Here is a 211,405-nt window from a genome sequence, read left to right as displayed (position 1 = left end):
ACTTAACCACTAGGGCACAGGGCTGGCCCCAGGAGTTTTACTACTGAAGAAGAAGGGGAAATGATTATTAGGGCATAATCAGCAGCACCCCCTGCAGATTCCTTGACTTCAGATCTACTGAAGGGCTGATTTATGAGGAGTTACCCTGCTCAAGACCCAGCACACAGGAACAAATGCAATTCTGTCATTTAAGCAAGAGTGATCCACCATCTTGAAGTATAGCACTGATGGCTCCTGACAGGATCAGCACCCAGCCATTACACACGAGTCATTTGAGTAAGAGTAGACTGATAACACGAACTTAACCTCTTTTCTAGAAACCCCAGATCCCCACCCATTCCCCACCCCCAAACTATACAGGTCAGTCTTCATCTATGGCCACTCTTGTGTCCTTTCCTGGTTAGTCCCTAAACCTTTGGATTCCTCTCAGGGTTGAGGAAGGCTCCAGGATTTCTCCTGAGGCTGCCCCAGGGCTTCCAATATCGTTGTCCAAACCAGAGGAAGAGCTAGGGAAGAAGACCTGTTGGACGCAGTGGCAGAGGTCCAGGGAGAGATGGTCGCAGTGAGGACAAGGTAAGTGGTCATAGCCCAAACATATTTAAAAGGAAGAAGTAATGACAACTGATGGGTGTGCAGAGGGAGGAGCTAAGGATGGGGCCAGTTTCTAGGCTGGGCAGTTGGGTGAGTGTGGGTGCCACGAACAAGGAGAACTAGGTGTGGGGAAGACGATGAGACTGTTCTTTTGATCTGAAGTCTAATGTTAGGGACATGTGTAACCAGGCTGAGGAGTCTCACACCGCTGTCTGAATGTGAAAGTTTATTCTTAAAAATGGTGTAGGGCCGGCCCAGTGGCATAGTGGTTGGGTTCACATGCTCCGCTTCGGCGTCCTGGGGTTTGCGGGTTCGGATCCCGAGTGCGGACCTACACACCACTCATCAAGCCATGCTGTGGCAGCATCTCACATACAAAATAGGGTAGGATTGGCATAGATGTTAGCTCAGGGCCAATCTTCCTCACACACCAAAAAAATGGTGTAGACATTTCTGGGTCCTGAGCACCCCAAACAACCACAGTAAATGTCTTTTGTGCTATTCTTGTTTAAATTTTATTCCATTCAGCTGATTTCTATAATCAAATCTAGTTATTAAAATAGCTTGTCTGGGGTGGGTATGCATTTGTCTTAGTCTCCTCAGGCTGCAATAATGAAATATCATAGACTAGGTGGCTTAAACAATAGACATTTATTTCTCACGGTTCTGGAGCCTGGGAAGTCCAAGATCAAGGTGCCAGCAGATTCAGTTTTTGGTGAGAGCCCTCTTCCTGGCTTACAGACAGCTGCCTTCTCGCTGTGTCCTCACGTGATGGAGAGAGCAAGCCCTGATGTCACTTCCTGCTCTTATAAGAGCACTAATCCCATCATGGGGGCCACTCATGACCTCATCTAAACCTAATTACCTCCCAGAGGCCCCATCTCCACATATCACATTGGGGGTCAGAGCTTCAACATAGGAACTTTGGGGTGGACACAATTCAGTCCATAGCAGCACATTCATATTTTATCCTAATTGTAATCAGAAGTCCAAGTTCTCTCCAAACTTCCTTCCACCTCCCTACTCTGTCTCCCCAAACTCTTAGAGGCTTCACTCTCCCCTAGAGCCCCACAGGCAAGACAGACTAGGAGGGGAGTTTTGCTCACAAGGGGACAGCGTCCTGGGGCTGAGGAGAGGTCCCCCACCTTGGTCCCGACGTTGGCCTGTGTTGGTTGGTGGTCTCAGCACAGGCATTATGCGTGTTTTTCTTTAATAGTGTTCACCGTTACCCTGGTCCCCTCCAGCATGAAGGAACAACCTTCCTTTTCTTCCTGGGGACGTGGGGTAGTGGTGATAGGGGAAAAGAATACTCTCCTTCAGCCCCCTCAGGGGTACCCACCCCAACCTGGTCCTTGAGTTATGCATCCCATCCCTCAGCCAGGTGGCTCATGGGCAAATCACATTTTTAGCATCCCTCCTCCTCCGTAGATAACAATATGAATAGTGTCCCCTGGAGTTGCACACAGTGGCAGTGCCGACCATGCTTCCTCACATTGACCCGGGGAACCTTTGGGTCATCTTCTGTGCCGCCCTGGAGCCCCACAGGAAATTCATCAGTACTTGATGGGTTTCTGGGCTAGGCTGAAACCCTATACCCCACCTGGAACTTCATCCACTTCTCACTTGTGCTTTGAGAAATGTGTCCATGGTTTCTGTTGTCTTTCAGAACTGCTCATTTACCATCCAGTGGCAAGCCCAAGATTCTGAGGGAACCAACATTTTCTGAAAATAAGCCTCATGCGTCAGAGGCTTTCACTTGCATCCCATCATTTGATGCCAAGCAGACAATTGTGAATAAAGGAAGGAAATGTCTCCCTCTCCCTGCTCCACAAACACACAAACAAGAGTACCCCAGGTGGGAAGGGTGGTGCTCTAAAGTGGTGTGATCAGTAACCACGTCAAGATCACATCTCAGAGTTGGTCCCTGTGGACTCTGTTGCCACTGTCCCTAAGCACAGGGCATGGCATGAACTACTGGCACCACTGAAGCCCATCTGCCCTGAACACTGGAGAGAGCTGGCCCTGCGACTGCCACTCTCGCCAAATGAATTTACACAGTCCCTGCTGCCTGGCTTCTCTGAGTTCTGGAGCAGATGCTTCTCACTGGCAGAGCCTAGCTCATGCACCCACACCTAGCTGCAAGGGAGGCTTGGAAAGCAAACATTTGGCATTTTTGCCATCTGTAATGGAAGACATGGGAGGTGATCTCTGCCTCATGTGGTAGAAGTGTTTCCAAATGGAGATGCTGGATGACCAAAAACAAATGTCCACTCTAGTCCACTCCTTTTGCTCTCCAATATTCTTCCCATACTGCTAAAACATAACAGTGCTCCTGCCTGACATAGAACGACCATCCACTATATGACTGAAAATCTGTTCCCCTTCCCCAAAATAGGTCGACCAGAACTCTCATCAGTTACAGCTAGCAGTAAATCCCAGATATTAATTCTTCTTCTATTAGGTCATGATCCCGTGTCATTTCCTGTGCACTATGGACTAAATTGTATATGACAGCTATCAGTACACCTATAAAACAGAAAAGGAAAAAGAAAGGGGAGAAGAAAAATTAGATAAAATATTTTAAAATACATATAATGCAGCAAAGAGAAAATACAGCAGACCTACCTGGTGTGAAGAGGCCTTGCCCACAAGAGAAGCACTGTCTGGACTCCATCCAGAGTGTGAGGTCAATCTGACGTAGGCCCTTGGGGCTCCAGTGAGGAACTTATCTCGGCTCTTAGATTTCACTGAGACCAGGTTCAGGGGTTTGGTTGCGGCAAGACACCTACCTGGCAAAGGTGGGAGGTGCGTAAATGAGAACAGGTTTGATAGTAATCAAGGCCAGTAAGTCAAGTTTCTAAACAAAAGATATGCTATTTATAAACCAACCATAAAAACTCAGAAACTTGAAACAAAAACAACTGAGAAATGCCTGGAAAAATACATTCTAAAAGAAAAAAGTTATAGTTCTTCAGCAGTCCCTTGTTTCTTGCAGCAAATCTAGATTGTCCTTGGTATCAAAGAGCTTGTAGGAACTCTGTGTTTGTCATATGTGGCATTGTCTAGAAGCGCGGGAACACGAGGAGCCGAAGAGCTGATCCCTTCCCCACAGACACCCCACCTCCAAACTCCTTTATTTCTATCTTTCACTACTTAAATGAATTGGCCTCAGGAGAGCCCTTTCCCACAAATTCTCTTATCATCTTCTTTCTGCCTCATCAACTTAGGAAAACCTCCCCTCTCTCTTTTCTTCGTACTATCAAGAACTAAAAAAGATGTTCATAGCAGGATTCTTCAGAATGGACAAAAAGTGGAAACCACCCAAATGTCCCTCAGCTGGTGAATGGATAAACAAAATGTGGTCTAGCCATACAATGGAACATTATTTGGCCATAAAAAGGAATGAAGTACGGATACATGCTACAGCATGGATGGACCTTGAAAACATGCTAAGTGAATGAAGCCAGACACAAAAGTTCACATATTGTATGATTCCACTAATATGTGTCATCCAGAAAAGGCAAATCCATAGAGACAGAAAGATCAGAAGTTGCCAGGGGCTGGGAGGAAGGGGAATGGGAGTGATTGCTAATGAGTGTGGGGTTTCTTTTGGGAGTGATGAAAATGTTCTGAAATTAGAGAGGAGTGATGTGAATATACTAAAAACCATTGAATTGCACACTTTGATATGTTGAATTTTATGTTACGTGAATTTAATCCCAATTTTTTTGTGTGTGTGTGAGGAAGATCGGCCCTGAGCTAACATCTGCCAATCCTCCTCTTTTTTTGTTGAGGAAGACTGGCCCTGGGCTAACATCCATGCCCATCTTCCTCCACTTTATATGGGACGCCGCCACAGCATGGCTTGACAGGTGGTGCGTCGGTGCGCGCCTGGGATCCCAACCAGCGAACCTGGGCCGCCGCAGCAGAGCGCGCACACTTAACCGCTTGCGCCACCCAGCCGGCCCCTCATCCCAATTTTTTTTAATTGCAAAAAAAAAAAAAAACCCTAAAAGAGTGTTGTCAGTCTCCAGGAGGGAGAGTTTAAATTGTTCTGAGGGGTAGTTGGTTATAGACACCAAAGCTATAATATTCACAAACCCACCTACCCAATAACTCCACTTCTGGGAATCTGACCTAAGGGAATAACTTAAGGATTTTGTTTTATGATATTAAGACAGTTTTTAAATATGTTTTTACAGCTAGGTAGTTTTATAGCAGTGAAAATTTGGAAACAATCTCAATGCTCATCAGTTTGAATCTGGTTCCATAAAGTTTGGTGCATTTTTGTTATGGGACACTGTGCAGCTCTGAAAGTGATGTGGGAGCTGTAGATGTCCATACACAGAAAGAATCCATGATGTTTCAATAAGTAAGAAACTCAGGTTACAGAATAGTATAGCTATGTGACTCTAAATTTAGATAAAGTCAGTATAGTATGGTGGCTAAGAAAATAGATTCTAGAGCCAAAGAGCCTCGATTCAAATCCCAGGTCTTTGTTGCCCAGATGAAGTCCTTGGGTAACATACGTAACTTCTCTAAGCCTTTGTTCTCCAACCTTTCTGTGCTTTTCTGAGCTTCAGTTTTTTCATCTACAAACTTGGGATAATAATAACAACCTCCTAGGGTTGTTATGAAGATTGAATTATTACGTGGAAAATTAGACCATTCATGGTGCATAATAAGTGCTATGTTAGCTATTACTGTTGATAGATAGATGATAGATAGATGATAGATAGATAGATAGATAGATAGATAGATAGGGGATAGATAAAAAATATATCAAAGATGGATAGATACATTGATGATAGCAAAAAGTCAGGGAGGGGGTGGGCAATGCCAATATGTCAAGAATGGTGGGTGGATTTCCTTGTCTTTTTGCTTATTGGTATTGTCTAAATTTCTGTAATAAACGTGTTACTCGTATAATTTTTTTAAGGGCTGGAGTATTGTTACTAATGCATGTATATTGAAGTGAAAAACATTAAACTTGGCAGTGAAAGTAGATGTGAGAATCAGAGCCTGTTACTCCTCCTTGTGTCAGACAGGATTCTTTTGATTGCAAGTGGCAAGAACCCAACTCAGATTAGCTTAAAGCAAAAAGGAGGACTCCTGGGCAGGACACTCGAGCAGTGCCAGAATGAAAGGAAGACTTCAAGAAATAGGGCAGCTCAGTGGAGAGGTTGGATTCTTGGCTCCTTTGGTTTCTGCTTCTCTCGGCCTCGATTATCTTGGACGTCTTCGAATGGCCTGGTAGATGGCTCTTCCTCACAGTTCCAAAGCCAGAGAGGAACGGGTGATCCCTCCATTCCCATTCCGGGCTGCTCAGGGGAGCATTCTGATTGGCCCAGCTCAAGTTAAGTGCTCACCCCTTGGACTAATTACTGTGGCCCGGGGCTTAGTCAGCAAGTCACAGACCCACTCCCACAGAACTTGACGACTGGATTCAAGAGTGGGCGATAGGAGCCGCTCCGCAGAGAAGGGAAGAGTTATTCTGGGCAAGCTCCGAAGGGCCCTGACATTTTGGCGCGCCTTATAATGAACCCATCACTGGCCAAAGCGCTTGACGTGCTAGCCTCATTGCATAAACGCCTAGAGAGTGTCCAGAGGACTCCTCCAGAGTCATAAAAGTTAGCGAATTCCTGCCTCATCTTAATCTAATGAAAACTGTGTTACCTCAAGGACCAGTCTTCAAGAAAGATAGAAAACCTCTCAGTCTGTTTCCACTTTGATTTACATCACCATCAAAAGGTATTCTAGGGGCCAGCCCAGTGGCATAGCTATTAAGTTCACGAGCTCTGCTTCAGTGGCCCGCAGTTCGTGGGTTTGGATCCCGGGCACGGACTGACCTACTGCTTGCCAAGCCACGCTGTGGCGGCGTCCCATATAAAGTAGAGAAAGGGGTCCTGGCCCCGTGGCTTAGCAGTTAAGTGCGCGCACTCTGCTACTGGCAGCCCCGGGTCTGGATCCCAGGCGCGCACCCACGCACCACTTGTCCGGCCATGCTGAGGCCACGTCCCACATACAGCAACTAGAAGGATGTGCAACTATGACATGCAACTGTCTACTGGGGCTTTGGGGAGAAAAAATGGAAAAAAAAAGGAGGAGGATTGGCAATAGATGTTAGCTCAGGGCCAGTCTTCCTCAGCAAAAAGAGGAGGATCGGCATGGATGTTAGCTCAGGGCTGATCTTCCCCACACACACACACATTTTTTAAAAAGTAGAGGAAGACAGGCACGGACCTTAGCCCAGGGCCAATCTTCCTCAGCAAAAAGAGGAGGATTGGCAACGGATGTTAGCTCAGGGCTGGTCGTCCTCCCACACACACAAAAAGGTATTCTACTAGTCAGTGCTGCAAATATGGTGTGGATTAAATGGATAAGTCAATTTGGAAGTCCAAACCTTAATGTGAAGATGACCTGTTTTACCATAACTCTTTCTTCATGTGCTGGGGACAGCCTGTATTTGCCCATCACACTAAGGTGAAGGTTTTTGTGTGGTTTTTTTTTTTTTTTTTGGTCCAGTGCTCCCCACAGTGTCTTCTTAGTCCCCTCCTGGCAGGAGTGTGACAACTTCTATCCTCAGTGATTCCTGCAGCTCTGTCTTCTCCTTTTCTCATATCCACATGCCCTATGCCATCCCAGCCATGCAGGTCCAGCTCATATGCCCTCTCCTCCAGGAAGCCTTCCTTGCCTGCCCCTTCCTGAACTGGAGCCGTGTCTCCTCCTCTGGGCCTCTCTGATGGCTTGGAATACGTTGCCTCTTGTGTTAGAGTCACTGGTTATGCTCACCTTATCTCCCTACAGGAGAGAGAATCCTGCATGGATCGTCTCTGTGCCCCTACGGATGCACACATACGTGGTGAGAAGTTGGTGTCAGTAAATGCCTGTTGAATGAATACAGGCCAGTACTCTTTACATTGCCAGTCTCAGATAGGATCCCATTCTCCCTAACACTCTTCCTTTTTTATGTTACTTAACATCCCTGTCATCCTTATCCCCATGGCAAGAAGCTTTTAAGGGGGCTGGTGGAAATGAAAGGAAATGATTTCTAGATCTGATCACATAAAAATTCAGAACACCATAAACACAATAAAAAGGCAACAAGAAACTGAGAAAAATATTTGCAACTAATTTGACAAATTCAAATAAGAGATGCCATTTTCAGCTTAAACTTGGCGAAAATAAAAGTCATGTTTTTTAAGCGTATTTAATGACGATTTTATGGAAAATATTTGAATAGAGAAAAGCCTGGAAAGGAAATCAAGAACATTTTGATAAGGATTAGACTGAAATTTTGGGATTATGGGTTGTTGTTTTTCAAGTTTTGCTCTTTTCCAGTTGTTGATAATAAATAACATTACGTATATAATCATAAGAACAAAGCAACAGATGTCACCTTTTCCTGAATTTCCTATATTATTAGACTCCATGTTGATAAGGGAGTGATGAGATGAGCATGTTGGAGCACGAATGGGTACAACCTTCCAGGAGGGATGTATATATTAGGTTTGTATTAACAGTCTATACAAAGAACTTTAAAAATGTTGATATTCTGGGGCCGGCCCCGTGGCTTAGAGGTTGAGTGCGCGCGCTCCGCTGCTGGCGGCCCGGGTTCGGATCCCAGGCATGCACCGACGCACCGCTTCTCCGGCCATGCTGAGGCCGCGTCCCACATACGGCAGCTGGAAGGATGTGCAGCTGTGACATACAACTATCTACTGGGGCTTTGGGGGAAAAAATAAATTAAAAAAAAAAATGTTGATATTCTTTAACCTCACTTCTATTTCTAGTCCTTGATTTCAATGACTGGAATAAAACATGACTAGGAAAAACTTCTACTTTTAGTCATTGATTCTAATGATTAGAACAAAAAGTGTCTAGGAAATAATTAAACAGAAATGGGAACAATTTACATACAGCAATATTCATTGCAGAGGTTTCTAAAATATGAAAAAATTGGAAACAACTTAAGGGTCCAATATTGAGGATATGGGCTAAGTAAATTATGGTATGGTCATATAATGGAATAGTGTGCCATCATGAAAATGCCATTTGTAAAGAATATTTTTAAAAAATTTAAAATGGTTATGATGTAATGCTAAGTGTAAAAAGCTCAATAAAAAAACTAGGTAAATAGTGTGATCTTCCAGTCGTGTGCATGTGTACGTGCATACACAAAAAGGGGCCCAGAAGATTATAAAAATATGTTAACGTGAATATCTCTAGTTTTATGAATTACAGGTGATTTTAGTTTTTTTCACAATTACCATGTGCTTTTTATAATCAGAAAAAAAAATCATTTTTAAAAAGGTCCCCATGATTTTTAACTCATCACAGATTGCTTTATAGTACAGCCTAACATCACAAATGCACATTACTTTGACCCAGAAATTAACCTTCAGGAGCAGATTCCACGTGTATATCCGGTTATTCACTACAGCATTGTAACGGCAGAAGATTGGACACAATTCAAATGCCCAGCATAGAGGTCTAGTTAAATAGTTATAGTTAACAGTTATAGGTCTAATTAAATAGTCTAGATAACTAAATCATAATACAGACCTACAATGGAATATTCTGTAGTCATAAACAAGAATGAGGAAGCCCTTTATTTTATTATTCTATACTTCTACATTATTCTATATTACTAGTAATAGTAAATATTCTATATTATTATTGTTATTCTATACTAATATAGAATGCTCTCCAAGATAGAGTGTTAAATGAAAACAGCAAGATAAGAACAGGTATAGAGAAAACTTCTGACTGTGTAAAAAGGGAGAAAGAATATCTATCTATGTAGATAGAGAGACTTGTATATAACTGTATCTATAGACACTTGCTTCTGTAGGCACAAAATAACTCTGGAAGGTTACGCAAGAAACTGGGAACACTGGTTGCCCCTGGGAGAGGGATAGAGGCAAAGGAGAGATGTTTTACTCTAGAGACTTGGGTACCTTTGAATCAGTGACTGAATTGCCTATTAAGTAATAAGTAATGCACCAAATTGTAGTCAGAATGAACAACCACTGGATACTTAGCATCGTTGTTAAGAGCCTGGACCGTGGATTCAACTTGCCTCGATTTAAATCCCAACCACAGTGCTTGGTGAGTGTGTAAACATTAGGGAAATTTCTTAACGGCCATAAGCTCAGTCTCCCCAGACACAAAATGGAGGTGACAGTAACACCTGCCTTGAGGGATTGTTCTGAGAATTAATGAGATTATTAAATGAGGGTTAAATGAGGTAATCCATGTAAAGTGCTTCATTTTATCTGCAACATTTTATTATTATTCTTTGACTATCCTGGGGATAGCCAGTCCACAGGTCTGTCGGAATATTCCCTGCCTCCCCAGTATGAACCAGTATCACATACTTCATAAGGTTGTGCAGATCTAATGAGTTAATATATTTGAAATCTCTGAAACAGTGCCTGGTTCATAGGGAAGGTTAACAACTGTTATTAACAGAAACATCCTTTAAAAGGCCATTCCCATTCTTTCCTCACGTCTCTGAATTCCTGGGCTCCCTTTATTTCAATAATTATATCTTCCTTAGAATTTCTATGTAGACACTCTTGAAATCTACCTGTTCTTTTCTCATACTGTTCTGCTCTGGCTTTAAAGCTTCAAGTATCTGTTCCTTCCTTTATCTCTTTAAAAAATTGTAAATCTGCTTGTTTTAAGGTTTCTTTCAAGTTGTTTTATTATCCCTAGTTCTTGGGGTACAAAGTCTCCCCTTTGTTGCAGCTGCTGACTGTGTGCGGCCAATTTCCTTATGTGGGTTTGTAAATGAATTGCAAGCCCATCTTCATCCAGTTTCTGTGAGCACCAGGACCCCGACTATCCCAGGGTTTCATGGACCCTCAGGTCCCCTGAGTTTTACTACTTCTGGAAAAGTTTTTACATTAATTTATTCACTTGTAATCTTCATACCATACAAGTGATAGGAACTCAGACCTCTCATCTGCACACAGTCCAGAGCAGGAGGTGGAGTTTCTCTGGTCCTGCTTCCATGATGAGGCAGCCTTTTTGACTCCTAGCTTTTTTCAGGCAGGCAACTCATTTTCTTCTCCCTGCACACACAGAGCCTGTGGCTGGACTCCCCTCTCCAGCCCCAAACACCCAATTTTAATATCCTCTTAGTCCCTGCCTTCAGCTCTAGCATATCATGGTTGTGGCACACTTTATGGATGGGGGAAATATCTGTGATTTCAGGACAATACTGATATCCAAAGAGAAAAATAGGCCCAGAAACTTCAAGATGAGGCTTGGAGAAGGAAACAGAAAGCTTCTGGCCTACGTAACTTCTTGGAAAATCCGTTTTCAAAAACAAATGACAAGCCCTGTGGAAAACCTCAAACACTTCTGTACTGAAAAGAGATTGGGAGGAAACGTACCAAAATGTTGACTGAGCTGGTTTTAGTGTTGAGGGAATGAAGAACTTTTCTACTTTTCTGTATTTTCTACATTTTCTATTCCCTTTGACTTGGAAAAAATAGATCTTAAGCCATTTTTTAAAGTGGTTTTCCAATCAGCCAACAGAGCGTGACTAAGGTCACAGCAAAAGGCCACTTTGTCCTGTCAAGGGTTGGGGGCAAATCAAGGCAGCTGCAGGGAGGGGCTAAGCAAGGCTTGTGCTTGGAGGTGAAAGGACTAGGATGGAATCCCAGCCCTGTCGCCTATTTGCTGGACACTCATGGCAGTAACTCACCTCACCAAATCTCCGTTTCCTCCTCTGTCAGTGGAGATTTGCTCATCAATTCATTGATTCCACCACTGTTTACTGAGCACGTGCCATGTGCTCAGCACTCTTGCAGGGCCTGGGGCTACCACAAAGAATAAGACAGACCACACTTGAAGCTCATGTTCTGAAGCAGCACTGTCCAATAGAACTTTCTAGGATGATGGAAACGTCCTATATCTCCGATATCCAATATGGTAGTCACACGGGGCTACTGAGCCCTTGAAATGTGGCTGGTGCGACTGAGGGACAATTTTTTATTTTCTTCAAGTATAATTTAAGGAACCACATGAGGCTAGTGGCTATCGAATTGGACAGCATCACAGAGAGCAAATAACGCCTCTGGGTCTACCTCATGGTTTGTGAGAGGGTCAAAGCAATGTAAAAACGGAGCTGTGGGCATCCTCAGATGTGAGGATGTATTGTGCCTCCCTTGGACAGAACAAGCTGCAGGAGGAAATTCGGCTGTGGGGACTTTTAAGACCCAATGGCTGTTGTTATGAGCATGGGAGGTGGAAGAAAATACTGTAAGTGGCAGGCACGTGGTCTGGGAGCACTTGCCCCACAGGCAAGCTGAGGTCTCCCTGTGGAGCACAACATGTCCTATAGAGAACAATGGGTAACTAAATCCGTCCCACTGATGCCTGACTGCTTGCTGGCTCCCTTCTCTCTCCCGCAGCCAGCCCCGGGTCCCTCCGCTACTTTCTTCCCATGGTCTGACATCTGGAGTTCAACCTCCCTTGAAACCTGGCAGGGCCAACCCAGGTGGCTTCATTCCACACATACCCACTCTTCCCTCTGCCTCCCTGAACCCTACATTCCAAATCGAGCTGGTTTTCTCCTTAGCCAAGAACACAGGGGCCTCCTTGCTTCACCGACATAACATTCTGGTTCTTTCCCTTTCCCTTCACCTGGATTTTCAGGGGCTTCATTCCCTCCGAGACCATTCTTTATAATATACTGGACTCCTTACTCACAACGTCTAACCCACACGCACACTAACCCCGCTGAAGAGGAGGCTCTAGGACCACGAGCCCTTCCCCATCACCTACTCCCCACAACCACAGCTGATTGGACCAGAGGTAGGTCCCTGACCCAAAGTCAGCCAATCTATGGTTTGCAGGCAGCCTGTGAGGTGGCTTGACTTGAAAAGATGAGCTGAGCCTATCAGATGCTCTCTTACGGGAACTTGTACAGAAATATCCAGAGAAGGAGGGAGTTAGCAGTGGGAGGTAAAGTTGAAAATAGGTTGTGAGATGGCATCGGGGCTATCAGAGGTCATGGAAAGCCTGGCTTGTCAGGAAGCAGTCGCGCAGAGGAGATGCAGAGGAGTGATGAAGAGACGAGAACAGCTGTCCTGAGGACTCTCCAGCTCCAGTCCCCAGCCCTTGTAACTGAAGACACCTGCGAAATCTCTTGTGCGGTAACTTGTCATGTGTCATAGATTGGGTTTCCCGGAAATGAGCTCTGAGAAGGAGGGTTGCATGAGGAAGAGTTACCGGGAATGCTTTCGAGAGCTACACCAGTAAGAAGGTGAGGAAGGAAGGACTGGATTGGGGAAGAAAGATGAACTGCAGCTGCAACTGAGCCTCAGTCGATCCTTCAGGGAGTTCTGGAGCCATGACGGCCCTTCAGAGTTGTCCCAAAATTGAGGCAAAGGGGCTGGGCTTTTTACCCAGCATTAGCCAATCATTGGCCATGGGCCACCCCTGGGAGGGAGCATAACCTGGAGGCACGCAGTTCCCTGCAGCTGAGGCAATTCCCATTGAGGTGCGTGGCTGGGAGCCATCAGCCGCCACTCTTCCCAGCATCTGGGGTACAGGTGTGAGGGCACCGAAGAGGAGATCTGGGGGAGAAGCACAGTTTCCATGTGACATATCTCACCACACCACACACACACACACATACACACACACTCTCACACACTCACACTTAGAGTTCCGTGAAGGCAGAGATTATGTCCTGTTGTGTTTCTCACCTCTAGCCTTGCAGCTGGCACAGGGAACTGTTGGATTTAGATTCACCAGAAATGCATTGAGCATCTATACTGTGCCAGGCATTGTGCTGGGCACAGTATATGAATTATCTCACAGTATCCTCAAAATTGTCTGTAAAGTGCAAATCTTTATAAAGTACAAATTTTTAGCACCATTTTACAGAAGCAGAAATTGACTCCCAGAAAGTAACTTGCCCAATCAGCCAATAAGTAAGGGCAAAAGTAGAATCTGAATCCAGAGCTCCTTCTAAGATACCACATAGGGCCAAGACAGCTAATTGCCTACCCAATACTCATTCTCTTCTTTTTCCTTATTGATGGAACTCTGATTTTATTTGGGGATGACTTGTGCCCAGCTAAAAGACCACATTTCCTAGCTCTCCTTGTGCTTAAAGGGTGGCCAGTGAGACACAAATAGAATTCATTAGATGAGACTTCCAGAAAGTTCTTGGAGGGGAGGCATTGACTCAACTTGAAGACTCACTCTTTTCCCTTCTCACTACTTTCCTCCTCCCTGAAAGTGGACTTGATGTCTGAAGTTGCAGCAACCATCTTGGGACTTTGAAGATGGATGCCACACCCTCGAGTTGGCAGAGCAGAAAGATAGAAGAAGCCTGAGATATCAGAGTTTCCACATCAGTCTTAGAAGGCCCATCTCTGTTTAAGACTCTTGTTAGTTTAGGATCTATAATTCCTTACGGATATTTTAGAGTAGTCTATTGTTCCATTATCTTGTACATATAACCCAAAATTGCATTTGGATTCCATGGTCCATGAAATTGAATGCTGAAAATGTACTTTTGCCACAATTGGAAATCCTAATAAGCAAATAAGAAGGTTTTTAACAAGTATTAGAACACTTAGTTCCCACACTAACAAATAACATACTTCAAATTGAAGTAATAGTAGTAACACTCTACTTTTATTTAGCTCCTGTAGAATGTGCATTATCTAATTTGGTCTTTGTAACAACCGTGTGAAAGAGAAGTGCTACTTTCTCAATTTATTAGTTAAGGAAACTGAAATTCAGAGATATCAAGTCAGAGATTCTTCAAATCTTGAGACAATAAAGGATCTTAAACAGTCTGACCATATCAATCTCCTATTTGGTATCTTTCAGTTCTTTCTTCTTCCCTACAGAATAGAATCCAGACTTCTTCCATGGCGTTTAAGGCCTTTAAAAACGGGATCCCAACCCAGCTCTTCTACTTTGTATTCTCCCAGCATGTATCTGTCTCAGATAGTATTTCTGCCAGATAATGGCGGAGAAAATGTGATTACAATTGAAACTTAGCCTGGGTTCCCCCCAAAAATGGAAACTAAGACAAGAACTTGAGTGCAGGTAGTTTAATTGGGAGTTGACTCCAGAAGAGTGAGGTACAAGAGAAAGTGAAACAGTGAAAGAGAAAAAGCCAGTTAAAGAGTATGTTACTACATGAGTCACCATTGGGGCCATTGGGGCCATTGGGCCTAGATCCTGCCAGGGCCCTCTCAGGAGTACACAGAACTCTTCTTGGAATTGTCGCCTCTAAAGTCAACAAGGAGAAGTGTTTATCCATTGACTTCCATCCACCACTATTGGGTGGTTGCCCCAGAACCCTTAACTCCCCACCCTTCTGGGCTGCACATGTGTGAATGCCAACCATCCCACATGGCAGCCCTGGAGAAGCTTGAGGCATAAAAATGAAAAGTATGTGGCTTGTCCCCGAGGTGAGAGGCTGTCAAGCCAAAGTGAATTAACAACCCACACAGAAATCTGTTTCCAGTTCTGACCAAATAAGATCCTACTAGACAAATTATTCCATGACAAGGGCTATAAAATCTGGGCATGATACAAATAGTATTTCCTCGTAGGCACTAGATGGGGAATAGAAACAGGCAGATTGAGGCACAGAGGACACGTGCAAAGTAGGGAAGTTGTACAAAGTGACTCCCCACTGTCATAATGTCCAGTTTACTAAATGTAAAATAACCCAGTGTGCTATGAACCGGGAAAATGGAACATGTTCTCAAGAGAAAAGAAAATCCAGATGTTAGAGCAAGAAGACAAGGATTTTTAAATGGCTATTATAACTTTTCCCAATAAAATAAAACAAAATATGCTTTCAATGAATGAAAAGATAAAAAATCTCAACAGAGAAAGAAAAGTTGAAATGATTTTTAAAATGAAATGGAAATTCTAGAAATGGAAATACACCATGTTTACATTATTAAAATGTAATGAAAATAACAGAGGAAACAGCAAGTGAACTTCAGCATAGAGCAATAAAAATTAGATAATCTGAAGAACAGAGAGAAAAATGTGGGGTTTTGTGGGTTTTTTGCTGAGGAAGATTCTCCCTGGGCTAACATCTGTGCTTCCTCTACTTTATATGTGGGATGCCGCCACAGCGTGGCTTGGTGAGTGGTGTAGGTCTGCACCCGGGATCCGAACCTGCGAATCCAGGCCACAGAAGTGGAGCACGTGAACTTAACTGCTAAGCCACGGGGCCAGCCCCAGGAGAAAAAATGTTTTTAAAAAAAGAACAGAGGGCCGGCCCCGTGGCTTAGCGGTTAAGTGTACGCGCTCCACTGCTGGCAGCCTGGGGTTCGGATCCCGGGTGCGCACCAACGCACGGCTCCTCCGGCCATGCTGAGGCCGCGTCCCACATACAGCAACTAGAAGGATGTGCGACTATGACATACAACTATCTACTGGGGCTTTGGGGGGAAAAAATAAATAAATAAAAATCTTTAAAAAAAAATAAATAAATAAAATAAAATAAAAAATAAAAAAAGAACAGAGACTCAGGGACGTGTTAGATAATATCAAATGGTCTGACATATATGAAGTGGAGTTTCAGAAGGAGAGGAGAGAAAGAGAATGGAGCAGAAAAAACATTCGAAGAAATAATGGCTGAAATTTTCCCAAATTTGATAAAAAACATAAAATTACAGATTCAAGATGATCAAAGAACATCAAGCAGGCCAAACGCAAAGAAGGCCATGCCGAGCCACATATGGTCAACAGTTTAAAGCCAAAGATAAGGAATAAATCCTGACAGAGACAAAAGGCTAACAGATTGCATACGGGAAAAACTAATTTTATTTGTAGACATCATGATGGTGTACCCAGAAAACCCTAAGGAATACACACAAAAAAGAAGAAAGATATAGAAAAATAAGTGATTCCAGCAAGATTGAAGGATTCAAGGTCAATATACAAAAATCAATTGCATCTCTATATACTGATATGAAGAAGTAGAAAATGAAATTTAAAAATCAACTCCATTTACAATATACTATAATGCTACTATAATCAAGTCAGCAAGATACTAGCATAAAGGTAGACATAAAAATCAATGGAACAAAAAAAAAAACAATGGAACAAAATAGAGATTTCAGAAATAGACCCATTCTAACATGGTCAGTTGATTTTGACAAAGATGCCACTGTATTTAAAATGGGGGAAGAATAGACTTTGCAACAAATGGTACTGGAACAACTGGATATCTATATGGAAAATGAACTTTGACCCATATATCAAACCATATAAAATATTAACTCAAATTATTCATAGACCTAACTATAAGAGCTAAAACTATAAATCTTCTAAACAAAACAAAACAGGAGAAAAGATTTTGTGACCTTGGGTTAGGCAAAGAACACAGAAAACACAAACCTTAAAAGAAAAAAATGGCTAAAATAGACTCCATCAAAATTTAAACTTTTGCTCTTTGGAAGACATTGTTAAGAAAACCAAAAGACAAGCCACAGACTGAGAGAAAATGTTTGTAAAACATTTATGTGACTGGAATCAGAGGTTTAGAGATGTGATCTGGTGCAAAAGTATTTGATACACATAGCTTAAACAAATGTGGGTTTATTTTTCTTGCATGACATGAATTCTGGAAGTAAGAAAATCTTTGGCAATGATTTGACTGCTCAGTGATGCCATCAGAGACATTAACTCCTTCTATCTTTTCTCTGTGCTATCCTTGGCATGTTATCTTCATCCTCATGTTTCTTGCCTCATTGCTTAAGATGGCTGCTGCAGTTCCAGTCATCACGTCGTCACATAAGGCAGGAAGAAGGGAGAAAGGACAAGGAGCCGTCCCTGCTGCTTCTCTTTTTCTTTTATCACAACAGCAAGAGATTTTCCAGAAGCACCCTTCAGCTGACTTCTGCTTAGTTTTCATTGGCCGGAAAAAAAGTCACATGGCCATCACTAGATTCAAGGGAATCTAAAAAGTAAGGAACAGAATTGTTGTATTTGGCCTAGATCACCTTGTCATGATCACCTTGGAAACGGTACTACAAATGCCTCAGATAAAATCAAGGATCTATTAGCAAGAAAGAAGAAGAGAGACCGTATATTGGACAGTCAACTTACAGTGTCTGTCACTTCACCCTAAACTCTAGCCATAAAGAGCACTTTTATTTCCCAACATATTCCAAGCTCTTCCGTGCATTCAGTTCTTTGCATCTGCTGCCTGGAATGACCTTGCTCTTTGTCTTCACCTAACAAACTCCTTCTTAGCCTTCAAAACTCAGGGCAATTGCACCACAATGAAAATACATATTAGAAAAAACAAACTCGAGGCAGACATCATCTCCTTCGGAATGCCTTTCCTCCCTCCCTCTCTCCCTCTCTCCTTAATGTGGATGAAATGTCCCCCATCAGGAATACCTGAACTCCTCACAAAGCACGCCTGACACATGCCTATGAAGCTAAAACCCAGCTACTTCCTTTTCTCCTCACAAAGTGGTACCAAGTCAACAGACATGTTTCAGTGCCTCTGCGTTTCCTGAGTCTAATCCCTGCCTGATGCTCAGTTGCAGTTCTGCCATTTGACTCTCAAAGACACCCCCAAATCCTTAAAATTCTTATAGTAAACTTCCTTTTTTATTTATGCTAACTCAAGCTGGTTTCTGGTACTTGAATCCAAGAGTCACAATTAATACGTGATCCCTTGCTCACTGGCATCATGGCATTACCTCTGGGGACAGAGACAGAGCTCACCAAGTATCTACGAGCTCCCCTAGAGCTCCGGGATTCCATGAAGTTAGGTTTGGGGTGACCACGTGACCAGTTCCAGCCAATGGACTATGAGGGGAAGTGATGTGTGTTACTTCTGGACCAAGGGAGCTAAGAGCCAATGTGCCTCCTCCATCTCTCTTTACCCCGTTGTGACAACGTGTCCCATATGGTGTGGCTATAAGAAGGCAGAGGGCTTCCTAACCTACAGTGGACTTTGCATGAGCAAAGAAACAAAATTTTTTTTTTTGTGAGGAAGATCAGCCCTGAGCTAACATCCATGCCAATCCTCCTCTTTTTGCTGAAGAAGACTGGCTCTGAGCTAACATCTATTGCCAATCCTCCTCCTTTTTTTTTCCCCAAAGCCCCAGTAGATAGTTGTATGTCATAGTTGCTGTCATGTCATGACATGACAGTCATGTCACATCTTTCTAGTTGCTGTATGTGGGACGCGGCCTCAGCATGGCCGGAGAAGCGGTGCGTCAGTGTGCGCCCTGGATCCGAACCCGGGCCGCCAGTAGCGGAGTGCGTGCACTCAACCGTTAAGCCACGAGGCCGGCCCCAAAATTTTTTTCATGATAAGCCACCGAGACGTGGGGGTTTATTTGTTGTAGCAGCTACCATTAATTGCACTGACTATTATCTGTATTAAATTACAGCCGTGTGTTACTGATCTCTTTCATTAGAATGTGATCTTTTTGAGGTCAGCTGCAGCGTTCATCTTGTAACTCCTGTGCCAGCCCCTACAGGACCTGGGACATGAAGTGTGCTCGTTAAATGTGTGTTGAGTGAATTACAAGTGAATGAATCATTCCATCTAATGTTTCAACACCTCAAGTGAACACTTACTAGTAAACTGAGAAGTCTAGAAACTTCTAGAGCTGGAAATTGAGCCTAGAATCTTCTGTCTCCAAGCCAAGGGCATTTTGCATGTCATCATTGTGGATAGATGATGGGAATTGTGAATTAACTCCAATGTGTGGCAGTTCAGCCGACAGGCAGTCTGTGTGTAGCTTTCTAGGACAATTATTCTGGAAAGTCATTTCTGGGAAAGGGCCCAAGAGTTTACACACAGCAGAGGAGAAAGACTTCTTTAAACATTGACTGTTCCTGTTGCTCTGGTCATGAAACTCTGAAAACAACACAAGCCAGAGGCTTCCTAGGGGACAGAGGAGCATCTGTCCTTTCAAAAATTTCAACATTCCTGTTAAACAGTTTCTCTGGAATTAACTAAGGAGAAAGTGAGCAGAAAAATTCTTAAAATCCCACAACGAGGCTCAAAAAGTCAGTTCAGGGTGGAGAAACAAATTTTGTGACAGCTTGGGTAAATGTCTGAATTAACCGTAAACTCAGTAGTAATAAAGATAAAATTTGCTTTGCTGTTGCCAATGGGAAGGGTCTACTGCGTGTCAGGTACAAAACTGGATCTTATATACACGATCTTTTCTCATTCCTTACAGTAAAGCGGTAAGGTACGAAATGCTATTCCCGTTGTGCGGGTGAAGAAAACAAGGTCATAGTAGTTACGAAATTTCCTAAAGGTCACAAAGCTAATAATTGGTAAATATGGGATTCAAACCCAGGCTTTTTGAACTCCAAAGCCCATGCTCTAGGCTTTCAGATGTGGCCAATGTGATTCTTTTATTTGAAAGTCTCAGAAACCCATTGTAAACTGGTTTAGACAAAGGGACTTTGTCCAGACGCCTGGACGCTGCCAGCGGTCCCTCACCCTCCATCTCTTTGCTCCTCTTGGGGTCACCTTCATTTTCTCTCTTGCGCAGTGTCTTTCCACCACACGCAGAAAACATGGCTGCCAACATGTCCCATACCTCACATCCCTCAGTTCCTCCCAAAAGAGAGGATCTGACTTACTTCAGTTCCGATTTGAAAAATCCCAGGGCAGAAATCTAACTGGACAGCTTGGGTCAAGTACCTCCTCAGTACCAATCCACTCTGGCCATGGAGATGGGTCATCTAAGAACAAGGCAGCCTCTTGTTTGGAGGAGAATAAAGTGTCTGAAAAAAGCAAAATGGTCAAAGGAAATACAAAATCTTAGCTTGAAGCGGAGAAAATACTCAGGGGGATATTCCTGTTGTCTTTAAACATCTGAAGGATGGTCATGGGCAAGATGGAGTAAGTGCTCTGGGTCACTATGGGACCAATGGATACAAAGTTTCCAGGGGACAGATTTCAGGTTCAGAGTCAGCATCCACTAAATTTGTTACAACTGATGAACCTACATTGACACATCATAATCACCCCAAATCCTTACCTTACACTAGGGTTCATTCTTGGTGGTGTACATTCTATGGGTACACTCTATGGGTTTGGACAAATAAATAATGACATGTATTCATTATTATAATATCATACAGAGTATTTTCACTGCCCTAAAAATCCTCCGTGCTCTGCCCATTCATCCCTCTCCCCTCACATATGTTTTTTGCACTCTTTATATCTCACTGTGTATGCAATTTCACTAACACGATTGTATCATGAGCATTTCCTCGTGTCATTAAAAAGTCTCTCATAAACACCATATTTCGAAGTTGTAGACCACAATGTAACAGGATTAGTTTTCCACTTCTCTATTTAGGTTATTTATATTTTTTGCTACCATAAATATCACTGCTATAATTGATTATGATAATTCATGTCTTAGTCCAAATTTCTAATTATTTCCTTAGGTCCTTCAAAATGTTGACACTCAGGTAATGCCCAATATATCGTATACACTAGAGGGAGCTTGAGAGTTCTCGGAAACAATGGTTTTCTGTGCCCTGGTGAAGAATGAAAATAACCTGCCAAGACTGGCAGAAATATTAAAGGCATTTGAGGGCTTCCCTTCACCACTGGGAAAGCTATGCCTGATCGCATAATAAAACAATGTGGGCATTTTCCTCCCAGGCCTCGTCCCATCGTGGGTCGGGGAGCGGAGCTCAGTTGGCTGTTTTGGCTGACAACAAGTGTGGTCATGAATCTTTAGATCTGTGGAGGACTGAAGGGTCACCACAAAGGCTGTGCTCAGTCTCTGAAGAAAGGCCATGTAAGAGGGCTTTGGAAGAAAGCCCCACCCTAGCCCCAGGGAACCGCAGTCCCCAAGTGAGTTCCCAGAGCCGCTGGCCAGACCTTGTTGTGGAACTTGTTATACAAGTTCTCTGCAGTTGTAGTGGTTGCACTTGAGAGACTGTGGTGGGCAACTGTCCTTAACCAGGGCTCAGGGTCACCAGCGAGTGAGTGGGTGGCAAGCCATGTGACCAGGGCTCCTGGACTGACTCAGAGGAGGTGGGAGGGGGGGCCTGAGCTCTCAAGCCTTTAGATCTTCCTCTGTGGCCCTTCCCATCTTTCTTAGATGGTTCTTATAGCAGAAGATTCTGACACAGGGAGAGCCTGCCAGAGCCCATGCAGCCAACAGTGGTTGGGCAAATACAGCTACGAAGAGAGGGAAAAGTGACCTAAGAATGTGGAGTACTGCTGTGACAATCCTACATCCCCCAAGGATTAAGATGGCACCGCTGCTCCCCTGGGACCAAGGTCTTTGCCTTTTGCTCCCCCTGGTTCCATCTTCCCATCTGCCTCTCCTATCCCACCATACTTGACTTGCTCATTGGTGCAGGAGATAAATTAAGACCCTCTTTCCTTAAAACTATAAACATAGGCAAAGTTTTGACTATATGCCAGAGTACCCATGTCACCTAGGCAAACTGAGCTTTCGTGGTTGGCAAAAATGGGAAGTTCTGGGAAAGGTGGAACTACATAGGCTCAAGGATCCTTACTTTCAAATGCTAAAAGCAACACAGGTAGGGTTAAAATAAGACTTTTCCTTAAAAACTGTGGTTCTCAATCTTAAGCGTGCATAAAATCCCCTGGAAAGTTTTTTAGAATCCCTACTCTCAGAACAATCACCTCACAGTCTCTGGAGATGGGACCCACGCATCAGTGGTTGTTAAAGCTCCCCAAGTGACTCCAGTGTGTAGTCAAGGTTGAGAACCCCTGGCTTTACAAGGATAATGGAAGAATACCAAGGCTTTAATGGATTGATGGCCATATAAATTTAATAGCCATATTTCCAGTCTGTACTTAGGTGTTTTATTTCTTTAAACCTTGCTTTATAATGCATTCTGGCCTTCCTTGGCAAAGCCAATTAGAGACCTATAAACAGGTTATAATTTTCAAAGTTAAATTTAACAAAGAAAAAATACCTTGTGTTGCTGTGCTCTGCGAGTTACCCCTGTCTAAGGAAAGTTTCATTAGCTGGCACACCCAAGGCCACCTTTTTTCACAGAGCAGGCAGATGGCTTGGAAGAATGAGGGGGAAAGGTCAGTGTTCATCAAAGCAAAAACTTAAAGATAACAAGTTGAGAAGCTGGGGGACCATCACGTATGCATCCAAGGGGAGGATTCTGCATCTTTGGTGCAGTAGTCTAGCGTATTGGGGCCAGGGGGTAGCACAAGATCAGATGCTTACCTGGGTGGCACAGCAACATTCAGGAATCCCTTGGACTGGACTTTAGTTTGCATTGCAGGCAGGAAAGCCAAGATTCATCAAATCCCAGAGCCTCAAAATTCAGCCCTCTATTTTCTGCATCCTCTTCTCTCTTCAACCTCAGCCACCCTCCTCTTTGGTCTTTCGAGAATTAGAGTGGGGTACAGAAAGAGCAGGGATCTCAGGGTCAGACCAGTGTGAGTTCCCAGCCTAGCTCCGTCACTTACTGGCTGTGCAACAGTTGTCAAATTTTTAACCTCTCAGGGTTCCGTTTCTCATATATGAACCCAGCAAGGGATCTGAGAAAGGGGAGTGCTGCTGTGTCAACCACCCATCACCCTGGATTAAGATGGGGTCTTCTGTTCCCCTCGGATTAAGGACTCTGCCTCTTCCACCTAGGTTCCTCTTCCCGGGGACTGGCCCCTCCTGGACAGCCATATTTGGCTTGCTCATTTGTGCAGGAGATAAATAAATAAATAAATAAATAAATAAATAAAGGTAAATCTTTAGGCTCAGGCAAAAGGGACCCCTGCTCTGGTGCCCCCAATCTATAGGGTCCTGTTCTGGTGCTCCCTGCTGGGTAAAGGGCTCATGAGACCAAAAGGACCTGCCCCTTAGAACCCGTGCTCCCCATCTAGGCTACGTCACAGGGGCCAGGACTCTGAAATTCTCTCTCCAAACAGGCCTGAACCCACCTCTGGGGTCTGTGGGGACTGCTCCCTAGATCCATCATCTTGAGGATGTACTACACTGCCTGTCTGAGGCCTAATGGAGACCAAGGGCAGCCTTCGGGGAGGGGGTGATAGGGACGGAGGTGGACAGACAGAGACATCTGGTTCCCACACAGGCGTGTCCTCCTGGTAGCTTGTGACCGAGTCAAAGTTGAGAAGAGAAGGGGCAGTTCATCGTGCTGAGCCACGTTTCAGCTCAGAACTCGGATGAGCCTGAGAATTCTAAACTCAAACTTGGCCTCCCAGGTCATTATGAAGATATTTGTCAATTTAGAAGGTTAGCACATACTTTATTTAACAGCTTCTTAGCTTGATTTTTAACTTTAAAACATTGAAGCCTATGGTATGTGGTATGTGGACCTCCATTTGCATTCCTGCCCTGGCCCTGAGAATGTTACATGCGGGCCGGGGGAAACAGTACTGTCATTTAGGTTACTGTGAGGGTTAAACATAAAAAATTATATGAGTGCATAGTAGGTGCTCAGCAGGGATTATTCTCTTTTCCTTGTGGTTCATCAATGTCACTCAGAAAACGCAGTTGCAAAAGAGAATCTTCGTCTAGGTCGGGCCGCCACCTTCCTCCTTTTCCGTTCTAGGGTGCAGCTTCATGCTGTGTTGGCTTACTGGGACTAGCATGCCCTCAGGCCTTTCCACTGAGAGGCTGATCCAAGCTTGAGAGCTGAGCCTGGATCCCTCGGTTAACCGTGGCCAAAGAAATGGCTCTTGTGCATGCCAACCAGGAAGGCTGCGGCCCCTTCTGAAGCGGCTTTGGGGCGGTCGAGGCAGCCCTAGGGCGGGTGGGGCTTCACGAGCCCAGGCCTTCTGGATGTGTCTGTGATCTGGCAAGACCTGTGGAGAGAGATTCCTGGGTGCGGGAAGCAGGGAGGGTAAAGCAGCCACTCTGGGGACTCTGAGTGCTTCCTCAAGGGCTGGGGAGGGTGGGGAAGGAGGAGGGGAGCTGGCTGATCCGGGACTCAGCAGTTCAGGACTCAGAGAAGCCAGACTTCTGGGATAAGTTGGAACCAGCAGAACTGGTTCACTCTGCTACGTACGTTAAATTTGCTGCGATGTTTCTACTTTGTACTTTGAAAGTACCCGTTTATTGTCTGCATTTTCAACAGCTAGTAGGAGTATGCTACACCGTCAGAAAGAGCTGCTGGATGAAGGAGGACACAGCAGGCAGAGGGAACAGTATGTGCAAAGAGCTGGAGGCACGGAAGGGGTGATGTGTCGAAGGACAGTAAAAGATGGAACAGAGAGTGGGGGGGATGGAAACGGGAGGAGGAGAAGGTAATCAGGCCATGTTGAAATGGCCTTGAAGCTTTCTGATGTCAATTCATGGATCACAGAGGAAAATGTACTTAAGACTCTATAATATAATTTCCTTCTCATTAGAAAACTCTCATTTCCTATAAACTTTAGGACATTTTTTCATACTGGTTACTACATGTCAAATAATGTTTAACCCATATATCAGTTGGGCCTCTTGCTGATTGAATTTTGAGTATATCTCTCATCTATCCATCCATCTATATATTTTTTTATTTTATTTTATTTTTTGTGAGGAAGATCAGCCCTGAGCTAGCATCCATGCCAATCCTTCTCTTTTTTTGCTGAGGAAGACTGGCCCTGGGCTAACATCCATGCCCACCTTCCTCCACTTTATATAGGACGCCGCCACAGCATGGCCTGACAAGCAGTGCGTTGCTGCACGCCCGGGATCCGAACCCCGGCCACCAGCAGCAGAGCACGCGCACTTAACCACTACGCCACGGGGCCGGGCCCTATATTTTTTTTTAATCACCGGAAATAGAAATTTATTTAGAAACAAAGAAAATTTCTTTTTCAATCACAGGGCCGTTCATCTGATAAGTTTGGTGTCCCACTTAGTTCTGGGAAACAGATCTCTGAAAATCTCTATTGCAAAAACATTCTTGGAGCCTCAAGATGTCAAAAACAAATAAATTTTACAAATATTTTCAACGTATTCAAATGCTAAGGAGAGCTGCAACTCTCAGAAACAAGATCTATTTGGTCATCCAGGGTAGCAATATGCTTGTTAAAGATCAAGAAATATGGGCTCACATTGAGGCAAAGTATAAAAGCCTTTAGATTTGTCTTCTGCCAAATTTTGTCTGAAGGGCCTGGGCGTTGGGGATGCAGTACATTCGCCTACTCCTCCGCTCCATGCATACTTTGCTTTAACTCGCTATTGCCCCTCGTGTTAAACCTAGGTTGGCTAATTTTGATGGTAAAACACTAGTTCTTTATGTCTGTTGTTGGTATAAATGCAACATTGTTTATTTGCCAAATCCGTGAGATGCAAAGATCTAATTAATCTATTAAGTCTTTCTCTTGGAAAAAAATCAAACCTTTCGGATGGGAAACTTGGGTCGATATCATCAGAGTATTTTGCAATGGGGCTGGCCAGATTGTTCCAGACAATCAGATGGTCTCTGCTCAGCACATTCTGAGGTTCGTGCAAGCTGGGAGTAGCAGGCTGGGAAGGCAGAAGAGGGAGCAGTTCTGTTCAGGGATGTCAAGCAGGAAGGGGCTGTGCATCCACCAGGCCAATGCCCAATGCCCTCTGCAGTGGAACAGCTGTGCCTGTGTCTCCAGGACTGGGACTAGAATAAGGGAAGGCGCAGCTGGAAGTGGGGCCTCAGGCACCCCCATAGCATGTTCCTGTCATCTTCCTAACAGTGTACTTGAGGGTGGGGGTCAGCTCTGCTGAGTGAAACTCTCGCCTGAGGCTTTTCCTGATAGGCATGGCCAGTTGTGGTAAGGGGGTTAATGTGACCCCCATAAGGCCTCCCGGGGCAGCCTGGTGCTGGTAGTTGGCCTGGTGGGAGTGTAGAGTTTGGTTTAGTTTATTTTTAAGCTACAACCTTTCATGTTTTCCCCAAACCTTGATGGCATTTGAACCCGGGACTGATCTCCCCTGTGAAGGCTCCTCTTCCTTATAGGGACACAGAAACAATGCCAGCTCATTAAAATGACAACTATGGCTGCGTTGCTAGAAAAGAAGGAAAAGGAGGAACCGATTAACCCTCCTCTCTGGATAGTGAGAGAAAACCTTGGGAGTTCTCCATCCGAGAGACCTGTGAGTGGTAAGACGAGTGGTGAGGTGTGCGGGCCTCCTTGGAGGAACTGTAGTCCGTGGTTTTGGCTCTGTAGCTCTTTAGCACAAATGCTAAAGCATCAAGGGATTTCCAAACTGGCTTTGAGACGTCTGGACCCAGAGGGTGGGCATAGTGTGACCAACATTTGGCAGGTGACTGGTGGGATAGGAACACAGCCTACTGTGCAGTTCTATCCAGCAGAACTTGCTGCCATAGTGGAAATGATCTACATCTGCACTAATACCGCAGCCCATGGATACGTGTGGCTATTGAGAACTTGCATGTGGCTAGTGCCACTGAGAAACTGAATTTTTCATTTTGTTTCATTGAAATAAACAAATTTAAATAGCCACATGTGGTTGGTAGCTCTCGTATTAGCACAGCATGGAGTTCGCTGATCTTGAGATGCTAAGGAAGCGAGGATGGCTTCAGTTCCCTCCCTCTGGTCTCCTCTTTTTTCTTGCTTCCCTGGGTATTTAGCTTCTTGTTCATCAATCTCTGGCAGCTCCGTCGCCAAGGCCTCTCCTCAGCTAACCCTACCGCCCAGCCAAACTGCGGCAAGAAACATTACACTATCTGCTTAGAAAAGACTGAGTGTGGCTTTCTCCGAGCAGGATGAGGTTGGCAAGGATCACTGAAGCTGAGCGTGATATTCCAAACTGCTCATTTGCGCAAATCATTTGGGAAAGTGCTACTTTAAAACCCTGACGTGAATGAAAGCGACATTTCTGAAATTTGTGGGAGGCCAAAGTCCATGCTACTGGCAGTTATGTTTGCTAATTGTCTCAGCGGTTGTTTATTAAATGGCTATGGAATATTTATTTCTCTCTGTCAGAGCGCTTGGCCCCAAAAGGCAGGCTCATTTGCTGAGATTTCTACCATGGCTCAATCCAAAGATTCAGCCTGATTTCTTCATTTTTTAAATAATTATTTTATTGAGGTCATATTGGCTTATAACATTGTGTAAATTTCAGGTGCACATTATTATATTTCAGTTTCCACATAGACTGCATCGTCGTATGGTGACAATAAAAACTAGACTATCAGCCTGATTTCTTGTCAACTGGAAATTTGGAATCACATAATCTGCTTTTTCCCAAAAATATCCCCAAGATGTTTTCATGATTGCCTTTGCAGCCCAGGCCAACCGTCCCACGCATAGGCCCCGCCCAGAAGAGAGAGGCAGGAAGGCATAGGGAACTGTGTTTTGTACTCTTCTGCTCAACAACCTACAGCTGGTTGGATCAGGGCTGGGTATTAACCCCAGAGCAGACAATGTCATAGGCTGGCCAGTGACCTATGACCTGGTACAAAAGAATGTCCTCCAACCAGATTCTCTCTCTCTGGACTCCACACTCGAAGCAGAGAGAATCTGACACTGGAAATGGCAGGTGGGGATGAGAGGGGAGGAGCCACATATAGGGGCTTAGGTGGGGTGCTCTTGGCCAGACACTGATTTTGTACAAATGGGGTAGAGCCTTGGAATCTGTGTTTTTAAAATTCCTTAGGCAATTCAAATGCACTGATAACCACTTTGTTTTCATTCCATTTGAACTTAGTCACCTCCAGTAGGATACTTCCACCTCACCTCACACCTCCATTTGAAACTTTAACACAGGATATGTCAGTATTTTGCCAGTAAGTAGGTAGTAGTTCAGTGTAAGCTTTCTATTTAATATTTCCTTAGGCTGGATTGCTAGTAGTAGGATTATTAGTCAAAGAGATATTTATCTTCGTGGTTCTTGCTACATATTGTTTTCCAATGGGTTGTGTAAATTTACAGTGTCATTGGTTAACTGACTATGTGAGTTTCACCACAACCTTGCCAGCACTGGGAATACCGTTTTGCATTGCCCTCTTAATTCCCCATATTTTTTTAGTAAATGTCAGAAAGTGCCTCAAGTCTGCTTTAATTTGCATTATTTTTGATTATAGTTAAGATAATCTTTAAGGTAATGTTTCCCATTGGTGTGTTTACTCTCTGTGTTTTCTCTTCTCCCTGAGTTTCCAAAAGTAATGTCTTCTGGACACCCCCTTTCTCCTACTATTAAACCTTTTTCCCCTTTATTTTCAAAAAACACAACATAGCTTTCAACATTTCCAGTGGCAGCATCCTAAAACCCCGCCCGTTGGAAAAGCAGCCTTTTTCCGTTTTAGTTAAACCTCTATTGTCGTGTTTTGCACACAATGACTGACACACATGCTTGTCGAGTAACCATGACGCTTTGGTTACGTGGCCACAGTGTTCAGTGGTCATATAAAGATAAGACAACTGGCTTACACAAAATTAAACCAATTTCTTAACTGCAGGACTACTCAGAGCCTTCAACACTCCTTTAACAAATGTTCCATGAACCTCTAAGAGGAGAATGTATGAGGCATCTTTCCCAAATCTTTTGCCTGCCATCAAATCCTTGCACAATGAAGCACACTGAAGGAGTGGTGTCCTGAAGAAAGTACTTTGAGAAATCCTGCTCTGGCATAGAGGTCACGCCCACACTAAACTCAGTATGCTGACTGAAGCAGGAAAAAGCCATGGGATCCCATAGTTACTCCACTTCAGACACTAACACACAGTGACAAAACACAGGTATATCTTCTTCTTTTTTTTTTTTTTTTGTGAGGAAGATCAGCCCTGAGCTAACATCCATGCTAATCCTCCTCTTTTTGCTGAGGAAGACTGGCTCTGAGCTAACATCTATTGCCAACCCTCCTCCTTTTTTTTTTCCCTGAAGCCCCAGTAGATAGCTGTATGCCATAGTTGCATATCCTTCTAGTTGCTGTATGTGGGACGGGGCCTCAGCATGCCCGGACAAGCAATGCGTCGGTGTGCGACCGGGATCCGAACCTGGGCCACCAGCAGCAGAGCGCGCACACCCAACCGCTAAGCCACGGGGCGGCCCCAGGTATATCTTTTTATTTATTTACTTTTGGTAAGGAAGATTGTCCCTGAGCTAACACCTGTGCCAATCTTCCTCTTTTTTGTGTGTGTGAGACACCACCACAGCGTGACTTGATGAGCAGTGTGTACATTTGTGCTGGGGATCCAAACCCACAAACATCGGGCTGCTGAAGTGGAGCACGCAAACTCAACCCCTACGCCACCGGGCCAGCTGAACACAGGCATATCTTAAGAAATGCTTTAGGGGCTGGCCCGGTGACGCAAGCGGTTAAGTGCCCACGCTCCACTTCGGCGGCCCGGGGTTCGCCAGTTCGGATCCCAGGCACGCACAGACACACTGCTTGTCAAGCCATGCTGTGGCGGCATCCCATATAAAGTAGAGGAAGATGGGTGCGGATGCTAGCTCAGGGCCAATCTTCCTCAGCAAAAAGAGGAGGATCAGCATCAGATGTTAGCTCAGGGCTGATCTTCCTCACAAAATAAAATTAAAAAATGCTTTAAATAATATATTGAAAAGTCAATAAGAATGTTGGAAAGATATTTTGTGGGGTGAAAAGGAAAGCTACAACATGGCATATGGAAAAGGATCCCATTTTTGTTTAGAGAAAGAATGTACATCTTGCTGATTACTTGTTTGTGGCCTCCAATGCACCGACACCACTAGAATATGTTTCCAATGGCAAGAATGTCAAATCAAACAGACCGTTCTAAGTTTGCTTATAATTTTAAGATATGTTTATATTGATAGACTGTTGTGTTTGTTGATTGCACTGTCATGTTATGCTTTATTTTATTTTAAAATTTGTTTATATTATACTTTGTTGGTTCATCTACAGAATGCTGTTTATTTGGTAATAAAGTTATTATTAGATAAACTTTATCAAATGTTTTAAAAGTTATTATTAAATTAACTTTATTATTAAACTTCTCTCTCTCTTTCAGATATCGTCCAAGAAGAATGTTTTCACAATGAATGTGTGTTAGTGTTATAATCAAGGGGAGAAACAAAGCTATTTTTATTTGGGGGAGAAAAGAGGCAACAAGGGAAAATAACATTTGAGCATCTACTGTGCCCCAGGCACTTCAACTATCTGATACACTTAATCCTCCAAATTATTATTCCCATTTACAGATAAGGAAACTGAGGCACAGAGCCCTTAACTGACTTAACAAGATCATAGTGTATGTGGTAGAGCAGAGGAGTTTTTTTTTTTAATTGTGGTAAAATATACATAACATAAAATTTGCCATTTTAGCCATATTTAAGTGTACAATTCAGTGGCATTAAGTGCACTCACTATGTTGTGCAACCATTACCAGTATCTATTTCCAAAAATGTTTATCATCTCAAACCGAAACTCTGTACCTATTAAACACTAATCCCACATTCCTTTCTTCCCCCACCCCATGGTAACCTCCATTCTACTTTCTGTCTCTATGAATTTGCCTATTCCAGGTAAATTCATCTCATATAAGTGGAATGATAACATTATTTGTCCTTTTGTGTCTGGCTTATTTCACTTAGCATAATGTCTTCAATATGTATTCATGGTATAGCATGTATCAGTACTTCATTCCTTTTTATAGCTGCATAATATTCCATTGGATGGGCATACCACATTTAGTTTACCCATTTATGAATTGATGGACGTTTGGCTTGTTTCCACCTTTTGGCTAATGTGAATAATGTTGCTATGAACGTTAGTATACGAGTATCTGTTTGAATCCCTGTTTTCAATTATTATGGGTATATAGACCTAGGAGTGGAATTGCTGGATCATAAAGTAATTCTATATTTAACTTTTTGATGAATCGCCAAGCTGTCTTCCACAGCTTCTGCACCATTTTCCATTCACTACCAGCAATACACAAACGTTCCAATTTTCCACATTTTGATGAAGATTTTCCACATCCTCATGAACATTCATTTTCTGTTTTTTTTTTTTTTAATAGCCATTCTAATGGGTATGAAATGGTATCTCATTGTGGTTTTGATTTGCATTTCCCTAATGGCTAGTGATGTTGAACCTCTTTTCTGTGTTTATTGGGAATTTATTTATCTTTTTGGGAGAAATGTCTTTTCAAATCCTTTGCCTATTTTTTAATTAGGTTATTTGTTGTTGTTTTTGAATTTTGTATATTCTGGATATTAATTCCTTATCAGATATATGACTTGCAAAAATTTTCTCCCATTCTGTGGGTTGTCTTTTCATTCTCTTGATAGTGTCTTTTGATGCACAGAAGTTTTTCATTTTGATGAAGTCCAACTTGTCTAATTTTTGTCTTTTTTTTGCCTGTGCTTTTGGTGTCATAGCCAAGAAATCACTCCAAATCCAATGTCATGAAGATTTTTCCCTTAGTTTTCTTCTAGGAGCTGGTAAATGACAAAATAATGCAATTTAGTAATGAGTTTGATGTCCTTCATTCAAGGGAAAACAACTCATGGATTGGGGGAGTACAGTGCCTCAGAAGCAGTGGAACACTCTTCCAGGGGGATTTTGGGCAAAAGCAAGTTTTATAGAGCATTAGAAGAGGCAACGCAGAAACAGGGCGTGATTGGCTAGGAGGTGGGGGATTTCCTTATAAGGGAAGTAAGTGGGTCCGACTTTCCAGGGTGAGGTAAACCAGTGAAGGCTGGGTTGGAGGATTGTTGTTGGTGTTAGGTTTCCTTGACAGTGAGATGTTTCCAGTAAGTGCAGGCTGACTTAGGTTTAGATTTGTGATGGGTCTTTAGATTTGTGGGTCATTGGGACCCACAAGATGAGAGCTGCCATTTTGCGGGTCTCAATATACAAATTACCTTTATCAAAGTTTTATAGTTTTAGTTTTTACCTTAGGTCTTTGGTCTATTTTGTGTTAATTTTCATTTATGGTATAACATAAGGATCCAACTTTATTTTTTCACATGTGGATATTCCAGTTTGCCCAGCACCATTTATTGAAAACAGTGTCCTTTCCCAATTGAATGGTCTTGGCACCTTTGTTGGAGCAGAGTTTGGAATCCAGCTCTGCCGAACTTTAGGTGGTATGGCTTTTTGTAGTAGAGTGTGTGCCCCAGTTTTCCTAGAGTAGTCTTTCTCTCTCTCCCAGACCCAGAAGGGCTGTCATAGGCCAGGCCTGGAGGGCCCCTGACATCCTCCCAGGTGGGGCAAGGAGGCCTCGGGCATCGCCCCGCTATGGTCAGGCTGCTGCCTCTGGAGGCTGGCCACAACAGCTGACCCGGCCTGGCTCGGGAACTGCCCAGACCGGTTTGCAGGGTTTCACTGGGAGCTGAGTTCTTGGCCACAGTGGCAGCTTTCTTGCTCTCTCTTTTTCTGACTGTATTTCTTCTCGAATTCCCTCTCTTTCTCTCCCTCTTTCTCTTTCTTCTCTCCTCTCTCCCAGTCCCAGTATGGTCCCTGCCAATGCCCAGGCCCAAGGCCTGGGGCCCCTTTCCTCCTCTGGGCCCTCTGCCAGGCCAGCCAGGCTCTGACCCAGAAAGTCTCTATTTTTTTAATGGATATAAAATTATTGATAATTACAGGAACAGAGAGGCTAATAATAACAATTCACATTTATTGCGTACTTACCAGACATAGTTGACATACTTCCTGTAATTTATTCCTCACAACAGACCTGTGAGGTCGATACTATTATTATGCCCTGTTAACAGATGTGAAACAAAGGCGTGAGGGCTCAAATTCCAGGCCCAAGGTCACAGCAAGTGAGCGGCACAGCCGGGATTCAAATGCCACCTCCTCACACTGCTGCTGGACTACAGTGTCGATGCCCACTCTCGCTTGGTGACCCTGGCCGTTTAGTGAACATCTATGTGTGCCACCCAGTGCGCGTGTGCGTGTGTGTGTGTGTAAGAAGAGAACGAGAGCGTGAATGAGCACACCACCAGGACACAAAGGCCCTGGGAGAAGAAGTGACTTAACTAAGGTCAGGGGGTCGTAGGCAGGGGTAGAATTATATGTCAAAGTTAGTTTTTCAAACCCTGGACTTTCTAGAATCGTGGGCATTGGCCCATCTGCAGAGGTCGGGGAGCAGGTTAGGGGCAGATAGCCAACAACTGAGGTAACTCGTAATGAAGGTGTTGTTTTTTTAATGGATGTATAGTTGACATACAATATTATATTAGTTTCAGGTGTGCAACATAGTGATTCAACATTCATGTACATTATGAAATGATCACTGTGTCAAGTCTAGTAATGAAAGTTCTTGAACACACACCCAGGACCACTCACCAGGTGCCCTCCCCCTTCCTCAGGCTGGCTCTGCTCTCTACCTCTGGCCTCCCAGCCCCTCTTGGCTGGACTCACTGATACTGCAGCTCTGAAGCAATTCCTCCAACTAGGCCTGCATGGGGCAGGGCAAGAAGAGGTAAGCAAGACATGCTCCGTCTTCAAGGAGCGATCAATCTGGGAAGGAAAGGGACTCACCAGCCAGAAACCTAGGACCTCAGACACCTGCCTCCCTTGTCCCCCACAGCCCATCCATCACCACATCACATTGGGTTTACCTCCTTACGACCTCTCAATTCTATCCATTTTTTTTCCACTCTAGACCAAGCTGCCATCATCTGTAACTGCTAAGGACTGATAGCTCTTAGCACAGAGACGCTGCCCAGTTTATGTGACAGAGAAAGATGCATGTGCATATAGTACTGTAGGAGGACAAAGAAGGGAAACAACCAGGTCTATCTAGAGAGGGTCAGAAAGGGCTTTAGAGAGGGGCCAATCTGGGGTTCTGAAGGATGAACAAGAGTTTGCAGGTGGGAAGGTGGGAAAACATATTTGAGGGGGATCAGAATCGCATATAAAAGCTTGAAGTGTGCCTTAGGGTGTCTGAAGAATGGCAATAATTTAGAATTCAGGATGGGGGGTGAAGTGACAGTGGGGCTTCAGCAGCAGGCAGGGCCAGATCGAAAAGGCCTTTTCCCTGCAGATAATGGGGAGCCACTGAAAGACAAGGCCTCGGAGAGTGAGGGTGAGCTCTGGTTTAACATTTGTTCAGTCTTCCCAGCAAATAAATACAGGCTGGCTAAAAATCTTTATGTGGAATTTATCCAGATATGAAACATGGACGGTCCACACCCCCTTTCAGACTCTTGGAACTCTGTCATTTTTACCAGTGTCCCTTGCCATCAGCCCTGCTGAAAGATTATAAACAGGGGAAGACTTGGCCCATTTCCTTTTCAGAATGGTCGCTCTAGGGGCTAGGTGAGGAATGGACTGGAGAGGGAGAGACTGCAAGAGAGGCTGATGCAGTGGTCCAGGGGTCAGGCAGCGGATGCGGAAAAATTGAGGTTAGGGGGATATAGATGTCGAGGGATGAGGGAGAAGGAGGACCAGAAGTTTCTAGCTGAGACTGCTATAATTGGCAGAGAAAGGTCCAACCCACCTCCTCACACCAGGAAAGTCTCCTTGCCACTTCTCCGCTTTCCGCCTTAAGAAGACGGAATACTAATCTGATTGGTCAGATTCCAGGGCGACGGTTAGGTCACGCTTATTTGTGTGTGGGGTCACTAAGCATAAGAAAAAATGACACACAAGAATGTGACTCTCTCTTCCTTTCACCCACGACTAAGTACACACTGCCTTTGCGTCTCTAGTCAGCTACTGACCAGAAGGAGGAAACATCCCCAAAACAAAGGGGGCCTTAGGGAGAGGGGAGGCCCTCCTAGGCCTTCAGGCTGGGCCCTGGGCTCCAGCCCAGATTTATCAGAGAGCCCTGGGCGCTGGGCAGGTCCAGCAAGAACAAAGCCACGCTTGTGTCCCCTGCTACTGCCCTGGGTGCCTGTTTCCCTTGGGAATCTCTTGGCAGTGTGGGGAGCGGCAGGGCAGGGCAGGCCTGCCGTGGCTCCCATCTTAACATCGTCAAAACCCCTGCCTTTCTTTCTAACAGCTTAATCGAAAGGGAGAAAAGGGCTAGGGAAGAGGGAGATGACCAGATGAAGGAGAGGGCAGTCTTGAAGGTCAGAAACTGGCTCTGGGAGTAGAGAAGACCAGGGGCCCCCTCCCAGGGAGTCAGTGCGGTTGGGAGCTGGCGGGGCCCCAGGGAAGGGCCGGATTTCAGTTTGGAGAGGTCAGCGGGGGTGGGGGGGAGGAGGCAGCCACATAGCTATGGGATCCGGGGGTTCCAATCCCAGCGCTCTGCTGACCAGCTATGTAACCTGTCCCACAACTCCTCTGAGCCCCAGGTGCCTCAGCTATCAAGTGAGCATAAGAGCACCTCACAGCCAGGGTTGTCACGCAGAGTAATTAAATGCGGTCGTGTCTGTGACAGCACTCAATAAACCATAAGCCTCTACACAGCGTAAAGAAGTGGTATCCTTTTTATTATTCCCTTGGGAAGAAAAAGCAGGCTGCCTCTGATGAGCACTTGTCAATTCTCAGCCCCACGCAGCTTCTCTCTGTCCAGCCTTCCCTCCAGCTTCAGAAAATGCCATCTACTCCTTCTCCCTAAACACCTTCTATGTGTTTGTTCTCTGATGCTCCCTCATCCCTTAGGTCTCTCCCTCTCCACAGGCTTCTTCCTTTTTTTCTCCTAATATATGTATTGGCCTCCCCAGTATTAAAATAAGAACCATAGCCCCCCAAAATTTGGTTTGGTCCCCTTGCCCCTTCTAGCTACTGTCCTATTCCCTCCGTCTTCCAGCCTTACATTTTTACAGGATTTTGGAGTTTATAAAGCTTTTTTACTTTCTTCTTTTTGGTGAGGAAGATTAGCCCTGAGCTAACACGTGTGCCCATCTTCCTCTATTTTATATGTGGGATGCCTCCACAGCATGGCTTGATGAGCAGTGCATAGGTCAGCGCCTGGGATCCAAACCTGCAACCCCTGGGCCGCTGAAGCAGAGCATGCAAACTTAACCACTATGCCACCGGGCTGGCCCCAAGCTTTTTTTTCTTTTTTTGCATCAGTTCTCTCTTTTGTTGTATCATTAATATTATACCAAAACTTTGAGGTTAGTAGTACTCGCCCATTTTACAGATGAGAAAAGTGAGTCACAGGCTAGAATTCAGCAGGAATCCCATGTTCTTTCTCAGATACCTCACTGCCTCCCTTGGATGCTAAGCTTTGAAAATGAGTAGTCTGCATCTAACATCTCTACTTCCCTGCCTCCATATTCTCTTAAACCCATATAACCCATTCATGGCTTCCACCATTGTACTCTCCTCAAGGTCACCAGGGCCACTAGCTCCTTCCCAACTGCCCACTTCAGAGGCCCCTTATAGACTTCATTTCTATTAAACCTTCACTGGCACGCATCTGACTCTACCCACTACTTTCTCTTTCTTCAAATTCACTCTTTTCTTTGCTTGAACTAGGACTTGAAGTCTACAACAGAGAGGGAGGTGATAGGGAGGGTGCCTTTTGTGTCTGCGGTTGCTGCACATACCTTGGTTGTGCAACGTTAACCCAGAGTCACAGGACCCTTGCTTTGGAATGCTGCTTCCACAGCGTGTTCTGCGTTGTGTCAGGATTTCAAAAGCGCATTCCACCACCACCACCAGCCCAGCTGCCAAGGGCTTTCCCTGACAGAACAATTTACCTTGCTTTTGACCAACTTGGCAGAAGACGGGTTTTTGATTTGGTGGCAAATAGGATCAGAGCTGTCACATCTTGTGACTTGGCCAGGCATGTGAAGGTTAATGTCAGCAGTCTGGAACAGAGCAAAAGGGGTCACTACTTGGAATTAGACTCTTCTAATAGGAGTGGAGCAGAGGCTAGGGAGATGAACCCAGCTGCAGGTGACGGGGTGAGGCTGATGTCTAGTCTTGCATTGTCCAGTATGGTGGCCATTAGTCATATGTGGCTATTTAAATTTAAATTACAATGAAATAAAATTAAATATTTAGTTGCACTAGCTACCTTGCAAGTGCTCAATAGTTATATGTGGCTAGTGGCTGCCATATTGGATAGTGCAGGTATAGAATGTTTCCATCATTGCAGAAAGTTCCATTGGACAGCACTGATTTTAGTCCATTGACTAGAAAAGAACAAAAAGTAAGCAGTTGGCTAAGAGAGAGTAAGAGACAGGCCAGCTCACCAGAGACGTCCAGTGAGAGGGGGCTCAGCATGGGCAACCCAAGGATGAACAACACTGGAGATGTGGGCAGGGAGGCAGTAGCGTAGGCAGGCACCATAAAAACGCCCCCCTTCCTCTCTCTGTGTGCATCTCCAGCATGAATATAAGGGTCATGTCATCAGAGCCAATTGTGTTTCCCCAAAGTGGGATCCTCAGATAGGAAACCTGTGCTAGGGCTGGCATTAGGGAGGTGGGGGACACGCCTGTTTCCCTCTAGATATTGATCTCTTGAGTTTAGACAGAGGGCTGGCTGGTGGATGTTTGGAATGAAGATCCAGGGATCAGATGTTGAGGAGGAAGTCAGAAATATGATCTGGAGCAGAGGGAAAGGATTAGCTAAAAATATAAATTTGGAACTCAGTTGTAGTCACTAAAAAGTCCTTTCTTCATTGCCACTTCTGGATCTAAAGGCTTAGATGACGTATTAAGCCTCCATTTATTTCTGTACAATTCAGTAATGAGCATTGCCTTGCTAATTATTTGCTTGGAGATGAATTCTTTAAAGAATGACAAAGCGAGTGCCTATTCAAAATAATGCTTATGCTCTGTGCTTCAGGAAAGAGGACAAATGAAACAAAGGAAAGATCTGAGACCTGGAAAATCTTTATGCTAATCTGAATCACTCCTTAAATTGTAAATTCCAGACGGTAGGTCTAGCTTCAGGCATGGCTGGATCCAGGTAGTCAAAATCAAATTGTCATCAGAACTCTATGTCTCTCCATCTCTTGGCTCTGCTTCTCTTGGTGTGGGTGTCATCCTCAGGCTTTCTCCATTTGGTGTCAAGGTGGGCCCACAGCAAGTAGTTCCAGGCTTAGGCACTGCTGGTTCATCAATCCCAGTGGCAATAAATTTCCTCTCCCAATAATTTCAGCAAGAGTTCCCATTCTTGAGCCAGCGACAGGTCTCTAGGAAATGCAATGCTCTGATTGGCCAGGGCTGATCATGTGCCAACACCTGAGGCAGGGGGTGGGGTCAGCTTTACCTAGACCACTAGGCCTCTGAGTGCGGGTGAAGAAGTTCTGCAAAGTAACCCAAAGAGGAAAATGGATGCTAGGCTGGCAGAGACCACAGCTGCCCTCCACAGGTTTTAATTAATGATAGCTATTATTATTGTGAAACGATAGCAGAAAGATTGAGCCAACATTTATTAAACACTTGGAAGGGCAAGGAAGGCTTTGTGGTACATAGTAAGGTCTCAATAAATGTTTATGGAAAGAAAAATTTACAAGGGAGCAAATAGGAACATACATTAAAGTGTAATCTTGTTCTATGGTGGTGGCGGGGGGGGGGAAGCAGCCTGATGGAATGAGGGCACAATTTTATTGAGTCTAGGAAATGAGCCAGGAAACAAAGGATGGGGACAAATGGCACATTTCTGAAAGGAGTTCCTTAGAGACAGGGCTAAGGACTGTTTAATTAACGTGTAAAACTACTCTGGAGGAAGGGTGGGCACAAGGAACTCTCCCCGGTTTGTGATGACACAAAACTCCCGAGTGGTGATGGGAAGGAGGATGGGAAGTTCTCAGAAGCTGAGGAGGTGGGCAAAGAAGTGGCAGCTGAGCCTTAAAGAGGAGAAGGCAAGAAGGTGACTCTCGGGATCAAATTCCAAATGATGCTCGTGCAATTGAGCAAGTCAAGCTGCTGCTTATGACCAAGGAAAGGACCTGGAATTCGGTGTAGATTGTTTCTTGAGAACTTCAGCCCAAGAGAGTTCTAGACAGAAATGTAGGTGAAATACTGGGGGCTCCTAAAAGAGTGATGTATTGATAAACAGGATACGCGTGCAGTTCTGGTTCATTCGCGCGTGGCACAGAGGAGGTTCGAGAGAGGGCAATTAGAATTTTTTGAAGGGCTGGTTACAGAGCTCAGATGACAAGGATAAGGACTTTTAGGTCTGAAAGGAAAAGATTAAGAAAGAGCAGTCACTGAAATACCTAACACTGTGACAGTTGACAATGCCAACTGGCTCATCAAATGTTGAAATTCTGAGGTTGAAACTTGAGTGACATGAAATTTAATCAAAAGAAGGCCTGAGCCTCTGTTTCTCCCCTGTGTGGTAGAGAAAATAGTGCTGAAATCACTATTATGAGGAGGACTGAATGAGCTCCATTAGGGGACAGTACACAGTACTGTCAGTACTCTGTCCTGACACAGAGGAGGTAACAGGTAGAACTAAAGCCATCTGGAGTCCCCGTAGGATTCTCGATGACATGGTATTGTCAGTAGCACGTGGGATCTGGAGTCAGGAGACATGAACATGACTCCAGCCTCCCCTCCAAACTTCATTTTCCCCATCTCTAAAAGACAATACCCCACAGGGCCCTTATGAAGATGAACTGAGATCCCGCATTCATTCAACAAGCATTTATTGAAGGCCTTTGCAGACAGCAGGCTGGGTGCTGGGTGGGGACAGAATGATGAACAAGAAAAAGTCCTGTCTTCATGGAGCCTAGAGTCTAGTGGGAGAGAATGACAGTGGATAATCACAAACCTGAATGATGCTTACTATGAGAGGGCTGCCACTACGAGAGTACCAAGAGGCTGTGAAAACTGCAATGCACCAAGCTAATATTACTTAAGACTGCACTTGAAGTAGCTTCCTATTGCTGTCGGAATAAACTACCACAAACTTAGTAGTTTAAAACAACACAAATGTATTACCATATAATTCTAGAGGTCAGAAGTCTGAGATGGATTTTAAAGGCTCAAATCAAAAGGTGCATTCCTTCTGGAATATCTAGGGGGATAATCTGTTCCTTACCTTTTCCAGCTTCTAGCGGCTGCCTGAATTCCTTGGCTCCTGGACACATCACTCTAACTTCTGCTGCCATTGTCACATCACCTTCTCTGACTCTGAACCTCCTGTCTCCCTCTCATAAGGAGCCTTGTGATTATATTGGACCCACCCAGATATTCCTGGATAAGCTCCCCACCTCAAATTCTGTAACGTAATCACATCGGCAAAGTCCCTTTTGCCATGTAAGGTAACATATTCACAGGTTCTGGGGACTGGCATGTGAACATCTTGGGGGGAGGGCCGTTATTCAGTCTACCACAGCATTCCTGGGCTACATAGTAGGAAATGGGCTATCCTTAGAAACCAGTAAGTAGGTTGGGCTACCTTTGAACACCAACTTGCTGATGGTATTCTATGACGTCTAGCCTTGGGGGAGGGGAGCAGAGTGGGTGTCTGAAGGCTGATGGGAGATGCCCCCTCAGAGTGCACCATCACACGGTAGACCCCTGTAGAGTTATAAAGGGAACACTAGGCAACAAGTGTTGGCTGCTGCCATTCAGGAGCTGTGAGACTTCGGGCAAGGATATGACTTCTCTAAGCCTCCAACTCCATCTCAGTCAATGCAGATAAACGGAACTACCTGGAAGGGCTGCAGTGAGAATTAACTAAAATATCATCCATGAAATCACCTAAGACAGTGCCTGATCCTCAGTAAATGTCTATGTCGGAATGCCTCCTGAATTCAACCCTCCCTCTTTCTCTGTCTCTTCTGCTGTGGCCACTGCCTTTGTCCAGGCCTCTCAGAAACCTTCATTGCTTGCAATCGTGCCACATGCCTCAGCCTGGCAGTAGAGGTAGCCGTTAGGAGCAACAGCTTTGAAGCCCAGCAAATGAGTGTATTAACCGCGGAATCTGGGGCAAGTCTCTTAAAACTCCCTAAGCTTCAATTTCCTCCTCTGTGCAATGGGGATAAGAATGTCTGTAGAACCAGGCTGTTGCGAGGATTAAGTGAGATGAGGAAATGAGAGGGTTTAGCACAGTGTCAGGCACAAAAAATAGTGTTATTTTTCCCAAGAGGCCTGATCTCCTTTCAGCCTGGTCTTCTTCCACATTCCACACTCAGCAATACTGGAAAACCCACTTCTCCCCGAGGGGCATTGTTTATAAACACTTCCCTCTGCCTCCGATATTCTCAGTGTGTCCTGTACTAGTCATTTTCGGGCCTCAGTTCTACTCTGCTTTCCAGTAACTTCTTCAACCTTTACTAGCATTCTCAGCTATGGCTATTTATGCCTCTGTCTCAATGCTGGACACGAGTTCCTTAAGGAAAGGTGTTTTTCCGCGTAGTATGACGGAAAAGGACACCCACTCCGCCCCGGGCCTCCATTTCCTTATCTGGAATGAGTCCATCGGACTGGAATGGATGAAAGGGCCCTTCCAGCTCTGAGATCTTAAACTGACAAATTAATCAAGTAGCAGAGACCTTGTAGACTACCTAGTCCTCCCCTCTCCTCTTCCAGAAGGGGAAAATGAGTGCCCGGTAGAACTTGCACTTAATACTACTCTCTCTCTGGCCTCCAGGTCAAGGCTTCCCGGAGGGCATGCAGCCCTGTTTTTCTAACAAGGGAAGGGGAGACTCTCGGGCGTCTCCAGGGCTCGGGGCGCCGGAAACACGTGTGTGCTCACCTACGTGTACACACGTGAGCACACCTACAGCAATAGGGGGCGCTCGGGCCGGCAGGGGGCAGCACAGACCCGGTTTGCAATTACCCGGCGCAGCCCCGAGGGAGGAGGGCGTGCTGCAGTCCCCGCGGCGGTGGTGGCGGCTGGAGGTGCAGCCTCCCAGGTGGGAGGCGGGGGCTGCCGGCGCAGGACCGCGCGTCTTGGGAGCGGGCGCTCGGCGGGGCCTCCTCGGCCCGGGCGCGGCGCGGCGAGGCGAGTGGGAGCGAGCGCGCCGGGAGCACGCAGGCGCCCTGCTCCGGCTGGCCCTCGGCCGGCGCGCGGCGCGGGAGCCATCCGCAGCCCGGCCCCCGCGCTCCCCGCAGCCCCCCGGCGGCCGGCCGTCGGGAGCGGCCCCCAGCAGGGAGCGCAGGCCGCCGGCCCGGGAGAGCGCGCGGCGGCGGCGGCGGGACGGCCCCGGGGCCGCCCCGAGTGCGCCCTCCCGCCTGCGGCCACTCGCAGCCGGCGCGCCCCGCAGGCAGCCGGAGCGCGGCCTCGGCCTCAGCGGGAGCGAGCCCCGGGCCGCAGCCCGCGGGAGGCGGCGCGGGCGGCCGAGGGCACTGACGGCGTCGCGGGGCGCTCCCCGGCGGCGGCGCAGCGGCGGCGGCGCAGGAGGCGGAGGCAGGGGGCGCCCCCCGCCAGGATGCTGCGGTTCCTGCGCCGGACCTTTGGCCGCCGCTCCATGCAGCGCTACGCGCGGGGCGCGGCAGGGCGCGGGGCCGCCGGGCTGGGGGACGAGCGCGACGGGGGGCCACGGGGGGGCCCGGCCGCCGCCGCCGCCTCTTCGACGCTGCCCGTCGCGCCCGGGGGCAGCGTGTTCCCGGCCGGCGGCGGGCCCCTGCTCACGGGCGGCGCGGCCGTGCACATCTCTGCCGCCGGCGCCGCCAAGGCCACCCTCTACTGCCGCGTCTTCCTGCTGGACGGGACCGAAGTGAGCGTGGACCTGCCGGTGAGTGACGGGGTCGGTCCGGGGCACTGGCATCCCGCGCCCCTTGGGGCAGCTCCCCCTCCCCCCAGTGATTCCTTCTGGGGCGCTCCCTTTGCACCTCTCTGGGGATCCCCTCCCCCTTCTCCTCCTGCGAGCACTCCTTAACCCTGCTTCCCTCTCGGGCCACCTGTCCCGCTCTTTTCCGGGGCGCCATCCCTGGCCCGCTCCCCCTCTTGGGCACAGTGCGCTGCCGGGTTGCGCCTTCTCTGGCTCCCGCCTTGTCCTTTGGGCCTCACTCCCTCCCCAGCACCCAGTCCCCTTGTCTTGAGCCCCTGCCCCCGGGATTCCCCTTCCCCCTCCCAGGTTCCAGCCGGGGACTTCACGGTGCTGGTTTATTAGAAAATCTCAAAGCGATGCGGGGCCGCCCCGGGGTAGCCCGCTTGCCCCCACAAACCCGCCACCAGGCCTCGTGAGGTGGCAGGGAGGGGAAGCCCCCTCGCCTGCTGCCGGGCAGGTGCCCCCGGCTTGGGAGGGAGTCAGGGGACCGTTTCTGCTCTCTCCTGATCCCCTCTCGGTGCCTTCCCCCATCCCCATCCGCGAGATCCCCTCTGGCCCGCAGCCTCGCAGGGGGTTGGGCAGCTTGGGAGCTGACTCGAGAATCGGTTCTCTTGGACCCGGCCAACTTTGCTTCGGCAGAGCCCTCGCTGGGGCGCTGGGAGTCGGCCCCGGGGCGCCCACGGGGCCTGGCGCGCCGGACTTGCCCCCGGGCGACGTGCGTGGGGCTGCCAAGGTACCCCAGGCTGGCGGCGCCAGGGCCGAGTCCCGGGCCGCCCGCCCACAGGTGGTTGCACCCCGCCCCTCCGGCAGAGAGCTAGGCCGGCGCAGCTGTCCCCGCCAGGGCGTCCACCTACCAATGAGTTTTTCTAGCCGAGGGGCCCAGATCTCATCAAATCAAATCCGCACCTTAATGGGGCGCCTACCGTGCACCCGGCGCTGCGGCAGACGGTGCCTTTGGGAATCTTTGGGTGTGACTGAGGACACAACAATGGTTGAGCTTTAGATGAATGTTACAGATCATCCCGAGGGTTTCAAGGGAAAAAAATAACACACCTGGAGTTGCAAAGAAAGCATTTAGGCCTTCCCGGGTGGGGGAAATTCTTTGGGCTTCTTGAGAGCTCTAGGAACATGTAAGGGTTTTAGATGGAAAAATCAGAGCCTGCCTGGCCTGGGGTTTAAACGCTTCCCTGTATAGGTTTAATTTTGAGATAGTTTCAGTTTATGGCAGTTTGATTTCTGTGGCTCCTGATGCTCTCCATATCGTTTCGTTGTGAGAATACCCTTTGGGGGCCTTTTTATTCATGGAAAAAGAGCCAACGTTCCGGTGCTTAGAGCTCTTGTCTTTAAAATAGCATTAAAATGTGACTGCTCCCCGAGATTGAGGCTCTCCAGCTTGTATTCAGCTGGGAGAGGAGGCCTGAAGAGCCTGGAGGAGTGGAGAGGTGAGCAGGCAGCTTCTGGAGTGGGCAGCTGGTGTGTGCAGAGGATGTGGCGTATTTTGCATCTCGGATCTGGGAGAGGAATGCTCTCCTTGGGAACTTTGACAGTGCTCCTTGCTGCTGGTTTTCTTGTCTGTTCCCCGGGGATGATTCGTTTATAAAACATATTGCTTCTGTCAGGTTTGTGCGACAGGTTTAAGTGGCATTTCTGGGATGAAAAATGCAAACTGAGTATAAGTGCATGCGTGGTGAATAGACCCACGCAGGTACACAGATGAACAGGTTGTGATGGGAATGGTGACTTATTACAGCTGGTGGAGGCTTTACTGAGTCAGGGGGAGGGGAATATTTGCATCCTAAAAGGTTTCTTCACTTGATAAAAGGCTACTTGACAAAAGAATTCACCAGGTTGTCTTATGATGGCAGATTTCATGGTGCTTTAAGATATGATTTAGTGAACCCTAAATTTTATTCATACAGACACACACACACACACACGTATATACACGTTGTCCAAATGCAAATAAAAAGCAAATGCTCGCTTTTGTCATGTGAGCTCTCCAGGAGGAAAGATGAAGAATCACCAGTGAGCACGGCTCATGGATTTAAAGATTTATTAGATACTAGAACTGCATCACGCAGTCTCCTACGCTAGTCTTCCCAGATCGGAGTTTTGGTTCCTGTAATTAATTCTCGGAGTTACTAGGTGAGCGCCAGGAGGCCAGCTCCTAATGGATTTGTAGCCCGCGTGCTCCTCCCTCAGCCCCATTCCACCAGGCGCACGTTTTATGTGCTCGTTTTTGGTGTTTGGCCCCACTTGTCATTATCCTTCTGCGTTTCTGGATTTTTACCGCTTCCTGGGATCTGGTGTGGCATTGCTGCATGGCGCACAGATAGGATTTACCTTTGACCACCATACCTCTAAGCTGGATTTTCTGTCTGCAGCCACTTCCGCAGGCACTCCGTGCACTGGCCAGGCTAACTATGGCTCCTTTGTCGTTAAAACCCTCTGGTGGTGTTAGCTGCAAGAATTCCTTTGCTCAGCGTACTAAAAGTGGTTACGCATTGTCGTAAACCATTTTATTAGCCCGGGTTAGGATACTTGTGTTCTGAAATTGCCTCACACACACCACCACCCTCAGTGTGACCTTGCTGGGCACCTCAGTCTTCAGTCAACACTATTGGGCGTCTCCAGTGTGCCAGGCGCTGTGCTGTGGACACAAAGGTGAATGAGAGGTGGCCTTGGGGCTCTTGGGAAACACAGGTAGAAGCATGTCTTTTTATTCTGAGTGATGCTAAGTGATGACAGGCTCACCCAGACATTGCTGGGGGATGGACGGGCTGGGGGAATTGGGAGGACTCCCTGGAGATTTTGACACTTGAGATTATAGGATCTCAAATCCAGGGTCCCTTGTGCATTTTTCAAATACCTATTGTGTTAGGTCCACGTCTTGGCCAACCCACGGCCCAATTGTTATATATAATAAAGGAAGAAACAACTGTAATTGTCTTCTCCAGCAATCCTCCTCTGACAGGGCCTGGAGCCCCCTTGCCTGGTGGTGGGCTGTGCTCCTCGCACGCCTGTGTCTTCTTAACCTTTGCTGTGGATAGTCAGTGATTTCTCAATCTTTGATAAAATGTGGATGAAAGGATCTTTTAAAAATTCCGTCTATAACAGGGGGCGTACAGTGGGCTTGCTGTACACACCCAGCTTCCAGGGGAGTCCTCATCCACCCTCCCAACCAGAGTGCCACTCAGAGCCACTCCTTTTCAGACAACCTGGCCCTGCCTTGGGAGGGGCCTCCCTCTCAGTAGCCCAGCCCTGCCCGGCCCAGCCCTCAGGTGTGGTCTGATCAGAGCAGGGCAGGACTCCCTGGGCCTGCCCTAGACACTTGCCTTCTATTAATGCAGCTGAAGATGCCATTAGTGTGCTTGGCAGCGGCACCCTCTGTTGACTCATATTAGCTCTCTGTTGACTAAATCCCTGGCATCGCTTTTGCTCGTGCGGCTGTTGCTCAGCCCCGTCTCCCCCCTCCCCTGCGTGCACAGTCTTCCAGCAGCTCTCTGTGGAAAGCTGTTAGGATGTGGGGCTGGCTGGTTAGCGCTCCCGCCATGCCTTGGAGGGCACAGCTTGCTGGCCAGAATTGCATTTGGCGTAGCTGCTCTCCCTGTCTCTGGAACTCAGCATTGACTCATTGTGGTGCAAACATGGAGAGTTTCAGGGTTCAGCGATCCACGTCATTGAGTCTTGCAGGCCGGCTGTGCTGCCTTGGGCAACTTAAGGTCTCTGAGCCTCGATTTTCTGGTCTTTAAAATGGAGATGTTGGGAGGATTACATCTCAAGAAGGATATAAAAAGCCTCAGTAAACAGCAGGGGGCTGAGGGGCTGCTGGTAGGTTGTAATCTTACACACAGCTCATGCCTCCTCTTTGGCCTATGGAAAGAGTTTGGAAAAATTTCTAGAAGTGAACGTTAAAAAAAAAAAACAAAGCTGTGCCAGGAAGGTAAACATTGCTCGGCTCTCCTTTAGTGGAAATTGGAAGTTGGATGGAGTATGAGAGATGCTTTTTAAAAGTTTCACTTTGAAAGAGAAAGGAATCCCCACCCTCACCCCCAAGTAAACAGAAAAATGCACCTTCTTAGAACTTTAGGACTGGAACCTCTGATCCAACAGAACATACGTGATACAACATATACCTTATTTTGGAGTTGAAAGGGACCTTAGCACGTATGCCACCCATTGTATATATGGGAAACTGAGGCCTGTGGATGTGCGGTGACTTCCCTTTAGTCACTCAGTGGAGAGCTGGAATGGGCTACTTTGGGAACCCTGATTGTCTAGTCTTTGGCGGTGAGTGTAGGATCAGCTGTAGGAAGGAAGACTGACCCCTAGTCCTGACGCGGGACCATGGAAGGGGGTGGGATGTGTTCCTGGCAGTTGGAAGTAGGACACATTTCTCCAAACAATGGGAAACTCCAGCAAAAGGGTTCTCTAACTTCAGTGTACACAAAGTTCATCTGGGATTTTTTTTTTCTTCTGGTGAAAATCCCAGAGCCCACCCCCAGAATTTCTGATTCTCGGGAAGTTCAGGAAACTGGACTTTTAACAAGTACCCCGGGTGATTCTGATGAAGGTGGTCCCTTCACACCCTTTGGAAAACACTGGCTCTAGACCTGTGAGAACAGAGGGCAGCCACACTTTGCATTAAAAACTGCTATAGGCAGTGGGGGGGCCACTGGCTGTCTTTGAGCTGGGGGTTGACTGTATCACCCCTGAGCTTTAGGGAGCCCATTTTTGCCACAGTGGAGTAGAGGCTGGGCCAGAGGAGGGACTTGAGACCAGTTATGCTGATGCAGTAGTCCAGGTGAGGACCTGGCTAGGAAGGCCTGCTGGGAGAAGGGGACAGAGTGCCGCACGGGTCCCAGGTGGAGTCAGTGGAGTGTGGGGGAGGGGAAGGTGGAGGCGTAGTGGTGTCCACCTTGGAGGGCAGGGGTCTCTTCACCCTGAGTTGTGGGAAGAAATGGGAGGTAGGAGAAGGCAGCTGGTCGTTTCCACCCTTTCGCAAGGTTCTGGCTGCCATGGGCACCTTGCCTTACCGGGGGCCTCTGGGTGGGTTGCTTTTTCCCCGCCCCTGAGGGAAAGTATTGGCTAAAGGTGGCCCCCCAGTGCTTACGCTCCCCTCCCAGACTGTGAATGAGACCATGCGAGGCTCGAGGCTCGGATACCCGTGTGGGTCGTGAATTTGTGTATTTTTTGAAATACTTTGTTTTAAAAGGAGGTTGGTGGGGGCGAGAGAGGTGGATGGTGAATACCCTTCCGAAGTGGGATATAGGCGTGATCTCTTACTCCAGTTTCACACTTGCTGGATTGTCAGTGTTAATATTGGGGTGGGGTGGGGGGGTCTGCCAGCCTCTCCAGTGCCAGTAGCATGACCCTACACTGGTCCAGGGCTGAACAAATATTAACTTGCTAAGCACTTTCACGTGCATAATCTCATTGAATTCTGTCCCCGCGCACCGCTGTGGATGCAGGCACAGGTCTGTTTAATTTTGAAATAGCAAAAGGTCAGTTGCAGGGGGGAGGGTAGAACTTGCCCTTAAATTCTTGCATAGGGACTTAGAAAAAATCCACTCGGTAACCACAGAAATCCTCCGCCCACGATTTGTCCCCAAAACACGTGTTCCATCCTTCTCCACTGCCTGACTGCCTCTGCCCAGCCTTCTCTACTCTGCCTGGAGTGTTCTCTTCTGCAGGAAGAGTGCTGTCTGCACTCCGGGGTACCTGCTCCGGCCCAGGGCACCTGCCTGCGGGCAGGGCCAGCTGCTCATTCATCTTGGTGTTTCTTTCGGATTGGCATGTGCTTTCATTTCACATTAGGACATGTTTAAAGCAGAACGATTACAGGGGCTGGCCTGGTGGCGTAGCAGTTAAGTTTGCGTGCTCGGCTTCTGCGGCCCGGGGTTCGCGGGTTCGGATCCCAGGTGCAGACCGATGCAGTGCTTATCAAGCCATGCTGTGGTGGCGTCCCATATAGAGTAGAGAAAGATGGGCACGGATGTTAGCCCAGGGCTAATCTTCCTCAGCAGAAAAGAGGAGGTTTGGCAACAGATGTTAGCTCAGGGCTAATCTTCCTCAAAAAAAAAAAAGAAAGGAACAATTACAAAATACAGAGCAGCGAGAGAAAACATCATCTAAAATCTCAGTGGAGATAACCACTGTTAAAATTGTAGTGTATCCATCCGTAGTTTTTGTGGGTTTTTTAGATATAAATATGTATTTAAAATGGGGAATTCATATGGGTTGATGCAAGTCTCTCTTCCCACACCTTCAGCACAATTGAATAGGGACCCTTTAGGGTGGGGCCCTTGCCCCCCATGACATTTTCTGGGCCCCTTAGCTGAGGTGGGGAGCCTCCTGTGGCCTGCTGAGCTGTGTGCTGCCTACTGTCCCTGCTGGGTGAGAGGCGAACTCCTTCCTCATCCTCCCAGCCCCTCCCCCCATCACCTCTGCTTTCTGGCAGGTTAGAGGTCCTGCTGATGTGGCCACAGATGTGGCCACAGCCCTTGCATCTGAGGGCTTGTGTTCTGAACACCTACTTTGGGGCAGTCACCACCCTCTCACCTGCCCAGGGATGCCGATGCTCTGCTACCAGCCACAGCTGATCTGGCAGAGGTGGGCTGGGGGGGGCTGGGGAGGGGCTTGTGGCCTCCCAGGTATGCCCCGTCTGCCCTGGTCCTCCTAACCTCACTCCTTCTGCAGGCTCTTTGGCTTGTCTCCAGAGCTGAATGTGTCTCACTAGTCCCACTTGATTTTAATTTCAGGTTTATTTTTTTCCAAAATGTTTTTGTTGGCCCACTTTTTTTTCCTCAGTCAGCACAGGATTATTGGGCACTTACACTGCATTAAGCATTGGGGAGGGAGGTGGGGGGGTGAGATAGTTCCAGTCTAGAAGGGGAGGCAGTGTAAATAGATAACGCGTCACCCCACATGAGGTAGTGCAGGGAGTGAGCAACAGAACTGGGGGTTGGAGGTGGAGAAGGTTTGATGCCCACAGTGACATGGAGCTGTCCCACAGGATGCATAGGAGTTCAGCTGTAGATTTGGTTGGAAGGGGTTGGGCAGAGGAAGCAACAGGTGCAAATGCACGGAGGATGGGAGCCAGAAGACCCCACTTCCTGGGCTTGGGCTCCTTGGAGTAGGGGAGGATTCTGCATCTTAAAGGGGTGAGGAACCTGTGAGGCACAGATGAGTGTCTCAAGCTAATGAGAGCTGAGATTTACTGTGCATTTGCTGTGCAATTGTCTTGTTGAATCCTCAGAAAACTGTGGTGGTGGTTACTGTTGTAATCCCTGGTTTGTAGAGGGGAGAAAGGGACGTAGCAGACAGGTTAAGAAACTTGCTCATGTCACATGGCTAGTAAGGGTAGACTCGAGCTTCAAGCCCAGTCTGGCTGGAGATTTGTGGTCTGGCCAGGTCGTCCGACAGCAGGACTGGACATAGGAGGGCAGGGTGGTGGGTTCTGAGCCTGCCCCAGAAGTCCCGAAGTGGATGGGGACCCCTGAGCCTCAGAAGAGTGTCCTCCTTTGCAGGCCATGTGGGATTTCCAGAGATTGGATTTACATCTTCAGTCACACTCATTGAATGTAGTTTCGCCCGGAGTGCATTCTGGTTTGATGGCCATAATTCTTCAACACTGAGCTCAGAAGTAGGCTACGTTTTTTAAAAGTGCTTAATAGAACAATCTTCAAATTATCACAGAGAAAAGCGTTTTTCATATTCCCATCCTGCTGCATAGCAACTGGTTGGTTTTATTTCAGTCTTTGTGCTTTTGTATATGTGTTTATGAGCTTGGCGTGTATCCTTTTTTTAAAATTTTTTCCTCCCATCCAAGGCTTCCTGACACACTTCTCACAGTTTGGTGCCCTCTTTTGTGCTTATTCTGGATTACTTAAATTCACCCATCGGGGTGTGTGTGTGTGTGTGTGTGTGTGTGTGTGTGTGTGTGTGTGTAAGTGAATAATGCCTGTCTCTTGGAGTTGGAGGTTGATGTGCCAAGCACCTGGTATCTTGCCTGGTAGGCAGCCCTACCCCCTAGGCCAGCAGAATCTGTGTTACTTTCCTTAATTGCCACCGTCTGGTGTCTTGCCTGGTAGGCAACCCTACCCCCTAGGCCAGCAGAATCTGTGTTACTTTCCTTAATTGCCACCGTCTGGGAAGGGATTATTATCCTCTTTACGCATGGTCTCAGGGAGTGGGTGGTCTTGGGCCCCTCAGCTAGTAAGTGTGGTAGAGCCAGAAGGGAATGTACGTTTCCTGACTCGTCTTCCAGTGCTCTTCCCCCAGCCCATGCCGGACACTCCCAGCCTGCCTGTTTCAAATGGGTGCTCTCAGGAGCTCCCTGGGAAAATCAGAATCCTTTGTGATTCGACAGGTCAGGATTTCATGCGATAAAACCCCCTCTCTCTCTTGAACCACTTTGCCTTTCAGCATCTCTGGCATTTGGGTTCTGTCTACTATTTCTCAGCATTTTGTGCAGGTTCTTTCTCCTCAAAGTCATGGCTGGCCGAGGGCTCAGCATTTCCTTCTTAGAGTTAGGACTGGAAGATGATCTCCCTAGGGTCCTGTGCCACCCATGGGATCATGCGGGGCTTCCTCATTCCCTAGCACTGAGCCCGTCCCAGAGGTGGATTGTCCACACTGCTGGTCCCCCCCAACCCCCTGGAAGACGCAGACTGCCTGGTTCCACAGGTGCCTGTAGAGCTGGCATCCCTCAGCTCCATGGTGCCCCCTCCGTGCCTGTTTTGTGATCTGAATGTTGTCCGTATTCTCCCTTATGTCTGCTCGGGGGGTTGAGGTGGGCCTGCTCACTTTCTCAGCTGCACCTACATTGCATTAGGGTTTTGTTATTGTAAAATGTAAGTAACATAAAATTTACCATTTTTAGGTGTACAGTTCAGAGGCATTAAGTACATTTGCATTGTTGTGCTGCCGTCACCACTGTCCATCTCCAGAACGTTTTCATCTTCCCAAACTGAAACCGTACCCATGAAACACTCCCCGTTCCGCCCTGCCTCCCCGCAGCCCCTGGTAACCACCATTTCACTTTCTGTCTTGATGAGTTTGGCAACTCCGGGTGCCTCAGATAAATGGAATCGTGCAGGATTTGTCCTTTTGTGTCTGGCTCCTTGCACTTAGCATAATGTCCTGCAGGTCCGTCTATGTTGTAGCCAGTGTCAGAACTTCATTCCTTTTCATGACTGAATAGTATTCCAGTGTGTGTATATACTACACCTTGTTTATCGGTTCATCTGAGTTAAGGATTTTTGTGCAGGTCCGGGCCCTCCTACCTCAGTCCTGCCCAATCATCAGTGGCACTGCCACTGGGGACTTGGATGTCCCCCACCCTCTCCTTGGGGTTTTATTCTTGGCATTCTGGCACTTCTCCCCTGGGACTCTTCCACTTTGTGCTGAGCATCCTCCCAGGTTATCTGGTCTTAGTTTTCCCCCTTACATTTTTGTGTGATTTATGCAGTGTTGGCAAATTCTCTGTCCGGCACATTCTTTAAATTTTTTAATGATGAAGTATAAATACAAAAGACTGTCTATAACATGAGTAGTTTCAAGAAAAATAATACAATGAACATCCGTGTACCCACCACCCAGCTTAAGAACAGAGACCATCACTGGCGTTGGTAAAGCCCAGCCTTGCTCCTCACATTCGCCTCCCTCCCGCTCTCCTGAAGTTTGTCTCTCATCCCTTTTCTTTACAGGTTTGCCGTGTATGTATGTTTCCCTAAGTGATATGTTGTTAGATTTGCATGTTTGTGAATGTTATGCAAATGGGTTTTTCACTCAATACTGTGTCTGTGAGATTCGTCCGTATTGACAAGGTTAACTAGTTCTTACTGCTTTGTAGTTATTCCATCGCATGAATCTACTGAAATTTATCCTTTGTCATGGGCATTTGGGATGTTTCCAGTTTGCGACTATTAGAAAGAGATGCTGCTTTGAACATTCTGGAATTGGTCTCCTGGTGCACATATTGCAAGCAGGCGTCTCTGCTGGGTGTGTACCCGGGAGTGGAAGGGCTGGGAGGGCGGTGGGCAGGGCCTTTTAAGATCCTGCGAAATAGTTTTCCAGAGTCCCAACGGCATATAAAAGCGTCTGTGCGTCTATTCTTCAGCACTTTGCAGCTTTTTTGTTTTATTTTACTAGTTTAGTGGGAGGTAGTCGGAACTCACGGTGGTCTTCATTTTCCCAGTTGTTGATGGGGTTGAGTATCTTTGCATATGTCTAGGAGCCATAAACATATCTCCTCCTGGAATGCTTTGTTCTATGATTTTTGCCTGTTTTTTAGTTGAGTTGTATCTTTCTCATTGTGTTCAGCTCATCCCCACCCGTCTTGATGAGATTGTCTCCCATACCCCCTTCCTCTTCTGAGGTAGCCTCAATGGCCCGAGAGAGAACACTTCTCTTCAAGCCCCCCTTGCAGGCCTTTCCTCACTCAGTAGGAATTAATGTTTTGACTTTGGTTTTATTGTGAATGAACTGAAGTCAGTTGCTGCTGATACCGAACCTCTTAATCTGAAATTCGTGTGCCCGATGCCCAGCAAGCCAAACACTGAGACATCGGTGCTTGGAGACGAGAAAGGTTTATTCGAATTGGCCAAAATGAGTAGGTGGATGCCTGCGTGCACTCAAATCCACCTCCCCTAGAACAGAAAGCAGGGGGGTTTTATAGAGCTAAGAGACTCGGCAGGAGGGGCTTCAGGGAAACAAAGGGGTCACTCCTGATAAGCCTCTGGGCAACCAGCACCTGCTGAGGGCCGGCCATCTGGTGATCGGTGATCAGTGATCGACCATCCAGTGGTCACAACCTCCCCGAAGCCATTCTCTTTCTCCTGCAAAACAGGCTCCCAAATTCTTGAGACCCCTGAGTCACCCCTCAAGTGAAACAGGGAAAATAGCAAATTGCTTTAATATCTGCAGCGCCCCTCAGACACCCGGCTTCACTGCTGCTGGCTGTTGGTGAGCAGCTACAGGGTCTGCAGTATTCACTTTAGTTCTGCCCACCTTTCCTTTCTTCCAGTTTTTATTATTGAAATTTCTAAACATACTCAAGTAGAGAGAACCCCAGTACCCATCATATAATGGATATAAGTCTCCAAGTTGCCACCTTCAGGCCTCATCACTTATCAATATGGCCACTCTCATTTCATCTGTATTCTCACCTCTGTACCTTCCCAATTATTTTAAATAAACAAATTACAAACGTGATTTCAAACATGTACTTCAGTACACATCTCTAAAAGATAAGGGCTATGTTTTTAAAAATATATCCACAATACTATTAAAATGCCTAAAAATAATTAACCATTATTTTTTTAGTATCAGATGTTTAGTCAGTGTTCAATTTTTCCTGTTTGGTGGTCGGCAAGGTCCTTTCATGCATTTGGTTGCTACTCTACCTAAAGCTCTTTTAAAAATTAAAAAAAATTTTTTTCCTAGCTTGATTGGGGTATAATTGGCAAAAATTATATATATTTGAGGTGTAAGGCATGATGATTTGATATGCATCTACGTTGTGAAATGGTTACTGTGTGTCAAGCTAATTAACATATCCATCACCTCACCAGTCACCCTTTTGTGTGTGTGTGTGTGGTAAGTACACTTAAGACCTACTGCCTTAGCAAATTTCAAATATACTTTACATTATTATTAACTGTAGTCACCGTGCTGTACAGTAGATCCCCAGAACTTATTCATTTTATGGCTGAACGTTTGTGTCCTTTGACCAACATTTCCCCATTGCCCCCACCCCACAATTTATCTATAGCTCTTAATCTAAAGTTTTCCCCTCCTCATTCTTTTTTTTTTTTTTGCCATTCGTTTGTTGAAGAAGCTGGGTCATTTGTCCTATATAGTTTCCCACTTTCTGGATTTCCTGATGGCACCCTCAATGTTGGGTTACTCTGAGGTATGGTTGGTTCAGGGAACACAGAGAACAATAAGACAAGTCCCTGCCCTTAAGAAGCTTGAGTGGAGACAAGTTATTACACCTGGTGTAAAAAGTGCCATAGAGAGTTGTGTATAAGCTCAAAGGAAGGTCTAAGGTAAGGGGACTGGTAGGGAAAAATGGGCAACCAGAAAATTTCAGAGAGAGGGCCAGCCCGGTGGCTTAGCGGTTAAGTGCGTGCGCTCCGCTACTGGCAGCCCAGGTTCGGATCCCGGGCACGCACCGACGCACTGCTTCTCCGGCCATGTTGAGGCTGCGTCCCACACACAGCAGCTAGAAGGATGTGCAACTATGACGTACAACTATCTACTGGGGCTTTGAGGAAAAAAAAAAAAAAAGGAGGAGGATTGGCAATAGATGTTAGCTCAGAGCCGGTCTTTCTCAGCAAAAAAGAGGAGGATTCAGCATGGATGTATGGATGTTAGCTCAGGGCTGATCTTCCTCATAAAAAAAAAAAAAATGAAAATTTCAGAGAGAAAGCTTTGGGCTCTGAGGACAAGTGGGAAAACAGCCTTCCTGGTGGCCAGATCAGCATATGCAAAGGCACTGGGGCATGAACTAATACATCCAAGATTCCTGCTCCTTCCTCTGCCCCTGCCGGTGAGCCCAAGTATCCTCTTATTTTTCATTGGATGTTGCTTCTTTGAAAAGGTCCAAATTCCTCGTCTTTGGAAAATTTTCAGGAGATTTGATGAGAGACTGTCTTTTCTTTTTCTTCTCTGTCCACCTTCTGTTTCTTCATCAGCACCTTGACATTGGTTTTGAAGGTCTCCCTTGACCTTGGATTCTTTCTTTCTCTAGCTCACTCCTGTTTGGGTCTCGTTACATTCTTTGGGAGGCCCCAGTGAGCCCTTTCCATCTCCTGGCTGGAGGTGCCAGCAGACAATTTAGGGACTAGAATCAATGAACACTTCAGAGAGAAGGGAGCCAGGGCAGACAGTAGGGCAGTGGGAACCACTGGGTTTTGCCCCTAAAGGAGCACTTGGAGACCACATGGTCCAAAGCCTCATTCTGGGATGGCAGATCCTTCCTGTCTGCCTTGGGACTCTCCTTGCTGCTTCCATGCAGCCAGCTGCTGCTCACCTGTGGCAAATGAGCGGTCATTAGTGTGTATTAAGAGCGGTTGCCTGCACACGCCCCTCCTGGCTCCTACTCTCAGTGGACGCTTGACATTCAGCAAGCCTCTTTGCCTCTCCGAGGCTCTGCCACCTCTTCTGAAAGCCAGCCGTGGTTCTCCCCCTGGCCCAGAAGAAACATTGCCTGCCGTGTCGCCTGCCCGTGAAATGGATGTGGGCTTCACAGGGAAAGCCCTGGTAAACTGCGAAGGCTTATGAGGTTAGTTATCAACCCACAGTGCACTCTGGCAGCCCATTACGCGGCATTTCACCGACCGCAGCCCTTTTATTGCTTCTGTTTCCTGGGGCCTGAAACCCGAGACCCGAGCCACCTGCTCAGTCAGTTGCAATCTGTGTTGGGTGGCATCAGTGCCGCGTGGATGGCAGCGAGAGTGGCCGGTCGAAGTCCAGGGAGGAGCCCAGCCTGGCTTGGAACTGGCCCCAGTTTCTGCACACAAGCCGGCCGTGGCGGATCCCGCGGGTCCTCGAGGCTGAGAGCTGAGAAAAGGAGAGCTAGATGTGGGATATTTTAGTGGGAGAGCGGGAGAGTCCAAGGTCGGAAGTATTTGTTCAGGATACCTCAGTATAGAGGATTTACTCTGCTTTGAAGTCTAGAAGTATTTAGCTCTGTTCTAAAGGCTGTGGAGGATAGTTCCTCTTCATTAAAGAGACTCCTGAAGAAAAATGCAAAAATGACGTGCTGTCTTATAAAAGAAAAAGAATTCCGTGTACTTGAGTTACTGTGACGTGTCATTTATCTTATTAACTCATTTCAGGGAGTGACCTCTTCCACATATGTGAGTTTTCCAGAGAGTGACAGTTTATTCTGTTTACTGACAGGAACTGTTTTATTTCAGCTATTTCATTTATTCGTTAAAAACAACAAAATACAAGATCAAAATACAAGAAATAGAGATCAGCTAGTATGTGTAAGGCCCTGTGCGAGGATTATGAAATGGTCAAAAAGGTGGGTCTTGCTTATGAGGAGCTCATTTGCAGTGAGGTGTGGAATTGTTCTTGAATTGCATTGCACATCTCCTGGCCCTCTTAAAAAGGAGAGTGAGAGCCAGACCCAGTGGCCTAGTGGGTAAGTTCAGTGCGCTCGCTTCGGTGGCCTTGGTTCGGTTCCTGGTTGCGGACCTACACCACTGTCTGTCAGTGGCTGTGCTGTGGCGGCGGCTCATGTAAAAAAGAGGAAGATTGGCAGTGAGCTAACATCTGCTGTAAATGACAAGACTAGACTTAAGGTCCTTTTCAGGCACTAAGTCCACTTCTCCATAGTTTTTCTCCATGGCTGTCACCCGAGTGGTTCTCCGGTGGCCCCCACCCTCCACATCTCACTTGTTACCTGCATGCCTTTGCTGTGCTGTGCTGTGATTGGCTGGTTCTTATCTCATAAGGGTCTAGCCATCCTTCAGGGCCCATCTCAGATGCTACCGTGTTTGTGAAGCTTGTCTTGAACCACCTCCCAGCCTTGCTCCTCCTGTATAGCGTTCCCCCTCCTGCCTGGAACCTGCAGGCCACTTTTGCCTTGCGTGGGACCTGGTACATTTCATGTTATAGTAGTTACTTGTGTAGTAATTCGAGTGATAGAAAACATTATTGACTTTTTTTTTGGCCAATGATTTTCTTTTCATTTTGGTGAAATACACAAAACAATTTACCATAAGTGACGTTTAGTAATTTCACAGTGTTATGCAACCATCATCACTATCTAGCTCCAGAACATTTTCATCACCCCAAAAGGAAACGCTGTACCCATTAAGCAGTCATTCTCTGTTCTCCCCTCCTCCCAGCCCCTGGCAACCGCTAATCTGTTTTCTGTCTCTATGGATTTGCCAACTCTGGATATTTTATATAAATGGAATCGTACAGAATGTGTGGCCTTTTGTGTCTGGCTTCTTTCACTTAGCTAGTGTTTTCAAAGTATATTGATCTTTTACATTGATTTAAGCAGTTTACATGGCTTACTTAACTCATTGACTCTTCACAACCCTATGGGTTAGATAGTTCCTATTTGCATCCTTATTATACAGATGAGGACATAGAGGCACAGAGAGGTTAAGCAACATGCCAGAACACACACAGCACGTCAGTGCTTTTGGCCCCTGCACTGCCCTACTGGTGTTGGCTCTGCCTGCTGTTGACCTTGACCTTTAGAGATTAGAGGTATAAGCTCAACCTGTGAGGTTGAATTTGAAGAGTAAAATGGAACTTCAAGAAAGAATTAATCTACAGCGCAAGAACACCATAGGATGCAGCTCCAGGAGCAGGAACCTTCAGAGGGACCCCTCAGGGGATGGCAGAACAGTCACGGGGGTGGATTCTACAGTTCAAGATCTTGGCTTAACTGGAATGGGTCAGTTTCATTATAGATTCCCTGCAAATGTCAGAGGTCAAGTATGGGATTGTATACTCAGTGTTGGAAGCCAACTGGTGTTCCAAGATGGCTGAGATGTTGTAGAATGAGTCTTAAGACCTCCTGAAGGTTAGAAGGGATCCCAACTAAAGGGTTTCTTACAAAAGTAGTGCTTATTATGTGCCAGACGTAGTTCTGAGTGCTTCCTGTATGCTCACTCAGTTAATTCTCACGAAAACGTTACAGGGTAGCTACTGCCCTGTTGTCCGTAAGAGGAAACTGCTGTAAAACGGTGCCTCTGCACGGTCCTGCCCCTGGGTTGTGGTGGCCCAGGAAGGCTGGCTCCAGCCCTCATGCTCCTCATCTTTTTTTTTTTTTTAATCTTAATTTTCTGTTTTTGGTTATAATATACCGTTCCTGAGGTAATGTGAACAGAACAGCCTAGTTGCTTGAATAGGAAGAAAAAAAGGGAAAAAATAATGAGGAAAATATTGGTTTTATTAAAAGGAAATGTTATCCTGTCATACCATTTCTATACTTTTTTTTAAAATAAAAAGAATACTTGTTTATTTTCAAATATTTAGGAATTATTGATGAAAGAAAGTACAAAATAAAGATCATAGATAATACCTCCACTAGGAGATCCCCACTTCAATAATTTTGGTGTATATCCCCACCACCGTTTTTCTAAAGATGGATTAAAAAATTGTTTTCTACAAAAGTGTGATCATACTATATATACTCTTTTTTGTATTGCGGTAAGACATGCTCTTAATCTTTACGCTGTACTCCCTCTTATATTTGAAGAAAAGCTTGGGGAGATCTGGTCCTTGTCAGGCGAAGGAGAAATCTTGTCTTTGCAGCCGAGGGAGCAGCTGTACCCTGGTGTAGAAGAGTCTGCAGTAGCTGTGGTGTGAGAAGGCTCATTACTGGGAATTTATGGCTCATAAGAGGGCTGAGGTTGGCCATAGGTTCACAGAGCCTGCTGAGAACATTGGATCTTCGAGTGCTTTCCCAGTCTTCATCTCATTTAATCCTCACCGTAATCCTCGTAAATCAGCAGAGCAGTGCCGTCATTCCCATTTGGCTGAGGAGGTAGCTAAGCCCAGAAAGGTGTATTTATTCTTTGGAGTTCTCTGCCACCTCGTTTTGCTTCTCAGATAACCATAGTACCAGGTAGGATGACTTGGGCACCATCATAGCCAGACAACTGTAGCTGGTGGGGGTTTGTTGGAAGTGGAGGTGGATTTCCACAGGTGATGGCTTCAGGGGAGGTGACGGCTGGGTTGACTTGGACGTTGAGTGGCCAAGGATTGGCAGTCCAGGAGGAAGAACAGCGTGACCAGCCTCACTGAGGAGGGCACAAGGAGGATGTGTTTGGAAAGCAGAATGCAGCTCAGGCAGGTGCTGAAGGAGGAAAGGGAGGCTAAGACCGCTGGATGCTTGGAGTTTGGCTCTGCAGGGTGGTTGAAGGCCGACGGTCAGGCTAAGGGGCTGTTAGCTGTGTTGCGGGTCTGAACTCAGATATCCTGGGCATGGAAAGGAAGGGCAGTTGCAGTGGAGTTTAAGGACTTGGAATCCAGTAGATTTGGTGGCTGGGTTAAGGAGTGGGATTGATGGAGAAGCCGAGATGTGAAACCCCATGCGTAAACCCCACAGACATTTATTGAGAGCCTTCTGTATACACAGAACCAAGCCAGGGTCCAGGTGGATACAAGACTGAGTCAAAAATGCATCTCTGTCCTCAAGCAGCTGCCACTTTAGCGAGAAGATGTGTCTTGTACGTTTACAGAGAGCCCTACAATTTTTACACACTTTTACCCAGTTTTCTCGCTGAAGGAGGAAGAGCCAGGGCAGGAGACAGGGAAAAAAATAATGGTCTGCCTTGCTTCTCAGAAGCTCGGGGATGGTGGTTGCTGCATTTGTAGGTGCAGAAACCAGCATCTGGAACGTGGGACCCAGGGAAGAAAGCAGGACTTGAGTAACTCATTGAAAATCATGACTCTGAATCTCCGTGTGGGTTATTTTTATCTCAAATGTTTATCTCAAAGCTTTAGAGCTTATCCACATAAGATGGCATGAGAAGGGTGATAAAGATGTGTCGATAGAGTTTAGCCCAAACTGAATTTTAAAACTCATCATTTTGTATTCACACATTTTATGCTTCGTGCAATAAGCCCTATGCAAGAGTACCCTCGGTATGATCCCATTTACGTGCGATTCCAGAACTGGCAAAACTAATTTGCGGAGAAAACAAATCAGAATAGCTGTTGCTTCTGGGGGAGTGGGGATGGCCAGGGATTGACTGGGAATGGGCACCCGGGAGCTTTCTGGGGAGACAGGAATATGCTGAACGGTATAGGGGTGTGGGTTACGCAGGTGTTCCCATCTGTTAAAATGGAACAGCTCAGATTTGTGCATTTCGATGTAAGTAAATTTACCACCAAACTGGAAAAAGAAGTGTAAAAAAATTAATGGGTCACTCGATCATGCTGGCTGGCATCCTGATCTCAGATTTGCAGCCACCAGAACTGTGAGCAGTAAATTTCTACTGTTTATGAGCCAAAAAGAAATTAATGGAGGGTGGGGGAGGCAGGAGTAGAGGAAAAGATGGTACAGAATGTTGATCATTGCTGAAGCAGAGTGACAGGTGTGTACTATACTATTCTGTTTACTTTGTCTTTATTTAAAATTGTCCTTGATAAAGAGTTTTATAAAGAAACAGGGCACCAGGTCCTCCTTGTTGATTCCTCCTTCCAGGAATCCGGCCTGTTGGTTGCCCTCTGGGGAAAACGCAGGAGCTCTAGGCTCTGGGGTTGGTCCCAGCCGCCCTGGCTGTGGTCTCTCGTGGCTTGCTTACTTTCTGCCTTGTTGGTGGCCGTGAACTTTGAGCTTTGGCTTCCGCCCACTGGCACCTGCCACCACCTCTGTCCTTTTGTCCCCTGTCGTTTTGCTGTCCCTTTGATCTGGGAACAGACCTTCCCCTTCTGTGGAACTTCAGCTGTCCCACTCCACTCAGACCTAGTCCCTTCTTATCTCTGACTCCTGCCCCTGTGAGTCCAAGTCTTTCTCTGCTGTGAGTGACTCCACAAAAGGTGAATTGACATGGATCTCATTTCCCTTCCGCTTAGTAAAGTGCCGTCCGTGTGCCTTCGTTCAGCGATACAAGGTCTGTGCATTGGAGGGGCAGCGTCCCCAGGCAGCTGTAGAAGAGGACGTGCTGTGTGACCGCGTTTATGTGAACTTCGAAACAGGCAGAGCAAACCTGTGGTGCCTGTGGGAAGGAAGGAAGAGTGGAAAATAAGAAGAGGCCCACAGGGAGGCTGCTCGTGTTCTATTTTGGGACCTGGGTGGTGGTTGCGCAGGTGTGTTCACTTCTGATAATTCCTTGAGTTTGTACACACCTGACGTGTGCAGTTTTGTCTTTGTATGTCACACTTCAATTAAAAAGTAAACCAGAGGTCTGTACAAGGCTTTGAAACATTGCTGCGTTTCACTTTTAAAAATTCAGATTTGTGGCCTTTCTTGAAACATTGGAAGGTCTGAGTTCCCACAGAGTGGCACTCGTTGGCTGGATCTGGGTGGTGCCTGCCCTCCATTCCTCAGACCCTCTTCACTCGGGTGAAGGTTCCTGGTCCGTGCACCATCCCAGCCCGGCATATGGGGGCACCTGTGTGATCCCATACGGATTTTCCTCTTTTACGTTCTGTAGGTCTCTTAGAAGGTATGGGGTGGGGGGGTTCAATGCCTGGGTTAGTGGCAGTCTTGTAGGAATACCTTTTGACATGGATTTGAAGTCCTGGGGCACCAGGGTCTTGTGTGTTAAGCCATTCCAGGCGAATTAGTTCTGCTTGAACTTGGGAAAACTGGGGTTAGCTTATGACCAATCCACAGCAGCTAAAATGACAAGAAGTTACTATGTTTGTACTTAGGTGTTTCGTTCTGTAAATAATTTCCTAATTGTGTTTTCTGTTTTAGAGTAACATTCCATAATACTACTAGTTAATGCTTGTACCTTGCTTGGTATTCAGTTGTTGCTTGTAAAAATGCGTATATGATTAGAAAAATTTTTTCTTAGTTAATGGATAAGGAAAGGCTAACTTTTTGTGTGGTGAACTTGTAGTCAAGATTCTTCTCACAACAGCTCACACTAACCACAAAATCATGTACCTCATGGAAGTAATCTTGATAATGCCATCCTTACAAATTCAGCCCTACAGAGAGGCTGTCAGAAGCATCACACCCTCCTGTTCTCCATCTGAATGTGTCATTCTCTGCCTTCTTGCAGGAGACTTTAAAAAAGACTACTGACTCACCAAAAACAAAAAAAAAAGAGAGAGAGAGAAGAAAAATAAAAAATCAAAGGCCACCTATAAAAAGACAACTTTATTTGTGTATCCCTCCATGAGATGAATGGCTGGTGGTGCCTCCGTTATAGTTTATGACCGTACCAGCAAGCTCACCATAGACAAGGTTAAAGGAGAAAAGTTGATGTGCTTTTCCACTCATTAACCTGTTTGAAAACCTTACATGCATACAGAGCCAAGTAAATAGCCCTAAAATTCTGTGTGCCTTTGCAGTTGGTGTGATCACAAACAGTAGTAAAATGCAGACTCATTTGTTAGCTGAGTTCATTGTCCATACTTACAGAATACTGACCACGAGTGTGACCCAAGGAATTTGGGGTCCAAGACTATGCTGTGGCTCAAGAAGTCCCTAGGCTGTTGGGGACGGGTCTCACCATCAGTTTCAGTCCCGGGGAGCACCATGAAAGTGTCCATGGGCTGCCATCCAGCGAAGGCTCTGGATCCCCAGAGGGAGGTGGTGGGAAGTTCCTGAGACTTAGAGGTCTTTGGCACAGCCCTGGCTCTGCCAGTGGCCAGCTGTGACCATGCTGGATGGGGCCCTCTGTGGGGTGGGTGCTCTGTTCTCTCCATTTTATAGGCAAGAAACAGGCTCCCAAAGGCTAAGGGGCATAGTTGGGGTCATGCTAGTTGTGAGTGGTGGAGCCCGGATTCAACCTTGGTCCTAACTTTGAAGCCACGTTCCTCCCTGTCTTAGTCTGTTTGGGCTGCCGTAACGGAGTACCACAGACTGGGTGGCTTAAACAACAGAAACTTATTTTCTCACAGTTCTGGAAACTGAAAGTCCAAGATCAAGGGGCTGGCGGAGTTGGTTTCTTCTGAGGCCTCTCTCCTTGGCTTGTAGATGGCTACCCTTTCACTGCGTCTTCTCCGTCTGTCTTCACGTGGTCTTGTCCCTGTGTTCGGGCATCCCTGATGTCGCTGTGTGTGACCCAGTCTCTCTCTTTATAAGGACAGTCAAATAGGATTAGGGCCCACCCTAATGAACTCATTTTAACTTAATTGCCTCTTCAAAGGCTGTGTTCAAATACAGCCACATTCCGAGGCACTGGAGGATTAGGGCTTCAACTAGGAATTTTGAGGGCACACGATTCAGCCCCTAACACTCCCCTGTCACTTAATCTCCATAAAGCTCATCTCTTTCTTTGAAGAGCGTGCTACCTAGAGTGAGGCCCCTCCATCACTGGGCTGTCCTATGGGCAAACCGGGGGGCCAAGCCCTGTTAAATCTATCATTTCATTTCACGTCATCCTCAGCCATTGTCACCAGGTAAGAAATTTCCTGACACTGGGCTCGACCTGAGCTAAGTAACAGAGCTGGGGCTCAGGCCAGTGCCTCCAGCCACTGCATCACAGAGTGTGTTGTGACATCCAGAACTGTGCTTTCAGAGCCGGAAAGGGCTCCACAGAGAAAAGGGGAGTAGTTGTTACAGGACTGGGTAGTCTAGGGATGCTTCGTGTATGCGAGATGGCACTGACATGCCTTACTCTGCAAATTTAGTCACATTCCTAGGTGGCAGGATGGGTGGGGGCCATCTTCCACCCAAAGTTAGTTCCTTCTCTTCACGTTTCTTGGCCGGGTTTCCTGGGAATTCGTTGCCTATTTATTTATGTGGAGTTATTTGCTTTCAGAATTGCACGGAGCGGGAATCTGCAATCTGGCTGCAAAAAATAATTTGGCAGTTTATTTTCAGGGCTGCCCTTCTTCCAGCAGCTTGTTTCAAATTCAACCTCTGGCACAGAGACATCCATCATTTTAATTGCATGTTACTGTTTAGTCAGGCACAAATTTGTTTCATTTTCTTTTTCCTTTCTCCTGTGGTCTGGGTTTTTTTTTTTTTTTTCCTGGTCCACCATTTAAAAAAGCCAAAAATATTTCCCCAGACCAAGCACTTTTTATAGTCAAGGAGTTTTTAACACTGAGATTTCTGGTTTTGGGTGTTGCCTATTTTGTTCTTAACCTTTCCAGAGCAGAAACTCCAGGCTCGCCCTTTCTTTTCCTGTTCAGGTAACATCTGTCATGCAGTTGACTCCAGATGGTTCTAAGAAAGAAAATTGTTAGTCTCAGGGTCAGAAGGCTCGTGGTCTGTTCCTGGCTTTGCAGTGGCTGCCTGCCTGGCAACATGACCTGCCTCTGGCCTCGTTGTACCCATCTGTAAAATGACGGACTTGAATATGCTGATTTCTAGAACATTCTTGTGTTGTCACTCGGTAACTCCGTTGCTGAGTAGGGCTCCATACTAAGCCCGGCTCACTGTGGCTATCCAGGGATGTCCACAGAGGAGCTTGTCCTGTTCCATGTCAAATGTTTTGACTCTGCTGGGTTATAGATTATGGTGCTTTAGTTGAAGGTTAAAAATCAGTTCTGTATCCGTCAGGAACATTCTAAGGGATGAAATCATTGTTTCCATGAAATTAGATAGGGAAGATTGTTAACTTTGGTGTCCAAAGCTAAAAAAATTTTAGCTTTCATTGCTGCATGTACTTTATTTTTTGCTGTAAATGTGTGCTATTTGTGTCTGTGCAGCTGGGCACAAAGTAGGGTAGCGCAGCCCCTTGATAAGCGGGAATGAATGGGGGGGTGAAATCTGTCTTCAGGTACATAGGTAGGTACTGAGTTGGATCCCCACAGAGATCTGTGTACGATATTATGTTTTAGTGACATGGAAGAAAATTAGTTGTTAGTGGCTGGGAATCATTTCCCCTTGTGCATCCGGAGCACTCTCACCCTCACTGTGGACATGACTCCTCTTCCTACCCAGAGCTTGGATTCTCAAGGCGAGGCTCAGGCCAGACCGGGCTGACACCCTCCAACCCCCAACTTCTTTGCAGTTTGTGAGGTTTTCTTTAAGTTTTTATTATGGAAATTTTCAAATATGCAAAGTAGAGAGAACAGTATGATGAAACTCTCATATGCACAGCACCCATTTATTGTTATTTTTCTGGAGTATTTTAAAACAACTTGCAGACAACTTATCATCTAACCGTATGTGGGTATCTCATTTTATATATATATATATGTATGTATATATATGTATGTATATGAAATGTGTGTGTGTATCTCCATGTTAAAATTATCATACTCAACAAAATGAACAATGATTCCTTAATGTCATCTAACACCAAGTCCTTATTCAGTTTTCCCCAGTCATCTCAAAAACCTTTTTACACTTGGTTTATTTGAATCAGGAGCCAACTACACACCACACATTGTATTTGGTAAATATGTCTCTTAAGTCTCCTTTAATCCGTAACAGTCCCCTCCCCCACTTTCCAATGCAGTTTATTGAGTTCTTAATATGTAGTTGGTGAAGATAGAGTAAGGCAGCCTCAGACATTCCAACCCTTGATCTTAATGTCTGTTTCCTAAACAGAGTTAGTGGCCTTCAAAGAAGTTTTTTAGTTTGTTTATCCTTTTTTTTTAAAGAATTCATGTTTATTATTCTACTCCCTTGTCTCCGAGGAGGTGATACCTAAGTTAGCATCAGAGTGTGCGAATTTCCTGAGAAACGTTTTTTAAAGTTATGAAAAACTTTTACATACTAAATCTTTTATGTGCACACACATATGCCATGCACACATGCTGTATCTATGTATGTGTATGGTTTTCATTCTAGTTATCTGTTGTTGCATAACAAACTCCCCAAAGCTTAGTGGCTTAAAACAACAACCATTTTTCATAGCTCATGGATTCTGTTGGTCGAGAATTTGGGTGGGGCTCAGTTGGGAGATTCTTCTGCTCCTAGGTATTGACCAAGGTCACCCAGGAGTGCTTGCTTGGAAGAAGGGCTGGTGTGGAGGGTCCAGGATGACTGCACTCACATCTGGTACCTTAGCAGGGATGACTGGGCTCAGCTGCGACAGATGACTGGAACATCTGCTCATGGCCTCTTCAGCATGTCAGTCCCAGGGTAGTTGGACTTTTTACATGGTGGCTGGCTCCCCCCTGCCCCCTGGCCGGGCAAGCTTCCCAAGGGACCTGTCACTTCGCCTTGGAGATCATTAAACATCACTAACACCGTATTCTATTTGGTTGAACCAGTGCCAGGCTCTTCCAGATTCAAGGGAAAAGGACAAAGACCTTGCGACCGTGTTTATAAGCACCACAGTTTAAAAGAATAACACTAAATCCGTCACTTTGGATGCTTGCCACTGGGCCCTTTTAAGTCCCCATATACTTGCTTGTCTTTTGATGTAAGATGGAGACCACTGGGGTGGGAAGCATCTGCCTTAGAGGTCATTCAGGGCAGTCTCCTGCCCCCTGTTCCCATTCACTAGGGATCTGAGTGGACTCAGTATGCCAGAGAGCACTGTGACAAGTTGCATGACTCACCTTACCTAACACTAAAGGTGACGTGGAGAGGCTCCCAATCCAGAACTGCAAGAGGAATTTGTCCAGTGGACCTTTGTGTTAGGGCGGTTATCTGATATTTTGTTAATGTCCCTGTCAGTTGGGGGAGATATTGAAATGCCCTGATAGTAGTGTCACCAGAAAATTAAAGAGTGTTCAACGTGTGCTGTTTTGACGTTTCTTGTTGAGAGTGGGAGGCATAGTATTTGAAGTGTTGGGTAAAACCAGTTTTCAGGGCAGCCAGGATCAAGGAGCTTTAGGTGTCCAGACTTCATTCAGCATCTTGGGGAATCAATGGGAAACCCTCCCTTAGAGTAACTATTGAAGCATTTGTGTTAGGCATGCTTGGAAAGAACTACAGGGAGACAGAAATTGAGGTCACTAGGAGATGTTAGGTATTCCACATTAAGAGAAGGTTCATATGATGGTGGCCGGTGGGGTTATTTAATTCTCACAGCAGCCCTATGAGGCAGGTGCTGTAAAAGGAGCAAATGAGAGCTTTGAATCTCTGCTGAGATGTAAATATAGCTTGGCCCGAAGATGATGTATCAGCCTGGAACAGAAGCTGATCAGTAGTTAATAATGCAACACGAAGTCTCAGTGTTTTAAGTTGATCTCTCCATCAGTTGGAGCCAATGTGGCTGTGTTCAGTGGTGGAATGGTTAAACCTAAAATCTGCCTGCCCAGACCTGGTATACACATCGAGAGCCCTCTGCCCGTGGTTGAAGCAGAGCCCTGGGTGTCGGTGGAACTGATCAGCAGTGCTGCCTTTTACTGACTCGCACGCCAAGATGACAGTCACTCTCTTCTAAGATTGTTCTTACTTCCTTGTTGATCAAGATTAAGGAGAGTTGTTTTTGTTGCCTCCTTTGATTTCCAAGAGATTGTTAACCCGGCAAGTCAGGACATCAGTAACATGTGCTCTGTTTTACCAGAATTGAATTTCCAGGAGCCGCTCAATCTGCCATGTCCCCTTCACTACAGTGTTTTGGCTTCTGTGTTAGTTTGTGAGCAAATAATCTACTTTCCATTCTGCAACTTTCCTGCCCTTCAAACAGAACGGGAATCACCTCCCCACCATGAGATCTGTTTGTGTTGGACCGTGTGGCCTTGTTTCTCAGCTGTAGCCAAGACCACGCATGAAGTAGGCTCTCAGCATGCGTGTTGAATTGGACTTAAGAAATATTTCTTGTGTGCAGGGCACGTTGCGCGTGCTCGGAGCCAAAGAGGCACTGAGTTGACTAGAGAAGCAGTGGGATGAGCTAGAAAAACCTCTGTCCTAAGAATCAGGAAGGCTGGGTCCTGATTTTAGTTCTGCCACTTATAAGCAATATGGACCTGGTCATGTAGCTTCTCTGAGGTTTAGTCTTCTTCTCTGCAAAATGGGGACACGGAACCTTTGTCTACATTGAAGCACTCTGCAACTGGGAGGTGGGATTTATGGACAGCCTGGCCTTAAATCCTGCAGATTATACACACTTCTGCATGGTCTTTGCCTCAGTACATTCCGGTTTTGAGTCACCAAATCTTGCTGATGGCTGAGATGGTATTTCTCACTCATGATGAAATTTCCAGATAACTTTATTTGGTAATTTCAGATATTTGTGTTTAGGACATCATCGAGTAAATAGTTTATATTTGTTTATGATGACTTCGTAGTGATGGCAGTGAGGACAGAGACTCCTGGGCCGTGTGTGTGTGTGTGTGTGTGTGTGTGTGTGTGTGTGTGTGTATTAGAGGCTAGTTTCCTACTGAGGCTCATAGAAAACTAGCAAGTTATCCAGTTGTGGATGTGATGGGGGAGGAGCTAGTAACTAACCGTGAAATTAGCGCTTCTTAGAAACCAGTAAAACAGGCCTTCAGGCAGGTGCCTTCTGGGAACTGCTGACCAGGAAGCCAACTGATGAGACCAGGTGGAGTCCTGAGAGCTGTTTAAACTGGGGGTGTTTCAGAACTTGGAAAGGAAGAAATTGATCTCTAGGGACCAACATGGGTTTACAAAAATCCCAAAACCAGAGTAGCCTCAATTTTTCTTTAAATAGGTTTACTTAGCTCATGGACTCCCTATACCTTGATTTTTGTTAAGCGTTTGGAAAAACGCACATTGTGTCATTCCTGTGGACGAGACAGAGAAATAAGGTTTGGGTGAAAGTAATAATAAAATTCCTTTGTGTGTATAGGACACCGCAGTTCACAGTGCATGCTCATTCGCTTTCTTGCTTTTTTATTAATACAATGACTTAAAGGTGGACAGGGCAGTTCAGAGTACCCCATTTTTCAGATGAAGCAGCCGAGACTCAGGAGGGTTGCCTAAGGTCATGGTCACATTGCTAGAAAAGAGGTAGAGCTGGATTCTTATTTTTGCCTCTGAGAGTCCCAGGGCACGGCCCCACGTGGTATAGTTGTGTGCATTTGTAATCAGGTTGAGGCCACCATCAGATGAGTGTACTGTAGAACTAAAGAGGGGCTGGCCCGGTGATGCAAGCGGTTAAGTGCGCGCCCTCCTCTGTGGCAGCCCGGGGTTCGCCGGTTCGGATCCCGGGCGCACACAGACACACTGCTTGTTGAGCTATGCTGTGGCGGCGTCCCATGTAAAGTAGAGGAAGATGGGCACGGATGTTAGCCCAGGGCCAGTCTTCCTCAGCAAAAAAAGAGGAGGATTGGTGTCAGATGTTAGCTCAGGGCTGATCTTCCTCACACAAAAAAAAAAGAACTAAAGAAAGACAACCACCCCTCCTCCACCCCCCACCTGCTTATCAAATTTCCCACATGTTGTAAAACTGAGATCAGTAACTGGTATATGGGATAACAGCCTGGGACTCACAATGTTCTTAACAGGATAAATCAGGGGCCAATATAAATTACATGAAATTTATTTGGAACAAATACAAAAGCCTGCACTTAGGTTTAGAAACCATCACCACAATTATTTTGGTTATTTTTTAACCCATATGTAAACATCCAGAACTTGATAATATTTTGTGTCTATAAGGCATAGCATTTTCATTAGCCATAAAGATAGGCCACGGTGTGGTATGGTTTCCAAAACACCAGTGTTCTAGTCTGCATTAGAACAGGGGGGAGTCCGAAAGGGAAGATGGTAGTGCCAGGGTTCTGCACCCAGGTCCCAACTGCCTATAGAGAATTCTCAGCAGAGAGGGACCAGGAAGATCAGACTTCTGAAAAGTGGGTCATTTGAAGACTGTTGTGGGAACTGAGGATTCTCCTTAATCCATATCAGCATTTATGTTTATTGAGCTTCAGAACGTCAGATGGTAGAGAAGCAAAGATGAACACGACCACCAAGAAGTTTAATAATGACAACTGTTACTTGAAAGTGGCTCTGGGAATTGGCGTACTACAGGTGGGGATAGGGATGGGGACGTAGGAGGAGCGCACCCAGGCAAAGCTATAGGGGTGGGACTTGCTCTGTACTTTGGGGGGTGCGTCATACTTGGAGAACACGTTCCATTGTTTGACTAGAGCCCAGGGTATGTGTGGGGTCTGAAGGAGTATTGGGTTGGGTTGGTATTGATAGTGCAGAGTCCCTGACACCGGGCTGAGGACCCTGCACTTCATCCTCTGGGGAATGTCTTTGTACAGAGAAGTGACTGAGATGAGGGCTGTGTTGTGTGAAGACCATTCTGGCAAACACAGGGAAGATGGGTTTCAGGAGGGAGACGCTAGAGGTAGCAGGACCACTCAAAGGACTGTTCCTGTGGTCCATATAGGGTGATGTGGCCTGAGCCATGATGGAGACAAAAGGGAGAGAGCCTTTGTGCAGGTGGGTGCAGAGGGACATGCCTTCTACTCGGTGTGGAGCAGGTGGACAGAGGAGAGCACCATGTGCCTGCAGGGAGATGGCTCCTGAAATCCTTTCACTGCTCAGAGGCCATGCTTTTCCGTTTTAGTTCACAACTAGGATGTATACACTTGACTGGCACACTCACACACAGCTAATTTCCTCCTTTCAAACTTACCTGGGCTGCCTGGCATCTTAGGCTATTGAAACTAATGAGATTTAGATGGATTGGCTTCTATCTTCTTTGTTCTTCCAGGACCACAGTCAGCTTGTTACATTGAACTCGGGTCAGGTTGCTGTAAGACATTGCCAGTTGCACATTATCTGAGAGGGTCAGATTAGTTAATTTATTTGGAAGGCAGTTAAGACATCGGCTTGCAGCAGTCTTCCTTATCAGGAGCATGGCTGGGAACCAACGAGTAAGCAAAATAGGAACCTCTGACCTGCCGGCCAAGATATCACAATGTCCATCCCTTTCCCTGCTGGCTGCCTGCCTGATCCATTCTTTGGTTGGCAACTCTGTCCTCTTATTTTGCACATGATTTTCATGAGCTTGGTTATTTCTAGCTACTGTCAGATCACAAGGAGCTGCTACAGAGAGACATACTGACTCAAAACCATTGGTTGCTGGTCCTTGTGAAAAGTGGTGTATTGAGATGGGAGGAAGAAAAATTAGGAAATATGGATGCAAGAACTCCAGAGTAGAGTTCTCTACAGCCTGCTGTGTTTGGAAGAGCATCACTGGATTCCAGGATGTCAGTCTGTACTTAGTAAGGTTTTACGTTCAGTACATTCTGCTTAAGAAGGCAGGGAGATGAGTGGTGTTGCTCCCTGTGAGTTCAGGTCTCAAGCTGTTTTGGATGACGTTGCTCCCCAAGAAGGACTTGTTTGGTGAGGGCTTCCTGTAGCTACTCCTTTCCAGACTTTGTGGTCCCAGTGTACCCCAGCACCTAGAATGGTGGCTGGCATTTGATGAGCAATCAGTAAACATTTGTTGAATGAATGAATGGATTCATCACAGAGAGGGAGGCCTAGTTAACCATGAGGCAACAGGGAGCAGCTTCCAGTTTGGTCACATTAACAGATCTCCTATTGTAACCACTAGACAGCACTTCACATAATAGCCACAAAATTGTGTTTAGGTAAATGGCCTTGAAAGTGCGGCACAGTTCCCTAGGCGCTTGTTCATGGAATACTTAATTTGAAAAGATTTTAATGAGTATATTCTCATTTTTAGGCCTGCCGCTTGTGAAATATCAGTCTGTTGTTCATGCTTTAGCGTGGCCCATCCAGAAGATCTGTCTCTTGACCCCGGACCCCACACATCCCTCATCCATCCATTCATCCATCCATCCATCCAGCAGACAGACATTTATGGAGCACCCGCTGTGTACCAGCCAGGCACTGTGCTTTGGGGATGGAGGGAAGGGGAGGTGGTACTCAGATGAACACAGCTGGTTCCTGCCCTCAGGGAGTGCTCAGCCTGAAGTAGGAGTAAGACAGGAGCACAGGCCGCTGCGGTGCAGCGTGATACGTGTGTATGTAGTAAAGGCACATGCCTGCTTGTGGGCACACAGAGGAGGGGGCCCTTAACTGCCGTGGGTGGGGTTGGAGGGAGGTAGAGCTGGGGAGGCTGCCAAAGGAGGGACTGTTGGGGCTAAGCCTGAGATGAGTTTGTGGGCTTCTAGGGGCTGCCCCGGATGGGATGTCCTGGTTGGCAGTGCAGGTGAGTTAAGTTATCTGGAGCGTCTTGGTTTTGAAAGTGGACACTGCAGGCTGGGAGGAGTGAGAAATGGTGGGTTCAAGTGCAGTGGCCTTGACCCTCCCGTCTTCCTTCTACCCTTAACCCACTGGGACTTGTGTTTCGAGGACCCCTCTTTTCCATATATTCCTCATAATGTTACCAGATTCTTTTTAGAGCTGGAAAGGGCCCTTGGGAATTCTCTCTTCCAGCAGAAGAGACCAAAGAGCATACTTGAGGGGGAAGTGCGTGGGGGAGAAGTATTTACAGGTGAATAAAAATGGTATTTCCTGTCCACCAGACCCTGCTGTCTGCCACCTCCAAGTCCAGCTGAATACGAGTCTGCTGATAGAGGAGCCAATCTGGGATGGCGGAAGGGACCTGCCACCCTAGAAAGGTTTTTTCCAACCTTCTCCTTGAGCTCCTTCTAAATTTAAGAGCTATTTTAGAAAGACATCAGCAAAGTAAGAGTTGGAATGACCTAGACAGAAACTTGGGCTAACCGCCCTCATTTTACGTGTGTGGAACTGTGTTTTTTCGGTTCATACTCTGCGAGTGTTAGAATTACATACCTGGATAGTAAGCTCAGAGCCAAAATAGAGAGACCCAGGTGGGGACCAGGTTGGATTTGGGGTCAGTTGTGTTTTGGTGGCCCTGTATGTTCAGGGTGCCATGTCCCATCTGCAGCTGCGGGAGAAGTCCAGGATGGCCCGTATGGATTTGGGGAAATTATGAATTGCTTCAGGTCACACAGTTAGTGGTACATCTGGGACTAGAGCACAGTTTCTTGCTTCCTCCCAGCCCAATTTTTTCTGCCACATCCTGCTGCTAAAGCTTTACTCTAACTAGTTCTGTCCCACTAGGAAACCCGCTAATGAAGCATTGGCACTGTGATAATAGGTGTTGCATAGGGCCGGTAGCACTGGATAGTAATAGGAAAAGATCCATCCAGAGGATGGATTGTTATGGGCAAGGAGGAAGAGTGCCAGAATGGTGATTTTTTCTTTTTTTTAATTTTATTTGCTGTCTAACAACTGCCAAAAGATCAGTGTTGAAGAAAACTTGGGAAGAAAACCATCCGTAGTTTCTCGATCCTAACACAGCTATTTTAGTTTTTGCAAATTTCCTGTTTTTATCAAGCAGTCCACATACAGCGCATACATATTTTTATGTTGTTGGAATCACAGCTTCTTACTCCTTTGTAGTCTGTTTACCTAATGTTGTCATAAGAATTTTCCTTATTTCTATCTCATCTTCATAATTTAAAATGCCCAACAGTATTCTGGAGTGTTGGTGGGCCCCAGTTCTGTGTCCCTGTGGTTGGTGTTTGGTCGTTTCCTCTTTTTGATCCCACACCTTATTTCTCCAGCAGATAATGCTATAGAGAATGTCATTGCACTTCGAGCTTTCTGCTTCTGTTGAACTGTTGCCTTCAGAGGAGTATTTCTGGGAAAGAAAGAGTCTGAAGGAAAGAAGCTGTCTGTAATCCAGTGGTGTAGGTTTTATTTTCTTTTTTTTGTGAGGAAGATTAGCCCTGAGCTAACACCTGATGCCAATTGTCCTCTACTTTATACGGGACGCCTGCCACAGCATGGCTTGACAAGCGGTGTTTAGGTGCGCACCTGGGATCCGAACCTGCGAACCCCGGGCTGCCAAAGCGGAGTGCGCGCACTTAACCGCAGCACCAGGCCGGCCCCCTAGTGATGTAGTTTTGATTTTTCTTTTTACTTTTTGTTATTGTTGTTTTGTGTAACACAGATACGGATGTACAAAAAAGCAGAGGTGCAGTTTAGTGAATTACTAGAAGGTAGATGCACTTGTACCACCACCCAAGTCAAGAGCTGGAACCCTGCCAGCCTGCCGGAAGTCCACCATGTGCCCCCTCCCAGCCGCAGCCTCTCCCAGCCCCAAGAGCAACAACTGCTCTGACTTTATTGTAATCACTTCTTTACTCTGTTTTCAATTTTATCACCCAAGTGTGCATCCCTAGACACTGCAGTTTCGTTTTGCCTTTTTTTTAAAGTGTCTTTTAAATCTCTTTTAATCTGTAGGTGTCCCCTCCATCTCTTCTCTTCCCTATATTCCGTCTGTTGAAGAAACTAGGTCGTTGGTCCTGAGGAGTTTCTAGAATTTCCCACAGGCTGGATCTTGCTGACTGCTGTCCCATGTAGTTTAGAACATTCCTGTGCGTTTCCTGCAGTTGGAGCTAGTGGTTGAATCAGTCCCAGGCTTGGTTTTTTTTCCTGTGGAGAGAGAGGGGCATGGGGAGCAAGATTATATCTTGGGTGGTGGGGTGTTCTTCATCAGGAGGTACACAAGGGCTGGTTGTCTCCTGTTGTGACATTAGTAGCCACTGGTGCCCAATGTTTAGAGCCTACCATTCGTTAGAAGTTGCAAAATTGTGATATTGCAATTCTGTTATTCCTTTTATTTGTTGGAATGCTACCATAAAGAAAAACTCTGGCCATCTGCTATTTTTAATACCCTTATTGGGATTCACATACCGTACAATTCACCTGTCTGAAGTGTACAATTCAGTAGCTTTTAGTATATTCATAGAGTTGTGCGTCTATTGCCATGATCAATTTTAGGACATTTCATTAACTCAGAAAAAGCCATGCTCACCTTAGCTGTCATCCCATAAATCCTGTAGCCCTAAACAACCGCTAATGTAATTTCTGTCTCCAGACTTGCCTATTCTGGACTCTTCATATAATATGTGGTCCTTTGTAACTGGCTTCTTTTACTTAGTACAGTGTTTTCAGAGTCCATCCATGTTGTAGGATGTATGAGAACTTCATTCCTTTTTATGACCAAATAATATTCTGTTGTATGGCTAAGACCACATTTGCTTTATCCATTCATCATTTGATAGGCAGTTGGGTTGCTTCCACTTTCTGGCTGTTATGAATAATGGTGCTATGAACATTTTTGTGCAAATTTCTGTATGAACATAATGTTTTTACTTCTCTTGGATATATACCTAGGAGTGGAATTGCTGGCTCAGATGGTAACTCTATGTTTAACTGTTTGAGAAACTGCCAGGCTGTTTCCCAAAGTGGCTGCACAGTTTTGCATTCCCATCAGCACTATATGAGGGTTCCAATTTTGCCAACATTTTTATTTGTCTTTTTTATTATAGCCATTCTAGTGGGTGTGAAGTGATATCTGATTGTGGTTTTGATTTGCATTTGATAACTAATGATGTTGAGCATCTTTTCATGTTCTTGTCGGGCATGTGTATATCTTTGGAGAACTATCTATGTATATCCTTTGTCCATTTGCAATTGAATATTTGTCTTTTTATTATTGAGTTCTAATAGTGTTTTACATATTCTAGGTAGAAGTCCCTTATCAGTATATGATTTGCAAAAATTTTCTCCCATTCTGGGTAGTCTTTGTATTTTCTTGATGTCTTGGTGTCCTTTGAAGCACAAAAGTTTTACATTTTGATGATGTTCAGTTTTTTTCTTTTGTTGCTTGTGCTTTTGGTGTCGTATCTCAGAAACCATGGCCTAATCCAAGGTCGTGAATATTTGTGCCTATGTTTTATTCTGAGAGTTTTCTAGTTGTAACTCTTACATTTAGATCTTTGGTCCATTTGGAGTTAATTTTTTTATATATGTCATCTACTCTTTGGTCAGCCAGTGCTACAGCTAAAAGCAGGATCAATGCTTGATTTTTTTTCCCTTTATTTACCAGTTTTCATAATAAGGCGTTGGTTCCCTAATCATCCTATGAAGTTGTTGTTTGGTGGTTTTTTTTGTCATTATGAGTGCTTAGATTTAATCATGAGTTTGTATTATAAAAAAAATAATTAAATTTTTAAAAAATTTGTGTACTATGACACGTACGTGTATGCAATATAAAGAGGAAAGTGATTTTATTGAGTTTTTTGAAAATCTTTTTGTTTCGTATCGAGCTGTCACAACCTAAATTTTCGTCTACCCCATTGTCTTCCAGAAACATGCCAAAGGCCAGGATTTGTTTGATCAGATCGTGTACCACTTGGACCTCGTGGAAACAGATTACTTTGGCCTCCAGTTCCTCGACTCTGCCCAGGTTGCGGTATGTATTCCTTGATTCATTTCGGGACAGATTGGCTTTTCATGCTAATCGCAGATCCACAGTTGCTAGAAATTGGTAGAGAAAGATAGGAGTGAAACTGTGAGATTGTTGCAGTCACGAGCATCGGGGTGCTGGTGATGGTGCCCGGGTGAAATGCATCCGTGATGCCCCACCCTGGAGGTGGCCAGTAACTGGGAGAGGAGGACAGCAAGAAGCGTTCCTGTCATGCATGGGGATGTGTTAGGGAAACAGTTCCAAGCACAGGGATGCAATGTGGGCACATTTCTAGAGTAGGTAGAAAGAAGAAGAAATATCATTATAGAAATTCTTTTAATGGTGCTGCTTTTATTTTTAGTCAGCAGAAGAGGCTGCACCACTGTCTCCTCGTGGACTCTTGCTGGGTGTAGAGAGCAGGTGCCTCGAACACGCTGAATCCCAGCCAGGCTCGGGGAGTGCGGGGGGGCAGTCGGAGCGGGTCTTGGCATTGCTCGAGAACCATCTTGCAGGCTCCAGGAGGTTGTGTTAGGTCAGCAAAGACTTCCCTTGCTCTGCCTGAGACAGAACTGTTCACAGTGGAGGTGTTGGAGTGAGCGAACGTGATGCAGCTCAGAACGACTCTTAAAAATCAGGAATGACTTGCGAATCTCCCTCTTCAATAAAATCTAGCTTTGGATTTCAAAGATGATTTAGTCAACAATCTGAAAATATTTATTGAGGGCCTGTTATGCACTGGGCCCCATTCTAAGCACTGTGGATGACAGTGAACACATATATAGTATGACAGGTGGTAATAAGTATTAAGAAAAATAAGGCAGAGTAAGGAGATAGACAGAGTAAGGGACGATGCTGTTTGAGACACTGTGTGAAAGGGCAGGTTTTCTGACAGATGTTTGAGCTGGAGACCTGGAGCTCCTCGTAAGTGGCTAAGACTTTCCACCTGAAAGACACTTTTAGCTACTTCCTGGGGGCCACACGTGACTGTTGTAAGGCAAAGATGCTCCAAATCAATGCCTGGGAATTGGGTCTGTCTGAGAATGTTAGTGTGACGCTCAGTCCATAGATGATACAGTGGAATCGGGAATCGAGACGGGAATGCATCCTGGCTACAGTGGGCAGACGCTCCCTGAGGGTGCCCCTCTACACCACCAACTTCCTCTGCACCTTCAGGACTTCCTGTCTGCCCACAGCACATTCGCTTTCCCCCCCGACTGTTGCCATGAACACTCTAGCTGCCTCCTTGACTTAATGGTCCTGATTCCTTCTCCGTTTCCCTGCTGGAGACTCGCACTCAGGCCCACTGGGACCCTGGGGAGGGGCAGACCACCTTTTCTCCTTCCACCTCCCTGTCCAGTTCTGCTTCCTTTGAGGTTGGGCCACCCATTGCCCTGCCCTCTGACCCCAGCACTGTCCCTGCCATCCCTGAAGGCCTCTGGTGTCTCAGTTTTTCTCTTCCGCTGGGCAACCTCGGAATTCAAGTTGCTGACCCTTTTAAATATTCCAGATACTATTTCCTCTCATCGAAGCTTCATTTGAGCAAATCTCTCACAGATTCACTGTCACCACCCAGTCTCGCCGAGACCCAGAATTCTGTCATTCCCCATTCCATGGTAACTTCCCTTGATTCCGTCTTTCTAGTCCCTCTACCTCTGGCCTTGGCCCTCTCCCAGCCTCCTCCCACCCTGCCGAAGCCTCAGCCATCTCACCTGTGTCCTCACTTGCCCTTTAATTCTCCTGCCCCCGTGACTGTCCCCTGGCCTCCCCTCGACACGCAAGCCCATCTGTTTCCTCTGCTGCTTCTCCCGGGCTGCCAGGCATTGCTGGAGAGGCATGGGCTGTGCCTTTTGGCGCGAGCACAGATCGCAGATCACAGGTTCAGCAAAGTCCAAGCCCCTGAGCTGCTCTTGGGGTCTTATGGACTCCCTAATGGACTCTTAGCCCCAATGGACTCTTAAGTGCCCCACGGTTGCCCTTCCGAATCTGGACCACAGACCTGTAGTCCAGTCCCCACAAAGACTGTTCTCGAAGTCGGCCTCACCTCCTGCTGAGAAGAGTGAGGTCATGCAACTAAACCTCCTTGAGTTTTCTTCCCCTCCACCTCAAAGTTTCTCTTTCTCTCCGTCCATCCATTTTACTGTTTGTCTTAGGGAGTATGCCTGTTTCTCCAGCATTTACTCCCTGCACCTGCATCACGGTTCCATTTCCAGTTGCTTCCTGAGTGCCAAATTTAGATTTCTCCTCTGTCCCCAGCATCTGACACTCATCGGCCCTCCTCTTCCCAGAAACTCCTCTCCGTCCTGCTTTCTCCTGTGAGTCTTACTGCATGTGGTGTTTTTGTCTTCAGAACGTCTGCAACCCTGGACTAGGAGTTACACCTGGATCTTGTTCCTGGCTCTGCCCCTCACTCATTTGGTGGGCTTTAGATGAGCCACCTTTTCTCCCTTGGCCTCAGTTTCCTCATCTGTAAAATGGGGTTCTTGGACCTGTTCTCCCAAGAGCTCTTCTAATTCTAATGTTCAGTGATTCTTAGTCTAAACGGGATGCAGGCGTGTCTGCCCCGCACATCTCCAGTCAGAAGGGAAAAGATAGCCGTCGTTTCTGCCCTTAGAGCCCAGCACCTGTTGCCCTCTGGCATGTCCTCATCCCCAGGTGAGCTCTCTCCAGCCACTCGGATTCCCAGAAAGCCAGAGGTGTGACTTCATTACCAGAGACTTTGCTGTGAACCTCTGCTCCTGGGTAGCCAGCCTTTCCCGCCCGCCGGTGCCCAGGCGCTGTGCAGCAGGAGGGATGTTCACAGCAGGATCCAGGCGTCCTTCCCAGGCCAAACACCTGCAGATGCTGAGACGCTGCAGGCTCTGAAGCCTTCCCAGCATCCAGCTCTGTGAACGGGAGGTTCTTTTCTTCCCTGCAGAAGCAGGTGCGGGGTCCTGTCTGCCTGACTCAGAGGATCCAAGAGGCTTGCCACAGCCGCAGCCGCAGCCCCCGGGACCCTTCTCATCAGTCTGATTTCTCACTGGGCTCATTGCAGGCCGGGTTCTGGTGAGCCTGCTCTTATCTCTGTGCCCCTGTTTGTGCTGGTTCCCCTCCTGGAATGCCCTTTCTCACCTCGTTTAAAGTTCTGGCCATCCTTCAAGACCACCATCCTTCATGACAGTCCTTCATGCATCGTTGCCCGACTCCCAAAGTACTTTTCTCCTCTCTCTAAACCTCTAAGCTTAATTTGCCTTCTATGGCAGCTTGCTCATGTGGTCTCGGGTTCATTATATGTGTATAAACAAACCTTTCTGATTAGATCCTAAGACTTAGGACTTCCTCTTCGTAACTTGGTGACAAGGCAAACAACCGAGAACCTCAGTCCTTAGCCTCAAAAGGGACCTTAGGAGCCATTTGTCAAATGTTTCCATCTTCTGGCTGGTGAAACCACAGCCTTAGACCTTGGCAGGTCACTGAGGTGCACAAGTCGGACTTAGCCAGGTTTACGACTGCAGGTGTAAGTGCTCTTTTCAGTCCTCAGTTTTCCCACCTGTCTGGTGGGGGTGGTAACATCTCTTTCACAGGGAAATTGAGGGCCTCAGTGAGTTAATGGAGGAGAAAGGGTTTTGTGATCTGACATGGATATGGGTCTCCTCTTCCTAGCTGGGCAGGCTGAGGGGCGCCAGAAGTCATCACAGCCCCGACAGGTGACATGCTGAGAGGTTAGCTGGAACCTGCAAGGCCACCTTGCCTGTGGGAGAAACCTTAGCAGTTCAGAGAAGAGCCCTTTGAGAGGATTCGCTGAGATGGCTTCTGGAGTGTCATTGATTTTCAGAGGGCCTGGGATGACATGGTTGGTGGCAGGTGATTGGATGTTGTGGGAGGTGTGTTTTGGGGGAAAGTGGGGTTATAGGTGGGGACCCGGGGCGGAGGATGGTCCACTTGGCCATTGACTTATTGCTCCATAATTGAGGCTCCTGCAAGTATTGACACCCCCACCTAGCCCCTGACGTGCAAATCAGAGGGCTGGCAGCGGCAGGGCTCTTGGCACAGCTCTCTGCATACCCAGCTTATATCTCCAGCTCCCTGCAGAGAGCCAAGCCTGGTTTCCATAGTGCCCTGCCCAGCCCTGAAGCAAGGTCAGAGTCTGTTGGCATCACCTATTTTTAGCAGTTGGGCCTGGGGCCTCCTGTTTTCCTTTTCCACATCAAAGCGGGAAGGCCACCCAGGAACCCTCTCTGTAGATTTCACTTTTGCACAGCTCAGAGCAGGGGCAAGGGTTCTATTTTTACATATCAAAGCTTGCTTCTGAGAACTGGGGGCTCTGGTCTGTACCCACCCAGCTTTCTCACAGCCTGGTCTGATAGCTGCTGTTTGCTGAGCTCCTGCACTGATTAGCTCTGAGCCAGGCATCTAACTGAGGGCTTTACATAACTCTTGTTTAACATTTGTCACTGATCTGTAAAGTTGATCGTAGAGCAGACCCATTTTACGGATGATGAAGCTGAGGCCCAGAGACATTAGGAATTTTGTAAAGGTTAAAGTAAGGACAGAGCCAGGATTCAGGACCTGGTCTCATTCCAAAGTCCAGCACTTTCCACTGGGCTATCCTGGTTCCCTTACACACGATAGTGTCATACACACACACACACACGCACAGAAAGAGAACATTCAATCAGTAGCAATTCAGCAAACTTGGACTTGGAGCTTACTCAGTGTCAAGCTGTGTGGTGCAGAAGTGAGCTGGCTACTGTCCCTGCCTGCCACATTCTGGAGGGGGACACAGACAAGCGGTCCTTGGAATAGAGTGGGTTCAGTCCTCCAGGGCTTTGGGGCAGGGTAATAACAGCCCCACCAAGCAAGAGCCTCCCTCCTCGGCTCTGGGGCAGGTGTTCTAGAGAGTAGGTGTGGCCGTTGTAAGCCCATTCCTAAACCCCTCCCAACATGAAAAGGGAGCATTTTATGGTGATGTGTTTTGCAGCAAGGAATCCGGAAAAGGTGATTCCGGACTTTGTCTCAAGACTTGTGAGATGTTTTTCCTCTGGTCTTTGCAGCATAGAATCAGGTAGATGTACGATAATAAGAGGCGCAGGGCTGTGAGCTGAGGTTGACACATGTGGTGACTGCTGGAAGGGCTCAGTGGATGCTAAAAGGACTCTTGTGGCTTCACTCTGGTGATTGCTTGGAATGTCATCACGTTTGCCGCTCGTGTGGACACTACTGAGCGTTCCTACCATTTCAGATGTACCTGGAGGGGAAGTGGAAGGGTATCAACACTGATAGAAGGAGATGTTACTATAAGAGAAAGGTTTAAAAACCTTCCTTCCGTTTGAAGGTTTGTTACAGTTTCCAGACAGTTGATTCTTCAGATGGTGTGTTAGTGGATAGCTCAGTGCACACGGGAGGACGCTGAGCTCAGAGGGGGCCCTTGCTCATGGCCACACACCAGGTGAGTGGCAGAACTGGGACTTGAACTCAGATCCCTGCCACCTTCCATTGTAGTACAGAAAAGTGTGAAACAGCTCAAGAAAGGCTGCAGGCCTCCTAGCAGCCTGTTTCTGAATGCCGGTGGGGTGAGTGTGTTCCTGTCCGTGTGCAGATATTGGTGCAGAATGGGGAGCTATTGATAAAGGGGTCCCTGCAGTTGATTTAGATGAATTCCTGAGGAAATCTCGAGTAGGTGGTATAAATGGGTGTGCAAGGCTTCATTCTCGATGAGGAGGAGAAGAGCTCCCTCCCATAGACAGGGAAGGCTCTTCAACCAGCGTGTGATCTGGAGACTCGGAGCACTGGAATTGACACCAGCCTGAGTTAGAGTCCCGACTCCTCCTCAGCGCCCTGATCCCGGGTGCCTCATGCACCCTCTGAGGCCTGAGACAGTGATGGATGTGACGTAGTCCAATGTGTGTTTTTTCTAACACCTCCAAACAATTAATTCTGACACTATCTACCTGGAGATAACTTCAGATCCCACAGGTTAAGGGCTCAGTCCTGCAAAACTGTCCCCGCCCACTATACACACACACTTTACATGCCAGTTGCAAGTCCAAGTTGTCACCTGTGCTTCTGACTGACTGGCTATACCCTATTCTCATGACCCCCTCCTTGGGTTTGATTAATTTGCTAGAGTGGCTCACAGAAGTCAGAGAAACATTTTACTTACTAGATTGCCAGTTTATTATAAAAGGATATAACTCAGGACCAGCCAGATGGAAGAGATGCTTAGGGCAAGGTGTGTGAGGGGGTGAGGAGCTTCCGTGCCCTCTCTGGGAGCATCACTCGCCCCACATCTCCACGTGTTCACCAACCGGGAAGCTCTCCGAACCTCATCCTTTTGAGTTTTTATGGAGGCTTCATTACATAGGCATGATTGATTCGATCATTGGCCATTGGTGATTAAGTCAACCTCCAGCCCCCTCCCCTCCCCAGAGGTTATGGGGGTCGGGGTTGGGGGGGGTGAGACTGAAAGTTCCAACCCTCTAATCAAAAGGTGGTTCCCCTGGCAACCAGCCCGCATCCTTAGGTGCTTTCCAAAAGTCACGTCATTAACGTAAACTCAGGTGTGGTTGAAAGGGGTTTGTTATGAAGATCCTTTATTGCTCTTATCAGTTAGAAGTTCCAAGGGTTTTAGGAGCTCTGTGCCAGAAGCGGGGACAAAGACCAAATATACATTTCTTATTATAAATCACAATATCACACACAGTAAGCTCCAAAAGCATTCATTCCTGTCCTCCTCTTTTCATCCTTTGAATACACTTATCTCTCAGATTCCTTTCAGCTCTAATTTAAACGCAAACTAGACACTCCTTACAAGCCAAGAAAATCTTTAGGTAGTAGAAAGCCAGTCGTGAGTTCCATCACTCAGACTTGATGGCCCTGGGGTTGTTCACGCAGAGTTTTTTGACCCCTTTGAATCTCTAAGCTTCTCCTGGCCATTGTGATTCAAGTGTTTCTGTCTAGATTTTAGACAATTAAATTCTACAACCAGCCTTATGTGTGTCATAGTTCCAGAACTGATGTACTATTAAAACAGTTGGGCTTTGCCAGATCATCTCACATCTTGATTTATGGAAAGGGTTTTGCCAGATGGACTCAGATGAGAAATTCAGATCAGAAACCACCTTTCTAACACCCATTAGAGTGTTTGAGTTAAATGTCTTACCCTGTGAACTCAGAAATGCACCTGTTTCCCGTGATTAGGTTAGTGGTCTGTTAAGAGGGCTGGAGCTGTTTGCCTTGGCCTTGGCTGACAGGCAGCCTGGCTATATTTAGCCAGGAGGCAGGTGAACATCCAAGACAGGTCCTGCTGCTGCAGAGTACAGGCCTCTGAGCCGAGTGTAGGAAACGATTTACTAAATGTCACGTTGGGCCTTAGTGCCTGGGTCTTCAAGTTCATGGGGTGGTCTTGTGGGATAAAATACGTGATCAGAGTCTGGTCAGCTCCTGCAACTGGGAAGAAAGTTCATTTTAAACTGGTTGGATACAAGGTCGGTTTTATCCTTGCTGTTTTAGGATTGTGACAGTTTCTTATTGCCCCTGATGCAGGCAAGCAGTCCTGATCTGAACCCCACAGGGTCAAGGCGCCCCACAGGGTCAAGGCGCTTTTAAAATGGAGCCATTTCTGATTCCTCTCCCAGCTGATCGAGCCCCAGACTTTAACAGGCCTCCATCCTGGCACGTCCTGCTCTGAGCAGGCTCCGTGGCTGGTGGCTGGGCAGGAAGGGTGGAGGCCAGCCCACATGGATAAGGGAGCTCCTTTAGCAGTGTGGCCAGAGGGAAAAGCACTGTGCTGTCCCGTAGGAGCATCTAGCCATGATCTGTCTGAGTTAACACCGGCCGTAGACATTTGGCCAATAAACCCCGAAATTGCTTGAGATTTTTACAGAGCTCAAATAGCAATTTTCAGAAGGAGTCGTGGATGTTTCAAGATCCCCAAGATCCTTAAGACACATTCCTGGGTAGGAGAGCAGGAAAACTTCAGCACTAAATATTTAATGGGCATACTGGGGGCCTTTAACAAACACTAATGCTCTGAGATTCTGTTTAATGGATCTTGGGCGGGACTTGGGTGTTCGTGATTGTGATGTGCAGCCAGGGTTGGAAACCACAGCTAAGGAAACAACACAGATTGGACTTTGATCAAGATTAGAGTTTGACAGTAGAGGGAGAGGAATGGTGGGTTCTGTTGAAAATACGATAAGGAGACTTGAGAAAGGAAAGAAATGGGACAAGCTCCTTTAAGCTACAAGCCTCTGGGGCTAATAAGATTAGAAGGCTGGTTGGCGGGAGAACTTTCTTCGCCTGGTAATGGTGAATTCATCTGTAAGTGAGAAGAACAGGTTTAGTCATAGCCATTGGCATGATACTGACTTTGGCAGGAAAGTAAATATTACGCTTTTATCAAGTCTGTATTTGTCCTCCTCCCGGAGGGTAGCTTGTTAGAGGGCAGCAGTGAGACCTAATTCTAATGAGGCATTTTGATCATCAAAAACTGCCTGATTGGCAAACGATGAATGAATAATGGAAGTGACAACCCACTCCTATGAAAATAATATTCTCATTAAAAGTAAAGTTAGGCAGAATAGTAAAAAAGAAAAAAAGTAAACAGCATTCACAGCCCCACATCCAAAAAGAACCTCTCTAAATCCTTCTGGGCATATCTTGGTAGAAAATAATAATTTTATATAAATGGGATCCTACCTGATTTTTTTTCTTCTGACATTGTGCTGCAGATCTCTTGCCACATCAATAAATATAGGCCTACATCAGTTTTAAAGGCTGAATAGTATTTCGTTATATGGATGAGCCATTTTTTAATCCGTCTTTGTTGATGGACATTTAGGTCATTTCCAATTCAAAGCTATTAACAATGAGATAAAAGCACCCTGTACATGTGCCTTTGAGATAGGCATCCGGCCGGTGATCTGCTGCTTTTATTACATGGTTGCTTAGCCGGGGAGTGGAGATGACAAAAGCCCGCCTTCTCCCATTGCACTGCTCACAGTTTATTGTATTATAATTCATCTGTTATTTGCTTTTGCGTTTCCTTATCCCCGTCCTCCCACACCGTCATAATGGGCTCTTGCTGAGGGGTAGAATGCACTGTGCTAATTTAGTCCCGCCCTTTCTCATTATTAGAATGTGCAGAGTTTAGCTTGCTTCTGAAAGTATATTGACAGTCAGCAGAATGGCCTCTGATTCTGAACAGCTCGTGAGATATAATAACAGCCAGGCTGTGTTATTCCAACTGTTATTCTTACAGTGAAATTCATTGTGTATCAAGTTTATGTAAAGTGATGGGAAAAGTCCCTATTTGCCTCATTTAAAAAAATACGTATTTAACATTTATTTATTTCGCACGAATCTTATAAGGGCCTGCTGGCTGCCACGCTCTGTGCTCAGCGCAGAAAGCACAGAAGTGACTAAGTGCGAGGTCCCTGCCCTCCCAGGGCTGGTGTTCTCATGGAGGGGTTCACAGCGTACTGTTCCTGGATGTTGTTTTCCGGGGAAGTTAAGCTGCTGAGGTTCATAAGGACTGTAGAGTCAACAACTTTAACGTTATAGAGAAACTTTTATATGAGGGCAATGGTTTTGTAATTTTCTTGGGTGGATAACACAAGTTCTTCTGGTGAAAACTAGAGCGAGTTGAAATGCCCTCATTGACCAGAGCAAAGGTTTCTTAGACAAATCACTACCTGTCCTTCCATCTTCAATGTGGGCCATTTTCCTGGTGAAAGAATAAAGGGGTCATGAGTTTTGGTTTTGTAATATTAGAGTTTAGGGAAACAGAACTACAAGACCGATATATGATCAGATTCCCAGCAGAGCGGCTTGTAGTCTTGACTAGATTAATGGAGACTTGGAACAATTGGAGAAGACTGATGGTAACTTGAGAAACTCAGAAGGAAAAGACAGTTGGTGGCTCCACTGACTAGAAGGGACTTTAGAGATCAATTAGTAAGAGGGTTTTTTTTTTTTTCGTCTTTTTGGTGAGCAACATTGGCCTTGAGCTAACATCTGTTGCCAGTCCTCCTTTTTGTGCTTGAGGAAGATGGTCCCTGAACTAACATCTGTGCCCATCTTCCTCTATTTTGTATATGGGACGCCACCACAGCATGGCTTGATGAGCGGTGCAGAGGTCTGTGCCCAGGATCCGAACCAGTGAACCCCGGGCCGCCACAGTGGAATGCACGAACTTAACCTCTGCACCACGGGGCTGGCCCCTAATCCCTGGTTTTTATGGCTAGAATTACTACAGTTTGTCAAGGCGGGTAACCATGAAGGCTGTATAATCTTGCTGATGCACTATTCCTAAAGAAGCATTTTCTTTCTTTCAGCACTGGCTGGACCATTCTAAACCCATAAAAAAGCAGATGAAAAGTAAGTAAGCACAGTTTAGCCCACTCACTTATATCTTTTATCAGAGAGTAAACTCTTTGCCAATGTTTTGAGGTGTTATGTTTTCATTAGAACTTGGGAGCATTTTAAAATAGATTCAATCAATTTTAAGTGGATGATTTTTAATTTCTTAAGGCTGGCCAAATGCTCGAGTTTAAAATTTGGATATGAGTTCTTCGTAGATATTAAAAAACAGACTATGGTCTTATTTGAAATCAGACACCCCTGCCAGTGAGAACTGATTAATATGCAATTCAGAAATACAACTTTAGACCCATTACTTCATGTTCTGATGACTCAGGGAATGGGAGGGCGGGAGGGATCTTTGACAGTCTGGTCCAGCTCTGATTTTACAGGTGTGGTAACCACATTTCTTCAATGTTGTTTATGTGTGGGTAATTTTTTGAAATTTAGTACTTTAAGGTATTTTTAGATCACAGAACACTTTGCAGTTTATGCATCGCTTTCCTTTAGCCCACTTAGTATTTTGTAAAAAGTTAGTATCAGTTTGGAGTATCTTGGCAATCAGGAGTGAAGTATAATGTCAGCTCTTAATAGTTCATCTAGATCATTCGAGTTTTCTTCCAGAATGCAGTTACTAGCTAAACCATCTTTATCAACACAGAAGTCCATTTTAGTTTTCCAAACAAGGATTGAAAAGAACTCAGTAGCTTTGTATACACCCTGTTGTGCCCTCCCAGTGTAGTGCTGAAGGTGTTCATAGATTTAACGTGTTTTTCCTTTCATCCATTCTGTGATCTTCAAAATTGGGGCAAAACATCTTCAACCTTCCATCTCCAGGTTTAGTTGGACCTGCTTATGCTTTGCACTTTCGAGTTAAATATTATTCTTCAGAACCGAACAACCTTCGCGAAGAGTTTACAAGGTAGGACAAAACGCAGAACCAGATCCCTCCCCCACGGCACTTGCCTTACTTATGATTTATGGGTCTTCTAAATGGTGGATCTGCCCCTCCTTCCGCCTGCTGTCTATATTTCTGAGCAAGTGTTATTAGCACTTTGCCTGTGCTTATCTTTGTATTCTGTTGAAAATCCACACTTTGCTTAATTTGACGTTTTTCTTAGTGAATCGAAGTTAGAAGATTTATTTTCTTGTCATATTTCTATTTTGTTGGACCTTGGGTAAATTGGATAGTTGTCCTATGGCACTTTATTTTTGTCTGCAAAAGGGGAAGGCAGGTATTGGAAGAGCATTTCTCAGTCCAAAATTGCCATCTTAGTTTTTTAAGGGACTGCGAAATATCCCCTTGATTGCTACAGTATCAAAGTTGTTAGAATGTTTTCATGTTATCTTTCCACCTTACTGCGTTTCTTTTATGGTGAGCCTGCCTATGTCTATTTCTGAGACTTCAGAAATAGTATAGACGGGAAAGAGAGTTAAGCAGCGTTTAAAGAATGAAGTTTCTCTCTAGCCGCCTTTCTATCAGTGAAATTCTCTACCCAGCCTTCTGCTGCTTGTCTTGTGACCCCCAGACCCCCTATGTCACTGTCTGTGTGATGCACAGTAGTGGTGACGTGTGAGCTGCTGGTGGTTCATCCGTGGTGGTGGCCACTAGCTTGGAGATGACTGTTTAAGAAACACTTTCAAGACTGACTGCTTATCACCATTCCCCCACTGGAGAGGCCTAATGGGCTCCTGTAGTTAGATTTTCCTGGAAGAATTGGAGAGTCTGGCCATGTCAGCACTTTGTCCTCCTTTGTGAGTACACAAGATAGTATGCTGAATTTCAGAAGTGAAGTTCAGTGGTAGTTAAGCACCTGTTGGGAAGCAGGAACTTTTTGGAATGTGCTAGAACCTTCAGCTCCCCACCCCCCCCCATGATTTCTGGGTCACCCACAATCTCCTATATCCATTCCACAGAGAGGGACTGTCTGCATTGTTTTCAACGTTCAAACAAATTAAATTATTCTAGTGTTCCTCTTCAGAGTCCTTTATGAAGCATGCTGCTTCTAGTTGTCATCAAAGCCAGTGAGTCTTAACCAAGGTTGTGTGAATCAGAAACACCTGGGAAGCTTTTGAACCAATCAGATTCCTGGGGACCACTCTTGCGTGTAAGATTCTGATTCTGTGGGTAGGGAGTGGAGCGTGGGCAGCTCTGGTTTTTACAAAGCGGGATAAGTGGTTCTGATGCCCACATCCTCCTGGTAAAAAACCACTTACTTAAGCCAAGACACTTAATTTTTTTTACCTAAGTGAACTCCATTTGTGTTATTTGCTGCCTTCCTCCCTATTTTTCATTTCCGCTGTAACAAGCTGCGGTCCAATTTCAGGACTTGTGTTTCATGTGTGTCTATGTGTATATGTGTGTGCACACGTGCGTGAGTTTTGTGTTTTAAAAGACAGTCTGCAGTTAAACTGCATCAGAAAAAAGCCTCATGCAGTTGCTAACCACAATCAGCGGTAAACTTTTTGATACAGTCAGTTGGGACCTTTCTGGAATGCCCTAGTGGGGCTGGCTGAAGGCCAGATCCCGTGGCTCCACCCTGTCAGTGTGATTGGACAGGTTGCATGCCTGCGTGGGAGCTCTGTGTGGTGCCGTGTGTGGCTTTCTTCTCGAGCACAGAGGACATTGTAGAGGCTGTCATTGGACCGTGCAGTGTTTCATGTTCCATCCTCCAAGTATCTTGCGAATTCCGTACATGTGCTCACCTTCCTAGCTAGGTTCTGGGGTGCCTTCCTGGAGACTCAGGAGGAGATGCTTCCACCAAGTTCTCATTTGATTTGGACTCCTTTTTACAATGCAGAATTCCGGACTGCGTGCGGGGCGGGATTTGTGGTGGGAAGTTGGGGATTGGAAGCGGCTGGGAAAGAGTTACCCTCTGCTGACTTTTGTATATGTTTGTCAGGTACCTGTTTGTTTTACAACTCAGGCATGACATTCTTTCAGGAAAGTAAGTATGTTTTTGTTCTAACTCTTAACCCAGGATAGATCATAGTATATTTCTAAATAATTCACTACTGTCGTGTTTTTTTTTTTAACTTTTTTACCCTTGTTCCCTTTTCAAAATTCAAAAAAAGTACACCAGGCATTGTAAAGTGAGTCTAATACTTGAATCACTGTCATCATCATCTTCTTTTAAATGATTACTATATGGCTTGAAGCATTTCCAAGAGCATTTAATATCTTAAGTGATGTGTATTTGGGAATAATTCTCTCCCTGATCACATCCCTGCCCCATTCATAATGGCTTTTGTCGTATTTGCAAGCAAGATACATTATTAGTATGTATACACTTACAAGTATTTGGACAGTCAAAAAGTCTCATCCATCACCACCTGCATTTGAGTAATGTAAAGAGGTTACGTTCTGATTCCGACAGGAAGAGGTTTAGACATCTCATCTCATTTCCTTTTCCCCTCTTAAAAATGGTTTTTAAATTCTAGCCCTCTGGCTACGCAATGATTGTTGAGCACCAGAAGCGTTGGCACTGTGTGGTTGATTTCGCATGCAGTATTAATTTATTTCAAAGATACGAGATTTTAACAGTCATAGCTTTCACGGTTGTGTCATTTTTCTGCATACGTATGGAATATTTTCTATTACATGGAAAACTAAAACTATACTGAATCTGAAAAAGAATACCCGATCTTATTGACACGAATACATTTTGATTTTGAATATAATCTGAAGGAAATTTAAAATATGATTTCCGAATCTGCAATCTCTCAATGGAATATGTGGTATAAAATCTGAGTGGAATATATACTAGAGAACAAGTAGATTGTACAGTGTATACATTTGCCTTTTTCAACCATGCAATACAGATCTTTGACTGGTGTGTGTTTTATAGAGTGTATGTGTATTTCTCTCTCTCTCTCTCTCTCCATACTGTGCTCCTCATACTAAAGGCCTCTTAACTCTAGTAGTTGTCTTCAATTTAGAAAAATATTAATGGCAACATCTTGCATTTGTACAGTACTTTGCAGTTTACATGCACTTCAGCCTGATTTACTGTACTTCAGAGCAGAATGGTGTTCTGGTCCCAGCCCTGCCGTCTACCAGCTGGATGACCTTGAGCCGGACACTTGAACACTCAGTTCCTCATCTTTAAAATAGGGGATGGGGGAGCATTGGCAGCACCCATCCTAGGGGTTTACAAACCCCACGCATTGACCAAATTGGATAATATGTATGAAAAGGCTTTGAAAACTATGAAGTGCTATACCAATGTATGTCATTATTATTTTTCTAACTATATTTATAATATTAAGTGAATGAGATCACTGATTTGTAGTCATACTCCTCTATGGCTGTGCCTCAATTATACTTATTAGAATGCTTGAGAGTATCCAGCCCTCCTGGGAGTATTAGATATGGTGTCTGTCTGTTTATTTTTGACACTGTAACCTCATTTCAAGAAAGATTTAAGGCAGCTTGAAAAGATGCATGTACTCTGAGATAAAATAAGTTTAAAAATGAGGCAAAGGGAAGCCCTTTTATTTTATTTCCCAAACTTCCCCGTTCTTGCGGAATTCAGTAAAATTGCCCACAGGGTTGATAGAAACTATACCTAGATTGGGTTATTTTACTATATGATGAGAAATGACTTGGGAAGTATGTAGTGTAAGTCAGCTTATTTGCATTCTTTAACGTGGACAGCAAAAACAGAAAGCAGCAAGAACAAAAATCGTTATCTAAATATCACTACCTTTTGAAAAACGATTTTAGTGACATTTTAAATGGTTATGAGTATTAAAGTTCATATTTAGAATTAATTTCTTTTCTTTTTTTCAAGATTGAAATGCCCATATGAAACAGCTGTGGAGTTAGCTGCTCTCTGTCTACAAGGTACATTATTCTTTTTCAACAAATGAGTGTCTTCTGTGTCCCAGGCACAGTACTCTACTTTGGAGGGATAAATGAATATCATAACGGTCTTCATCCCCAACTAGCTTGCAATCCTGTAAGGGAGGCAAGCACACAGGGTACAGGGTAGTTCCTTCAGGAATAGAGACCTACGGGAGGCAAGGAAGAGGAAGGCCCGTGGGGGTTGAGTAGATGAAGATGAACAAGGGAACCAAGGCACAAAGTAGAAAAGTGCAGGGAGCTCCCAGCAGTTGAGTGGTGTCAGGGGGTGAAGTTCAGGAAGCTGTATCAGTGCACAACCTTGGACTCCGTTTAAAGAGCATGACCTTCCTGCTGTCAACAATAGTGCCTTTGAAGGCTTTTAAGAGGGAGGCAGGCCTGGTCAGATCTGCATTTTAGAAAGGCCACGCTGGCGGTGTTGGGGAGAAGGGACTGGAGCAAGACAAGACTGGGGCTGGGTGAGGTTGCAGTGAGGGGATGTTGCTATAATGGAAGGAAACCGATGAAGGCAGGAGGTTAAATACATACACACACCCATACCCACTCACGCCCCATCCCCCCCCCCCGCCCCACACACACACCAAAAAACCAGCATTGGCAGTACAAGGAGAAGGACCTGGTCATTAGACTTGTGTGTTGAGAGAGGAGTCAGAGATAACTCATAGGTTGTTACCAAGGATGGGTGGTGGCAGCTGCAAATAGTTAGGATAAGAGTTGAGCTCCAGTGAAGGAGACAGTCCGCAGAGGGCCTCTTGGCTGAGAGGTGCCAGTGGGACCTCCAGTAGCTTCTTGAGTATGCACAGCTGGCTGGATCAGAGGGGTCAGGCTGGAAGGATTGACAGGGGAGTCATCAGCATGTGGGTGGTCAGAGGTTTGCCTGCATGACTGTCAACCTTGACTGTTCCATCCATATGATGCACTGGTGGATTTCAGTTTAAAATACACATGAAGGGCCGGCCCTGTGGCTTGGCGGTTAAGTGCGCGCGCTCCGATGCTGGCGGCCGGGTTTGGATCCCGGGCGTGCACCGACGCACCGCTTCTCCAGCCATGCTGGGGCCGCGTCCCACATACAGCAACTAGAGGGATGTGCAGCTATGACATACAACTATCTACTGGGGCTTTGGGGGGAAAAAAATAAAAATAAATAAAATCTTTAAAAAAAAAAAATAAAATACACATGAAACACTAAAGTCTCCAGCACTAATTAGAAGGATACTAATGTGTAACTGCACATAAGGAATTTCATCAGTACATTAGACATATGTTGTGGACTCATTTACCAGTGTATTCACTGGCTTCTGTGGGATAATGAATTATGATATATTCATTCATAATTACTAATTATTTTTGAACACCATAATAAAATTTGGCTTCCTGCTTTTGTATTTACTGATATTTAAAAGTTGAGCTAAGTCTTTTCAAATTATAAAATCAGTACACGCTTATTATAGAATATCAGGACAACCGCACAACACTCAGACAAGCAGAAGGAAGGAAGGAACCCACTGTCCTGCCAGCCATAGACAACCAGAATTTCTACCTATGAGTTTTGAGTGGAGTTTTTAAAATGTAATTCTGACCAGAGTCATATACAAATTTTTTTGTATGGTTTTCTAGTTAGTTTTTTTTGTACATGTATTTTTTCATGTTTATACTCACAAAGATGGTTTTTAACGACTGTAGCTTGCTCCCATTCTCTGATACTTCTATTCCTTAGTCACCTTTAATTCTTATTATCTAATGGGGGCTTGGCATACAGTAGGTGCTTAGTAAGTGTGGAATGAATTGAACGAAGTTGAAGAGCCTCCCCCCACCACGTGGACTTTGGTTGAAGGGGAGCCTGCCTATATGGTCTGAAGGCACTTGTGGTGGAGGTGACAGTGTTGTCATCTGTAACCATCTGTGCCAAATACCATGCTAAGTGCTTCACATCTATATTTTCCTGATACACCGGTCCTATGGTAAGTGCCATAAGGACGCGTAATGGTTGGGGAACTTGGAAATGGACCATCCACTTTGGCCAGGTACAGATTTCACCAGCTTGCCAAGTAGCATCCACTCTAGAGTTTCTAAGTCTCCAGGAGGTCAGACCATCAGGTTTGATCCAGCAGTGGATGTCAGGATGTAGTTAATGAGACAAAAGCATCCATATCAGACCTGGGGCCACGAGTTCACTGGAGAGGTTTCTTCCTAAGGCCTTGGTGTGATATGCAAGCCTGTACATTGTCCTGAGTGATTAGAAGATGAGACACATGTGTTACCATCCTACCCCGTGTGATGAAGGCATTGCCATGCCCACAAAGTCCCGCTCCAGTAGAACAGTTAGCCTTGCCCCAGAGCTGAGGCAGACAAGGATATCAGCTATGAGCCCTTCTTGGAGAAATTACCCACTTGAGTTGGAACCACATTAGTGTAATTTAAGATGTAGTCATTTTGTCAGGTACAAATAAAAAGGCGAAAGACTTAGACACACAGATGTCTAAGGGAAGTTCTTGTTACACTGTCCCTCCATGCCCCCTTCTCCCCCCGCCCCATCAGTAAATCCTGTAGCCTGCTTTCTAGTTCAACCACAGTGGAGCCAGTTTGCCTTGGACTAGAAATCTCTCTAGAGTGTCTTTGGGTTTGAATAAAATCAAGGTTGTGTTTCCTCCCGTGCTTGAGCCTTGAAGACATGTCCTGCTGTGGCTGTCCTTGAATTAATGGTGCCTCCAGAGTTGTGATGCAGTCTCCCTGCATGGAGGCCACGCTGTTTGGGGAAGTAAATTGATGATACATTTGAAGATTAATCCAGGCAAGAAGAAAAAGAAGGGAAGAGGGAGAATGGGGCAATCATTTGTTATGTGTCCGTGGTCTTGTTTCATCTTTGTAACAGTTTCTAATTAATGGATAAGGCGTCAGAGACCCAGAGCGATTAATGACTTGCCCAGGTCACACAGGCAGTATACGGGAGAGTTGGGATTCAGGCTCTCCCGTGTCTGAGCTATTTCACCACTCTCCACACCCTCCGCAGCTGGAGAGTTCGCAGACTGAGGGAAGTGTCCTTTTGCTGGCAGATTCTTGGAAGGCAGGCGTGCTACCTGAGAAGGGGTGTGCCAGGCGTCACACAGGCCTGTTTTAGTCCAGTAATGATGAGGAGGGACACCGGCCCCCTTGCCTGGTCTTAGGGAAGCGTTGTCATCATCTGGCTTCTCCCTCCTCTGCTTGAGGATGTCAGTGGCACGGTCAGTCCAGTCTTGTCCAGACACACCAGTAAACGCAGGGCTCCATTGGCTCACTTTGACCCATGGGTTCATATCAAAGAGGTCACATCCCAGACTGTCCCTCTGGCCTTGTCAGATCCCTAGATTCAGAGTGGCCTCTTGGTCAGAGGTCATTGGTGGCCTCCAGCCTTGGGATCCCAGCCCTCACCTTGTCTAGGCAAATATTCCAGAACAGAGTCTTCATTTGTGACTTTACCCAAGGCCTCAAGCAGCTGCACACCCTGACCCAGACCCCCTGGGGGTCTTAGGGGTGCTGTCCAATTCAGAGTTGCAGACAAGGGGCTGCGGCCAGGTGAGGAAATATTCACTAGCTCCCCACCTTGAGTCAGACCCTGTCCTGTACAGTCCTCCCACCACCCCTCTGAGTTTGGTATTACTGCTTCCTGTGTATGGATGGGGAAGTTTTATCCTGCAAGCTACCTGGAGTCCCTCTCCTGGAAAGGTGGCCCCTGGGATTGGGATACTCAGAAGCAGATGGAGAGGGCTGCTGGGCACATAGTGAGTTGCTGTCACTGGAGGTGTTCAGGCATATGGTGAATCCCACCATATGTTGTTGTGTGAAGCATTGGTTCTCAAAGTATGTTCCCTGGGTCAGCCACATCAGCAGCACCTGGGAACTTGTTAGAACTGCGAATTCTCAGGCCTTATGCTAGACCCAAGGAATCAGAATCTTGGGGGTGGGGTCCAGCAGTGTGTGTTTTAGCGAGCCCTCCAGGTGATCCTCATGCAGGCTCAAGTTCAAAAACCTCTGTTGTAGATCAGTACTGTTCAAAGTAATGTGTGCACCAGTCACCAGGGCATCTTGTGAGAAGGCAGGTTTTGCTTCAGTAGGTCTGGGCTGGGGCCTGAGATTCTGCATTGTGAGCAAGCTCCCAGCAGATGCCGATGCTGTTGGTCTGCACACCACGCTTTGTGTAGCAAGATATTAGAGGAAACCCTGGAGGGTTCCTTTTCCTTCTGGGGTGTGCTTCCTGAGCTGCAGAGATGGGGCAGCAAGCAGGGAGAGTGGATTTTCTCCTTCGTGTCCTGGAGGAGTGGGGCCCCCATGTCCTAGGCCCTCCGTTCTCTGGGGGACTTGACAAGAGCCAAGGACGGTGCAGCACGCTTGGGGCTTTTTGCTGGGACCGCGCACGTGGCTGCTCCTCTTCTCTGTGCAGCCGGCTCCCTCCCAGGTTCTGCCTGAGTTGCTGCAGTTGCTCCTGCAGCCCTGTCACCCCCTCCTCCCGCACTCCCTCACTGCTTCCCTCTCCCTCCTGACATATTTTTTTTCCAGATGCTACATGTACCGAATTCTTGATTGGTCCGCTCCAGCACTGCAGACTCGGGAGTGCTGCTCGGACCTACCCTTAACGAGAGCCTTGTTAAATGGCCGTTTCTGGGCAGATCCTCATTCCCTGCAATTGCCTTTTATCACAAATTCGGGCTCTGCCGCTTCATGGGGGAAATGTGATCGGGGCCTCCCTGGGTAGGAGAAATAGTCGGGAGAAAGACAGTAATAACTAAGATGATGGTGTATCGCCCAGTGAGGAGGGCATTAGAATGATTCTGGGGGATTCTGAATGTGCATGTGGGTACGAGTGAGAGTTAAATCCTCCTGAAAGGAGAGAGTCGTACACCAGGGGGTACCTGTGCTTTGTAATCGTGCAGAATGCCTGTGGACCTGGTGCGGCAATAACGGAAAGCATTAACTGTCTCCTCTTTTCCTCCCTTTTATGAAACTTGCAGCGGAGCTTGGGGAGTGCGAGCTTCCAGAACACACACCAGAGCTTGTGTCTGAGTTTCGGTTCATTCCAAATCAGACAGAAGCGATGGAATTTGATATCTTCCACAGATGGAAAGAGTGCAGGTACCTTGACGCTACCATCTAGCATTCTGATATATTTATTTTGTAATACGTAGTCGTTTGTCAGACTCTTTTATCTGCCAGCAGAACTGCTCTGTTGATGACTGTAAAATTGCAGCTCCAACTCTTCACTTGTCTCCTGAGCTTCAGTCCTGTTTTTCCAAAGGCCCACACGGCATCTCTTTCCAGAGATGTACAATAAGAACCAAGCCACACTCCTGTTTCTCTCTCTGAATGACAGAGCCTGGTCCTGATTTGCTCGTTGCTGCCAGGGATGCTACCGCTATCCTGGCCTCCTAAGGAAAGCGACCAGGCACTGCCTCGATACATTCTCGCACCCCTGGGTCTCTGTCCGTGGCCTGACCTTCTAGAGTAAATCCTTTAGAAAGGGTTGTCCTGTTGTCCCTAACAGGAACACTCATATTCGAGACCATGTGTTGTACAGCGTGATATTTCAGGACATGAGGTCACCACGGCCAAATCCAGCCCTGTGATTTATCTCTTGGTTTCTCCTCCTTTGCCCCTGCAGTCAAACAGTTTTGTGCCTGGACTGCCAGTGCCACCTTTCCTCCCTCCTGACTCATGTTCCCAAAACACTGCCTGTTCCAGGTCCCTCTTGGACTCAGACACTTAGCATGGTTTCCTGTTGTCCCACAGTCATTCTGAAGGACATATGACTTTTTTGAAAGTGGAAAGTGACGTTACCGCATTCTTGTATCACATTGAAACAACATGGAAATATGTAGATGTCAAATCGTCTTGCCCCACCCCCTACACACACACACAACACACAACACACACACACACACACACACACACACACACACTCTTTCTCTCTCTCTCTCTCTCTTTCCTCCCTGCAGGAAGCCATTGTTAGCAGTCAGTGGTGTATCCTTCCAGCCTTTTTCCTTTGCACGTACATACATGGATACACACACAAAAATTGTTTTGTTTCCTCAAGTGTTCATATGATAAGCACTGCTCTGCCATCTTTCTATTCAATTAGCAGTCTGTTCTTGGAGGTCTTGTCGTGTTAATGTAAACCAGTGTCCCTCGTTCCTTTAACTGCTGCATAGCGTCCCTTAGTGTGGCTGTGCCCTTCAGAATGCTGTGGGTGTACGAGTTGCAGTTTACATGTGTCTCCGTTGGTTTTTCTAAGGGGAAAGAGCCCTGCCCAGGCGGAACTCTCCTATCTGAATAAAGCGAAGTGGCTGGAAATGTATGGGGTAGACATGCACGTTGTCAGGGTAAGCACTGTGTGCGTTTAAGTACCTGGGTTTCACTGTGACTGAAAAATTTGTAAACTGTGTGCAAACAAAGTAACGTGGTGAGGGAACTGTTTTGCATTCTGCTCTGTGACGACCTGTTAGAACCCTCTACCGATTGTCACTTCGTTTTTTTGTAGGGAAGAGACGGCTGTGAATATTCTCTTGGACTGACCCCGACAGGCATATTAATCTTTGAAGGAGCTAACAAAATAGGCTTATTCTTTTGGTAATTTAGTTTTGTCTAATATTAAAAATGTCTTTTCCTATTTTGTGGTGGAATTATATGTGTTGGATGATTATTGAGGGATATTTGCAACACCCAGATGCATTTTAAAAACACACCATCCTCTTGTGTTTGTGGGTGTCTTGCACTGGCATTGAAACTTCTGGATAATCACGCTTAAATGAATGAATGATTTCTTTAGCAAATCTAAGCTTAAAAAGTAGAAAGGAAACTGCTGTTTGATGTGTAGATGGTTCTCCTGCAGATTGTAGTTTTAAAATGTTTTCTCTCTGACCAGGCCTAAAATTACCAAAATGGATTTTAAAAAGAGCAAATTGACACTGGTGGTGGTGGAGGATGATGAGCAGGTGAGCCTTGCTCCCGTTTTTCCTCCTTGCTGTGGGTAATGCATCGATGTTACAAACGCTCATTTAAACGAGGACCCTGTGCTTCCCCCACAAGGGACGGGAGCAAGAGCACACGTTCGTGTTCCGCTTGGACAGCGCCAGAACCTGTAAGCACCTCTGGAAATGCGCCGTTGAGCATCATGCCTTCTTCCGGCTGCGGACACCAGGAAATAGCAAGTCGAACAGATCAGACTTTATCCGGCTGGGGTCTCGCTTCAGGTTCAGGTGGGAGTCGTTTTGACAACGCGATCTCGTGTTTCCGAGGAGGGCGGCTGTGATGTTTTTTGTGAGTGGAGCAAGGGCTCCGCGTCCAGAGGCTTGAGCTGGGCATCCCGTCCCTGCTTCTTTCGTAGGACCTGACCTGCAGTCGACTCTCTGAAGCTCTTTTAAGCCTCCGTATCCTCATTGATAAAATGGGGCTAATAATAAAATTATTAATAGCTGATATTCAGCTGAAACTATGCTAATACAGTAGATACGAGCCACATGTAGCCATATAGATTAATTAATATTAAATAAATTTTAAAATGTAATTCCTCGGCCTCACTAACCATGCTTTAAGTGCTCAGGGCACATGGGGCTGGTGGCTACCATACTGGGCAGTGCAAACAATATAAGCATCATTGTGGAAAGCTCCGTCGACCGCACAGCACTAGAACTTTTTATGTAGTGACTCTTAATCCTTGTAGCAGCCGTAATAAGCTAAGTAGTCCCATTTTACAGATAAGGAAACTTGGGCCGGGGGGTTACATAATCTGCCCAAAGTCACACACAGCCAGTGAGTGATAGAGCTGAGATTCAACCGTAGGCAGCATGGTTCTTATATTTCTAACTACTACTCTATTGCCTTTCACATGCCAATGTCAAGAAATTTGGTGACGATTAAGAATGAAAGCAAATATCTGTGTGTGTGCGGGTGACCCAGAGTAGGCTCTGAAAAGGATTGAATCTGAAAATATCCTGAAGAAATAGAGAATATATTCTGATTTTTTTTGCCTATGATTCTAAGACCATGTCTCTCAAAATGCATGCAAACTCCCTGGGTGTTTGTTAAAAATGAGGATTTATAACCTCTTCTAAAACCTTGGCAATCAGAATCTATGGATGTGCACGTGTGCATGTATGAATAAGGCCTGGGGACATGCGTTTTAAATGCACTCCCAAGGTCGATTTCTGAGGCACATTTACAGATCTGAGAATCGCTGTTATAAGATCTAAAACTTCACATCGTTTCATAACCTCTGCCCACACATCCACACATGGCATGTCCTTGAACTCTGTTTAAAATGCCAGAAGATTTGCTCATTTCAGGTTTCTCTACCGTGCAAGGAAATGGATGTGCACTTGTATTTAAAGAATTATTTTGTTTGATTGTATTTTTAAATGCTGCGGTGGGGGTAGGAGAAACCAAGTCTTTTTTGAGAATGAGTCGACTCACGGGGTTCTGTGGAGGATGGAAATGTCAGAACTGCAAAGGTTAGCGGAGATGTTGCGCAGTGTGCTGATGTCTGCTCGACCTAAAGTGAGGAGGGAAGGACTGTCGGTGGTTGCCAAGGCAGGATTTTCCGTCCTAGGAGGAAACTCCCTTAAGATTTGGCCCAGACCAGGCTCCTTTCTGCTCTTTAAGGAGATGCATAAGAAGGGGAGTTTGGAGATGAGGTTGCCCTTTGGAGGCACTTAGAGCAAGTGGCAAATGGCTCCTTCCATCCGATAAATCCTAAACCGAGGGTGGCTGAAATGAAGCAGTAATAGATCAGATGAAAACAGCATACCCCCTGGAAGCTGCAGCCGGGCAGCACGTTGGTTGAAACCCAGAAAGTGTTGGTGAAAGAAGTTATGTTTCCCTTGGCATAGCAAGGAAAGCCAAGGTTTAGTGAAGTGGTCATTGATAACAACCTTTTAAAGGAGTTAAATGTCTATGTAATGTGTTTCATGAAAGGTTATTTTATGGGCAAATCAATGTTCTCTTAGTCAGACGTTCCTAGTACTCAGCCCTCCTTGGTTTGTGCAGCGAAGTGGCTGGTACCTAAATTGCAGGTTTTGTCCTTCGGTGGAAATATCTGCCCCTATAATACAGCCTGAATTTGGCAATGGTGATTATATTTCCAAATGGAAGGCCTAATTTAGTGTCTTTACCAAATGAGTTCAAGGTAAGTTGAAATTTACATTGGAGCTCTTGAAAATAAAAGTTCACTTCTAAGTATGTATAATGTACTGACACTCTGATATTGGTAGCATGCGTTAAAATATTTGCGTTCCAGTGGGCGAACGGAATATCAAGCTACACACGGCGCCAGGTTACGAAGAACCAGCACCTTCGAGAGGAAGCCCAGTAAACGCTATCCATCCCGGAGACATTCGACGTTCAAAGGTGGTATGTTTTTCGTTCTGCCTCGGAAATTTACGTTATAGTGTAGTTGGGTAAGCCCTCAGCAGCTTGGTAAAGCAGATTTTGAAGGAACTTTCTACTGCTCTGCTCTGTCATTCCAAAGCTTTTGACAAAACCCCAGTGGGATTCTCTTGATGTGATTCAGGCCACTTCTGCCTTCCGGCTGTCTTTCGTCTTTCCCATTGGATGTGTTCATTTTCTTCTCCCCCTTTTCCATATTGCTTTTCTTGAGCTTCTTCAGTTCTTTTGGACTGGGGACCTCAGGAATATCATAGCTCAACACATTCCTTGTATATGGAAGACGATGCTGGGTCTTTGCGGAAAAAAACAGTCCCTTCTCTCGTCCATCTTGCAATTTGAAGTGGTAACCAGAATTCTTGTGCTAACCAGAATTCTGACCACATCAGAGCACATCCAGAACTTTTAAATACTGGACTTGGGTCCCACGGTCAGTCCAAACACACCCTGCCCTTGAATTTAGCCATGCCCTAAGATGCCTGCCCCTCCCCCGCTTTCTAGAACTCTCTGAGCCATGTCTGTCATTTACTGCTGTGGCCTCACACCTGTTTGAGGCCTGGTACCCAGTACAGGTTCTGTCAGTAAATGAGCAAGCCGGGCCCATTTCTGTGTTAACCCAGCCTCCAAATCCCGTCTCATAGCTCTCCTTGGCCGCGCTTGATTGCTCCTCAGTTTAGCACTAAATTGTGTACTTTTTTATAGCAGGGCCTCTGCCTTCTCAACCCTCCTCACCACCTCCTGTGTATCATTTACCTGTAGTGGCCATTCCATGTTTTTCTTGTATGACTCAGGACTTAGTGGGACCTGGCACCTATACTTCCCCTTCTAGGATCTTTAACCTTGTGTTCCTCACTGTTTCCTTTTGGAACCAACGGTGCAATAGCCTGGTAGCCAAAACGTCTCTAAACTCATTCTTGGCTGCTTTAGTAGAGAAAAAATGCCCAGAGCCCAGGAAATGTGGCCTCAACTCCAAGAAAGCCCAGAGGGTGGGAGGATAGGGGCGTGCCCAGAGGAGGGTGACCTGTCGGTGAAGGGTGATTGATTGCAGGAACTGGGAGTGACAGCGATGGGGTGGGGAGGGGGTGAGGAGTGGTGAGAACTCTGTCCCAAGGGCTTTGTTAACCTCCCTGATGAGCATTATGCTTGTGCTTATAGCAGATCGGGTTACAGTTGTCCAGAAACCCCCCCAATATAAGGAAGAACTTTCTAATGGGGCTCTCCAAAGATAGCGCTGTCTCGAGACAGTGGTGAGCTCCCAGTCCCTGGAGATGTGTGCAGGCACAAAGGGAAGGACCGCTTGGTGTGGCTGCCACAGAGGGGAGGGGGCATCCTGTAGCTTGACCCCATGAGATGGCTTTAGAGCCCTGCCAGACTCCAGGTTCTGTGATTCTTTCTCGTCCACTTTCCTTCCTGGTCTCTATCCTCTTTTCCTCCTTTATTTTACTGACATTTTTTTCCAGCCCGAGTTCTGGCATCGTTGAAAAGCTTTTAATGCTTTTCCATGGTGCATCCTTTTAAAAACGAAATGGAGTGTAGATAAATAAGCTCCCCCTCTGCGTGGCTTCCTCCTACAGACACACCTGTGCCCCAGTCAGAATGTCTGCCCTGAGCTCCTCGGACAGGTTCACACTTACATTTCAGCCTGTATCGCCTTATGCTGTTTTCCATTTGTCTGAGTCAGGACTGTCTCTAGTCTCTGTGTCCTAGAGCCTGGCCGTGGGAGTGTGCTCAGTGAGTGAACTGGAGGGCAGGGCATAGAGGAAGGGCGATTTACTCTTCCTCTGGAAAGGAGAAGTAGCCAGGGTGAAGATTCTGCCCCCTGGGGTCGGGACTGCTCTGAGATCACCAAAATCTCTTTCCTGGTCATTGTCATTGCACGGTAAAAGTGACAAAGCTCTCTAAGATGTCTTTCTGTTTTTCCTTTAAAGCAAGCAACCCGGTGATAGCGGCTCAGCTCTGGTAAGTGCCCCCGGACTCGGGGGTATTGCTCTGCTCTCTAATTATTGTATTTATTTGCAGTGTTGACTTTCTCCTTAATACAATTAAATCACAGAATGACTCACCTGATTCTATTTTTTTTTTTTCCCTTTTCCTACTGCCTAGCTATAGCATCCTCCTGGCTTTCCATAAGTACACAATAGAATGTTCCAAGACAGTTTGTTTTTTTTGCAAAACACAGCTGCTTTGTTTGAGTAGCTCTGTGCTTTGTTTATTGTAACAGTGGGTGATAAAGGTGATAGGAATGTGTACCACGCACGATGCTAATGGCGTCGCAGGCGGTGACGGGAAAGAAAGGCTGTGCTCTTGCACAAAAGCGCCGTGAGAGCTGGATTCGCCCAGTGACGTGTGGGTGTTATGGTCATGCAACGTAGAAGACCTCTATTAAATACTTTTGTTGAAGTTCCTGCAGGAAAAAGAACTCGTCACGAGACCGAAACTCTAGCACAGGTGTCAGCAAACTTTCTGTCAAGAGCCAGAGTAAATATTTTAGACTTTGCAGGCTCTGCTGTCTCTTTCACGCCGACTCAGCTCTGTGTTTGGCGCATGAGAGCAGCCACAGACGATATGTAAATGAGTGAACACGGCTGTGTTCCAATGAAACTTGACGTGCGAATGCAGGTGGGCCAGGTTTGGTTCCGGGGGTGTGATTTGCCGGCCCCTTCCCTAGCACAGGTGTTCTTGCTCTTTCCTGTACATTGGAATCATCTGGTAAGCTTTGACCTGTCCCCCTCAGCCAGGCTGTGCTCCAGGCAAGTTGAATGAATGTCTGGGGTGGGACCCAGGCGTCTGTGGTTTTTAAAGCTCCCAGGTGATTCTAGTGTGTGGCTCAGGTGAGAAACGCTGTCCTGCCTTGCAGGTACCTCACTTTCTCCCTCTGAGACCGCTGTTTGCTTACGTGAGTTTTGACTTCTTAGATGGACAGCCGTCATGCTAGAGAATCACAGATTGGAGTTGTTTCAGCCCTTGCATCCAGGCTGCAGCCTCTGACCAGTACCCACTTTCCTTAGCCTGTCGGTCATCCCAGGCACAGGTCTCGGGCTGCTAGGGAGGGAGGCCTTTGAGATCAGCACAGCCTGGCCGTGCCGTGCACTCTCGACAGTTGGCAGAGCCTGGCACGTGGTGGAGAGGGTAGCCGATGCCCTGGTCAGTGGTGACAGAGCTGGCTAGGGATCTGGAGGCCTCCCCCCCAGCCCAGCTTCGCTCTAACCCAAAAGTGCCTCCTTTTGCTCATTTGAAAACAAGGAGATTGGGCTAGGTCCATGTGTTTTCACACTTTTTTAGCCTCTGATTTTCACCCCCCAGAAGAAACCTGACAAAGAAGCCCAACACAGAGAACAGACAAAAGTGGGGCCACTCTAGATGAGGAGAGAGGGAGGGGCCCGTGCCTGCTACTCATCTGCCGCCTCTCCCCCTGGTAGCCCCAAGGCAGCGTCCAGGGCCCCAAGGTTCTAGAGAACGTAACTGGCTCCTTGTGTCACACGGCTGGCAACTCAGCCTCATGTCTCTGATTCCACTCCACCTGCAGTGCTGCTCTGCTGGGAGTCAGGCGTCTCACTCTTGGTCTGGGTTCAGTTCTCAGCACCTAATGAAGGGGCTCGAGTGTCCTGTTGGACTGCTGCCCATCATGCTCTGTGCCCAAGGGTGGGAGGAGGTTGCAGTGTTCCTATACGGGTTAGTTGAGGCCTGTTTCTGGGATCCCTAGGCAGGCAGCAAGCTAAAAGTATTTGCACCTTTCTCCACCTGTAAGTCTGTCTTGCTTTTAATTCTCAGGAGCTTGTAAGTCACAACATTTCATTCCTTTGCTCTCTAAGGAAGTGATTGTTTTGTTTTTCCCTAATAAAATTACATTTTCCTCTTAGCATCTAGTGGAGATTATATATATTGGGAACCAAAACAAACTGAAAAAAAAAAATCTCCACCAAAAAAAAAAAAAAAAACAATAAATACACCCTTTAGGAACAAATCAGCTAAGAACCACTGTTCACAGCTGTTCAATTGCTCTTCACAGCCTGTGGGATCCCAGGGTGGGTGGGATTGTGATGGGAGCCAGGGATGGAATGTGCCCTGGGCTGCAGAGATGATACCAGAAAAATAGCACCTTGCAGAACACTTCACCTTCCTGGTGGAATCCAGCCAGAGGTGAACCCGGCCCAGAGCCTGGCTCATGCACTCGCCCTCTCTGGAAACTGAAACACAGGGCCGTTCAAAGCCCAAGCAAGACTCATAACAAGGATATGTTTCCCTCTCATTGTGGGAGCAGCAGTAAACCTTAATTTCGAGCACACCACCCTAGCAACGTTGCCCAGTGACTGTGCCGTGTTTGTGGTTTCTCTGGCAGATGCCAAGCTTGCGTAGTAAACACATCATGTTTTACACCAGCCTCCTCCACCCATATTTTTTTACCAGAGTAGTTCTACTCAACAGTCCATCAAAGTAGGATTGTATACGAGAAGCTTTTCTCAGGCCCTCAGAGAGCCAACTTGGCTTAGTGGGAAGAATGTGGGCTTCAGTTCTGAGCAGGTGTCAATTCCAGTCCTGGGACTGCCGTTGAGTAGCCGGCTGACCCAGAGCGCATTTCCTAACTTCTCTGTTAGGCAGCGGTTCTGTTATCTGTAAAATGAGGTGGTAACATTTATTCACCTCATAACTTTGTTGTGTGGATTAAATAATAACAGATGTGAAGCTCCCAGGACAGAGCATGGCATGGAGTGAACATTCTAGAGTGGTGGCCGGATCACGGCAGCATTGTTAATAGCAGTGGGGCCCATGGTGGTGGATGCTCAGAAGTGGCCGGTGGCTCTCCCTCCAGCTGGAGACAGCTCTGGGCATCACTGGAGCTGCCTGGTGCCGTGGGCCACCCAGCAACACCAGGGCAGGCCTGCAGTGGGAGCTAAAATTACTTGGTTTGCCCAACTGAAAGGACCTCCTTTTTGCCACCAAAACGTGACATCACAAGCAGGATTCTGGAATATGGCGTGTGTGTTTCTGTTTGTGAGCTCTAAAGTGATGAATGAAAGTTGCTGTTGGGTTTTCCCAGTTATAGGGTCATTAGCAGTTAATAACCAAAAAGAAATAGTGTTCATGAGAGTCTCTAACAGAGCAGGTAGTGCTTAGGATACGCTTGTGATTATTAAATAAATCAGTAATAATGCCACTTTACAACCTGTTACATTGCCATTTTTTTTTCTTTTTCAGCTCTAAAACAAATCCTGAAGTCCATAATTACCAGGTGAGATATTGCTTTTAAAGGTTTTCATGTAATACTTCTTAAAGTTTCTAAAATTTCCACATTGAGCAGTCTTTATGCTAATCAGATTTTGAAGAAATAGCAATATATGTCTTTTTTGAGAAAACAGTAAGAGGAAAGCCTTTCCCCCTGACCCCTGCTCCCTCTTGGTCATCTGAGCTGCCTATTTTTCTTACCCTTGTCAACTAGCAAGCAGCAGAGACATATGTTTAAGTTTCTGGGTGGTCAGACACAATCTCTTAGGGACACTCAGGTGAGGCCATTTTTTATCAAAGTGTGTTCTAGGCCCAGGGAACATGAGTCCCTTGAGATGTGCCTCCAGGAAAGGATGTCATAGTCACATATTTGGGAAACAGTTGCATCCTCATTCCTCTTCTTAGATCTTATGTTGCCCACTGGGGTGTCAAAAGTACTGAAAAATCCTGCAAGAAAAAACCCATTTTTTACTTTTTAAATCCAGTTTTTCCCAGAATCATTTGATTATTGGTCACCCCTTTCTGCTCCACCCCCCGTAAAAAAAACTAGCCTCTTGTCTTCCTCCTTTCCACCTTTTTTTTTTTGGTGGTGCACCTATTAACATCAGCAGAACAGTGGTTTCTAGAACCTACTTTGTAAAGCATTGTGCTAGGGCTGTTGCCTGCAGACAGAGCATAGATATGTTTCCATGGCTGGGGTTCCGCTATTGCACAGGATGGCCAACCAGAGCCCACACACCTGCCTGCCCACCCGCCAGTACCTGTGGGCAGCGCTCATGGGCCATTCAGAGCCTTCGACAACCTGGCTCCAGCTTGCCTTTCTACATTTATTTTCCCCCGCTCCTCGTCACACATCGTATGTTCAGCTTGCAGAGAATCACATGATCGTTGTCCCGTAATTTCTTCCTACTGTTCCTTTGCCCATGCCTGGAATTCTTTTGCCTCCTATCTGTACATAAAATATCCTTCAGACCCCGCCTGAGAAGCCATCTCCTCCCCAGAGCCTTCTTTGATCCTCTTGATTGGAAGTCACCAGCACCCTACTTGTCTCGATCCTACTGCACGTTAGAACCATCTGGCAAGCTTTAAAAAAATAACAGTGGTTGGGCCTCACCCCGGACTGATTAAATCAGAAACTCTAGGGGTGGAGTCTGGGTATGAGAGAGCTTCAGAGCTCCTAAGGTGGTTCTGATGCACAGCCAGGCGGGGGCCCTGGGCTGATGGTGTCGACCTCGCTTCCTAGGTTGTCATTTGTTTGTGCTTAGAAGCAGCATGCGTGCCTGATGACCTCCCAACTGGAGCCATCTTTCTTGTCCTGTGCGAGTGTGAATGGCCAGGGGACACTACTCTCCCAGGTTTCTATGCCCTGTCACCAGTCTGGTTTTGAATGTCACAAGGAATGAAGCTACTCCATAATGAGTTCACTTTGGAGCCTTATTCTAATGAGTCTCTTTCTTGATTTTTCGTTACTGTAGATATTAATTCCTTAGATGGGGCTAGGAGCCCAATGTACATTATCTTTACAAGGACTCCAAATTATGTTTCAGAAGGATTTTGTGATACTGTCTTCCACACATGAAATCTTATTGCCGGTATGCAGAACCTGGACGTGACTTCCGAGTCTTAAGGAATAGCATGTAAAATTTGCTTTGCACCTGGTAGGGGAAAGGCCGGATTTCCTGATCTCCTTGCCTTCTTTAGGTTCTTGAATCTTCTTATTCACAGATTGGTTATTTTGTTTTTGAGGGATTTTCAGGTCTGAGTAGCTCGATGTGGGGGAAGGGAAGAGTTGTTAATGAGTGATTACTCCTTGAAGGAGAGAAAAAAATAAAGCGCCGTAGTCCCAGCTCAGCACTGTCCCTGCCCCCTCCCGGCCAGCCTCGTGGATGTGCTCTCTCTGTGCGTTCTTTGCTCAGAGTGGACGTCAAGGCGATTGTTTGTTGAAATCAGATCTACAAAAGCTGTTACCTAGACATTGCTCTTCTCTCAACATCTTTGGCAGCCACTCGCTCTGCACCTTGCCAGTCTTAGAGGCCCTGTGCTGCTCTGTCAAGGTTTGCGAGTAAATGGCCCAGGAAGAGAACGTCCTGAGAAGTGGCCTGATAAGCATCTGAGTGCTGAGAAGGGTTTTTAGGAGAGTGGTGTTAGCATTTGTCTTATTCTGAGCTCAGCTAGGTTAGCCAACTGCAAAGGATGGATTGCTGTGTTCTCGCTGAGGACATGGTTGTTGGCATTTGGGGGGGGACAGTTCTTCGTTGTTTGGGACTGTTCCTAGAGTTACAGGACATTTAGCTTCCCTGTACTGTGCCTTATAAAGGTAACCCTCTAGTCATTGTGACAAGTAAAAATGTACGTGTATATTTCAGTTGTCCCAGGGGGGCGTATCTGCCCTGGTTGAGGACCATCTGGGTTAACATTAAAAAAAAAATAATCTGAAAACTTTAGAGTGTGAGTAAATTACCAAAGGAGACCAAGGAATGTTTTGGAATCTCTTCCAGGTCTTTATGGCTAAGGTACTCAACTCTCCAGATGAATCTGATTTGGTTGTGTTTGAAGAGAAGGAGTAGAATAGAAGGTCCATTTCTGTTCTTGGTTATTCTCTTTTGTTGAAGACCTGGTTGATGGAGCCTCATTTGGGGCCTGGCTATGTGACCAGAACAGCTGAAGCACGTCCGCTTCGGGCAAATCGTCTAAACTCTCTGGGTTTCTGTATCACCTAAGAGAGGGAAATGTGAAGAGACGGCATCGGAGAGATGCTAAAGCCCTGGTCAGCTCTCAGATTCTGCTACTGAGATGTTTTCTCCAGATTCCTTTTTCTTGTAGCATGTCCTTTCGGGGGCTGCAGACTTAGCTTGCTGACAGGCATCTTTGAGGGAGAGAGGCCACTGGAATTCAGAATGGGGAGGGAGGGCATCTCAGGTCCATGAAAACTGAATGAACAGAATTGCTGAAAATTTTCCACAACAGAGAGCAGCCTTCTGCTTATTAGGCAAAGCAGCAGGGCAGGGGGAAGAAGGGGAAGACATAATTAAAAGAGTGATGGTGGCAAGACTGTAGTGACTTAAATGTCAGGAGGGCCTAATCTGCCCTGTAGAAAGTTTAGCCTTGAGAAGCCTCATGGCTTCTAGCATTGTCCAGGACTGCTGCCCTCTGCAGGCCAGAAGCGAATAGGCAGCCCGCTCCCAGCCAGACTCGTCTCATCTTCGTCATCATCATCAAAACCCGGGTCGTTTTGAGTCACCAGTCTGGATCTGTTTTGTCATCTTAAAATGGTCAGATTCCTTCCTTCTGTTTTATCAGGATAGTTAAGTGCTCTGGATGGTTTTGGGGTTTTTTGGGTATTTTGTTGTGGCTCCCATTTTAGAAAATTATTTTTCTTGCTTCAACAAGGGGAGAAAGACAGAGTCCACCCACCACCCTGCTGCTTTGGCGGCCTCGACCAGTCCTTGTCTGTGCAGACGTAACTGTTAGGCACGGTTGTCGTCATTTTCAGCAATGACAAAAATTGTTTCTGAAGAAAGAAATTGCTGGCCATTCTCCCCATCTTTTCTGGCACCTTCCGTCCATTCCCTTGGGAGAGATGAATATTGCCTATTTTGCGCGCTCTAGGGGACCCTCTCAAAGCAGATGCTTTCACCTTTCTTCCGAGGGCAGCTTCCCAGTCCCCCAGCCTTTGTCATGGGGGAAACGTGATCCTCCTGAGAAATGCTCGCTCCCCCAGCCAGAGTTTCTTCTAGCCTTTCCATTCACGGCCCCTCAGGTGCATGCCGGGAAAAGAGACAGTAAATGAAGACCATTGAAATCAAAAGGTCACCGAGTAATCGAGTCTGGTGTTTTATTTCTAGCCTCAGTATCATGCTAACATCCACCCCGGCCAGCCTCGGTGGCACCCTCACTCTCCGAACGTCAGGTAAGTGCTGGCGCTCACGGAGCTGCTTTCCCAAGTTCTCCTTGTCTCCGGAAGAGCTCAAATTCTACTCAGTGGTTAACTGAAACTCTGCATCAGAAACAACTGTTACGTGTTGCCTTGTCATGGCAGGATTAATAATTTGCAAAGCAAAAGAAGCCAGCAGTGTGTCCAGATTTATGAAAGTTATGCTTTATGAATTGGGTGGGTTTATTTTTGTTTTTTTGCGGTTTTTTAAGTCATTCTAACCTCAGATATTTTTGGTTTGGTTTTGTGTTTGAAATGTTACTTAAAATTTCTGAGTAACGTTTTCCTGTCCTGAGAATTCATTTGCTAAAGATGTGACTAATGCTTGGGGATTTTTGTTGTGGGGTTTTTGAAAGGATTTTTTTCAGGGGTGGGGTGGGGACTTGTTTTTTGTGGCAGTGGATCTTTTTCTAAACCCAGGGGTCAGTAAATGTTTTCTGTAAAAGGCCAGATAGTCAATATTTTCAGGTTGTGGTCTCGGTCACAACTACTCGTCTCTGCCGCTGTAGCTTGATAGCAGCCACAGACAATGGGTAAGTGAAGGCCGAGGAAACTGATTTAGGGAAATAGACGGTGAATGGGATGGAGCCTCAGGGTTGTGTTTACTCACCTCTGCCCTAACCTACCACGATCCTTCCTAAGTTAATGGGCACCTGCCTTGTTGCGTTTCTAGTGAGGCTGGAGAGTATTTTAATGCCAGCTTTGTAAAGGCAAACGTTCCTTTTAAGATTTGAATTTAGATCAGTCTTAATTGGCGCTCATATGTGAGGCTCTTTCAGAAACATGGTTGGTGAATTCCATTTGCATAAAGCTAGTTCTTGGTGAGGTTGCTAGCCTTACTTCTTGAGAAAGTACGGCGAATGGAGTGATGGAAATAAATCCATTTAGAACAAGGCAGAGGAGAGCGATCAGTTCTTGCCAGTCCTTACCGAGTTTGTTGGGGATCCCTTAGGACAACAGTGCAGTTTTATCATGAACACTTGGTATTCATGTCACTTTTTAAAGCAAGTTAGACTAGTGCAGTAATAACTACGTGTTCCTAGATTGCAAAGGCAGCTTATTTTCCAGACATGAGAAACAGAAGAGATTGATGTAAGTTTATACAAAATTTAACACTTCTTATTGCCTGTTTTATCATATTAGTTTCCTTCTGAGGCAGGTCTAGCCCAGCGTTTCACAGCGGGAGTTCTGAGGAAGGCTGGACCATGCTTCCCCCTTTATTTATTTATTTATTTTTTCCCCCTAGATAGTTGTATGTCATAGATGCACATCCTTCTAGTTGCTGTATGTGGGACGCGGCCTCAGCATGGCCGGACAAGCGGTGCGTCGGTGCGCGCCCGGGATCCGAACCCGGGCCACCAGCAGCGGAGCGCGCGCACCCAACCGCTAAGCCACGGGCCGGCCCTGGACCATGCTTCTCTCTTTACGCTGCCGTAAAGTCTCAGGTGGCCCTGCTGCCCGGCAGCATTAGCCCCACCTGGTTGTTGATATAGATTCTCAGCCCCACCCCAGACCTGCTGGATCCGAGTTTCTGGGTGTGGGCCTAGCATTTTGTGTTTTGTCAGGCTTTCCGGAGTTAGAGAGGCACCGCCTGAGACACCCCAGGAAAAGAGAGTCCATTGGTCCAACACTTTGGGCAAATGCTGCGTAAGGCGTTCGTGGTGTACCCTAGCATGATGGCAGCCCTGAGAAGTCTCATAGGAAGGGAACCTTTGTCCCCTGCACCTAGCTTTTAGCTTTCCCTATTCTGACTTGATCATCCAACACCCTTGGAGGGATGATGGCACAGCCATAGACAGAGCTTTTCTCAACTTGGAAAGAGTCGATAGATCACCTGCCTCTGAATTGTAAAAGTATTGTACGGTAGAAAATCCATTCATTTCGGTTTGTAAGCCATCCGCATTTACGTGGTTCATGGTTTTCCCCACCTGCTTCTTTTGCGCTTGTGTTGTTTTCACTCACATTTCTGAATTGTCTTCCATTCCCCCACTAACCATTCACTCTGCAAACAAAACAGGCCATCCTTTCAGGATGACAGGCCGCATTGGAAAGCGTCGGCCAGTGGAGATGACAGCCATCTCGATTATGTCCACGACCAGAACCAGAAGAACTTAGGAGGAATGCAAAGTATGATGTATCGAGATAAACTCATGACTGCACTTTGAGAGACTGAAGCATCTTACTTCCATACACCATCATAGTTGCATTACATCCCCTGAAAAGTGTCTCGGCATCACGTGGACGTGTCTGTCAAAGTGTCTTTAAGGAATAGTTCTGAAGGGTGTTTTCAGTGTCCTTGTAAATATTTGAAAAAAACCACAATAGCTAGTCATAATTTACTGTTGACTGCATTCTCAATAAAATGAAGGTAGTTAAAGGCTCAGGAATCATTTTGATATTCTGATTTTAAAATTGCAGTAAAAGTCTATGTTTATCGTATTGCTATGTACTTGATATTTCTTTGTTATTTAATGAATGGGACCAAATAAAACCAGGAAAACTTGGGGAGACAGCTCTGCGTAGAGTACCCTCTAGTACACCGGTAGGGATTGAGATTGCTGGGGTCCAGCCTCTGCCGTAGACGAGCCATTTCCCTTGTTGGCCTCATTTTGCCCATCTGAAAAGATTGGGTTAAAGTAAATGATGGACAAAGTCCTTCCCAGCTTTAAAATTCTGTGATTTATTAAAATTTAATATTTTTAGGCTGAGGACATTCCAACTAAATATCTCCTAGGAAAACTGCAGTAGCCCCTTCACTAACAGGGGGTTACCCTTTTCAGAAGCTAAATAAAGTATATACCTTGTTAGATGTAATATAAATACAGGGAGACTTTGAATTTCATATCTTAAAGCAGTTTAGCCACTTTGAATTTTAGAGATTTTACTAATCATAAATTGCATAGCATCGTTTTGATAGAATTTGCTGCTCAAGTGCAAGAATAATTTTTTAACGTCTTAATGATTGGTGCTGCTAACTTGGATGATTTCAGAAGACGTAATGATGAATACACACTGTCAGGATTTGTAGAATTTGAGGGTTGGTTTTTACCTTAGACTTCACTCCTTTAAAAAGCGACATGCAATCCTAGATGCATTTATGGCTCAAATTAAAGCATATCAGATTTTAATGAAGTTGTGCCAAAGCATTCTGTAGAGTAAGATAGGATGGGTATTGCACAGTCTTTTTGTAGAACCAGAAATCGATGAGTTTTCTTTTAGGGTAGAGCTAGTACCAAAATATTTATTTGTCCCTATTTCAAGCCACAAGTCAAACATTTTTTCTCTTGATAGATGGGCCTGAGATATTTTTCATTAGTATTTTTGTGAAATCAATTCTTGTGCCATTTTTATATATGTAATTGTAATTTGACCCTTTTAAGCCTTTAAAAAAAAATGTCTTGACATCCCTTGAGATATTTTATTGCTAAAATCTGATGTTTGTTTCGTTACCACAAAAATATATCCAGAAGGAGGGAATCCACTGCATGCCCTGCACAGTGGAGTTGATCACCTATAGACGCTCCCTGAGATGCGTGTTTACAGGTGTATTCCATTTTAGCAGGTGTTTTGATCGTTGGTGTATGTGCTGCATACAAATAAATGTGTTCTGAATCTTTTAATGTATCAAATGTATCAATGTATCAATTAATCTTATTGATACATTTTTACAAATGTGTTTCCAAGGAATAAAGATTACTCTTGCTTTTTTGACTCCATCTTCATTTTATGCTGCGCAGAAGTATCAATTCTGGATGACGTAGGGACGGTGGAAGTGCCATTTGGAAGGCTGAAGGTGAGCGTTCAGTTAGGTGGCATGGAGCAAACTCATCGTAGAATGAGGCTGCACTTAGAAAGAGTGGCTCTTCTTGTAGGCACAGTGGCTGAGGCATTTCTTCATCTGGGGCTGCTCCAGTGAAGGTTCTAGTACCTGATCCCAGGTGGCAGTGGGATTTCTCCTATAACAGTCCTGTGGTGAGGGTGGGTGTGTGTCCTGGTTGCTGCTGCTGTTCCTGGCAGAAAGACTTCCAAACCTGTGTCTGGGGCCTCCTGGAGATTGTGTACACTGTCTAATACCGTCTAATAAATGCCTTTCTGCTTAAAGTGACTTGAGTGGATTCAGTTGTCTGCAACCAAGACGTCTAACCAGTATGTAATCTTATGACCTCCTAATTGTTAAATGAAGGGTACACGTTTCATTCCTCCGCTTAGTGGACCTTTCTCCACTCCATCTGACAGTGGTGATCACTCACTCACAGCTTCTTGAAACTCTATTCCCTTGGTCTCTGTGATAACCTGATTGTCTTTCCCTTTGACTTTTTTTTATGTCTTGGTAACAGCCTCTTCTTTTGTCTTCCTGTTAAATATTGGTGTTTTCCAGGGGGCCATCCTCCCCACTGCTTTTCTTGCTTGTCACCATCTGCCTGGGTCTTCTCATCCCGTCATGATTTTATAGTGCTGTTGACTTGGAAGCCATTCTCTCAACTCAGACGACTCCTGTGAGTTTTTAGACTGACATTTCAACTTGTATATTCCATGAACACCTCAAACTCCGCATGTCAAAAATCCATCCTCTTTTACCAAAAGAAAAATACAAAAAACAAAAAAGCTTCAGCCTGAATTCTCTCTTTTTTAACCATGGTAAGCATTTATACATCATCCACAGCTCTTTTCCATTTTGCCACGCTTTTCCAGGCAGTCCCCAGGTCTGTTCAACTCTGCCTCCTTGGTGTTTGTATTTAGCCCTTCCTCTCCCCTTATTGACAGTGACCTTGTAGCAGCATCTTCTCTGGGCGAGAGGTGATCTTACTGATCTCCCTGACTCCAGTCTCTCCTGACAGGTTCATTCTCCTCACAGTCACAGAGTGATCTTTCTAAAACACCATCTGATTGTGTCATTGCGCTGCTTGACATCTGTCAGGGTTCTCCATCACCCAGAGGATGAAGTCCAAGGCCTCCTCTATGGAATTCCTCTGCTATCTGCTTGTGGCCTATTGCTCTAGCCAGCATATTTTCCCCGCTTTTCTCATCCTCCTGTTTAAACTCGTACAACACCAAAATGTAGTTCCTGGCATTCCATTCCCTGCTGTTACCCCCATCTGTGCCTTTGCAAATACTGTTCCTTCTGCCGAGAATGCTGTCGCTCCCATCCCCTTTGCCCAACTCCTGCTCATCCCTTAAGCCTTCACTCAGATGCTGTCTTCCCCCCAGGGACTCGGACTCCCCTCACCTCTGCAAATTCGGTTCATTTCTGTGTTCTGTTCCACTGCTACCCTCCAGCCCCCGTATATATCAACAGTGCACTTACTACTTTGTATTAAAACTGCGTCTTTTATTCATCTCATCCTGGAGCCTGTACACTCCTTGAGTACGAGCTTTGTGTTATATGGCCTTTGTTCCCCCGTGCCTGATGGAGAGCTGGTGCTCAATGAATGTCTGCGCAGCAAATGAATTATTCTGCATTCATTCTAAAGGAAACATCTAACCAGATAACAGGCAATAGTACGTCATCTCTGAGCTGGTCCGAAGGTATCTGAACAACTGTATCCAGTCTGGAGCATCGCATTTTGAGTAGGACATTGTCCACTACGTACGTTCTGGATTCCGCTGCTTCAAGTAAATAGTATTCATTGTATCTCCGGTGTTCTCATTTAAGGCATTGGTATCATGCTGAACAGGGCAGAGGATAGTCCAGCCGTGTGATACTGGAAACCCTGGTAGTTGACATTGATCCATGGTAATATATAGGGGCTAACAGTCATGTGTGCTTCAAACTCTACATGTCACTTCACATATCTTCCTGACCACTCTGTGAGGTGAGTGGTGTCCTTTTCACACAAGGGGGAGCTCAGGCTTAGGGTTTAACCAAGTGCTTGCACCTGGTCACACAGCCAGTAGGTGGTAAGTCAGAATTCTGACTCCAAAGCCAGTGTTCTCCACCCCTGTGCTCTAATGCTTCACTGCTGATCAATCCATTTGGGACCCTGTCGGTCCACATCTTCACGAGACTATTACTAGATCGTGTTGAAGAGTTTCCTACATCGAAATCCAGTTACTAAGTAGAAAGCCACCCACCACCACCACCACCAGTGTAGTAGCTGTCCCTGCGCACCAGTGGTCTAGTGACCTTGTCCGTCACCAGTGAGCTAATAGCCCTGTCCCCCTCCACCTCCCAGAAGTCTAGTAACCCTCCACACCTCACCACCCCTCCTCCAGCAGGTTCGTAGCCTTCTCCGTGCAGGCATTCCTTCAACAACAGTCCCCTTTTCAAAGGAGCAGAGATGGAACATTATTTTTCTTAGTGAACCACTCATCTGAGATGATCCACTGGTTCCTTCCCCAGAGCTCACAAGCTAGTCATTTCTTCTGGAGTATTACCTGTCAGCAAAACCAAGCTCGGTATTCCATAATAATGGAGTTAGCTTTTTGCATTTTTGAAACTCAGGTACTTACTGGTCTTGTAGCATCCATTATTTTTCTGTGATCCCTCAGAATGTCTAACAGTGAATTGACAGTGTCGTTGGATTGATGTAATTCATGCGGACTGGAAGCCTTGAATGGCTTGAAATGCCGGGTAATCACCTTGGCCTGCAGAACCCTCATGCTTGTTTCATTTCTCGGTCTGCCATTTCCACTGAAATGGTTCTCCTTAACAGTGAAGACGAAGGAATAAGGACAATGTGGGAGTTCTTTGTTTTTCTTGCCTGTTAATATTGCACCATCCTTCCAGGTCAATGACTCCAGCCTCCTGGGTCCTGTTCTGAACACAACTAATAATAGATCCTTTTTTTGCCCTTGACTTTCCAGCTTTTAACTAGTTCTTTAAGATCTGAGCTCATCAAAGAACTCCTTGAGCAGCCATATTGATCCCTTTGGATCAATATTTCCCAAACTTTGCTGGCTCTAAGTCAATTCCCTGATGGACCAAATCTTCCAAAAGTACCAGGTGAATACCCTTAATAGGCCTACGATGATTTGCTTCCACCATTTCACTACAGGAGGCAACAGACAAATGCCAAGGCAAGGCAAAGGGGGCAGAGAGAGAAAAAGCACGCTGCTGTTAAAGAAAGGAGAGCCCCGCCCCTTTGCACCTGGAAGGTGGTGCATTTTAAGAAGCCCCGGGGGTATCTAAAAGGTGAAACAAAGGTGAAATTGACACTCAGCTGAGCCTAGGCAAAAGAAAAAATCCTCAATAATTCTGCGAATAGGCCCATTTCCCCGCAAGGTAGGGAGCCAAAGAATTGCTTGGACAGCTTATTAAAAATGGAGATTGCTGAGCTCTATTTAAGTGGTCAGGGGTGAGACCTAAGAACCTTCATTTTAACAGACACCCCAAGAGAGTCAGGTGGGCAGGTGCAGGGCTTCACTTTGGAAAAGCACAGCTTGTTATCTAGTTACGTTTGCCTTTGTTTTAATGTCTCAGTTTTAACTAGAGGCCAACTATTTTTTTTTATGTAGGTATGATGTTATAAAAACTAAATGGATACATAATAAGCAGCCAGATCTGTCTGCCTGGCGTAGTTTTGCACTTCCTCAGGCCCATAGTGAAGCAGAAGAATGTGAGAATTCTAGTGGCTCTTTATATGACTTAATTTCATCCTAACTTCCCTCCCCTAAGTCTGTCAAGCCAAGTGTATGTCATTGTTCTGCTCTTCTCCGAAAGCAAGGGGCTCGTGACTTCCAACTGCTAGAGAAGGATAGGGCACGGACACACACCAGTCTAAGGACCTATGCCAAGATTAGAGCCTGTGGTGGAGAAAGAGGTAGAAGTTTGCAGAAGCAAAACGGCAGAACGTTGCAAGCTGATGAGAGAACACCTGTGGGATCCAGGGTGCGTGGTGATTCTGTTTGGGCAGGAGCCTTGCAGTTGCCTGACTAGGTGAAACGTGGATGCTTTGGAATCGCACACCATTTGCATCCCAACTTTGCCACTCACTAGCCACGTCATCTTTGGCCAGTTTCTTCTCTATGTCTCATTTTCCTCGTCCCAAAATGGAATTGAACAATATCTCGCTGTTATGAGAAGGAGATGACGTTGTGTATGTAAGGTGCTTTGCACAATGTTTGATGCTAGCTGGTAGCAATTTTTAGTGGTTTTTGAGATTTAAGGCCTTAGCAGTCCGTGTGGTGAGAAACAGGACCAGGAGATTCAAAGTCTAGCTCAAGGAGTGGTATATCTCATAGGTTGATGGGTTGAGATGTACGGGTCTAAGTTTAGCAATGAAAAGGGGGGCTTGGTTCCAAAGGAAAGATCAGGTGGCAGGGGGTTAACACAATATATCAAGACATATCTCTGAAACACTAACAAGCTAAGAGCAGAAACACCATGGGGATCTTTTGAGAGGGGATAAAAAGAAATAGAAATGATATTTCTGTCTGAGAATACTAAGAAATAACTGTCCAGGCAGAATGTGGACAATACTTTCCCATCTGCAAACGGCAAAATTGGCAAGAGGAAGGAATTGGTGAGATCACAGAATCCATTCTGCTGGTACAGTTGGGACTGAAAAGTTTTGGGAATTGAAACAGCATCTGCTTAGTTCCCAACTTGTCCCAACTTGGGATTTCATCTTATGCAAAGCAGAGAAAGCTTTTAACTCTTTGGAGACTAAGTAGAAAGTAATAAATGGAATAACTGTGCTTTTTTTTACTTTTTTAGTGGGTAATATAGATATAGGTAACAGTGGTAAAAATTCAAATCAAAATATCTAAAATTTACTTTTCCTTTCCACCTTCTTATTCCCTAATTCCCTCTTTCTCCCCAGAGGCAAACATTGTTAGCATTTCTTCTTGTCAATCTAGACCTATTCTAGATATAAATAAGCACATATATTTATTTACCCCAGTCAATATTGATGGACATTCAGGCTGCCTCAGATCTCTAAAATTACAATTTTGCTGCTGTCCATGTACATTGTTTATGCACTTAAATCTATCTGTAGAATAAATTCCCTGCAAGTAGAGATGCTGGGTAAAAGGTATGTGCATATTTCATTTGCATATTGCCTAATGAAATTTCCCTCCAAAGATATTCCACCTGATTATGCCACACACACCAGCCATTTGACAGGGCTTCTGTGATCCCACAGGAAGCAAGCTCCTAGCCTTAGCTAGCTTCTTTAAACCTTTGTTAGTCTGATGGGTAAAAATCAGAATTTCCATTTTAATTGAATTTCTCTATAAGCAAGGTTGCACACTTTTTCATCTTTTTGAATGCCGTTTGTTTCCAGTTTTCTGTAAAATGTCTGGAACCCCTATTCTTGAGTCATCCTCTTTAATAAAAATCAGACTGATGAGGTAAAATTAATCATGTCATCTTAGCCTTTTAATAGTAAAGAAAGGGAAGGCTGGGAAGAGTTGATTTTTTTACCAGACTTTGTGTGTGTGTGTGTGTGAGGAAGATCGGTCCTGAGCTAACATCTGCCAATCCTCCTCTTTTTGCTGAGGAAGACTGGCCCTGGGCTAACATCCATGCCCATCTTCCTCCACTTTGTATGGGACGCTGCCACAGCATGGCCTGACAAGCGGTGCGTCGGTGCGCGCCTGGGATCCAAACCGGTGAACCCCGGGCCGCCGCAGCGGAGCGCGTGCACCTAACCACTTGCGCCACTGGGCTGGCCCCTACCAGACATTTTTTGAAAGCAGCTTTCCAGAAGTTTAGGTAACAATTAGCATGATACCATGCCCTGGAGATCCCAAAAAGGAATATGGGCAACATAAAAATAGCCAAGATAGAGGAATTGATTTCTGATATCCATGTTTGCTTTCCTGTTTGGGAGTTTATTCCGCTCGGACTTCTTATACACCCACTCAGACATTGTGAATTTCCCTAGTGCATGTGATCAAGGAAGGACGGGTTTACTTTCAGTTACAATTAAAATTCTAATATAGCGGATGTAACATCGCAGCCGCATCCCAAGACTCGGCAGTGGATTTATTGGAGGAAAGGCTGCAGACTTTAAAATACCACAACTACTGTAGTCTAGGCAATCCATTAAAAAGGGTTAGAATAATTAGAGGAACATCCCCGTAGGCTCCTGTTGTAAGAAACCCGCAGAAACCTACCTAATCATCCCCTACTGCATAGTGAATGGTTTCAATATCCACATTCTGCAGCTGAGACCTCAAAAGCCAGAGGTGTTGCTATGCTAACGGTGCAACCAGCTTCATTCCATGGCTGAATAAGGGACACTGTATCTATACTAAAGGCAATTAAGCAAGCCCTTAAAATTAGGCCCAGTGTATGGCTTCAGAGGCTAAGGATGTTTGTAATAGAAGCTTCTGAAAAACCTACAAGAATCAGGGAACAGAGAGGATCATTGGAGGAGACTTTTAAGCACTAATGAAAACCAAAATAGGTTAACCTTCATCTGTATCACCTCAGAAACTTGTACCCAGTGTTCAGCACCAGCTCCCACTCACGCTAGTATCTTGTGCAATTAGAATATCTAACACCTGCCCTTAACAGAGCATGCATTTTACTCGTTTAGCCTGAACTTCTTTCTGGAATGAATAATGATTTAATTTCATTCATTTGGGTGAGGTGGATGGCGTCTGCGGAGCGGAAAAATAACACTTGCAGCTCATGCCTGAGTCTGCTGTAGTTCTTTTGAAGTGCAAAGGGTGATGAAGAACTGACTCTTTAGACATTGTTTTCACACACAGGCAGCTGTGCTTTCATGGCAGTGATGATTTTGTCTGACTGTTCCTTGAGGGCTCCCGTATGATACTGTTTAGGGGATGCATTTAAAGCAGTGGCTAGGGGCAAGTCTGTTAATGCTGCTACCCAGCTGAAAAAAAAAATCTTCCTTTAAGGCAAAGAATGGGCACTAGAATGCAGAAATAAGAGGCAAAAAAAATCTGTAAGAAACCAAGAAGGGGAAGCACTGGTAAGTTTATTAGAAGTGAATGCTGGAAAGGAAAACAACTATATTATGTCAGTACTCTTTTATAAGGCAGGAAAGAGATTGAATAAACTCTTAGTCATGAGCCTCTGTGCAAAAATGAGCTCATGAAATATTTATTCTTTGGACTCCAACCCTGAAAATTGGTCTGGAATTGCTAAAATCCTAGATCTCACCACAAAGTTACAGAGCCTTCCTCTCCGCTTCTAGGTGCCTCATAGACAACTAGAAAGCTACTGTAAAACTTAGCAAGAATAACATCAGGATAAAATGGATTTTCTGGCAGAAAAATTTCAAGGCCCGCTTATCTGTTTACAGCCATTTATTGAAACCATTTAATAGCAGTTTCGCCAAAGGAAAATTCTAAACTCTAAACTCCATCTAAAGATGGAGGCACGGAGAGCTGGCCCTGGTGGCCTAGTGGTTAAAGTTGGGCACACTTCGCTTTGGTGGCCCGGGTTCAGTTCTCGGGCGCGAAACCACATCACTTGTCTGGCAGTTGCCATGCTGTGGCAGCAGCTCACACAGAAGAACTAGAAGGACTTACAACAAGGATATACAACCATGTTCTAGGGCTTTGAGAAGGAAAAAAAAAAGATGGAGGCACGTATCCTTCTCTAGTTCACAGGACAGAGACTCAGTTACCACCAAACCTTAAAAGACATGGAATATTTTACTCCACAGTTTTGCAGAGACTATGTAGTGTGATGTTAGGAACAACTGGGGAATTCGTGACCAAAGTGAAGCTTTTATGAATAGACACTTGATAAATTACCTAGGGAGAATTAAAATTTAATGCACTACAACATTCATTCAACAAATATTTACTATGCTTCTCTGCTGTGCCAGCTACTGTAACAGGCACCAGGAATTGATGTTGAAGAAGGTGCCATCTTTGGCTCCAGGTAGCTAATAAACTAATCAAAACCAGAGTTGCCAATCTAGTATGGATTCAGACTTCACCTATGCTAACACTAGAATTAGACAGTTCCAAGTTGATTGCTTGGAAAATGTCTTGAAAGAAATACAAATTGGGAAAGTTTCCTTCTGCCAATTGGTAATCTATATAAAGGAATCTAGATCACAGCAAAAAAATGTAATTTTGACCTTTTCAGACAAGAAAAATTAGGTAGGGACATCTTTTCTTTCTAGTTGCTTTTTTTCCCAAAATAAAACCGCTAAGCTACTGTAAGAAATCATCCCTAATTAATAGACCTAACATTCGTAATGTGTCACATTTCTAAGATGTTGATACAATTTTCTTCTCAAACCCATTATGAAAAAGGTACACTTTTTCAAATATACTTACTGCAGAATAGTATGCTCACACTTAATTCAATAAGAACTTGTAGCAATATGTTGCTTTAATGACCCACTCTGTTTAGTCTCTTCTAAATTAAAATTGAAATAAGTGACAGGTATCCTGGAAACCATGATGAGCAACCATCATGGTTTCTCATGATGCACCTTCTATCTCTCAGTCAGACATGGTAGAGATCAAATTGTTTCACTGAGCTGTAGTTCCTGGCATATAAATGCTTAATAAATGTTTGTCCAAAAATGCAGTGTCTGGGCCCCAGATAAGAGATGTGAATTACCTAAGGTCGCATAGCTAATTGGCAGCAAACCCACAACTAAGTGCCAACCAGCGTTCATTTAACATCATTCTACTGCTTCTTTCAACCACATGGCAAAGCAGTCTTTCTTAGCACTTAAGAGCAGAGGGCTCTGGAGTCAGGTTGCCTGGGTTCAAATCCCGCCTCTGCGATTTACTAGCTGTGTGACTTTGGGAAAGTTAATTAGTCTCTCTGTTCCTGTTACCCTATCTGCAAAATAAGGATAATAATAATTGTCTCTTTTTCAAATGGTTGTTGGAAGATTAAATAAATTAATAGATGGCACAGTGCTGGGTACTCAAAAATGTTAGCTTTGGGTTTTTTCCTCTGTGAGTATTTAGAGAACATGATTAATGTACCAGTGTTCAGTCAGAACGTGTGGTTCTGGCTGTCACCATCTGCTGTAAAAACATGGTACTTGAGTAGATTCTGCTAAGAGAGTCCCAACTGGAGAGCCACAGTTCCAGGCTGATGGACTGGACTATGGACTAGTGGCTGTGCTTCCCAACTTTTTCTTGTCCTTGGCACACATAGAAAATGATATATTTGTATAGCACACTGGGGTAAGCAGACAAGGCTGCTTGAGGCTCCAGGCTCCCCCAGTCCTGTCCACTTGCTCCAAGGACTGAGAGAATAAATGGTTCCACCCACTTGCAACCCTTCTGAGGCCCATCAATTGGGAAGCTCTGCTGAGATATTTGTCTAAAGCACCATCTCCCTGGTGCTTTAGTTCTGATTAGAATATGGAGTTGTCCCCACTTAGGCTAAAGTAAAACAGGAGCCAGTTTGCCCCAACCAGGCTCCTCTGGGAGGTGTTGAGAGAACTTGTGTGCTGCTGTGTGGACTACAGAAGCTGTTCCTGCCTCCAGGAACCCTGCTATAAAGTTAAGACGTATACCATAAATAGGTAACAGAGTAACTCTGAGTACAGGCAACACGTAACGTGTGCAGTGAGCAATGCAGAGAAGATGCCAGAGGACTTTGGACAGAGGATGTTCATTATGTTTTCCTAAGACAGACTTCAAGCTGGCGCAGTACCTATGGGAGACCTATGGGGGACTTCTTGGCCATCCAGACCTTGGCATTCTGTTAAAAGCAGAGCGTCTGTTGATTTCTTGGCCTTCCTGGCTGATGATTTGGTTGTTTGGAAGGTAGAAGAAACGCAGCTGGTATTATGTTGTTAATTCTGGTCGGCAAGGAACACTAGGTTGGAAATTCAAGACAAGATCTTTGGAAGAAAATGACCCTGACTTCTTGGAATCATTAATATGAAATGAGTGGAATTCAGGGTTTGATCCTCCATGTATTCTAATCTTTAGCAGATCAGATTTCAAAAATGTCAAAGAAAGGGTAGATATAAAAGGGAATATTTTTCACATGGGCTATGAATATAACATAGATAATCTGAAAGAGGAAGGCTTTCAGAGCCCACAATTTAAAACAATATTTTAAAGAAAATGAAGGTAGAACGTATAATCAAAAACAAAGGGGCACAGATCTTTTTTTTTTTTTTAAAGACTTTAATAGATGCACACTTTGGTTGGAGCAAAAAGATGAACAGTTTAATAACAGAGCCATTCTTTTTGTTGTTGTTGTTCAGGAACATTAGCCCTGAGCTAACATCTGTTGCCAATCTTCCTTTTGAGGAAGATTAGCCCGGAGCTAACATCTGCCAAGTTTCCTCTACTTTATATGTGGGTCACCACCACAGCATGGCTAATGGGTGGTGTAGGTCCACGCCCAGGATCCCAAACCCATGAACCTGGACCACTGAAGTGGAACGTGCGAACTTAACCACTATGCCATGGGGCCGGCCCCAACAGAGCCATTCTTGAGAATGGTATGTGAGATTAACAGAATGGAAGCACAGCTGCTCAACTTCTGTTTTGCTTTTTCTCTTTTTCAACAAGGAAGCCAGTCAATATACTAACTGCAGAAGGTGAAAAGAACAAAGAGAAGGAAATTGAAGTCAAAGATAAGAGAGAGAGTAGTCAGGAAATATTTTACTGCTTTACAATTAAGTCAAGAATTCAGGCTCAGAATAATGGCCTTGAAGAATACTGAGAAAATTTGTATATGTCACTCCTGAGTCAGCATCAGTACACTTTGGAAAACCGTGGTGTCTTGGGGAAGTGTCAGAAGAAAAGACAAGGAAATGTCATACAGATTTTCAAAAAATGAATTTAAAAAACTAGACTGATAAGCTTGATAGTGATACCAAGGAAAGTTTGAGAACAGATTCTTTTTTAAGCACTTAGTAAAGGAAGTAGCGTTTACTTAGGAATAGCATGGATTTGCTCAGAATAAGTCATGCTAATCTTTCAAGATTCTTGGTAGGCTATGAGTAGAAGGACTGTCTCTAACCTGATAAGTAGAATTTGTCAGAAACCAACATTTAATGTTGAAACACTAGATAGTCTACACACTTCAGAAATAAGACAAGGATGACTGCTAATATTTAGTATCATTCTGGAGGCCTTACCAATGTGATAAGCCAAGAAAACAAAATAAGGAATAAATGCTGAAAAGGAAGAAACAAAATTCATGTGATTATCTGACAAGTGAATTCCAATTAATAAGAGAATTCAGCCAATTGGCCAGAGGCAGAAATATCCTAAAGTCAGCGGTTTTATATGTCTAGTAGTAAAAAATTAGAGGAAATGTAATAATTAATGAGATCTCATTTTCAATTGTTACAAAACTAAAATATACCTTGGTATAAAGTTAATAAGATATTTTCCATACCTTTATGGGAAAGTTAAAAATTCTGACTGAAGGACATTTAAAAAGATCTGAATAAATGATAAGAAGTGATAAGAAATTCCTTATGAATACCTTCTCCCAAATTAATCCATAATATTTAATGCTCCAAATCAGAATTCCAGTGGGATTTTTTTAGTAGTGACTTGAATTGTAAAGTAATCTTGAAGAGTAAGTGCATGATAATAGCCAAGCAAAAAAAAAAGAAAAAGAAAAATGATATGGGAAAGGGAACAGGATTTGTTCTATCAGATATAAAATATATATATATATATTAAAAGTAATTAAGACAATCTGATGCTGGTTTAGCAATAGATAAATAGATCAATAAAAATATGAAGAATCCAAAAACCGACACAGGTATTTATTGTATATTAGTCATGAGCAATCATGAAACCTGAAACCATTCTAGGCCTTTCTTACAGAGGGTATTTAATACAGGGAATTGGTCATACAAGTGATGAAGAACTGAGACACTAAATTGGATGGGGGCAGCCCAGAAATTAGCAACACTAGAATCTGCTTATCACTCCTAGAGCTGGAGGAACAAAGAGAGGTGGCAGTGTTCCAGAGCCCAAGAGCTGGGGCCACAGGAAGCCAGTCCGGATGGGAGCTGGAGCCACAGGGACTCACAGCTACTGCTGGAAACATCACCTGAAGCAGAAAGAGACGGGGAGGAAATACCTTGACTTATCACCTTTTCCCAGCTTCCAGTCTCTGCCAGTGCCGACCATTGGTCAAATGTACATAGAAGCCTGAGGGCAGCGAGCCTGGGAAATGCATTTCCTTGGAAACAGAGCAGGTCAAGGCAGAGCAGAGAATGGACCTGAGAGCACTCAGGAAAGGGACGGGCACATGTAGAAGGTGGCATTTCAAGTTAGTGGGGCAAAGAAGAATTATTCCTTTGGTGATGTTGGGACAACTGCTTCTCCATTTCAGAAAAAAAGTGAGAACTTGCCCTCACGGTATCCATGTTAAGTCTTCTTAGAACCTGTTGGCTTCTCCCCAGGCTGGGTGGGGTGCCTCTCTGCTTCTTACCCTTATCAAAGCATGTATCACGCTGCCTTTGACTTGTTACTCAGCAGTGAGATCCTTGAGGGCAAAGACAACCTCTCACTTGTCTTTTCATCCTGGTGCCTAGCACAGTGCCAAGAACAAGAGTTGGTACTCAAATATTTAATTTTATTTTCAGTCTAACCAATATTAGTTGAGCGCCTGCTCTGTACCTAGCACTTTTCTTAGCACGATGGAGGATGCAAAAACATGTGACATGACAGTCTCTGTTCCTACTGAGTTTACTGTATCGTTGGGAAGACAAGATGTGTACACAAGGATCTCCCAGGCAGTAGGGTTCTGGGGAGGTCTTGGGATTTTCCCAATGAGTGCGTTTGCTGCCTTAAATAGAAGCCCGGGCAGATGGGAAGATGTGGCAGATGAGTAACACTTGGGACAGTGAGCAGAGAGGCGGGAGTCCTGGATTGTGGCCCGGGCTCAGCCAGTTACCCGTTGTGTGACCCAGTCACCTCACTCCCCCAGTGGGCCCCCATTTCCCCATATGCAAAATGAGGAGGTTGGACTAAGGCAGTAGTTCTCAGCCCTGGCTACACATTAGATTTAGAGATAGATGATGATGTAACTGATCTGGGGTAGGGGCTGAATACTGATAGTTTTCAAAATCTTACCTGGTGATTTTTTTTTTATCTGCTGTATTAAGATATAGATCACATACCATACAGTTCACCAATTTAAACTGTGACTAAAAACAATTCAATGGTTTTTAGTATTTTCACAAAATTGTGCAACCATCACTACAATTGAATTTTAGAATATTTTCATCTCTCCTAAAAGAGACCCGATACCCATTAGCAATCACTCCCTATTTCCCTCCCATCCTCCCCAGTCCTAGGTAACCACTAATCTACTTTCTATCTCTATGGATTTGCCTATTCTGAACATTTCATATAAATGGAATCATACCCTGTGTGACCTTTTGTGTCTGGTTTCTTTCACTGAGCATAATGTTTTCAAGGTTCACTCATGTTGTAGCATGGCTCAATATTTCATTCCGTTTTATGGCTGAATAATATTCTGTTGTATGGGTATACCACATTTTATTTATCCATTCATCACTTGATGGTCCTTTGGTTGTTTCTACCTTTGGGCTATTATGAATATTCATGTATAAGTTTTTGCATGGACATGTTTTCATTTCTCTTGGGCGCATACCTAGGAGTGGAATTGCTGGGTCAGATGATAACTCTATGTTTAACTTTTTTGAGGAACTGCCAGGCTATTTTCCAAAGTGGCTGCACCATTTTGCATTCCCACTAGCAATATGTGGGGGGGGTCCCTGGTGATTTTAATATTCATCCAGGGTTTAAAACCACCAAACTGGATGATGTCTGAGGGGCGCTGTTTCTACAATTCTATGGTTTCTTATTTAGGATTAGATCCCCGGGGCTGCTCCCAAAAGTGCATGTCACACAGCACTTGGCTGAGCTGTAGAGCGTGTGGTCGCTCCTCCGAGCCCCCTGATCATACCGGCCTTGTTTTTCAAAGAAAGCTCTGTAAGTTCTGTGTTCCAGCTCAGGACCCTCCTCCAGCCCTGCCTTGCACTGATCACACTTCTGGCAGTGGATTCTGGAGGGTTATTCTGAATAATTATACCATCATTATAATAATTAGTATAATATTATAATAATTAGTATAATAATAATATTATTATTATGTTTATTATAAAATTCTGAATAATTATACTGTTATTCAGTATGAAACACGTTTGGCTTGAGCACCGTGTGTTTGGCCTGCTGGGATCTCAGGGTCCGGGAGGGGAGAGGCTCTGGTTGGGAATGCATGTGGGATTAGGCAGGGCTGGCAGAGTCCCCCAGCCTCACCGCTGTGCCACTGTGTCTGCAGAGCTGTGCCCACCCCTAACACAGTCAACAAAGTCCCGTATGACACAGGCCCGATAGGAACACTGACTTCTCTGGAGTCGGAGGTAGGGTGGGAGTACAGTCTTCCCCTGAGAGAAGGAAAGAGAAGAAATTAGATCTGGTTTGACTTCTCACTTCGCATTTATTGACAGGGCACATGACTCGCCTTCACTAAGCCACCAGCATCTTCCTTGCAGGGTAACTGCAGACGTTCAACACTGACGTGCCTAGCGTAGTGCTTGGCCCCGAGCAGCCCCCTTCTTCCACACCAGATTCCTTCTCAACTATTGGCTCGTGGAAGCAGAGACTGAAGCCTACGTACCCCCTCTCCATCACCCTCTGAAAACCAGGACCTGTGACTTCCTTTCCAGAATGCCAGAAGCCTCGTGCACCACAGTCTCTGCTGATGGTGAGCAGGGAGCTGGCCCCATCTCCTGAAACTTAGCCAACGGGCCCCAGGGCTCGTGCGCTGCTGAGTGCTGCTGGACCCTCTGGGGTGGACTTGACCTTCTCTGAGGTCCCTGTGAACAGGACAGATACATACCTCTAGTGGTAGAGATACACACTCACATCTTCTATGATGTGAACGGCACCTCGTGGAGTTCCGCAGGGAACAGTCCATGAGGCCATGAGCAGTGGTTTACCTAACAGACCCAAACCTCACAAAACTTCTCCATGGATTAGGATCTTCAGGATGGTCTGCGATGTGTGGACGCTCCCAGGTCATTCCACTGCCTGCCTAGGAACCTCTGCTCATCTGGAGACCCCTGCCCTGACAAGATTCAGGCAGCTTCTCTGACCCTCATCTCTTTCTCTTCCCTTTCGTCTTTCTCAGTCTTCCCTTTAAGTAGCTGTAAGATGAAAGTCACACGTGCATACTTTGACATGTTATTAAACACAATTTATCACTCCCTACATATATATTTTATTTCCTGTTTAATTTTTCATCCTGGGTTTCCTTGAAATAAAAAGCCGTGTACTTTTTTTTTTATTGAGGTGTAATTGACATATTACATTAGTTTCAGGTGTACAATATGATGATTCAATATTTGTATGCATTGCGAAATGATCACCACAATAGGTCCAGTTAATATCCGTCACTGTACATAGTTACAAAAAATTTTTTTTTTCTTGTGGTGAGAGCTCTTAAGATCGACTCTCCCGGCAACCCTCGAATACGCAATACAGTATTAACTATAGTCACCACGCTGTACGTTACATCCCCGTGACTTGTTTATTTTATAACTAGAAGTTTGTACCTTTTGACTGCCTTTACCCATTTCCCCCACCCCCACCCCCAGCCTCTGGCAACCACCAATCTGTTCTCTCCATCTATGAGCTTGGAAAAACCACATTCTTTTAACTTGGAAAGACATGTATGTGATACCACTGCTCCATTCCAAGTCATGGCAGACATCACTAATCAATCATAGCACTCTTTCCTCCTGAGCTGGGCACAACGTCAGTATCCTTCTTGATCTTGCTTTCCAATCAGAGAGTGAGGATCAGTTGGAGTTGGCATGAGAGATGATGTCCATTTGCCGTTCCTCAGAAATTCTCATGCGAAGCTTTCCAACTCCACCTCCAGCCCTGAATGTACACCAGATCTCCGCTCTAGGACATCTTTCCCCTTGGGTGTTCATTCTCATATTCAGTGTAACCCATTTGAAGCTCAATCATAGTTTTCCCTCCTCCAAGCAGCCCTCACTCTCCACCTCCTTTTTTCTGTTAAGGCCATGCCATTTGCCTGGTCCTCCAGGCTAAAAAAAATTTGGAGTTTTCTGAACCTTCCATGTCTCTGTATCCTCCGTTTCTCAAATCCTGCCAATACCCCCATCCTGTCGCTCTCTTCCTTTCAGTGTTTCTCTGATTTGTCCCTGCTGCCTAGACAAGGATAGTGCCCGCTCAGACCTTTACTAGGCTGGAAGCAGTTAGGAAGAAGGGCAGGGTCGAGGAGCAGCCTTCAGTTGTGAAGCCCTCCAGTCCTGTGGGCTGAATGGAGTTTTCTCTGTGCTGAGCTCCCAGTCTCTGCACCTCCTTAGTACAGATACTATTTTCAACACATTTGAGAGACGGGAAAATAATGCCAACAGGTTTTGGAGTCCACAGAGCTGCTGTCAAATCCCACCTCCACAACTTCATTAATCCTTCCCACCCTCCCTCCCTGCGTCTTCCTTCCGTCCTCCCTGTCTCTCCCTCTTTCTTTTCCTTCCTTCCTTCTGTCTGTCCTTCCTTCCATCAAATATTTATGGAGCGCCTACTATGTACCCCCAGCACAGACCTCTACATCTATAAAAGAGGGTATTTTGTGTAAAATACCAGCACAGTGCCTGGAACAGAGCAAGTGCTGGGTACATAGTTGGGGAAAGGATGAGTTTCAGACCCGGAGATGCACCCAGAAATCACCTGACCCACCTCATGTTACAGAGGAGGAAACTGAGGCCCAGAGCAACTGTCCAAGGTTCCACCACAAGGTTGGGGCAGAACTAAGGCTAGAAACTGGGTGTTTCAACTACAAGCCAGTGCGCTTCTTGCTGCCCCCACTGCTGCCTCCATGGGGAGGGTGGACACCTGTGGTGATGTTTCAGATTGGAGAGGTGAGGCTGGACTGTGACCCCCAGAGGCCAAAATCCCACCTTCTTCCACATTCTTACACGTGCACGCGCACACACACACACACGCAGTGTAAGACTGTCCTGAGCAAAGTGTCCAGGAGGCAGCCAAGGTGGACCAGAGATCTTGCTCATGGGGGACAACCGGTGGCATTTCTTCTGGAATGTATCCTGCATCTGCAGCAGAGTCCTCCTCCATGCCTCCTTCCCCCAGTGCCCCAAGCGACAGGCCTGCAGGTTCTGCTCACACTACTTCAGAAATGTCCCAGAGGGCTGCTCACCTCACTCCGGGGGCTGAAGTAGTCCAGGCCTCGCCCTGTCTCAGTCTCCTAAAAGAGCGACTGGAGTCTCTCTCCCGCCAATCCATCCTCTATGCAGCACTCAAAATGAACTTTCTAAATCTAACTCCAATCATGTCATGCCCTCGCTTAAACCCTTTCCACAGTGCCTTTTGTCCTCAAGATAACCCAGCATGCTTACCTCTTCATAACTGGCCCCAGCTTGTCTTAGCCTTGCCTCCTGCTATTTCGCTCCTCACTCCCTCTCTTCCAGCCATCCTCCTATTTCAACCAGAGTTCCTTTGCTCATACTATTCCTCAGGCCTATAAGAGCCATTTCTACCTTTTCATTCAAAAGAAGTTCCACAAAACAAACAAAAAACAACAACAAAATAACGCACCTCCACTGATCTAGAGTATGCAGGTTACAAATGGGAGAAATCCAACTGTGTTAAGCAAAAATAGATAAATAAATCAGAAAAAAAATTATTGGCCTTATAATTGAAAAGTTGAGTGGTAGAACCAGCTTCAGGCATAGCTGGAACCAGGAGCTCAAGTGATACCATTCAGGGTGTTTGTTTTTGTTTTTTTTATTGATGTCATAATAGTTTATAACAGTGTGAGATTCTAGTTGTACATTATTTGTCAGTCGCCATATAAATGCGCCCCTTTACCCCTTGTGCCCGCCCTCCAACTCCCTTCCCCCCAGACTCCTTCCCAACTCCTTCCCAACCACCAAACTGTTCTCTCTGTCCGTGTGTTAGTTTATATTCCACATATGACTGAAGTCATATGGTGTTTGTCTTTCTCTGTCTGGCTTATTTCACTTAACATAATACCATCCGGGTCCATCCATGTTGTTGCAAATGGGACAATTTTGTCTTTTTTTATGGCTGAGTAGTATTCCGTTGTGTATATATACCACATCTTCTTTAGCCAATCATCTGTCAATGGACACTTGGGTTGCTTCCACTTCTTGGCTATAGTGAATAATGCTGCAATGAGTATAGGGGTGCATAAGCCTGTTTGGATTGTTGATTTCAGGTTTGTTGGGTAGATATCCAGTAGTGGGATAGCTGGATCGTAAAGTATTTCTATTTTTAATTTTTTGAGGAATCTCCGTACTGTTTTCCATAAAGGCTGTACCAGTTTGCATTCCCACCAGCAGTGAATGAGAGTTCCCTTTTCTCCACATCCTCTCCAACGTTTATTATTTTTTGTCTTGGTGATTATAGCCATTTTCACGGGTATAAGGTGATAACTTAGTGTAGTTTTGATTTGCATTTCCCTGATGATTAGTGATGTTGAACATCTTTTTGTGTGCCTGTTGGCCATCTGTATATCTTCCTTGGAAAAATGTCTGTTCATATCCTCTGCCCATTTTTTGATCAGGTTATTTGTTTTTCTGTTGTTCAGTTGTGTGAGTTCTTTAAATATTATGGAGATTAACCCCGTGTCAGATATATGATTTATAAATATTTTCTCCCAGCTGGTGGGTTGTCTTTTCATTTTGATCCTGGTTTCGTTTGCCTTGCAGAAGCTCTTTAGTCTGATGAAGTCCCACTTATTTATTTTTTCTTTTGTTTCTCTTATCCGAGTAGACATGGGATTTGAAAAGATCCCTCTAAGACTTACATCACAGAGTGTTCTGCCTATATGTTCTTCTAGGAGTTTTATAGTTTCAGGTCTTACCTTCAACTCTTTGACCCATTTTGAGTTAATTTTTGTGTATGGCGAAAGATAATGGTCTACTTTCATTCTTTTGCAAGTGGCTGTCCAGTTTTCCCAGCACCATTTATTGAAGAGACCTTCTTTTCCCCATTCTATGTTCTTAGCTCCTTTGTTGAAGATTAGCTGTCTATATATGTGTGGTTTTATTTCTGGACTTTCATTTCTGTTCCAGTGATCTGTGTGTCTGTTTTTGTACCAGTACCGTGCTGTTTTGATGATTATAGCTTTGTAGTATATTTTGAAGTCAGGGATTGTGATGCCTCCAGCTTTGTACTTTTTTCTCAGGATTGCTTTACCATTAGGGGTTTTTCTCTCTCTCCATCTACCTTTAACCTCTGTTTGTCTTGTCTCCCTTTGTGCATTGGCCCTCATTCTCACAGATACTTCTTCTTTGTGTCCAGGGAAGATGGTCACAAGTAGCTTCAACTTATATCATCCTTATAGCCAGAGCCAACTTATCCATTAGGCACAGTAGACACAGTGCCTTGGGCCCACAATACTCTTAGGGGGCCCACAAAAATGTTTTAATTTCTTTTCAAATCAGAAAAAAAAAAACCTTTGTCTTTTAAAAACTTGTTTTAGTTGAAGAAAATAGTTTAATATATGATATTAATATATTCATCTTTATGCAAACAGTCATAAAATAGAATTTTTCATATTTTTTTTCTAGAGAGGAGATGAAGGCAAAAGTGCTTAGGGCCCACAAAAGTCACTATAAGGCCCTGCTTAGCTCTTAAAAAGGAAAAGAGAACCTTTCTCTCAGTTTCCATGTGTTAAACCTTAGAGGAAATTCTGTCTCTGATTGGATCACATCCCAGAACAAATCACTCTACCTAGAAGGATAGAGAACTCTGCCCAGGCTTGAGTCTCAGGCCCACTCTTGGGGGGAAACATCAACCTCATACAAACACAAGGAATGGGATTTCTTGTAAGAAAGTGGATTCTGTTTCAAGAATGTCCACCAAAACTTGACTATCTCCCCCAAATGCTCCCTCCCTTATGACACCTTCCCCAGCACCTTCACCTCCCCCAGAACTAGTTGCCTCCACACTGCTCCCTTAGCAGTTGTTCTAGTGTGATTGTAACTGACTGCCTCACAGAGTTTCCTACACGGTGTGAACTCCTTCAAGGCAGAGCGAAGGAGTCGGCAGTAGAAACCTGGTCTACAGGAATGAGCAGAAAGAGAGTTAGTTCTGCACCGGGGTATGAGGAGAAGACCTTTGATCTGGGTCTTAAAGGCTGGACGTCTTCCTGGAGGAAGGGGTGTTTTAGTGGACTGAGGGATGAGGAAGGACTCCAGGGAGCAGAAAGAGGTGAAAGGCACCAAGATCGGAAGGACTTAAGGTGTAGAGAAGAACATAGCAGGAGATGAGCTGAAAAGAGAATGGGACAAGATCATGGAAGGCCGTGAGGAATTTGGATTTTACCCTGCAATCCAGGGCTCTTAACACTGGTCCATGGAAGGGCTATCCAGGGCCTGAAATTGAGTGTGAAATGTTGCATCTTGGTGCCTTTTTCTGCAGGGAAGGTCCATGGTTTTCATCAGATTTCCAAAGGGAGCTCTGTCTTAAAATGGATAAGAATCACTAGGAATGGAGAGGTATTCAAGCCCCTGGTGGGGTAGTGCCATGCTCTGGAACGTAAACAGAACAGCACTCTGGCTACTGCTCTGTGGAAGATGGGCTGAAGGAGAGAGCAGAGGCAGAAAGAGCTGTTAGGAGTCTGTTCAGGAGTCTAAATGGGAGATGACATGGGCTTCAAATAGGGCAATGTTGGTGAAAACAGACAAGCGACTGGAATTAAAAGATGTCATAGCAGGAGCATTAACAGGTGCTTTCTGTGTGGTGGGGGTGATTGAGAGGAAGAGAAAGTAACTCCAAGACTTCTAGTTTGTATCATGATCTTGTCATAGGATGGTTAACAAATTATTTTTTAATGATTGCTTTATATTTGTTCCTCCCATTTAGAGAATGTCTTTTTTTTTTTAATAGAAATTTTTTAATTTCAAAGTTAAGAAATTTTTAAGGTTTATTTAAAGTCTCTGATATATATAAATTTCCACTTTCTGCTTTTCCTTTGAGTGCAATGTTGCCATTGTGTCCTATTCTACAATAACCCTGTGGATCTATTTGTTGAACCTATTTCTCTTGGTTTTTAATGCTTAGAGAACATCTTTTAAAGCACACACAGGAGTATCACGGCACTTTGCTTTTCTAAATCCTGACTTTGACACCCTCCACAGCTACCCGCTCCCTTCCCCAGGGCTCAGCAGCTCAGACCGGCTGCCTTTTGGCATCGAGGAGAACGGGGGCACGCCATTCATTAGCAAAGCTTCAGGAAGGCACCACCACCACCACCACCAGCATCAGCACCAGCACCACCCAAACTATGGCCTCGCGCTGACCCTGGAGAACAAGGAGGGGCCTTTGAGATCCCCAAACTCCAGCAGTAAATCCCTTACAAGTGAGTAGGGGGCAGGTGGGGGGAGCGATGCTGCAGGGTGTGGGTGGCTTCCCTAGATCCTCAAGACAGACCCTTTCAGTGCAGCTTGGAACGGTGGTAACGTCAGCGCTGGGCCACCAGGTCTGGGCAAGAGCAGACAAGAGCCTTGTGCGTTTAGGCAGGAGCGACGTAGGGATTATGGTTCACCAGTAAGCTCTGACTGCATTCCAGGTAGCCATCTTCTCTCCATCTCATTCCTTAGCAGATCTCTGCTTCCGCAGTATCCAACACTGGCTCAAAGTAGTGGAAAAGAGAAGAGGGGAGTGAGGTGGCTAGAATCTCTACTTTCCTAATTACAGGAAAACCTATTCTATCCCATTTCTGACATCCCTCTTCTAAGAGCAAGGTGATGTCAGGTCGATCCAGTGCACACTGTTACGGGTCCCAGTGAGAGAAGTTATGGAAATAGAGAGTAAGCAATTAGGAACATTTTTAGCAATATGACAGAGTGATTTTCTATCTGTTAAAACTAATTAAAAATGTGGGCTTGGATTTTGTATGTCTAGTATTTTATTTTTCTAAAAATTCACTTTATTATATTTTACCAAAGAATTGAACTGTGACAGACTTGTAGGAAGGAACGAGTTCTGTATCGTATCTGGTTTGAAAAAGCACTGAAGTAGAGGCCAGAGTCAAGAGGCTTCGATTCTAGTTCTCACTATTGAGCCAAGGCCCTCTTGGAGACTTGGTTTTCTCATCTGTCAAATGGAGTAGAGGGTGTTGAGATGATGGCCAAAGAAGCTTCCAGATCTGACGTTTCATGAGTCTTTGAGCTGGTGAACAGGATGAGCCATTGAGCCTTCACCTGTAGACCACGGGGAACAATTCCAGGTTGGCTGAGCTGGAAATGGGAACTCATCGTGAAGTTGGTTTTGAAGAATCAGAGCTCTGTGCCCTCATCACCATCTACACGGCCTTTGCCCTAGGCCACAGCTCATCCTTTAGTATCTGGATACCTGCAACAGCCCCCAAGGGGCCCTTCCTCCAGCGCAATCTCCATATGCTAGCTGCCAAAGGAAGAGCTCTCACTAGATAGCTCTGACCAAATGCCTTAAGATCTTTCCGTGGTTCTTCACCGTCCCGGGATAAAGCCCACACTTCTGAGTGTGACCTCACGCAGACCTTCACAGCCTTGCCCCTGCCAAGGTCTCCAGCCTCCCCCCCACTCCTCAGTGTATTCTAGCCACACGCACTGCTCTTCTCTCACCAAGTACTCTGCTGTGTCCCAGTTCTATCCTTTGCACCTGCTGTGCCCTCTACCTGGAATGCTTTTCTCCACCCTAGTGAACTCCTACACATCCTTCAGGAACCAGCTCAAATGTTGTCAGTGAGACTTTCTCTAATATCCCTCTCTGATTCCTGGCTTTGGAGTGCCTTCCTTCTTGCTCCTATAATAAATAGGCTTTTAATTCACTCTTATTTAGACAGACTGCATGTGCATCTGTCTCCCCCACTAGATGAGAAATGTGTCTCATTCATCTCTTTATTCCCGCTCCCTAGATCTCAGTTGCAAACAGTACTTGGCACAAGTGTTAATATGTAATGAATATTTAATGAATATTTAGCGTATTAATGGGTAAATACTATCTGGTGAGAGGAGTGGTGGTGAACTAATCCAAAGTAGCACAGAAATCAAAATCAATGAATTTGATTTTAGAAACATAACATGGTTTTTAAGGGCACATTCCTATGCCTGACAGCCTAAACTCTAATCTTTCCAATTTGCATAGTGCTTTTCCATTAATAAAGCATTTGCACATAAGTGGCCTCACTTTATATTCACAGCAACCCTGCAAGATAAGTAATTTTATTTTCATTTTTAAGTGGCTCAAAGGCTCAGAGAGGTAAAGTGACTTGCCCAAGGCCACCCAGCTCATGTATGAGGAAGTTAGGCCTTGAAAGCTTGACCTTAGATGTTCTCACACCCAGTCAGGGGTTCAAGCTGCTGGAGGAGGAGGCAGGCAGCAAGGGTACTGGGGGTCAGGCTCTGGCAAGCATCTTTTATCACCTGTGTCTCTCTGTCTTTTCACTCTTTCCTTATTCATTCCCCTTGGCCACTTGTAGAACTGAGTCCAGGAACACCTGCCCTGTTCAGTGAAGCCACTGCCCATCTAAAGAAGCTGGAACTGGAAACTGTGAAGGCTGCTGGACCCTGGCCTGCTCTGCACATCAACATAAATAAGGTGCTGAGGACCGGAGCTGGGTGATGGACGTGGGGCTTGCATCTGACCAACAATTATTACCCTGGCCTGCCTCCTAAACCATGTACCTTTGTCTTGGAGGGATTTCTGCTCAGAGTGTCTCTAGGAGCAAAGCTTCACTTCACTTACACTCTTTTCGGGTGAATTACAGCACTGAGCACTGCCCTCGGTGCTGAGGCCAACAGACTGGATCTGCCTGTTAGTGGTCTCTCCCTCCTTCTCACTGAAAGCTTCACGAGGGAAGCACCCACATTTACCTCTTTCCATTTTTACCACTCTGTGTTAGTCTGCTCAGGCTGCTATAACAAAATACCGTAGACTGGGTGGCTTAAATAACATATATTCATTTCTCACTGTTCTGGAGGCTGGGAAGTCGAAGATCAAGGTGCCAGCTGATTTGGTTCCCTGCTGAGGGCTCTCTTCCTGGCTTGCAGAAGGTCGCCTTCTTGCTATGTCCTCACTTACTGGCACAGAGAACCTTTCTTTCTTCCTTTTCTTATAAAACTACTAATCCCATCGTGAGGGCCCCACCTCATAACCTCATCAAAATCTAATTACTTCTCAAAGGCCCCATCTCCAAATCCCATCACATTGGAGGTTAGAGCTTCACCATAGGCATTGGCAGGGACACAATTCAGTCCATAGCACCCTCCACCTCTCTCTGACAGTGCCTGGCACACAGTAGATGCTCAGTGACTGTTTGCTGATGGAAGGAGGGGGAAGACTGAAGAAGGGAGGGAGGGAGAGAGGAGGAACAGGACAGAAGCCAAACTCTCTTTTGACTGGACTTGTTCTTACATCCAAATTGGCAGCCTTATAAAAGCCAAATTTGGGGGCTGGCCCCGTGGCTTAGCGGTTAATTGCATGCATTCCGCTACTGGCGGCCCTGGTTTGGATCCCAGGCGCGCACCGATGCACCGCTTGTCCGGCCGTGCTGGGGTGGCGTCCCACATACAGCAACTAGAAGGATGTGCAACTATGACATACAACTATCTACTGGGGCTTTGGGGAGAAAAAGGGGGAAAAAAAAAAAGCCAAATTTTACGTTAGAACTATAGAATGCCGGTGCTGGATTTGATAGATGAGTTAGTTCAACCTTCTCACCATCTGAGACTAGAGGAAGGGAAAAGACTTTCTCAAGGTCACCCAGTGTGGGCTGAATTCTTGGGCCCCTGACTCCCGGTCCAATGCCCTTTGAACTCCAGAATGCTTCTTCATTTTCTACACCAGGGTTTCTCAAATTCAGCACTAGTGACATTTGGGACTGATAATTCTTTGTGGGAAGGGGGGTGGGGTGCTGTCCTGTGCATTGCAGGATGTTTTGCAGCATCTCTGGCCTCTGCACTAGATGCCAGTAGCAGCCCCCCCCCCCATTCCAGTTGTGACAACAAAAATTGTCTCCAGACATTGCCACATGTCCCCTGAAGGGCAGAATTGCCCCCAGTTGTACTTTTGTGCATGTGTTTTAATTTAAAAAATCCCCAAAGGAATAGTCTTCTTTGCTCATGGGTCATTCCTTCCACTCTAATGCTTAGCTTTGCCCCCTTATAAGAGGGAATAGGAAGAATTTGGAAGATCTGGTCTGGGAAGCTTCCCCTCCTTACCTGCACTGGTGAGTGTGGGAAGGTAACACCTCCTACCTGGGCTGTTCCTCCACCCAGCCAGCCTTCTAGCCTACACTAGACTTCCAGGGTTTATCTGAAGACCCTCACTCTCTTGCACTCCCCCTGCTCCCACAGGGCAGCCTCAAGTCCCTTTGATCACTAATGGGCCCCAACTTCAAGGCCCCACTCACCCACTTTTTCTTCTATATCACCCCCCCTGATGGCCAGCTAGAAAGTATTCTTCCCGCAGTGTGGTACTTGTATTCATTCAATCAACAAATCTTTATTGAGCAGGCCTATACTGGGGCTGAGGAGTGAACCTGATACATCATGTGCCCCCTGGATTGATCTCTTAGTTTCCTGATTTTCAACTTTTCTTCTGCAACACACACAATAAATGGTTTTAACAGGGGCTTACTTGGAGTTTGACGAAATCCAAAATTATTTTGTGAGAAAGTATAGCATATAGCAACAGAGAACTCACAAGCTCTATGTAATTCGTAGTTGCCATGAATATTGGTGGAACATCAACAGTAGGGGCTTGTCCTGGGTTAAGGCATAGCTGAGACAGCGGTGAGTTATTGAGCGTTTCCCTGGAGCTCAAGCTGTAACTCAACTGCCCTCTTTTCTCCTCCACTTGAAGAAATAAGCAAGTAGGCTAGAGTGACGTCATATAACCTTGACTTTGTCCTAACACGTAAGCAAAGTGTATTGCTTCACGCTATGATTCTTTATCATTAATAAAACATTCTTTGCAACAGACCTCACAATTTATCATGATACCATAATTAAGAGCTAATGGCTTCGATGGCTTTAAAGTTTTTTTCCAGCCTAAATGATGGAGAATCCTCTGATGCTTCTAAGGTTTGGATAAGTTCCTGTTCTTGATTTAATGGTGAGCAGACATTTTCATTGCTCAATTCCAAAGTTGTACCCAAAATTATCACAGGAAGTTAAACCTCATCGAATTTCAAATGTGTAAACAATTTGTATACACAATTTAAAAAATGCATCTGATCGTTTCTTTATCCCCAATGACATCCCCAAACAGATGGATTTTTTCCAACTATAATAATATCAAAGCCCAGTTGTCATTCATGTGTACGTTTTGAAATCTCTATTTCCATGTTGAACGATAAGGCATCTTTCCACAATTCAAATTGAACGTAAAATACAAAATATGGTCATGCAAAAGAGAGAAAGCATAACATTCTTGGAGCCATCCTCCAGGCTGGAATTGTGGTCTTGTTGTAATCCAGATGTTTATCTCTCATGGAGATGCCTTTTATGCAAACATATTCACATAATGATACTCAAATTTTCCAAAATTTATATTGGTCTTTACCTGAGTCAATTCGTAGAAGTGAAAAATTAGCTCCTGCTTTGTCAGATAGAACAGGAACAAACCAACTTGAATTTTATGTCCAAAAAGCAGTTTAGAATTACTGAATTCAAGGGGGAAATTGATGCTAAATTCTCATTATTTTCTTATTTTGGCAGTGTTTAATTTTTTTTTTAATAGGTCTTCAGTCATTACTGTCAGTATAACTATATCCCCTTAAGCAGTTGTCAAAAACCTCAAATGGGCTTTAGAACCAATTTAATTTTTGTATCTCAACATATCATTCTAAAAAATTTAATTTAAAAAATTACTCTTCATATACCAGTGAAAACATCCATGCTAGTATTAAACAATTATCTTTTTTTTTTTAAAGATTTTATTTATTTATTTTTCCCCCCAAAGCCCCAGTAGATAGTGTCATAGCTGCACATCCATCTAGTTGCTGTATGTGGGACGCGGCCTCAGCGTGGCCAGAGAAGCGGTGCGTCGGTGCGCGCCCGGGATCGGAACCCCGGCCGCCAGCGGCAGAGCGCGGGCACTTAACCGCTAAGCCACAGGGCCGGCCCTAAACAATTATCTTAATCTAACAGGGTTTACAATATGAGATAAATTATCCTCAAGTTACACTGTAAAGCTCACACCTCAAAAGAAATAAGTTACTTACTTGCTTTTTGGAGAATGCTAAGTATCTTATCTTATCTTATTATTTGACTATAATGATTCTAGTCAACCCAACTTGATGGTTTAGGATCATTAGTGTCCTCATATCTGATGCTCTTTTTTAGTTGTATTTTCTTTTCTAACATGAATCTAGAATCTAAGAATCTAATATGAAAGTGCCATTCATATCTTTTTTTCTCATTTGATCATCACAATAATCTTGTGAAGAAAGAAACTGAGGCTCAGAGAGGTTAAGGGAGCCAGGATGGCAGAGTAGTCAAGAGCTCTGGCTTTGAAGTCACCCAGTCCTGGGTGTGAATCTTGGCTCTTCCGCAAACTTCCTGTGTGACCTTGGACAGTGAAAGTATCTACCTCCAAATGGGATGGTGAAATAAGAGGATCCAATGAGATGTGTATATGAAATGCTTAGTCAGTGCCAGGCCCATAATAAGCTCTCAGTAAACCTGAGCTACTGGCATTATTTTTCTTTTTATCGTCATCATCATCATCATCTTTTTTTTTTATGGTGCTAGTAAGGCAAAGAGCTGAGATTCAAATCCAGGTCTTCTGTCTGCTTATCTTGCTGTTACATGAAACTGCTGCGTTCTGCTTGTTCTACCAAGCGCTCCTCTATGCCTTTGGAGGTCCCCCTGGGAAACTGCATTCTGTGCCCTCCTTTCTTCATTAAATATGTCAACCAGCCAATTGCCCTATCCTTCCTCTAGGACTTTATAGTACTCCTGCTATGTGTACCAAGGTGCTCCAGAGGACTTTTGAATTAGTCAATGAGATTAATTTTGGAACTTTAGAACATTTTTCTATTTCCCTGGTACATTGTGGCTAAGATGCCACATTCAGTCCTGATATCACTAAGTGACTCTTAGTGATCATACAGTCTTGTATCTTTCTTATTAAACATATGTCTCTTCTAGTAATAACTATATACATTATAATCTTCTTCAGTAGGTATTGCTTGAGCACGTGCTATGTGCCGAGCACCATGTTAGCCCTGGGATATGCAGTGACCACAATAGGCATGGTTCACAATAAGACATTATTTCCCAGAGCGTGATGTGTGTACCATCAAAGATGATTTCAGGTTATATACGTGGATGAGTATTTTTTAATAGTTATGTAATTATCGTAATGTATACTACAATAAATGTAATAGTCACCAAGCCTGTGATTTCAAAGATATTATTGCTTAGGCATGCTTAAAATAGACAGTTCCAGGGTAATCCACCTTAACTGGATCACATCAATTATAGGTACACCTGCAGTTAATACGTGGGAAATGGCAAAAATAGTAAAGGCAGTGCCAAATTATTGAATTCTGAGACACTCTGCAATGAGGTAACATACATACAAATTTCTCATTGAGAATCACAATATTCAGCAAGCTTTATTGTAAAAATACCAGTGAATATTTTGTACGTTTTCCCTTGACCCAACAAATCACAGAATGGAATCTTTCTGTGGAAGAGGTAGCAGTTATGGGGAAATAGCACTGCACTGGGGTGCTGGAGAAGGAAGCTTGAGTCCTCATTCAGCAACTGGCTCTAGAGGCACAACTCTGGAAGAGCCTCTTCTCTTTGAACCTCCCCACCCCCCCCACCGTCTTCTGGCTCCCAGGCTTCCTAATACGTCCTCTCCCTGCGTCACACAAGAAGGAGAGGATGTGCTTGTGAATCCTTTGGAGATAGTGAAAGCATTGGTACAAATATAAGGAGTTGGGGACACACTTGTCCGTATGTTTGTGTCTATGTGTTATTTGCAATTATAATTGATGGGAAAAATTAAAGTATGTGTTTTCTTCTTTGTTTACAATCTGTTGCATGTATTTTGGTTCGTCACAGGCTGAAGAAAAGAAAATTTCTGAGAAGACTCTTCAGACCCCACTTTTGCCTTCCCCTGTGGCCGAGCACGTGAAGTGTAACATTTTGAAAGCCCAGCTGGAGAATGCTTCCCGAGTAAGTGCCCAGGTGCGTGGAGCACGTGCATTCCTTTGATTTCATGTCACGTTGAGTATTTCCTTGATGCCATATAGCAGAAAGAGGCACTCCAGGATTGAGATGTTCTGTGTCAGTCAGGGTCCAGCCAGGAGACAAGAACCACATCTGTTATGTGAACAGAGATTTTAATATAAAGAGTTATTACCTGATGTACAGTTATTACACAAATTACCCTCAGTACTTCCCTTCTACTTCGTGGCCTGGAGGGCGACAGAAATTTTGGGGATAGAGCTAAGGAGAAGTTGGATTAGCGATACATTTAAGTTAGGTTTAGTGGGATATATATATGATTTTTTTGTGTGTGGTCACTTCTGTTAAGTTTAAGTTATTCCTACCTCAGTTATGTACTGAGGGTGAGTGAAAGGGCCAGCTCTGTCCGTTGTGATGGGTGTCAGGGCCGCAGACTGCTGCATCTCCCATTGACCTCCAGCGTGTGTTCAGTAGACCTGGAGGCTGAGTGGGTGTCCTCTCTTCCCCCATCATTCTTTGTGGGACTCACCAGAGGAAGGAGGACAAGGCTCTATCAAAATCATATGACATAAGTCCTCCCAGGCTTGTTACACTGATAAGAAAAGACAGATTCCAAAATCCTCTGTAAGCTGTATGTGCCGGTGAGCATAGATCTGATTATTATTCCTGATCCAAAATGTGAGGTGGGGGATTAAACTGTGGGTTTGGTTTTTCCCACACTATCCCTTTTTCATTCAAGCATGAGCTGGCACGTAGCATGCTCAATAAAGGTATGAGTGCAAGCATTGATTGCATTTGAATGATTGTTAATCCCCACGATGGGGAATGACTCAAGAAAACATTTTTTTGTTAACTTACATAAACACCAGAGAAAATTTGTTATAGACTGAGAACTTCATGAACTCCCCCTTGATCCACCTTCACATTTCTATAATCCTTTGAATGTAGGAGAACCAAAAACATTTTTGCATGCCAAGGTACTCAGTTTTGACTAACCTGCCTGTTCTCTTTAACAGGTCGGAAAAGAGGAATCAACGTTTGTAAATATCAATAAGAAATCCAGTCTTCAGGACGCGAATGTAAGGTCTGTTGCTTCTTGTTTGAATGGGGAAACAATACTCTCTGTATCATCAACATTATCCTCGAAACATTACTCAGGAGGGCATTTGCTAATAAAGTCAGAGAGGAAAGTGAAAACTGAAAAGAATGTGAGCCTGAAGAGCTAGAAAAAGACTGGCTTAAACAACTTCCTTGAGGCCTCAAAAATGCTGCTTATTCTCAGTTTTAATATTTCTACCTGGTGTACTAACACAGAAATGACTTCAAGTTGCTTCTCAAGCATGTAGATCTGACCTCGTCATTCCCCTGCTCAAAGTCCTTTAAAGGCTCCACTTGGCTCTCAGGGTGGAGTGCAGACTCCTTAACAGAGCACAGGAGGCCCTTTATGACCTGGCTTCTGCTCACTGTCCCTCAGTTCATGGCTCTTCCCTTGGTTCTTTGACGTGCTCCTCATACTGAGCTCCTTGACAGTACTAGAACCACAGATGTTCTTTAAAGCTTCCAGGGCACCACCCCCCAAACGTAGAGGAAAACCTTCCCCTCCTGATCTCACAGAGAGCAGAAACTCTTCCCCTCTCAGCCCAAATGAGTAACAACCCATAGGTTTATGGTGGCCCCATTGCCACCTTGGTAGTCTACTAACATTGGCGGAGTCTCCCTAGGGTAGAGTTTCCTAAAATTGGTCCAAGGGTCACTGATCAGTCTGTTGTTAAAGACACAGACTCTTGGGTCCTACTCCAGACCTTTCAGATCCTTTTGGGGCAGTGGGGAGTGGTGGGGACAGGAACCAGAATTTCAACAAGCACCCAAGGTGATCCAGGAGCCAGTGCCCCGGGGAATTCTTATACTTAATCCTAAAAATAAAAACTAATATTTCTCTTTGTCATCTTATGATGCCCAGTCCATGTTCTTGGTATAAATTTGTCTTACTCCAGAGATACATGCCCAGCTACCTCCTAGACTTTTCAAAACTTAAATTCTGTCTCTTCCCACCCTAACACACTATCCCTTCACTTACTTTCCAGTTTTGGTTAATGGCCTTATTATTACCTGTGATCCAGACCTGACACCTGGGAATCCTTGACTTTCTCCTACCTTACTCCCTCGTCTAATTGATCACCAAGTCCTGCCAATTTGGCTTTCATATTATCGCCCACATCGTCCTCTCCTCTTCGTGACCCTGATCCCACCCTACCTCAAGCCCTTACCATCTCTCTTCCTGGATAACTCTGAGATGCTCCTGGCTGGGCTCTTTTCACCAGGATCCTCTTCATTGCTCAAAGGACCTTTCTAAAATGCAAAACTGACTATGCCACTTCCTTGCCTAAAACCTTTGGTGACTGCCATTGCCTTCAGTGTAAACACCTCAGCCTGAGGCCTCTCGTGACCTGGCCCCTGCTTCCCCCTCTAGTCTCAATCCCCTGCTCTTCTGTTGGGAACTTACCCATCAGCAGTTCCAGTGCCTCGCGTTCTGCCAGGTCTCCACTCTGTCTCCCATCTTGGAAGTCTTCCCTCCATCTGGTTAAATGTAAACTCCTCCACGAAGCTTTCCAGATACCAGCCATTTCACCCAAGCAGAGTTATGTGGTCCCGTACCAGGCTATGTGTTCTTCCAGGGACTGTATTCAGTTGACTCTGGAGTCCCAGTTTGAGGAAATCATAAACCTAGAATACATTGACTCCAATTCTTTATTTGCTCAGTCACAAGTTTATTCAACAAACATTTATTAGGCACTGGCCACATACTTATCACCATATTAGGCAGTGAATAGAGGAGAAAATGGAGGCCCAGAAGTGTTAACTGACTTGTGAGAGGTCCCTTGCTGAGGATGTCAACTTGTTTTGATGCCCTTTGAGCCCGGAGGGCATTTCTGATTTTTTAAGTGAAATTAGTCATGACCACTACAAAAATGTGTGAAAGCTTTTCCTTAAAATCACTGTTTTGAGTGGGGCCCATTGGTTATCTGGCATATTTTATTGAGGAAATATAAAAGTGAGACTTAATTTTTAATATTTTCACATGTACATAGAATTAAAACGTTTTAGACCAAGTCTCAAAGGTCATCTGATTATGCATTTTTCTCTTTAAATACTCTATTTTTTTTTAACATATTCTGTGCTGTGTTTAAAGTAACATAGCTACCAAATTAGTTGTAAGTAAAAATGGATTATCCAACAGGTTTCTCTTTATTTATTTTACTGGCAAAACCTGGTTATTAACCAAACCCTGATATTAGGGGTGGGTGTTTTTGGCAGGGAAATTTTACATGGTACCCCGATTATATTTAGTTCCCTCTTGCTATATTTTCTTCCCTATGTTTTTTTTTTAGTTTTTTGTTTTTGGATTTTCTACAGTATTTTTAATAATTATATTTAATAAGTAGAGTGAAGAGAAAAAATGGACATCTTGACTATCAATATTAGGTATAAATTAACTAAGAAGGCTGTCCCTACAGCTGAAACAAGATCATAAGCCTTTTTCTTGGTGTTGTTCTGTGTTTTGGTATGTCTCTAGAAGTCCTATTCCTATACGTGTGGAAACTACCCAACCAGCTGTGGAAAAGCCAGAAATCAAGCCTCCCCGAGTGAGGAAGTTAACGAGACAATACAGTTTGTGAGTTCTGTACTGCACATTTTTCAATTATAACAGCAAAAGTGATGCTACATGTTCAGTTATAAATGCTTCTTAGCCCCTCACGCCATTCCCAAAGAGCCATTCTAAAAATATAGTTTGGGGCGGGCCCCGTGGCTTAGCGGTTAAGTGTGCACACTCCCCTACTGGTGGCCCGGGTTCGGATCCCTGGCGCGCACCAATGCACCGCTTCTCCGGCCATGCTGAGGCCGCGTCCCATATACAGCAACTAGAAGGATGTGCAACTATGACATATAACTATCTACTGGGGCTTTGGGGTAAAAAAGGAGGAGGATTGGCAATAGATGTTAGCTCAGAGCCAGTCTTCCTCAGCAAAAAGAGGAGAGTTAGCATGGATGTTAGCTCAGGGCTGATCTTCCTCACAAAAAAAAAATAAAAAATAAAAAAAATAAAAATATAGTTTGTTTCCAGAGTCATAATGGAACTAGACCCTTCTCCCTGAAAACATTACATAGTTGGCATATGTATTCATTATTGATTGCTGTGTAACAAATTACCCCAAAATTTAATGGCTTAAAACAATCCACATTTATTACTTCACAGTTTCTGTGGGTTGGGAGTCCAGGCACGGCTTTGCTGGGTCTTCTGTGTCAGAGTCTCTCATAAGGCTGCATTCAAGGGTTGACAAGGGCTGCAGTCTCATCTGAAGGCTCATTAATGTAGTTTGGGCCAGGATTGAGTTCCTTGAGGGCTGTTTAACTGAGGACATCAGTGCCTTGCTGGCTTTTGGCTGGAAGTTGCCCTCAGTTCCTAGTTATGTGGGCCTCTCTAGCTTTTTCCGTCAGAGAAAGCACACAAGAAGAGCCAGAGAGAGCGCTAGGAAGGCAAAGATCATGGTCTTTTGTAACCAATTCACGGAAATGACCTCCCATCACTTTGCCCTCTTCTGTTCATTAGAAGCAAGTCACTAGGTCCAGCCCACACTCAAGGGGAGGGGATTACACGGGGGCATGATTCTAGGAGGGGGAGTCACGGGGAGCCATATCAGACGCTGCCTCCACGGCACATCAGTGAAATGGTGACATTGTCTGTCAACAGAACCAAAGCTAATCACTGAGCTATCTCAGACCTGTAGGAGGAGCCATATCCCAAAGTGTCCCAGAACCGCCAGGGCCTGTCCAGTTCTGTTCCGCTTCACAGAAGTTTCTCGTGTGCACAGGGCTGTTCTAGGCACCATGGGGGAAGAACAAAATGACTTTGACAATTCCCATCTGAGGACTCACAATTTATTAGAGGGAAACACAATGTGCAAATAATTATAATCCAAAGAAGACAGGCAAATGCCATAGTAAGGGTGGTGCTCTAGTAATAGTAGTAGCCGTAGTCACAATGGCAGTTCCCATTTCTTGACCAGGCACGTGGCACATGCCTGGATGTGGAATTGGTCAGGGAGCTGCAGGGGGATCCTTGGGTGCAATGGGAAGCATGGGGCCCTGGCTAGTTTATTGCTGTAAGCTATTGAGGAAATTACTCTTTGAACCTCTCCTTCATCTGTAAAATGGGTGAGATAGTACCTACCTCTGAGGAATTTTGTGGGGGTTAACATGAGATACTGTGGGTACAGCTCCTGGCAAGGGACCTGGCCAGAGGATGAGTTAGTTCCCCTTCCTTTCTTCTCAAGGACTTGAAAGCTTCTGAGAAAAGGTCAAGTTTAGGGGGTACCCAGAGTGCAAAGTGTAGGACAGGGCGCATAACTCCGGATGCAATTCTCAAACAGTCATCACAGGCCTGCCACTTGCACCTTGTGAAAAGGAGAAGAGGCAGGGGTTTTTTAAGGGCAGACACATCCCACCTCATTAGCCTTAATAGAAACTTCTGGACAGTATAGCAGATGTATTTCCTCGGAAAGCAAGTCAGATTCAAATATAATTAACAGTCCTAATGATCTCTGGGGGACAAATTAAACCATGGAAAATCTGCTCCCCTGAGGATAAAGCTGGCAGGATTAGCCTTTCCTTTTACATTTTGAAACTCAAGATGTTATCATCACCCATTCAGGATATGTAATCCTGTTGGAAACAATGCTAATACATGGCCTGGAAGGAAAGAAAATTTAACTAACTCATCAAATTGCCTCTTTTAGGGAAACTCTTTCCAAACCTCTAACTTCACATGTGTATTTTTTAAGCTGCTCCAAAGTATTCTGCTTCGAAAATCAAAGAATGGTAGAATTTTCCCCGTTAGTAGTAAACAGCAAAAGAATGGATCAGATTTTCCCTGTTTTACGTTTTTGTACCATAAATAGTTCTTGAATTATTAACACTGGTTACCACTTATTTTCTCTTCTCTTCCACTCATAGATATTGATGAAATTAATAAACGCATGGTCAAAGGAATACAGATGGAAAAACTCAGATTTCTCATTTCCTAAAAAATATTTCTGCACTATTATTTTTGAGATATAGGGATGTGTGTACATGCACAGCCCTTTTGGCTGTTACAGTATTCCAGGTTCCTACACCAGAATTATGTGTATTTGGAATTCAGGGTACTCCACCAAGTGCTCTGAACCAGGTTTCAAATCACTGCTTTTAAGGATGTAAACAAAAACCTCAGCTTTGTTCTTTTCAGGAAATATGACACAGGGAAGAAAAGTGTGGCTGCTGTGTGCATAGTGGAAGGGAGAAACAGAACTCTGCAAAGAGTTTGAGGCAGGTAGAAATGTCATCCTTATATGATACCAGCTAGTATGTTTAGAAAACGATGAGCTGCTTTGTTTTTTTCCAGAAATGTAACTTTACTATTTATTTAAACATAGTGTAGGGGCCAGCCCCATGGCTTAGCGGTTAAGTGTGCACGCTCCGCTGCTGGTGGCCTGGGTTCGGATCCCGGGCATGCACTGACGCACCGCTTGTCCAGCCATGCTGAGGCGGCGTCCCACATACAGCAACTAGAAGGATGTGCAACTATGACATACAACTATCTACTGGGGCTTTGGGGAGAAAAAAGGAAGAGGATTGGCAATAGATGTTAGCTCAGGGCCAGTCTTCCTCAGCAAAAAGAGGAGGATTGGCATGGGTGTTAGCTGAGGGCTGATCTTCCTCACAAATAAATAAATAAATAAATAAGTAAACATAGTGTAAATGTCTAAAAAAATTCATGCAAGGCAGAAATGTCCCGAGAGAAAAGTAACTAATTCCCTAGAATCACGTCATCAAAAATAACCAATGTTCACATTTGATGACTGTGACTCTAGCCACTTTTCTAAGCAGACATATTGTTAAAATAGAAAGAAATAATTTCAAAGAAAAGAATCATACTACACATAAAATTTTACTTATGAAAGTGTTGTTTCGTGAATTTACCTCAGAAACTGAGGTAAAGTTGAAAGACTTGATGAACCTTAGATATATGTTTCTTTGCCATAAGATCTAAGTTAAGACAAAAGGCTATAGAAACCATTAAGAATTTGGAGTCTTTCTCAATTTTAGACAGTATTAGTGGACTTCCTGCTGTGAACAATGAGCTGTTTTTTAAATGACCTTTTATGTAAAACTAAATAATAACCATGCTTTTAAGGTTAAAATTATTTTCATGAGGTAGAAAGAAAGTTTAACCCCACTCTTCCTCTTAACTAGCTATGTGAGCTTGAGCAAGTAGTTTCATAATCAGCCACTGAATATCATCTGCTTCTCTGAAAATGGAGATCATAATACAGAGTTGTTGTGAAAATTAAATGGGCTAATGCATGTGTAACTGATTTGAATTACTCCTCAGCATGGATCCAAAATCGTGATGTCATTAATTTTTCCACTTACTTGTTCAAACGGCCCCCCTACCCCGCCCCCCCTTACTAGTAATAAATCCTAAATTCTCCTTTTGAGGTTTTTCCATACACAAACTGCTCTAAAATCCCCCAGAGCTCTCCTCAGCCAGGCCCATCCATGCTGCACTTGTGTTCCATGGCCACGTGTTTCCCACAAGGCCCACTGCTGCAGTGAGGTCCTCATTAGGGACCCTGCAGAGGCCACACTGGTGCCCACTGGTCACAGGTCTTTTTTCTACACTCTTTTGCTAAGCTATCATTTCTAAAACACAACTCCTGTGCCAGGGTGGCTCCACATGAAAGACCCTTAGGGAAAGTCTGTCAGTCTCCAAGACTACTCTCAGGTTTGATGATTTGCTAGAAGGCCTCACAGGACTCAGAAAAACTATTATATTCTCTGTTATGGTTAATTACATACACGAAAGGATACAGATTAAAATCAGCAAAGGGAAAAGGTGCCTAGGGTGGAGTCCAGGAAGACCAGGCACAAGCATCTAGTTGTCTTCTCCTAGAGGAGTCTCAGGGGCAGTGCTTAATTCTCCGAGCAACAATGTGTGACATGTGAAGTATTGCCAATCAGAGAAGCTCAGCTGAGCCTTGGCATCCACAGTTTTTATTGGGAATCAGTCAAGTAGGCATGGAACACCCATGTGACTGACCTTATCTACTCAATCTCTAGCCCTTCAGAGGTCAAACTGATACAACATTGCCCAAAACCCCAGGCATACATAAAGAGACGTTCACCACAAATCACACTGATAACATAAACTATCTGGCATGGCCCAAGGTCTCAGGGATACAAAGACACTCTTATAAGGCGGGATATTCCAAGGGCTCAGAGGTTCTCCCAGGAGCTTGGCAATGACCAGTGGTTCCTTTGGAATGTGCAGGATTTGAGCATCCCAGGCCTGCTGAGTTAGCCCTTTACTGCACAGGCAGCAATATGTCCACACTAAGAATGGGGGATGGATGCTGCTGCTCTGGTCCTGTGCCAGGATAACCAGACTGGAAGGGCTTCTGCCTTGATATACCTTGTGGAAGGTCAAACCTTCCCCATAAATCCAAGCCCTGGAGACAAGCCCAGGGTGCCAACCCAGACTTCTCCTCCCTCATGATGACTTTCCGTCTAGTGCTCTTTTCTGCCTGGATCATCCCATTCCATCAGAGAGGTTCTAAGACTGTAGCTACTTGGCCCCAAAATAAATGCACCCAACTCCTCCCCTATAACCAGTTTATCGCACCAAAGGGACAGTTGCTGTTAGGCCATAAAAGGGGCCATTACACCCTTCACTCAGAGCAGTGGGTTCCTACAAGCCTTGTATTTACCCTCCTAAGGGAAGCCATTCAGAATAATATCCCTTGGTTTGGTGGTTCCTCAAAAAGTTAATAGGACTACCATATGACCCACCAGTTCTACCCAAGTGGAATTCCAATCCAAAAGAATTGAAAACAGGGACTCAAACAGATATTAGTACACCCGTGTTTATAGCACCACTAGTCACAATAGCCAAAATGTGGAAACAACCCAAGTGTCCATCAACAGATGAACAGATACAAGAATATAGTCTATCCATACGATGGAATATTATTCAGCCATAGAAAGGAATGAAATTTTGACATATGCTACAAGAGTGGACCTTGAAAACATTACGGTAAATAAAATAAGCCGGATACAGAAGGACATATATTGTATGATCCCACTTATATGAGGTACCTAGAGTACTCAAATTCATCCAGACAGAAAGCAGAACAGATGTTACCAGGGGCCACAGGGAGAGGGCAATGGGAAGTTGTTGTTCAATGGATACAGAGTTGCTCTTGGGGATGATGAAAAAGTGTTGAGTATAGATAGTGGTGATGGTTACATAACATTGTGAATGTATTTAATGCCATGGAATTGTATGTTTACAAATGGGTAAAATGATAAATATTACGTTATATATGTTTTTCCATAATTAAAAAAAATTTTTTTTTAATCCCTTGGCAAGTGACAGAAAATCCAGCCCAAATTTGCTTTGGCAAAAACGTCAGTGTATTGGATCCTGTAAGCTGGACATCTGGTAGACATCTTTTTGGAAAGCCCTCAACCCCCATCCTGGCCATCCCACCCCTCCCTGCCCTCCCTCCACGCCCCACAGCCTGTTTATTATTGTAATGAACAGAGCTTCATGTGCTTTTAGTAACCGCAGTGATGAAGACGACCTCCCTCCAGACCTGGCAGAGGCAGTGGGAGCGACCACAACTGCAACCACAAACACCACCACGGCCGCCACCACACAAGTCTCAGCACCTCTGGTGTCCCCCAAGGTCCACAAAATCAGCTCGCCTCAGAATTCAGAGGGCAAGGGCCAGCTGTCCCCGGGGGCCAAGGTACGGGAAAAAGCCCTGAGGAGCAGCTGTACCTGTGGGAATTCACTATAAACTTAATGCGTGGCATCCTGTGTGCATTTAAATTTTGCATAATCAACTCTGTGCACACCTAAAACAGCAACAACCACCAAAGCATGTTTTTTATATACCCTGTCCCTGAAAGATAAGCTAACCATTTATGAGAGACAAATAGTATAATAAAACCATGCACACTGTAATTTAAAGAAAATTTAAGAGATTTTTAAGGGCAATTTTAATTTTAGAATACCATCCCCACATAAGCTATTACTCCACTGTAAAGAGAGAAGGCGAAAAACAGGTTTTTCCCCCATAATGGAAAATTTGGAGGAGTAAAAACATAGACGTGTCCCCATCCCGTTCCTCACATTGAATAGCCTGTTAATAGTTTGAAAATGGGAAATAATATTTGGCAGTCTGAAATTTCAGGAAATTGCCAGCAATGTGAATGGGCTGTGACAAAGGCTTTACACAGGGCATTTCTCTTGGTTTTCTTTGAGTGATCTTTAGTTGTGGTCAGTCTTTAGCAATTAGTCCAAATAAGGTTTAACCTGTTGCTCTCCAAGCAGATGCCGAGTTGAAGGCCACTTGGTCCGTGGACCCACTGAGGCACGGTGTGTGCGTGGGGTGGGGGCCCTGAAGGCAAGACCAGAGTCGGCCTTTCCCAGACTCTGTTCCCAGCTGCTCCTTTCACACGCCGTATGGCTGCTTGAAACGAGCAGGCGCTCCACAGCCCTTGTTTCTCCAAGTCTCCATTTCCTCCTCCTAAAAATGGGAATAAGATCTGCTTGGCTCAGGGGCTAGCATCAGGTCTAGCAGAGATTAAACTCGTGCAAACTGGATGCCCGAGACTCCTGAAGCTTCAGGGCTCACGATTGCTGATAACATCTAAGTTACAGCCATCCAGGCCCACATCCTGCATGACCAAGGCCAGTCTTGCACTGGGTCTCTTTCCGGGGTCATGGGAAAACCTCTGTGTTCCTCAACAGGAACCTGGCTGAACCTCTCAGCCAGCGACTGGCCCAGACTGAGGCTCGCTTCTTTTCTGTAGATCACCTCCTGGTAATTTGAGTTGGGTTCACCTCCACTGTGCAGAGTTCCTCGTATTGCTTTGTCCCAAGTGTGGACACAGGCTCCTATCATATATCTCACACCATGGTTAAAACCAAGTGAAAACATTTACACAACAGAAGGGAGTTCAGTGGGGATGCGGGCAACATCCTACCAGAGGCCCCAGGGCTCCCTCTCCTGGCCATCTCTCTCCTTAGGGCCCTGCTTGCCCCAAGTTGATGGGGCTTATTTTTTTCCCCATAAAGGGCCTCAAGGCCCCCGTGGTGCTGAGACCCCAGGGCAAGAGGGAAAAAACGTTTTCCAAAAAAATGAACGTGATTTTCAGAAGTACCACTCTCCCTTATAGATCTTCCTCGTCATTGTGCAGATGAGTTTAGCACCTTGAGGCCTTGACCCTCCTGATCCAGGATGGAGTCTTTGTTCTCTCTGTATATTCAAAGGATTCTTGAAGTGTTTTTCCCCCAAAAGACCGGTCAAAGAGCACTCAAAGCATTTAAGAAAAATTGTTTGCAGCTTCAAAAGAGATAGTTCCCCATCCTACACCCCGCTTCTACCCATTAAGGTTTCAGAAAAAATTGGGGGTTCAGTCTCAACATCTTGCACACTGCTGAGCAAGGGAACTGTGTGGAGGATTGGTGTAATAATAAATTCAGTGTTAGAAAGCGGGGAGAGGAGAGATAGAGAGCCTCTGTGTCTTCTGGTGAACTTCCGTGTCAATCCAGAGCCGTCACTCACTGGGATATTTTTGTCTTCCTTCCTAGAGCCCCTCTAACCGAGGAGGTGCCTTTACCTTGGAGCCGGGCGATCTCCTGATGGATTTCACAGAAGCCACTCCTCTGGTAAACTTCCCATTTTGCTAAAAGCCACAGACCATAGAAACATCTTGGCAGTGGGACAGATGGACAGAGGTGGGCATTGCTGTTGGGAAGGCTCTTCCTCTTGTCCTGCTCACAGCCTGGAGGCTCAGGGATTGGCTTTCTTCGAGAGTTTGGGCACATGGGGACCCTCCACCTCACAGAGCCTTAGAGGGAGGGCAGGTCTCCCTTTCCTCTGAAGGTGGCTGCAGGGGTCCCGCCCCAGCCTGTCTGCTGCTCCTCAAGCATTGTAGGGTTCCTTGGTGCTTGAGCCTCGGCTTCTTGGCTTCCTGGGCTGCACCCCGCGTGCCCACCCATGTCGCTTTCAACAACACGCTCAGGTCTGGAGCACCAGATCAAGGCCTCACCCCGGCTTTCCAGGCCCCTCGTGCCTCCTCACTATCCTCCATCCTCTGCATACAGGTCTTCCCTTAGGAATGGTAGCCCTCATGGGACTCCTGCAGGTGAGAAACCCCTTCAGGGGAGAGAGCACTGAACCAGGAGTCACATAGGCCAGACCAGGCTCCAATCTCTGCTCCCCTCCGTAAGAGCCTTGTCATTGGATAGTTGCTGTCAAATAAGATGTCATTGTTTGCCCTGTATGCCTAAAAGTGTTCTAAGGATCACATGAGAGTGAGAGAGAGTGCCCTTGAACAATAATATAAAGCACCATAAATATGTGTAAGATATTATGAATATTGTTAGATGACACAGGCAGACTTGGATGTATCTTTGCCTGGGCTCAGCCTAATACCCAAGTATACCTGAGCATACATCATGGTCCACAAATTTGGAATGTGAGCCAAGTCAAAAATTATCTCTGAGAACCTGCTGTGCGCCTGGCTGTGTGCAAGGCTCTGGGACTGGATAGGGCAGCTAGAGGCTGGAGAGTCAGGTTGATAAAGGGCCAAGATGGACAGGAGGGCTGTGCAGAAGATGCTCAGGGAGAAGCCAGCAGTGGGAGTCATTCAGGACTGGCTCACTGGAGAAGGATGTGATAGATGCGAAGAATTTTTGGAAGGCTCTCAAGAGGGGACAAATGAGGCAGAACGCCGTCCAGGCTTTAGGAGTGGTCGTGGTTCCTGCCACAGCTGACACAAGGAACTCACTTGTGATTTGTACAGTTGTACTTTTCACCTGGGGAGTTGGTACAGTCTGAGAGCTTCAAGTCAGTGCCTCTGGATAAGCAGCTGAGAACTGACGGTGGGCGACACCCTGCTCTGGGGACCTTCAGTTACTCCCTTCTCATGTTCGAGTAAATGAAGCCGACTTATTCAGACCTTCTCGTTAGACTAGTTGTCAAGATAGGATAACCCAGAAACAAAGGGCCTTCGTTCATCACCTCATCGCCCCTTTCCACGGATGGGGAAACTGAGTCCCAGAGGGGGGTAATTACATAGGGACTGAGCTGCCACTGGAACCCGGGTGTTCTGGCTCCTTCTCTGGTGCTCTTTGCATCCAATTGGCCTGGATCCGGCCTCCTCTTTAGAGAGCTTGCCACTTTGGAAAAGAGCGATGCCTGGAAGAAGGTCTGTGTTTAAATTCTCCCCAGATGGGAAAGTAGAACAAGAGGCATGGAGGGAGGGACAGCAAATTAGGTGACCTTGACCTGGTGCCACATCAGTATCCCACTGAGGATCCCAAGTGAGGCCTTACATCCTAGGAAGGCTGTGTTGTGGGAGATGGAGGCTGGGGCAGCAATCTGAAGACATCCAGTCCAGCTAGAGGGCAGCATCCTCCAAAGGGACCTGAGAACCCCTAGGGTACACCCTGAAGGCCTACGAAGGCAAAAGGGGAGAAAGCTAAGTTCCAAGTTCCACGGTGAACTTGGCCTGGCAGGAATAGAAGCCAGTGGGAGAGACATCTCTCTGAGTTAGGCTCTTGAGCAACTGCCAGGCTGCTGCAATATGCTACAATTAATGCCATAAGAGAGTCTATATAAACTACTACTGCTGTGGGACCCAGTGCCTAACCCTGTCTGGGGGCACTGGGGAAAAGAAGACTTCATGGTGCTAGGGTTTTAAAGTATAGGGAGGAATTTGCCAGATGGAGTAACAGGCTAAAGCGTTCTGTGAAGAAGGAAAATACTGAATATTTATTAAAGGTTCTGGTAGATCTGAGAACTAGGATTAGTTTACAAAAAAAATATATCTTGGCTTTGACAGGAGTGATGGGATTCTCTTAAAGACCATTGTGTTGTGGATCCAGCTTGTAGGTTTAATTGCCCTATCTTCTCTTTATGTGAACATAACAGACTGAGGTTAGAAGGGAAGCAGCATCTGGCAGAGACCCAGAGGTCCTCTGATCTGGGGTGCCAATTCCTGCCAAGTGACTGTCCAGCCTCCACTTGTACCCCTCCAACAACAGGCAGCTCACTCCTTCTCCCCAGGACACTCTGGTTGCATCTCTGGGCTGCTCTGACTGAGGTCTGAAACAGGGTCGAGGGTGCCGCACTGCCCAGGCACGGGACAGCTGAGGTCCTCGTACTGCGCGGCTCCCCACTTCACAGCTGAAGTTTGCAGTGAATACGTGTTCTCAGGATGAAGCATCCTTTGTCTTGCTTGTGTGGGTTTGAGGCGTGAGTGCATATTCACTCAGAAGGTATGCCGGCAGGCTAGTGCTTTGGCAAAAGCCCACTCCGTTTTGGATTTTCCTTGGCATCATTGGCTTTGACCTTACTACACTCCAGAGCCCTGTCTCTGTGGGTACTGAAAGGTCCTAGAGAGGGAGAGGGACTCCAGCAGCCTGCTCCTCCCTTTATCTGGTCTTCTTCCCTCCATCTCCTCCATCTGCTCCTCCCAGCATCACAGAAATGCAAGCTGTAGCCCTCGCTGCCCTCGTTGTTGGGGTAATGGAGGGGCATGGTGTCTGTGTCTCAGAGGTCAGCCGAGGAGAGACTGGACTTAGGGTCTGGGGCTGGATGAGACTCCTAAACCCACATCACTACCCTGGATCCTTGGGCCAGAGCTGGAAGGACAGGGAGCTGGAGAGAGAGGAGTGGGACAGATTTTCTTGCCTTCATTCAACAACGTTCCCTTAAGACACTATCAGAGCGAGTTCAACTCGTGTGACTTTCAACCCTTGTAATCCCTTCTCTGTGTGGAGTGATTTTCAAAGAAGCATAGTCGAGACAGCCAAGAATAATAAAAAGGTTCAATCTTTAACTGGCATCCTTCAAAATAATGAAAGGAGATTAAATTAACACCTCTTGGTAACACTTCTTGAATCTCTTTTTGCTTAATTCCCTTCACCCTGCACTACCCCAAGGACTTTCGTCCTCAAACTCTCCACAAAAACATTCTTTCCAGCTTCACTCTTGTAGCATTCTTTTCCTCCTTTTTCCAAATCTTTTCTTCTCCAATCCCCCACTCTTTTATTGTGTGGCTCAGTTTAGCAATCCAAGTTCTACAACCTCTGCAGCTTTGTTGTCCACCCATTTCCAGAATCTGCATCACAGCCTTCGTAATCAGATCAGATTTCTACCTGGGCTGAGAGAGGTGGGGCATGAGGGTGGGGAGGGAGGAAGGCAAGTGAGTGAGGACAGCAGCCACTCTCCATCGGGTATTCTCTGCTGGGGTATGAGTATAAGCACGTGCACGGAAGGTGTTGGTGTTAATCAAGTTGGGGTGTTGGAAGGAGGGTACATTTACATACCAATAGTGTTGACCTAGGAATGCAGAATCCTGCCCCCAACTCCAGGTCAGTCGTGCCAGCTTCCCTCCCCAGGTAACATAGATCATAAACACCCGTGCCTTGTTTGTTCCGTATGCTTTCTCTTTGGGGCTTGTCTCTCCCTGATCCCTGTACTTCATGAACCACTTACCCAACTGCACAGCACAGCTGGTCAGAACCCAGGTCTCTTCTGGGCCAGGGAATGTTAGTCAAGAGTTCACAGGTCAGGGAGGAGATTGGGCTGGTCGAAGGAAGGCTGTGTAGGGGGCAGAACGAGCCCTGGGTTGGGTGTCAGAAGAACAGGGTTTCCATTTGTCTCACTAACTTAGTTTTTATTTTGAACCTCATTCTATCAGGAGGGCTAACACTTAACCTCAAGTCAAATCAGAGTGGCCTCTTAGTCTCCCTGGGGTTTCATCCCTGTTCTCCAGGCACAGGAAGATGGAGGGAAGTCGATTTAGTTCGTGATGTCACCTGTTTGCTGATATAGCTGGGACACTCTCTGCTGCTCTCATGCCCCTTCTGGGTGGGTGGAAATCACCGTTCTGCTGGGATGTGAATCCCTATCTGCTAGACACACCATACAGCCATTCTGATCTGGGGCCTGCCACCTCCCCACCTCTACCTGAGCAGAGGGCGCAGGTCTTCTCTGCTCTTTCTTCCCTGTTCCCCAACCTCAGCCCAGGGAGGAGGAGCCCAGGGCCCCTTTGCTCAGACTCACTAGTATCTACCCCTCCTCCCTTTCCCTCAGACTTTTCTCCGCATCTTCAAACTGGCAATGTCTTTTCTCATCTGGATAATGAAGAAGGCTTACACCTTTTCATCATCATTTGTCTATGCCAAAATCTTTCTGTTCCCCGAGGAGTCAGATTTTGAAACTTAAAAAGCCAAGTAGAACCTAGTGGCCTGAATGTGAAAAAGACCCAAGGAGGAAAGGAAATCTCAGGAGAAAAAATAAATTTCAAAATAGTGTCCTATTACGTATGTTATCCTATTTCTTGATCATTTACTAAGAGTCAAGGGTGTGGGAGGCCCAGGAACACTCTTTTGTTTAAATCCACTCAGATGCGTATTTAGAAAGGTCAGAGATGCTTGTGGGATGGATCAACATTTCTTTACCATAAAAGTCCAATGCTGGGCAAAGCCTTAAGTCATTCATTATAATCTTCAATTCAGATACGACCTGGTGTCCGGTACACAATTTGATCTCTAGGCAGTATGTCCATGTTTGTTGGTCGTTTATGCCAGCTTTTATCTTCTTCAAAAAGCACACATTGGGCTGGCCCCGTGGCGCAAGCGGTTAAGTGCGCATGCTCCGCTGCGGCGGCCTGGGGTTCGCCAGTTTGGATCCTGGGCGCGCACCAACACACCACTTGTCAAGCCATGCAGTGGCAGCGTCCCTTATAAAGGAAGATGGGCATGGATGTTAGCCCAGGGCCAGTCTTCCTCAGCAAAATAAAGAGGAGGATTGGCAGATGTTAGCTCAGGGCCGATCTTTCTCACAAAAAAAAAAAAAAAAAAACACACACACATTGAGTGGCTGCTGTTATCTGCAAGGGAAAGACCTCGTGGCCTGGGGTCCCTGGTGTAGCTGGTTCTGGCTGGGGCATCGATGCATTGGGGCAGTGGTGGGAAATGAACCTGAAGGACAGGCGGGAGCCAGCTTCATGCAGGCCTTAGATACCATCCTGTGCAGTGTAGGATTTATCCTGAGGACCAGAGAGAGCAGTGAGGGGATTTTAAGTAGGCTGGTAAAACTTAACTGCAGGTGACTAATATGGACTCACTTGTTTCTGAAGAGTGAATTTAGAAACAATCAACCAAAGAGTGTAGACCCATGGATTTTGAGTTCGCAAATGCAATTTCTGCATCTCCCAAATTTGAATAGTAAAACAAGGCTGTTATGAAGGCCATTGTGAGATAATGGTTGTAAAAGCCCCTTGGAAATTGTCCAGGACCACGCAGTGGTAAAGAGGATGGAGTTAGATCAATTTGGAGACAGAAAAGAGGCCTGCAATTTTCCTGATCATTTTTCAATGAAAATGAAAGGCTGTGCTTTATTCATTATGGCAGGATCACACCAACTACTTCAGGAAACTCTTGAGCTAAAAGGCGTGCATATTTATTTTCTAGAGTGAATGGTCTCTCCCTGAAACCCTAACTAACCTCGTCAGTGGCCCCCTCTCCTAATATCAGAGCATTCTCTCTTCACCATCCTCATCCTCACCAGTATAAGCTGTTGGACCTCTGCTGAGTGCATGGCACTATAAAGGGCTGGAGCGGGAACCTGGTATCTCAAGTGATATGGCATTTTCTCACAATGCTTGGTATCTTCCAGCTAAGCAGCAAGGTACCCAGTGCCAATACGAGACTCCAAGGCCTGGGCCCATGGGTATGGGAGTGGGGATCAGGGCCCGTATGTCTTCTGAACACAGATAAAGAGCCATGACAGGTTAAATCCTAAAATCTATGTTCCTCCTCGCTAATATATCTCTTTCCTGGAGCTCCCTGGTGGACATCTGCTCACCTATATACCATGATGTGGGCTCTTACTTAGCAGAGTGCGGGAGGCCACTGGGCATGGAAGGCAAACACTCTCCAGTGTGTGGCCACTCCTCAAATTGCCCCCGTGGCCAACATCACTAATTCATCAGAGCTTTCTTTCTGGTTTGACCTGGGCAATGCTTCAGAATCCTCAACAGCGTGCCAGGAAGCCACTGCCAGTCCTGTGCAGCTGGCACAGGATGGCCCCTACCTGCCAGCCCAGGGAATGGGGTTTTGATGTGTTGTTCTGCTCAGATAGTGAAGACAGATGAGGGCCAGAGAGGAGGAGAGAAGGCGGAGAGAGGAGGGAGGCGGGAGGGACTAGAAGCTAGTTGGCCAGAGGCCGCAAGTAGGCTGCGGGTGAGGCTGGCTTGCTAGCAGTCTGGGGTTGACAGATCCGTCTTGCACTGTGCTATCTTTCTCTCCTTCCCCCTCCCTTATCTCCTCTTCCTCTTCCTCCCCTCTCACCACCTCCTCCTCCCCTTCTCTCCTCTCCTCGTGAGCAGGCAGAGCCCGCCAGCGCCCCCCACTGTGCCCACTCTCGCTGTTCTCCTCCACTCTCTCTCCCCATGAAGGAAGAGACCACTGGAGTTTGCATGCACCCTCCAATCAAAACGAGGCTGGTAGGTACCCTGGCAGGGAGAGGGGCCTGGCCAGGAGAGGTGAGGCGGGCAGGAACCACCAGGTGGCGGCCCCATGGGTGTACACCAGCGCCAGACCTCCAGAAGAGCCCGGCTGACAGGTGCTCTCACTCCAGGATGGATGCAGAGTTTGGAGTCCAGCCAGCCCTGGTCAAACTGGGACACACGGCTGTGGTCCTGCCCCTTCGTCTCTAGGTCTCAAGAACCAGGAAGAGTTTCTTTTCCTAGAGCTTTGATGAGCATAGATGCTTTTCCCAGAAAGAAAAATCTTAGTTGCATTTCTATTGAATATAAAAACTTTTTTTAACTTGTCTTTTCCTGCTATTTATCAAGCAACAATATGAATATTCCATAACGACTTGAAAGGAATCACCCATAATTTCAGCGTAGCACAACTTTTTTTCATTTTTGCGTGTGTCCTTCTAATATTTATTCATATTCATTCATAACTTTACATAGTTAAATCATAGTATCCGTATCATCTCCTGTTTTTCTCTTTTCACTTAGTGTTGTGTTGTTTCTATCTGGTTCTTGTTGCCACATTCTGTATGACTGTGGATATTCCATCAAGTGAGTGGTCCACCATTTACTAATAGATTTACAGCAGTACATGTGCTTTGTTTCCAGTTTGTCACTATTCAAGGGAACACGTATAGTTTTTGCGTCAGGTATTTGGTTGTCTCAGGCTAGACCCTGCTGGGTTCGATATTGCAACTTTGGCCTTGTTCCCTTTCTAAAATGGTTACACCAAGTGATGGCACCATCAGAAGAGTGAATATGCTTTGCCACAGTGGAGCAACACAGACTGTCACTGTTGGAATATATTTTTCTTATTTAGAGCAGGTATAAAATAATTCTTTGAAGTTGCCAACTTTCACGTTTCTTTAATAGCAATCATCAACCTCTTTTCCCCTTCCACTTCATGATGATCTGAGAGTCTTATCTGTATGTTACTTTTCACTTCGCTGTTGGTCTCAGAACGCCATGTTGCACCATTAGGCCGTGTGAGGAGGATGCACCACGAGACTTCCCCCAGAGTCGTTCTCTTGCTGTGCTGCGGGCAGCCACGACCGGCAATCTGAGTGGACACCTGAGTCTCTGGGAATTTTGAGATGTTTAGAGACCGAAGAGAGATTGGGGAAGGGGAGCAGGCTTGGGCTGGACATCTCAGTGCACATAGCAAGGACGCTGTCCTTCCCAGATCGGTTGGGTTGAGACCTAATCCACTCATTCAGAAACCTCAGAAGATTGAGGTCTGGTCTGATGTGTTCTTGCTCATCCCTACCTTAACCCCCTTTAGAACGACTCAAGGGCATCAAGTAGCTATTCCAGGGTCTATAGGCAAGACCCTGAGAGACACACAGGCTGCCGCCAATGGTCACTGGTGGGCTTGGTGTCTTGTCTGCAGCCCTCTGGTGGCGGGTGGCCCCATATGCGTTCACCAGCAGATGTGCAGGCAGTTTCTGTGCCCGGGGGCTGCAGACAAGCTAGTGCCAGAGTCGTCAAGTCCCTGAGCCTGCTGGTAGTCCGCTAGGCCGCCTTAAAGAAATAATCTCCCCCATTCCCCAACGCCTCCAGGAGGCCAAAGACAAAATGACCAAAGAGAAAGGAATGGAAGCAAAGGCTCTTTTTGGCCACCCACCACTATCTGATCATGCTGGTGCATCCACCCTCTTTCAGACCAGCCCTGTGCTGCAGCCGCTCCCAGTGCTGGGCACTTCTGATCGCCCTGCCTTCGGTTCCCAAAGGCCATGGTGGTAGGAGTCTCACGTGCTTACGTGGGTTCTCCTGAGGTTTTCCTCTATTGCTCAGAGGAGCCCAACAACTAAAGTGAACAGACGGGTTATACTTTCTGGCCTAATTAGTCTGGGCCTCCTGGGACTCTGTCCACTGTGATAGACTGTGTCCCAGGATGTGACATCTCAGCAGCCTCGAGTCCATTCCCCTCAGCTGCAGAGAGGCTGTCAGCAGCCACCCCAGGCAGTCCAGGCCTGCCTCATTATACACCCTGATCATAGCCTTTTGTGGATCAGGCCATACGCAGGGCCCAGCATGCCTGAGAGGCCCAAGCCGACCCAGTGAAGGGAGTTCCAGGGCGAGGTAAGGGTGGGGTGCCATACAAACACGAGACTCTAGCCTGTCATCCCTGCTGAGTCCTGGCCCCACAGTACAATGACAGGCACAGATACAACCGCTGGGCAACACTCCTAAGGAACGCTTTGTGTATTTCCTTTCACAAGCAATGATGGCTCCGTGTGTGTTCCCTGAATCCTATAGTTCAGTTTTAAAAGCGCACTGCCAAAGATTTCTGAACTTAGTTTTCTAATCTGAAAATAACACTCTTCTCTTTCTCTTTTTTGAAGATAAAAACATTCCCGGCTGATACAGTGACCCCGTTTCCTGATCCTTTCATTACAGGGCCACAGTTTACCGTAAGTAGATCCAGACAACAGATTTGTGTTTTAAGACATTGTTCCCTGGTGGCATACTTTTCTGTGGAATGCCAGGCAGTGATGTCAACAGCTTCTTTTAATCACTGTGAGCTCTGTGAGGTTGGGAAGGAGCTGGGGTTTGGGAGGTCTGCATCTTTTACTTATTTTATTTTGTTTGATTGAGATGAGCTTCACGTAACGTAAAATTAACCATTTTAAAGTGACAATTCGGTGACATTTAGGACATTTGGTGTCATGCAATTACTACCTCTATCTTGTTCCAAAACATTTTTATCACCCCCAAAGGAAGGCTCATATCCATTAAGCAGTCACTCCCCATTTCCCTCCTCCCTCCGGCCCCTGGCAACCACCAATCTGCCTTCTATCTCTATGGATTTACTTAATTTGGATATTTAATAAAAATGGAATCATATAATATGTGACCTTTTGTATCTGGCTTCTTTCACTCAGCACAGTGTTTCTGAGGCTCATGCATGTTGTAGCATGTATCAGTAATTCATTTCTTTTTATGGTGGAATAATATTCTATCATAGGTATATACCACAATTTGTTGATCCATTCATTCACTGATGGGTATTTGGTTTGTTTCCACCTGTTGGCTATTGTCAATAACGCTGCTATGAACATGTGTATACACGTATTTGTTTGAGTCCCTGTTTTTGATTCTTTTGGGTCTGATCTGCGTCTTGATAATGACATGATCTTAAGTAAGTCACTTTACCACTCTGAGCATCAGTCTCCTCTTATTTAAAGTGGAAACAATGATAAGAATATCCTCCTTGTATCTGATAGAGGCAAGGATCGAAAGGGATCAAGAACTTGAAAGTACTTTACCAACCACAGATGTCAAGTATGATCCCACAAATGTCAAGTATGATTGCTGTTTCTCAAGGCTGGAGAGGCAAGGTGGTGTAATTAACAAGAGCAAGTAGTCATGACAACTGGCATCATGTTACCACCTCTCTGTGTGGCTGGGCGACTTATTTAAACTCTCTGCAAACTGTTGAAATGTTTTTAAACATTTAAATATTGTAGTTTCCTTATCTGCAAAAGGAGAGACTTTGATGATTTTCAGGCTTCTTTTCAGCTGCTCAACTCTTCTTTAAATGAAAGCTTCTGCAGAAGCCGAATGGAGCAGAGAAGTGGGGAGTTCAGTGTCCCTCCTCTTTCCCTTCACCCTCTCCTCCTTTCAGGGATCAGAGTTTGCAATTCCCAGAACTGAATGATTCCTGAGGCTCCTTCCAAAGGATTTCTGGCCAATCTGGAGGATCCGTGAGGAGGCCTAGGGACAGCAGTCTCATGAACTGGATGCTGGTCACTACTTGAAGTGGCTTCAGCCATGTGGAGAGGGAGAGAATGAGCCACTGCCTGATTCAGGTTTCAGAGGACAAACAGAGATGGGAAGGTGTCTAGCAGTCCAGGCAGAGGCAAAAACAGGTTCCTAGAACAATCCAATTTTAGGGTCATGAGCTGCTTCTAGCACCTGCCTTTTAAGAACCAGAGGGCAGAGACACAGGGGCTGGGCCAGGGTGTTAAATGCTACTGCCCCGACATTCGTCCCACCCCTGCAGTTTTGCTGGGCACAGCTCCCCAGCTGGAATCTCTGGCTTGGCTTCCCTCAGTTGGCCATGGCAGGCACTCTGGCATCCAGCCCAGCCTTGGCAGTGCCGTGAGACACCCAGGCAAGCCCTTCCTGAAAAGCTGGGGGCCAAGATGGAGCAGGAAGCCAATGTCAGAAACCACGCTAGGACTTTTAAGAACTGGGCAAGAGTGGCTGGAAGGCAGCTGGAGCGGGCAGAAGGAACAGCATGAACCAGAGTCCTGGGACAGGAGGGATCATCCCATATTCAAGGGACTGAAATGAAAGCCAGTGGGACTAGAATGCAGAGAGCAGGGGAGTGGGGCATGAGAGGAGGAAGGGGAGGAATGCAGGGACAAACACCATAGTTTTGGCCTTGTAGGCCACAGTAGGGATTCTGATCTGTATCCTAAGAGCAATGGGAAGCCTCTGAAGGACTTTAAGCAGGGCAGTGACAGGGCAGGTGCATTTGGAAATGACCCCTGTGACAGCAGTGGAAGGACAGTTGGGTCCAGGCAGAGTGGATTCAGCATAGTAGTCTAGAAATCTAGGACAGCAGTTCAAGGGAGAGAGGGCAGAGCTTGACCCAGAGCAGTTTTGACAGTGGAGGTGAAGAATAGTGCACAGATGGGGGAGATATTTAGGAGGTTGGTAAGGAATTGGATTGGATGAGGGAGAGGGACAGTCAACAATGGTTCCCAGATTTCTGACTTGTAAAATGTGATGGACAGTGGGTCCACTCACTGAGATAAGGAAATCTAAAAGAAGACTGGATTGGGAAGGATAATGAGTTTGCCTCTGGCCATGATTTGTTAGAAATGCCTTGGACAGAGAAAGCATTTGACAAGATACAGCATCCATTTATGATAAAAACTCTGAATAAAATGGGTGTAGAAGGAAAGTACCTCAACATAATAAAGACCATATGTGAGAAACCCACAGGTAATATCATCCTCAATGGTGAAAAACTGAAAGCTATCCCTCTAAGAACAGGAACCAGACAAGGATGCCCACTGTCACCACTCCTATCTAACATAGTACTGGAAGTCCTAGCCAGAGCCATCAGGCAAGAGAAAGAAATAAAAGGGATCCAAATTGGAAAGGAATAAGTGAAACTGTCACTATTTGCAGATGACATGATTTTATATATAGAAAACCCTAAAGAATCCATCAGAAAACTTTTAGAAGTAATAAACGAATATGGTAAAGTTGCAGGATACAAAATCAACATACAAAAATCAGTTGGATTTCTATACACTAACAATGAAGTAGCAGAAAGAGAAATTAAGAATACCATCCCATTTACAATTGCAACAATAAGAATAAAATACCTAGGAATAAACTTAACCAAAGAGGTGAAAGATCTGTACACTGAAAACTACAAAACATTGCTGAAAGAAATTGAAGAAGACACAAAGAAATGGAAAGATATTCCGTGCTCTTGGATTGGAAGAATTAACATAGTTAAGATGTCCATACTTCCTAAAGCAATTTGTAGATTCAATGCAATCCCTATCAAAGTTCCAACAACATTTTTCACAGAAATAGAACAAAGAATCCTAAAATTTATATGGAACAACAAAAGACCCCGAATAGCTAAAGGAATCCCGAGAAAAAAGAACAAAGCTGAAGGTATCACACTCCCTGATTTCAAAATATACTACAAAGCTATAGTAACGAAAACAGCATGGTACTGGCACAAAAACAGACACACAGATCAATGGAATAGAATCGAAAGCCCAGAAATAAACCCACACATCTATGGACAGCTAATCTTCGACAAAGGAGCCAAGAACATACAATGGAGAAAAGAAAGTCTCTTCAACAAATGGTGTTGGGAAAACTGGACAGCCACATGCAAAAAAATGAAAGTTGACCCTTACCTTACACCATACACAAAAATCAACTCAAAATGGATTAAAGACTTGAATGTAAGAACTGAAACTATGGAACTTCTAGAAGAAAACATAGGCTGTACGCTCTTCGACATCAGTCTTAGCAACATATTTTCAAGTACCATGTCTGACCAGGCAAGAGAAACAATAGAAAAAATAAACAAATGGGACTACATCAAACTAAAAAGCTTCTGCACAGCAAAGGAAACCATCAACAAAACGAAAAGACAACCTAACAATTGGGAGAAGATATTTGCAAACCATACATACGAGAAGGGCTTAATCTCCAAAATATATAAGGAACTCATGCATCTCAACAACAAAAAAACTAACAACCCAATTAAAAAATGGGCAAAAGACCTGAGCAGACATTTCTCCAAAGAAGATATACAGATATACATGGCCAACAGGCACATGAAAAGATGTTCAAAATCATTAACTATCAGGGAAATGCAAATCAAAACTACAATGAGATGTCACTTCACGCCCGTCAGAATGGCTATAATTAACAAGACAGGAAACAACATGTGTTGGAGAGGATGTGGAGAGAAGAGAACTCGCATACACTGCTGGTGGGAGTGCAAACTGGTGCAGCCACTATGGAAAACAATATGGAGATTCCTCAAAAAATCAAGGATAGAACTACCATGTGATCCAGCTATTCCACTGCTGGGCATTTATCCAAAGAACTTGAAAACACCAATGCATAAAGATACATGCACCCTTGTGTTCATTGCAGCGTTATTCACAATAGCCAAGACTTGGAAGCAACCTAAGTGCCCATCAAGGGACGAATGGATAAAGAAGATGTGGTATATATACACAATGGAATACTACTCAGCCATAAGAAACGATGAAATCCAGCCATTTGTGACAACATGGGTAGACATTTCGGGTATTATGCAAAGCGAAATAAGTCAGAGGGAGAAGGTCAAATACCGTATGATTTCCCTCATTAAGTAGTAGATAATAACAACAATAAACAAACACATAGAGACAGAGATTGGATTGGTGGTTACCAGAGGGGAAAGGGGGAGGGGGAAGGGCGAAAGGATTAATTCGGCACGTGTGTGTGGTGATGGGTTGTAATTAGTATTTGGGTGGTGAACATGATGTAATCTGTGCAGAAATAGAAGTATAATGATGTACACCTGAAATTTATACAATGTTATAAACCAATGTTACTGCGATAAAAAAAAAGAAATGCCTTGGAAACATCCAAGTGGAATTCCATTCAGGTGGAAACAATGAATGGGAAGTGGGATATCTGAGTCTATAACTCAGGAGAGAGGACTAGACTGGAGATAATAATTAGGGAGTTACTGACAGCCAGATGGTAATGGAAGCCAAATTCATGGCCTTCAGCTTCCTAATTTTCTTTCTCCCCTGTGTGTCATGTTCTCTTCTCCTCCCCACCAAGGTCAAGACACTCCACCTTGCTACAAGGTTGTTGTCTCCACAGGCCTCTAGACCTATCCTGGTCACAGTCACGGAGGAGTTCAGTAGCTCCAGGGAACTCTGCAGAGTTGGTCTGACAGTTGATCCAGCATTGACCTTGGGTCTTGTTTCAACAACTGGGCTCCTTGCTTGATCCTAAGACCAGTTTCTACCTTATACTCAGGTCTATTAACTGGGTCTGTGCTTGATGCTTAGCCGAGGGCATTGGTCCATTTAGGATGAGGGCCCCTGGCTGGCTCTGGTCAGATTTCTATCCTTGCCTGGGTCTGTCCTTCTGTTATCTGCTTTGTTCCAGCTAAAATTCATTCATTCATTCAATAAATATTAAAAATACAGGTATTCAGGGTTGAGATTTAATAATATTAGTAATTTTCACTGCTCCCCAAGGTCATTCTTAAGTGAAGCTGGCTTTTTTTTTTTCACTTTGAGTTCATGGCAGGGAAGAATACAATGACTGCTAGTATAGTTTGGTGCCACTGCCTTGACTCATGCGAAGGCCCTGGCACTTTTGCTCACCATCACCTTTACACCATATTTCCCTCTTTTTTTTTTTTTTGCTGAGGAAGTTTCGCCCTGAGCTAACATCCACTGCCAATCTTCCTCTTTTTGTATATGGGTCACCGCCACAGCATGGCCGCCAACGAGTGGTGTAGGTCCTCACTTGGGAACTGAATCTGGGCTGCTGAAGCAGACACGCCAAGCTTAACCACTAGGCATCCAGGGCTGGCCCATATTTCCCCTCTTTTTCCAGAAAGAATAAAAAATGACATCAAAAGCCCAACCTCTACCCATTTCACTGAAGCGACAAAATAACTTCTTCCCCCAGCTCTTGCGTCAGGAAGGATGGGCTAAGCCATGCTTTAAAATGACAAATTAAATTTTCTACTCATGCTGCATGTCTGTCACAGGAGGGCTGAGGGCTCTGCTCTGTATTGTCCTCTTTCTGGGACTCAGGCTAATGGAGCAGCTGTGCTCTGGAACATTGCTAATCACAGTGGCAGAGGGGACAAAAAGAGCTGATAAATCACACATGGCTCTTAAATCTTCCAAAGGAGATGAAACATGGCACCTCAGCCTGCACTTCCTTGGCCAAAGTGAGGCACATGGCCATGCCTACCCTCAAAGTGGGTAGGGAGGTGCAAATCCTACCGTGTGCGTGGAAAGTGGTGAGCCAGAATTATCTGGTGAACTGCACAAGTGATTGCTACAGCCCAACGTTTGTGAAAGCTCTTTGTGGCAAACATCACATGCTTTGCATCACGTGCAGACATCACATAGCAACTGTATGACGTCCATGCTCTCATGGTCCATTCTTTGGCATTGCTCCATCCCAGGCCAGCTGAGTTCTCCCTCTGGAGGCAGGTGTAAAACGAACAGGGGCTTGCATTTCTCAGCAACAGCCTTTCAGGACCCCTCAAAGCTAAGCCTCTCCCCATTGCTCAAGCCAGATACACCCTCACAAAACTACAACTGTACTTGATATTTTCAGTGGTTTTCCATGTTTCCCTAGGAAGAGCTCATCTTCTGTCTTTCACTAAGAATACATCGCTCATTTGATGATCAAAGCCTCTTCTTTAGAAAGCCATGTGATAAATTTCTCCAAGTTTAGGGCCAGGTACTAGTGTGAAAAATCAAATTATAAAATATATAGCTGGTATCAAAAGGATATAAAACAAAAAGTTTGCATAGAAAAAAATACTGTGAGGAAATATACTGACAACAACGGTAAAAGATTATGGAATTCCTTCATTTACTTTTATATATCTTCTAAGTTTTCTATATAAAAGTAATAAGCATATCTTTCTTTGTAATGAAAACAACAATAAATTATCCTTTCTAGGGCCAGTCCTGGTGGCCTAGTGATTAAGTTTGGCATGCTCCACTTCTAAGTTTTCTATATAAAAGTAATAAGCATATCTTGCTTTGTAATTAAAACAACAATAAATTATCCTTTCTAGGGCCACCCCTGGTGGCCTAGTGATTAAGTTTGGCGTGCTCCACTTCGGCAGCCTGGGTTCGGTTCCCAGGTGCGGACCTACACCACTCGTCTGTCAATGGCCATGCTGTGGTGGTGACCCACATACAAAATAGAGGAAGATTGGCAAAAGATGTTAGCTCAGGGCGAATCTTCCTCACACACACACAAAAATTATCCTCTGTAAATGAGGCAGTGTACTCTAGACCAGTAGTTCTCAAACTTGACTGTGTATCAGAATCATCTGGAGGTCTCATAAAAAACACAGTTTGCTGGATTGATTTCATCCCCAGACGTTCTGGTTCTAAAGGTTTTGGATGGGGCCTGAGAATTTGCATTTTTACCAAGTTTCAGGATAGTGCTGATGCTGCTAGCCTGGGGACCATACTTTGGGAACCACTGCTATAGTGGTGAAAAACACCAGTTATGGAGTCAGCTAATCCTGGTTCTAAATACTGGTTCTGAATACTTACTGTGTGATGTTGGGAAGATTACTTAACCTCTCTGAGCCTCACTTTCCTTTTCTGTAAAATCAGTTCTAAGATGTGCATTTTTTCACCTTTTAAAGCCTCTGAAATCAGAATGTTCATTACAATAGTGGGCGTGATGAAGTTTGAATGGCCATATTTTTCTTTCTCTGTGGCACTTGAAAAAATGGTGCATCTTATAATTGATGGTGTCTAAGATGTGATGAAATATGGTCTCTACCTTAAGGGATTGTCAAAAGGTAATGTATGTAAAGTGCTTTTAGCATGGTGTCTGGCACAAAGTAAAACCATTTAATAAATGGCAATTGATTTTCACTATTATTAAAAAATAGCAGGAACTGTGTGGTACGCTTCGGGAGCAGCTGACAGTGTGAAAATGGAACCCAAATTGAGATTGATTTCCTCTTTTCTGTTTCCTCTCCAGGCGGACTTTAGAGACAGTAAATTACAGTGCTGTTCTGGCCAGTCTTCCCCGCTGATTCCAGCAGCGACCCTGAGGCCTTTGACAGAGACCGTGTCCGCAGTGCAGACCATCTACACCACTCGGAAGCCTGTTTCTCTGGCAGCCAGGTGAGTCAGATCAGCAGGTACCTGCAGGTAACTCTGGTGACAGGGCAACCAGGCACAGGCTCTAGGTTCATTGTGTTTGTGACATCCACAACCCTCTTATTCCTTCTTTCATTCATTTATTCTGTAAGTACTTACTGAAATGTCTTCAAAGGCCAGACAGTATTCTAGGTGCTAGGGCTGTACAGTGAACAAAACAGATAAGAGTCCTTGCTGTATGGAGTTTACAATTTAGTGTTGGGGGAAGGGAGACAGACATTAGATGAGTGTGAGTGTATGGTAGTGACAAGTGCTAGGGAGAAAAATAAAACCATGAAGGCAGTAGGGCATGCTGGGGTGGCTTCACTGAGGTGTGATTTGAGGAGAAAGCTGAAGGTGGTGAGGAGACAAACTGCAGATATTTGGGAAAAGACTATACTAGCCAGAGGGAACAGCCGGTGTTAAAGCTTCTGAGGTGGAACTTGCCTGGCCTGGTTAAGAAAGAGTGGGGGTGGGGGCCGGCCCGGTAGCATAGAGGTTAAGTTCACACCTTCCACTTTGGCGGCCCAGGGTTCATGGGTTCGCAGGTTCGGATCTTGGGCGTGGACCTACTCTTCGCTCATCAAGCCATGCCGAGGCGGCGTCCCACATAGAAGAGCTACAACTCGACAACTATGACACACAACTATGCACTGGGGCTTTGGGGAGAAAAGAGAAAAAGAGGAAGATTGGCAACAGATGTTAGTGCAGGGCCAGTCTTCCTCAAAAAAAAAGAGTGAGGGGGCTGGTGTGGCCAGAGCAGAGTAAATGCCAGGAGAGGGGGCCCATGAAGTTGCAGGTTGGGGCCAGTTTGTGTAGAGCCTTGTTGGCCTTGTTGACTTCTACCCTGAATGAAATTATTTAAACACTTGGTTGTGCCTTTAAAGATGTGTATTCCTGTGGAGAGAGAGAGTGTGTGTGTGTGTGTGTCTAAACAGTGGAGACAGTTTCTATAGATAGGCAACTTGGCCTGAGGGCCACGAAGTCAGAAGCAACCTCTTAAAGCAGCAATTTTATTTCATTCAATTTTATTTATTAAAACATAGGGAGGAACTCTGGGAAAAGGAGCATATGAAACCAATTTAAAGCATGATTTAAAGAAATCGAACCCCTGGACATCTTCTCATTCATTCCAAAGACCTTTACTGAGAGGCTGCTGTGCACCAGATCCTATGCTGGCTCTGCGGTTTCAGAGATGAATGACATATATAGAGTCAGTCCCCTGAGGAGCACTGCCTTAAGGAATTCTCAGTCTACTGGGGGAAACCAATGGGTAGCCAGACAATTTCAGGTTATTGCAACGCTAGCAAATGGAAGGGGTCCTTAAGGAGCCTGAAAGAGAAAGTCAAGAACTGAGATCAAGAAAGAATCTGGGAGATGACACTTACGCTGAGTCTGCTCTTATAATTTTTGAGGGTTTATCTCACTCTTTTGTCACCTACTCTTTTGCAGTGCAGAGACGCTCCGGCAGGAACTGGAGAGAGAGAAAATGATGAAAAGGCTGTTGATGACCGAACTGTGAAATTCTCTCCGTGTTGCCTGGAGGATGGCATGGTGCCTTCTGTCCGTTCTCTTTCTTTGGGCTTTGTGCTCCAGCACTACATACAAATGTGTGCTCTGTTCGCCCAGGTCTCCATGGTTAGTTGAAGCCAACTTCTGGCTTGACTTTTATTGAGAAAGTTATTTTATGTCTCCTGAGTATTAGAGTTTTTCTACTACTCAATGTAGTTGAGACATGATTTGGTAAGCCTAAGAGAAGAAAGATGGGAAAATGGGGATTCCTTTTCAGAAGTACCTGTGTGTATATATTAACAACCACAGGGGTTAACATGCTGTGGAATCCTTTGCTATCAATCTCAACCATGTGATTTTGTATGATTGAAACTTGCACCAAGCTTTGACTGTTTGTTAAAGAGTCATTTTTAATGAGAGAATAATTCTTTACTGCTGGTTTTTCATTTACACTGGTAAATACACAGATCTTATAAAGTCTTTAACATTCATTTTTATTCAGACTTGAGTAGATGAACTAAAAAAAGAAAGTTGCAATCACCAGGACTGCTGAAGTTACTTCAGCTTAATCTGAAATATAATTTAACTTGTGAATTTGTTGGATACAATATTATTTGGGATACATAGAATTTATCATTGAATCCAAAGTAGGAAATTATAGTTTAAACTGTCTAAAAATTCTTACAAGATTAAGATGATTCAATATCAGGATTCATTTGGGTGTTCCATAAAGGAAAATTATTTCTAAAGTTGATCAATTCATGTCCTGTTGATAGAACCTTGACCAGAAGAAACTTTGCTCTCTTTTTATATAGTTTCAAGAAATGTGTTTTTAAATTTTTATTATGCACTTGAACAACTTTGCAGGAATAAAGGAACCCCCTAACCACAAACTAGCCCTCTAAATTGTTTCCCAGACTTTCTCAATGAATATGCACACATTTTTACATAGCTGTGATCAGTGTGTACATACTCTTTGGTTGTATTTCTCCACCTAACACATATCTCCTCTTTTCAACACAGATCCTGCTGTCATCAATTTAAATGTCTTTATATCCATGTAACAGTTAACCTCACTTCTCCCCATTAATAGATATTTGAGTTATATCCAATTTTTCACTCTTATAAATAGTGCTGCTATGAATGTCTTTGTAAAAAATGATCCTTCCTTTGGATTCTTCCCTTGGGAATATCTCCAAAGAGGGATTACAAGGTCAAAGAGCATGAAGTATTTTATAGCTCTTGTTTCATATTGCCAGATTGCTTTCTAGAAAGATCCAATCTCTGGGTTGGAAGGACCTTAAAGGTCATCTAGTTCAACTCCCACCCCATCCCCTCTGAATGCTTGAATACCCTCTACAATTTATGATGCCACCAGCAATGTATAAGCATTTCTATTTACCAATAGCTCTGCCAGTATTGGGTTTTGCCATTTTTATTTATTTTTGCTATTTTAATAGGTGTGTATAGTTGTTCTTGAAAAGTTGTTTTATTTCATTAATTGCTAGCAAGGCTGAGCACTTTCCCATGTGATGATTTACTAGCTGTATTTCCTTGTGTGTAAAATGTCCATCCATTTCTTATGACCACTTGTTAAGTGGAATTGATCTCGTATATTTGTATCAGAACTGTATTTTTATGTTGTGTTGTATAGTTTGCTCTCCTGTACCTATACTTAAAACTGAATGGTGCCAATAATTTGATACTAATGATTATTAAAAAAGAGAGAGTAATGCCTCATTTACTAGCATTGTTGTAAAATGAGGTACATAAGCAAATATTCGGATAACAGAGGATTAACCCTTTAAGTGCTGAATCTTTAAAATTTTAATATTTTTTGAGGGAAATCTTTCTAAAATGTATTACACACTTCCCTGCCTTAGTAAACAGAGTATACCGGAGAGTATGTAACCTTTCTTGATGAGTCCTGGTCATCATTACAAACGTCCTCCCCTTTTGTACCTTGGTGTGTGCAGTGATCTCACCAGGAGCTAGCAAAATGTGTGGGGTTTGGCTTTGCTTTTCAGACCATTGTGCTGTTCTCCTGGATGGATTTTATTGCTGTCTGCTCTGTTGGTGAAGCCATCTGGGGCAACTGTGGTGTTTGGGACCTCTGACCCCTATACTACATGACCCCTGGCTGTACTTTTAAAAGAGCTTTAGCCGTTCTTTATCTCGTGCACATGATACAAAATGTGTTCCTCTACAGTGCGGGGGAGATGTGTGTGTCTGGGGTTGTCACTTCTTGCCAATCCAGCACCTTCCTCTTCTAACCTGCTTTCTGAGTCTTCTGCTCTTCACCTCCTGCTCTCCGATGGAAACCTCCAGGGCAAAACTGAGGTTTTCATGGGGAAGCCAGGAAACCCAGTGTTGCGTACACATCAGGTTAGTTTTGCTTCTGAGGAGGAATGCATGAGCTTTTTGGCGGCTATTTTCAGGCGGCTCTGAGCCTTCTGCTTCTTCCCCACGACCCCCTGGGTTCACAGATGTTTCAGAAGGTTGATGTCACTGGAAGTCTGATCACAAACAAATTGGCTGTTACTGTATATGAAAACCCAGTACCTTTGGCAGCTCAACTCTAACCAGTAAAATCAAGAGGATTCCATTGTTTCAGCAGTTGTCCTGGTTATTTGCCTACCTAAATGTATGATGGGTGCTTGGCATCGTGACCTGAGGAGATGACACAGTGTTGGGTGGATTCATAGGGACTAAAATGAATTGGTACAATCTCTTCACCTTTTTAATATATACTTAAAACCAAAACAACAGCACCATGCAGTCACACAACACACACCCATATCCAGGGAATCAGCTTACTGATGTAGTCATTCCAGAGCAAGGACTCCAAAGTGCGGGCCACAGACTCCTGGTGGGCATGAGAGGTTACTGCAAGGGGCCTGGAAATCCCGCAATCCACAGGGTTTGTGGATTGTAGACTGCGTAGGAGATCCTTATGTTTGAAGAGTTTAAAAACTGGGTCCTAGAGCATTCAGAAGATCCCACTTGAAGGCACCCAAAATTTTATATTCTTCAAATAGCACAGGAATATTCTGATATTATCTTTATCTTTCTTTCACCATCTCAAAGATCATACGTTTTTAAAAAATTGAAATAAAATTCACCTTTCTAACCATTTTAAAGTGTACAATTAAGTGGTTTTCAGTATATTCACAATGTTGTACAAACATCACCACTATCTAATTCTAGAACGTTTCCATCATTCCAAAAAGAAACTCCATATCTACAGTCACTACCAAGTCTCCTCTCCCACTATCCCCTAGCAACCACTAATTTACTTTCTGTTTCTGAATTTTTGTCTATGGATTTGCCTATTCTGGACTTTTCGTATAAATGGAATCATACAATACGTGGTCCTTTGTGACTGGCTTCTTTCACTTAAACACGATGTTTTCAGGGTTCATCCATATTGTAGCGTAGATCAGTACTTCATTCCTTTTTATGGCTGAATATAACACACCATTGTATGGATAGACCACATTTGGTTTATGCATCCATCAGTTGATAGACATTTGAGTTGCTTCCACTTTTGGGCTATTATGAATAATATGAACATTCCTGTACAAATTTCTGTGTGAGCAAATGTTTTCAATTCTCTTGGGAGATTGGAATAGCTGGGTCATATGGCAACTCGATGTTTAACTTTTTGAGGAACTGCCCAGATCACAGCTTTTATTTCTTAAGCAATCAAAAGTGAAAAAATCACATATACTAGGCAGTTGGAATCAGGGGCAAATCTGTTACTGGTCAGATATCGAGAGGCAGCAATGATTTGGGGGAGTTTTTTATAACAAAAAAGTTGTTTAGAGAAATGGCTTTGATGAGAAGAGAAAATAAAAGTGCTGTCTTTCTTTTAAAAATGAAATTAAACTCATCTCTAAGTTCTTGTTTGAATAGCCAGCTCTTGTTCAGCCAGTGGTCTCAGAATGTTCAGGGAAAGTTCTTCCCCAGAAAGTGTACACAAAAGAGGAAACCACAGTATTTCTTGGCTGCTCAGTGGATTCATATTGCTGGGGAGCAGAGAGTGTCTGCAAAACCCAACAAAAAGGGGGATATGTGCTGAGGGTGGGAACAGGTGTCCCTCCAGGGCTCAAATCTGGTAAGAAAATATAAAGAATAAGAAAATCCCCAAAGGCAATTTAAATGGATGGCAGAGACCTCCATGAAAGGAAGCAGCCAAGTTGGTAGGGAATTGGAAACCAGAGTAGGTTCTAAGGCCCTGGGGCGGCATGCAGACTTTGAGTGACCCATGAAAGCTATGGGTGTTCTCCCTAGAAAAATCCCTATAACACATTATTCCAACACTTTCATAAGGTCTTCACACCACTCCTGAAGCCCACCTATGGCCTCCTTTGAGTCCACAGACCCCAGATCCCTGATCATGGGTAGATCATTGAAATCCACAGATTACCTGCAAACCTCATTTAGGCTATGGTTGCAAACCCACCTCCAACAACCCCCTCTCCCCACACTCCTCTCATATCCTCTGCAGAAAAAAAAGACCCCACATGGTTTTATCAGACCAATTTATCTGGAGAGGAATGACTTGGTTTTCCTTTGCCTACTATCTGGCACCACCATTGTTAATTGTAGTAATTGCAATGAAGGAAATAAAAAATAAATAGGTAACAGCTTAGATTCCCAAACCAGAGAATCAACTGAAGTCAGAAGTCCGATGCTTCCCTTTTTTTTGGCTAAACGATGGTCCATTTAACTCTGACCGTACCTTCCCTGGTGAACAGGAGGAGAAGAAACGAAAAGAATTTTAATTTTTATTTTTTTTGGCTGAGGAAGATTCACCCTGAGCTAATATCTGTTGCCAGTCTTTCTCTTTTTTTTGCTTGAGGAAGCTTAGCCCTGAGCTAACATCTGTGCCAATCTTCCTCCACTTTATATAGCTGCCACAGCATGGCTGACAAGTAGTGTACATCCACGCCCGGGAACTGAACCCACGAACCTGGGCCGCCAAAGTGGAGCACGCTGAACTCAACCACTGTGCCACAGGGCTGGCCCCAAGAATTTTAATTTTTAAGAACAAGTTTTTTTTTTTTTTTTTTTTAAGGATTACACTTTAACAGATTTTCAATCAATTGGCTTTTTTGTATTTTAGAATTTTATGCATTGCAAAGCCATGTGTTTTGAGAAGTCTCTTCGTTTTGATTTCTTAGGTAATTATAGTTCATCTTAACTTTTTCAAGCAATAAATCTGATTTCTTGAAACAACTGGTATATTGGGAGACCTAGTGAAGCCCAAGGTGTTCATGAATTACACTTGATTCATCTGTCAGGATAAACATGTTTAAACTCCGCCTGGACAAGCCACCATCAGGGTCAGCTGGTACCCAATAGCAAACACCTGCCCTCTGGGTTGCGCAACACTACTCACTATTTTTTTTTTTTTTAGGAAGAGTGGCCCTGCACTAACATCTGTTGCCAATCTTCCTCTTTTTCTTGTTTTTTTCTCCCCAAAGCCCAAGTACATAGTTGTATATCATAGTTGTAGAGTTGTAGCTCTTCTATGGCTACATAGAAGCATGGCTTGATGAGCGGTGAGTAGGTCTGCACCCAGGATCCCAACCTGCGAACCTGGGCCGCCCGGCCCAAGCAGAGTGAGAACTTAACCACTACACCACCCTGCGGGTCCCAGCTACTCACTATGGACAGCACTATCCCGTTTCTCATCTCCCCTGGGCCAAAAAGGGTTGAGATCACTAGTTTCCTTTTGAATACTTGTATCTCATAATCTTCATTAATATTTATAGCATTGAACCGTATTGATCCTTCCCTCTATGATGTTACCTAATCTTCATTGCCATCATGGAAGTTACTGATCACCAGCCCACACAATCTGACTTCTGGCCCTGCATTTGGAACCTCTGTGCTATTCCACCTCTATAATTATTTCCTTTGTTTATGCAATAAAATAAAATAAAAAGAAATAGAAAAAGCAGGCTAAAATGCTGACTCTGCAATACCAGCATGAAAGGAATTGTGTCCATGTTTTCTAACAGAAAACAGCTTAGCAGTTTGATCATTAGAAAAGAACTCCCGGACCTGGCATGTAGTGACTGTTTGTTGCTAATAAATGGATAGCTGAGTAAACAACCAAAAGTGAATTGCAAGCGACAGGAATGAATTTGAGAAAGTTGAGGATTCAGGGTGGCCATCAGACATGGAGCAGGCCTGCAGAGGCCTGCGCGTCCTTGCAGCGGGGAAACAGGAAACCAGCTGCTTGGTTTTGAAGAGGGCAGGTTATGCAAGGGCACCGGCAGCCTCTGCTGATTACACACTCCAAAAGTCTGGAGAGGAAGCAGGTGAATCCAGTCCTAAGAGCTGGGTTCTAGTTTTCCTCTGGCTCTAAGCACCTCAGTTTACCTATCTATATAGTGGGGATCTTGCTATTTCAACTTCTGTGATGATCCCAAGAAATAATGGGTATAGTAAGTGGTTCCAAAATGTGCTGGGACAAGGTGCGGGAGGCAGCATTCTAACAAGGTGTGTCCAAGGTAAACCCTCCAGGACAGCACTTCTTAAATCTGAACATGCATTGGGTCTCCCAGGGATCTTGGTAAAATGCAGATCCTGATTTATGTGTCTGCACTGGGGCCTGAGATTAGTGATGCTAACAAGCTCTCTGGGGCTCTCGACGCTGCTGGTCCGAGGACCACATTCTGAGTAGCAAGAGCCTAGGAGAGCCAAATCTAGGTCTGTAGGAGACTCGGGGAGGGAAGTAGGAGACATGGGAGAAAGGACGCAGGAAGGGAACGGCTAAGAAGGAGAGTCGCGGCGAGGAGGACAAGATGCTAGGAAGAAAGGGGAGGCTTCGGGCCCAAGCGCGGACGCGCAGACCGAGGCCGGCAGGCGGCGTGCGGGCGGCTCCGCGGCTGCGCGGGCTGCGGGCGGGGGCGGGCCGGGGCGGCCGGGCGCGTGCTGGCGGCGGCGGCGCAGTCCCGGGCCCGCGCCCGCGGCGCCCCCGCTGCGGCCCGAGCGGCCTGGCTGCGGGATCGGTGCGCAGCGATGGCGCGGCCGCCCCGGCAGCGCGCGGGGGCCTGGGCGCCGCTGCTCTTGCTGCTGCTGGGCGGGCCCGCCGCCTGCGCCGCCAGCCCCGCGGACGACGGCGCGGGCCCGGGGGGCCGGGGACCCCGGGGCCGCGCGCGGGGGGCCGCGGGCGCAGATGAGGCGGTGCCGCGCCACGACTCCTCCTATGGCACCTTCGCCGGGGAGTTCTACGACCTGCGCTACCTGTCGGAGGAGGGTGAGGCTGCGGGAGGGTGAGGGGCTGGGGGAGCGGAGACCCGGGGTGGGGGACCAAGGCGGGGGCGGGGGCGGGGGCTGGGGCTGGGGGATTGGTAAGGATGCGAAAGGAGGCAGCGCTGGCACAGCCGAGGCGGGGACTGAGAGCGCCTGTCTCAGACTCCCATCCGCATGGAGAGGGGGCCCGAAGAGCTGTCAGCGGCCTCCACCGCTTTACGGGTGGGGAGACTGAGGCCAGGCGAGAGAGGTGGTCAGCCAAGTCCTGCGAAACTGCGGACAGATGGGGCTGAAACTAGCTCCTCTAGTTTTCAGCATCTGTTCTCCAGTCTCCCTGTCAGGGTTTGGGGTAGGGGATGGTAGGGGAGGAGGCCGCCATTTGGCCTGGGATGTGTGAAATCAGAGTGGCTGGTGGGAAGCAGAAATCCCAACTTAAAGAGAGATGTTGCCTTATTTCCTCCCTGTCGTGTTGACCTAAATTTTCAGTGACTAGCACCCCAGCCTCAAAGCGTTTTGTTCCTGCCCATGCCCTGCCATCAGAGCTAGATCGCATCTCCTTCCCCACTTCCATCCCACTTCTTTTCTGTTATCACACATGTTATGGTCCCCTAGTGTGAGCCACCATTGTTGGGGCCGGCTGGGCCCAGAGACTGGGGTTTTGTCAGTCACAGACCTCCCTGTAGAGTGGCTTCAGTGAGCACAAAAGTCAAGCTGATTCTGTTCAGAAAGAATGGAAACTGGCCTCTTACTTCTGCAGTTTGGAAAGTAGTGGTTTTCCTTTTCTTCTGCTAAGAGTAATATCCAAGAATCAAATTGGGGTTTGAAAGGTTGTGTGTCCCAGCAACTGGTATGATGTTGAGCGCATCTATAACAGGATTAGGTTTAGCTGCCTACAATAAACAAACATTAATAGCTTAAATAAAATAGAAGTTTCTCTGTCACGTAAAGAAATCTAGAAGAAGGCAATCCAGAACTGGTCATCAGAGACATTGGCTCATACTTCTTCACAATTCTTAGCATGTAACTTCATCGTCCAGAATGGCTGCTTGATCTCCAGCCATTACATTTACTTTCCAGACAGTGGGAAAGAAGAAGTGGGAAGAAGGTCACTGACTGCTGTGTAAGGAAATTACTCAGAAGTCCCATATAACAATTCTGCTGACACTTCATTAGCCACAACTTAGTCATGTGGTTACACATAGGTGTAAAGGAGGCTAGGAAATGTAGCCTTTTAGCTGGGAAGTAATGTGCCCAATTCAAAAATTGGAATTATTCTATAAAGGAAGATGGAGAGAATGGATTTTGGGAAATATATTAGTTGGGTAAAGGCTTAACTGCTGAAGCAGAGACCCCAACATATAGTGGCTTAAATAAGATAGTTTATTTCCTCTCATATGAATCTGGCTAGTCTGGGCTGGTGGGACAGCTCTGTTCCACAAGGGCCTTTAGGGACTGAGGTTCCTTCAGTCTTTTTGCTCTAGGATCCCCTGAGGCTTTGTCCTCATTTATATGGAAGTTGGTTGCTTGCATGTCCTTGTTCAATCTTGAGGAAAAGAGAAAGAGAGGAAGTTTTGGACAAGCAATTACTTTTTGGGCTTGTTGCACAAGTCACTACTGCTCACGTTTCTTTGGCAAGAACATAATTATATGACCTAGCTGCAAGGGAAGCTGGGAAATGTAGTCTTCTGCTGGGCAGCCATATGGCCAGGGAGGAGAGAATGGAGGGTGAGAGGACAACATGCAGAAGTAGAATCTGTCACTTTACAAAAGAATAAATATTCCAGAGCCTGTCTCTTTCTGAAAGCATCTAATACATATTTGTTCTGTTCGTAGTCAGCCTAGCACACGGCCGGGTGACTCAAACATGTCACATGAGAGCTTATGTTCTCATTGGGCACATGCACCTAACAATTGGAGAACAAGGTCAGATTCTATATGTCAGTCTGTGTATACAGAAAGAAAGAAGTTAGTTGTCTAGTCCAGACAGTTTCATGAACGTGGACATCGGGTGGGCTGCAGCTATAGGAAGGCTGGAAGGTTGAGCAAGGAAGCATGAAAGACTTTGATGAGCCGGAAGAGGGAGGGCATTTAGGGGAGGTGACCCCACAGGCGTAGCAGGGCATGTGATGTGTGTACAGACCCCTAGTTTATCTGCTTGTCGCTCTCACGCATTCTGCACATGCGACCTCAAGCCTGGCTCTAACCCTCAAAAATCCGTGATGGTTCCAACCTACTCCCTGGATGAAGCTTCAACTCCTTTATCTGGAATTTTCTCTCTGGCCCAACTTCCTTTTACAACCATCTCTCACTCCTCTTCCCTCACTCTGAGTTTTCACTGTCCATTCTTTTACTCTTCTCTCTGACTGTTCATTCATCTTCAAATGCCGATCTTACAACCATCTGGTGGGTGCTAGTGGGGTGAGCCTCTAAGGGGCAGCACCTCTGCTAGATTACCCTGGGCCTGGGCTTTAACCCTGTGGGTCCTGAATGGAGACTTTCCCAAGATCCTTAGAGATAGTCAGTGACACTGCCTTAAAAGGATACTGCCAGAGAGGAAGAGGCAGGAGCAGGGAATGTCCCAGAAGCGTGTCCCACCCAGAAGGTGAAGGAGAAGAGGTGTCAGGAAGCAGTGTCCCATGCCATGGTGAGGCCTGATACTGTGAAGACTCAAAACAGTTGATGGATTCAGGAAATGAGAGGGAATGGGTGGATTGTCCTGGGATGAATTCAGTGGAGAAGGAAGGAGGGAGCCTGATTGATCGTGGAGGAAATAGCAAGTGAAGAGGTGGAAATAGTATCTTTAAACTATTCTTTCTTTCTGTCATTACAAGTGGGGTTGTCTTTTTCTAGTGATTGGGCTACTTGTTTCCTCTGTGCAGGGTACACCCTTCTCAGGTTCAAAGTAGCCAACAAACTGAATTTTTAATGAAAAAGTGGCCTAGTAGTATGAACTCAGAAAATAGGAATTACGATAATGGGAGTGAGGTTGGAGAATTCACTGAAACTGTAGGAGAGCCCACTGACCATTACCCACCCTGTCCAGAGACCATTTCTCCAGTATTCAGATTGCCCAAGACCCCGAAAGCTAGAGGCTGGACACTGGCTGACTTGGTGTCTCTTATCACCCCCTAACATGTTCATTTTTTTAATTTAAATTGTGTTTTGGTTTGATGATGCTAGTTTTCAGAATTCTGGGGGATTCCCACTATCTTAGCCTGTACTACTCATCCTTACAGTCCCAGCTCAAATGCCACCTCTTTCAGGGAGCCTTCCCTGATTTTATCCTTCTCCCATCCTCTGCTGCTAGGCAAGGATAGTGTCTCACAGTGCACTATCTAACCCTGCCGTGACCCTTTTTGCTCTCTGTCATCAAGAGTTTGGATAGGGTCTTAGTGCTTGAACTCTACCACTCGTACCTCCTCCCCTTAAGGTTCTCAACCTGGAATCTGTATGTTCAGAACAACAGTAGAATGTAAAACAGATTACCACATGATTATGGGCAAATATCCGATTCTGAGAGTTCTCTGGAAAAACTGAGTTGGTTGTTAATTGACTTAGGGTTAAGTTCCAAGTGAAGCCTTCTGCCCCCTGCTGTTAGGATCTGCAGACCCTGAGTCTTAGCAGCCAGCCACACGGATGGTGGTCACTGGCTTGCCCTTGGGACCATACCCTACCTTGGAAGGAGAAGAGGAAGGACTGTTCACGGTTGCCTATCTATAAGGCACCATGATTTGACCACTTATAAAACGTGGCCCAGTGAGTTTCTGACCAGCAAGTTCTCACCACAATTTTTTCTATTTGAGAAAGAGCTAGTAAGACAGTAGAGAGAAGGACAGGGCTTGGGGGAAAGGGCAGAAGTTCCTTCATCTACCTGTATTCTTCCTACAGCTACCACGTATTGTGTGTGGATACAAAACTCATCACCCTCCCCATCTGGAAGTTCTTTAAAGGGAAATAATCTACCTCTAATTTATCTGTGTACCCTCGATGGATCTAGCCCAATAATAACACTAATTGGAGCTAACTTTTTTTTTAAAGGCTTCTCTTATTTATTTATTTATTTATTTATTTATTTATTTATTTATTTGAGGAGGATTCGCCCTGAGCTAACATCTATTGCTAATCTTCCTCCTTTTTTCCCTTTTGCTCCCCAAAGCCCCAGTAGATAGTTGTATGGCATAGACATCCTTCCAGTTGCTTTATGTGGGATGCTGCCTCAGCATGGCTTGATGAGCGGTACACGTGTCCGCGCCCAGGATCCGAACCAGCGAACCTCAAGCCCCCGAAACAGAGTGTGCCAACCTAACTGCTAGGCCACCGGGCAGGCCCCTGGAGCTAACTGTTAATAAGTGCTTAGTGTGTGCCAGGCACTGTTCTAAGAACCTTATCCATATTAACTTGAATCCTTACAGCAACCCTCTGACTTAGATGCTACTATTTAGAGTTAAGGAAACTGACCTAAAATTTAAATATCTTAGCTCAAGTCACACAGGTAGAAACGAGCAGAGAACTGTGTGCATTGGTTGATTGATTTTATGGATAAGACCGTGCAAGCTGTCTGGCCTGCCTGGCGTGAAGGGTCTCTGTTGACATGCTCTAGGAAATGCAGTGGGACAGGTGGAATGGGTTGTTTTTATGGGCGAACTTGAGAAGAGGGGTTTGGGATTGATAGGGTAGGCAGTTGGAAACTGCAGGCTCCTCAGCAGTGGAGTGCCACGGTGAGAGCTTTGCTAAACCGGCATTCACATGTGTGGGAAGCTTTCCATTTTACAAACTGCCCTGACGTTTTTACTTCATTATATGATTCTGGTAAGCAGAAACAACGATTCAGGCAGTCCAGAAAGAGAAGGAGGCCGATGCAGTAGTTCTCAGAGATTTGAACAGACAATTTCTGGTTAAAACTTCAGGGAATCAAGTACTAAATTAATACCTGAGGGCTGCAATCCAAGCAGTTAATGAGAAGCAATAAAGAGCAAACCAGAAGCCATTAACCACCCAGTGGAGTATGGCAAAATAGGCTCAAGGGATTGCAAAAAAGGAACAGATAGTGTCCGTGAATTAGACGAGAATGGAGACCACAAAACTGTATTGAGAACCCAAGACGTCAGCCAAGAAAATAAGGACCTCTCCTGTGACAGGAATATCTGAAGGGAGAAAAAATGGCTTTAATCGTTCTCCAAAACAGAACAGTTATTGGAAGGGTTTACAGAGCACATGTGAGAAGGAAGGAGAAAAAAAATTGTGTTTTTGGCCCCAAACCAATATTATTTAGTTTCAAGCCAAGTTTTTATTTTAGAGAAAAAGAAAAAGAATGCCACCAAAATGGAAAGTGGATGGAAAGGGACAAGCCAAGAAAACCCAAAAAACCAGTAATGAAAAATGGAGGAATGGAAAAGGCCAACAGGAAAAGAAGATGGCCACATCTGGGTGAGAGCTTAGAGGGCTATTTATGCATTTATCAGAAAATAAGAGTGCAAACAAATGAGCTAAGATTCGACTCAAAATGGAAACAAAAAAGGAGGAAATAATACAGGTCTGCATAGGAATAAATGAAATGGAAAACACACACACACAAATGTGAATGATTACCCGGACCAAAAGCTGGCTCTTTGAAAGTCTCATGCACAAATTTCTGGCGAGACTAATCAAGGGCAAGGGTGAAGGTGCAACTACAATAAATACAAAATAAAGAAGGGAAGCTTGGCAGGGATGGATTGGCTCCCCCTGCGTCTGGCCCAGCCTCCCTAGTGTCTCGGCCCATATTGCAGAGGGTGGAGTGCTGCCCTGAATCCTGAAGGTGGTTTTGATTCCGTCGATCAGATGCACGACATGTGAATTCAGAACTGGGTTAAGTGGGGCAAGGGAGTGGTATGCAAGACCTCTATTGTTTTTCTTTTTTTGCACCAGCTTTATTAAGATATAATTCATATTTTATACAACTCATTTAAAGTGTACAGTTCAGTGGTTTTTAGTATATTCACGGGGTTGTGCAACTATGACCACAATCCATTTTAGAACATTTTTATTCCCCCAAAACAAATCCTATACCCTTTAGCTATTACCTTGCAGGCCCGTCATCCGCTCTCCCCATCCCACCCCAGCCCTAGGCAACCAGTAATCTTTCTGTCTCAATGTTTGCCTATTCTGGACAATTCATGTAAATGGGAGTATATGACATGTGGTTTTTTGTGACTCTTTTCTTTCACTTAGCAAAATGATTTTGAGGTTCATCCATGTTGTAGCATGTATCAGTACTTTATTCTTTTTTGTGGCTGAATAATATTCCATTGTATGGATATGCCATATTTTGTTTATCCATTCATCAGTTGATGGATATTTAGGTTATTCCCGTTCTTGGCTGTTATGAATAATGCTGCCATGAACATCTGTCTACAAATTTTTATGTGAACATACGTTTTTATCTCTTGATATGAGTATCTGCATAGAAAACCGAAAAGAACCAATAAACGGATATAATCAGGAAAATGCAGTAAGGTCACCATAAACAAGATTAGCATACATAAACCAAAAGCTCTCGTCTGCTCTAGTAACAATAAGCTATAGATGTAAAAGAAAACAAGATATTGTTTAAAATAGCATCAAAAATCTATATCCAGATTTATCTAACAAAGAATGCGCTGGTTTTGTGTAGAGAAAAATTTTAAACTATTAAGAAATATAAAAGATAGGAATAAATGAGAGATATACCATGATCTTGGAAGGAAAAACTTCGTATTATAAAGATATCAGTTCTCTCCCAATTCATCTATACATTTAATGCTGTTCCAGACAAGAGCCCAGCAGCATTTTGGGAGATAACTTGATAAGTTAGGGTCTATACTTTACATGAAAAAATCAAGTTCCATGGATTGCTAAGATAGACATTAAGATATATTACAAAACCTAGTAATTAAAGTAGTGTGGTCCTGGCTCAGGAAGTCAAATAAATCAAAGAACAAAACAGAAAATCCATAAATAGACCTATGTTTATATGAGGACTAGTAAATTATTGAGGTGTGCTCATAGATCACTAGGGAAAAAATGAATTATTTAGTCAGTGTTGTTGGGAAAAATTGATTCAGTTTACGGAGAAAAATAAAACTGATTTCTTCACAACATATAAAAAATAAATTCCAAATGGTTTAGATCTAAATGTGAAGGGTAGTATTACAAAGTTAATAAACAAACATGTAGAGGAATAGCTTCATGTCCTCAGAATGAAGGTTAATCTCTTAGATAAGACTCTAAAAGTCACAAACCAAAAGAAGAAAAATTATTTCCTTGACTACATCAAATTTAAAGATTTTGGTTCAAGGAAGAACATCATAGAAAAAAGTAAGATTGGTGGCAGACTAGGAGAAAAAAAAATTGCAACATCTGAAACCAACAGTGAATTTATATCTGGAATATACACAAACTCCCATGAAAAAGACCGAAAACCCAGATAAAATAAAAAGACCAATAGAAAGGAAACCCAGGGGTCAGTACAGATAGGAAGAGATGTTTAACCCCACAAGTACTTAGGGAAATACAAATTAAAATATGAGAATGTCAGATGATATCGGTACAGGGAAGGGTGTGGGGAAACAGGGACCCTCATGCGCTACTGATGGATCGTAAACTGATGCTGTTATTCTGAGTGCTCATCTCGTCGAGCTTTGAAGAATTAAAGATGTGACCCAGCCATCGCTCTCTGGGGTTTATTAAAACAAAAACCTCTTGCATATGTCTATGAGAAACATATTTAAGGATGTTTATCTCTTCATTATTTGAGAACGCAAACATTGGAGGCAATTTAAGTGTCTAAACCTGGGAGGCTATTTCAGAAAATGTGGTTGCATGCACATTATGGAATACTATTCATTGAGGAGTAATAACAGGTCTCACATTTACATATATGGATAGATTTCTGAAGGAAAATAATAAACAGCATGAGTTTACAGCACAGTGTCATTTATGCAGATTAAAAACATACACAAACCATCTGTTTTTCAAGGGCACACGTATATGAAAATAACATACGGACGGTGGATGGTAAGTTGGGGTGGGCCTTTGTATGGCAAGGCAGCGCTGTTGACATAGTGAGAAATTGTGCCTGGAACCTAACTTTAGATCCAGGTTCCGCTGAAGGCACTTTTGATGGTTTTCTTATAAGGTAATCATGCAAGAGTTTCAGGATAGTGGTGTTGGGAATATGGAAGGCTTTTTGCAACCAGGCAGGACTTTACCCTGGACAGGCAGAGTTCCATGCCCCATGACGAACTAGCAGAGACGGGAAGCTTACCCTCCAACCCCATGTTGTCTGGTATCCATTCTTACTAACGTGTCCTTTCAGTTTATCGCAGTCAAATATTGCTTTTCTAAGACGTGTGTGTCAGAGTGCTCATTTTTGTTAAAACCTCCATCCTTTTTAGAAGAATTTACATGAAATACACTAGACCAAGTGTCTAAGATGATGGGGAGGAAAATGGGGTTAGGGATGGATCAGGGGAAAATATAAGATGAGCTGTGCATAGACTGATATGAGTGTCCCATAAACCAAGAAATATCATCAATTTAATTCTGTGCACCTGGGGTACTTAAGAATTAAAATTCTACAATCAATAATTTTCCAATAAAATTGTACAGTGCATGTAATACAGAGCCTATTGAATATCATTATTCTCTAGCCTTCAAAATGATAACTGCTAATAAGCTACAGTCTTTACAAATACATTGTATCAGTATTGAAGGATTAATCCTTTTAGTTTGCATCCATCAAGGTCCAGGTAGAAAGATAGAACCCATTTTTTAAGTTTTTTTTTAACAGGATAATCAGCCCAGGGGGCTATCTAAGTAGGTTTTAGGGGGACTGAAGAAGCAAAAAGGGAGCACAAAGTAACTGCGAGAAGCAGCTACCGCCCCTGGGACTGGGGAAGCAAAGAGACGTGCTTGAGGTCGTGAGAACCTAGAAGCTCAGACAAGAAAACCCCCAGAGCTGCAACCCATCCTCTGAGAATAAGAGCTCTCTGCCCAGCTGCTGCTGGTTCCTTTGAGCGCATGATGAGGCTGCTTGTGGGAGTCTAGCAAAAAGCTGGAAACTCGAACCACCTGCCCCTCCAAGGATGGAGTAGAGTTGCGGAGGACTTGCTTGTTGGACAGCAGTCAAACAGGAAAGAATGGTCTTCTTTCCCTCCTGCCTCCCAGCCTCCCTCTAATGTTTCCTTGGGTAGAGCCTACCCAGCTGGCGAAGGAGAAATGTGGTTTGCAGAGTATTCAGCCCATCTTGGAGCTGGCTATCGAAGGCTGAGTTGTAGCTGAGAGACAAGAGCTTCAATACTGGCACATGGTCCAAACTTATTTTATGCTAAATAGATCATTTAAATTTAGGGGAAAGTTGTAATATTGCTCTGCTTATATTCTGATGCCAACCCCAACTAGTATGCTGAAATTCGTTTCTGGCACTGATGACCCGGAGTTAGCACAGACCCGACAAGTTAAAGGATGTGGTCCACAACAAGACTGCCTTCACTTCAGACCAACTGGCTACAAATCTGGGGGCTACCCACAACCCCCCTCAGGTTCTATAATTCACTAGAATGTCTCACAGAAATCACGGAAGTGTTATACTTACAGTTTTATTATAAAGGATACAACTCAGGAACAGCCGATGAAGACACACAGTAGGGCAAGGTCTGGGGGGCTCCCAAATGCAGAGTTTCACGCCCTCTCCTCATGGGATCAGGGTGTGTCACCCAGCCCAGTGTATCAGTGTGTTCACCAACCAGAAAGCTGCACTGAGCTTCAGTGTCCAGAGTTTCTATTGGGGTTTCATTACATAGGCATGATTGATTTAATCATTGGCTACGTAATTGAACTCAATCTCCAGCCTCCCAGCCCCTCTCTGGAGGTGGCACTAGCTCAAAGCTCCAAACCTCTAATCACATGGTTGGCTGGTCTTTCTAGTGACCAGCCCCCATCCTGAGTCATTGCATCTCTTAGTATAAACTCAGGTGTGATCCCAAGGGGCTCATGAATAACAAAGACAGTTCTATTGGGAAATTCCAAGGATTTAGAGTCTCCCAGGAAGTAGGGACAAAAACCAGTCAAATTATTATGCATCTTATGAAATGAGAGGAAAATATTAAATGGATGCCCAAATGTGTTTGACAACACAAGTTCTCATTCCAACTTTTAGAAGCACATAAGGTAATAGGAAATAGAAAAGCCCTAAGAAGTAAGCCATTTGCCAACACCAATAAACTAGTTTGGTACGTTATAAGTGAACTTTGTTCCGAAACTTACTCTTACTTGGAGCTTGGAAACCCATTCTTCTTCTAGAGACGATCTTATCCAATGGTTATTCTCAGCCCAGTTTACAAAATTTAATAGTAATAATAACCGGTGTTTATTGAGCTAGAAATCTGCCGTATGACAATGTGTTGTTCTAGATTCTAGAAAGTTGTAAGGATAAGGGAAGAAGACGGGAAACCTTAGTCAGAAGCAACATTACAAAGGATTGTCTTTTTCAGTCATCTATAGAATCTTAAAAACGTTAAGTAGTCGTTATATTCCTGAATAAATATTTTGAGAAAAAAATGGCCTCAGCATTGTAGTGAGAAACAAGAGGAAGAATATATATGAAGATGCTTTACATAGTTTGCAGCATTGAGCAGTTGCTCAATGAATCTTAAGAGGAAAACAACACATCCAAGGCAGGACTCAGCCTATAGTACCAACATGGATTTAGGACTTAGCATAAAACTAGAAAAAGTAAAGCATTTGGCCCAATTACTTAAAGGTGGTGAAAAGATAGGGCTGTGTTTTAGCATATGATCAAGATCTAGGGTAGTAGATGTGAGTAGTCTGAAGCGCACAGATGTGTGCTAGCAGAGCGTGGCCTGGTGGCTTTTTTTTAAGTACAATCTAATGGAACAAGGTAAACAAAACCTCATTTAAAAGACATTGCAAATCACCAAGAAAAGACTTAAGAATAATGAGAAAAGAAAAACTAATAATTTTTTAAAGTTTATATTTATTGACCTTGTCTAGTATCTATAAGTGAGTTTATTTATTCATTTGACAATCATTTATTCGGTATCCAGTGCCAAGCATTATGCTGGGCAGAGAATACAAGATGAATCGCACATGGTTCCTGTGTGCATGGAGTAAACAGCCTAGGAGAAAAGTATTTCTGTAACAAACTGGCAGCGTAATGCAGGCTTACCCTTCAATGTGTGGTTTAATGCATTTTGATGTTAAGTAATCTTACAAGAAACATACACAGCTGTTAGAAATGATGGGTTTAAAGAATTTAGTGAGATATGAAAGTGTTCTATACAGCTTAATGAAAAATGGAAGTTCAGAGAAATGGAAAAATCCTATTACTGTGTATAGGTATGGAAAACCTCTACTATCAAATATGTAAATGTTTCATTGTTAATTTTTTCTCTTAGAGCATGTGTATTGCATTAAAACTGATTTTCACACTCCCAGGGGACAGTGGTGAGCCAGCGGTTATATGAAATGAGGCCACGTCTCAGTGCCTCAGGTTCTTTACCTGTAAGATAAGAAAAAGCCACAAATTCTCAGTTAACGTGTAAGGTTGGGTTCAAAGATGTTTACCCTACACTCTCCCCTCATGAAGAGGGTGATTAGGCTTAAACAAAGCCCTTTTCTCAGGCCCTAAACATTTCTAGGTGCGTGTGATAGAAAATAGCCAACGTATTAAAAAGAAAAATTTCTCATCGGAAAAGTTGTTACTGGATTTTCTAACCATTATTTGTTCTCACCGCCCAGGTTACCCTTTCCCGACTGCTCCTCCTGTGGATCCATTTGCCAAAATCAAAGTGGATGACTGTGGAAAAACTAAGGGATGCTTTAGGTTGGTAGATCTGCGAGTTGGATAACTTTAAGGCTAAGACATTGATTTACTTCTCAAGGTAGTATTTAAATTGCATGCAGTTCATTCTATCAGGGGCCTGTACCGCTTCATAACTTCGGCAGAGATGGGGCCTGTTTCTGGTGGCCACCCCAGTTTTCAGACTTAAAGGCCTTGATCTCTAGCACGCCACTTGGCACTAGAACATTCTTCTCTCATTCTTCATTTATGACTGTACTGCCATTGGCCCAGGTGTCTACTCCTCACCAGCTGGCCGCATAGAGAAGCATCACGTGGCACAGAACATGTCTGTGCTTATTCAGCAGAGGCTGTGGGCGGGACAGGCCATGATAGACATGTCTAAGACCCAATTCCTTTTCAAGCGAATAGTCATGACTTATGGATATCTGTATGATACTAACTACGTAGACATTAAGCATTGATTCTGGTAGCTAGCTTGTTATCTCAGATTTAGTGAGTCCCTGCATAATTATGAGTACTATTTTGTCAAGACATGATGGGCTAGAGCTACAAAACGGTAGCATAGACAGAGGGCCTCCCATCTAGACACCTCTGCTTTGTTGGAAAAGCCTCCTTCTCTTTGAATCCTTCATTTCCTAAAACAAATTCTCTTTGAATAAAGATTTTGATGGCCACTACACTGAAAGTTCTGAATTTTTTTTTTCTTTTGGTTCAGTGCTCAAGGTCTAAGGAGAAAAAATTGAATATAGAGGTTTTGAGTTTTCTTTGGATTACAAGGGTATTTCTTTCCAAGGAATTTTTAAAAATCTAATGGTGCTATTATTGAGGAAGATGGCCAGCAATGTGTAATGCTGGTGATTAGGGATGTTTTTGAGAAGGGAAGGAATTTTAGTACCCTGCTGGTTCAGGGTGACTTGTTTTCTGGCCCATTCACTCCTCCTCCAGCTTTCCTTACTCCTTTTCAGCTTTTTCACCCCAATTCCATGTTGTCATGAACTTACATTTCTTCCTGGCTGCCAGAGTATCTGCCAGCATAGCATCTTGTTCCTTGCCTCCTTCCTCAATCAGTACTTAGCAGCCTGTGTCTTGTTCCTTCAGATACCTTCCTTCTGAGCTTAGATCGCCCCACCCCTTGCTACAATGTTCTCTCATTCTGAAAATGATGTAAAACAGTGTTCCTCAAACGAGGGCTTGCCAATTCTTAAAGGATCCGCAAGTTCTTTGTAAGAAAACTTAAATTTGTGTTTTCATTTCAATGATCCTTAAAAAGATTAATGTCTACATAACTGATTATCTGGATAACCCCCTGATACTGCTCTATACTTTAGTGTCTGAATTTGTAATTATATTAGCAGCAAGTAATAGAACAAAGGCAAATTTTATAAATAAATGATTCATTCCTGTTCAGTGAATACCAGGTGAGGTATTCATTTGGTGCATTGTGTGTGTAAGGGTTTGGCAGCAGTTCACACAGATAAATGTGGAGGAGAGTGGAGTCATGTTTAGTAGTAAGAACAGGCTCAATCAAAAGACCTTGCACAGTATAGTCAGATATACCACATGCAGGTAGACAGAAATTTACTTTCAGTAAAACTACATCATCCATCACATGAAGGCTGTGAATTTAAATGTTGCTGTTTTTGAGTTTAATTTATATTTAACTTGTAAATTTTTGTGAGTTTAATTGTGTGAAAATTTGTCAGTAAAAAGAATGGGTATACATTTAATTAACAAAAACAATTTAAATGATTAACTCAGAGAATTTTTCTCCTCTAAAAGGGATTCAGAATAATTCAGTAATAACTAATATTTGAGAAACTCTAATGTAATGTAGAGAACACTGGCTGGGAGTGGAGGCCCAGGTTCAAGTCCAGTTGCAGCTACTGACTCGCTAGGCAAGCCCCTTCCCATCTCTGGACCTCAGTTTATATGTGGATAAAGAGGAGCAGATCATCTCCAAGGTCTCTCCTGAGTGAAACTGTGGTTTTGAGATCCCAGGTAGCAGACCTAATTTATTTAATAATATTGCTTAGTGTCCTGCCTGATACAGAGATGCTCTGTTAATGTATGTTGAATAAGTAGATGAAGAAGCAGTAATACCTGTTTTGATATATCCTATAGATATGGCAAACCGGGCTGTAATGCAGAGACCTGCGACTACTTCCTTAGCTACCGGATGATAGGGGCTGATGTGGAATTTGAGCTGAGTGCAGACACAGATGGTTGGGTAGCAGTTGGCTTCTCTTCAGACAGGAAAATGGTAAGATGCAAATCATGATAGAAGCTGACTTTTCTCTCTAGTCTGCCGTGCTGTTTTAGAGTTTAGAGAATGGGCATGGTTATGTTCCTCTAAGCTACCGTGCCGCTTTAAACGTGAGAAGTGAATTTCTGGCATTTGATTTTCTTTTTCAAAACAAAGCAAAGAAATGGATCAAAGCAGCATAACAGTCATGTTAACTATGGCTCTCTTATTGCAAGTTAAAAAATAAAATTCAAACTAGCTTCGCTGGAGAAGGAAGGGTTGGTTATGAGAATACAAGGTGTCTCGTGGTACCTATATTCATTAGTTATTTCTGCAATAATGCTGTAAGAAGAGCCTCGAAAACTACATGGCTTATGACAGTAAGCATTTATTTCTCACTCACATGTGTGTGGATTGGCTGAGGCTCAGCTGGGCTTGCCTCCAGTCCATGGGTTGGATTCAGGTTTTCTCTAATCATTCTGGAACCAGCAGCTCCCAAGGCATGTTCTTTTCATGGCAGAGGCAGAAGTACAAGAGCCATCCAAGCTTATTTCAAACCTCTGCTCACATCACACCTGCTAACATTCCGTTGCACAAAATAAGTCAGCCAGCCAAACTCAGAATGAAGAGGCAGGGAAGTACACTTCCCCTACCAGGAGGCCTTGTGAAGGTGTGGATGTATATTACTACTACAGGGCTGAGTAAAGATTGGGTCCAACAGTTCGGTCTTCCACAGTAGACATGAGCACAAACACGTCTGGACCTTAGAAGGAACTGTGACCAAGAACAAGCAGGGCATCAGGAACCCAAGCAGCTGGCCGTCTGTTATGTCTACTTCTTTCTGTGCCTCTGCTGCGTTCTTCCCTCTTTTCCCTGTAGCCCCATCATTTGCCACTTCACTGTGCAGGATGCTTCCCAAACAGCCAGACTTTCTTAGGCCCCTGTACTTTTGCACATGCTGCTGCTCTGTCTGGAGGACACTTCTGCTCTTCACCTGGCCTGTTTTGAGGCACTTGCAATAAGAGGAAGGCAGCTCAGACCAAGGTGACAGCAGTGGGAGTAGTGAGAAGTGCTCAGATTTGGGATATGTTTTGAAGGTAGCACTGACAGGCTTCACTAGTGGATTAGACATGGGTTGTAGGTGGGTGGTAAGAAGAGACTGGGGGATCAAGCTAAGCAGTCAGAGCTCCAGTGGCTTAGTTCTTGGAGAGGTCACCGAAAGAGTGAGCTTTCACCAGTTTCAGTCCAGGCAGTAAGACAATGCATCCAACAGGTAAGACTGCATGCATACAAATCTACATCACTTATCTCCTACTGTAGGGCCAGCAGGGGAAACTGCAGATGTGTGCCATCCCAGAAGCTGGCTTGCGATGCGCTTGACCATTTCCTGTCCTGGAGTGCATTTGCACTCACGGTGCAGCTGTTCAGATTAGGGAGCTCAGGGCCAGCCCCGTGGCTTAGCGGTTAAGTGCGTGCGCTCCACTACTGGCGGCCCGGGTTTGGATCCATCCCGGGCATTCACCGACGCACCGCTTCTCCAGCCATGCTGAGGCTGCGTCCCACATACAGCAACTAGAAGGATGTGCAACTGTGACATACAACTATCTACTGGGGCTTTGGGGAACAAAAGGAGGAGGATTGGCGATGGATGTTAGCTCAGGGCCGGTCTTCCTCAGCAAAAAGAGGAGGATTGGCACGGATGTTAGCTCAGGGCTGATCTTCCTCACAAAAAAAATTAAAAAAAAAAAAGATTAGGGAGCTCAGAGGAGGGAGGTTGAGTGAGGAGCATTCAAATTTTGTTTGACATTTTGTTATCTAAAGGCCTTTAAATTATAGGTCTCTCTTTTCTTCTTCTATTATTTCAAGAAATATGGATTAAATTTTTTTCAAAACCTGATGCATAGGAAAAGCAAAATGGAACCCCTTTTTAATAGCCTTTAACTTTTTTTGAAATGGTGCATTATTGTTTTTTTGTTAGATTTTATTTTATTTTTTTTGTGTGTGTGTGAGAAAGGTTAGCCCTGAGCTAACATCCATTGCCAATCCTCCTCTTTTCACTGAGGAAGACTGGCCCTGGGCTAACATCCGTGCCCATCTTCCTCTACTTTATATGGGACGCTGCCACAGCATGGCTTGACAGGCAGTACATGGTTCCGCGCCCAGGATCCGAACCTGTGGACCCTAGGCCGCTGAAGTGGAGGGCGCAAACTTAACCGCTATGTGACTGGGCCAGCCCTAGATTTTATTTTTTAGAACAGTTTTAGGTTCACAGCAAAATTGAGTAGAGGGTACAGAAAATTTCTATGTATTCCCTATCCCCACACACACATAGCCTCCCCCATTATCAACATCCCTTACAGAGTGGTGCATTTGTTATTGATGAACACCTTTTAACATTTTTGACTTGTTTTGAAGAAATTTTAAACCTACAGACAAGCTGCAAGGATGGTACAATAAACTGTATGTAAGTTTCACCTAGATTCACCAAATGATAATTTTTTTATTGTGGTAAAATGTACGTAACATAAAATTTACCATTTTAACCATTTTAAAGTGTGTAATTCACTGGCACCAATTACATTCGCAGTGTGCCACCATCACCACTATCTAATTCCAGAACTTTTTCACAAATGCTAACATTTTGCCACACGTGCTTTCTCTCTCTACTGCTGCTGCCGCTGCTACTCTGACTACTACTACTTGTTATTATTTTTATTATTCTGGAAACTTTGGAGATTAAATCAAAGATATCATGACCCTTTAACCCCAAATATTTAAGTGAGTGTCTTCTAAAATCAAGGACATTCTCTTTCCTTATGCAATTTATTAAATTCAGGAAGTTTAACATGGGTACAAGAGAATTATCAAATATATTGTCCATTTTCAAACGTTGCCAGTTGCCCCAATACTGTTCTTTATAGAGATTTTTATTTTATGACCCAGGATTCTGCCCAGGACACATTAGTTGTCAGTTATCTTTAGTCTTCTTTATTTTGAAATAGTTTCTTAGCCGTTTTTTGTGTGTTTCATGACAGTGACCCTTTTGAAGATTACAGGCCAGTTTTTTTGTAGAATGACAAAAATTTGGGTTTGTCTGATTGTTTCCTCATGATTAGGTTAGTTTGTGTGTTTTTGGCAGGAATACTAGATAGGTGGTGATGTAGTCTTCTCTGAGCATCACATCAGGAGGCACTTGATGTCAGCTATTGTGATGCTAACTTTGGTCTCTTGGTTAAAGCTTTTTAATGGCATTTAAAATAATTTTGGGGGTGGGATTTCAAATGGAATGTATATTTCTCCGTGAAATTTCTTTCTAGCAGAAAAATTTGCAGAAGATGCACCTTTGACTTTTTCTTTATCATTTTTCATGTTAGGGTGGTGACGACGTCATGGCCTGCGTCCACGATGACAATGGCAGGGTCCGCATACAGCACTTCTATAATGTAGGCCAGTGGGCAAAGGAGATTCAGAGAAATCCTGCTAGAGATGAAGAAGGAGTGTTTGAGAACAATCGTGTCACCTGCAGATTTAAACGGCCTGTGAACGTTCCCAGAGATGAAACAATTGTTGATCTGCATTTGAGTTGGTATTATCTCTTTGCTTGGGGTCCAGCCATTCAGGGTAAGCTGACATTTCGGCATCTGGGTTAAATACCAGATACTGCTGTGCTTGTGTTCATTATTTATTGGGCAAGAGAGTGATGAGCACTTCGGATAATATAAAAGAATGAGGAGATATGATCCTGCCTTCAGAAGGTTATAATAGACTTATTATACACACTGACTTACAAATGCACCACTTATATGCATGCATAGCTAGAGTATATATATGATATATATGATAGAGTGTAGTATATGATGAGCTGTATGCTTAATGAAACAGATCATATGTCTGCTATATATTGGGGTATGGGCTCTATTTAATGCTCACAACGTTCTCATTTACTCCTCACCACATCCTTGAGAGGTATAGGAATTATCATCCTCATTTTAGAGAGATTAAGGAACTTGTCAAGACTATACAACTAATTAATGGAAGAACTAAAATTCCATCCTATATCTGTCTAACTCCAAAGTCAGTGAGTACTCTGAACTCCTGTGCTCTAAATCTAAAAATACTGAACAGGAAAGGGCTTCTGGAGATTTACCTGGAGATTCACACCAAGCGTTTCATTAATGCTCACTTTATGACTGTTCTAGTGGTCACAAATCTACCAAATTATCCTACAGTTTAGCCCATTACTCCTCAAAATTTAACGTGTATAGGAATTGCCTGGCTATATTGTTAAAATGTAGTTTTCAGTAGGTCTGGGGTGAGGCCTGAGGTTCTGCATGTCTAGCAAGCTGCGCAGTGATGCTGGTCCATTGATGACCTCACTTTGGGTGGCAAGGCTCTTCAGCATTTCCCCAAGACCCAAGGATATCGTGAGACCTTTTAGAGGCTGCTCAAATCAAGTTATACTGTGTCTTCAGCATTCCTCCTGGTTAATCAGCCTAATGGTCTGACCAAGAATGGAAGTGAGTTGTTCGCAGTCCTTGTGTGAGAACTCATTCTGGCTGCTGGGAGTTGCATCTTTCTTTACTCTGTGCTCATCAACTATCTGTTGCCTAATCTTATCTGCTTTTTTTTTTTCTTCAAATTGTTTCCATTGATCGGTCTGGAGATTTCATACCTTTTTTTGCCTGTTTCTAATTGGAAAAACATTTGGATGCCTCCAGATTTGTGACACCTTTCCCATTTGCTTATTTCCCAGGTTACCAACAATGGGTCTGCAATTGTAACTTCAAGTAATTTCAGTACCCTGGGAAGTAAATTATATCTCAGGCTGGAGAAATGAATTTTTTTTTTTTTTGGTGGGGTAGCATTTAAATTTTTTTTATGGAAGTATAATTGACATGTAACAATATAGTCATGTGCCACATAATGACGTTTCAGTCATCAAGGGACCACATACATGATGGTCTTGTAAGATTAGCACCGTAGGGGCCGGCCCGGTGGCGCAAGCGGTTAAGTGCGCGCGCTCCGCTGCGGCGGCCCGGGGTTCGCTGGTTCGGATCCCGGGCGCGCACCGACGCACTGCTTGGTAAGCCATGCTGTGGCGGCGTCCCATATAAAGTGGAGGAAGATGGGCACGGATGTTAGCCCAGGGCCGTCTTCCTCAGCAAAAAAAAAAAAAAAAAGAGGAGGATTGGCGAATGTTAGCTCAGGGCTGATCTCCTCACAAAAAAAAAAAAAAAAAAAAAAAAAAAAAAAAAAAAAGATTAGCACCGTATAGCCTAGGTGTGTAGTAGGCTATACCATCTAGGTTTGTGTAAGTACATTCTATGATGTTTGCACAACAATGAAATTGCTTAACCAATGCATATGTTAAGTGACGCATAGCTGTATATTAGTTTCAGGTGTACAACGTAATGATTCAGTATTTGTATACATTGCAAAATGATCACCACAATAAGTCTAGTTACCATCTGTCACCATACAAAGTTACAGTTTTTTTTCTTGTAAAGAGAACTTTCAAGATCTACTCTCTTAGCAACTTTCAAATAGCAATACAATGTTGTTGACTGTAGTTACCATGCTATACATTACATTCCCATGACTTATTTATTTTATAACTGGAAGTTTGTACCTCCTGATCCTTTTCACCCTTTTCGCCCACCCCAACCCCCCTCTCCTTTGGCAACCATCAATCTGTTCTCTGTATCTATAGTTTTGTTTTGTTTTTTCGTTTGTTTTGTTTTTTATATTCCACATATAAATGAGATAATACAGTATTTGTCTTTCTCTGTCTGACTTATTTCACTTAGCATAATACCCTCAACGTCCATCCATGTTGTTGCAAATGGCAAGATTTTATTCTTTTTTTATGGCTGAGTAGTATTCCATTATGTATATATATTCTATTATATATATACATATGTATAACACATCTTCTTATGATTTTATATGTAGAAAACCCTAAAGACTCCAACAAAAAACTGTTAGAACTAATAAATGAATTCAGTACAGTTCCAGGGTACAAAATCAATATACAAAAATCTGTTGCATTTTTTACACTAACAACAAACTGTCGGAAAGAGAAATTAAGAAAACAGTCACATTTACAGTTGCATCAAAAAGAATAAAATACCTAGGAATAAATTTAACCAAGGAGGTGAAAGACCAATACACTGAAAACTATAAGACATTGATGAAAGAAATTGGAGAAGACACAAATAAATGGAGAGATATTCTGTGCTCATGGGTTGGAAAAATTAATATTGTTAAAATGTCCATACTACCCAAAGCAATCTACAGATTCAGCGCAACCCCTATAAAGATTACAATGGCATTGAACAAATAATCCTACAATTTGTATGGAACCACAAAAGATCCCAAATAGCAAAACAGTCTTGGGAAAGAACAAACCTGGAGGCATCATGCTTCCTGATTTCAAACTATATTGCAAAGCTATAGTAATCAAAACAGTATGATATTGGCATAAAAACAGACACAGAGATCAATGAAACAGAATAGAGAGCCCAGAAATAAACCCATGCATATATGATCAATTAATTTACAACAAAGGAGGCAGGAATATATAATGGAGAATGGACAGGCTCTTCAATAAATGCTGTGAGGAAAACTGGATGGCCACATGCAAAAGAATGAAACCGGATCACTCTCTGACACCATACACAAAAATCAATTCAAAATGGATTAAAGACTTGAATGTAAAACCTGAAACCATAAGACTCCTAAAAGAAAACATAGGCAGTAAGCTCCTTGGCATCGGTCCTAGCGATGACTTTTTTGGACCTGACTCCAAAGGCAAGGGCAACGAAAGCAAAAATAAATAAGACTACATCAAACTAAAAAGCTTCTGCAAAGTGAAGGAGATCATCAACACAATGAGAAGGCAACCTACTGAATGGGAGAAGATATTTGCAAATCATGTATCTGATAAGGGGTTAATATCCAAAATATGTAAAGAACTCATGCAACTCAATAACAAAAAAAAAAATTAAAAAATGGACAGAGGATCTGAATAGACATTTTACCAAAGAAGACATACACATGGGCAACAGACATGTGAAAAGATGCTCAGCATCACTAATCATCAGGGAAATGCAAATCAAAACCACAGTGAGCTATCACCTCACACTTGTCAGAACGGCTATTATCAAGAAGACAAGAAATAACAGTTGTTGGTGAGGATGTGGAGAAAAGGGAACCCTTGTCTGCTGTTGGCGGGAATGTAAGTTGGTGCAGCCACTGTGGAAAACCGTATGGAGGTTCCTCAAAAAATTACAAATAGAGCTACCATACAATCCAAAATTCCACTTCTGGATGTTTATCTGAAGAAAACACTACTTCCAAAGAAATATGCACCCCTATGTTCATAGCAGCATATTTACAATAGTTAAGATGTGGAAACAACCCAAGTGTCCACTGATGGATGAATAGATGAACTCATTTTACATGATGGAATTTGGAGTCTAAAACTTTGGGTTTGAGTGTTGGTTCTGCCCCTTGGTAGCTGTATCTAGCCTTTATCTAAATTCTGAGCTCGAATTTCTTTATATCTAAAATGGGGATAATAATAACACCGACTTCATAGGATTCTTGTAAGGATTAAATGAAAACAGGTATTTGAAATTGCTTTACAAATTGGAAAGTGCTGTACATCAGCAAGTCGTCGTCTTATATATATGGCATAATAGGCTAACATTCCAAGCCCTCCCCTAGTCTGATCCTGCTGTGCCTGATAAGCCCTCTCAGGACTTCTGTTGTTCTGCTTAGTATCTCCAAACAAAACAGGCACATTCCTACCCCATATACAGGCTTGTGCTTTTGCTGTTTCTTGAAGGCCATTCTAACGCTTCTCTATTGATCAAATCCTATCCCTCCTCTTAAGGTCTCTCAAAGGGGATAAACTTTGAGCTAAAGCTTGGAGGAGGGTATAGAATTAGATTTCCTTCAAAGAGGGCATGAACTGGAGGTGTATAGTTAAGCCTAGGAGTCCAGGTACGTGACCAATGAGCGAGGTTAGGTAGGAGAGGTGAGTGGGACCTGTTGAGAGAAAAATCCTGTGTCAACCCGAGGAGTTTGTTTTGTGCTAATGGGAGTCAGCATGAACACTGAAGCGGGCATTTGACATGTCAAGTTCGGCATGGCTGCTGGAGTAGACATTACCTTAAAAACCCTCACTCAGAGCCCTGTTTCCAAGGAGACCTTTGCTCTGACCTCATATGCCTTAGTCTCCGTAACCCAAGTTTCATATGGGTTGTTCAGAAGGTCAGGGACTTCTAAACAACTTCAGCTTATTAAGCATCCTCTACACACAGCCTTTCCCTCTTTCCTCTTCTAGGTCAAAAAAAGTTTCCTGTCTAAAGACTTGTTTGATATCCTAATCCTCCTGCTTTCTGTACCATTCCACACTACTCTGCCAAACAGACATGCAGACACTCATAACACGCCATACCCTCTCTGGACTGGCCTGGGCAGGGCTACCATTTTAAGTCCCACAGACAATGAGAGAGGCTTCCATCTGTAAGGGAGTCTAGTGTGGTCAGGAGTTGTTAATGATCCATATATAAAAGATATATTTCAGGGGAAAAAATGAGTAGCTCTTGCTCTTTAAAATCAAAATGTAGTTTTACGTTTGATATCAATAAGATAAGACTCATTAGAAACCTTAGAAGTAGGCGTTTATATAATACTAAGTAGCAGTCTTAAAACTGGGGTGCCATGGAAAGACCAATAGCATTGTTCTGGTAGAGGGTGTGGAGGTTAATGAGAACCAGTCTTTTTGGGTAATTTTGGCTAATTTCTGTGTTCCTCATTATATGTACAATTATAGAGAATGCTGATGGTAATTATAATATCTGATTCCAGATCTTTATAATCACTGCTTATGTATTCAACACTAGAGACTTTGTTTTTCTGTGCCTTTTTTCGACTGCCCTTTCCTTTTTATTTCTTTGTTAAAGGCTCTATCACCCGCCACGATATAGATTCACCACCGACTTCAGAGCGTGTTGTCAGTATTTACAAGTATGAAGACATTTTTATGCCATCAGCTGCCTATCAGACCTTCTCCTCTCCGTTTTGTTTGCTTCTCATTGTTGCCCTGACCTTCTACTTATTGATGGGAACCCCTTAACCACAGCTGCAAAGCCAACCGAGTAAATGGATTAGAAAGTCTTGAGTATAAATATATTTTTAAAGAATATGTAGTATAATTTTAGCTTCTATTATTTAAAAAAAAGGACTCATCTGATTTTGGCTGTTTGGAAGAAAGAGCAAACTGCTTTTCTAATCAAAGAGGATTGTTTAATAATGACCCCACAATTTTGGAAAGTACTTAAAACTTTTCAAAGCACTTTCAAATGTTTTCTTATTTGATCTTCATAACATGTCTGAGTTGGCTTGATGAAAAGTGTTATTGCCATCTTACTGAATGGGATTTGAGACGCAGGAAGGCTGCCTTTTTATGGCCCACATGCCATGTAGCCTTGGCTACTTGGTCAAATAACACATAGCAAGGTAGAGAAAGCTAGACATAGGAATCATGTCTCTAAACAACTTTTACTCTTCCAACTCTTCCAAAAGGCAGAAGAACTTTTACATTTCCATAAAGCATAAATGCTTTTGGATAATTACATAGCTGATGGGGAGAATGAGGGAGATTACAATGATATGGAAATGATTCATATTTATTTGAAATTTCTTCTCAATTAGTAGCTGTGAGAAAACATTTTTATTGTTTGGGAAGGTTAGAAACAGAATTGTGAGTGTTCCTGAAAATGTAAAATTATGGTAATAACAAAAAATATGGGCATTCTTAGCAGTTAGAATTTGGATTCTTCTACCACTGTATTTTATAAATTAAGGTACTCATCTGTGGTAACAGCTAATTCCGTTGTCCGAGTCGGCATACATTGAGTATGATTAAATATGTATTATAATAGACAAATCATCTTAATAAACATTTATGGCATTTTGATAATAAATCAACATTTTTGGAAGTTGTGGAGATTTAGAGTAGAAACTTTTTAAAGATGAGATTCTTGGGGTCGGCCCCGTGGCTTAGCGGTTAAGTGCTGGCACTCCGCTACTGGTGGCCCAGGTTCGGATCCCGGGTGCACACTGATGCACCGCTTGTCCCGCCATGCTGAAATGGCGTCCCACATACAGCAACTAGAAGGATGTGCAACTGTGACATACAACTATCTACTGGGACTTTGGGGAGAAAAAGGGAGAAAAAAAAAAGGAGGAGGATTGGCAATAGATGTTAGCTCAGGGCCGGTCTTCCTCAGCAAAAAGAGGAGGATTGGCATGGATGTTAGCTCAGGGCTGATCTTCCTCACACACACACAAAAAAAGATGAGATTCTTTTTCTTTTTAATTAGAAAATGGGAAATGACCCATAAAATGAATTCATCTAGAGTATCCATTCAGAATATTCAGACTTGTAAATTGGACTGGCAGTGAGCATAATTTATAATAACGCCTTGATTTAACGCATTTCCTTTTTCAAAGGAACCCAAATGTTCCTTTGTTCCAAATGTCTGTGTTAACAGTCCATTTAGAGGAAAAGAGCCTGTGAGCGTACACTGCTGAGGCATTTCCTTTGTAGAGTTCTGGAGTCCTCTGGCTTGTCCCCCAACCCTCGTTGCTTTAAAGCTGACTCCAACTTTGTGTGTTTTGTGATTAAACAACACTGCAGACTTATTTCTAATGCCATCCTTGGAATTCATGTCAGGGGTGAAAGTCTGCCAGTGGAGAGAGCTTTCACGTTCTTCTGGAATTGAATGAAAATAAGGAAAACATCAAGATTCTGTGATGTTGCACAGTTTACTGAACTCATCCAAGGACATAGGAGAAATAATCCTCATTGCAGATGGTGAGAGATTAACTGACATCAAGCGAGTGATGGAACTGGGTAGGATTCACGCTCACGTCATCTGGTTCAAGTCCATGGCTCTACCCGACTACCATTGCCTCGTAACTGAACCTCTGGTTATGGCTGAGGATGGCCTGTGTAGCACCTTCTAAGTTATGGTAGTTGTTTAGTAGTGAGGATACTGAGTATGCAGGCACCCACATTGTAAATAAGAAAGCAAATATTTTTATATTTTCACTCTCTTATGTGTATCATATATCAGCTATAAATAGGTTAAAACTAAAGAGGGACTTCAGCTAGCCTCTGTAGCAGGCAGGGAAGGAATAAATTTATGGATTTTCCTTTTGCTGACGCTTCAAGTCAAGCTAATTATTTCCCCAGTTGTTCTACTTTGATGACCAGTTTTGCATATTTGTGCTTAGAACTTTCTATGACTTCTCATTGCCCTTAGGGTAAAATGCAAACCATTTGATTACCTCCAATATTATGTTTGCCACCACGCCTCACTTGCTGTGTCCCAGCAAAACTAAACTGCTCTGAGGTCTTCAGACCTGCTTTCTCACCTCTCATGATGTTCCTTGTGCCTCGTATTCACTTCCTATACTTGCTGGCCTCCAACTCATCTTTCAGGTTACAGCTTAATTCCTTCTTCCAATCCTCTGGACTGGGTTCCCACTGAATGCTCCCTTAGTGCACTGGGCTTCCCCATCATATTACTCTTCACTCTATTGTAATTGCTGGCTTGTCTTCCCTGCTGACTCCCTAATGCAGGGACCATTTCTTGTTATTCGTCATTGTGACAGACGCTACTACATAGTAGGTCCTCAGCAAACATTTGTTGAATGAATAAATCAATGAAACTATACTTCTATGGCAAGTTCATTTGGTTCAGAAGGCTTGTATTTCATACACATTGCCTGACTGGCCAAGATTTTTATGTTTTTCCACCTGTGATGAAACCATAAACCATTTCTTTAGCAAACACCGAACTTGGTCTTTTGAAACCCAAGTAGAAAGATTGTTAGTAATGATGCTGTTTTGCCCTGCAGTGAACCTTAATTGACATTTCTAACAATAATCATTGTTCAGAAATAAGAATTCACAGACCAGGGATGCAGAACAGCATTTGACCATCTTAGAGAATCTTCAATTTATAGACAAGCTGAAATGAAAACTCTGTACTTCAATTTCATTCATTCTTACCTAATATAAGAGAATAAACTTCTATTTTATCTCTTTATTCACATTTTCTAACATAGTACTTGTCACAGGGGAGATAACCAATGTTTTTTGTAAAATGCCTGAATAGAATAATAATGCTAGCTAAATGTATTTAGTGCTGTTCTAAGCACTTTACATGGATTAATTCATTGAATCCTCACAGCAACCAGAGGAAGTAGATTCTGCTATTAATCCAATTTTACAGGTGAAGAAATTGAGGCTAGTCACTTGGCATAAATTGCCGGTGCTGGCAAGCACTTTAGAGACCATTTCATGCACTAATTTTACAAAGGGGCAGCAGAGGAGGCCTAGGGAGGTGATATGATTTCCTCCACATTCATGCCTCTTTGCACACTCATTAAAACATTTATTAAATGGAACCCACTCTCCACACTCAAATTAGATAGGTGCTTCCCCCACCCCTTTACTAATTTACAATGAATAGGAGGACTTTTATAGTTGTATTTGGGGAACGAGATACATTTTACTTTCTGTCAACTTTCTTCTTTTCTTAAAAACATTTAGATTATTTTACCAGTCATTTTAGTGCTTTTAATAGTTTTCTTTTTTAAATAATATGCAAATTGGACAAGACTAGAAGAATGTATTTGTCTTAGTTAATTTTTAGAACTGACTTGCCTAAAACCCAGGTCTTCTAACTTGGAGCCCAATTCCCTTAGATTACTCCCCTCTAGTCTCAAAGATGAATTTATAAACATGATTTCAGACACAATGCAGGAGCCATGTTTAATTATCTTAAGTTGGCTTTTGTTGTTAAGGAAATCAGAAAGTTTGGACAACTCAGGGATGGTTTTCCATCCTAGATGGTTTTTACTGCTACTTCTGTAATTAAGTTGACTGTCCATGTTCAAGATTTTGTGCTTCAGAGATATTACCACTGAGGTTGTATGTTATTCTTCACTCTAGCCTAGGGGTCAACAAACTTTCTCTGAAGGGCCGGACGGTAAATATTTTAGGCTTGGCAGTCTCTGTTTGAGCTGTTCAGCTCCGTCACAGTAAAGTCAGAGCTGGGCAAGCAGCAGTTTTATTTTGCCTAAGCTAGATATTTGCTGTGGCAATCGTGAATGACTTTTATTATTGAATTGCTTTTCATGGTGGGGATTACAACGTTTCAGAGTAATTTATTTCCCTGTAGACCTTTTTTAAGTGTTATCAAAGTCTTTTACACCTACAGGAGTGTTTTACACATGTGACTACGGCATCTACCTTGTGTATCATAATGGAAAAATGTTTGAGAACCATTGCAATAGGCCAAATGCTGAGATGTGTATACTTTGTTATATATAATTGTATTATATATCCTTGTTCTCTAAACGGAACTGGTTATGTTTAGTGAACAGTTTGATTATTCTTAGTGTGTCTGTATATATTTGTACATACATGACAGGGTGTGTGTGTATACATAAATGCCTATATATACATACCATGACCATCTGAAGGTCTTTGTAAGGATTGTTTCTGTTTCTGATCTATTGAATACTTTAAACCCCAAGAGATAAAACATCGTGAGTATTACAGGCAAAACTACCCTTAAGTTTATAGTAATTTAGTTTGTAGAAAAGGTTTCCTGGATGCTTTATTAAGCCTTGCCTCCTCTACTCAACATCATATGAATTGTTAAGAATGTATAAAGTATCGTCATTGAGTTTGACTTTTCCATACTGTTAGTTAAGAAACTAAGACTAGTGTTAACTGAGTAAATGGCATGTTGATGCAACCTATACCTGTTTTGTATTTAATTAGATTCCTTATTCAGTTATTCAACTATTTAGTTTCAAGTTGGACTTCTTAGTTTTTATATTTAATAAGTGACTTAAGTTCTTTTTCACAAAAATAGTGGCTATGCGAATGTGATTTTAAATGTCTGGAGACTGAAAATTGAAGTGAATCATCAAGCTCTTTGGGATTTTTCACTTAAAATATACTGATGCTTAACTGTTTTCAGTTCCCCCCCTGCATATTTGCTATTAGGCGAATAGCCGTTCAGTTCCATTCTTCCGGAGAGTAAGCGAGACTCGAGGGTTATGGGGTGCTGCAGTGGTTGTGACATTCACCCAGGTCACTAGAGCAGTAACCATTTCATCACATACAATGTCTTGGCCACCTGGAAGAGTGAACGCGGCTTCTCCACATGCCTTAGTCCCACAGACACGCTGATATGCTGGAACAATCTGGCTCCAGGAGTATTAATATACTTTTTTGAGACTGTCTACAAAATACTATTTTGTAAAAACTATGCCTTTAAATAGACATTGATGGGTTATATTTGTTTTATAATAATTGTGTACCTAATGTTCAATCATGATTGATTTTGAGATTTAGGTGTATTTATAAGCCTGTTCTATGTGAACTTTTACTCTAAGATGTGTGGTATCTTACTAATAAAGACATGGATTTCTATTTATGTGAAGTAATTGTAGCAATATTCCTAGATGCTACCTAAATGACTGTTCTGTTCATTTGCCATCACAAATACTTTTATCTTTAAATGATTATGTTATAGTTAGAATATATTAACTCGATTTAAACCTTAAAATATACATTCTCAACATAGTTTGAAATTCTTCCTACTGATGTAATTAAAGTTAGTTTATAATTCCTTATTGCTTTGCTATGGTGCGTTTTTGGTTTTCTGTTTTACATCCTTGCATTAGTAAAGTCTCCCTGAATTTATAGACGTTGGAGAAAATGACAGCCTGTCTTGTTTGACAAAGAGGAAAATCACATTGCAGTAGTTGGGTAAAAATCTTTGTAGAGAAACAATTTGCAAAATAAACCTGTATTTATAGCTTCAGCTTAATACTTTTATTAAATAGTAAGTGGAGGCCAATAATCCCATTTAAAGTGTATTAGCGGGCCAGCCCTGCGGCTTAGTGGTTAAGTGCGTGCGCTCCGCTGCTCGCGGCCGGGATTCGGATCCCGGGCATGCACTGACGCACCGCTTCTCCGGCCATGCTGAGGCCGCGTCCCACATACAGCAACTAGAAGGATGTGCAGCTGTGACACACAACTATCTACTGGAGCTTTGGGGGGAAAAATAAATAAATAAATAAAAAAGAAAAATAGAAAAAGTGTATTAGCTAGTTAACAGTGCATAACTAGCTTTAAGAATTTCGATTATGAGCCTTATTGGTGACTGAATCATGTTATGTGTTGAGAATAAAGTAGAGCTTTATGAATCATCGGGGAGGTATGGAAATTGCAGAGTGCAGTAGCTGAGCCTCCAGTACTACTGGGCTAGGTTGAGAGATTCAAGGAATCCCATATTGAGAAGGAATTAGGCATTGCCACATTCTGCATTATAGGCTCTAATCTTCACCCCCAAAAAACCCCAAGTATTTTGTTATTTTTTGCTATTCTAGGTATTCCCTGTGGTATTGATTTTGCAGCAGCCTCAAAATCCTCAGTAGCCTAGCTGTCAGATCTGACCCTGGCTGATGCTTGACTTCAAGGTTTCTTAGGGCTCAGTCCCAGGTGCCAGAAGATAAGCTGTGAGAAGAGACAGCTGAAGTGGAGTGGACGTGAAAGTCATCTGCATCCAGGAAGTCAAGAAGCTTTAACCACTTGTTCATTCATTCAT

The 211,405-nt window shown here is 44.6% G+C and overlaps 2 protein-coding genes across 7 annotated transcripts; both read left to right on the top strand.

Annotated features, from left to right (window-relative positions):
* Positions 1-42,222: 42,222 nt before the first annotated feature.
* EPB41L4B (erythrocyte membrane protein band 4.1 like 4B) lies at positions 42,223-175,238 on the top strand. Of its 6 annotated transcripts, none has more exons than XM_058523736.1 (25): positions 42,223-43,075; positions 76,762-76,866; positions 87,174-87,216; positions 88,036-88,120; positions 90,102-90,146; positions 91,992-92,044; positions 97,048-97,168; positions 98,325-98,412; positions 98,571-98,659; positions 98,955-99,024; positions 99,119-99,288; positions 101,325-101,434; positions 103,399-103,429; positions 106,667-106,700; positions 110,539-110,603; positions 135,701-135,921; positions 138,025-138,143; positions 143,624-143,749; positions 144,766-144,833; positions 147,324-147,422; positions 153,408-153,597; positions 155,448-155,525; positions 164,761-164,829; positions 172,670-172,815; positions 174,283-175,238. In XM_058523736.1, exons 1-25 carry the CDS (start codon positions 42,770-42,772, stop codon positions 174,350-174,352), a joined length of 2,601 nt encoding a protein of 866 aa, XP_058379719.1. In that variant the 5' UTR covers positions 42,223-42,769; the 3' UTR covers positions 174,353-175,238. The 6 variants fall into 6 exon arrangements, with proteins under 6 accessions (XP_058379719.1, XP_058379721.1, XP_058379723.1 ...); XM_058523738.1 differs by having other exon boundaries at positions 42,224-43,075; positions 153,417-153,597; XM_058523740.1 differs by having other exon boundaries at positions 42,224-43,075; positions 101,325-101,437; positions 143,624-143,737.
* A 6,124-nt stretch (positions 175,239-181,362) lies between these two features.
* On the top strand, positions 181,363-206,003 carry FRRS1L (ferric chelate reductase 1 like). The gene is made up of 5 exons (XM_058523734.1): positions 181,363-181,615; positions 193,390-193,474; positions 195,575-195,713; positions 199,070-199,316; positions 204,668-206,003. The coding sequence occupies exons 1-5, from the start codon at positions 181,378-181,380 to the stop codon at positions 204,838-204,840; spliced, it is 882 nt and encodes a 293-aa protein (XP_058379717.1). The 5' UTR covers positions 181,363-181,377; the 3' UTR covers positions 204,841-206,003.
* Positions 206,004-211,405: the final 5,402 nt, after the last annotated feature.

The sequence above is a fragment of the Diceros bicornis genome, chromosome 28, assembly GCF_020826845.1.
Source record: "Diceros bicornis minor isolate mBicDic1 chromosome 28, mDicBic1.mat.cur, whole genome shotgun sequence".
NCBI lineage: Eukaryota > Metazoa > Chordata > Mammalia > Perissodactyla > Rhinocerotidae > Diceros > Diceros bicornis.
The sequence above is the reverse complement of the archived record's forward strand: the minus strand, read 5'-3'. Positions and strand labels throughout refer to the sequence as shown.

Bases quoted from the DNA above. Each gene is read 5' to 3' on its own strand.
- EPB41L4B (XM_058523735.1), top strand. From the start codon at position 42,770: ATGCTGCGGTTCCTGCGCCGGACCTTTGGCCGCCGCTCCATGCAGCGC. The intron at 87,217-88,035 runs GTAAGTAAGCAC...TTCCATCTCCAG, and splicing joins CATAAAAAAGCAGATGAAAA to GTTTAGTTGGACCTGCTTAT. The intron at 172,816-174,282 runs GTGAGTCAGATC...ACTCTTTTGCAG, and splicing joins CCTGTTTCTCTGGCAGCCAG to TGCAGAGACGCTCCGGCAGG.
- FRRS1L (XM_058523734.1), top strand. From the start codon at position 181,378: ATGGCGCGGCCGCCCCGGCAGCGCGCGGGGGCCTGGGCGCCGCTGCTC. The intron at 181,616-193,389 runs GTGAGGCTGCGG...CTCACCGCCCAG, and splicing joins GCGCTACCTGTCGGAGGAGG to GTTACCCTTTCCCGACTGCT. The intron at 195,714-199,069 runs GTAAGATGCAAA...TTTTCATGTTAG, and splicing joins TCTCTTCAGACAGGAAAATG to GGTGGTGACGACGTCATGGC.